Genomic DNA, 288,358 nt, shown 5'->3' with positions numbered 1-288,358 from the left:
AAACATTATCACAAAAATAGCAAAATGAGTGTGAAATACTTTTTCGTAAAAATACGCTACATAACTTTTAGTGGAGTTAAGGGCAAGCATGAAACCTTGCATGGAATGAAGGTAGGTACTTAATTGAATATCAAAACTTAAACATTGTGTGTATAAAACATCAACAATTAATAACATACTACCTTCTGGAAGTCTTGTTAAGCTACTGTTTATGAATATACAAGGTTTAATAATAAATTTTGACAGGTTGATGATTTATATATACAGTTTGCCGACGCAACCCTGAAAATGGCCGCTGGCGCCGACACCGAAACGCACCTTCAAACATACCTTACTAGGTTACTGTAATAAAAAACAGCAAATGAACTTGAATTTTAAGACGCAAATTTCTAAATGTGTAAAAAGTAGTTTTGCAAATATCTACAATTAGACGGTTTAGAGTTTTTTAGATGGTGACTTCACTACTTCGCCTAATCAAAATATTTTTCAAACATGGTATTATTTTGAAGCAACCATGTTTCTTGAGATTGAGATTTTTCATTTTTAATCCACGCTTTAAGAGAATTTGCGGTGGAAGAGCGGTTTGATTATTAGGTACTTCGACGTAGTTTTTCTGTCACTCTTGGTAATGCCTCAATGACAATGTGTGAAAAAGCAAATTGCACGTCACATCGGACTGATAACGCCTAACTAAAATCCACAAAATGGTGGTCTCGTATTCTCGATTTTCGCTCCCCAAAACTAAACAGATTACGTTTTTTTTTTTAAGAAAAAATATCTACCGGGCGTCCAAAACCTGGGCGTTTGTTGGGTTGTTAGATTATCATAGCTTCCATAAGAAACAATTAATAAAAGAATCAAAACAATAATGACACGCCAATGGTAAATATCTAAAGTGTGTAAAACGCCATAGCCATAGTGCCATAATCCAGGGAGAAAATACGGGAATACGTTTGTATGAAGAAAGGTCAGATCACGTTTCCTCTTAATAACAAAAGAATGAGTAAATGAAACCACTCGGAACCTATGGGCCTTTTTTCAAATCAGCTATCGTCTCCTTAGACAGCCACATCGTTCCCCCAATTTTCTCTGGGCCTTCTACTGCCTCCTTGAAGGCCTTCAGCGTCCACAAAGGCGCGCTATCACCTTCTTTTAGAAAGACTGCACCAGAGCAATGATTTATCACGATATAGATATTTACCGATTTATTGATTGATTTGGTGTTTATTTTGTAGAACTCCATATTTAAACTTATAATATTAGAAATTAAACACTGATTTGAGTCTACTGAACATTTTATTTTATTTTTACAAATTGAAAATGCCCTAGCAAGGCGAAACAATTGTCACGAAATTTTTGTCCTTAATTTGTTAAAATAAAATACATTGTTCAGTAGGCTTAAATCAGTGTTCAATTTCTAATATTATAAGTTTAGATATTTAGCATTGGCGTATCCCTAAAGTTTTAATTTTTTGGTAAACTGTTTTTCATGTTCTAGCAAGGTCCATCTTAAATTTCTAAAAAGCGCCCAGTTTTATCTACCGTCTTTGGACGTACGGTTTAAAAATACGCTTACTATTTTTTTAATAAGTAAGTCGGTAAGTGGCCACTTAAACCAGCCAGGCGTAGTATGTGAAATAATTCAGTCAGATGAATCTCTTCACAACAATAAAGGTTTCAGCTCTTTAACTTCACTAAAATCAACAAATGGAACAATTGAAAAAATATGGATGTTCAAACATAGGCACAATGGTAAATGTTACACAGTGTGTTAAGTGGCCACTTAAACCAGCCAATGACAGATCATAAGCCATGTAAATGCCTAGACTTCAATATTCCCTAATTTAAGGTATTTTCCATCCCTGTTGTAATTTATTAATCTCAATGACTCCCGAGGGGGTGAAATCCAGTCTTTTGTCTACAAACATTTGGACAAACTCAAATATTGTAATTAAATAATGTAGTTAAAAATAAAGTGGTTTATAAAACAATGATCTACAAAGTTAGTGCTACAAACATCCAAAGTTTAGTTTATTCCTTTTACTGTTCGGCCATTGTAAATCCTCTTAACTATTATGTATTACCTATGTTGAGCAAATACTAATTTCATCGACTGTGTCTGTGCAAAACATAATACTCTGATAAAAAATGTTTTACGATGTAGGTAAGCAGCAAGATGAATAATCTGAGTTGGTGATATAAAAATTGGTTCACAAAGTAAGCGAGTGGGAGTTGAACATAAACACAACATACCTACTCCGGAATAAATATTGGCCTATCTATCTTTTCCAATCTCAAGCGAAATAACACACTTCGTGTATTCACTCTGATCTGATTGATTCATTCAAGTTGCTACAGAGTAAGGCATACATATAATATATTATGTACAAGAGACAGAGATTTATGTGACAAAGGAGATGTAAATATTGACGTTCCCTTGTAAAAGTATTACTCGTATTACAGGCGTCAAGTATTTTATCGATTTTATAACCGCCTCGTATTCAATTTAAAACGGATTTTTGTACATAAAAATAAATATCAATCTCCCAATAGTTTTAACCCGCGGCTTCGCTCGCGTGGGTTAGAAATAAATCAGGTAATTGACTAGTTTTGTCGTGTAACAATAAGATTTTTCCGATAGAGTTATATATATTTTCTAGACAAAAGTAGCCTGTATCGATTAGCAGTCTTCCAACTATCGCTAAGCAAAAAAAACGTATATCCGTTGGTCTATGGTGAAGCATCGTTATTCTGTTTTAATGTTATTTCATTTTCCACGAAGCATTGTCCCGAGAGAGTGTTTTTTTCAGGATGAAAAGTAGTTTATTTCAGTTGTAAGCTTTTCGGGTATCTTTATAAATCAAGGCGATCGGTCGCTCCGTTGCGAAAAGAAAAAACACAAACATTTTTAATAATATTAAGTATGGATTTCGTTCTACTGTAAGGATTTTTAAAGTTAGGCGACTCATTATATTGTATTTTTGTTGTTGTATAAATGATGTTTTTTAAATCATATTGACTCCAGTGCGCACATTATTTGAAACCTACTAAAAGTAAAAGATATCAAGGTCCGTTTTCTAATGCGAAGATGAAATTTATCTTTAATTTTATCTACAAAGTAAAATGGAGTTTTCTGTATAAAAAAATTAATATGTTTACATTTTTTTTCTAAACATGTTTTATTACAGGTTACCGTCGAAGATACTTCAAATTTTCGTACAAATATACACATTTTCGTTTATAAATATCGATGTTAATTTATACCGTCTCGATATATAATGAAATAATCGCGCCACAGAGCCTTATGCTGGACTCATTCATCTTAAAAATCGCATACAACTTATCGTCGCGTTGGGGAAACAAGGGTCTATAAAGATTAATAATTATTGAAATTTTCGATTTACTTTGTTTTATTTTTTATCTTGTTTTGATTACATTTATGAGCACACACTATTTATATATGTGTTTAATTTTTTTCTTATATTTAACATATATTCAAGTAAATTGCTATTCTTTAATTTTAATTGTATTATTTTACTCTATTTTCTTACTTTACAAAAATAAAAATAAATTCTTTGAACTATTTTTTATGTTCATTATTTTATATGTATACAGTTTTATGTCTGCACTCTTTTTATTTGATTATTAATTAAAACTAATGTCCGAGCACCCGACGACAAACTATTGTTGAATAGTTTATCAGGACAAAATATATTTGAATACCTTGTTTTCTTTATAATGTATTAAAATTTTAATAATGTGTATACTTTATTTAATAAAGACTCAATAAAAAAAATATTTAAAAAATAGAACCTTGTTTACCCGACGCGACGTTATGTAAATTGACGAGTCACAGTATTCTTGAACCACCTATGCGAATGAAGCCGATAAAAACTACTCGAATAACTAGTTCTTTTATTCGTTTACGCGTGAGAATAAGGAAATTACGAGGTTATTAAAAAAAAATATCCATTATCATATCAGCTACGATTTTGGAAAATTGTGTACATTTTTAATAACTCCCGCGTAACGTCACTAGTTCTCTTCGGGGCTTCCCGGTTGATTTAGAAGAACTTGTGGCATCAATTAAAGTTTTTCATTTTTATTCATTTTTCAATTCATTTTAGAGAAATTTTGCCGTGTAATTAAATGCTGTAATTTAAATTTTTACCGCACGCAAGAAAATATTTTTTATATACAATTTCCCATAACTCTGAACTTCCGCATTATACATAGAAAAAATGATATAAATAGAGAAACTTACAAATGATTTAAACAGTCTAAATTATTAAAAATATTTTTAATTATTTATTTGATCTCAAAATAGTACATGATAGTCCTAATAATCAGTCTATTTATTAAAAAACTATATACTATTCATCAATATTTATAAACTTAACTCATTTCAAAATTACACTTTATCAAAACACTAATACATGTTTTTTCCCACAATTTTGATTACGGTACATGCCATAATATGATTAATCTATAGTAAGTACCTAGAATTATACAGCCATACTAATAGACCCGACAGACGTTGTCCTGCCCGAACGTCGGCTTACCTGCTATTAGTTTGGAAAAATACTTTTCATTGATAAGTAGGTACCTAGGTATTTGTTTGTGATTAAATTCCAAAACAAAAAATTGTTAATATTATATTGAATTAAAGTAGGTACATAGGTATTTGTTTATGGATGAATTCCAAAACATAAAATAAATAATAATTTTTCAAATATGCCATTTATTTTGCAAACGTCAAACTCCGGTCTTCCCACCAACAGAGGGGTGTACTTCTTTAGGAATACGATTTTTAAAAATGTATTTAATTTAATATTATTTAAGTATTACCAAAAATTAAGTAAAAATGAATAATTGGGTAGAAATTATAAGGAATGGATGGAGAGAATCTGATTGAGATCCACAAAAAATAAATGGTTTTTGTAAACATATAAAAATAAACTTTTTTTATACACAAAAAAAACAATTTTTTTACATTTTTTGTCAATGCGTTCTCCTTGAATGCAACCCCGGTAGATCGATGAATAAAACATTTATAGTCTTTATTTCTTTTTTACACATTAGATTAAAGATTTTAATATCTACGAATACGCACAGTGCAAAGATCTATATTTTTCTGAAAACCGCACGTAAATCGGTTAAGCTGTTTAGGAGTCCAGTGACATCACACGTACAGAGGAATTATATATACAAAGATAGGGACCTTCAATCCATTTAATCTTCACATTCGTTTGACACAGAATTTCATTTTTTTATTTTGTAAAAATAAAATAAAGTGTTTAGTAGACTCAAATCAGTGTTTGATTTTTATATTAAAACAAATATATGGTAACGAAAAAGATTGAAAAAAAAAACAATTTTGTGAATAACCGGAAGATCTGAACACAATCACTAAACCACACACCAACCATCGCAGCTGTACATTATCTTATTATTCCAAGAATATTTAAACGAATTGACCGTATTACAAAATATGGCTCTCAGAATAATCCCGAAAAAAGGAAAACAGGTACAAAAAGATAAAATTAAATTAGCTCTTAAAGTTTTAAGAGCCAACATACCTACTACACACATATATATATTTTAAAACTCATATTTAACCCTAAATTTATTGCAACAGGTAGAGAAAACATTCTTGAGAAGGGAATAATGACGTCTAGGCATTTACAGGGCTTATGACTTGTCATTGGCTGGTTTCAGTAACCACTTTACACACTGTGCAATATTCACAACTTTTGAATTTTTTTATTGATATTTCTTTATAATAGAAATATACAGCCCGGTACATCAGTCTTCGTTTTCTAAATTAATTTCTTTCTGTATACCTTTACATTATTTACATTATAAATCGTACAATAAATAAAACATAGACTATACATTAATTTGTGAATGAGGTATTTTTATATTGGCTTTTCCAAATGATACAATCCATTTTACTTCAACCTATCTCTGATGCCTATTTTTTACAGCCTCTTTAAACATTTTTTTTTCTCTTTAGTAATTACATTCTTCTGCAGACTTTATAGTGGTTCGCCTACGCACTTTGTGGCCTTTAGGAATGCTTGTGGTTAGGAGTGCACATATCACCGGGGCACAAATCATAAAAGGATGTCCAACATCAAACCTGTCCCATCTCTTGTGCCAAGATTTATTTCAGAGCTGATTGCCAGTAAGCGCCGTATGGAGATTTTACGCACGCAGCATGAGGTTTTGTTGAAAATCGATTCGAATAACGAAGATTTACGAGAGTAACAACTTTGATAGCTGTCATAACATGTCATTTATGGCGGTCAAAAACAGAATAACACGAAACATTATTTTAAAATAAATTAAAACTAATGTTTTTTTCTCCGTAGGTGTCGGACGTCATAGATTAATGTTCGGATAATACATCATCTGTAATCGCGTTGTTTTTAAAACCGTAAGTACCCATACGATTTTAGTTAAGCAGAGTTCACACGAGGACAATACAATAGACAGGACGTTAATGCCCTGCCCCAGCTCTGTGAACAGCTTCCGCATCCTCAGACCGCAGTTCAAACTGGCGCAGTTCAAACTTGAAAATTAAAAATATCTTCGTCAGTAAACCGTAATTGAACATATTTAAAAAAAATAGAAACATATTCTATTTCTAAAACAGAAAACTTAATTTTATTTTGTAGATAAAACTGAAGATAAATTTTAACTTCCTATTAGAATACGGGCCCCGGGAGCCTTGTTGCGGTCGGCTCATGTAAAGATAGTTTCTCCTGCAGAGATATTTCTATAACCAACGTTTTGATCCATTGTCTAATCCTCACAATTTCTTTTACCACTAGCATAATATGTCTAAGATGGGACATAACAATATTGTCCTGTCCTCGATGTGAACTGTGCATTAAATTTTAGAAAGGAACATTTTGTGAGGTACCTATTTGAGATGAAAAAATAATAGTAAACAGTGTTAAAGAACTAATATTTATTTATTTATTTATTTAAATTATTTCTATTTATTTATTTTATTTCTGAAACCAACACAGTCATAATAATAAAAAATACATAAATAATAACAACAAGTTACAAGACCAATTATTAGTTTCATATAGGAACAAAAATATTTAAAAAAACAAAACAAAAACAAGTTCACTAGGGGGAAAGAAAGTTGGGTGGGAAAACAGGGAAGGAAGAGAAGAAGAAAAAATAGTAACTCAATATAAAACAATGAAAAAGAAATATAAATGTAAATAAATTCAAAAAAATAAATTAATTAAAGGCATACCTACGGCTTTAAAACTCGCTGTAGACATTTTGTTTAAACATTAATTTATTTTTTTCTCATCATTTCCTTTCCACGTTTAATGGTGCATAGGGCACTGCACTGGTACACTAATCGCAGCGTATCTTGATCATGTTTTTTACATAAAGGTAAGACGATCAGTCTCACGCTTCAGGTACCAGTCCAGGGACTATGAAATATTTTAGTGTAAAAACACCCTTTTTAATAAACAGTTCATATTAACCATGGCGGGAATCGGACCCGAGACCTCTTGCATCGTAGGCAAACGCGCCGACTGTTACGCCACGATTCTCATTATTATCAAACCCTTATTCGCATACACCAAATACAGTGTATTTTGAAGGGATGAAGGAAACGGGATCAGCCTTACGCTCTGGTGCTAGTATAGGAACAAGTAGATAATAAACAATATTTTGAGTTTGTCAAAATTTTTGTAGACAAGGACTGGATTCGACTCCCTGGGGAGCTGTTTATATTAACATATTACAACAGAGATGAAGAACATTTAAGAGAAGGTAATATAGAAGTCTAGGCATCTACAGGGATTGAGAACTGTCAAAAGCTGGTTTAAGTGGCCACTTTACACACAGTGTAACATTCACCATTCTGCCTATATTTGAACATCTATATTTCTTCAATTCTTTCATCGGTTGATGTTTAGATAATAGCTAGTAAACAAATACTTCAGGCTATTATTTTCTACTGTAACTACCTGCGCCTACCTTAGATCTATTAACTAATCTAAATGAATATATTTTCTATAAACTATATTGTGCTCGAAAACCAAAAATATGCATATCTATTGGAGCCCTCAATACAAAAAATACATTAACCGAATTGAATCTATACAATCAAAATTTTTATAGTATTGCAATTTTAGACGGTTGAATCAGAATACAGGTTTAGATGAGTCTATAAACTTACCTAAACTCCAAACACTCCAAACTCGAAGGAACATGGCTGATGCCATTTTTATGTATAAAACTTTGAATAACATGATAGATTGCCCTAAGATTCTGTCACTTATTAATTTTAGAGTCCCAGTAACGCAGACCAGAAACCAATGTCTTTTTAAAATTTCTATATGTAAAACTAAATCTTTTCAAAATTCATTTGTAAATAGAACCTGCCATCAGTAGCGTGCCTAGGGTTTACGAGTAAGGCAAGCCCATATATATATTTTTTAAATTCACAGGTGGTGTAATTCTCTGACAGCCTCATAGTATAGTGGCCAGCGCATTTACCTACCATGTAAAAGGTCTCGGGTTCGATTCCCGACATGGCTGATATGAAATATTTATTTAAAAAAGGTGTTTTTACACTAGAATGTGTCATAGTCCCTGGACTGGTACTTGAAGCGTAAGACTGATCATGTTACCTTTATGTAGCAAAAATGATCAAGATACACTGCGATTGCAGTACTCTATGCACCATTAGGTGCGGAAAAGGAATGATGATGAATTAATTTGTGTGAAAACATGATGTGAGCTTTTTTCACTACAGTTGTACAGTCTACAAAGCATCCAAAAGGCATATTATGACGAATAACAATATTTTTTTTTAATATGCATAGGATAATCTTTCTGAGGTCGTTTAAATAAACGAAATAAAGAAAACACAATATTATTTTATGTAAAGGAATTCCTCAGATATCAACCATTACCAATAAGTAACATCAATATAATATAGCGTGCGTAGAGTTGAATAATAGTCATCGGAACCCATAGATACATAAATATAAATTATAATTGATATAAGATATAGGAAAAGGAAAGTAGATAGGCAAATAAAAAAGAAACGTCGGCCATCTCCGAATTCATTGTATATATGATGTTTGTACAAAATTAAGTAAATTATCGTAAATTTTAACCAGTACGGGTCTTTATACAATTAAGATGAAAAAAACCGTCTAAAATTATCAAATTCCGTAAAAAAGAGCATAATAAACAATCGTAAAGTTTGTTCGACACGAAATACGAGAGGCGCTCTCTGCCAACTTTACCTTAAAGAAGCTGGCTTCAGATTCCCATATGAAACTCAACATATACAGACAAACATTTGTTGAGTTTACTGTTTGCATCACATGCGAGTTGCACCGTGAAATAAGCCCCATAAGAAGCCCACGTGCGTGAGCAAGATAAGAAGACATTGTCGTTCGCGCACACAGATTTCATGCGGTTCGGATCTCGGGATGCGAACAGTACCAACGTCGAAAAGATCTCTAATTCTCATGCGCCGGGAAATTTAAATAACGAAATGAATTATTTTTAAGCGTTTGGTTCAGATTTGGTAATTTTGAAATAAAATTAATAGGCAAGCCCGGCTTATGGGCTTCTATGGAAATACCGCCACTGCCTGCCATATGTGTAATCAGAAATTAAATTGTATTGATATTAATAACATATTTTTAACTTCCTTTAAAAGTGAAATTTCCAAAAATAATTCAAGTTATGATGTTGCGGCTTGAATCCGCAGCCTATATTATGCAGGTGATGTGCAGTTCTGTATGTAGGCACATAATAAATGAACACTGTATGGTCAACTATAGTTGTATTATTTATTGTAATGTGCAACTGTGTGACCAATATTCATTTACATTTCTAGTAATATTATAAGTTTTGTATGATTAGTTAATTTATGTTATGTATAATTTTTATGTGACAACATTTACAATAACAATATTATGTGAAAGCCTCTAATTGGACTTTATGATATGTATTTATGGTATAATTGATTCTTATAAATGTATAAATATCTGTTGGCTTTCCAATGAAATAAAATAAAATAAAATAAATAAAATAAAACATTTATATTCTAGGTAGGATATTTATATACTAAACATACGTACACATATTTCACGCAATGATATTTCAATTTTAAAATACAAATTTATTTATGTTTCGGTTAATTTGGCCTTTGGCTCGTTAGCAGTAAAGTGTGTTTTTGCACATTTCCTGAATAAAATGGGACGTGTTTGCAACTTGCAATTAAGTGCTCAGCCAGGTGTTACTGCGCCCTTAATGCACAATGTGCAAACCCCTGTAATTGGATATTCCTTTTAATTGCGACACTTTAATTACCATTTTGAATTTTAAACACATATGCATCTTTTTATTCTGACAGTAAATAATGTATATTTGTACAAATTTTCTATTTGAAGCACTAACTTAGTAGTTTTTCATTTTAATTAAAAACAACTACTGCACAACATCATTATACTTACAGAGGAATATTTTTCTTTAATGAAATGAACAAAGATAATAAAAAGTACAGTCAGGAATACAATATATTTAAGAAAGAAGTAAAAAATACATCTTTAATTCTTTTTTATGTAACACTGTTTGAAAACATTGTTAATATTTTTTTTGTAATTTATATATGATATTTTAAAAATATTATTTATTTAAATTAAATAATCTATTGTAAGACGTCACTGCCCATTATGTACACAAGAATTGTTTATTTCTTTTACGTAATGGGAAACGTTAATGTAAATATATGTATTTGATTATCGTAAAAAATTGTATTTAGTTGTAATATTATATTTTAATTTGTTATTAATAAAATAATAATATAAAAAAATATATATATATAATAAATCTGGCATATACCATTTAAGTTTGTAAGTAAAAATTTTTGACGGAAGTTTGGAATAATAAGAAACAAATTTGGAATATCCAGTGACCGGTTTCATCGCTTTTGCGACATCTTCGAGACTAATATCTTTATTAAGGAGTTCAATGTATTTTAACAAAACAGAGGTAAGGATAGAGAATTCAAAATTATATGAAAGTAAATTAAATAAAGTTATTTTTATCTATAGGATCATTAAAACAAAAAATTCTAGTATTTTAGTATTTACTATTTGGTATTTTAGTATTTTATTAAGTATCCTTAATAAAGATACCAGTCTAAAAGATGTCGCGAAAGCGATGAAGCCGGTAACTGGGTATTAAAAATTTGTGGATTAAAATATCACTCGTCTTTTATTTATATAATAAACTGGCATATACCAATTAAATTGTAATGGTTGCGATTCAATCTACATTGGAAAAACTAAAAGAAACTTTAACATTTGAGTAAAAGAACACTTTAGGTGCCAAAATTATAATATTTTTTTCTGAATTCGCAAACCATATGATAGAAAATAATGAAAATAAAGACACTGAATTGAAAGTAATTCATGTTGAAAATAAAATGTTAAAATCAAACAACTTGGAAATCTTAGAAATTAAAAAAGCTACTCAAAATATTTTTAAAAATATATATAACCAAATAAACAATATTTGATTTAGTCCACTCATATCTAGTTTTGAGCGTATTCATCTTAAATTACGCTTCCCATCCTTAAAAGATAAGGACATTTGATTTATTATTTCCATATGTGGTGCATAATACCGATCTAATAAAATAGGATAGAATTCATTAGTTAAGTATACCTTAAAAGATATAATAATAAATATTTACATTTTTGAACTCTCCCTTCCTCCTTATCCTGTCTTTGTGCATTCCTGTCCTAATCCCACCCAATTTTTATATGAATAAAATGTTTTTGTATTATATTTCTTTGCAAACTTTGTACAATTTGCGGAAACCTGTTATTTGCCTACGCGAGTCCAACCGATATATCCAATGTTTACTATAAATATTTATACAGAACTAATGGTTTCCTAAATAAAATAGTATTTTCAGAGATGGCGGAGCAGAGAGTCATTATTCGATTAACTCATTTGTAATTGCCGACATAATACGGATTTTATTTCTGGCGAGTCAGGATATAAGTACGGGTATAAAAACAAAAAGTCTGTAAGTAACAGAAAAAGAAATGAAAATAAAAATTAATAAATACTATTTTAAAAAATCAAGTTTCAACCTATTTTGACTTGATTTTTAAATGCTTATTTTTTTATTAAATGTATTTCTAACTGCCTCTTATAAGCAATACATTTAACAGGCGATGTGGCACAGTTGGTAAGTCAGCCAATTGTCAAACGGGCGTCGCAGGTTCGATTCCCATCAGTTGCAAGGAAAAAATCCAAGAGATATTTTTTTCTTAATTAGTCTGGATGTATTTCAACAGCTTTCTTCCATGTCCTTTCCTTCACACTCGCTGAATAGCCTCTAAAATTGAGGCTCAGCGTATCATTGCTTTAAAATAAAATAAAATATATCAATTCAGGTGTTTTAATACTGTTTCTTTAATTCTGAAAACTAATTAGTTTTATAATATTTTAAAGTTTGGCCAAATAAATAAATAAAAGTTATTTAAATACTCACTCAATGCTGTACTGAGGGTAAAAACCATTGTAAGTGTACGTACTAACCTGAAAATAAAAAACAGATATATATTAGTAAAGGATCTGCAGCATAAGGTGCTCCGAGAGCATTTAGAAATTAAATAAATAAAATCAATATATATGCGTAATAAAACACTTGTATAATATTGTACATAATACTCGTAAATTTTCTGTAATAAATAATGTGTAAAGCGGAAACTTGAATTAAAAAATAGATACTGCAGATGTTATTATGACTGATTGCATGGAAAATAATTGAAGATAAATTTTAATTAATTAAAAGCGTAATTAATACTTGAAATAAAAACGTCCCTTGTATTAGGAAATAAGTGACAGTTTGAACATAAAAAATGAGAAAGTACGGTGAAATATGTCGAAAATTTATGAAAAAAAGAATAATTTAATAAAAATGTACCACTTCAAATGACGTCACAAGTTCTTGTAAATCAACCAAAGAGCGTTGTGATAGATTTCAGGTTTCCGGGAAGCCAATCTACCAATCAGGACAAACCCTAGAGAACTAGTGACGTCAAGCGCGGAGTAATTAAAAAAATACAAAACTTTGGAAAATCTCAGCGATAATAAAAAGATACATAAAAATATTTGTTTTTTTTTATTATTAGTTTGATAGCCTTTTCACAAAACACCGAACTTCCTCATTGTTGAGTTTTCGTCAAAATCGAAAAAATCTGTTACTTCTACATACTTTTTTTAATGCAATAATTTTATTTTTTTAAATTTTACTATATATTTTTATACCATTTATTTTGCCGATAAACGCATCGCCATATTACGGCACTGAAAATGAATCAAATTTGAAGAAAATGTAACGATGATATAACATTTAGATATTTTCTTGATGTAACTGGCCTTTAATTTGTTTATCATTGTTTTGGGAAAAAAACAACCTAACCGTAATATCACGATTCTGAGAAGGAAAAATAAATAAGTTCACTTGTAACAAAAAATAAATATTTCTGTCGAAGTAGAGAAGTACCATAATTATTCAGACAGGTAAATGAAACCCTTAGGCAATATATGTACTCCAAGTTATTACTTTAAAAAATATATATATTATTAAAACGTATAATTCATGAACAACTCCCAAAAGTTATAAAAAAAACTGATTTGGGACGGTACATAAAAAGAAATAATTTTTGTCTCAATATCAATTAATACAATCCAAAATAGTATAAACACATAAGACACAATATTTTACACTATTTATAGAAAAAAATTGTTTATTACTATCACTATCAAAAAGATTCAAGTAATATTTTTTTATCGCAACACTTTTAGAGTTACTATTTGACTTTTCGCTTTTAAGTTCATGGGGCAGTTTATAAAATTGGGAATTCAAAAAGAAAATGTTATATAAAAATCGTTAGAGAAGATATATCAGGTATTTTTTACAATGTTCTTCTCACCCCCGGGATTACGATATTATATGTGAAAATATCACTGCATTTTCTTCACGTGTATATGCGAAAACAGTGTACAAAATACAATGATCTGAATAATAAAACGGTCGACACGGTCGTTAGTTGTTAGGCATTCCGTTTGGTGAATTTTTGGCGAGACGATGCCAGATTGCAGATTGGCCCCGGCCTAACTACCGCTTTTATTGAAGTTTCTTGCCGGTACTATCCGTTTGGTTTGATAATAAATGTTTCCCAGACAATGGCGACATTTGGCAACGTCCAATGTCGGAAAATGGCCCATAAACGATAGCAGATATGGAACCACGATACTATAAATAAACAAGAAAATTATATTTTTATTGTGAAATTATCGATCATTGAATGAAATCACAGCATTGAGAGAACGCACGAATCAAATAAAAAAAAATACCAATCATTACGCAATCACCGCCCCAAAGATACTGTACAACAATGAAATGTACTAGGTATGTCTCTTTTTAAATTTTGAGCATGTATGCACGTCATTATTCCGACATTTAACATGCTCACATTTACAAATTTGTTGGGCTTGACTAACTTGACTTGTCAGCAAATTCTTGACCATTTTTATCTGAACTTTAATGCTTATTGTGCACCTAAATTTGTTGCAACAGAGAGGGAAAATATTTTCGAGAAGGGTACACGCCAATGATAAGTCATAAGCCCTGTTAATGCCTAGACTTCCATATTCCCTAATCAAAAATGATTTCCCTGTCTGTTGCAACAAATTTAGATCTAAATAACTCCAAAGGAGAAATTCCAGCCTGTCTACAAACACTTGGACAAACTCAAAACATTGTTAATTAATTAATTTATTTATTTTATTGGGTAAACAAACAGTATGTACAAAACATATTCACAAAATCTTTGTATATAAGTGTAAAACACTAATGCACACGCCAAAAAAATTGTTTTCTCTTATGAGAATAATTTAAATTATGTTAAATACAACAAATAATGTAAAAGATAAAAAAATAAAAAGATGTAATAAAATTAATTGTGCATCTATCACGCAATATTATTACAAAACGAAAGACAAGGGTTTTTTTATTAGCACATTTATTTATTAATTTTATTTATTTATGTATTTCACAGTTTTAAAATTTACAGAGTTTCTTTGTTTCGGGACCCGACTAGCTAGGAAATTCCTGTGTTTAGGAAGGACCTTATCTTTTACATGTGTTTTTTTTATTTTATTAAATGGTGCTTAATAAATTCAAAGAATTATAATAACATTAGGAAAAATCAATATAAATATAAATTAGAAAACATGCAGGTAATGATAATAAAAAATTAATCATAAAAACAAATAAGAAAATATGCCATTAACACATTAAGCAACAGTTTTGTGTATTTGGAAGGTCTTTAATTGATACGTGGTATTTTTTTTAATTTAATTTTTTTCATACATTGCCGGATTGATAGATTTAAATTGATTTAATTGATTAAGAAGAAAAAATTAAATTTTAAAAGTTAATTAGAGTAAACAGTCGCCAATGAAAAAAAGTTAAATTTGAGGCACTGGAATCACTTATTAACTCTACGTTTTTTTTTCATTATGAATCCCTAAAATCTAGTTAGTCTTAAACTGGGATACTTCATTCCGCCTTCCGAGTTTCGTAGTACTATTTAGGGAGTAAATTCAACGCTGTAATTACACTAATACTCATTATATAATTTCTCGCTGCTTCCACAATTATTTCGAAATGAAAAGATGTCAAGTACAGGGGTAGGGTAGGACAGGGGATCATAAGTGTCACGGGGGCGTTATTTACCACAATCCAACCCTGTGCACACATTTCTATGCTGTGTTTTTAATGGGTAAAAAATGACAAAACATATAAATAAATACATTTTATCGATTGAAAAAAAACTCTTTTTATAGATTAAAAACATTTATAAAATGTATTTGGAGGTTTATAAATATTTATTAGAAAGTCATTGTGAAACTTTTTTTTCTGCCTCATGAATTTGCTATGATCCCATACATAATTATTGATTAATACGCAACTGTCAAATAAATACTGTAATTTCACTTTAAATACGTCAATTATTTAACCATTTTTAAGTATGTATTTTATCAGATAAAAAATGTTTTGTGTATCTAGGTATGTTTTTCAACATTTTTGTGGAATAAAGAAAGGTTTCAAAAAGGTCGTTAAAAAATATTTTCGTTTATCATTTTCAACACCTTACAAATATTTTTTTGCGTTACTTATTACGTCCAACCAATAATTGTTGTGTTACTTATTACGTCCAACCAATAATTTTTGCATTTCTTATTACGTCCAACCAATAATTTTTGCATTACTTATTACGTCCAACCAATAATTGTTGCGTTACTTATTACGTCCAACCAATAATTTTAGCATTACTTATTACGTCCAACCAATAATTGTTGCGTTACTTATTACGTCCAACCAATAATTTTTGCATTTCTTATTACGTCCAACCAATAATTTTTGCATTACTTATTACGTCCAACCAATAATTGTTGCGTTACTTATTACGTCCAACCAATAATTTTAGCATTACTTATTACGTCCAACCAATAATTGTTGCGTTACTTATTACGTCCAACCAATAATTTTTGCATTTCTTATTACGTCCAACCAATAATTTTTGCATTACTTATTACGTCCAACCAATAATTGTTGCGTTACTTATTACGTCCAACCAATAATTTTAGCATTACTTATTACGTCCAACCAATAATTGTTGCGTTACTTATTACGTCCAACCAATAATTTTTACGTTACACATAACGTCTCCACCAATATTTTGAGTCACTCATATTATTTGAGCACTCTAAAAAAACATTGACTCTGGATAGTTCAAGTAAAAACAACACAAGTTGTTATCATATATTAACGCTAAAATTGTAAACTGCACTTATAACCTCAAATTATGCAAATTTATCTTTTTTTCATAAATAAAATGTATTATTTCAGATACATCGATTACACAAAAAAAAAAACATTCATAAATTTCGATTGGTTACGATTCAATTATTTTTGTAAAAAAAAGCCTTAACTTCAAAAGCACAAAATATTTGTAAATTATTTTTTACGCAGAACGAGAAAAATAATTTGTTCAAAGTGTTTCGTCAGCTTCCCAACTGTTTAATAAAGCGTTGATGAAAATAATGAATAGGATTTCCTTTATCATTAAGACAATACTCAGAGGCGTTTAAGGAAACGAAAAGAGAAAGCTTCGACTTGGTTTATTATTCTCATTGTTGCAATAACTCGCAGCATTTCCACTTGTACAAGATTAGCACCAGACGCGCGAATAATTGATGGTTCTTTCCCATAAAATCATTCATATTCTTCAACATAAACGCACGTAAGAGATTCTACGGTACCATTTGTTTCGCGAGTAATATTGTAATAAGAAAATTTGTATTTGTATCTATTACATATGATATATTTGTATAATTTAAAGAGTGAAATAACTTATGCTTCGTGTTACAGTTTACGGGTGTTGTATTTAATGAAACTATCTAAATTTGTTGCAACAGCCCAAGCAGTAGGCCCTGTAAAATGCCTTGACTTCCATATACCCTTCTCAAAAATGTTCACCCTCTCTGTTGCAACAAATAAAAAACTCCCTAGAAAAGGAGATCCAGCCAATCTACAAGCATTTGAACATATTCAAAACATTTTTGATTAAGCTAATTGGTAAAAAATATATAAAAATTGTTTTCATGCGTTGTCTAGTAGGTGAACAGGTTCAGCCGGATGAATCTCACCCACGTAATAAAGGTTTCAGCTTTTTCACTTCACAAAAGTCAATACATTGAAGAGTTGAGGTAATGTGGATGTTTAAATATAGGTAAAGTGGTAAATGTCACACAGCGTGTAAAGTGGCCACTGAAACCAGCCCTGTAAATGTCTAGACTTCTATATTCCCTTTTCAAAAATGTTTTCCCTCTCTGTTGCAAGAAATTTAGATCTAAATAATGGTCTAGGCTGGAGATCCAGCCTGTCACCAAGAATTTGGGCATACGCAAAAACATTGTTGATCAATAAAACGCAATCATGTTTTAATACATTAATTTACTTAAATAAATCTCTTTTTTATAAAGGATATAAGTTAAATATTTGATTTATTACATTTTTACTTAAAATTTATTTCTTTGGAAAAAAGCACGTTTCATGTTTCGTAAAATCGTGAATATTTTTTTTAATTGTCTTGCATCTATTTTTCTTTTCTAGATACAATAGGGAAATATCATAAACCACGAATACCGGTAAAAATATATGAAATGGATTAACAATAATTAATTATATTTTCAAAATCAATATGGATATTGTATCGATATACGTCGTTAGAAAAACGCGACATGTTTGGCCTCGATAGTTGTGACGTCAGGATTCGTGACAATATTCTAAACAAATTCGAATGATCAAGAGTAAATAAACATGAATCGTGACGTATTAAGGGCGTGGCGAATGGAATGACCGTGTGTTTTCGGGAATTCAAAATTACGAATTAAAAAATATTTTTTTTGCTAATAATTAGCAAAAAAATATTTTATAGACCTTTTGTACTTTTTTTTTTTTAAAACCTGCTAATTCTCTATATAAACCATCGAATACTGATTTTTTTGCAACATTTAAGAATAAAAAGCCCAAAATTTACTGGTTGATTTAATGTCAGGTAATCAGTGTATAAAATGGCCATATTTTGTTCGGATGCGGATTAATAAATATCTAACATTTTAATAAATGTCTTCTCAATATGCATTAAATATAATGACAAAGGTAGGAAGACCGGAATATTCATGAAGTTTAATAAAACGCAGACTACAGCGCCTTAATATAAAGCCAATTAAGAATAAATCTTTATTCTAACAAAGAAATCTCAAACACGGGCCTAAGACGACAGATTCCTGGATGAGCAATTTGTCGAGTAATAGCCGGAGGTAAACGAAAAAGTAGAAGAGAAAGTGTATACGGGGAAAGAGGATAGAATGCCATCGCCTCGAGCCAGGAAATCCTCTTTCCCATCCGTCCTCAGACATCAAGGGGCTGGGGATAAGATAAAAAGGCCTCGGACAAACATTACCATTACTTTGAAAAAGGGTTCGACCGGAATAGCATTCCTCCCGCGAGATAATAATTTACCTTCGACTTTCCAAACCCATTAAAGTTTGGAGCTCTTTTTTAGTTAGGAATAAAAATCTCAAAGAAAGTTGCACCATCCCCGCATATTAAATCCTTATATATCGAGGCTATACTGACATTAAGTCAACAGACTTAATATATTTCAAATATTTTTTAAATACATGTGCAAAATGTTGATTTCTAATTTTATGCAAAACAAACGAACAAACCATCACGCTGTTTCCCCGTAGGGTAGGCAGAGAGGCATCACTCTATATTTGCATACAGACCTCGCTTCCTCTACATTCATACATCTTCTCATGTACGCACGCCGATTATTCCTACTTTTGACAAGTCCATCTTCAAGTATTTAATGGACTTGATCGTGCCATGTCTTTCTCGTTTTCTGCATCCATCAACATTCGCATCGTAGATCCTTTTAGTTGTTCTTTCGTTGTCAATTCGCTCTACATGTCCAAACCAACGCAGCACCCCTTTCTTGATTCTGTCGATGGTGCGTATCTCAGCCTTACACAGTTCACGGATCTCGACATTGGTGCACCTATCTACATGGTTTTACCACACATTGCCTGAGAGATCGCATTTCAACAGCATTTAACCTACTTTCATCATCATTTTTCCAATTCCATACTTCGCTCCTATACTTAAGAGTTGGCACTAGAACTCCATTGTGAACTGCTAGTTTAGCCTCCTACATTCTTTGTGCTATGCCTAGAATAAAGATTACTGTTTCAAAGCTTTAAAAATTTATTTTTTTTAATTGTAGGAGAAATAATGCGCTAAAAGACTAAAAAAGCTTTAAATGGGATTATCTCGGAACTTGTTTTAATGACAAAATGCATTTTGTCAGTAAAGCCTCGATATATACTGTATAATATATTCACAAAGCTGATTTTCTACTCAAATATTTGTAAAGAATTTAGAAATTCTTTTTGGATATAATTTTAATTGATATCAAGAAACTTTGCATATTTTTTAGCTTTTCGTAATAAAGCAATTGGATATTTTTTACTCGCGCCTAATACAGCAAAAACACCGCCCTGGGGTGATATTCCAAACGCTCTCGTTTTTTGTATGTAAATAAGCGAGATAAAAGTGTTTTCTACGGCCACGAGACTAGTTCAGAATAACACCACTGTGGTGGTATTCTGAATCTTCTCTATCCCCTAGCGAGTGATTAATTTGGGATTTTTATTTTGCATGCACCTAAACAATGTTTTATTTATGGCTACACTGATAATTAAACGTCAAATAAATACGGAAGCGTAAAAGATTTTTATTTAGAAAAACACTTAAATAGGTTCAATTGACCAAACCATCTTCGTTTTTTTCCGTTTTCTAAACAGTTTTTTATAACATTTGACGTTTAATCATCAGTGTTGCCATTATATAAAGCAAAGTGTCGTCGCATTAAAAAAATAAAAGTCCTGAAATTAACCACTCTCTAGGTGGCAGAGAAGATTCCCAATACCACCCCTGGGGTGCTATTCTAAATTTTCTCTATTTAAAAAAAAATAAAAAATTATTCAACTTTTTGTACATAATGTAAATTGTACATTGGCGGGCTTATCGCCAAATGGCAAGCTCTTCCAACCACCCAATAAACTTAAAGTTTAATTAAGTTTATTGGGTGGTTGGAACGTTTTCCGCCTTTACATGTAACATACAGATGGCATACAGTCGCAGTGACGAGTAACTTAAAATCATCTAGAATCTCATTACTCAATAATAGCATTGATCAAGTTTTTATACGTTTGATGGCTCCTCATGAATATTAAATGTTTTACAATATTTACTGTAATATTTATGTAAGTCATTTTCTTTATAGTTTTACATGTGTAGGAATATGTGTTTGAATGTACCAAATGCTTTAATTTATTTATTACTTTAATTTACTTTGTCCCCATTTAGATATTTTTAATACAGAATTTTGTGACTGAAAAAACTTTTTGAAACACTGTAAAATGAAACATTTGTCAGTGTGTTATAAGTTTATGTTCCTTAATTATGTTTATTTAATTATATCAAAATTTTTAATTGGTCAACTATATTACGAAAATCCCTCTCCTCCACTCCTCCACTCCTCCACTCTATTTCCGCATCCCTTAACCTTCTTACGAGCTCTTTTTTGTTCTCGTGTCTTATATAATGTATTATTTTTCTCTTTACTGGGTAACATGTTCTCTCATTATATTTGTGAAAAACTTTAACTGGATGTATATACTATTTTTTATATTTTGTATTCTTATATAACAACTGTTGTTTTTCCTTAATAAATAAAAATGAAATAAAAAATATATTTTATTTATGTACAATACTTGTAAAAGACCTTCGGGCGTTTGTGTAAATTAAATAATTAAAAAAATATATGACATAACAAGGCGTATATTAAAATAAACAATAAAATTCTGTTAATTGAAATACTGAATTATGAACTTGTAACTTATTAAATAAAAATATTTTTAGCAGAAACGTCTTCTAAGTCTTAATGAATACCTGACATTTGAATGTTTCTTTGTTTTAAAACGAAAAGTTCACTTGCTACGCGAACACGGCGGTTTTGTTAAACATGCTGTGCAATTCATTCGAACTGTCTTCATACCGTTATAGAAATAGGCTTATTTTCTTTTCCTCGGTATATCTTCGGGCGAAAACGCAGAAAACAAGAGAGACGCTAATTCAAAACAAACATTGTATAGCCAACAGAAATAGATTTAAGTTTGTTCAGAGTAGAAGTTAATTTATCTTCTTGAAATCCGTCTAATTTACATTCAGTATGGAGCACTAATTAGTGTATGATAAACAACTATCAAATTGCCATTACAGGAAGCCGTGACGATGAACGTGTAATACCAACAAGGGGAAACAGCGTTTTGTAGAGTTTCTGACAAATTGGAAAAATGTAAACCTGAAATTTACATAATTTGGTACATATGATTTAAAATGAGATGGTTCAGGCTACTGGAAATTAAATATTAAAAAAAGTTGTAAAAGGCATTTAATTATAAGCGAAGTTTCTCGGAAATGCATGAAAAATTTTTAAAAAATATTCTTATAAAAAGGAACTACTTTGAATGTAGTCACTAGTTTTCCGAATTTAACCAATAATAAAGCGTAGATTTCCCGTTTCCGGGAAGCCAACTAAGTAAGCTAATCGTCAGAACTGACAGACGAGAACTTAATACTTCACAGGCGGAGTAATTTCAAAATAGCAACACTTAAAAAATTGTAGCGCTGATAAACGATGGATAAAAGTAAAAATATATGTTTTTTGTCTTAGTTTGACAGTCTATTAAGATTTTTTTTTTAAACCGCTAAACTTCCTTATTGAAGACATCGTTTAAACAACCTTCAATTATTGTCACAAACCAACAATTTTCCAGGAGAGTGCTATTTGCAAAGTAACTTAACCGTATCTTCTCTTAATCCTCTTAATGTCAATCCAATACAGGTAATCTATAAAAAAATTAGGAATACTAATGAATGAATATCTATGCTGGCGAGCTCATACTAATGAATTAAGCGGCAAAATATTTTTCAGTCTACACTCTCTTAGAAGGTTGCAAAAATTATTACCTATTAATACTAAATACTCACTCGTACAAGCATTACTACTACCCATTCTAGATTACGCTGATGTTTCCATGACTGATTTAAGCTGAGAGCAACTCGATAAACTTGAACGACTTCAGATTACATGCATAAGGTATATTTTTGGTATTAGAAAATATGACCACATTTCTTACTATCGTAGACAACTGAAATGGCTCAAAATTAGACGGCGGAGAGACTATCACTCTCTTTTCACTTCTGTCCATTGTACTTCATAGTCCTAACGCTCCTATATACCTCCGTGATAATCAAAAAAGGAATACAAGGATCACTAACTTATTCACGTAGGAGGAAATTCAAAAATACATACATACGTGTGGATACCGACATATTACACCAAGCACACCCTATCACAACTTCAAATGAAGATGTTTTTTCAGCTCTGATTTTATAACATCTAAATTATATTTTTGCGTCAGTAATAAATTGTGTGTTCTTTCGCAAATATTTTCATCAAAGGCACAATGTGGAATTCAAAGAGGAAATACACAGTCCCGGGGGATGTTAGAATCTGAAAACCCGCATAATTTCCTAAGTACATTATATAATAGTACCTATTTTGCAGTGCATTATATCAAGATTTTATTGTATACAAACCCAGAATCCCGGGGCTTATATTGAGGAGCATTGGATCAATTTAAATATGATAGTATTATTCTACTTACTGCTTCGTAACGATAATATATGTCATAATTATTACAACAGAGAGGAAAAACATTTTTGAGAAAGGAATATGGAAGTCTAGGAATTTACAGGGCTTATGATCTGTCGTTGGCTCGTAAAAGTGTCCACTTTACACACTGTGTAACATTCACTATTTTGCCTAGGTTTAAACATCTAGATTTCCTCAAATCCGTCGACATTTGTGAAGTATAAGAGCTGAAACCTTTTTAAACATATTCTCTGTTGTAACAAATTAAGATCTAAATAACTCCCTAGTATTAAGGGCATGTTTTAGCGCTGTGAACGCTAGAGCCGCGTGGTACTAGTTATCGTGCCTGCAGTGCCCCCAAGTGGCGAAGAAGGGAAGTCACGAAGAAGGTCACGTGGTAGACGCACTCACCGGTGGCAATGGGAATATATATGATGGTGCAATATCATAGTAATACCGTTGAAATATTTAAGATTTCTATTTTAACTAAATACTGAATTATACCTCAAACACTAGGTAGGAAATCCAGCCTGCCTACACACATTTTGATATACTCAAAACATTGTTATAATTGAACGTAGTTAAGCAGAAAGCAGCCAGCCATAGAAAAGTAAAACTGAAATAATAGTACCTATGTGAAAAGAGTGAATAAACAAATCTCAACAACAGTTGGAATGTTTTTGACTTAAACAAATGATAAACAAGGAATATATTAGTTTTTTTTACATTACAAACAAGAACTTAATTATGTATTTGACCAGTTTTAATGATTTTTTATACGTTAAAATTCTCCAGTGCTGTGGGTGTTTTCTGCAAATTGAGAAATAGTGTTTTTGTGATGGACACCATTTTCAGAAGATGATTAAAACATTTTTTTGTATTAAAGCGGTCTGGCTGTTTTAAGCAGGACATACATATAATTGACCGCATTGCACCCGATAACATCAATATCTCATTTTTTTCAAAATTGTGTACTGGCTGATTTCTGCATAACTGCGTTCAATTTATGTTCATACCTAGTGTAAAAAACAATTCAATATTGCATCAATTCTCTAACTCTAAACTCACCCTCGGAAGGTTCCAGGTTCGATTCCTGGTAAGAACACAAAACTTTAATGTATTTTTCCTTATGCCTGGGTGTTCTGTGAAACACACCAATACAACTGGGTTTCCTGGCATGCCGTGGTGCAAACCGGATTGTTGTCCCGTGGCTAGTGTCCCGGACTCAAAATGTGTACGTGAAAAATATATTTTATTTCAGAATGTGACTTTAAAAATGTGAGATTGAACTTAATCATAAGGATCGCTGTAGATTTGCATTACTCGTCATTCGTGAAATGTTTTGAATGCGCATGTTTGCCTTTATTTGTCCAGGTGGTACACTACACAACCGGTGGATATATCAGATGAGGGGTAAATCTTGATACCCTGTCTCGGTACCGCTGTGTAGAGGGAGCACCAGAAAATAGAAGGGCTTCCTAAAACTCAAACTCAAACGGGGGGCTTCAGAACTTTTTATGAATTAGGCATGAAATGGTGGAAAAAATTAAGGGGATGAACGATTCCATTGTTTTTAAATATTTTCATTTAATTATCATCCGAATGTTGAGGGGAGAACTTTTTTTTCAGCAGAAAAGGCTCGGGGAAGTTATAAATTCAAATGGTTTTAATCGGGAATATCATTTAAAATCGTCGAAAAACTTTATGCGGATGGTTTTCAATATGGGACCGAAAATTTGAGAAAAGATAAATATTTTAAAAGCGCAGTATTTTAGAGATAAAATATAATATTTTTTGTATTACGAGATGTATTTTTCTGTTTTATATACGTACATTTTTTGTTTATTCTTTTAGGCTAAAACTAATTATTTAATTTATATTATTTATTGTTTCGGAATTTACTTTGTGGAATAACATTTTAAATAATAATTAAATTTAACACTTTTATTATTTTATTATTTTTAGGCCTCCTACGAATTTAATTTAAATGTAAATTTTGGGTGTTCAGAATAACTCATCATCGATAGAAAAATTCTTACTTATAAACCTCTCATAAAGTTCAACCGGTATAGAGCTGGGATAGTGACCAAAGAAACTTATTCCACGTTTATATCTGCATCCAACGTGGTATAACATTGGAATAAGCCTGCGATCTGCGATCTGTCATCTGTCACATTTTTCAGTAGTAAAATGGATTGCAATTATCTCGAATTCAAACAATTTGAAAAATATTCTGTCTTTTTAGAGATTTTAAAGTGAAATATTGTTCATGAGTGTAAAAATGATCATCAAATTTACATCTCATTTAGATTATTTTTATTTAGAATTTGTTTTGAAAATTATCATTGTTATATTTTGCAGTATACGTAAAATATTTATTATATCTTCTTCTTGCGGTGCCTTGTCAGGGCCCCCCGACGTTGACGATGACTACAGCGAAAGCATCTCGGTCCTGGGCTACTTTCATATTCCGCAGCCAGGACAACTGCTTATTGGATGTACTCGCCATAGTGATTCCCGGGAAAAGATGACCAGAGTGGTGTTCCGTTGCCTTCTCTGGTGGATTTTTCTGTCGGGTTTACCTTCCCTTGGCTGTTAGGTTCTGGTTTGGAGGCGCCGGAAACTCTTTACATCCTCATGGTATCTGCTGTGATCACCCCGTTATGAGTGTGATCCCATTGCCCAGGGTTCGCGACGTGGACGCTAACGAGTAGGACTAGTCAGTAGTGTTGCCGGTGGAATGCAACCGGGCGTTCGCAGCATTTTATAGAATCATTTATTATATATTTATTGGTCTCCCCTGAATAATGCACGCACGCCTCGAGTGTGCTTTGCATGTGTGGAAGTAGTAAGCATAAAGAAGAGCAGTGTGGGTGGATTCTTAAGCTCAAGCGTGAAAAAAAAATATGAACAGAAATATATAAATATTTCGTTTTGACAACACTCCTGTAGAATATTCGTTTGCAAATTATTTCCGCCTCCCATTAACGACCCTAAACATCCCCTTAAATTAATCCACTTGGCAGCGTTACACCCTGTATTAATCGTATTGTTTTTTATGCTCAACATTTTACAATTTTTAAATTAATCCCAATGTCAAAATCAACTTTTTTTAAGGAAAGCACATTTGAATAAAATAAAAACTTTGTAAAAATGAGATGTCTTCATTTAAATATTTATTTAAGCCAATAGTGACTACACAAACTATAAAAACGGATTATGCAAGCCAAAATGTATAAACACAGGTCTTCATAAATAACACGTTAGATATTTTTATCGTATTACATAAAACAAAAATGAATATAAAATAATATGTAAAGATAAATTAATTTAAATATTAACCAGCGCTCTCTTGTCCAACCGTTGCGTGGTTCTGTATTTTCTTAATAATATGAAAGAAATCAGGTCACTAATGCAATAACCAAATACTACATAAAATAATGTTTAAGATAGTTAGGTTAAAGTATGTATAACAATTTTATTTCACAGAAATTAATTCAAAAATTTCAAATATAATATAACGCACCTCCATCAGATATATATAATGTCACGCAACCCACCCTCTCGTATTGGGGTAAGAGAGGCGTAGAACGTCAGGGGTGGTGTGTTGTATGTTGTATGCAAAGCATGCACTTCGAACCCCTTTCTGCTATACAAAACGGCAATCGCTACTAAGCCGCACGAAAAAGACATTCCCATGCATAACGACGAACGCATTATTGTACCTACCGGGATAATTTCGGATTTCGATACAATGACTTTACCTAGGAATTTCGCGATTTTAGTAAGTAATAAATGATTATTGTCTCAATGCAAAATACGAGTAGGTACGGTATATCTTTACGAGCCTTATATTTAAGATGCTGGTGAAATGAAGAGTGCAATCCGAATTCGGAGATAAAAACTAGAATTGAGATGAAGAGTTCAACATTCTACAAAATGCAAAAAACTCTTGTGCAACCGATATCTGAGTTTAAGCACAAGATGGAGAGCAATTAAAGCATGTATTGCGGTGTTGCTGTATGGATTGCAGGGTTCGACTCAGAAAGTCTAAAGGATGAACGAAATTGAGTCCTCCGAACTATGGTTGTGCAGAAGGAGGATACAAACCTCATGGACTGATCGTGTCTCCAATGAAGCAATTTTATGCATCCTAAATAAAGAGAGGGAGTTACCGACCACTGTCAAATGAAAAGCCTCATACTTTGGTCACGTATTTCGCAGTGAGAAGTGTGCCCTTCTACAACTTATTGTGGAAGGAAAGATAGAGTGCATGCGGAGTATAGGACGTAAATGAGCATCATGAACACTTAGACGGTGGTTCGGTGTGCCGGATGGAGCAGCGCCGATTGGACTGGCCCAGGAACGCGACGAGTTAAGAATGATGGTCGCCAACCTCTGGAAGGAGCGACAAAGGAAAGAAAAGAAGCCATATCATTTATTGAATAACTTTATAATCCAATGCATCCACTGCAAGAAAATAAATAAGACATTCTGTCAACGTTGTCACTAACCAGAGTAATTAGCACAAGAGTCAAGGAGTATCTTTATTCATATGTAGCCCAAACGAGAGCGAAATACGATACTTAGCAGTAAGATAGTTTTATGGGATATGAATGAAGTTATGAAAATAGGCATGACATGTAATAGATCTGAACCGAACAGAGAATAAGACATTGTTTTTGTTTCAATTGCTTAAAAAAGTATGAAATGATTAAAAATATCGAATCTCTTAATTTACTAGTATGTTTAAGGTCATAATTCGTCGTAAAATCTACCGTTATTTCGTCATTTCTGAGTTTACTAGATTAAATTGTATTTCCGATCATAATAAATATATATTAATTTATTTTTTTAAACTCGAGTGTTTCATAAACTTTTCGATGTTCCGATACTTGTTGGCCAATCAATGATAAAACTTATTAAACATAACCGGTATATATATTTTGTACATGTATATCAGAATAAAAAATCGGATATTATTATAAATAGGTATTTTGTAATAAGACAAACAAAAGAGCAGTGACCAAAGTAATTATTTTTTTAAGAAAAAGAGAAATACTAGAGTTCTCATTATTTACTCCAATAATTAAATTTTCAGACCATTTCCTAAAAGTCGTAAATAACTTGTGCTGGAAAAATGGAAATCGACTTGTGGTAGAGTGGGATTTGAACCTCGTGCCTTTAATCCGTAAGTCCACAATACTACCACGGGCCCACAATCCGGCTCAACATATTTATTTATTTATTTTATTTAAACGTACAGAGCAGCACGATTTCAATGTACATACAAATATGATTAGGTAATTACAAAAATATATTCTAAAAAAATGCACAATAGAATATTAAAGTCCAACATATAGTAGTAGTTCATGAAATATGTATTATTTTCTTTTTTGAAAATGTTTTTTGTATATTTTTTATATTTAAGCATGTTTTTCACTCTTCATTTTAATTCTTACCTTTTAATTACTTTAACCATTTTTTTTCTTGTTTTTTTAATATTTTTTCCATTCATTTGTAAATACTTACTACAAACTTTTAAACAACTTTTTTTACTTTAATCTTAATTTTTAAACAACATCCATATATGTTTTTTTCCTTCTCTTTTTTGTACTTTCATTGATAACCTTACATTATATCATTATTATATAATATGGAAACTTCACTGGTCCATTAGAGTTAAGTCTAACTTTGTAAAATATAAAACTTTTTAACCGTACTGTATGTTTGCTAAATAAAATTTCAAGAAAAAATATAGTCTAAAACAATAGTAAACAAAGACGAATCAGTCACTAAAACACATTATGATTGATATTGTAAAGTCCACCTTAAATTTGAATAATTTAAAAGATACTTTAACTTGCTTTTAATAAGATTTAGTAATGCTGTACTCTGTACTGTGTTCTTGTTGGTTTGTCAAACGGATTGTTCAACTTTTAATAAAAAGGATTGATTAAAAACAAATTTAAAAAACGCGTTTTTATATCACAACGGAATTGCATCACAAATTCCCAAATCCGGATCGAGATTATAAACGTGTCAAAATTCAATATTCCTTCGGTGAAATTTATTCCGTGCCCGACAGCGCATTGGACAGCCAAAATGCACTTTGTGCCTGTCACGAACTTCATGCAATCTGTTTTCTACGAACACCAAAAGTGAATTGTCCCGCCATATTCGGGTCGATTTGCATCAAAATGTTTTATAAGTTTCGTCAGCAGGATGTGAAGACGAGGTCGCGGCCATATTTGGGCCCCTCGTGACTGAATCACAGCGGAATCTTCATTTACATCAAGATCTTATATCATAACAATTTTGTTTGCATTCTCAGTGATGAAAAGGTGTTTCAAAATTATGGAATCAAGAATCAGATGCGCAGATTAGATTGATAGTTTTTCATGTAATCACGCACAACAGTAAATTGATTTATTTCACGGTTTTTAAAATCCACAGATGTTTATTGTTTCAGGCTCCGACTAGCTGTGTTTAAAAAGGACCTTTTTATAGGATGATGCTTAAACTATTTCACAACATTATTTTTTGGTATGTGTATTTTTGTACATACACAAATCTGGATTTCTCCCGAGGGGGAGTAGGTATATATTTTTTTTTTATCAATATTCCTACAGAGATGAGGTAGAATTTTTTCAAATTCAGGATTATCGATATTCGAGCGTTTACAGGAGCGTTTACAGGTGCTCCAACACGCTAGTGAATGGTTTCTCATTTAATAAGATATATACAAGAATCAAAAAAATGGTACCTGTGTCGATATTCGCTAATAAGCGGAATGGGGAATGTTGTAAAAACGTAAAGTGGCCACTCAACCCAGCCAATGACAGGTCATAAGCCCTGTAAACGCTCGAATATCGATAATCCTGAATTTGAAAAAATTCTACCTCATCTCTGTAGGAATATTGATAAAAAAAAAAAAAAAAAAAAAAACTTAAACTATTTACTTATTCATTCATTCATTTATTTATTTATTTATTTACTCATTCATTTAAAATTACACTCGTTTAAATATTGATGAACTTATTAAGGCTTTTTAGGCTGTGCCCGTGTCAAGCCATAATAATTAACAATAAAAAATACATTGTAAAATTAATTAGATTAAATTCAATAATTATTATAATAGAAAGTGAAACATACATATATATATTGCAAAATATTTTTTTTAAATAACGAGATATAATTCAAATTTAATAAGATTTACATATTAAATTAATTGAAGAATTCAAAATTTATACGTTTTTATTTTTTTTATAAGTGACATTGATTTTACAGTTTATCATCATCATCAAACTCTTATCCGTATCCGATGGTGCATAGGGCTCAGCAGTGTAAAATCAAATTTATTGAATCTCAATATTTTTTTACAGGAAGGCTAGGTCTTACAATGAAACACTTCAGTGTAAAAACACCTCCGAAAACAAATACTCTCCCAGGACCTCAAGCGTGGTAGGAAAACGTGCCAACCACTAAGTAGACTACTAGGCGGACGTTTTTTTTCCAGAATTTTTACCTGAGTGCAGCCATCAAGTCAAAAACACTCGTCCAGGGTTCTGATTCTATTTCACACACAGAACTTTATTCTTCATCCGCCTAGACCCAGTTAGTTTATAGGATGAGATTAAACTAAGGTTTGTGGTCTTTAGTCTTCGTGCATTGTTTTAAATGATTTTGGCGAATTCGTTATAAGTATATACTTTTTTTAGTACACATTTGACGCCCAGGCTTTAAAAATACAGTTTACTTATAAAATACACAATAAAGTTTACAAAAAATAATAGGTTGCAGTTATGCCTTCTGCAAATAGCTTAAAAAGTAAAGTTTTTAAGATATGTTTATGAAGATACAACAAAAGTAATTCAAAAACCTGCAACTCGTTACTAAGTTTCTGGTTTTCGTTTACGTTTACGTTGTTACAAAGTGTCAATTAATAACGGAATAAATATGAACTCAACATTTTAAAATTATTATGAAGTGTTAAAGAATAAAATTTTATAACGCTAACAACAAAGTTTTATTTTCATAATAATTTATAACGAAGTATTACGAAGTGAGTGCCGATTTAATGAATAAGAAATATGGATGTTCAAACATAGGCAAAATGATGAATGTTACACAGTGTGTAAAGTGGCCACTTAAACCAGCCAATGACAGGTCATAAGCCCTGTAAATGCCTTGACTTCCATATTCTCTTATTTAAGGTATTCTCCATCCCTGTTGTAACTTTTTAAGAATAATAGTCAATTTTTTTTTTTCGTTAAATACATTTTTTTTAACCTTTTCATTTCTTTCTTTTTATTTTATTTGCATACTTGAGATTTTAATTCGAATGAGTACTGTTAATCTTTAAGTTTTTTTGTTGACATGAATTTTTATTTTTTTATATTTTTTTTATCTTGTTTTAGTTGCATTTATGAGGACTCACTATTTTTTTTTCTAAATTTTCTAAATCGTAATGCACATGTTTATTCTTTAATTTAATTGTATTTTGTTCTCTCCTCTCTATTTAATTGTTCCTTTATCCTTCTTCTTTCCTTCCCACCCCCTCTCCTCTCTTCATAGTAAAGAGTTTTTTTTTTTTTAAATATATTTATTTTTGTTAATCTTTGCTTTTAATTTTGGTATAAAATTGTAAGATTCAATATGTCCATGTATTTATAATTTTTTCAAACTAAACGGTATGGGTAGGTAGGAAGAAATTGCTTTACGGCAATATGCCGCCCTTATATGTATATATATTGTATATATAAAGTGTCAAATAAATAAATAAAATATTTATAATCTTTAAAAATAGTTTTTTTTTTAATACTATTCTTTTATTTTCAAAGCATCAAAAATGTGTACAATATTATGTCTGTACTCTTTTGAAAATAAGTCTGAGCACCCGATATTAAACTATTATTTAATAGTTTATTGGGAAAACTATGTTTTAATACTTCATGATTTTTTTATATAGTGTATTAGTATTGTAATAACACGTATTTTATTAAATAAATACTCTATAATAATAAAATATAAAAAATACCGAAAAAAATTACAGTGCTCTGACCAATATTATAATTAAATAGTAAAGGAGTGACTTATTTAAACATTGTTTTTGCTGATTTACTATGTTGTAATTGACATTTTTTTATTAAATTAAAGCAGGTGAAGTATTAAATATATCAAAAAGATCGTCGAATTTGTAGGCAAAATGAAACCGCACTAATAGAGAGAATAACTGGGCATAGTTTGTTTGAAAAGATTTTGTACGGAAAGTACATCTAAGTCTGGTGGTCTTAAATGGAATCCTAAAGTTAATTTCATTTAACAAGCATGGACAATCTATAACAGTATTATGCAGCAGTGGCGAACTGTGATTTTATTTACAGGTAAGCCGTACAAAAATATAATTTATTTGTGCCTTAACAGTAGGTACATTATATATTGTAAGTTATATATACTATAGATTGCTATTTTTTCTGTAGTTCTGTGTGATACAACAACTCTCATCTATGAAATCAACCCAAACGACGTAAATTCGTGATATATTATATTGTGTAGCTATATTATCCATTCATTTAACACATACCTTATATAAACGATCATAAAAAATAGCAGTATTCACATTACGATTGAAATGTCAACTGGCCTATTTGTTCTAGAAATGAATAATGCCAAATACGGCCGCGTCGAGCGCCACATGTGTTGCGAGTCATATGTCAAAAGTATCATCTCAAAGAAAAATAGTCCTTAAGAAATAATGTTTGAAATACTGTTTTCCAAATCGAGAATCTTCAAAGAACTTGTGTTTTATATTTTCAAAGAATAAATATTTTTATTTACATTTGGAGAAAAATATAAATGGTGGCAATGTTTGTTCGTTTCCTGTAAATAAAGTTACCTTAAAACATTATTATGGATCCAAATAAGATGGTAAGCTGCGCATAATAGCTTCTATACACGGTTCGCCCCTGTATATGCAGTGTAACAATATTGGCTACTATGCGTCTCGGTGAAAGCGAGGATATAATATGCAAATGTTCTAATAATAAATCATACGATTCATCTTATAGTTAATATATCGTAGGAATATGAATGATAACAAAAATATTTCATTGAATCGCGGTATCTATGTCAGAATTATTTTAATACCTAGTATCCCATATTATATGCAATATTAATGACATTGAAATATTTAACTCTGCCAAGAGGGACATGAGGTAAATTAATACCTTTCTTATAAAATAAACATAATATATCATGTAATTTGGACAAATTTCGCAGACTTAGACACCGTGCAATTAATTCACATCAAAGGCCATCGATTTAATAATTAATAATCTAACAATTTTCCCCTGACACTTAATCATAAATTGTAGTGAATTACCTTGAAGAACTATGGTTCTAGCAATAAATAACGCATATACAATGTTTTAATTATTTTTTTTTTGTCAAAATTCTAAATACATACTACGAGCATATAGATAATACAGTAAATAAATCACTGAAATTACTTGGTTCATTAACAGAATATCCTCTGATTTTACTAATGTCCGTACAATCAAAACTCTTTATTGCTCAACTGTTCGCCCTCTTCTAGAATATGCCTCCGTGGTCTGGTCTCCATTCTATGTCAATCGCATAAATCACATTAAATCAGTCCAACATCGCTTGCTTCAAAAAAATAGCGTGGATGCTTGGACTAGAGAGAGATAATTATTCTTTTGCTGAAATAGAGTCAATGTTAAATATTTCTAGTCTACAAAAACGTAGAACTAATATTGATTCCATATATATGTTCGGCATACTAAATGGTATAATCGATGTTCCATCATTACTGGGACAAGTAAAATTCAATATTCCGACTCGTAGATTGAGAAACAATGAAGTACTGTTCATCGATCAGCATAGAACAAACTATGGCCTTAATTCTCCAATGACTCGTCTTTGTCGTATTGTAACTCATGACAAGATCTGTACTTTTTTGGTTTAAGTTTACAACGATTTAAACGAGCACTAAATAAATAGTCCAGATCTTGTATCGATGTCCCTTGTGTTTGTCAATGCTTCTTTTCTTTTTTTTAATGTTTTAAACTATTATTTTATTGTAATATTCAAACCTTATAAATTGTAAACATGGACAATGTCCGTTAATAAATAAATAAATACAATTATTAATTTCGTCTACAAGTTGAGTTTAGATTAGGTTAGATTGTTTTGTGTGTCCGGAAAGATAAATAATACAGTTCTGAGTGTGAAATAGATCGAGAACCATGAACGAGTTTTTTTTTATTGGATTTGACCCTTTCTTGATTCTGTCGATGATGCTTGTCTCAGTCTTTCTTGGTTCACGGATCTCGACATATGTGCACCTATCATTTATCGTTTTACCACACATTCGCCTAAAGGATCGCATTTAGACGGCATTTAACCTACTTTCATCAATTTTTTTTCAATTCCATACTTCACTCCCATACATTAGAGTTGCCACAAGAACTCCATTGTGAACTGTTAGTTTTGCCTCCAGCGATAAACAATTGTTTGCCAAAGTAGATTTCAGTGCACCATTCACCCTGTTTCCGGCACTCACCCTCCTTTCCATCCCTAGTAAACATACTTCTCAGATAAACAAAGTTAAAAACCCTGTAAAAATTCAGTGAAGGAAATCGATTCGAGATCTATGTTATATTTATCGATTCCAAGCAGCGTGGACGTGAAATATGGATTTTTAAAGTGGTCCTATTTTTCAATATTTCATTGTTCCTGGTCTGACACCTGAAGCGAAATACTGATTACCCTACAGTTCACGTAACAAAAACAATCCATATGCGCTGTAAATTAAATGCTAATGCAGTGCTCTATGCATCACTGTGTGCGAATAGGGAAACGATAAAACATTTGTACTTAGCAAACAAAGTTAAAGTATGTCTTCTTTCAAACGATCACTGAATCAAATCCAATTATAAACACCTCTCTCCCGCTTCCACTCCCACAAAGTCCACTGTAAACCATTGAGTCTTTCTAATTTTGTTATAATAATTTTCTTTGTATAAATGTGTCCATAAAAATGCCCATTGGGCGTATATATAAATAAAAAAAATAAAAAAAGTAAATATTTTAAGATTTGAATACACTTCAATGGCATGAAAACCGTTTTCTATCGAAGATAAAAGTAAATTATGATGTAATATTTTTAGAGATAAATAAAATAACATTGTTTTATGAACCACTTTTTTCATTTATACAACCGACTAGTTTCGGCAACAACACGTTGCCCTTTTTTAGGGTTATTTTGTAACTAAACCACAAAGTTAGTCCAACAAATAATATACAAAATATAAAAACTTATGATGACTTAAAAATGCAAAAGTTAGGGGAATTATTTCGCGATTAACGGAAACCTTGTGCCAATTCAAATATATCTGAAGGTAGTGCGAAAGGTGATACTAATAATATGGTTTACAGGATTAAATTACAAATACATACTCAGAAGTAGTCTGTTATATAAATACAAGGAGTGGGAACCAACTTAAACCACAAATGGATTTATAACATTTACCATCTTATAAGTCCACAATATCAAGTTTATTTGTAGCTGCTCGTCAAACTATTATTGACAATTCAATTTCATAAATTAAAAAAAATACTTACTTGTTCTTTTTTATTACTTTATACTTGTTTTTTTATTTTTTACCATTATATCAAATTGCACTGTAGTATTGGCAAATACGCATTTCATAGATATATATTTTTATTTCTTATTTTTTCGTGATAATATATGCTTGCTTGTTTATTAATTTAACTTAAAAATGTCTTTCTTGCTTACCGTAACACTTTATTTATTGTTTGCCTTACAGAATTTATTTCATAAGCTTATATCTTTGCATTTTTTGTTTATATGCTTACTGTTTTTTCTTCCATACCTTTGTTATTATTGTTTTTTTTTTTACTTTGTAAAACTTTTTATCATATCCTTTCTAACTAATTTCAGATATTTTTTCTGTATATTCTGTTTATTATTTAGTATGTTAGCATGTATTTCATTTTTATTTTTTGTAAATGCCTTTTGGGCGTTAATGAACAAAATAAATAAATAACATTATTTGCTTTATTTTTTAATTTTTTTATTTATTATTATTTTTATTATTTTTATTATTTTGTTTTTTTTATCCCTCATTGAATACATTTTTGTTATTTTCTTGGGTTAACCTTTTCTTTTCTTTTATTACTTTCTTATTTCATTTACATTTTTTAGATCTTAATTTTAATATGTACTTTTAATTTTCTTGTTAATTTTTTTTTCTGCAGATATGAATTGAAATTCTCGATTTACCTTACTTTGTTTAATTTATTTTTTATCTTGTTTTGATTACATTTATGAGCACACACTATTTATATATGTCTATTTTTTTTTCTTATATTTAAAATATATTTAAGTAAATTACTATTCTTTAATTTTAATTGTATTATTTTACTCTATTTTCTTACTTAAAAAAATAAAAAATCTTTAAACTATTTTTATGTTTATTATTTTATACGTTTACAGTATTATGTCTGTACTCTTCTTATTTGACTATTAATTAAAACTAATGTCTGAGCACCCGATGACAAACTATTATTGAATAGTTTATCGGGACAAAATATATCTTAATACTTTGTTTTCTTTATAATGTATTAATATTGTAATAATATGTATATTTTATTGAATAAAGACTCTATAAACTAAAAGCTAAAACCAAATAATCTTAGATCTATGCCTTAAATGTTAATATTACAGGAGAGTAATTATTTAGCCATTTTGTGACGTTATAATGAACTTTTTGATAACTTTGATGACAAAATATTAATATAAAAAATATCACAACACATGTATATTACCACAGGTCATAAGCCCTGTAAACGCCTAGACTTCCACATTCCCTTATTTAAGGTATTCTCCATCCCTGTTGCAATTTGTTTATCTTAATAACTCCCGCGGGGGTGAAATCCAATATTCTGTCTACAAACATTTGGACAAACTTAAATATTGTAATAAAACCAACTGGCCCAAGAAGTTTAAAAATTGGAAAATTGTTTTCAGGCGTTGCCTAGTATGTGAATAATTCAGTCAAATAAATAACTTCGCAACGATAAAGGTTTCAGCTCTTTAACTTCACTAAAATCAACGGATGGAGGCATTTAAGAAATATGGATGTTCAAACATAGGCAAAATGGCGAATTTTACCCAGTGTGTAAAGTGGCCACTTAAACCAGCAAATGGCAGGTCATAAGCCCTGTAAATGCCTAGACTTCCATATTCCCTTATTTAAGGTATTCTCCATCCCTGTTGGAATTTGTTAACATGTATATGTGTATATACATTTTTTAAATGAATTTAAAATAAAGCAACTTTGTTTTTAAGAGATTTTTTTTTTTTTCTACCGACCGGTTTCACAGCTACACAAGCTTCTTTATAAGGGTATAATTCTGTGTTGATAAGGTAAAGAGAGAACCAATTTATAATAATATAATCGTTGACTTATCTCCCTTTACCTTATTAACACAAAATTTGGTAATGAATCGTATCCTATTTTATTTTAACAGTGTTAACTAAATATTGTATCTAAAAAATTGTCATGTTGCTCTTGTAAAGATGGGAGGTGTAAAGTGAGATGGATACGATGATTAAAACTAGACAGGAGTGGACCGATGGAAATACTTTATATTTGGTTATTGATTATTTTTTTCTTATTATGAATCGCTTTTTTAATTTCTAAGATTTCCAAATTGTCTAATTTTAATATTTTGTTTGCAACATGAAGAACTTTTAATCCATTGTCTTAATAAAAAAAAATTAACAGATGGTTTGCAAATTCCTAATTGAACCTTGGTAAAGAAGCTCGTGTTGCTTGGAAACCAGTCGGTAGAAGAAATAAATAAAAGTAATTAGTAGTTACAAAACAAAGTTGTCCTATATTTATTTTATTTTAATAATTAACTACAAAGTTAGTGCTTCAAATATACATTTTATGCATTTTTTTCAAATTGACATCGACCCTCTACAAAACGGTTGCAAGAAAAATATGAATTCTTACATTGGATCTTCTAAAGCCAAGCCACGGAAATCTGGTGTCCTGTAATACACAAATAGGTTGCAGAGTATCTCTATCATGTTTTTTGTATTAAAGATAAGGTGATCCTTAAGATAAGTTATACAAAGATGTAAATGCTCTAAGAGGTTATCAGTCTTACACTTGAGGTGCCAGTCTAGAAAAGATGGAATACTACAGTGTAGAATTACCTTAAAAAACATGTACATGCTGTCAGGAATTGAACCCAGGACCTCTATTGGGCCTGCCACACACTCGACGAGTGGCATGGGAAGTAGCGAAGAAAAGAGGCAGAGACGTAGTGTGGCAACATTACACGTCATGCTCCTCGCCGTGCTCACCGCTCCCTATTTTGTCGGTTTTCGGGCGCGAGTCAAAGGACCGGCAATATGAGCGCGAGTGGTTGGCCACAAAATCGCGCGATCGCAGTGCGCATCGAGCGCTCACACAAGATGCACGCGTCATTTTTTAATTATGTTTATTTCTTTGTATGACATTGATATAATGAGCTATACTAAAAATGCATAGCGCGCACGCTGCCACAGTTTCATCGTCCATTGTATAGCAAAAACAAATGACAAGTGCGGAGCGTCGTGATTAATTGCGCGAGTAGAGCAGTGTGTGGGCGCAGAGGGCAACATCGGGCGAGAGAGCGGCAGCGCGAGGAGCAAAGTGAGGAGCAGCGCAAGGAGCATAGTGTGGCGGGGTATAATAAGGTAGGCGAATACGCCAAATAATACACTTCGGAGCGGGCTTATCAAATCACTATCTCAGCAAGAAATTTCGCAGTCGGGAATATTTACTTGCGTAAATGTGAAAAGTTACCTTCATTAAAATACAACGCAATTTTAAAATAAACTTATGAATATTATGATGAGCACGCAATTTATGTATGATAATAACCTTATTAAAATAAGTTAGACCCAACCCGTGACGTTAATCCAAGTGTCGATTCCAATATTCCTATGAAACTCAATCAAGTGACACGAGAACACAGTTCACAGACAAAAACGGATCATGGAGCGGCAGAACATATGTACATAACTAACACAATGTCCGTTATTTACATTGCAACGGTAAGCTCGTAGAGGTGCGATAAATAAAATTTTATTTAAAGATTAGACGCGTTTATCCGAAAAATGCCTTGTTAAACCTGTGATCCTCCATTCACGAAACCAGTCTCCAGTCGCCACCGGCACCGGCTAGGCTACAACGCTAGAGCATGACATGGCTCGAAGTTTACCACATAAATTACAGAAATACATTAGAGACTACATATTTTAAATGGAAAATTTCCTTTACAGTATGTGAATTTAATACATAATAATGAGAAATTATACATTTATTTCCGTCTAATTTAAGTCTATACCTGATTCCAGAATCCATGTAAAGTACTTAATAAACTATTTTTTTTTTTAATATTCTAAAATTATTAATTTAATCCATCTAAAATGGTAAATAAACTATGCCTGGCTTCAAATATTTTAAGTGAATAATTCAAATAATTTAAAGTGGGAACTAATTTTTTTTGGTTCAAAGATTTACAGTTGCTGATTTAAAGCAAATCAGGTGTCAATGAAAAACATGGCCACGCGTAGAAAACTGAAACTTGAAAAATTAGGTTTAGGCCCGCTTCTTCAATGCTTTTGAGCCTTTCCGTTGAAGTCACGGGTCATCTGGTTGGAGTTGACATTTGATCCAGTAATGGATGCTTCAGCTCCAAACCATAACCTCAACGCTAGAAGTTTTTAGAAGATAACAGATGACAGCTTCTTGATTAGTTATTTTTTAGTATATATAATACATTTGTACCTCTTTCAATTAAGTTTCACTGTAATTTAAAAGTTTGAAAGAAATTTCCACTCCTGAACATTACTATTAGTCACTATTCAAACTAAATAAATTAGTTACCGAATAAAACTTGGTGTTCGTGTAACAATTTCACATTGGAATACGGTCACAATATAGTTGTATATGAGAAAATGAGTGAAAAATATACATGTAAAAGAACAAAAGGGGCTACCCAAGGCAGCACATGTTTTATGAGAGCGCCGTCGCTCCGTTCACATTTTGACACGAATGCTTAGATAAGCCGCATTCGTAGATCCGTATTCGGTAAAGAAAAAAATCAGAAGATTGGTTGTATTATCTGTGACGGCTAGCAAATATAACCGATACAATTCAATATTTAATTTTATTATGAACTTCAGCTCTACGGGGAGGAAATTTGATACAACAAACGTTTTCTTGCGGCGGAAAAAATTGGAGCATTAAATTGTTCTGCAAAGTTTCCTGAAAATGTACGAAAAAAATAATGAAACGTATTTTAATAAAACAAACTACTTTAAACGACGTGACTAGTTCCTCATTACAGAATAGGCAATTAGGATTATTTTCTCATACTTTTTGTTTTGAAAATGTAAGTGGTAAAAACGTATTATCAAAGCCTGTTAAGGGGTTAAGGTCCAAGACACATACTAGCTGGCCGCCGAAGCTAATTATTTTATATATACAGTCCCACATTTCGCTTTTTATTTTTCAAAACTGATTTTACCAGAAAATATGTAAGGATTTTTTAATAAAATGTCTGTAACTGGCGCTCGGAGCATAAAGGCATTTTGGCGAGTTTTTACGTAATTTCCTATGCTTATTTCTCATGGGATTTTCAAAATTTCAATTCGAGATTTTTATCCCTGTTTACCTAAGATATTTACCCTACTATGCATATAGAATTAACAGTTCAATCGTCGGTAATATTGCTTCTGTTGGAATGACACGAAGTAATGTTTATAATACCTTACCCTTAGTAGTTAGATAAATAAAACTACCGCATCGATCCCCTCCCTGATTGACAGTATCATATTGACGGTAAAAAGACTAAGGGCTGATACGCCACAATAATCAAAATTGTCATATGCATTGGTATAGCTTTATATACTCTAAGGGTATACCACTAATCTCAGAATTTCAAACGTCGTATGAGCCCATGGATACCGAACTTAAATTTAAGCGTTTACATATAAAAAAACCCCTCTTGAACGACGTATTTAAATAATTTAACGATATGTTTTTAACACAAAATGGGGAAATATTACATACTACAAATACCGATAAAGATATATGAAATGGAATAAGAATAATACATTGTATTTTCAAAATCAATATGGATATTGTGGAGAAATGTTTTCATACATAAACGTAAAAATAAAATTTAATAAAAATAGGTTGCTAGAAAAAACGCAACATGTTTGACCTTGGCAGTTGTGACGTCAAGATTCGTGACAATGTTCTAAACAAATTTGAATAGGCAAAAACGAATAAACATTCATCTTGACGTATTAGGGAGCGTAGCCAATGGAATGACCGTTTTTGCGGGAATTCAAAATTACAAATATACTAATATTATTGTGCTACTAATAATTAGCGAATTTGTTTTTTTTTTAACTGGACATTATTTTTTAGATTTTTTTTTTGTAGAGTTAGGGTAGTCCATAATCGATGACACACACGTGCTAAAACGTTTAACCTGAAATAGTGCGGTGACCGAAGAAAACAATGTCATCATTTTCTATAGAATCCAGTACAACATATAATGCAACTCTAACAGTATTGCCCATAAAACCGAGAGCGTTGTCCTGCAGTACATTCACATCGTCCCTAACATTAAAATATGAACAACAAAGGAACGTGGCCTAAAAAGAGACCACAAGGTGTGGCAACGTCAGTCAGCCCAACAAGGTCAGTTCAGTCAGTCAGTCCAGCTCAACGAAGTCACTCAGTTCCAGCATGTAGTTTAAATGCAGTCTCTTCAATCCATCATCGCCGCTACGCTCGTGATACACAACCAAGTGTTGTATGTTATTCGCCATGTAATAAATAAGCATTAAACAGCAACCTCATGTTTTCTCTGTCAATATCTAACTAGTGTAGGAGCTCCAACCCTATCAACAACCTAAATCCTACACTTTAAAAATATTTTTAAAAAACCTGATATTTCCCTATTGTACTTAGGTATATTACGAATACTCGTTTGGGTAAAATGTAATTTTACTACTTATCCCTAATCACATAGCCCTAATCATTTAAAGGACACCTGCCCTACATACATTTTTGTAATTGATTAGATATAAAAAAAGTCATCTCTTTTTTTATCTTTAATTGACTCACTCAAAATTAACTTTATGGCGTTACAGTCATCTAGCCTTTTTATCGTGGATACAATATTTTTTAGAATTTCTTGAATAATTTTATTTGCTTATTTATGGTTTAATCAACATTAAAGAAAATAAAGATTACAGGAGTGGAACAATTGAAAAAAACAAAGCATACATTAGTAGAAAACATCAATAAGGAATAAATATAACGTCTGTAAAAATATAAATATATATCTACACAATAAAAAGGTAAACTAAACTAATTTACGCTACGAAAAAGAAGAAATAACCAAACAAATAACCGTTATGGAAAAAATACTTAGATTTTCTAAGAAAGTTTAAATAATAAAACAAAAACAAAGTATAAAAACAAGGCAAAAAAGTGCAAAAGTTCTCAGAAATAAATCAATACGTAGTAATAATAATTGAGTAGTAAATACTTGTATGAATGAGAACGAAAAAATCTTATGGACATAATGAGAAACAATATTTCCATTTACTTTATCTTCAGTATTTATTTATGAAAAACCATTGACCATTGTAATTTATATATTATATTTAGAGCATTAACCTTATGGTCAACATTTTACTAAATGTTAGTAAATAATTGTATGTAACCACTTACCAACATTTGTATGTCTATTGATTTATGAAACCGGAAGATGTACAATTACTCACTAACATTTAATAGTAAAAATAACATATTTTTTAACTTCATGACATAGTGGTTACCGCATTTAGCTACAACACATGAGATATCAAACTCGTAATCTGACAAGGTCCAAGCTAAATTTATTAATAAGGCGGTAATTCACTACAATTGGTTTAATAAATAAATTAATATTTCTATAAACTATCAATAGGTGTTTCAATTTTACATATTTTTTATAAGATGTATAATATATTTGTTATTAGATGTAATACTTTGTACTTTACACTACTCTTCCTCATCAATGTTCCCTTACTAGCACCAAATATTGCAAATATGGCACTGCTTTGCTACTTTACGCTCACTCAATGATAAAAAATAGTTTTGGATCAAGTGGATAGCAAATATTTTAAATTCAATGCATTTCTATTTCACAAAAAAAAAGCATTTTGTTTTTCGTAGCAAATTTTTACAATATACTCGTATAAACGAAGAAATATTACAAAAATATTTTCAAGCAATCATTGTAATGGTAATTCAAATGTAGAATAACTTAAATTAAAGCTTCTGAGGATAATAAAGTGTTTACTGTGAGTGTTTAGAACAAAAAACTTTTCACGCCACCTCTAGATTTACAAAATTTCCATAAACAACGCGCATTTTGTTTTGCACGCACAATTCAAAATATCTCGGATTTGAAGTATTTTGCTAAAAGTCTTATAATTAAACAGAAAATTCTTTAGGAAATGAATATGATTGCCGGGAGCTTCTTGTGCAGAGTTGATTCCCGAGGGGATTCAAACAAACTCACGGTTATATAAGACTTCTGTGTTTAGGTAAAGAAACGGGAGAGGGTGAAAAAGAAAGGCACAAATAGGTCTGAAAAAACACAACAAAAATCTCTTATCTTAGGAGGGAAAAGCCGGGAAATAAATGCAAGCCTTCGTGAGGCAAGCGGACAGCCTCCTACATAATTCACAGCCCTTTGGTTTCTACCCTGATAAAAAATTTAGGTCGAAAAGCGTAAATGACAAACAAAAACGAAAGGTTACGTTTCAAGACATGAGTATGGCCCCTAATTTACCAAGCATAAGTTAATACTTTATTTTCGGCGTTTCTTTGACACGAATTCAGCAAGAAGTTCACAGAAAATGAGCAAATTCACAAATGATTAAACAACATACAAAAAAATCCGAATTGAAACGCCTGTGATATTTTTAACGGATAACTTTCTACGTCTATTTGCTATGAATTTAAAAAAATAATAACACATTTTTTTGGGCAAATATTGAATTTTTCAGGACACAAGTGCTACATTGTGATTGAAAATAGGTAAAAGGTATAATTAATTGGGAAGCAATGTAATGGAATTCTATCGATACATAATTATCAGTAAAAATATCATTAAGGTACCACGTAAAATTTTACTGAAAATTTATTGAAATTTAGCAAATAAGAGCAATTTGTTATTTTTTATTCCATGGGACTAAAATTTTGGATGAAATTAGAACGAATGTCGTACGTATATAATAAACATTAAAATTACACATACAATATAATAAAACTGAATTTACGTGAAATAATATTATTTAAGGAAATACGAGTAAATACGATCTAAGTTTTCGTACAATATATTTGAGCTTTTACTGCATAACACGGAGACTATTATTATTGAGATTTTCAAAAGCCGAAAATTTGTATTCGCGTAACGATTTTCAAATTCAATTTATCAAGGTTTAATCAATGGATCACCCTTCATTTGATATTTCGTTTCTGGACATTTAACTGAGATCGTGATAATAGTGACGTTTTGTGAATACTAAATAAGTAAACCTTCATTATATTATTACGAAAATGCATACATTCTACCAATATCTTAATACAATTCACGATTCGTCTTAAGTAAAAAATGTTGCTAAAAATATTTTTAAGTAAACCAAAAAGAGTATGCACAATTTTCAAGATTAAAACATTGCTTGATTGATTGGAATGATGATATTATTCATCGACTTAACATTTTTTTATTATAAATCATTTATACGATTAATTTTACAGAGCATAATACATTTTAATTACATTCCCAGGAGTTACTACAATTCAATTCAATTAGGGAAATAAATTAATAAAAAATAAAATAAAAGCACATATTTAGAACAATAAAGAAACAAAGCAAGTAAAAAATATACCAAGGTATTTTATTACTCGTCAAAACCAATTTATTTCAAACTAAACAACTATTATTCTGATATTCTGTTAATCATAATAAACTCTCTAGGGGGTGAAATACGAGAACAATCTTAGTCTGCGGACATTTGGACAAACTTAAAATATTGTGAACATTCTGTTCGTTTATATTATATTTAATATTGTCGAATAAATAATTTTAAAAAAGACACCAAACAAACGAAAATAATTTTACCAGAAAACCAGTAAAATAAGAAAATTAATAATAAATATTTATTCTAGGAAAATGCCTTAAGTGTTATTTCATAGTATTTATTTTATGAAAATTAATGCCTTAAAAAACAATCCCAGAAACGAATTAAAATACAGTATCAAAATGTAATAAGAAAAAAACAGTAATTAGTTAACCATGTCTTCTTATAAAATAAGTCTGTATTTATTTTATTTTATGATAAAAAAAAATTCTTTACGATTTCCAATATACTAGTACACACTTTTATTTGTTTAAAAAGGGAAACGCTTTTCCGGCTCATAATTAATCTCTTAACCAAACCGATCTCTAGAGAACACTCACAACACCTCTGAGGAATTGTTACGTGGAATACAACATTGTACAATACATTGTAAGGCTATGCCATACTAATTAATTAATTTTATCAGTATACCCTTAATAAGATTATCAGAAGGGTTTGTGCGTGGTCACGGTAGAACCATTATTAATCTGTTATCTCTTCATATATCATAACCCCCCGGTAGAGATGCTTCATCGATTATTCTTGACGTTTTATTAAAAACCCTTTGTATGAAAACTTGTCACGTGTTTTGAAATAACGAAATACGCAAAGTCATACACCTAGGGCCTTAAATAAAATAACATTCTTTGGAAGACATCTCAACAGAGACGAAAGAATTGTTAAGAAGGCAGATATGTAAGATTTTAAGGTTGTTGTTGCAGGGAGCTACTACACCAGTTGGAGATCACGGATTAAAAACTACGTTGATGCTTCGATGTGTATTTATTAAATGTTAAATAATATGGTACAGAAACGATAATGAAGCAGGAGAGTGACAGCAAATACTGAAAACTATTAACTACTGAATTACTAAACTGATTTACTTCATGTCTGAACTGAACTTCACTGACTGAACTACTGGTACTAAAGGGTACTACTGCTTTTATGGTAGTTGTCCATAGTGTTTTCTTTACTTCCGAGTGGAGGATTAAGGTCATTTTCTATTTCTCTTATTTTTCATTTTATTTTATTTATTGGGGAACAGTATAACCGGTTAAAAAAGATAATAAACAAAATATACAAAGAACAAAACCAATGACAAATATCCGCAGAAATGCATTAAATATATATAAATCGGTTTCCGCAATTTGGTATTTTGGATGTTTTGATTGTTTTGTTGTTTACGTACAGGAAATTCGTAATTCACCTTCTGCACTGTCCTTAAGACGGTAGTAGGTCAGGCGATAGTGGGCATTGGTTTCCGGGTGAGTCTCGCAGATATATGTAATTCTACTTTAATTTACTTCTTGCCCGATCTTGCAATTTGTTTTTTATCTGTGAGTAAACTAGTTGAAATACGTTTTCTAAAAATTATTTCAAGCATTTTTATGTGCAGTTGATTCATACCCAGTCGGTTCGAGAACGCCAATTTACGCAAAAAGAGTAGATATTTATTAAAATTTAATTATGCACCACACTGCTAACATACAAATTAAAAGGATATGATCAAGCTGTAAACGGCAAGTATGTATTTATATATTTATTTGACGATTTGAAAGCCTAAGGCGCAAGACTATTACGTAAGTATTATATATATTTTTATTTTTTTTTAAATTATATTTATAGCTATTATAATATTACATACATTTTTGTACACTTTGCCCAGCTAACAAGAGTAATTAACCCGTTCCAAGCCAGGCAATTACATTTTAATAAATAATAATTATTTACAAATAAAAGAAAGAACAGACAAAAAAATATAAACGTACTAGTATACACATATTGGTACATATATACATACACACATACATACAAACATACACATATTATTTATTTTTTTATTAATTAATTTACATGCCCTACGGGCTTTTACATATATTAGAAATTAAATTCAAGTGCAGCAGTGAAACATAAGTATGTAACTTTAGTTAAAATTAAAGATAACATAAGAAAAGCTAAAAGATACAATAATAAGTAAAAATCAGGAAATGTACCAACATAGGTATAGGGTACATAGAAAAATATTTAATAAATTTACATATGAAAACATACACACATACATATAAGTTTATACATTATAATAGAGATACATGAGGAAAAAAAAAAGTAAATAAAGAACAATATTAAGAAATTTATACAAATTAATTTATAACCTTTTGAATACTTAACCTATATTTATATAAAGACAGACGAAATATATCAACTTCACCATACTCATTACCTAGCCGGTGTAGTCTAGGTACTAATATACAACAAGAAAAATAAAACATTATAATTCTACAGAATAAAGCAATGAGGAATCCTAATATTATATAGGTACTTAAACAAACATTATATTTTAATGTAGAAATAATGCATACGAAAATTGGAATTCTCTCAGTTAAACAAAAAATATATGTGTAATGTTGCAATTTTAATTCATAAAATAATTAAAGGGTTAAATCAAATAAAAAATATGACAATTCAATCAATGCCATGCATACGAAAACAATAGAAAGAAAAAAAACTCAGAACTTATTGCGCAAGGGTTTAAAATTGTACTATGAGTGTACCTGAAGAAACGAAATAAACCGAAAGCCATGAAATATTACAAATCAATTGAAAAAATATGCTCTTGATACATTTTAATGTTAAATTAAATCATATTAAAATATTATAATAGTCCTTAACATGTTATGAGCTCATTTAATAAAAGATAAATAAGTGAAACCTCTATCTATCGTTCCTCGAGTAATCGTTTTCCCGGATGTGTCATTTATTTCTCCCAACTCCGAAAAAATTTCATATAAAACATCCAAAAATTGATCGCATCGATCGTTTCACTGTCCACCATTTTACCGCATTCATCGGTTGCATTACTATGCGTATTTGATATATTTTAATATTTTGTGTATGTTCTAATGCGCAGAACGTTCGAAAGAGTAAGAGAGATAATGACAATTAGAACAAGTTAAGGTTTCTGAAGATGATTGGCTAAGACTTGATACACAGACGAATTTCAACAATTTTGTCACATTTGACGACAATATCCCAACGTGTGGGATAAAAACTATCGAAAGCTCGTGTGACGCAAGGTTGAAGGAGACAGCTGAAAAGGTCGATATTGATGAAGAGGAGCCGCCGCCTGTGCCTTCATTTTCAGAAGCATGCACTATCTTCGAAAGATTAAAAACATTCTACTACTCACATTCAATAACTGATGCAAAGCCGAAAATATAATGTTGACTTACGGGAATAAAACAGTAAAAAACAAACGTCGATGAAAGATTATTTCCAATGCAATAAACTTCAATATTTTTTTTGTTTTTGTTCTGCTTTCTAATTTTATTTAAATACATTTATTTACATCTGAAACCGGTATCTTTTTTAGAATTTTAACCTGCCAATGGTAATGCAGATTGCCAGGGCGTTATCTTTACCCGATATTATATCCCTGTGTATTGACCTCGTATTCCCGCATTCATAGTTTATTTCAACAAGTCCCTTTAAAAACGATAGATAGAGGTTTCACTGTAAATAAATCTATATTAAAAACAAAGAAATCGTTGCATGGAAAAGACATATTATGAGAATATAACAAGAAATTAGATATGTTTTTTTTTTTGTATAAAACAAAACGAAAACTACGGGACTCCTAAGTAAGATAATATTACACTCTACAGTAAGAACAAACTCAATACAAAGAAAATAACCGTGTACGTCGGAAACATTGTATTCCATAAATTGATTTCTACAACTTTGGCGTATAATAGCTCCCACTCTCACGATTCTAATGATCTAGTTACAAGTTTGAAGAGGTGTCGGATGTCGTGTCGTATCCAGTCGTGACCAATGTACACCTTATGTCACAAGTTACAACCGAAACTGTTCACGGTGGTTAGTGAAAACGCAATCTTCGTTCTTTTACAAATCTCACGTTTTTTTTTTGTCGATACAACAACTTTTATTATTTTGAATCTTGAAATAAGACACATAAACAAATTCTTAAATGTGCTTTAATAATAACAATATACATGGGTTAACCAGGGTATTGTCGGCACCCCTTCCGCAATTAACACTCTCTTATTCAAACTATAAAAAAAAAAAAAACATATTTCAACAGAGATGAAGAATATTTAAGAGAAGGTAATTTAGAATTCTAGACATCTACAGGGCTTATGACCTGTCAATGACTGGTTTAAGTGGCCACTTTACACACTAAAAGCTATGAAACGCGTTGACAGTTGAAGTTGACAGCTAACAGTATCACAGGCGTGGAATGTGCGTGCACATTTTTTATGCGCGCGCAGATGTCAGTTCACACATTTATTGAAAATTAAGACGTGTTTTTATGAATTTGACCACTGATTTCAAGCAATTTGTCTATTACACGACACAATATTCATTGGGCGAAATTTTGCACAAGATCTTGTAGCATTTTCTAACCCATGTAATATGAACTTTATCTGTCTGCGCAATCTATAAGTTAGAAAGCATCACTCTATAAAAAAAATAATTATATGAATCATAAAGGTATTTAATGCATTAACTTTGTGTTCAAATATTTATATTAATGTTAGTTGATTCAAGTATTAACATATAACCACTTACGGACTTTTTAATGTTTAATAGTTTCAAGCGTACCCGACTCTTCATCAGTTTATTGACACTCACTTTACTAACATCAAATTGCAAATAAAATATTTTTAAACCATTTATTATAGAAACAAAATACGATTGATACATAAATCCGTAAATTTGGATTAACCAGTGACCGGTTTCAGCGCTTTTGCGATATCTTCTCGAATGGTTGAGCCTTAACAAACAGAGAATTGAATAAATGTGGAAGTTCAAACACAGGCAGAATAACAAATGTTACATAACCTAGCAGATGAAAGGTAAATGTCCAGACTTGCATATTTATATCCTATTCAAAGTTGTTCTCCATTTTAACACCTATTTTTTTTTTTAATTTATAAAAATATTTGTGTTCTTACGATTATCGAAATATACAAATTTTCGGGCCATTTTCAATGGGTCGTAAATAATTCACTATTAGAAAATGGGAATGAAGTTGTGGTAAAACGAAGCTCTAATTTAGGAACATAAGTCTGTGAGTTCGATCCACGTTAAATGGGAAATATTAAGTGTGGAAATGGTGGAATAAAATCACTTCACTTTGTCCATCGTAGACAAGGACTGAATTTAACCTTCTAAAGAGTAATTAAGAAGAACATACTACAACAGATATGGAAAACATTTTGGAGAAGGGAACAATATGGATGTCTTTGCATTTACAGAGCCGTCATTGGCTGGTTCAAAAGGCCAATTTACACAATTTGTAACATTCACCGTTCTGCCTATGTTTGCACATGCCTATGTCTTAAATTCGTCCAACTGAAGTTTAAGAGCCAAAACCTTAATTGATGCGAACAAGATTCATCTTACTAAATTATTTCACCTACATACTAGGCAACACCTAAAAATATTTCTATAATTTTTATAATTATTTTTGGACCAGTTGATTTAGTCAAAAATATTTTGAGTTTGCCTGAAATTCTATAAAGATTTGGAGAAATAAAAAATATTGTTAAATAATTATTGTGATAAAAAAGGCTTCTTATGTTCATACGTTTAACACTTTATGCGACGCAAAAAACTTAAAGCTCGAAACTTCAACTTTTACAATAAAGTTTTTAAAATATTTGAAAAGTTTTTCACCTCTATTTGAAATTTTAAGAAACGCGCAGAACCTTCAATAATTTAGCATCTCATACTTCTGTTACACGAATGAAAAATTATACCAATATAATATTATTTTTATGCCAGTTATCTCCGCTTCGTGGTCAATTGGTCAGCGCGTGTTTACTGTGTAAGAGGTCTCGGGTTCGATTCCCGACATGATTAACATGAAATATTTATTAAAAGGGGTGTTATTACACAGGAATATTTCATGGTTCCTGGACTGGCACCTAAAGCGTAAGACTGATCATTTTACCTTCATGTAACAGAAAACGATGTAATTTTCGGGAACCGATGATTTAGCTGAAGTCAAACCATCGTCAAATTACGTTTGTTAAATAATGCATTACTCATACTTCATGCTAATATTATAAATGCGAAAGTTTTTTGTCTGTTTTTCTTTCACGTCGCAATGGAGCGACTGTTTTGCGTGATTTTGTGCATAGGGATAACCAGATAGCTAACAAGCGTCGGAAGCTATCTTTCATCTCAAAAACCATACGACTTTCTAGCACGTAACAGTCGGCGATAGCCGATGATATTATTATATGAATATGATTCTGCGTCCGGATAGATGAAGAATACAAATTATGGGTGTGAAAAAGAACCTGAACCCTAGAGACGAGTTTTTGATTCGATGACTACTCTCGGGTAGAAACGTTAAAGGAAGTTAAGTGGAAATAAGTTTGCTTCGTAGTCTACTGGTTGGCGTTACAATGCTTAAGGTTCGATTTCTAGCAGAGTGGACATAAAATGGTTATAAGGTTTATGATGATGATGATTGTTATTACATTTTTTTAAAAACGTATTTAATTTTAATACAAAACGTAACATTTCAATAACGATATATTTATATATATACAGCCTAAGCCAATTACAAGATTTATATGAAGAAACATATAAACAAGAAACTGAACAAAAGGAACTTAAAACTATGTAGCAAAGACAAACAAGGGCAATAAAATAATAGTATACAATATATTCATAAACACGATAAAAATATAAAACTTTGAGCTATATATACCATGCTAATCCATCTTTGTCCCACACCGTTTTAGTTGCGAAGACGAATAATTCCAAGTTGTGTGACGAATTGACTAATCTACACACTCTGGATATTGGGGCATAAAAATAAAAATTGGCTCTTAAAATATTTGATAAATAGCAGATTTTGACTTCGGGTGACAAGGTTGGAAACATGAAAATAAATTGATATGTAATTAAAACGTTCATTGCAGTATCCACATGACAAATATTTAACGCTGAAATTTGTTTCCAATGCAGTAGGGATTCTGTGCACCGCCGAGGAATAAGATAATGTTCATGGCTTAGCTCAAAGTCATATATTATGTAGATTGTATTTTTTTAATATACTGCAAACAAGTATTTTATTGTCCTTGTTTGTCTTTGCTGCATGTATTTAGGTTCTGTTTCTCCATGTAATTGGCTTAGGCCTATCAGTAAATAAAAATATAGTAAATTACAAAACGCTGACTAAAACAATTTTCTTGCCTCAAAATATACCAGAAGTTCAAGTTTTATGTTCTGTTTTAAGTTTCAAGGACCATTCCCTCGCACACACCTTCAATGGTACCCTCGTATTCCGGAATTCAATAACTTGAAACTGTCGTAACTTTAACGTGAAAGTCTGAACTTTCTCGCTTCCAATTTAAGCAGTAAAAGTTTGATGTTTCATACATAATTTTACTGTTAAACGAAGAACGAGGAAAACGGAAAACATTTCAGGTGTGAAGTACCTATCCACGAAATCATTTCAATATTGAAGATCCCATGGAAAGAACACGGTTATTAACATTTTTGATAAAACTGAATTGATCAATTCTCAAATAATTTACGTATGCTTTACAACATTTTTGAATACGCGACACCTTTATGAGTTAAAAAAAATCTGGTGACTTCTCCGAGACCTAAATTTCAATATACTACTCGTATTAAAATCATTTCAAAGACGACGTATTTTATTGTCTTCCTATTGCGACCATAATATATAAGAATCGCGGGCGCAGCGTCCTGTCAGCAGCAAGATCTATAAATCTTATACATTTTTCTGCTGACGGCTTAATTAAAATGGAATTTAATTCGCATAATATTAACGTCTACAAGATGAAGAGAAAAAATATCCAGAGCAGGCACGGGAAGCTTTGGACTTATAAGGGGCCATTCGCCACATTCACATGTTTTGGATGTCAACTAATAACATTTGACATTAAAACTAAAAAGAGAAATATACTCCGATCATAAAATAATTGGATTATTTGCGTCTCAAAAATACAAACACAATCCGAGAAATTATTTTTTTAAATCAGGCACAGCTTTTGAAATTATTGTATTTTTACTGTAGTATGGAAATTAAAATCCTTGCTTTTTGCTATTACCATACTTGTGACCGCGAACCCCCCAAGCAAGACTTCGCGAACCCCCAACAAAAAACATTGCGCTATCCAATGAAAATATATTAAAAGCTTAAAAATTGCAAAATATGTCATTGCTTGTGATATATATTATGTTATACTCACAGGCGGTTTCTGGGCAAAAACACTGGTACTGCATTTTTTTACATTTTGTGAACTCGTACTATTAATATTACGGTTACTTTTGGCAAAACTACTTCAAAATTGACGTTTTTTTGTAGATATTTCTTGATATAACTTAATAGTTAATGATTTGGATAAAAACATCAATAAAATTTATAGGTTTTGTTTGATTAACATTAACCAACTTAAGCATTCATCACTTCGGCAACTAAGGCCGTCGATGACACGGCCGGATGATTGACGTGGGAGGAGAGAGTGCTGGCTGGCGATAGGACCTCCTGGAGGAGTCCTGTGTAGCCAACACTCCACTTAAGTGCCTACATAGAAAAAAAAAAAAAAAGAAGCATTCATCGACCCTTAAACAAAATAATGAAACAAACCAGGAGATTTTAATTGTATTTTAATAAAAATTAAAACTGCGTTACTTTCTTTTACAAAAACAAAGGTATACATTTTTACATGTGTGTATTTTTCTCTTCATGCAAGAACTACAGTTACCTTGCATATAAGAACGATAAATCGCTTTTTAATGGTGAATCACCTGGTACATAATTTATATGGGATTAAGCAGTGAATTATTAATTAGATTAAATTAGATTTTCTACCGAACAATATAAATCGTGTCCTGAACACACCATTCATATGGCTGCATTTTTAAATCGTTAGTGCACTAAACCTAATGATAAATATACCGTAATGTTTTTATAATATAAAATAATCCGGAAGCTTGTAACTATGGGGGATTTATCCCGAATAGCAGTTGTGATTTTGTGTATTTGAATGAATGTATTTTTTAAAACGTCACTTATTTATATTTAAACCGTAGTCGTTAGTCCAACCAAAAGTGAAAAAAACCTTATAGGTGCTATCAAATGTTTTAATGTTTTTTTCTATATAGGTATAATTTATACGCCTATTAAAAACCAAAGATAAGCTTGTGTAAGAAAATGTTTTAGGCGTATATATGTGTTATTTTCTAAATGTTAATATTATTTATGTCCCGAATTGAGTTGTTGTAACTCCTAGGAATGTAATTCAAAGTATTATACTTGTAAAATACTTTGTGTTGTATGATTTATAAAAAATATATATATATATATGTAAATAAATAAACAAAACAACACAAAGAGATAGTCAGGTTTCAATAAATAACTACACATTCCAAAAATAATCAAAAAAACTAACACAAATAAAATAATACTATTAGTTCCACATACTGCTATCTTCCATGTACAAGTCCATAATTGGCCTTTTTTTGAAGTACGCTTTTTATGAAAATTTTGAATTTATTGTCCGTCATAATTAGGGCATTGTCGGGTATTCTATGTAGAAGCGTACGCAGTGTTCCACAAACGATGTGCTTACCTCACATAACTTTAATTTCGGGATTACCAATTTGTCTTTATTTCTAGTATTATGATTATGATTGTCGCTATTTATTTTTAAAAAATATACATTTTTACGCACATACTGACTATATACCGTCATAATTTGTATTTCTTTAAAAATATTTCTTGAAGAATCGCAAAAATTAAAGTTGTTAATACCTCCCACTGCCCTCTTTTTCAAAACAAAAACACCGGAAATATCGGCAGCCCGACTCCACACTAAAATGCCATAGGACATAATAGTGTGAAAGTAGCTAAAATAGACTATTCAAATATTTCAATAATCTGAAAAAATACACTGAATTAAAATTTATATTACTATTGGTGAATCCGTAAACTGAATAATACGATTGCGATGCCAATTTAAACATTTAATTTAGTAAAATTAGAATATTTATTAAACGTAGTAGCGCATTTAAGAGACAAATAATGTACGGCTTATATCCGTAAAACTTTCGCCATGCCTCCAATACAGATTTAAACTTTACGTAGAGGTTGGTTCGTCCCTCATTGTATGACTGAGACTTCGACGAGTCCTTTCTTGGTCTCCTCATTGTCTTCTGCCCAGACACTATTGTTCGTCCCGAGTGCAATACTTAGACTATTGCTGTGTCACATAATTAAAAACTAATTGTTTACCTCCTCGCTTACTGAGAAGATTTATTTTCACTTAACAATCTCAAAATCTTAGACAAAAAAGTGCGCGCATCTTTACAAAAAGGGTGTCAAAATTAACATTATTGATTAGTGAACAAAAAAATATATTTACAAGGCCGTTAATAATATGCAATAGTAAATAGCAACTTGTAAAAGAACGGCACCTTTCTTCTCAGAATTTCCCCTTAGCTTTGCTAAACGCTGTATAAAACAAAATACGCAGCAGCGTTGGGAGGATCATTACCGCGCTTCTTCTACAGGTAAAATCACTAAAATGTTTTTCCCAACGCTGGCTGATGCAGCAAACTTCCGCCATCATCACCAAAGTACTTTCGAAACGACCCAATTTTTTACCGGACACGGAGCTATGAGAAGTTATCTATATAGGTTTAAATTAAGGAATGATGACTATTGTCCATGCGATGATATTTCTTCACAGAGTATAGAACATCTGTTATTTCAGTGCCCATTTTTCAGTTTGCAACGCCATAATCTTGAAGCAGAATGCAGGAAAGATGGAATATCCTTAACGGATATCCACACTGTAGTTAAAAGTAGTTATCACGCGCCATTGTTCTTGAACTTTGCAGCAATGGTGATTGGACTCATAAAGGTAATAAACCAAAATCAGTGATCGAACATCCCATTTCCAAGACAAACAAAAACTTTTTTTTTCCGAGTACCTTAGCCTTGTACATGACACCTAAGGCTACTAAATACAGGGGTCCAAATATATATTTAAAAAAAAAAAAAAAATGCAATAGTTTGTTGGTGAAAATTCTTGGAGGCAGTTCATTGTAATTTAATAAGAGTGATACGCAAATGCACAAATTAGGAATAGTCAGTGAACGGTTCCATTGCTTTCACAACATTTTTTAAACCGTTATCTTTGTTATGAAATTAATTGTGAATTCCAAAAATTTTGATATTACTGACTACTAACTTTGATTTATTTATTTTTGTCTGAAAGACCGTTTTACAATATGTTACTCGATAAACACAATAGTTTATGTTATTTTACTGAGCAATAATAAAGATACCAGTCTGAAAGGTGTCGCAAAAGCGTTAAAATCGGTTTTTGTTATGCCAAATTTATGGTTTATTTTAGTATAATAAGTTTTTTTTTGCTTTAATTCGCCACTGTAATGTTATGGTGCACAAAAAATAAATAAATAATCAAACAATGTTTGAGTATGTCCAAATCCATAAAGGTTTCAGCTCCTTTACTTCACAAAAGTCAACAGATAGAAGAGTTGAGGATGTGGATATTTAAACATCGGCAGAATGGTGAATGTTACACAGTGTGTAAAGTGGCCACTTAAACCAGCCAATAACAGGTCATAAGCCCTGTAAATGCCTAGACTTCCATATTCCCTTATCAACAATGTTTTCCCTCTCTGTTGAAATAAATTTAAATAATAAAACATTTGGTGAAAAATATTAAATAAATAGTAATAATGCTGACATACATAAATATAATACAAGACAACAACAACACTACCACATTAAAAAAGAAAAACAAACGTATGAAAGTCAAAAGTACTATACAGTGAACTTACACGGCAATGACTTACCTTACCGCTTGAAAAATTACACTGGAGACAAATTTAAAATCAACTAGAAAAAGCGCATGATGACACACTAACTAGAAGAGACATAGCATGACTCTATTTTTTTTTATAACCCTAAGGAGTTTTTAAAAATAAGAAAATATATAAAAACATGTCTAAGAAAGATTAATGATAGATAAGCATTTTCTAAAATATCAAATCATTCATGAGAAGATTGAAAAAAAAAATAATTACATAATTTTACAATCATGATTGGGTACATGCGTATATTTTTAATTGATAATTATAAATTTTGAATTTCCTTAAGCGATTCACGGCATACCTCTTTTTTTAACGAATTAATATGTCCAACGACAAAATATCCCATACCTATCCGGTCATCTATATTTAACATTCTGACTTTTTCAATGACTACACCCATCTCCTTAACAACCAATTAAAACAATATTGGGGAAAAAACGAGTTTTGAAAAAAGCACACTTCCCATTTTTAGAATACTCGTAGATACTGCATACTTCCGTGAGATATCCCGCGATATTTCATTTATAAATAGCAGAATCCAGAAAAACATCTAGTGTTGGGTATCCGGGCGGCAAGTTCAGAAAGGTGCAAAGCTAGCGTTACCCGATACGAGTGTTTGTCACTTGAACGTGGTATGTTTAGCTTCACCTATCTTCAACCATCATCAGCTCGGTCCAACGAGACAATTTTCTCCTTTTCTCGGACCTGTCAAGACCTCACAATGCAAAACGTCTTCACGTATTGCATGAAAAAATGTCGCGTTCTACCAAACAAATTACATTTATACGAAAGTAATAACAGATAACGTAATTCGTTTAAAGTTCACTATAGCAAACTGAAATCAATTTTTAATTAAAATTCCGTCTTAAGATTAATCAGTATTGATACTGAAAAGAAAAACGCGAAAGTCAAACCTTTAATTCTGTTTTTTGGAACATTGATAACTTAACCTTTGACAATGCCCAACATAGCACAGAACAGTACAAAGCCGTACTGGTTTACATATTTATTCCGTTAGCTTCTCTACCTGGTATCTGAATTCATAATAATTCAAAGCCTTAATCTTATTAAAGGTGTTATGAAACAAGCGACAGCCTCCCAGAGATTCCTTTCTACAGATTACAATTGGTATTTAAAGTCTCAGAATATTTCGTAATAAGTTATAAGGCTGTATCACTTTCATGATACTTCAAGAGTCTTCGGGTATTTTAAATTATCAAAGTTAATATTGACACCGCTGAGTGCCCGGTTGAAATATAACATTCGATTGGTGAAGATTATTTTCTAGCGAGAGACAAAATTTATTGTACATAATAATATAATATGACTAATTAACTACGATTAGTATATTTTTACTGCCTCATCGACTAGGATTAATATTAATTTGATTGTTGGGAATTACCTATATTATTAATAAAATAAGGTATAAAAATTGTTAGAAAAGTGGAACTTGAGAGGCGGATGTGAAAAATTACTTATTTTTAAGCTTTACATTTTTATAACTAGATAAGCCTTTCTAAAGAAAGTTAACAAAATGTTGTGTTCCTTTTACGTTCCGTTGTTCTAAATACGTAAGTAAATAGAAAGTGAGACGCCTAAATTTTTGAATCTTTTGAACTCGTAAGTTTATTTTCCAAAAACATATGTCCATATTCTTTTTTAAATAAACAGTATTAAATTAATGTCGTGGGTGTTAAATAGCATAATTTTGGGAAAATGCCCACAAAAACTTAAAAATCTAGGCTAGGTATATGTAGGGGTTCTTTGCCCCATAACAGGCCAGGAGGCCCATTAACAGCGGTGAATTACAGCACAGAACACCCTAGCTTGAGAAAAATCCAATGTAATGTTTGTGTTCTCGATGGGAATCGAACCCCAAATCTCCTTGCGGTCAAGTATCTTAGCCAATACACTACGGAGATCGCCAATTTTTCCATGTTTTTAAATTGTTTTATTTATATTCTAACAGAGGTATAATCTAAGGGTAAGTATACAGTAACACTCCAATTATCCGGAATAACGAGTGCGAGATTTTATTTCTTTTGAAGTAATACAGCGAATCGGAATCACATTAAAAACTTAAACATGCCCAGCATAGTCAATTGCACAATTAAATTAAAATATTTTCTAAAATATAAATTTTATGTTTGAAACACTAGTCTTGTGTAACCACAAGGCTAGTGCTTCAAACATAAATTATAATAAAATAAATAAAACAACTTTCTTTTTAACCACTTATTTTTTATATTTGAAAAAAATGGTTAAAAACGAAGTTGTTTTATTAAAATCTTCTTCTTTAATTTTTATTTACTGATGAAGATATTTGGCAATCCGAATGACTGGAGTTTGGAAAAACAGAGTTCTACTGTATTTTTATAAAATAAATACGCACATATACATAATTCCATTATATGTAGCACGAAACCAAATATAGAGCTTTATTTAATTCTTTGTTTGATTATACTAAATGCGGGTGAGGACACGTAACCGCAACTACATTCACAAAACAAGGATGAACTCTGCACTCTAATACAGCCTATTCAAATATTTCATATTTTCTGCTATATGTATGCGTAACAATAAGCTTTCATATAAACCATTAAAGCGTGCCTACTATCACAGACGAAATTTGTATCTTTTCTTGGTTCACTGACGGGCACTAACACATTAACATAGGGTATTGACAAAAAGCGGACTGGTGAAAAAAAACTCATTTAAAATTGGAAAAGGTGGAAATATGGTAAGGAAAGGAGCACGGAAATGGACCTACCTTTGGTGGTATAAGGATGTTCTTCTATTTTGGGCACTGGATGATGAAAGTTCACTATGAATCGGGATATTAAATTATTCGTTATAATAACTTTCACAACGACGCGCAACGACTCCAAGAATTTTTATGCAATGTTATAAATATGTCAAAATTTTGTTAATGATGTTCCAAATTCAAATCTTCTAATTTTTAATTTCTTCTATCTTGATGTAAGGTAGGTAATATAAGGATGGGTCAGGGGACAGATGGGAAAGAAAGGCTAGGCATAATATCGTTAATGCTGGTTTATACTGAAATTAGGGTCATTAAACATTAAAACGCGTTGTACGTAGTAAATATATGTATATCTAGAGATTTAACACTGCAATATTTTACAGACCTTAAAACGGCACCCGAAACCGCACGTTAGATTGGCCCCAATCGGCCTTCTGGATTTAAATTGTTTAATCAATTATTATTGTTATTACTACTGTGATATCATTTTTTTTTTTTCATCTTCATTATTATTATATTTCATAGGACATCAATATCGCGGGTAAACAAGAATGCATTCGGAAATAGCATCCGACGTTACGCGTTGTTAGTCGTCAATGGGCCGTGTAATGAATTTCCAATATATTGGATAGTGCGGTTTTAGAACAATCGTGATTACGGCTAGAATTTATTAGTATGCACGTATAGATATGTATTATGCATGTACGTGATAGTTCCATATTTATATTCGTGAGCCTCCACCATAATAAGTATCAATTGTAATTGCGTTCAGCGCATATTGATGAGACTGTGAAACATCATTACAAAATTATTATTTTTAATACATTTTACATATATTTACTTCACATTTAAGGTAAAAACTGTACAATTTAAAAAAATATATGGAAAATGTAAACATACGGTATTCAACGGAAGATCTATTCGCTGAGTTGAAGATACTAGATGTAAGTCAATTGTTTGTAAGGTGCCTACTACTGAAATTTTATGATAAATTAAGTGAGGTCAAAAGAACCCAACATAATATAAACACTCGTTCAGCAACACAAATTAACTGTTTTGTCCCATTTGTATGAACCGCCTTTGGTAAAAAGCAATACAATGTAATTGCTCCAAAAATATTTAATGATTTATTGCCAAATATAAAAGACTCAAAATGTTAAACAAATTTTAAAATAAAAATAACTGCACATATAAATAGTGCAGCGAGAGATTTTTTCGAAAAATATACGTAAATCAATAAACGTAGTACTTTATATAATTGGTACATATATTATTTATATTTTTATGTATTTCATTGCTTTATATTTGTTTTATTATATATTATACTATATTATTTATGTTTAAGTAATATGTATTCTTGGCACAGATACACTCTCCTCTCTCCTCTTTTATATACTTTATATTTGTATAATAATGATTTTTAATTTCTTACATTTGATTAGCTAGGCATTTATAATTAAGTAGTTTTAGTTTTTCTTTTTTATGTTATTGTTTTATTAGTATAGGACTACTTACGCTCTAAAGATAAAAAATCTCCATCTTAGAACAGGCTGTACCATGTTAGATGGAGACTATCATAAACAGAACACTCCGTTTTCATTTTAGATTAATTGGTTTTATATAGATTCCCTGTTTTTAAGTATATATATTATTTTATTTTTTTGCAATAAATTTATAAATAAAATAAAATAAATAAATAAATACAACGTATGTATATAATTTAATCATTTTATTTTCTGCATAAAAATAAAAAACCTTATTTTTCTTTTCCACGTCCGTTCCTGAGTAGAACATGTGGACATCACCAGACGCCTTCAAAAGAGCCTATCACTAGTTAGTGCTCTCTTTCTCCCACGTCAATTCCGCTTCCTTAAATTCCAGGAAATACCGTCAAAAAATCGTCATTGACAGCCTTCTAGAACGGTATCAGCTCGCAAGTGATAAGAAGTAGAAGTTAAATGGTGTAATGAGTAATCTGCAATATAAGGAGAGGAGGGGATAAAGTGGAAAGGAAAGGAAAAAATCTAATATTCAAAACATGCATATTAACTGTGATTCAAATGACTCTGATCCCACCCTTATTTTGCCGCGGCGTGGCGTGTGGGTTTAATCAGCCAATCAAACAGCTGCCACCATGGAAGAGGATAAAGAAAATAAGAGCGGTGAGCAGGTTCTTTTTTTAAAAGAGAAATACTAGAGTTCTTATTGTTTAATAAAATATTACAAATTTTCAAACCATTTCCTAAAAGTCATAAATAACTTGTGCTGGAAAAAGTGAAATTGAGTTGTGGTAGAATGGAATTTGAACCTGGGACCTTTGGTCCATGAGCCCACAATGCTATCACGGGACCACAAGTAAATAGACGAAAGGGTTCTTTCATCAGTAAAACGAAAAGATTGTGATAAAGGTTTGGAAAGCTCTCTCAGATAAACAGGCGAAGTAGGAACCTACTTATCATCAATGTCATTTATTTCTTTAATGCCTACAGATTATAATACGTCTTCAAGATAATACGTTTGTGTTACACATGACTTGACCTTTAGATTTCCCAAAGGTTGCCTTTTATCTTTAAGGGTAGCCATTGTGATTTATTTTGGTCCCTCTAAGCCTCTCTGACATAAAAACTTGTAAATGTCAAATCGATGATAACAACCAACAATAAGACATCACGAGAAGATTGTGTGTACACACCATTTGATTTCTCCAATATCAAAAGGTACCTAACTACCAATTTTCTTTTTTTTCTGCATTCCGAGATCAAAGTTATGATTTAAAACTTCAGTTATTTCAGATTTTTTGTTGTTAATATTCTTTCGATTCGTTGACCTGTTTATTTTGTAAAGCAAAATATCTCAAATACTTATTGATGTAAACGAGGAGGCTTAATTCTTTCGAATCATTACATTACTTTATTTTTATTTTTTAAATAAATTTACGGACAAAGCCCATTTTAAACATGTAACATAACGAAAATGACAATTATATACAGTTACATAAATTATACACTAAACAATAAAAGAAAAAGCAATGACAAATAAATATAATGGACCGACATAATGGGATTTAGGTTGAATATAGGAGAATGAATTTATTGAATATTATTATTCATTTTTTTTATTACTTAAGTTATTTAATTTACAACCAAAATAACTCAGATCCTGATCTACATTTACCAGTTTCATCATACTGTGCAGAGGTGCTCATAAACCATAATTAGTCTTCTAATGACCGATAAACAGAATATCATTATTTCCGAGTCTATGTGACGGAACATTAGAGGTATTTGTTGGAGAATCGTCGGGACATAAAATAAATCATTAAATATTTTAAAGGCACAGATTAAATCTTTAGTGTTTTGAAAGACTCGATAGGAATATACTAGGGAACCCCTAAAAATACTATTTAATTTTTATAATTATTTTAAGACAAATTCAATCAAAATAATGTTGATAACACATCAATTTTTTACTTTTTGCTGACGACATTGAGATCTACAAGGAAATAACAGATGAAAATAACTACTACACACTTCAATCATTTTTAAATAGATTAAAAAACTGGCGTATCTCTAATAATTTGTTTTAAAATGTAAATTATTCTCTTTTTTCAGAAATAAATCTCCAATTTGATTTCCGTATTCAATAAACAACATTCAACTGGAAAAAATCACAGAGATTCGAGATCTTGGTGTCATGTTTGACGAAAAACTTGAATTCAAAAGCCACATCAACCACATTACTTCTAAAAGTACGAAAACTTTGGGTTTCATTCTTAAAACCATAAAGGATTTTGAATCAGTTGAAATAATGAAATTCTTGTATATATCCTTGGTTAGAAGCCAATTATAATACAACTCTACTATATGGTCCCCTTTTTACAAAATTTACATAAATAATGAAAGAGTCCAACGAATTTTTTTAACAAATTAACAACATGTCTTTGTTAAGTTTTTTTTAATTTACCTACTCTGGAGGATCGTAGGACAATAACTGATTTATTATTTTCTGTAATTGGTCTTACTTTTTTAAATTGTTCTTTTGTACCTTGTTTTATAAAAAGACTGTATGATTTCATTAATAAATAAATAAATATGTGAGAATTCAACTCACGTGCCTGATATTAAAAACTTTGCGATTTAAGAATTCAAAATCATCCGAGTCATTGAGAGTTTTATTCACTCTTTTTTTATGTAAAACGTTATTACATAATTTATAAATGTTTTGATAATTTAGTCAAACTTGGTTATTACGAGGAAGATGGGGCCGATTGGTGAAAGGTGTTTTTTATACAATAGCTATTGCACATTGTAACTAAGTAAACAAGTAAATACGTATAATATATAGTACATATAATTCATAAAGAAAATTTAAAAAAAATGTTAAGGAAAATTATAATAAGTGCTTACAAACATACCTTTCACACGAAGACATGAAGTGTGTATCTGTTACATGAGACTGATTGTCGTAATTAAAAATAAATACACAATTTATACACCCGCTACACACACATTTTTCTGTCAATCCCCTTTTTTCATTATTTTATTTATTTTTATTTTTATTTATTTTTTGACAATATTTTTGTTCGGTATGTCCGAGAAGTACCTAGTTATAACAGTAAATAATTGTATGGAAAAAACCGTGGACTAAAATGTCAACTAATGTTTCCTCGTTACATCCGAGATCTAGCTATTTCCGTGACCGTTATAACCGAGTTCGACTGTATATATATATTTTTTTACTATTTTGAATTAGCAACTTATCAATAAAAACTATTATATTTTCATAATTAAATTTCGTTGCAATATTATACTAGTGTCATACTATTGTATTATACTAGCGCCAAAAGATCTAGCGAAATCGACTCTAGCGGACGATTTTCTCATCTTGTCTACGCATGCGCAATCGTCCCCGTGCATATTCTGTTTTGCACAATCCTTTACTATGAATTTATAAGAAATATACCATATCTCTCAAAATCGTCATTTGAGCGAGACAGACAACGCTTCATACCGATGAATTGTGCGTTAAAGGGAGAAGATAATATACATATCCCGGGCATTGCCAACGCACGCGCAGTTTTGAATTTTGAATTACGTTTGTAATGTCACTTTAAACATGCGTAATGACATGATATTAGTACGAATTTAGGTAACTATAACGTGCGTATTATGTTGGGCGCATTTCGCGTTTTGGGTTCCGATGCGCGGGCTACCATACTATTGATTGTTTATCGCTATAAAACTTAATATATATGTATGTTGAAAAAATGTATAGAAATGCACTGCCAATGTTTTCGGTTAGGAGCCGCCAGTGATATATATATTTTTTTCTTGTTATTTGTTGTTTTTTAATTTTTGTATATTTAACTAAATCATTATATTGTAATATTTTATATTGTAAAAGGCACTTGTGCTGTATAATAATAAATAAATCAAATAAATAAAAAAAAACTAATCACGGCCCACCAACAAATTTTCTATCTACCAGAATTATGTGCATACACTACACCCTTCACGTTAACAACAACAAATATATCACATTCCTACAAAATGGGTTCAGAGGGATTACAAAAGTGTCCCAACTCCTAACACGACACGGCTCGGGGCTTTAGTAAATCGTGATAGATACACGAAGACAGAATAGGCACATTTTGCGTTATGCATTATCTCCGTACATATACGGATATCTGATCCGAACGGGCGTAGAATTATAGTAAGAATTGGACCAACAAGAAACGAATATTTCCTTATTCGAATGCAACGGTAACGCGTGGACAACAAACCGTCAATCTATAAAATAATCAAAGATTGAGTATTTTACTTGAAATCCCTTTTGTGAATCCAGACTCAAAATAGACACTTATTTTTCATAGCTCCAAACATAGAATTAAGAATAGTCCAGAACGAGCATAGAATAATATTTGAATACATTGGACTGTGTCCGAAAATTTGTGATGTCGCCGCGTAATGTTGCACGATGGGAAAAAATATAATCATAACACAAATGTAAGGTAAAAAAATCAATCTGTTAATTTCTCTAAAATTTTATTGTGCACGCGGAAATATTGATTGACACAACAGAGTAGATAAGTAAAGGGTCATTTAATAAGAGTAATTAAATTAATGAACTTTGAACTTGAAATATAAAACAAATTTCATTTTACATAAAACGAATATTTTTTTATCATACAAAATAATATTTGATGTTTTAAAGATAATGTCGATCAAATGTCCACCACAGAGTTGTTTATCCGAGGTCCAATTTTCATTAGTTCTCTCATTAGATGAGCAAAGTAGGGTAAAAAAATTTACTACCCTGGCAACACTAACAAGATGTCCATTTTCTTTTCTTCGACAATCTGACAGATGGAAAAATAATTCAATTTTTAAGTAATGTTGTGCTACTTACACATTCATTTGCTAATTACAATAAAATGTGATCCAATCCTGTTTCTTTAAGATCCTAGCAGTATTTCTACACTTTAAAAGGACACAACTTGGCATAGTTGAATTCAAATCAGGAGTTGCGTACTGAGCGACGTCTACAAAGAAACTAATGAGTCAAAATGAAAAACTACTCATTTATAACAAGTTTAGTCGCCTTCTGTTTGATGCTCGTATGCGGTTTCTGGACTATTCTTAATCCTATGGCTCCAAAACTGTTCGATGCATTTCACATGGACATTAATTATTCGAATTTGTTTCGATTTATTTTTTTATTGAAATTATATTCTATTGTGAAAACACCATTTTAAATAAATATTTTATATCAACCATGTCGGGAATCAAACTTTACTTAAATAACATGTACTTAATTATAATTTTCTCATTTATTGTCAAAAAAATTGTGTTCTTATGGTCGCACTTATTTTTTATTTGTTGATATCTATCGTATTCTTCCAGTAGTTTTTATTTAACTTTAAAATAAAATGTGTACCCACACACAGGCCATGCCTTTGTGAGATTTTTTTTCGTGTTTATGTAATAGAGTATTTTCTCTTTGTAACGTATGTATACCTTTTGTAAAATGCAAAGAAAAAAATATCAGAAATATAAAAAAAATAAGGTCCAAACGACCGCGATCGATAAAATACGAAGAGTGGTCTCGCAGAAAAAAGGTAATGTACGCGTCCGGTGTCTAGCACTCCAGATGATAAATATTACAGAATCGTATTTTTCGCCCGCCCGATCGTGGATTACTTTTAGTTAGTACGGACAAAACTAGGGTTGCCAACCATCCGGGGTTGGTCTGGATTTTCCAGAAAGTTGTTGTCCAGAATTCAGCTTGAATGTCAAAATGTCCCGGATTCGGAGAAAGCTATCGACTAATATTACCTACACTCAAAAAGAGTTCTTTCTGTTGGTCTTAACTGATAACAATACAGGGTAATCATTAAACCCTATCACATCCGAAACCACGATGATCAGTATGAGCAAGAAGACATATTGGCACATTAAAATATTTTTTTAGAACAAAAAAAATTTAAAAATTAAAATATAAAAAAGAGCAAATAGTTTCTTACTTCTGCGGAAGGGAAACTAGGAGGGGGTAGGGGGGAGTCTGATACTGCGCCGCGCTCCCCTCACGTGCAGAAATAAGCAACCATTTGATTTGAGAAATATTTTATTTTTAAAAAATATCTTTGTTCTAAATAGTTTTTTCAATATACTACTCGTATTATGTCTTCTTGCCCATACTGATCATCGTGGTTTCGGATGTGACAGGGTTTAAAGAACATCCTGTATAATCCTCGATTTTATTATTATTATATTTGAGAATTATTATTATTACCATGCATAAAACTGGACTGAGTCACTCAGCCTTGTATAGTAATTAAAAGAAATTTAAAAAACTATATAATTATTTTTTACGTATTTTTTCATAGGTAGAAAACTTTCATCGGAGTAGTACAGTAGTACTAAGTATATAATTAGACCCTCCCGAGGGGGTAGGGGAACTGGATACTTAGTTGGGAATATTGTGAAATTACATTTATTTCAATTTTGGGCAATGTGTCGAAGAAATGTTTCGGAAAAAGTTGGCAACCCTAAATAAAACACGGGCTATGAATAAAATTAAGTGCAAAATTAATAATTAAAAAATTGTATGGGCTAAGTACAATACGTTTATTATTTAAAGTCGTATAAAACAATAAATAGTCATTTATTTATACATCGACATACTACATTGAAAATACCATATTTTTATCAGATCAGTTAAAGACATTTTAAATTTAACTTTTAATTTGATTTTTAATTTTGTCTTTTAATTTTAACTTTTTAAATTTAATTCTTAATTTTAACTTTTAATTTAAACTTTTAACTTAATTTTAATTCAAACTTTTCATTTTAATTTTTATTCAAACTTTTCATTTTAATTTTAAACATTTGATTTCAACTCTTAATTTATACATACCTACATTTACTACGTGCATCGAATAATTTATTGTTGGTTGTGATTTTTTACAATTAAATTGAAATGTTCATGGAAGCAGAGAGAGAGTGAGGAAAGTAGAGTAGCTTTACAATGTCTTCTCCTTTTCATGAACTTTTTATGTAATATTTTTATTTTTACATTTTTAGAATTAAATTATTTTTCCCCTCTCCTCCTGCATTCATTAGTGTGAAATCTGTAATTGGTCTTACTTTTTTTAATTGTTCTTTTGTACCTTGTTTTATATAAAGACTGTATGATTTCATTAATAAATAAATAAATATGTGAGAATTCAACTCACGTGCCTGATATTAAAAACTTTGCGATTTAAGAATTCAAAATCATCCGAGTCATTGAGAGTTTTATTCACTCTTTTTTTATGTAAAACGTTATTACATAATTTATAAATGTTTTGATAATTCAGTCAAACTTGGTTATTACGAGGAAGATGGGGCCGATTGGTGAAAGGTGTTTTTTATACAATAGCTATTGCACATTGTAACTAAGTAAACAAGTAAATACATATAATATATAGTACATATAATTCAAAAAGAAAATTTTAAAAAAATGTTAAGGAAAATTATAATAAGTGCTTACAAACATACCTTTCACACGAAGACATGAAGTGTGTATCTGTTACATTAGACTGATTGTCGTAATTAAAAATAAATACACAATTTATACACCCGCTACACACACATTTTTCTGTCAATCCCCTTTTTTCATTATTTTATTTATTTTTATTTTTATTTATTTTTTGACAATATTTTTGTTCGGTATGTCCGAGAAGTACCTAGTTATAACAGTAAATAATTGTATGGAAAAAACCGTGGACTAAAATGTCAACTAATGTTTCCTCGTTACATCCGAGATCTAGCTATTTCCGTGACCGTTATAACCGAGTTCGACTGTATATATATATTTTTTTACTATTTTGAATTAGCAACTTATCAATAAAAACTATTATATTTTCATAATTAAATTTCTTCAAAGATTTTTAACAGCAAAAATCGTGACTAGATAAAAAGCCTTTTTAATTAAGGAGAAAACACATCTTTGAGTGGAGGTCTAATGACCTGTGTCGGTGCGTCCGTTGATCCAGAAAGGGTCCTTTGTTATCCTGGACCCATCCGATACGGTAGCGGTATCTCGGGAATTTTAATAACTCGCCAACAGTACAAACTAGGGAACACAAGAAGAGAGGGGAAATAACGTAACTCGGGATATTTTAATTGAAAATAGGCCACTATTCCAAACATTCTAACGCTATCTTTTGTACCAACACACTGATTGCATTAATTTGAAATTTGAAAGTCATTCTGTTTGTAATTTTATTTGAATACGTTTTTACGATTCGTTTAAATCCGAAAACCACATAAAATCAAAAATATTTTGATTTTGTCCAAGTGTTTCTAGACAAGAACTGGATTTCACCCCCTAGAGAGTTAGTTATCAAGATGAAACAACAGAGAAAGTTTCGAAAACCATTATAAAGACCATAAGCCTTCCTATCGGTTTCACTCATACAAAAAAGCAATGTTTTTTTTGTCAATAAACAAGTTTCTCTTTTGAAAGTTTCAAATTCATCTATCGTGATTTTAATTTAATTTAATTCCACTACTTTCCCTGTCGCTTTTATTGTAAGTATGGAAAATAATATGCAGGGTCTTTGTCAGATGTTGTCATCCATCCTCATGACCATATTGCGAACACAAATAGTAGCAAAAATGAAACAACAGAGATGAACATTTATTATAACAACAGAAATTTGGGTATTTAGGCAGCGTTGAATGTCGTGGATGAACGAAGCCATTTTCGATAGAAGTGTACACGTTTGGATTTCTTTCAAAGGAAGAGACTATTGCAGGAGATTGCTGCGAGACATTGCGTAGATTTATATATAATTAATCGTGTTGTAAATAAGTTGATTAAAATAGATTATTATAGAATAATTGTTTTTTTTTTTTATTCTTGAAAAATTAATGTATGCTTCCACTTTCCATGATGTTGTATTCCAACTCAACACAGGGCTCTTGGTCTCATGGAGTAAAGGATAGGTTATTATTTTTTTGCAATATGTACCTTCGTATCAATAATAAATTAGTGAACTGTCACTAGCATAAATAGGTGGGAAGCTTTTCAGTCACTGTTATCAATATGTTTATTTTTTGGGTGATCCGTGTGTGTTGGATTTGCTCAGACGTTTCAGCTACCATAACATGAGCCATCTTCGGGGTAAACTGTGTGTTTTGTAGAAAAAACTACAAATACGAAACAGGGAAGAAGATATTACCAGAGGGACTGCATACCTACTATATGTACAGAATGTTACGGACAGGATAGCTAAACGTTTGGGACTGTGGGAAAAATAAAGAACCATTTATTAAACTCAAAAGATAAGAACCTCCTGGAAACGGAAGCTTTTTACCAACTAAGTTGCCAAGGATGTGATAAAGTGTACATCGGACAAACAGGGCGCACAGCAAAGAAAAGGATTTACGAACACAAAACAGCGTATAAACTTGGGCACCCTGACAAATCCACAATAGCGGAACACTTTATAGACACCGGACATTTTTTCGCCTTTGACCCAAAAATTTTACATAAACCCAGTAATTACAATGCACGAATAATAAAAGAGCTTATCGAATTACACAGACACCCAAATAACATAAACAAAGACGACGGGCTTAAATTAGACTCAACATAATTCCCAGCACTACAAACTACAAAAACAAATAAAAATGTGCCTACTGCCGACTGCGACACGGTGCAAATTACTTGTTCATAAACACATACTTTTTTCTACAAAACACACAGTTTACCCTGAATATGACTCTAGTAATGAAAGCCGAAACGTCAGAACAAATCCAACATACGGTATCGCCCAAAAAAAAAAACATATTGTCACTTGTTTGTTAAAATATCCACTTTAAATACTGTATAACATCCGCCATTCCCCCTATGTTGGATCATCGATCTACATTTCCTTATCTTTTAAATCTGTTGACTTTTATGAACTTGTTTACTTGTTTTTAATTTTAATTTTAATTTTGATTCGATTATAAACTTATTTCGAGCTAAATTAGCTTAAGACGAGCGTAGCATGATGACCAAAATATGGTTATTTCAGTCGATAAAATAACAAGATATTTGATTAAGCAACCATTTGTTTTTTTTATATTTTTTTTTAAAACTTTTCTTTGTTCTAAATATTTTTAAAATATGCTAATAGGTCTTCTTGCCCATACGGACCATCGTGGTTCGGATGTGACAGGGTTTAAAGAACACCCTGTATAATCATTTGACACATTGTATAAAACAATATATTGCATCGTGTTTGTAGTGTCTAATAGCACACGAAATGCAAGTATTTTAAAGCAATCCCCATTTCTTTTACCATTCAAGTCAAGAAAATAATTATGTTAAGTATTTTTATAGTAACATAGCTACCCTGACCAGGGCCCGTATTACATTGGGGGTTAACATTTATATTCAATTTAATTTTCAAAGTAAAATTAAGTTTTCTGTATGAAAAATACAATACGTACATTTTTCTCTGAACACGTTCAATTACGGGTAAACCGTAGATAATACTTGAAATTTCCATATAAATATTTTTCCATACAAATTTTTGGACATAAATATCGGTTTTACTTTATACCGTCTCGATATGTACCAAGATAAAGTTTGAAATCGCGGCCTTGGAATACCGGTACCCTGGAATATGTAATTATTAATTTAAATATGAAGTAAGATAAAATGGTCATTATTTATCTTATAAATAATAATCATTAACAATTATATTAGTAATAATAATTCTTATTACCAGAATAATAATATTTTATTTTACTTATTTTTTTATGGTAATATATATCTCTGGATTATGTGTAGTCTGCCTAACTATGTACAACCTGTTTTAAGGCAGACATTTTTTTGTGTGGAGCTAAATAAACAAACAGGACTTCCTACTTGTGAATTTAGTAAACAATTGTACAATATTAAATATCCTTTCTCTCGTTTTGTTTTTTTTTTAGTAATATTTTGACAAATGTTTTGAAAAATTTTCTGTAAATGTATGAAATTGAGCCGGGTCATGATTTTACGATGACCGGGCAGTACGTTGTATATTTTGGGACAGTTATAAATATTAAATTGATTGTGGTTCATATAAAAACACAATTCATTTCATGAAAACAGAGATACCCCACGCAGAATACACTTTTACTGATACATGATATTATAATAAGATATGCCGTTTGTTAATTATTTTCTATGTTAAGTAACATGATTTATTTTACGATTGATATGTTTATCCGTATCCATAATATCTAAGTGTTTTTTTTTTAAACTGCAAGGAAATAAAATCAGTTACAGGCTTAAAGTTTGTATTACATGGGTCAGAAAATCTAGCGCACGATCTTGTGCAGTTCCTTGTAAAATAATTATCGTCCTAAATGTTGGGCCATTTCATTTGCTGTTTTATAAGGGGCAGTTTCTGGGATTGAAAATTACCCATGAGCATGCGCAGTACGTAGATGTTTTCGGCACCATGACAGATAACGATCAGTTTCACAGTTGAGCTATATTGTGACGACGCGATTAATAACAACAAACAAATGTCATTCTGCGATCGACAATCAACATCAGGTTTCTAAAATAACATGGATCGTGAACCTTATTAATAATCAGTATTTCCAATCCGGAACTAACACTAAATTCCTTTAAGCTAGGGTTTCCTAGGACAGCGGTGCCCGTATTTTAACGGCCGTAAAGAACGGTGATGCGGTGGATAGCCGTCGTAACGTCGACTAGAGAGTGGTTTCCTAGGGAAACGGTGTTAAATGGTGTTGATAACACCGTTTTCATAGGAAACCACACTCTAGTCACCGTTACGACGGTTATCCACCGCATCACCGTTCACTACGGCCGTTAAAATACGGGCACCGCTGTCCTAGGAAACCCCAGCTTTACTGTCATGCTGGGAAATTAGTACTGATATGTATCCAATTGGTCGCAAATTGACGATACTGTAGTGAAGGGTACAAAAAAAAGGTTTGTAATCGAAAATCAAGATGTATTGAGTGTCCTCACGAAGGGATGAGTACATCTCGAAACCGGTAGGCATTAAAAGTCGGAAGGTGGTTAGATACCAATATTTACTAACATATTATGTTATACATACGTGAATTTTATTCATGATGCTAAAAATATTTACATAACAAATAAATTAAATTTCAACGAAAGGACTGTGCAATAATAGTAAATTTATAAAATTTACTATTATTATTTGATAGGTTCCACACAAGGATCAATGTTTTTATTAATAATTACGATCAAGAGCATAACCTGTTATTTTTAAGATTAATTTTATTCATAGACATGTTAATATGTTTATGTAACTATCACAAAATAAATTAATATTATGATTTAAGAAACAAAAAATTATAAGTAAATTTTGTTTCGAGTATTCTTGTTCGCAACTGCAGATTACCGAATTACAAAGTGACTATTTACCTACTTATGTAACACCCACCTTCTCTTGCTCGCACATTATAGTGCAAAGGACACTGTATTAACAGTATAGTGCCCTATGCACTACTAAATGCAAATGGGGAAATGATGAAGAACATATTTAAAAAGGGAATATGGAAGCCTGTAAATTAGAAGTGGTAATAAAAAAAAACAGTTTTTTTAAAACATTTATTCTTCCAAAACAACTAAAACAGTTTCATAGAAAAATAAACAGTTATTTAAAAACTTTTTTTTATAAAACAGTTTTTAAACTGTTCCTAAAAATAACAGTTAAAAGGTGCGTGGGCAAAACCGTGGCTACCCCTCCCCGCGGAAACTTAAACAATTGTCTAGAGCAGCGTAGCACGTAACAAGCCACATTTCAATTAACTTTTGTGAACCCGTTCCAGCAGTTGTTTGTACTAGATTTCTTCCGAAGTTGCTTTAAACTGTTATTTAGAGACAGTTTCACAAAACAGTTAATTTTGTGAAACGGTAACTGTTACTGATACTCCTTTTAAATACAGAAACGCCATCTTTACAGTAAATACAGGGTTTATAACCTCTTATTGACTGGTTTAAGTGGCCACACACGCTGTACAACATTTATGATTCTGCCTGTGTTTGAATTGATATATTTCTTAAATTTTTCCATTTGTTGATTTTTTGGGAAGTAAAAGCGCCAATACCTTATTGGTACGGACAGGTAAGACTCACCTGACTGAATAGGGAAATATCACTTTTTTTTACATTTTTAAAGTAATAAAGGTCTAAGAAATACAGTCCAATAAAAGTTTTTTTTTTGTAATTATTAGTAACATAAAAATACTTTTAAATTTGTAATTTTGAATTCCCGCAAAAACGATCATTTCATTGGCCACGCCCCTAATACTTCACGATTCATGTTTTTTTGTTCCTGGCCATTTAAATTTATGAAGAACAATATCAAGAATTTTGACGTCGCAACAACTAAGGCCAAACACGTCGCGTTTTTCTACGAACGTTTTTTTAATAAATTTATTTTTTTACATTTATATATGAAAACATTTCTCCACAATATCCATATCAGTATGGATCAAAATCAGTTTTGAAAATACAATTAATTATTCTAAATCCTTTTCATATATTTTATCGGTATTCGTAGTATGTGATATTTCCCTATTATTTCACGTACATACTAGGCAACGCCTGATAATATTTTTTAAATTTCTACTCTTTTTCTTGGACCAGTTGGCTAAATCAACAGTATTTTGAATATCTTTATTTAATTGTTGGGAAGTACCGGATTTTATATACTATATATAGTCTCAGTCCCATCACAAGTCAGAACTTTTAGTCCATGGAGTTGGGACTTATGTCTCAAATAATGTACAATAAATAAATATAACAAAAGAGATGGACTGATATCTATTAAATACCTACATACCACGATGAATTGAAAAACGCGCAGGATTTGAACTCGAAACACCTGTCTTGGAGTTATATTTCTAGCTTTCTAGTCATACCCAAATATAAACACGGCTGTCAAATGTATTACTTTTGATTAAAAATTGTGTAAGCGATCCGCCAATCAAGAAATAATGAAGATTGTATGTAATATATAGAGGAACCGAAGTATACAATAATGCGTAAAATGAGGTTAATAGAAGCTCTAGGGTGATTTTTAAAAAAAATCCAAAATCACGCAATGAGGAAATTAAGCTCTACGGGAAATTGGATATAAAAAATGTATTCTTATTCGCGGTAAAAATTAGAGCATTAAGTTGTAAGGCGAAGTTTCTTCAAAATGTATGAAAAAATAACAAAAGCGAACTACTTTGCAAGACGTCACTAGTTCTTTCGAATGTGATTTTTCTTAAACCTGGGTGTTCTGTGATGTAATTCACCACTGTAATTGGGCCTCCTGGCCTGTTGTAGTGCAAAAAAAATGCCTAGACTTCCATATTCCCTTATCTAAAATGTTCTCCCTCTCCGTTGTAATTTGTTATTACAGAAAATTGTTTATTTATCAGAACCCCAAAAGTTAATAATTTGATTTTTCTCAAGCCTGGGTGTTCTGTACTGTAATTTACCACTGTAATTAAGCCTTTTGACCAGTTGTGATATGAAAAAGTTTTTTTAGAACTTTGAAAATATTACAACCAACAATGGAAGTTTATCAACCGCCTCGGTACGTTCGTATCTACTGAATGCACTCTAGTCTTATACACCCCATTTTACAGTGGCTACGTAAATCATTTAGCTGGTCCGCACCTCTCATTAGTACGAGACGGGGCCACAGACAGCTGGCGCCAACCCCGCGTAGGAGCACCTTGCAATAAGAACGAATATTCGCGAGTCCCTACGTACCTGCATAAATTCATTACTGTACAGTGCAAGTACCTACACAGCTTACCTCAGAAAGCGACGTATCGCGACCGAAGAACTAAACGGAGACAAAATTCGGGGTAGGTGAATCCCGGAAACAATATTTTAATCATTAATACAAGAAGCAATATCACTTAATAATGTACAACAAAATAAGTAGAATGTGACAACGTTTTAAATTTTAAAATTTAACTGCAATAGACGCACAAGAAAAAAAACAGTAAAAAAGAGTTTTGTCATTTTTGCGTTTTCGTAAAAATGGAAGAATCGGGGTGCTTTAAGGCTGTAGTCAGGTAAAACGCACGTAAAATAAGGAAAACATACGATTTAGCCATTTTAAAAGGAATGTTTTTTTAATTGCGCAATAATAAAAAAAATGAAAAAACATGAATTAGATAAAAACAACAAGCTTAAAGGTATTTCTCTTAAAAAATATACATAAAAGTTTTATGTAACTAAAACATAATTTCTTTTACACCGGCAGATTACGTTATTTCAAATTTAGACTAAACTTAGGTATCTGGAATCTCAATAAAGACTAAGCATTGAACTAAAATTTGTTACGATAATTTGAAGATAATAAATTAAACATGAAAATGGCCGGAGCTAAATTTCAATTTTTTGTTTTTGAAAAGAAATGCAAGCATTTTAAATCACATACATTTTTGTGTCATTTTTGGTCACGACTTTACACTTATTAATTCAGAATGGCTGTAGTGCTGTGGAAGTGTCATGGTCTCTGGATCAGGAATTCAGAGAATCGAAGCCCGCTGTCCACCACAACTTGTTTGAAATATTTAGGTAAATTATAAAAACCGAAACATTTTCTATTTATTCTTAAAATCTAGGGTACCGTCTCTTTTATTGTATTTAATATCTTGTGTCTTTTAAATGCAAAGTAAATTGTACATGTAGACTTAGTAGAAAGTTGTGCTTATTTCACCGTTCTATTTTCAAAAAAGATGAAGGGTAAAAAACAAACACAATTACAATATTCGTTATTTGTAGTGTAATTATAAAGTTAAGATTCCTATCCAAATATGAGACAAGAAACAAACGTTTATTGGTACCAAAGCTACTCATTGCCCTTCTATAGAGTAAATCAATACAAAAAAGATTTTTCCGGATTCAATTCATCTACGTTATGTCCAATTCCTGATACAATATATCGTAACGTCACATAATTAAACAAAAAACTTTAATGTTTTTTGCTGTATTCAGTTTACTTCTTTTCATTCCCAAAATAATCAATAAAATTGTATGAAACCTCCAAACAAAGCAACGTTGTTTACGCCAAAGAATGGCTATTGAACAAACAATTCAGGTACATGGATATTATTTGAATACAAAAACCATTAGTTCAAACTATCACAAGGACATTTCCACCAAAACTTTGACAAAGGGATTTTCAATAAAATTAAACAACCTCACACAAACAGGCAGATACGCAACACTTCATAAGCAATAAATGAATGGTATATTTTTTTGTATGTAAAGGGTAAATTACAGTAGCTTTTATTTGTACAAAATAAATTAATGCACAATACACAAAAACAGTATCTTACAACGAACCAAAAACAGACTAGTATGAATTGTATTTGTTTTTTTTTAATATTTTACATGCCGTATTATTTTTTATAACAGCCGTTTTCAGAAGGCACATAGAGTCTGTACATGTAAGATGCATTACTTCTATTACATGCATAGAATGTGAGATCGGAAAAAGAGTTTGGAAGGGAAAACAGGAAGCGGATCCAGGAAAAGGGGAGAAGGAAAGGTGAAAAATTATGGTTCTAAGGAAATACTAACGTTTTAGGAATTTCTTAAAAAATGACTAAAGAGGGTGCATTTTTCACATGAAAACGTGTTTCATTCTTTAAAAACCTTTAACAGAAAAGGAATTGCTGTAGAGGAATCTAGGAATTATAAGTTTTCTCTACTGAGAATGGCGAAGCGTTGGATCATGATCGGAAAGTTATATATTACTTTACAACTAATCTATGGTAGTCTTTAAGTAAAAAAAATTATGAAAATTATGTTTTTTAATTAATAAAAATCAAGCCTCCATTACAATTGTTAAGATTTTCATTTGCTGAACTTTTTATCTCTACATGATTGTATTAGTTTTAATATCTGTAACTTTGTTATTAATTTACCCCTGTTTACCGTTCTTTTCCTGTCACTAAGATAATCTCGATATGATCTACAAATCATAATAAATATGTTGTTAAAAAGAAATGATAATTTTATGCATTAGTTCTGCGTGTTTATGATTTATAAACTGGCACTTCGTTAAAATTAATTACTGCAGCAATTCAAAGATCCTTACTATTCGGTGTGGTTGTTAACTCGCATAGTTTCTGTAAAGAAATGTGTTTAAGCATGGTAAAAATCAATTTAATTGTATTTATACGTAAATATTGGATCCTCAAATCAACCGACTAAACTATAAAATCGTCTGCAAAGATCATCCTTGCCGAAAAGATAATTTCAGTACCTGAAAAAATAAGACTAAAATGTCATCTATTTTTATTAGCTTTAGATTTGTACAATAATTTTTTTGGTTGAGCAATTAATTTTTGGTAAAAATATAATAAGCCTTGTATATTAGCAGTATGTTGTCGGTATCCAGAATTGATATATCTGTGAAATAGAACCATAATCCTGGACGAGTATTTTCAATTGCTGCTTTTATTTGGGAAATATCAAAATAGAAACGTCCATAATTTAACTTTGATAATTGTTTTTTATCTATTTTTAAATTTTTTCAATGAACATGAGCCATTCATATCATGTACTTTTCAATGTTTATTATAGACAAGAGCCATTCACATATATAGTTAACAAAACTTCCTTGGTTGATAATTAATTCAATAATGCCCACCATTTTCCATTTAAAAGTTGACTTGACCAAGAATACAAATTCGGTAGTTCAAGACCACTACCCACTACCTTAGACACAAGGCCCTCTAAGAAATTTTAACATGATTGTATTGTGCAAAGATAAACACTCAAATGCTGAAATAATATTACATATCTCTATAATACGTTGGACATAATTTTACTTTCATTTATAATTTATTATAGTTAAAACAACTGTTCTAAAAATAATAACAAATTAAGAACAATTTTAGGCCGTTATTAGTAAAGCTCCGTGGGTCAGAAAATAATACAGGGTCTAGTGCAAGATTTGACCTAATGACTATTGTATCGTTTAATACACAAATTGGGTGAAATCTGTAGTTTAATTCAAAAAAATTAGAACACATCCTATTTTTCAACAAACATTAGAACCAAGATCCGCGAGCGCATCTCACACCGGTGATACTGTAAACTGTCAACTTCAGCTGTCAACGCGTATTTGTTGGTACTTGTGTTGCTTTATTTATCATGTGTCTTATTTGTTTCACTGCGCTTTTTCACTTCATGCTCTCCTTTCTTTTCCGGAAATAATGATTTTCAATAAAGTTCACAATTCATGTTATTTTAAAAACCTGATATTGACTGTTAATTATTGAATGCAGAATAATATATTGGTGACTGTCAGTAGTCGCATCGTCACAAGATAGCTCGTTTTGTCAACTGTGAAACTGCCCGTTATCTGTCATGGCGCTGAAAACATCTACGCACTGCGCATGCTTAAGCGGAATTTTCTATTCTAGAATCACTGCCGTGTAAAAGAGCAAATAATATGGCACAAGATTTGCTTAATAATTATTGCCCAAGAAACTACATAAGATTTTGTGTCATTTTCTGACCCGTATATTGCGACTTTTAGTGATAATATCGGTGGTAAAAAGACCAAGGGTCTGATGCCAAAATTGAGTAATACATCTCATATAACACTTTTCTCAGAATTTTGCTGCGTCGAATAAGCCGACACCCATGGATACCCCACGAAAATATTGGCATTTACATCAAAGACCCTCTTGTACGACATTCATAAAATCAACGGATCTATATTACAAAATTTTATTATTTTTCTAAATTGTTTAAGTACCTATATATTAAAATCTGTTAGTGGTATTTATCCTTTATCCAGCAATGCGGAGAAAAGGGCAGAAGAAGAAGAAGAATAATAACATATTTTGTTTTATTTACTTATAATTTTAAAAACCTGTTAGGGTTATACAAACTATAAACATATATTATAAGGCCAAGTCATATGACGTCCTCTCTACGAATAGTCAGTGTAGTAATTATGTGCTTTTAATGTTGATTTTAAATTATAAAAAAAGTTTTTTTTTTTTTATTTTTTTTTTATTTAAATTTTATTGATAAATCCTTACATTTAACAAAATGTTTTCACTTTTAAAATTCACATTCTACTGTAAATAATAATATTTTTAACATCTTTTGTAAAGGTTGTCTGAGTCTTTTGTTTAGTTTTGTCTGGTAGTTTATTGTATAATTTCAGTCCATGGTTTATAAGTCTCGATTGTCCTTTTCTCGTTTTAAAAGATCGTATATGATATTTTTCTGATATTCTCGTATTGTGTTCATGTTTACTACAGTTTTTTTCAAGTTTTAATTCTTCGTCTACAATTACGCCAGTAGCTAATTTATGAATAAATTTTAAAGATTCTAGTTTAAAGAGTTCAGTTACGTTTAATTGTTTAGTTTGTTCAAAAAGTTCTTTAGTTGCTGTTAGATAGGGAAGATCATATACTAACTTTAATATTTTATTTTGCTGTCTTTGTAGTCTGTTTATGTCATTTTGATATCCTGTTTCCCATAGTAGTTGCATATAACATATTTTAGTTTTTACATATGCTTCATACATTAAAAATTTTTCCTTTATTGGAACAAAGTTTTTGATTTTAGAAAAATAGACTCGATAAAGTCGCCACTTCGCTAATTAAATTGTTGATATGAATTGTCCATGTCAATTGTCTGTCTATTGTTAGTCCTAGTTAGTTAGGCTAATGTTAGCCATTGTAGGTAATTATTTATGTTTAAAGCATTAACTTTGTGGTCAAACATTTTAACTAATGTTAGTAAATGTTAGTATATAACGACGTGCCCGATTGGTTAGTGTCCATTTATCTATAAATGATTTTGAAATTGAACTTGATACCATTAAACAAATTGCTTTAAATAACGGCTATACTGTCTAATTAATTGATACCCTTTTAAATAGAAAACTAAAACAAAAATCAATAAGCAAATTTTGATATCCCACTATAAATGCCGATAAAGATAATACTTGTAAATGGAGGAGAATTTTATATGTAAATAAACCTCAATCAAAATTCTCATTAAAAAATATTTATCCTGGATTTTACACTAAAAATAATATTGGAAAGTTACTAATAAAGAGATAATATTAATTGTAAAGATAAAAGTGATATATTTGACAACTCAGAAGTTTATCAACTCCAATGCAGCTCATGCCCATCGAGATACATTGGGAGAACGTCACGTAGCTTCAATATTCGCATTAATAAACACATAAGATGTTTAAATAATAATAATTTTACAGAGTTTGTTAATAATCTTATAACTTCAAATCACGATTTTGATAAAGATAAACGAGTAAAAAAATTACATTCAAATGATAAAAAAGAACTTAAATTAAATAATATGAAGATTTTTTACATAAAAAAAGCCTTGAAAAATGATATTCCCAAATAAATAATCATATACCTTTTCAGTATAGCCCAATTTTTTAATTAAAAATTGACCAATAGGGTAACCCCACCTCTACCCCCCTCCCTTACAACTCCCTACCAATTCTTCCATTTAACATTAAATATTTTTTAATTAATCTTAATGCATGTTTAGACATGGTGGTGTTCACATCTATAAATCTGCATGTGATTTATGTATTTTTGGAAATATTATTTATATACTACTGTGATGGTGAAGGTATTTGCATGTTGGTGTAGTGAGTGTCCTGACGAAGAGACGGGTACGTCTTAAAACCGGTAGACTAAAAAAGTCGGTAAGTGGTTTTATACTAATATTCACTAACATTGGTCATTGTAGTTAAGTCCATTGTACTGTATTTTTTGTCATGGTATTATTTATTTCTGGAACACAATAATATTTGTGTATATTTTATTACTGTTATTTCGTCGTCTTGTATGTTTCCCAATCTGATTTTCTGCACAATTTTCAGCGTCTTAATTTTCGTCAACTATTTTATGTCAAACTATTTTCGTACAGTTCAGTGGTAGAAGTCAAGTAGGGTAAGTTGTATGTTGGTTTTATGGTTTTATTTTGTTGTCTTTGTACCCTTGTTATGTCTGTCTTGTTACCGGTTCTACAGAAGGCGATCATGTAGCTCAGTTTGCTTTTAACATAAGCTTCGTATATCATATTATTTTACCTTTTCCTTTATCCTTTATTGCCCTAATCGTTTTCCATAGCACCTGCCTTACCGACATTATTTTGAAATTGATTCAATTTTATTTTTAAAAAAAAGTTTCAGAAAGAAAATTTCTGTGTTTATACTTTTTTTTTTAAAATAGTTATTATATCTGTATTACCGAGAGACGACAGATAATATTTGGTGTTCATACGGGTTTTCGCATGGTCCTAACTTCCATAACTAACAATTTATGAACAACAACACAAACGATGGGGACACGCCAATTGTGAACCCAGTGTTAAATAAAATACAACAATATTTTGAGTTTGTCCAAATTTTTGTACACAAAAACTGGAATCAACTCCCTGGGGAGCTGTTAACATTTGCATATTAAAACGTTAAGATGTTCTTCATCTCTGTTGTAATATGTTAATGTTAACAGCTCCCCGGGGAGTTGAATCAAGTCTTTGTCTACAAAAATTTGCACAAACTCAAAATATTGTTGATAAATTCACCTGGTCCACGAAGAAGTATAGAAATTTAAAATATAAAATGTTCAGGCGTAGCCTAGTATGCAGGTGAAATAATTCAATTAGATGAAACACACCCGTAAATAAATGTTTCAGCTCTTTAACTTCACAAACATCAACAGATGAAAGAATTGAAGGAATGTAGATGTTTAAATATGGGCAGAATGGTGAATGTTACACAGTGTGTGAAGTGGCCACTTAAACCAGCCAATTACAGGTCATAAGCCCTGTAGATGCCTAGACTTCTATATAACCTTCTCTAAAATGTTCTTCATCTCTGTTGTAATATTTCAATAAAATTATTGCTCTAGTGTAAAAATCCAGGGAGAAAATATTGAAATACGTTTGTAGTCAGGCCGGGTATCCTCTTAATGATTCGGCTGATTTTCTTGATAAAAATAAGTAACTCATAAGGTTTTTAATGTTTTTTGCCTTTTTCAAAGTGTGAAATAACGCATTATCTACATACTCGTATATATTCTTGTTCATTAAGTCACTTATAATTAACATAATTATATTGCATAATGCAGAAAGTCAGTTTATATTATTAACATCAGACAGCACGTAAGCTAATACCACTTACAAATTACCTAACGTGAAGTACTCGACATTACAAATCATAATTATAATATCTGTATTTTATCATTTCGTCTGCGTAGGCTAAGCTGTCAAATTACGTCCAGTGAGTGTTTCAAAAAGGCCTTTGTCGTTGGTATTAAATCGTTTCTTAAATCCAGACAAGTAATTAACATCAAAGATCTCATTAATTAAAAACCTTACCATCCATTCGTTAGAGGAAAAAGAGCCTTGAGATTCCTGGTACTAATTCATGCTTTTGTTTTGTCGAAATGAAAGAGGAAATCGATTTTAGCGAATTATGAAAAAATTCTGCAGTTATTTCTATGTATTTAGGTAAGATATTTATTTTATTTATCCGTATCCCGGCGAACGAAGAAAACGGTTACGTGTGTGAAATTCAAACAGAATTATTGACAAGTGTTTTCGACTCGATTAAAAAAAAAGATTAATCAGCCTCGAGGTGTCCTTCGGTTCGATTCCCGCCAGAATCGACGTGAGATATTTGTTTAAAGGGTCTTACTTAACAGTACTTTCGATGTGTTCCTACAGCAAAGACAAGCTGTATGTTCTGTAACTTGAATTATAAAAATAAAACTTTTTTTTTATTGGTTGGTTGGAAGAAATTGCCATTTGGCAATAAGCCCGCCAATGTACAAATAACATTATTTACAAAAAGTTAAATAAATAAATAATGGTATACTATATCTTTTTTTTCATAAATTTTAGAAATAATTCGTTTTCAATAAAATGTTCATATTGTATCGATGATATTTTTATATAAATTCTGTTTTGGGTAGCAATAAACTTGCCTATCCATTAAAATATTCCTTATATTACTAAACTACGATTTTTTAAATGATACTACTGGAATTGGAAAATAACGTACCTACCTAACTTTTTTTTAAATTTATTGATTCTACGTGTTGAAATTTTGAACGAAATGCGTATAAATTATTCACCGCACGCTTTTTGGTAATCAGATACACACTCTTTCTTTGGTCGATCGAAGTTATGCCCTTTGAACATAATAATTCTTAAATCAGAAAGTTAAAATAAAGGATTAAATTTCTTACGAAAACATTGTTGTTTAGAAACTCATTTACATTTTACATTTTGCACATTTTGTACATTTTGTTGAATGAAATCTTTGACAATGATTTTTAAAACATTGAAACATTATAATTGTTTGTATTTGCAAACAGTTAAATAGTAACTCAGTGTGTTATGGACCTTACTTTGTTTAACGTTAAACTGTAAAATTTAAATAACTAAGACTATACGAGAAATCACTACTATTCAATAATTATTTTAACAGCTTCTTAAGGAGATGAAAATGTCCACGTTTTTTTGTTTGTTTTTCATTCGGGGACACAAAAAAACTTTATGTGATAAATCTGGTGAACGGAAAAACGGGCGATGAGATATTAATTCTACGTTTTTCTTCATCAAATAAATATGGGCAACAAAAAAAAACTTATTTTTTTTGTCTCTGAAAGAAAAATACGTGATACTGATAGTATTTTTTCTTCCCTAATTTAAATATGATATCGATTGTTTTCCATCACACAAGGTTGCCAAGATACAGGCATTTATAAATTCAAACATTTTAATGCGTTCTCCTTTCTTAACTGCACGATATTCGAACGTTCTGACCTACCTTGAAACTGTGAGTAAAAAATTTTAATGCTTGATAAGCTGCATTTTCCAGTGGATTTAATAGTTCCTCAAACTTTCCATCGTGCATTAGTGGACCCACAAATATTCCCTTATTTATTTTTGCATCACTAATTTTAGAAAACTTCCGTTTGAGGTACAAGAAACCGGGAGTATTATTGACCATGGCTTTGACGAAATTCTGTGGGTGATGGAGAAATTCCGAATACATATTTGAAAACAGGATAAAAAAATGCATTAAGTGCACCTACCCGTACTCGTGAGACAAAAAACATGTTGACCAGTTTAATTGGCGGCCTCCATGGTGTAGTGGTCAAGACGCTTGACTCACGCACGGAAGGTTCCGGGTTCGATTCCCGGTGAGAACACAAAAATTAAAATGTGATTTTTCTCAAGCCTGGTTGTTCTGTAATGTAATTCACCGCTGTAATTAGGCATCTTGGCCTGTTGTGGTGCAAAAAAAATGAGAATGAGAATGAGAAAAATTAATCGTAAGACATGCTGTGTCAGAGCTGGCATTGTCATGGTGAAGGGTGATGCTATAATATGTTTATAACAAATTTCGCATGTTCGGAAAATACTAATGTCACATCTAAATCGTAATGTGAATTGTTGCGAGAAAACAGAAGCATCTTTACAAAAAACATTTTCTAAAGATAATTCAACACAACATGTGGCAAAGTATAATCCAGAAACTATTTTTTTAGACATTCCTACCAGAACTGTTGGATAATTTATCTAAATGACACGAAATAGGCAATACAGATTCCAAATACAGAACATTCGTACAATTTACTTAGTAAAAATGTTCTTAAATGCCTGCGCGACTCGAATAAGTAAATTCGAAACCCATTATCATAATGTCCGTGTACATTCAAACAATGTTAAATGCCAGGAGATATTTTTATCACCATATAACAACTACTAACTACATACTTCTTCGGTGAAAATTGGAATTACTCCGCATACAAAAGGTTAATAGAATCATTATACCCACATCTTATGCAAATGTTTGCCTAAGTTTGAATAAGAAACCAACTATTCAATTAGCAAAACCAAACCGGGCATATTTTCAATTTTATATCATTTCTCAAGTAGAAACTCGTGTTAACTCTGTTTAAATGGCGCCCGAAGAAACGTCTCTTTTTTTTCCTTAATTTCTCCTCTCTCTGAGACTAGTATTGGTATCAATTAATTTATACACACGCGTTAGTTCTATTTTTGCATGTATTTTATTTTATTACTTACTTATTTTTCACTCGCACGCGTTTTAAAACTAAAATTTTAAAACACATTTTATTGGACTGTTGGAAGAAACAGGCATTTGGCAATTAGCCCCCAATGCATACCTATATGTATAAGTGGCGAGCCGTGATTTATTTTTTCGGTAATCTTAAGAAAATTACCATTAATTTGTATCTATATATAAGTACATAATAATGAATAAGTAATATAATTATAAATGACTAGTTTTTATGTGGTTCTGTGAAAATCAATTCAAACAACAATTATTATTAACCGCACAATATACGTAGCTTTATTCTACACTATTTTAATACAATACTTGTACAAAAGTTTATTAACAAATAAATACCACAATGACATTCAGCAGTTACTGTCAACACCGAGCACTGGCCGATTCCTTTTAAAATGAATAGTGCCAAAAACGGCCACTGCGAACGCCACATGTCCTATGTGATACATAATATTATGTCAACTGTATACTTTCAAAGAAAAACAGTTCTTCAAAAATAATGTTCCAAGTACTAGTTTCCAAATAGAGAATCTTCAAATAATATTTGTAATGTGCAAGCTTGTTTTAGTACTAAATACGCTGACTTTGGTCAAAGGTGTAAAATATTGTTTACTTTTTTGTATGAAAGAATAAGCCGCGGTAATCAATCGGCTAGTTTCATCGTTCACTGAGAACGGGCTGGGCGCTGGGCGCACTGCATATATATATTTTGTAGGAAGATATAAATGGTGGTGGTAATTTATAATAAATGACAATTATTTTATATATTTTTGCATAAACATATTTATTCTAAAACATTATTATGGAAAGTCAAATATAATGGTAAACTGTGCATAATCGCTTATTTCGACGATTCGCCCCTGATATTTATATGCATGTAAAAAAATAAAAATATTATTATGTAGGTAATTTTGAAGTCATTAACATAAATCAAGAGATTTTTTTTTCAGTCTTCAATAATAAAGATACAATTTTTTTTTAAATGAAAATAAGCTGCACCACTTTTGAGATGGAACTGTTAAAAAATTCAAATTTAAATGACGATTCTTATCGTTTTAAAAAAAAAACTATGAATTTAGCACCAAAATAAACCTATTAAATGGTAATATAAGCATTAAGATATTACATGTTATAGAAGGTAATGTAGAAGTCTAGGCATTTACAGGGGCATTGACAGGTTTAAATGGCCACTTTACACACTAAGTAACATTCACCATTCTGTAAAGTGTGTAAGCCAATGACAAGTCTTAAGACCTAGATTTCTATATTCCCTTCTTTAAATTTTTTTTGATCTCTTTTGTAATATATAATTGTTAATAACTCCAAAGGGGGGTTAAATCCAGTTCTAGTCTACTAAAAATGGGACAAGCTCAAAATATTGGCGGTTATATAAGCTTTTAATTTTTTTTTTAAATTGTGATTTTTATGTAGCATATTCATTTTAGGTTTGAATCATATTTTCGTAAATGGTTGTATATGTAGGTCTTTGATTATGTAAGTAGTACTTGTAATATGTTTGTTTTATAGCTGATATTTTTATTTTAATATTACAAAATCATTCTTGCGTCTGAAAAATCACAAATCTCAAGCCCACTGAGGTAAAAATTCAAGTAAAATTGTCATGGAAATCGAAATTGTAAAAAAAGGACATTTGTAAATCTTAAAATACATTCAAATATTGCAACAAAAGCTAAATTATTTTTATATAATGTTACATGATTAATTGACTGCTCTAGAAGTAATATTAAATTCGCGAGATGCTATCCAGAACAACAAAAACACCCTTGACCCAGTTCAAAGCATTGCATTTCCTTGAAAACTAATAATAAATTAAAATATCATACACTTATTGTATTTAATCTTAAGCTTTAATGTAGTAAATTACGAATTCTTTTTGGCGTGTTCGCCAAATACATAACCTCGAAAGTGAAAAAACAGGTTTTTCAAACATCGACCGTATTATTTATATATCTTGCAGAGCGAGTTAATTAAGTGATGAGATTAAATTATTATTTTTAAAGTGACATAATTATAACGAGTTTTTTTATTAATCGCACACCGTAAACGAAGTGATTCAATCAATAATGGCTGGGTATAAATAAAATATAAATATATTTCGGGTTTCCGAATTGACTAATTTTTAAGAACTTGTCAACGACTTGTTGAGAAGAACGTGTAAATAAAATGACGTTTTAATTGGATATTTTTATATTTTGTAACCAAAGTACATTTTATAGAATTTAAAAAAGTAATTCATAAAAGAAAGTAGTTACTAGTAGTGAGATAAGTGAAGCAATTATTTTCAATCAAATTACGATTTATGCTTACTGGCAGAAGTAAGCTTTTTACATTAGACGTTGCAACAAAAGATATTTCAAATTAAAAATTTGAAGAAACCGCATACTATTTGAAAACGAAATGTGTCAATTTAATCTTTTTTTGTTTCAATTATTTAAATTTTTTAGTTACTTTGTATTTTATGTTTACTCGTTTATTACACTTTACGTCAAAGTAAAGAACTGGTTTTTCGTTGTGATTTAAGTACGCTGTCTTTTTAAAAAACTGTATTATTTTATTTGAATTCTACATTATTTCTTCATATGAATTCAATGATTCTTGGAGGTAAAATAAAATGCAAAGGATAATTGAAGTAAAAAATATAATAATATAAACGTAGTTATGCAGAAAGCAGCCAGTCCACAATTTTGAAAAAATGAGATATTGATGTTATCGGGTGCAGTAAGGTCAATTATATGTCCTGCTAAAACAGTCAGATCGCTTTCATACAAAAAAATGTTTTAATCACCTTCTGAAACCACCATGTGTCCATCACAAAAACGGTATTCAGTTTGCAGAAAACACCCATAGCACTAGAAAATCTCAACGACTTTAAAAATCATTAAAACTGGTCAAATACATAATTAAATTTTTGTTTGTAATGTAAAAAAAAAACTAATATATTCCTTGTTTATCATTTGTTAAAGTCGAAAACATTCCAACTGTTGTTGAGATTTGTTTATTCACTCTTTTCACAAAGGTACTATTATCTCAGTCTCACTTTTCTATGGCTGGCTGCTTTCTGCATAACTACGTTCGATTGTGCCTCAGAATACAAGGACCAAGGAAAAAATTAACAATAATTTCAATGAAGATCTTAAACAAGAAGTAATAATACGTTTATGTTGCGTTGTTAAGCCTTCTAAAGTTGTTTAAGGCGCCCTGCCATAACAATTAAACTAAGAGCTGAAAACCATTTGATACTGTCCGATCTCTTCAAAGTACCTACTTCAATGGACGATAAACGGGCTAGCTACTCAGTAAATAGGTTGTAAAACCATTTCGTTTTTAGAATGTGCATTATGTTCTTAACCAAACTAATAAAACTTTTCACGACATTTTTTCTACACAATGGACATAATTACCGCCGAAACATTATAATTTCCTTACAAATGAAAATGGTCACGCTATGGTGGTTAGGAAAAATCAAGATGGCGAATAAAGGAGCGGAATCGTAAAGATTCCCGCGCAGGGGGTTTGACACATAAATGTTCGAAATCTAAATTTATGCTGTTTTGAAGCGACAATAAACACGCAGACCATAACCTTAGGCGGAATTTGAAAAAAGGAATGAGAATTGTAATTTATTCCAGATCTCTGAAGTTATCTGGAATGCAAAAGTCAAAAAGTAATTTGCAAGGAATCATTCTAGCAACTTTGGTACTATATAATTTATTATTATAAGCTGAAATATTTTCTTGGAGAAATAGCACATATATATTTTACTCATCCACAGTTTTATAGAGCCATGTTATAGGGGCACAAGTCCATGTACTCAAAGTTCGAGTAAATCGATAAATACTCTCTATTATTTTTTTTTTAAGGAACTTGTAAAAAAATTAATTAATAATTTGGTGTAAATAAGAAATACTGATATAAAAGTTTATTAAAAATATTATTTTGTCAATAAGTTTTTTATTACATTTTTTTTTAATCCACTTACTTGTTCCCTTTTAGCATCTAAATATTTTTCTAATAAAACAAAAAAAATACAATCACGTTTAATTATTTTTTCAGTAAAAAGGTATCCCTATTCGGTGGTTACAATATGAAGTCTACTTCCTACAGTTAAATATTTAATAAAAAAGTATTAAAATATCCAAATTAAAAAAAATCAATAAGTTTAAAGGAATTCAATGTAAAAATAATGACAAATATTCTAGAATGATTCATAGTTCTCATTTATTTTCTACCATCTCGTCAACATCGTGATCACATTCGATGGTCTAGGACCTAGGTTAGCAGAATTTTCCTTCCGCTTTCTTGTCGAATTCTCTTCCCTTATCCATGTTGAAATGACTGAAATATCCCGCAGCGTGTCACATTGGATTTTTGAAGTAAAACTAGTAAACTGAGCTCTCGTATTGCCAGGACACTCATAAGTATTGCCACTAAACAAAATGTTTTATTCTAATTCCATGTCAAAAGGGAACTTGTCAATGGACTAGTCTTCTTTTAACATGGAACTAAAATCGCCGTAACAAATTTCTACATGTCATTTGTTAGATTAGAGCCCTTTTTTTGGAATGAGGACTAAAAAATATGCATTTTTTAAATAATCTTACATAAAAATGTCGAAATCACCAAAAGTGTGACTTGTGTCCTTTTAACGTTGATCGATTCAATTATTGATGATGGAAATTATCGAAATTACTGAAAAACCTTATTAGAATAACAAACTTATCTGGGCTTTTCAAAACAAGTTTTAATAATGATGACAAAATTCGTGTTAGTAAATGGATCATGTTTAAGTATATTTTTATTTTTATTATGTATAAACATTGTAAGCAAATAAAATTGTATTACATCAAACATTAAAAAATGAAACTATTACAGAAAATAAATATCTCGAAATCCCGTTGTTTGTAAAACAAATTAATTATCTACGGTCTGTGACCGTCATTACAATAATGGCAACAAGTAAGTATGAACTATTTGTACGGATGTATTTTTTCTTCTATATCGGCATAGTTAAATCGAACTCTTTTTAATTTTGTAGAGGGGGAAAGATAATTAGTTTTTGAGTTTAATGTAGAAAAATTATTAAAACTTCTAAATTTAAAGTTATTAAATTATGTTCTGAATGTGAAATACCAGAATACCGGACGAGTGTTTTCGACCCGATGGCTATTTTGAGACAAACATTCTGAAAGAGGAAATCAAATATTGGGTGTTAACGTAATTGTGTCCGTTTATTTTAAAGGAATAGAACAAAGGACACAACAAAAAAACAACAAGTAAGTCAATAATGTATTCTCCTTCATTATTTTACAGCAAATTAGTCAATAATTCATAGCGCCTTCACCGTACACTGCTCAAATATCGGATCAGCTTTGGCAGCTTTTATCAGAAGGAGGTGTCGAAAATACTCTTTCGTTTACTCAAAATTCAATTTTGAAGGCTTGACTTGAAATCAAATAAAATCATGTATGTAACGCAAAAGCACACACAATATCTTTTAGAGCAAAAAAAATTATTTCGAACAAGAAAACCTTTACCATTTTGTTTGACTTTTGGTGCTCATTTTTAAATTTGAAAAAAAACGGACATAATTTATGTTAAAACCGCATATTATGTTAATCGACCTCGATAAATCTATTGCGTGAAAAATGTTTTTGTTTTTGTAATTACAGTAATGAATTACAGCACAAAACACCCAGGCTTGAGAAAAATCACATTCAATTTTTGTTTTCTGATCGGGAATCGACCCCAGAACCTTCTGTGCGTGCTACACCACGGAGGTCGCCAATATTTGCTATAAGTATCTGAGATAGAGCTTATATAGGAATAACGTGCTGTTAAGTAAATAACAGCATTTATCGATACTATTCCTGGCCGATTACCTTTCTTCCCATCCTTCCCTTGACCCATCCTTATGGTACCTACCTAACATCAAGATAGAAGAAATTCAAAATTAGAAGATTCGGATTTAAAACAAAAACCAAACAACATTTTTGACTTCAAATAAAATCGGATAAATAGTGGTGGGATTCATCGCGCGTCGTTGAAAACATTGTTCCATTTTATAGTTCATTTTGTTATCCAGTGTCAGAAATTGAAGAACATTCAGATCATATTAAAGGTAGGTATCCATTCCATGTTCCTATCCTTTCTCAAATATTTCCTAATCACAAAACTGAATGAAATTCGTTTTTCATTTACAGTCCGTATTTTCGTTAACACTATCCTATTTATTAATTTTAATATGTTTTGAATTTTTCACAGTCAAGAGGTTATTGATGGTAATGTTTATATTTATGTTCCATTGCGGTATATAACTAGAGTAAGCATGGAGCGTTCGAAATATGGTCCCTCAACCTGCGGCCAATTGGCATATGTTTGATAGAACAGACTTTAGTCTGTTGCGAGCATTCCCCGGCTACTTTTCTCCTCGCAATTACTAAAATTCTATATGTACGCTAAGATCCTGCACAAATCGATCCGGAAAAGCGATGGTATAACCTTTCACCTGTGAGTAATGTTCTTAACTAAATCAATACTTGCTTAAAATAGCTATTTCAATGACAAAAAACATATTTTTAATATATCAGTACTTATCATTCGTGAGTTATCTCCAGTGTCTGTCCTGTTTAGTTAGTCGGGCGTATAGTGAAACGACAAACAAAGGTGACGCGTATGCGAAAGGGAGCGACATACTGAATAGAACTTACAGTAGACCGATGTAAACAGTCCGTGCTTTTTTCTGTACTACTTGTTTTGCTTGTCAAAGTCGACGTGATATGACGTGACGATACTTGCTCCCTCCGCTAGTTAATCCGTTTCCCTTGGGGACGACTTTTTGGCTCGGATTTGTATAGAGTGTTATCTCTTTATATTATATCTCAATGATATGTTCATATTCTTTACTTTTAATATGGCGTAAGACACTTCATAATCACCTTTGAAAAATACAGTGTTACAAGTTGTACTTAATTATTACTGTTTTTTAGATGCTAGACGATACGATCATTGAAAAACCGTTTTTTGTTTCTTTTTACAACAAATTTTACAAATACAAAACACACTTACACATAAACAAACTAAAAATACCACCAGGACATGGCCAAGTGTGGGTAGACATTTATTTTTTAATTTTATTAAAAGTACGGGGAAAAAAGACGGACAGGAAAAAGTGCCTGTATTATAAAAAAAGAAACAGTCAAAATAGATTTTATTTTATTTTTTTAAATAATTAACACAAATTATTATTCTTAAGAAATGAATTTAACAGTTTTGGAGCTATAAAAAATGAGTCTGTGCTAGTTTTGATTTAAACATTTAAAAATCAATTTCGTGCATGAGGTACAGATTTTAAATCCCAACAGTCATAAGCTGTTTTTGTATTTAATAAATAAAATAATAATTCATTTTATGATAAAAATATTTTTTTATCCATTTTCTAACTAATTTTGGCTTCGCGTAATGTTAGAAAATAGTCAAATAATGGAATAAGATGCAAGAGAGTAAACATTCATGTTTATTATGTGCACATCCGATCACTTTTCCACTTCTCGCAACTTTTCTTTTGTTGAGAATTATTACGGGTGTTTTTATTACAATATTCACAGAATGAAACGGTTCTTGAGCGAAACATCAATTTGTATTCAACTCACGTAGAAGGTTCATTGCTACCTTTACATAATATTTTTAACGCATTATGTTTACACGATGATATTGCAATTTTATACGGTGCAATTAATTGTCATTTTCTTCATAATTAACATACTGCGTAATTATTTTTTTTAAATTTAAAAGTCCTCCTCGCTAGTATAACATATTTAACCCTCCCTCCCCAGTTATGTGTAGTTAGTACACAATGCGTCTAATAACTATAATATCTTTATAAATATAATAAATATTGGGTTTAGATTTTCAGTATTCCTCCATTATACATTTACGTATCGACTGAAATTATTTGTTATTAAATAATTAGTACTTATTACGCACAAAAAAAGGATTTTATCGGAAATTGGGGATAAATTACAAATATCATCCAAAGTATACTAATAACACTTGTCGTTACACGTCCACTACATGTCAAGTCACATAGTCCAGTACTAGCTACTTAGTAGCTCTGGGGAAGTTGGCGCGGGTGCACGTTTCGCCCAAGTCGTTAGCGATACCCAATGGGTTTTTTTTATGTTTTCAACAGTTAGATTTGAAATATTATCATCTTTGAATTAAATTATGGTTAATTAAAGCCATTTCCTATAAATATTACTTTCCCTTTTTAAATCTCTTATTTTTTTAATGTGTAGTGACTACACAGCACCGTATCGCGCGGGTTTTTTTAGGACAGTAAGGGAAAGGTTAAATAGGACTAAACAGTATTTATTTTTTAATTTTCCAATACTGAAATGCTTAGCTAAATTTAGATTATATTCTTTAAAACTTCTTAGTTATCGTTAACTTTTATTATAAGAATCTTTATTGAATAAAATACACAGGTTATTACAATATTAATACATTTTAAGAATTAAAACATAAAGCATCAAAACATATTTGTCCCGATAAACTATTAAATAATAGTTTTTCATCAGACATTAGTTTTTATTAAGCTTCAAATAAAAGAGTACAGACATAATACCTACTGTATACATATAAAAAATAAACATATGTATATATAGTTTTTGATGCTTTGAAAAAATAAAGTATTAAGAAGAAACAAAGAAAAAATCTCAACAAAACCAAATAAAAAAGATTAAAATATTTTTTCAAAGTAGTAAAATAGAGGGAAAAAATGCAATTCAGTTAAAGAATAAACATAATATACTTGAATTTATTTGAAATTTTAGAAAAAAAAATGTAAAAGTAGTGGGTGCTCATAAATGCAATCAAAACAATAAAAAATAAACCATTTTTTTTATATTCATGTCTACAAAACTAATATTAAAACTACCTATGCTACCTACCTAAGATCGACAATATGTAAATAAAATAAGAAAAGAAAACGTTAAAAAAGAAAATATTAAAAATGTATTTAACGATATATAAAACAAAAATACTGTGTTTCTTAAGTAAAAGTTTTACATAAATAATAAATCAGTATGGAAACGTTCTGTCTTCTAACCACTTTCGTCTTAGTACTAATACTAATTAGATTCTACTACGCGTGTCCCCTATTTTTTTCAAATTAGTAGTGACCGACCGAAACAAGATTTTAAGCCGAAACCGAAATCGAATTTCGGCTTCGTTTTATTTTCGGCTAAAACTGAAACTTATTTTTAAAATTTAAAAGTCACTTCTAAACACCCATAATTAGTCATTTTTATCGTTACACCTAACGAGTTCATTAAAATAAGTGTTAAATAAAATGGAATAATTGTATTAATACATTTGTTTATTTTAAGCGCTTTTTAACTATTAATAACTTATATGTACCAGTTTTTCAATGTGCGCCATAGAAACATAACTTATTATAACTATAAAGGAATTACAAATATATAAACATGAAAGATCTTAGAATTCACGAGTGCGTAGAGTCACGAGCCATAAGGTACAGCCGAACATAATCCGACACATTCCGACCGCAGGTTTCGGCTGAGCCGAAGTTTCGGTCAATTTTAGTCTGAAACCGAAACCGCGGCCAAAACTCGTTTTTCTGGCCGAAAACGAACGCTCGGTCGATCACTACTCAATAGTGACAAAGTTCTCAGCTTTACTAGTTCATAAAAATTAACACGTATAAAGCTTAAATATCGATATTTAAACATAAGCAGTATTATAATGATGCACAATTTGAAATGATTACTCTCTTTGGTTTCTTGCAGCGCTGTGCCCTATGCATTATTAGGTGCGGAAAATGAATGATGATGATGTTGATGATGATAAATTTATTCTCTAACTTTGTTATGACACTTAATTAACTTATCACAGATATGAAATAAATTCATTGTTAGTGAGGGGTACCAGTATTTTATTGCTGTAAAATGTATCTAAAGACCCAATGAGCGTTTACAATTAATAATAAATAGTAAAAATATTTCGTTTAATGCACCGCGTTTCATTTAGTTGTCCAATTTATTTGATTTTATTAGAACCATATGGCTAAATTATTAATTTAGCGTAGGTTCTTGTAGAATGCAGGTAGGTAGTATATATATTTTTTAAATTAAACTATGGAGCTACCTATATTAAAAATTATAAAAAAACATTTTTATTCAAACGTATTGTTTACAATCAAGGTGACACAATTCACATTTATTTACTCTATAAAATATTATTATTATTAAAACACTCATATGTTTGCATTCATTCTTCTTCAGAATCATGATAGAATCTATCCTTATTTTTCAAATTCATGTCGATTATTTTAAATACGTTATGTGACAAGTGCTGTTTTCTATTCGTTGTTTATAGTCAAATAATCAATAAATAAACGTACAAAACTCATCGTGTTTTTTATAACTTCATCTTTATGTGGGCTAATTTATTGTAAATGAATATAATATTATGATGTAAAACAAAACGAATTCTTGATTTATGGCAAATTTCATAAACACAGCAATTACATTTCTCCCTAAAATAACTTTTGTGGTGTTAATTCGGCGCCTTATTAAAATGATCATAAATCACAAGTTCGAAAATTTACAAATAAACATGAACAGAATCCTTAGGGGAGGTAGGTATACCGAGTTAGTACTTACCTTTGCGTAATAAGTGGAGGCACGCGCCGGCTACCTCGTGGTTAGGTCCAGAATCCTTCACAAACACTATGAAAAATCAATCTCCCACCGAACCACTGGTTAGCAACACAATCAAGAATCCACCATTAAAACACGGTCTTTAATTCACAAGTCATAGACAATAGCCGCCAAAAGATTAATTCAATAATCCGAACTTCAAAAATGGAACGCGAGCGAATCCAGAGACGCAACCGGCGCTTGAGGCGTCGCGAAGCAACTCGGCGCGTATCGGGTACTCGCCAGTGCATCTGCGCGGTTCGTAAACATTGCGCGACAAAATCTCCGACTAAATAAAAAAGTCGCTTGTCGTTTCCTTTCTTTCACCAAATGATAGTATCTTTTTGATGTGTGTGCTAGTGCTGCTCGTTCAGTTAGCGCTGTGGAGACTGCGTTAGGGGTTACAGATTCCGCCGACACGCTCACTCCTGCGGAGATTCCCATCAGATTGTTAGTTCTATCTCTTTTCCCGCAGCGGTACTTGCTACATGCGTACTTCGCGCGAGATTGTCCATGTTTATAGTTTGTATGAGCGAGGACCCCGAGAATTTGTAAACACGGCATTTTTTTATACATAAACAAAACGTTAGCTTCTTTTCTTATTTGCTTTCGTAACCATTCCACCTCTTGCTCCAGTTCAGTCGAGGATGTTATCGATTGGGCTGTAAGAAAACAATAATCTCCAGTTTACTAATATTATTTATTTCTATGCGTGTATATGTATAGGTTTTATCATGCTTTAAAAGGCGTATGTTTTTTTAAGGAAGGTAGGTACCTGATGATTATTTTATATAGAGGGGAGCATTTGAAAAACTTTCGGACACAGTGCGATGCATGCAAATTTAATATTTCGCGCCTTCTAGTATAGGTTTAACCTTTAACATACTGTGTGAAAAAACTCCCTCTGCCGTACATTCACGGAGACTGGACCGCTGTGCACGTGCCAACCACGAGCCCCCTGCGTGATATGGCATGATTGGCCCATTTCACACCACGGCAAAAATCTACACGGCATGATAAAATACAATACGGAGGAACGATATTTATTGTTTTACAATTATTTATTTATTTAATGCCTGGCAAACGCAATAACCAGTACACCGTGAGACCGACTGATCTCCAGTCGATTTCATTTTGCAGAATTTTTACCTGAGAGTACTCGCTAAATTTTAAATAATGATTTTGATAAAATTGTCATTAAAATCACTTAAGTTGAATTTTACAATATTATTTGAATCGGGTCGTGATCCCGTGGCTAGTGTTGCTGAATCACGGATCATAGATCCGGGGTTCGAACCTCACTCTACCGCAACTTGATTTCCATTTTTCAATAGTGAGTTATTTGCAACTCGTTGAAAATGGTCACCAAAATTTAAATATTTGGGTCAATTGAACGCTAATATGTATTACTATTTTTTTAAAAATAATATATTGACCGAGGCGTTTTCTAACAGTCCAGAAGCAGCGTAGAATCATATTTGAATACATCGGACTGTGTCCAAAAAAACCTCCACTTTGCCCACTTTCACTGCACGCATGCGTGATGTCACCGCGTAATGTTGTTAGATCGCGAAAAATATATAATCATATCACAAATGGAAGTTAATTTATAGTACACACGGAAATATTGATTGACACAGAAGAGTAGATAAGTAAAGGGTCATTTAATAAGAGAAATAGAATTAATGAACTTTGAACTTAAAAAATGTTACAAAGTTTATTTTACGTACAGCGAATATTTTTATGTCATGTTAAATAATATATGATGAGCAAAGTAGCGTAAAAAATTTGACTACCCTGGCAACACTAAAAAAATGTCCATTTCGTTTTCTTTTGCAATCTGACAGATGGAAAAATAATTCAATTTTTAAGTAATGTATTTGCTGGTTACGCATGAATTTGCTATTTACACGTGAAATGTGATCCCATACTGTTTCTTTTTGATCCCAGCAGTATTTCTACACTTCAAAACCACTCAACACGGCATAATTGAATTCAAATCGGGATTCGCGTACTGAGCGACGTCTACAAAGAAACTAATGGGTCAAAACGTAAAACTACTCCTTTAAGAGTAGTTTAGTCGCCTTTTGTTTGAGGCGCGTATGCAGTTTCTGAACTATTCTTAATTCTCTGAGTAATACTAATTATTATTAATACTACGATTATAATATTACGATTTACGGCGCTGGTCCTTTTATAGTCATAGAGTTTTCCTTTTAGCAACTATGATTAATACACAATTTTATAAAATTATCAGATTAAAAACACAGTTTTAAATTTTTCGCAATACTTTGTAATTACGCGTAGTTCTTTTTGAATAAATTGGTCTAAAATGCTTTCATATCAAATAAAGCATATTATTTATTACTTATATTGATATTTTACATTAATAAATTTCTTGCAAACTTACCTACATTATAAATTACAATATAAAGTACAGTAGGTTTAGATATAGCCTAGGCTCTATAACCTAAGTAAAAACATCACAAAAAAATCAAAATGTCAGTTATCGTGTTGTGATGACCAGCGACCATTGGTAATGTAATCTTTCTTGTTGCATCGCCATTACGTTGCACAGGCAGTTTGTTCCATATAAGGAACAAAAATTCAATCTATAAATAACAGAATATCAAACGCGGGGTATTCAGCTCTCAATTATCTCTCTCAACTTGTGTCCGGCGTCCCTTTTCGGGGAAACTCACGACCAATGATTATGCAAATAAATAAAAAATAATTAGAATGCTTGACCAAGCCTCCAAATATAGAGAAAGTACACATAAAAAAAACTGTTGCGAAATACCGCACCTAAAAAGGTAAAATACCGTGGGTGTAAATCACTTTACTCGACTAATGAATATGTACTTTTTTATTTGAAATTACACAATGATATATGATTATGTTTTTCCTACATATAAAAATGTAGGCAAAATGCGCTTACCTACTCAATGCGCTTGTATTTTGTATGTAGTTTTAGGTGGGTTCAAATTGACTTTTAATCCTTTATAATCTTATGTAACAGACCAGTGGTCGGTAAACTTATTAGTCTAAAGGGTCAAATATTAGCAGTACAACAATTAAAAAATATTTTGAGACCCAAATTTATTTTCGTTTTAAGCTGTTTTCTCTAGAAAGCCAATGAACCTTGTTATGAGGCTAAGGTCTCCGTATTTACTCTTTTCAAGTAAAAAGTCTTTGAATTGGCGATGAAAAAGAGCGTTTACAACAATAGAGAAATATCACATACTACAAATACCGATAAAAATATATGAAATGGATTCAGAATAATTAATTGTATTTTAAAAATCAATATAGATATTGTGGAGAAATGTTTTCATACATAAATGTAAAAAAGAAATTTAATAAAAATATGTTGCTAGAAAAACGCGTCGTGTTTGGCCTTGGTTGTTGTGACGTCAAGATTCGTGATTATGTTCTGAACAAATTTCAATGGCCAGGAACAAATAAACATGAATCGTGACGTAATATTTTTTTCACTATACCAAGATAAATGTTAATAAGAAATTAAACATTTCATTATCAAATCTTGCAAATTAACTCAAATTGCAACATTAGAAAACCTTTGATCTCTAAATTTAAATATACAAAAGAGAGGTCAATAAAACTCAATTATGTACTATGTACCTTCAATCTACTACCTTATAATATATACTCTTCCTTTACCTTTATTGCACCTAATATTAATTACATAAAACCTAAGAATATACCTGTCTATACATAATGTTTCATCTGTATATTTGTTTCATTTGTAAAATTACGAAATATGTATTACGAAACATATTATATCCCGCCCCATTTAGGTACTGCAAGTATATTTTTGTTTTTTTCTCTTCCTTTTTTTATGAAATTGTTATATGTGCCTATATAATTTATACCTATGTATCTATAATGTTTTTTTTGTATTTTTTATTTATTCATTTAAAGATACATATCACAAAAAAAAAACGTATCCCTAGCTAGAGCCCGGTGTTGAGTATTTTACTTGTTTTATACCATTTGCGAAAACCTGTTTTAATTAATACTGAGCCCGTGTAATATTTCGTAAGGTTAACTTTATTTATTTATTTGTTATCATATCATATACATGAAATTTTACATTTATACAAAGTTGCTTTGACTGTCAATATTTACCCCGTTCCAAGACAGTCAAAAATTATTAAAAAAATAGTAATCAATACGTGGAAAAAATAAATAAAGGTATTAGACATAGTGAAAATATAGTAAAAAACATAGTAAAATACATAATAAAAAACATAGTAAAATATGCAGTAAAAGACACACTAAAAACATATGCCATAATTGGTTGGGGAAAAAGTAATTTCGTATTTTTCGCTTTATTTCAATGCTTTATAAAAAGTGTTACAATCATCCGATTTTAGTCAAATATGCGCCGTTCTGTTCGATGACTTATTGCCAACAAGAATTCAACTCTCGAAGAAGTCCTTGTCCCTTGTATTGGCAAAAAACTCGGACAACCAATTTTCACAGGCTTCTATTGAGGCCAGATTTGTACCCCCAAGCGTGTTAGCCATAGACAGGAACAGGCAGTAGTCACTTGATGCCAGGTCCAGACCATAGGGTGGATGCATAAGAACTTCCCATCCAAGCTCCTGGAGCGTCTTGATGAAACACAATTCCTTTCCTATTCACCAATGCTAGCCCGCCAGCTTTAAACGGTCGAGTTGTTCACGGTAGAGAGCAAAATTGAGCGTTTGGCCATAGGGGAGCAGCTCATAGTAGAGCATTCCCTGCCAATCCCACCAAACACACAGCAACACCTTCCTGGCAGTCAGTCCTGGCTTAGCCACGGTCTGGGCCGCTTCGTTGGCTTTCGATCACGATCTCTGTCGCTTGACATTGTCATAAGTGACTCACTTTTCATCACCAGTCACCATCCGCTTCAGAAATAGGTTGATTTTGTTACGAACAATGAAAGAGATATACCTAGCTGGAATAAAAGTGCGTGAAATAACAATAATAATTTAATAATAAAAAAAGTATTTCAGAAAATATAGTAAAATACGTAGTGAAAACGAAAGACATAAAAAAAAATTATATATATATTTATATATATATATATACACGCATAGTAAAAACAGAATAAAAAGTAACGAGGATCTCCAAAAATTCAATCAATAAAAAAGTAAAAAAATAAGTTTTTTTATAAATATGTTTGGACCCCTGTATTTAGTAGTCTTACGTGTCAAGTGTCATGTACAAGGCTAAGGTACTCTGAAAAAATCGTTTTTGTTTGTCTTGGAAATGGGATGTTCGATCACTGATTTTGGTTTATTACTTTTATAAGTCCAATCACCATTGTTGCAAAGAATTACTATTCCAAAAATTGTTAGTACAAAAACTATAGAATTACAATTCAAATAAGAACACGTGTTGGCCATTTAACTGAATAGATCTTCACAGGTCGCAGTGACATCAGGAGCTTGAATAGCGCTGACCCCCACTTCTAAGAATAAGACTAGTATTCACAACTAACCCCCACGGGTGGGACAGGTTGTGACAGTTTCCATATTATGTAAAACTTCATTTTATCGCTTTGTCCTTTGGGCGACGAGAGTAATAATACCAAAATATTATAAGTGACGGACAATTTTTTTATTTTTTTTTATTAAAATTATAACATTGGTTTTATGAAAGGATTTTCTACAATAACCTTTTTTTTATTTTGTCACAACCTTCCCCTGTTAATTTTTTTTTTGGGATTTTTTTTATTGTTTACCATGAGAAATGTTTCTCTGAAGTTTCGCGGTCTAGTCCTGAAATGCCGTGAATAAAATATGTTTATTTAATATCAAGATTTAAGCGAGTACTAAAAATATATTCTAGATCTTATATTGATGTCTTTGAATGTTTTGTCAAAGCTCTCTTTTTTTTATTTATCTCTTATTGTTAATTTTAAATTAGGTATTCCAGTTGAACATATTAATTATACATACTTAAATAAATATTTTAATTTACACACATTAGAAACTAGAAGAAAATTAAATGATTGGATATTTTTATTCAAAAACTGAATGTTAAAAATAATTAACTTGCGAGAGCTCGGCTGGATTACTCGATTTAATAAACTCTTCTATATAAATGTATCTACAACTAACTACAGTGCACACTCGCCTATAAGGAGAATTCATGTGTTTACAAACGAATACGCAAATGATATCGATATATTTTATACAACACTTTTAAATTTTAAAAGGCAGTGTATCAATTTATTATCTCCAAATTTAAATACTTAAATAATACTATGTTGTTTTATATTGCATACCTTTTATCAACTTATATCTGTATTCTTAATTATTATTTTTCTACATTCTTCTAATTTTAAGATTCTTTTAAAATAACCGATGGGAAAAAATGAACTTCTGTTCTCTCATTGGAATATATGTGTTTATGTACTATGTAAGATTAGTTTTGTACTATGTGTTTATGTACTATGTAAGATTAGTTTTGAACTATGTGTTTATGTACTATGTAAGATTAGTTTTTATATATTTTTATTTTCTTTTTCTTATTACTTTATTTTCAATTTTTTGCTACTTCTGTGTAAAATATATGTTTGTTCTTTATATATAAATATATGTAAAACATGTAAAAGCCTGCATGGCGTTTAAATAAATAAATTGTAATTTTGACTTTATTGAAAAATGTATCTGATGTACCTTTAAAAATGGACAATGTTCGGTTAAATAAATAAAAATTACATTACCAATAAATTTCGACTATTTATAGAACAAATATTAGTTTTTTTTTACAAATTTGGGTAACTAACAATCAAAAAGCATCTTCTTTGCCTATCTGTAATCGCGCAACTTTGGCGCGAGGGTGAGGGGGGATTATACCCCCTAGGAAGTCCCTCATTCCCTTCCATAACCCTCCCTCCAAGACCCCACGAATATCACGAGCATGCGCTATCCAACTAAAGATAGGTATTGTAGTTGTTATCTATACTGCCCGGCTAAGCCTAACAGTCGCAACTGAAAAAAAAACATTTTGCGTTTTCTTTTTTTTAATCGCCTCACATATTTACTAAACTAACAAGTCATTTCTGCTTCTCAAATATAAAATACTCTTTTGTATACATGTACAGTTTGCACACTTATTTTTTTTTTTACATATATAAGTTTATTGAACATTATTTGAGACATAGGTCCCAACTCCATGGGACTAAAAGTCCTGTGTTGAGATGGGACTAGCAATTAGTTGACACAGACACATGAGTATATCACCACAAATATAGGATCAGAAATATGAAAAATAATTTAAAAAATAATAGATATAGATATGGCACATCAATATGGTAAACAGTAAACTCAAACATTCTATTGCCTAAGGCAATTTCTTCCTACCTTCTCAAACCGTACAATTTGAGAAAATCGGTGATATATGAACATGTTGTTGGGATATTATAATATTTTCAGAATAAAACAAAACATTGATTTAAAAATATTTTTTTAAGAAATTAAATTGACTAAATATCTACACTACACTATGAAGAGAGGATGTGGTAAAGAGGGAAGGAAAGTGGAAGGGGAAAGGAAAAACTGATATATTCAGGAAGTGATATTTCATACGTGATTTGGATGTAAATAAAGAAGGGGTGTCTCTGATATTAGCGGGTAGGTTATTCCATAATCGAGCAACTACTACTGTGAAAGAGGAGGCAAGAAAATTTAAAGCGGTGAATGGGTATTGGAAGGGTTCTCTCGTTACTAAAACGAAGAGATAGTCCATGCTGTAAAAGAGGTTGGAAGAGCTCTCTCAGATAAACAGGCGAAGTGGGATTATTTTAAAAAAAGACAGTACAGCATATGTTAGGGTAAATGGATCATACACTTCGTGGTTTGACATTTATAAAGGAGTCAAGCAGGGATGTGTGATGTTACCATGGCTGTTCAACGTGTATATCGATAACTGCATGAAAGAACTGAAAGGCTTAAGAATGGGTGATTTAAATGTCAATTGTCTTTTGTATGCTGACGATGCCGTGCTTCTTGCTAACAACAATGAGAAACTGCAATTCTTGGTAACAAAGGTCTACGATGTATGCAAGGGAAGCGATTTGCTGATGAATGACGATAAATCGAATGTGATGGTTTTTGAAAGAAATGAAAGTATGACTAAATGTGAAATCACTGTTAATGGAGTTATACTAAAACAAGTAGAGGAATTTGTGTATCTGTGAAGTATGTTTATTAGGGATGGAATAACTGAGAAAGATATTGAAAGGAGGGTGAGTGCCGGGAACAGAGTGAGCGGTGCACTTAAATCAACCTTGGTAAATAAATGTTTGTCGCGAGAGGCAAAATTAGCAGTTCGCAATGGAGTCCTGTTTCCGACCCTGATGTATGGGAGCGAAGTATGGACTTGGAAAAACAGGGAGGGGAAACAAGTAGGCTGAATGCTGTCGAAATGCGATCTCTCAGGCAAATGTGTGGTAAAACTATGGGCGATAAATGCACAAATGTTGAGATCCGTACATCATTCAAGGCGGATGAGGTAAGCATTACCGACAAAATCAAGAAAGGAGCTTTGCGTCGATTTGGACATACCTATGTAGAACGAAAGGACAGCGAAAGAACGGCTAAGAATATTTACAATGCGAATGTTGATGGATGCATAAATAGGGGGAGACCGAGAAAGACATGGCATGACCAAATCCAACAAATACTTGAAGATGGACATGTCAAAAGTCGGAATAATCGGCGCGCGTGCATAAGAAGATGTATGAATGAAGAGGAAGCGAGATCTGTATGCATAGATAGAGTGATTTGGCGTTCTATCATCTCTGCCTACCCTTACGGGGAAACGGCGTGATGGTATGTTGTTCTTGTTGTGAAGAAGTGATAGAATGTTGCTTCTATGCCTGATACTTAGCAAGTGTAGTAAAAATAAAAATTTCAGAGGTACTATTCTGAGCCGCTCTCACGACACGAGAAAACAATTTTTCTCGTGTATTTTGTATGTAAATACGCGAGATAATACGGCAGCGAGAGCGTTTGGAATACCACCCCTGGGGTGCTTTTCTGAATGAGATAAATTGTTTTTAATAAAACAGTAATCTAATGTAAAATTTGCAATTCAAGATACGGCTTTTATCCTCAGCAGGGCAGTATAATATATGTATACACTATACACCTATACACCAACCGCCTTTGTTTAAGGTTTAAGCAAATTGATATTCATAGTCTTCAATATCTCTTTATATCATCATCGTTCCCATAATTATTATTAATAATAAAGTTCATTCATCAAAACGAGTACTTATAAAAATTACATGGATCATGTAAGCAAATAACATCATGTTGATTTTTGTCTGTGGGTATTTTGTATAAACATTGTAAGCAGGTACTTAAAATTAAATTATTACCTCACCTACTAAAGCTACCTAAGAACTCAATCTTTCTGTTCAGTTTTATTTTTTTAAATAATTTTTATTCCTCTTTTTCCTGGTATCTCTTCGTGCTCCTTCCAAACTCTTTACCTGATCCCACATTCACTATTCTTAAATATGAATAACTTAATAAACTTTTATTAAGTTTTTATGTGCAAGCTTTATTATTTTTCATTCATTAGGTTTTTTTCAAATATGTATCTGTTGATAAAATGTTGTTTTATTCTTGACCAACTTATCTTTTGACCGGTCTGTTTTTTGGTTGGCTGGAAGATATTGCTTTTGGCAATAAGTCAGCCAAAGTACTTATTCTCTGTACTTGAAGCTTTAATTTTTTTTAATTGACACTGACATGTGACGATCGTCAAATGTTGAGCGTAGGTACCCACATCAGGTGACTACGTGTCGATGACATTAATTTGACGACTGGTATTAAATTTCTCGCACCTTGAGGATCGTATTAACGTAATAATTAAGTTATTACCGGTAAACATCATCATATTTTTTTTTAACGGTACCTACTGATGCATACGGTACTGCTACTACAATTGCAACATGTAACGATAAAATGTTATGTACATAAAAGCAAAAATAGTTGTGGGTTTCAAGTGGCAGTCAAGAGATCATGAAATAAAAAATTGCCATGAAATATCGCGTGGTATATGCGACTTTTAAAATACATATTTCATGTCAACCTTAAACGGAATTGAACCCGAAACCTCTTGCTTGGCAAACGCGTTTAACCACTGGACCACGAGGTGGACTAATCTCCACCAAACTTCGTTTTCCAGGATTTTTACCTGAGAGTAGTCATCGAGATGAAAATACACTTCTAGAGTTCTTGTTCTGTTTCACACAGAAAAAAACTGTAATCTCACATAATAAGAACATTATTAAAAATGGTATTTATTCCCAACATCTCTCCAGGAAGTTTTCAATATAAAAATCGATCCACTTTAAAATTAAAATACTCGAGCTGTAATAGTAGTTATTCTTACATTATGCAAATAACCATTTATTACAAATTATTATTAGTAGAATAATTTATCAAGGTGAATAATTTATTAATTGGCCCCCGTGGCGTAGCTTAGACGCTTGCCTCGCGCACATAAGTTCCTGTTAGATGTTATATTCTCGGTGACATCACAAAAAAGTTTTTTTCTCGAGCCGTTATGTTATGTTATGTTATGTTATGTCGAGTGTTATGGTGGTCACTACTGTAAAATAGGCCTAATATGCATATTATGGCATCATAATTGCGATTTCAACCAAAGGATAGTTTTTTTTTAAACATTCGATTAAATCTTTTTTTTTAAGTTAGAAGTCAAATTAGATATATACCTATCAATTTCAATTTCAATTTATTTATTCATAAATATGTACATTACAAAATGGAATACCTGAATTCAAACATATGGAAATAATAAAAATAAAATGGTAAAATTAAGCATCTATAAAAATAACACATAAGTTTACATAATATCCAGAGAATAATATGTTAAAATAGTAAGATAACCTTGTAACGAAAAACTCCCCCAGAGACATGAAAATGTCAATGTCCAAAGTAATATTGTTCAACATAGAGATAGCCATTCCAACAGGCATAACCAATGGCAGGTTGGTCCTGTATCTTGGAATGTGAAACAGTCTATGCTGACGCTGTCTAAGGTAATTATCTGGAACATAAAAGCTAATGCTCCGCATAATTTCAGGGTTGTCAATAATACCGCGCAACAATCGAAAGAAGTGCGTAGTTATATACACATTCCTTCTGGTCTTCAAACTACTGTAACCAAGCTTACCTTGGAGAAACTCACTGGGATAAAGCCATGGATAATATCCGCACTTCCTTATGTAGAGAAACCGAAGAAATTTCTTCTGAACCCTTCCCACCATAAAAGAGTATGGTACTAGAGTACTCACACGGTCCCCAAATCATCGCGCCACTCTCAAGTCTACTTTGTAACAACGAGTTATAAAGAATTCTCAGTACCTACTCGTGTATTATCAAAAATCCTAGTAGTACGCAGGACAAATCCTAACATCTTCAACAAACTACTACAAACTGTTTCGATCTGATCATGAAATGTCAGGGAACTCACAAAAGTTATGCCCTCTTTAACCTTCAAAGTCCGCATAAGATTCTGGTCATTCGTTCTATAGCGGAAAAAGGCATTATGTGGGCCCTGGTGAAAGACATAACTGAGCATTTTGAAATATTGAATAATATTTTACTTTTAGAGTATATTATATACTCTAAGATACATACTGTTTAAGGCACCAACATCTACATATTTATGTCACATACGTATACTTACCTACAGAAAATCTTTGAAATAAATAATTTGCTAAGTTTTTTTTCATAATCGTTTTTTTAATTTTTTGCATTAATATGTTATTTGAAAACTCAACTACACGTTTTCGTTTGAATATTTTTTTTCATTAAACTATACTATTTCATTTGAAATGGATCAAACGCCCTTTTTAAAAGTGGTTACAATCTTTGAATTTTCATTTTTTGTTTTAACTTTAAACATTTTATTACCAACGAAACAAAGCTACTTTTAATGACAGTAGGTACATCTAAATGAGAGCTTTTAAAATCCTCACCACCAACCCCACCTGAGAAAAAAAAAAGAGTTTAAATGATATTGAATGTACCTATTACATAAATTGTTTTTTGAAAACTGTGTATTTGTACTATCTATTGAATTAAATAAATAACACTTATTGCAATACAAGTTTATTTAAAAAAAAATATTTATTAAATAACCCCTAAAATAACAAACAATTCTCAACAAGTCTTTATTTTAGCCTGAAATGTTTTTTTTTTTAAACTAATCATGATTTTGTTGATATGGTGACAAGGGGGTTAAATAAAAAATTTAATTGTTGAAATATTAGAAAAAACTATGATCTTAAATACCACTTATATTGGTTTATATCACATAATACGCAGTTCTCGAGGAAATCAAATTTTTCGAAAATATTTCAAGTAGGTACTCCGCGCGTGGTCCTTGATGTTTGGTGGTCCATAGCTCGAAAACCATATAACATTTCTCAAATATGCTTAAAACATAATGATACAAAATATTGCATTAATCAGTTCATACTTTGAAAGTTTTCACCATCGTCATACCATTTTGCCGCAAAACAATAAAAATTGAGCGCGGGGAGGGGGGACACTCACTAAGAAGGGGAGGGGAAAACCCCCAAAAGGATCAATTTCCGCAGGATTATTGAATTCTAAATTTTTTTTAATTTTCGATTAACATTACATGTAAGAATGTGTGGCACCCATTATAAAATGTGTTGCTAGAAACTAGAAAGCAAATATAGTAAAGTACTGATGATTTTTCAATGTGGTCTGTAAACCATCTATTCAATTTGTCTATGGCTTCGCTTGTCAAATTGGCAGCAAATTGGTGTGACAGTGCTCTTGAAAGGACGTTTTATGTTTTTTTCCTCTTCTGCATACACTATTGTAATTTAATTTATCGCTAAAAAGTTCCACTTTGCATTCCGTTAACTTGTTTATTCACGACAAAACAATTTTTTTGAGGTGTTAACTTATTCAAATATTTACAATAACGTGTTTATATTTTGAATAATTAGAATTAATATGGCATGAGTCATTTGCGTAGGGTGTACAATGTAGCGTTATCCTTTCTAATTCCCGCTAATACTGCTTGAAAACTTCCGTGAATGATGTTGGTTACTGGTTTTCCTCAAAAACGCATATGACTCCTTTAAAGATGACAGAGAATAGTTTGCTTATTGCTAAACCAGCCAGAGGATGGCTGCATCCAGACCTTTTAGTATCCAAGGACGGGATCACATACGCTGTTCGGGTATGCATAAATTATGCTTCCAATATTCCATTTTATAAATTGTGTCCAATAATATTGATTCCTCAAATTCTGTGCAACTAACTATTTAATGTTAACTTATATCTGTTTTTTTCTGTGAGAAATTACTAGTATATATGTTTCTAGTACATTGGGTGTTTGGAAGTGTTTACCTCCATGAAGAGTTTGGATTTTGATACAAGATCGCTGGTAGCCAAGTAAGTTACAAGTAGTATTTATCTTGGAATGCAATGATACCTCTGTTCAATTACTCATTAATTTATACAATAAATCATGTTTACTCATAGTAAGATGTAAAACAGGCCTTAGAAGCGATTTATCATTACAACTCATTGATCCTCAATAATTGTTTTCATATAAATATCAAGAAGGGAATTCTGTGTTATCATATTCAGTATAATTATATTTTCGTGACCCATTGACACTAATATTTATCATAAATCTTTAACTATTGATGACTATTAGACTTGAAAAATTTGCCATGTGAACTTACATTTTACCTATTATTATTATTTATTCTGGAAAACGAATTGTTTGCAAAATCCATTACATGTTTTTTTCTAAATTCAGAACTATCGCATTATGTAAGAAGTATTGAAAATATTCATCGCTGAACGCTAGGGAAACTCAGAAATTATAGCAATTTAATTAAGAGGGTTGTTTACAATAGAAAATTCAATTAATTATTATTCTTACATAATATTTATTTTACTGAAAAGGTAGGAGGTCGTATAAACAAATCTGTATGCTAAAATATAGTTAAATAATACAAACCATAGTAACATTATGTTTAATTTTACTAACTAATATTTGCACCAGGTTGTGGTCCCGTAGCTAGTGTCGCCGTCTCATGGATTTGAGGTCCAATCCGTCCGATCTCCCCTTCTACAACTTAAACCCCATTTTCTAATATTGAGTTATTTACAACTCATTGAAAATGGCCCTCAAAATGTAAATATTTGAGTTAATCATAAGACAGCAAGTATTTCTCTTTAAAAAAAAAAAAAAACAAAAGTATGTGCAGTTTGCATTTCATTAAAACCTTTAAAAGTTGTTTGTGAGATTTATAGTATGCAATTATAGGTTTTTCTATGAATGAGGAAATTCAGTGCTACTGGAAATTGAATAGAAAAATATTTTCTTACACGGGTAAAAATTAGAGCATTTAATTGTATATTGTTAAACTTGACACTGGCTAAAACACTCCAGTTAGGGGTGAAAAAAGCCAAAAAAACTAAGAAGAAGAAGAATTGTATATCGAAGTTTCTCAAATCAATAAAAAATAATAATAAAAATTATCTACATTACGAGTTCTTGTGAATCAACCAATCAGCTGCAGCGTTGTTGTGTTTTTATACATAGAAAATTACTTTGGAAAATTATTTATACATAGAAAACTATTATAAAGGAAAGTAGAAAGACACGATTGTATATTGTAGACTTGGTGGGAGTGCAGGTTGCCATTTTTTTAACGTTTAGTATATTTTGACGCTACATGGCTCAACTTTTAAATGTCAGTACAACTCACCAATGACAAATTGTAAAGTCACGGACAGAATACTTCAGTACTTAAAAAAAATCATAGAGATGAAAATACGACAGATAAAAATATTTTATTTTAGTTTGATAGTCTATTAACAAATGTTTTATTTTTAAAAACAAACCGCCGAACTTTCTCATTGTTTGAATATTTACCAAAAATTATTATTTATTTAAAAAAAAAAACAGTAAACACGTTACGAATGCCAATTAATCTGAAATTGTCTATTAATCCTTTTCTTGGCAATGTATTCTATGATTATTCAGTTAAAACTTTTGTAATATATTTTTATTCTTACCTGCATTCATTCATAATAAACATTGATTTAAACGAAAAAATATTGTTTCGTTTTGCCAAGATAAGGTTTAAGTTAATAGCGATTTAACTGCTTTTAATTTTAGGGAGTGCATAAATAGAGTTTGTGAATCTGTCGGCTTAAAAACTGCCGACAAGAAACGGAGAGTAGACAAGAGAGTATCCCGCGCTATTGCCGACAAACCGCGAATGGACCATGCCGGGGCTAATGTCTCCCTGACCATCTCCAGCAAGAGTCTTTCTCTAAGTCTACTGGAAGGAGGAGAAACTATTGCTAGGCACGATATGCCGAGGATATCGTTCGCTTCAGGAGGAGATGCTGTAAGAAAACATTTCATCAATTTTAAATCATTCCGTTATCCACTCCCATAACACTGCATTCATACAATTGCAGTGCACGGGTATCATTTGTTATAATACTTTATTCCATGTCAAACACATTGCAGTGTTAAACTCCTTATTAAATATATATTTCAGGCATTGGAAGACTAACTTACTTATCAGTATACCACCAGGCAGACTTATTTCCACTTGCTTTCCTTTATCAGGATTTCAACCTGATTATTGCCATTGATTTAATAACCATAATGTAATCCAAGGTTCTGGGTTTATTTCATACAAATAATTTACTCATCATTCCGTCATACACGGAATATATTACATCATTTAAACTTAAGCAATGAAAATTAAAGAAACAGTTGTATTATTTAAATTTATTACATTTTTTCCAATTACAATTTTTTTTATTTTTAAAATATCTTGTACAGTTAATTTCGTTTAAAATATTTTTTGACTAACACAAACAATAAACATAAAATAACTTGGTTTTTAACCACTAATTAATTTTTTTGTACTCAAGGTATAATTAGTTTATTATATATTTATTGAAAATAAAAAAGCTTGCTTAGCTTTGAAACTGGTTGGTAGAAAAAAAAGTGGTTAGAAACAAAGTTGTTTTATATTTATTTTAAACCACAAAGTTAGTGCTTCAAATATAAATTTTATAATAAAAAATGCAAACAAATATATTTCAATAGTTTATGGTTTATTTCAAGAGTGTTTTACACCAAAATGTTAATCCGGTTTCTTTATCTATTTTACCTAATTATTGTATGGCACTGCATACCTTGAGTTTATTGGGTAAGATTTTTTTTTTAGTCCTATATAAAATTTTAATAAAATGAATGCCATCTACAATGTCAAATAAATTTGCGTTTTAAACTAAATCAGAACATTATTATCTAAATACAACATGCATTTTGCATAGAAAAGCTTTGTCTAAGTAATAATATTATTGAGGTCATGAACAGATATTATTAGGTACAACAACAATATAATGTCAAATCTATTGTATTTTATGTAGCAAAGAATATTTTTAATGGGGGAGTATTAAAATTGTTATGTGATTACTGTTATTTATTTCATTATTAATCGTTCTATATATGTCACGAATATTAGAACAAAACTTGTAATTTATTTTATGGTTATTTTTCAGGATACTCTCGATTTTGTTGCATATGTAGCAAAGAATTTACAAGACTGGCGAGCTTGTTATGTTGTAGAGTGTGGAGGAGGTCTTGCTTCTGATGTTATTTCCACAATTGGACAGGCTTTTGAATTGCGTTTTAAAGAGTTCCTTACAACACCATCAAATGTAGTGTGAGTAATGATTCTTTGTACTTAAAGTCAACACTGCTAAAATAAATCATCTTACTCTTAAATGATTTTTAGCAGTTTTAGCATTTCTGTATACCTTTTCGTTAATTTGTGTATTTGAATAAACATTTTATTAATTTATTTCAGTTATCGTTAAACATTTCAGCTTTACATGTTGAAATATACACAACCGAATAAAACTAAAATGAATTGATACATTATTTTCTGTTTCTTAAATTTTATTTGGTGTGATAGATAATTTACTTGAATCAGATTACTGACCCTTTTATATGCTACGATTCAAAGCATTACTTACCACGAAAACTGTCATCTATGTATATTTGATTAGGATTCTAGGTTGTATAAAGTGTTTTTGCTTTTTTGGTTGTTATAAAATGCATTCATATAAAGATACATTACAAAATAAAATGTATCCCTAACTCTATGAGACCAAGAGCCCTGTGTTGAGTTGGGATACAACGTAATAGAAAGTGGAAGCATGCATATTATTATATGTACAGGGTGTTCGGTGGCAATTTTCACATTTAGAACAGTTATTACTTTTTAACGCGGGAAGCTAAAGGGGCACGGCATTTAGAGTGCCAGCGTTGTGAGTTTTTTAGTTGCAATAGAGCCTTGGTCGGGACAGCATCGTGCGTTTGCAATTGAAGCATATTTAACAAGCAATTTTTCGCTCATTACGGCGCAGCGCAAGTTCTGTAATCGTTACAATATTCCACGAATACGCGATGCGCCTTCAAAAAGCTTGATTCGATATTAGAAAGCAAGATTTAGAACTTCAGGATCGGCAGTACCAGCTCATCGACAAGGCCCGGTTCCTTCTGTATCGACTGAAGAAAACATCCAACGAGTGTGTGATTTAATTATGCAAAACCCACGAATGTCGCTTTAGGGATCGCCAGATCAACATTGCATGAAATAATGAAAAAAAAACTCAAGTTCCATCCTACAAAATACATATAGTACAAAAATTAAATGAAAATGACTATCAGGCAAGAATAACTTATGCCGAGCGGATGTTAGCGACTTTTTCTACGGAAACACAACTAAAAAACATTTTCTTCAGTGACAAAGCACATTTCAGTTTGGGAGGTTATGTCAACAAACAAAATTTTTGTTACTAGAGTACGGAAAATCCCAAAGAAATGCATGAGGAACCATTACACAGCGAAAAAGTGACTGTTTGGTGTGCTATTTCGGGCAGAGAAATCATTGGGCCGTATTTTTTCGAAAATGATAAACAATTTTTTAGAGAAAAACTTCGAAACAACTCTTTTGCTAACAGAAACACATGGTTTCAACAAGATGGTGCCACTGCACATATCGCACAAGCGTCTTTGAATGCTGTGAGAGAATTATTTCCAAGAAAAATCATTTCTTGCTTTGATGACATACCCTGGCCAGCAAGATCGGCTGATCTGAGTCCATGTGACTTTTTTATTGGGGTTACCTCAAAAGTGTTGTGTACCTGAACCAACCTACCACCATAAAACTTAGTTATTTTATTTACTATGAATCTTTAAAATGTAAAAATTGCCACCGAACACCTGTATAATTTACTAATAATAAAAATTATTACACATATAAATTTATTTTAATAAACATCTGGACAACACACTTAATAGTCTGTAAATGTGTGCAATGTCTCGTGAGCAGTCTCCTGCAATAGTCTCTTCCCTTAGACAAAATCCAAACTAGTACACTTCTCCTGAAAATGGCCTTCGTTTTGGAGAACTTAATATGTTCATCAAGAACATAGAACACACTTGGGCCACAAAAGAGAAATTTCTCTAATCGAAAGTAAAACGCGTTTTTGTTAAATAATTCAAATTACAGGAAAACTTCGTACGAGCATTTTGCTGGGATCTTCTCTTTTAACTGCATGACCAGAAATGTGTCAATGCCTCTTTTTAAAAAAAAGTCTAATATCAGTTCAAGTTATTTTTTCCTCTTTGATGTGTATGGGTTTTTTAAATGTATGATTCAAATTTGTAGTTTATTCAAGAATATGGCTAGCTAAGCGTTGCACCTACCGCTTAGTCGTGCTAGAATAATGATTATTAATATCATTTAAAATGCGCCGTATTTGACTCAGTTGCATAAAATCTTTACATTTTATTTCTTTCATCTAAAATTCTAGAAAAATGTAGGAGTAACCTAATCTATTGTATATGGTATTTTTGTAATTTCAAGTAGTTATCCTTGAATACTTTATTTAGCTATTGTGCCTAACTTACATATATGTATCACACATATTGTTTTTTTTATGCTAGTAAGTTGTTTGTTTTTGTATCATTTTGTGGTTGCTTACTGTGGGTAGGATGTCACTATCTTGTTTTTCTTAACTTAATCTTCCGTAATAATATAAAGATTAGAATACCATAATTGATTCCCTAAAATGTAAAAAAATAATCATCCATGCTTATGTATTTGTTTTGAATGTTATAACATTTTATTTCATTCTGTCGAGCATATTAACACACCTACAAGGAATATAATAAAGTATTGTCCGTCCAACTGTTAAATAGCCTATTAAAGTGTTAGTGCTTGTTGATGAATCACCTAAACATACCAATTTTATTTGTGTTAGTACGCACATACAAATATTTGGAATCGTTTTGTTACTCTTACAAAAGTAAAGGTTATTTAAGGTTTGAATTCACTGTAAAATATTAGATAATTATTTTTATCAATAAAACTCTTTTTGTTTTACTTTAATTCATTGACCATCAAACAATTTCATCTAAGTAGGCGTTCGCAATAATGGTTACATTGAATTGTGCTTAAACATATTGATATGTTCCACTGTACTTCTACACAAATTATTATATTCTGAAGAAATTGGTAAGAATATAATATCAAAACATAGTAGATACATGTTATAATATCTTATAATCAATATTATTTTTTTAGCATGATGATTTTCATCTTTCTCTCTTTGTAATTTGTATTTGTAAATGTACATTGTAAAATCATAATTTTTAAATAAATGAAAATCCAGCATGTCTACAAACATTTGGACATACTCTGTTTTCAGCTCTTTTACTTTAAAAAGTCAACATTTTTATTTGTTCATCAATAAGCTGCTTAGTCTAACTATATAATTTTATCAGATTGAATTAAGTAATTTGAAACAAGGTTTCAATCAAACATCTTGACCATTGAAGACGTCAATAAAAAATGTGTTAGTATTGACAAAGTTCTAAAAATTTTACATTGTTTCATCGTTTTTAGCTTATTCAAATTATAGACTGAAATGGTCGAGATGATTTATCCAACAATGTTTTGAGCATGTTCAAATGCTTACAGACTGGCTGGATTTCTTCCCTAGGGTGTTATTCATATTTAAATTTGTTGCAACGGAGAAAAAACATTTTTGAGAAGGGAATATGGAAGTCTAGGCATTTATAGGGCTTATGACCTGTCATTGGTTGGTTAAAGTGGCCACTTTACACACTGTGTAACATGCAACAAATTTAGAGATGATTTATTCTTACTTTATCCTATATTTTTCCCAGAAGGACATTGCACGGACTCCGGCAGCGACCGAGAGAATATTACAATGACCTTCCAGGAAAAGCTCCTCCAGATCTTCAATCCTTGGACTTTGTTCCTCTTGTCCCACCTCTACCTACAAACAATCATGTGTATGTATTTTTAATTATTCACTTTAAAAAATTACACAACACGTTCTGCGTAGTAATTTTTTTTTTTTATTGCATGTGGTTTTCTAAAATATTAATTATTCTACATAATGGAACATGCAATGCTGTCTACATTCAGTGAATTGTGTTAAAAATGTTTGCTAATACGAATTACCTCCCCGTAAAATAATATTATTTATTTATTGATTGACTATACAATACATTTAGTTATGAAAAAATATATTACATTGTTAGATACAAGTATGATAATAAAGAACCAACTAAAAACAAATATTAAAACTAAGACCAAAAAATAACGACCTCGTGACAAGATCTAACCTATTTTAGTTTTATTGTTTAAATCTAGAAAGACTTGCGCCAAAAAATTGAAGTCTTGTTTCGAGTTTACTATACGGCACAATCTGGACATTGATGCATGCGAGCCACAGTTTGTGCTGTGCTGATCGAGGAACAGCACATCATAATCTAAATAATATTTCACTGTTAAATGTTGTTTTTGATACCAGGGGTGCTATTCTGAATCTTCTCGTGAATGACGCCAACTCAACAATCACCAGAACTCACCAAAGAAAACTTATGATGTCACATGCGAAATAGTTTTAATAATTCAAAACTTTATAAAATCATAGCGCTGTTAATACGATACATAAACATATTAAATAAAATGTTGCTTAGTTTGATAGTTTATTAACAAATAAATAAAAAAAATAAAAACCTCTCAACTCCTCACTGCAGATGAGGGATTGATGATGACAACCATGCCAACTTAAATATTTTTGAATAAGTTATACATTATTTTGTTTCATAAAAAATATATTTTTATAGAATCATAATATTTGATATTTTATTTGCATAATGAGAATATTATTTCCTATAATCTAGTATTGCATTTTGTATTTTAAAACATTTCTTTAGATTGAGCAATGAAACTTTGAATTTCGATTGATAAAATAAACTTTATGTTATGTTTTAAATTACCTTCTCATTTGAATACTTTCATTTAGTTATGTTGGATAATGATATTTTTAATACCTAAATCACACCCTGATAACATTTTGGGCAACTCCTAATTGTCGGGTATGCGGGTCAGGGCCAATTAACACTACTTGCCGATCGCCTACTCAAATAGCCGCATCTTACCGTTCCTGTAAGTATCGTGATGTATACATTCAATACAGCTGAATACGTATAACAAAAATTAAAGATTTGGAAGAATTTCGTTATTGTTTGAAACCAGGTGGTTTTATTTCCTAAAACATACTGCTTAGCGACGCTTTAATTTCTCTTGTATCCGTTATGTAAGTACAAATATTTATCTTAAAAATATTCAATCAATTTTGTCTTGGCAAATGTCAGCTTCGAATGTGTACATGTTTTATTGCCATTTGAATATTGTTCAACATTTTTTATCACATTATTTCATTGATGTGTTACATCATCGTCTAAATTTATTTTGTTAAACTTATGCGGAAAATATTAGTAGGTATAATGGAATGTTTACGCTTTGGTTACAAGTGATATACGTAATCCGTTATCTTATTTTGAACCGGTCAACAGGTAAAAATATCTTTATGGATTGGCAAAAGCAACGTATTTTTTTTATTTTGTTCCAACCTTACAGAGAGCAGAAGCAATGGTGTTGGGCTCATGTGTGCTCGTCGAACAGCCTATGAAAATGTCTATGAAAAATCAATAATATGTTAAAAATACAAATAGAATAAGTGCCAATACTCCTAAGCAATAAAGATTACTTTCTAACATACATATATCGTATGTCTTTTATTTATTTTATTACAAGAGCTCTTAAAAATGCACTATTGATTTACGATTTTTATGTGAATATTAAACTTAGAATGGAAATTTCAATCATTGTGCCATAATTTTAAAATTTACTTTTTTCCTCAAAACAAGTTCTAAATGCCATCGCTCTTCCCTTGTTTGAAAGTAGTTTAAACTACTGCGGAAATATGGCACTGGTGCTTGCGCTGTCCTTTTTGCCAGCTGAAATGTGTCACTCGGCTGTCGAAAATTAGCAGCTTCCATTAGTAATGGTCACTGTCAATCTACTATTTCGCATGTATATGACTTTTACCTGATTAGGCTGGAAAATTTATTTCCCAGTAAATCAACAAATTCCAAGTCTAAATATTATTCCCTGAAAGTATACCAAGTACACATGAATAATCTTAAAACCTTTTTTATATACCACGGCATTTAGAACTTTCCTCGTGTGATTTATTTTTCCGCCTTAAGAGCTAATAAAATTACTTTAAAGACTATAACATGTTACTAATGTTCCCGAAGTAAGACGTATATTTTTTGTAATAAATTGTTAACTTATAACTTATTAGGTTTTATTGCTCTCCTATAAAAAGTTCACCATTCTAGCGAATCTTGTTTAAGACCATTAAGTAGTTAAACCACATTCTCCTCTCATTTAACTTCTCCGCCTTTAGATATCTCTACTATGAAAATTCATCACTATGTAAAAATGATCTTTTTAGTTCTCGTGGCGCACCATCAAGTTTACCCTGCAGTGCCAGCGGGGGCCTCAGTGCGGGTAATCTCATCGACCTCAGTAGCCCTCCGCACACGGGCCCCACTGCACTCCCACGAGAACACAACTACGTTAACGACACTACCCCCCTCACTTCCAACTCAACCCAACCTCAGCGGGACGTCTTTGGAATGCGTAAGTCAGAAACAAACATAATCCATTAAACTAATTTTTTATAAAGCAGTTTTTCCAGCATTTATTTTCAAATCACATCTGAAGAAACTTTTCATATCTTGATCTCTTTTTCTTCTTCCTGTTGAAGAACGAACTGTATGAAGTAATTTCATTATTTACATATAAATATTTTATTTTTAATTACATATTATTTATTTACATTTTTTTGGTACTTAGATTTATAGATTAATAGATTTTTTTTAATGAAATTCCCTCATCAAAATTAAACTGCTAATGTACTAGAAACTTGTATGTACAAAACATATACTAAATAAATCAGGTTGTGCTTATTATTATGGACTCATGTGTCAGAGGTCTGAGGTTCGATCCCCACTCTACCTCAACTTGATTCCCATTTTCTAATTGTGAGTTATTTACAACTCGTTAAAAATGGCCTCAAAATAATTTAAATTTTTCCAGGTAAATCTTAAGAACACAAAATATTTCTTTTAACAAATAAAAAAATAATTACATACAGCGTTAAATTTCTCCTATTAAAATAGAAAAATATTTTTTAAATACCTTAAAAACTATTTGATTATAAATACAAAATTTTCAATTTTTTTTTATGATGCACAATTGTTATTATTCATTTTTACATCCACTTTGGATGTTTTCTATTGATAATAATTACAACATGTATGTAATCTAAATTACAAACTCACACATAATTTATGTATTGTGTATTGGAAAAAAGGAAGTGATTAATTATTTACTATCTGTACTGCAATAGGCCCCATAGATATGATGCATTTAGTATTATTTACATTGTTCAGTTGTATATCTACGAATATAACATTTTATTAAATCTGTGGATTTACGATTGTTTGCTCATGCTTATATTTGCGTATTTTAGAACCATTCACGACAGCCATAGAAAAACTGAAACCCATCCAACAGCGAGCTTACTTACAAAATGAACCCTGGTTCCATGGAACAGTTAGTCGTGCTGCTGCAGAACAGGTTTAGCTACATTTTAACTTTTATATATATATAAATGTGTAAGACGCTATCAATATTCTAAATACTAATCAATGTTTACTCTTTGGTAGATGTTTTATATTTTAGATGAATAAGTAATTCATTGATATGAACTAAGTAATTAAAAATGAATCAAACTATATAATAACTACATATAATTGAAATTATGCTTGAATCGATAAGAAGTAAGTCAGAGTATTAGTATTTATGTTAAGTTATTAATATATTTTGAACACCTTAAATTTAATAAATATTATTAAATATTTGTATATAACCACTTATCGACTTTTCTATGTCTACCGGTTTCAAAACGTACCCGTCTCTTCGTTAGGACACCAATTAAACCAACATGCAAACCAACATGTAAAACCCACTATACACCTTCACCATAGTTGTTGCACAAAAATATAAAACCAACACGACATGCATTTTAATAAGCACATGCACTGATTAGGACAAACATGCACTAATTAAATTATGAAAATATTCTGTTTGAGAATTAATGAAAAAAGTAGGTGAAGGTGTATAGTGGGTTTTACATGTTGGTTTGCATGTTAGTTTAATTAGTCTCCTGACAAAGAGACGGGTACGTCTCGAAACCGGTAGACACAGAAAAGTCGGTAAGTCGTTATATAAAAATATTTAATAACATTTATTAAAATGTTTGACCACAAAGTTAATGCTTTAAATATTAATAAAACCTTAAATTTAGTTAAATTAGAACAGTTTAACATATGGCTCCAGAACCTTGCTTATGATTCCAAGTTACTCAAAACTCATAAAAGATTAAAGAAAATCATAAGTATTTTCAATCATATCTAGAATGTGTATAAAATTATACACCAAGTAACGTGCACCGTATCTGACAGATGAAAAATACAGTTCTGTGAGTGAAATAGATCCCTGGACAAGTGTTTTTGACTAGATGACTACTCTCAGGTAAAAATACTGAAAAAGAAATTCGAGAGGAGATAAGTCCGCGATAAGTCGTTGGTGCATTAGCTTATCATGCTGGGTCCCCGATTCGATTCCTAGTAGGGGGATGTAAAATATTGGCTTTCAAGGTGGTTCTACAATATTTCCCGGGACAAATCCAGATACGCTGCAATTGGGAGCACCAATGCAGTTCCTTATTCACCACTTGGCGCAGATATGGAAATTATGAATATGTACTAGCTTAAAGTATATAAACTTGCATGAAATATCCTCTTTTCAGAAACTTAATATGTATGTATTAACCATATTTTTCTATAAAAGGTAACTCATTCAAATCTTGTACATTTTTTTTTTAAAAGGAATAACCCGCTAAGCCTCTGTTTAGAGGCTTGTCAGCAGGTGGGATAAAGAGGATATGAAAGGAAGTAATGAAAAATACACCACAACACCCAGACAAATTGAGAAAAAATCTTTTATTGATTTTTTTCTTGCAACTGGCGGAAATCGAACCCGCGACGCCAGTTTCGCAATTGGCCGTCCACGGCGCTTGTCTGTTTGAATAAATGTTTGCCTATTTATATCTAATAACCGATAATTTATTTTAGTTGGTTACAAATGATGGGGACTTCCTCGTAAGAGAATCTCAGGGCTCTCCCGGACAATATGTTCTAACGGGAGTTCAGCAGAATTCTCGAAAGCATCTTTTGCTAATTGACCCTGAAGGAGTGGTAATTATATTTTTAGTTATATTTTCATTGAAATTTATTTTATATATTAGAACGGAAGATGATTTCATTTATTGCTTTGCACAATAATGTATTTATTTATTTTATTAGGTAAACGAACAGTATGTACACAAATATTGCCAATTTCTTTGTATATTAGGGTAAGACACTCATGCACACACCAAAAAAATTGTTAACACTTAATACACTAATTTAAATTATAAAAAATATTTATATAATAATAAAGTTAAATATCTGCTTCTCTCAAAATTTCTATAATTTTAGACCTAAATTTACATAAATTGTCACAAAAAATATCAGCCTCGGTAAATATATTGTTATATTGGTCGCATATTCTAGGTATTGTAGATTGTTTAAAATAGTTTGTTGACACGTTATCTGTGTAAAACAGAAGATTTTGTCTTGTCGGTCTAGATGGCACACGGAATGGAAGTCTTTCAAGTAGGTTAGGAGAATCAATTTTATTATTCATTAATTTGAATAAAAATAACTGGTCTAACATTATTCTTCGATTTTTAAGAAAGTTTATTCCATGGTACTGCATACTTTCAGCATTGTTAGAGAAGTTAATGTTTAACCGGTAGTCGACCTGCTTAAAAAAATTTGTTGGACCCTTTCTAGTATATTAATACTTACATTATAGTAATGTGACCAAATAGGAGTACAGTATTCTAGCTGGGGACGAACAAATGTTTTGTAGAGTTTTTCATATGTCTCTGCATGTTTAAATGGTTTCGATACCCACATAATAAGTCCGACCATGTATTGAAGGACGTCAAATAATATAAGCCTTATAATTACTATTTCATTCTACTTGTTTGGTTTTCTTACCCCAACCTGTCATTACTCTATGAATTTTTTGATTTTTACGTATCGTATAATAAGCACTATGGTTTTTTTTAAGTTTTGTAGTTACATCTCTTCCCCCTCTCTCTGGTGAGTTCTGCTGATTAATCAGTTGACTTACCGTAAACCGGAAATCTATCACAACTCTTTTATCATTGGTTAAATTTGAAAAACTAGTAACGTCATTTAAAATAGTTCATTTTTTATATTTTTTTCATATATTTTCAAGAAACTTCACTGTACAATTTATTGCTCTAATTTTTACCGCGTGTAAGAATACATTTTTTATATCCAATTTCCCATAGAACTTAACTTCCTTATTTTGTACATATTTAAAATCTTCATAATATTTTCTTCAGTTTTTATTTATTTGTGCAATTTATTTCAGGTAAGGACGAAGGACCGGGTATTCGAAAGTGTAACCCACCTGATACTCTTTCATTGCAAGAATGAGCTTCCAATCATATCTGCTGAAAGCACATTAGTTCTGAGAAATCCAATTATAAGACCTAAGGCACTTCATTAATTACAAACACATTTATATATTTTATATTAGATTTATAAATTGAAGAAAAAACTCATGTTACTAAATGATAATATGTAATCCATTCCTTTGTGGCTATCACAAGATAGAAATTTAGCAATATTTGTCCTTATGTAGTACCCTCTAGAAATAATCGTCCTTCTATCGAGATACAAAATTAAAAATTTGACGTTCAAATTTAATATTATTGAGAAATTTAATGATGTGCAACTATAAAATAAAAATTTAGAAGCTGTTATATTCTTCACACAATTAGATAATCTTTCGAATCTCTCCATGGCAATGGAGTCTTAGTTTTTTATTATAAAAAAATTGATCCAATTGCCATTTCAATTCATATTTAGTATTTTCGGTATGAAAAGAATGAAGTGAAATGTTTTGCGTCATCTTTTGTGTGAAGATGCGTGTACGAATACATAACGCATTGGACTGGGCTAGATTTATTGAACTTGAATAGTATTGTCTGTGTATATTATAGGTTCGGTAAGAAAGTTGTGATTGTTTTTCAATAAGTAAGAAATAAATAAAACCTATTGCTGATTGAACTAAATTGCTTTAAACTTAAACATGCCTTTGCTTCTCAAATAAACACAACAAATAATGAAAGTGGAAGTCTTCTTAGTAGAGATAACTATTTTTTATACAATATTAATTGCTATGAATGTAAATATGTATTAACACTTTAATCCATATAAATTAAACAAATCTAGAACATTATTTATATATTCTTCTCTTTCTGCATAATATCGGTACACCAATGGCAATGTCTAAAATATTTATTACATGGAAAAGTGATCTATATACCAGTCTAAGGATTATTAAATTTTACGCATAGTTTTAGAAATATTTCGTGTCTATCTTTTTATGAATATTTAAAACTGCTAATTACGACATAAGATGTGGACAAAACCTAAATTAGGTGTTTTATAACAAAAAAACTCTTTGTTTTTTTTTTTAAATGTATGCAACAAATCAAAATGTAAACATTATTTAAATCAAATCATATATAGTAAATATTTTGTTTAAAATGACTAACTGTGTTTTAATTTTAATGATTCTATTAGGGACTTAAATAAGTTCTCGCTGTTTTTTCGTGAAAATTAATGCTTTTATTTTTAAATTAGTGTCATTGAAAGTATTGTCCATCGCTAGTGATTTCTTTCTCCAATTTTTTGGCTGCATACGAATACCATCTCGAAGGAACAACTCACCTTTTGAGGTTATCCACGAATCTAGGCAATTTTTGGCATCTTCATAAGAATGGAAGTGCTGCTCAACAAGGCAACGAGTCGTCGATCGGAACAAATGGTAATCGGAAGGAGCATGTCCGGAGAATATGACGGGTGGGGTAGGACTTTCCATCTGAGCAATTCCAAGTATGTTTTGACTGGCCTTACAACATGTAGCCGAGCGTTGTCATGCTGCGAAATTACTTTTTTATGTCTCTCCTCATATTGCGGCTGGTTTTCCTTCAATGGTCGGCTCAAACGCATCAATTGTAGTTTATAGCGATCCTCCGTGATGGTATGGTTGGGTTTAAGGAGCTCATAATACACCGCACCCAGCTGATCATGATGCAGAGCAGAGGTGACGATAATAATGTTAATGATTATGTTCTGTAATGTTCCAACAGAGCATGGTCCCAAGTCTTCAAAAGAATTCTATGTGCTTCAGCTGCAGATTTAAAAAAAAAAAATAATCCAGTAAAATTCTCTGCGGAATAACGTATATTGTCATTTCAAGCCCAATGGTGCAGCTTGCTGTTGTAAAAAGACTAAGATAAACCATCTGTCGAGAAACAGCTAGAACTTTTTCAAGTCCCTATTATTTTTTTTCTTTGTAAAAAATTTAACATTCTCAAAAAAAAAGAAAATATTGTCTAGTAACAGAGAAAGTGCTATGTGTATTCATATAATTTTTCTATCTTGAAAATTAGTCTTTAGACAAATAATTTTATTTGCATTGCATGAGGTTGATTCACTAACATTTATTTTAATATCATCTAAAAAAAGCTCAAGTCTCTTTCTTTGTGTTTAATTTACAATACTTGAAATGCAATTTTTTATTAAATAATTCTATGTGATTTAATTTGGTATGTGAGATGGATTAAATTGCTAAATTAATTTTATTCTTAACATTATATAAACAGTCAAATTTGTTAACCATAATTTTTAATATTTAGTTGGTGCATAGTGGGGTTATTGATATTAATTTGTTATTAGATAAGAAATAACTGTAAAATAAAACTCATCTGATACCTATTTATTGTGAAAATCTGTTTTTTGTGTAATGCCGTGTGAAAATAAAATGTATGCAATGTGCGATTGTTATTTAATCAATATGAAATTCAACTTAATGTAATCATACTAACTGGGATGTGATATTTCGTAAAATATTTGCATTTTGTAAGTATTTGACACTTAAATAAATAACGAAAATAGCAATAATTTATGGACTCATTTTTTTTATTTTTTATAAAGGTATTTAAAAATAAAATGTTGAATCATTCGGGGCTGTTGAAGAAAATATATGCACCTTCAATCATTTTCTGTTAAATGATCACTCAAATAGAAAAATAATGCCTAAGCAATATTTCCTTCTCAAAATACTTTTTTGTCTATTCTACATATGTGCAAGATGTTTTAACTATGCAGTTTTTCTGACACCATATTTGGCGTAGTTAGACTATTTTGTAACTTCAATAAATGATCGTTCCCGTCCAATAAATGGTTTTTAAAATATGTACATGTGTGAAGAGAATAAAGCATTCAATGGAATTATAATAGAATATATTTTCATGACAATTTATTCTACCAAAACCCATCTGGAAATTGATATGATGCATTGTGTACAATCCACTAGGTTTTATTATCTCGTCACATTTACAATTATTTTGTGTCATAAAATTAGCTAGAACTCAAATTGTAGTTATATTTCCTATCTTACAATTTTCCTACTGACATTTTGCTATATGTAAATCAAAATGACGCCTTCAAATGATAGCATTATAATAAGTGCATATTTATAATTAATTGTATTTTAATATTACTTGGTACATTTCCATTCATATTTTTTTTTCTATGGCTATATTTTTATTTACTAAATTAAATATTTTGTATCTGTGTTTTACTAATTAGTGTTCATACATTTTGTAAGGAGGTTTCCATGTAATGTTTTGTGTGTTATGTAATTATTTTATGTAATTTGCAACTAGAGAATGGGTGTTTATAGAAATATTATCGCTCTAAGATGGTACCTGCTTCAGCATTCTTATTCTTAGAGGGGGGGGTCAGTGCTATGATTTAAGCTCCTCACCACTGCAACCTGTGAAGATCTATTGCAACGATGCTTTAGCATGCTTCATTAATAAATGTGTATGTAATACCTTTCAGAGAACTCAAAAACGAAACAAAAACTACTCTCATTTTTAAAAAAATAATTATTATTGACCGGTGTATATACTAATATACCTATACAATGAGGAACTTCAGCCCTACGGGAAATTAGATACTAAAACGGTACGATAAGACAACAGATCATCAGCAGAACTGACTGGGAAGAAGCGGAAGAGAACTTAAGACGTCACATGCCGAGTATATTATATGTTGTAATTGAAATAAAAATATTTTATTTTTAACCACTTTTTATTAATTTAATTACTAATTGGTTTCTAGGCTACCATGTGTTCCATTGTCAAAGCATCATTTATAAATAAAACAATTATAAATTATGCCTTGGCGAAGGAGCATGTAGTAGCTCAGAAACCAGTTGATAATAAAATAAATAATTTGTGGTTTAAAACAAAAAGTTTTTTTTTCAATTATATTATGAATAACCACAAAGTTTGTGTAAGTAAGTATTTAATTTTATTTATTTTTTAATGCATGAAAATTGCAGTTTGTACATGTTTATTTAACTTTATTATTTTTTCAGTTGACATGCACCGCATTTTGTGCAATTATAAGTATTTTCATAAAACCCAATAGTTTGTTCTTTCATCTTATCAATTGAGACTCAACTATGCATGTGCATACCTAATTATAATTTTTCGAAATTGTTTTTTTTTATGCACTAGTATGTATTTATGGAAAACTGTATTTTTACTCGTATAGCTTTATGCAATGAGCACAGTTATCTTACTTTTATAATATATGCTGGTAAATATATTATTGTGAAAATAAAATTCAAGTTTGAAATTTTAGAAACTAGCCTACATCTATCTACTCGAATCTCATTTTCAAACCAAATTGTCATAATAAAGAGGATGTTATAAACATATCTAGCATATAAGAAAAATAGCAAAAGACGTAGTTTACTTCAAAAATACGCTTTGTGTTAATAATAGTTTTTGTTATTTTATAGAATGTGAATTATGCACTGATTGATTTACAAACACAATAATATTTCCGAAAAAAAGTTAATTTCACCTTCTAAAATCAATTCAATGCACTAATATTTGTTTTTGAAAGTTGAATTCAATAAATTCCTGCCTTTTTTAATGTGTAATTGTGTATTTATAAAAATGACATACATACTATGAAAATTAAGTTGGTGGCCTAAAAACAAATAAAGCATAAAATTGACTGTGGTAAAATATTTAACTAAAAAATACTTTGCAAAAAAGGAAAAATGCATAAGAAGCTTGTTTTTTATAAATGATGTATTTTTTTGTGTATGTTGCGTACCTTCTGTATATTTTTTCCGGCCTGTATAAATAATAAAAAAACACAAAAATTCTAAAAGAATAAATAAACAAACTACTATTTAACGGTGAAAAATTGTTTTAAAATTTGCAGTGATATTGTTATTATGGGTGTTAAATCTAAAACAAACTACAATACTCATTTATTTATTCTAAAATTTACTATAATGATGCATGTATTCATAATATTTACTATAAATATATCATCATCATTCTTTTATTCATACTTAATGGTGCATAAGGTACTGCATTGGTGCTCCAATTGTATATCTCGATCATATACGCAAAGCCATGATACATCTTATTCTTCAGGTGCACCAGTACGGGGACTATGAAATATTGCAGTGTAAAAACACCTTTTTAAATAAATATTTTATGTCAACCTTGCTAGGAATCAAACTTAATACCTTAATGCATGATAGGCGAACGTGCAAAAAATAATTAATAAGTTAGATAATTTCAAGGATTTACTCCTTAATTAAAAACCCGAAAGATGAATTTAAGTAAGTTTATAACCTGATTCATGTCTCCAACGCACACATAAATGAAAGCCATATATTTATTATGTTGACGATAGGTTACTTTAATATAACTAAATACATCACAATCAATCATGGCTACTTATAGAGTATAACTCATTATTTTTACTATTAATAAATATGTAACCATTATGTGCGTATCCATTAAAAAAAACACTAGTTTTAAAAAAATTTAATTTCATAATTGATTACATAAATATTTACATTTATACATCATTTTGTGCATTGATCGTGACTAGTATTTATGAAGTAATCAATATTTTTTCCAACAATGTTTTGAATATGTCCAAATGCTGTAGACAGCCTTGATTTCCTCCCTAGGGAGTTATTAAGAACTGAATTTGTTGCAGCAGAGAGGGAAAACATTTTTAAAAAGGAAATATGTCAGTCTGAGCATATAAAAGGCTTTTGACCTGTCATTGGCTATTTTAAGTGGCCACTTTACACACAGTAATATTCACCATTCTGGCTATGTTTAAACATCCGCATTTCCTCAACTCTTTCATCTATTGACTTTGCATCCGGATGAATCTTACCCACATGAATAAGTTTATTTTACTTTACGAAAGTCAATATATAGAATAGTTGAGAAAATGTGGATGTTTAAACATAAGCAGAATGGTGAATGTTACAGTGTGTAAAGTGGCTACTTAAACCAGCCAATGACAGTTCATAAATCCTGTAAATGCTTAGTGTTCCGTATTCCATTCTCAAAAATGTTCTCGCTCTCTGTTGCAACAAATATTTTTTTTATTCATACGTAAACCAATCTAAATACTTTTGTAAAAATAATTTGTCACAGGGACCTTGTTTTTACTGACAATTCCTTTTTTAATTTATAAAATGGTGTAGTTGATGAATTGATGACAGCCTTTGTTAGTCTTGAAATCGTAGTATAATTTAAGGGTCTTATCTGCATAAAATATATATTTTGTAGCCTCGACATTACATCTATTGACTTACAATTTATTGCTCTTATTGAAGTAAAATATTAATGTACTTTTAAAATTACATATACATATTTATAGTCATTAAAATAGTAATTTTATATTTTTAATAATGAATTTTCAATGTTATTCAATGTCGTTTATCATTAAACAAAATATACATCATATATTATTGTATCCATGTGTTTTATTTTAGATACAAGTTTACACAAATACTTAATTTGATAGTACTGTTAGCATGGTTTTTCTTGTTTTAATTGCTTTTAAAAATAGCACCTTAAAATATGTTTTATTTTAAAAAAGCCAAAATTGTAATTTTAGGTAGAATCAAGCAAAATCTATTTTGTGATATAGAAAAAAAAGTTCCATGCTACGGGAAATTGGATTAAAAAAATGTTTACTTACTTGGGTTTAAGAGCATTTAATTGTACAGCGAATTTTCTCTAAAATGTATTAATAAAAGTTAACTTTTTTAAATGACAGCACAAGTTCTTCTTAATCAACCAATGTTCTTATAGATTTCCGGTTTCCAGGAAGCCAAACTCACCGAAGAGAACTAGTGACATCACGTCATGTCAAAAATTACAAAACTTTCAAAAATCGTAGCAATGATAATACGATACATATATATAACATAAATAAAAATGGGCTTTGTTTGATTGTCTATTAACAAATTTTAAAAAAATCACTGGACTTTTTTTTTCTTTTGTTAGGGCCTTTTAGCAAAATTTGATAACATTGGCCGAAAACAAGTTACATGCATTTGAAAACTATAATAAGCATTAAAAACACAACAAAAATATGCAAGAATGACATAAAATTATATTTGTAATAATAAACACATAAGTAAAGTAATAAATTTTTTAGATAAATTGAAAAAAAAATTTAAAAACCCACCAAAAACCTGATAGTGCTAATTTAACAGAAAATATATACTAACAGGGCGTTACTTATAAGCGTATAAAGTTACGTCAAGGCATAGTGGTAGAAAAAGAACGGTTCACTATGATAGGACGGTATTCCCACCTGTTTTCTACCACTAAGATTAGGCGTAACTTTATACCAAGTTTATGAGTTAAAGCGTATAGTTAAATACATTTAGGTAGATGAAACTTAGTCTAAAAATCATAACAAAATATAACATAAACATAATCTTACAATTTTATCGAATAAATCCAAGGGAACAATGGTGAAGTTATATTTATGAAACCAAGAAAAATTTATTGGAAAAACAAAGCATTGAAACATATTATTTCAATGAAACAAAATCATAACAAAGAACTGTTGGAACACAAAAAAAAAAAACAGAATTCACCAATGAGGATTTTGATCAATAAAGAATTTGAAATAAATCAATTGAAAAAGTTATAAAAAACACATGTGAAATATCATATAATTTTACCCCCCCCAGTCATTAGAGTATACAAAAAAAGTTGCAATCAGTGAACTTCATAATTAAAATAACTACATAAATAATTTTCTGGATAAATAAAACAAAGTATTCATGAAAAAAAATAATTCAGTTTTTTAATTTGCATGTATTGAAATATTTTTTCTTTGCTTAAAAAATTGTACCGCGGAATAATTATTTTTACAGTGGCTGTTTAAACATTTACAAAAGTTTTGGTTTTTCAAGGTAATTTATTTATTTAAAAGGAAATAGCCGTCATTGGTTGAAATACATACTTTCCTGACTTGTAAAAAGGCGTCTTTAAATTTATTCTTTAGTTGAAAACGCTGTGAAAAACGAAAACAGTTCAGGGAATATTTGAAAATAATTATATGCATTTTCTTTTGACTACAATATTCGTGGCAATTAAAAAAAAAACATTATTTTTAATGTAATAACTTATATTTACATATAAGTTATTAATTTAAAAAAATACTAGGTACACTCCTATAAATATAAGTTATTACATCATTACAATGGAATTCCATCAAGAATTGTCAATAAATAATTTAAATGAATCATTATTATTATAAATATTTTTTTTTAAATGCAATGAAGAATTTTTTTTTATTTGCATCATCAGATGCCTTCTAAACAAAAAAAGAATAGAAAAATCCTATTTAAGTACCTATTTACCCCTTTATACATATTATATAACAATATTATGTGTGCATGTTGCATTATGATGTAAATTCTGTTTATTTTAAGCTTTGACATTTCAAGGATAAATTGTTGAAAATTGTCTATGGTGTATCGGATTGCAAAACCTTGATCGCTTAAAATCGTAAAAATAGATATTTTCCAGTTATTTAGGTCGGATAATAGTTTGTTGCAAAGTGTACTTCACAGTCTGTCGAATTTAACAAACAAAAATGAGTTGGAGAGAGTCGGTAATTATAAAAGTATTGTATAATTTCAATATTAAGTTTGCTGATATAACCTAACGAGCTTTCTTTACCCATTTAAACTCAGAATACTTGCCTTAATTCTTTAATTATGAGGTCCTGTATTCTGAATTATCAACACTTAATAAATATTTATCACGAGTACTTGTCGAATTTTCATGTCATTGTTTTAAGCCACCGTAAAAAGCCTATGGCCGAAACCTATTTTATTTGCTTGTTGTTACTGTTAATAACATTTATTTATGTACTCAGCAGCAATCAAGCTTTCCTCGTGTTCACACGTATTCTGCTGCAAGTGAACAGAGGCTTGGATCATACATAAGGACGCTCATGGTACATCAGCTTTCATATTTCAGTTTGTTATGATTTTTGGTTCGGAAATAATACCCTCTATTTTGCAAGGAATGCGGGTAGTTAATCCACATCGAATCTTCTAGTTTAACAATTTCAGCTATGAATAAAGTATTTACGCAAATTGTATTTTTTTAGAAAATATGTTTTTTTTTAACCTGTAACGCCTGGGTAGAAAATATTTGATCTCACATTTTAGTTTAAAATTCTATTTTCATATTGTGAAATAGTTTACGTAGTTTTACTAATACATTATTCCACAGTATGTTTAGTGTGATGCTTGAGGCCTGGTATATGTTATACAGTTCATCGTTAGACCGAATGCGCCACTGATTACCTTATCTCACTGGTCCACAGATTCTTTGCAATACTTTACTTTCAAAGGTGTCTAGCATCTCAGAAATTTATTCCCTTTTCAACCATCATGATTAAGTATGGTGTTGTAAGTTATAAAACAGACATAGTAGTACAATTTGGAAAAAAAGGACTTGTTTTTTCTGAATAAGATAAATAAACACTATTTTCCTCTTTTGATTCATCAAAATATTAATTTTCACTTTATAACCACACAAAAAAAAAGTTATATTCTTTTAAAATGTTATCCTGATTAATTTTATATGGTTTGTTTTGTTCTTTATATTGATTGAGTAAATTTTAAGTTAATGTATTTATTTTATTGTTCTTTTAAATTTGAAATATTTTTTTTTCTTTTTATTATTTTTAGGCTACAAATAAAAATCACGCCCTCATTAATTGGAGCAAATGGTGGTATGGTTTGCTTGGGTTAGTTCACATTTATAGGTATAAGCTCTATTGAAGAAATAAGGAGGTTTAAACATAGGCAGAATTGCGAATGTTCATAGTGTGTAAAGTGGTCTCTTATATCAGCAGGTCATAAGCCTCATAAATGCCTAGACTTCCATATTTCTTCCTCTTAAATGTTCTCCATCTCTGTTGTAATCTGTTTATCTTAATAAATCCAGTCTTTGTCTATAAACATTTGGACAAACTCAAAATATTGTTTATTTAAACTGAGTGGTTCAAAAAGATGCATAAAATTTGGAAAATGTTTTCAGGTGTTGCCTAGTATTTAGGTGAGATAATTCGTTCAGGTGAATCTCTTCTTCTTTCTATAGATCTTGCAATCTGTTTTTACTGAATTTATCTGTTACTACACCACGAGGCCGACAATATTACATATCAATTATTCCTATTTATAATACAATACCTATGATCATTATTGATAAGTCTATCGTATATTTTAATTCTCTACAAACGCATCTACACATTTTTTTTTAAAAAATAAATTTTTGTGTTCTTATAGTTTATCCAAATATTTCATTTTGAGGGCCATTTTTAACGAGTTGTAAATAACTCACTATTGGAAAATAAGAATCAAGTTAGGGTAGAGTGGGATTCAAACCACGGACCTTTGAGCCATGAGTCCGAGACACCAGCCACGGGACCGCAACCCAATTCGATAAACATTAAAAAGGTTAATAAAACTCACAAGTCCACCGGATTCCAGCACTTAAAATATAAATTATGGTAAAATGTTACATCAGGACATAATTACAATTACTCAAAAACATTCTGGGAGGACATTGTCATGTAAAAATATATTCGGTTAAATGAGTGATTTATGGAATATTACGACATCTTTTTTCTTATCTATCAGAACCAAAAAATTCCTTTCAAAACAGTACAATGTGCCCAAAATAGGAATGCTGTTCTGTGATTAGTTCACTTTGTCCAATCACGTTTAACCTAATTCCCGCCAAGCATCACATCTGAGAACGTAGGTAGTGCTTGCTTGTGTAAAAAGATATCTCCACATATAAGCGTATGTAAGAAAGTGCTATCTATATCTTCCCATTACATTCCGACTTCAGACTATTTCAGTCCTAGCTACCGGAGGGCATGGTGATCTGGCGACAATTGTAAAGAAGATTTATGGTCTCCAAACAATGTCCATGGCACCAGCCCGTAACATAAGAAAGGCATTTGCACTAATGCACATTTTTTCTAAAATGCCTTCAGATAGCTAAACTAAATTATTCAGAAATCATTGTCATTTAAAATGGAAAATAATTATCAATCCTATGTGATCTGCCCAATTGACCTATTGCTGTATTTTGGCAGCAACAACTACAATACACAGGCTAAAATTCGTGAACTGTTTTTGATACATATTAAAGATGGTGATTGGAATATGGAAATATAGACATTTACATGGCTTATGACCAGTCATTGGCTGGTTTAAGCCTATATTTGAACATCAAATTCTTCCATCTTTTGGTTTTTGTGAAGTAAAACATTCTCTTACAATCTTGAAAAAATCCCCAAAGAGTTAAATCCAATTGTAACTAACAATTTCTAAGATTGTGTTTTTCTAATATTTCATATGAGTTATTTTATTTTTATTTTATTTTATTTGGGAAATCAACAGTTCTACATACATAATTATAGTAAACAAACAGATATAGTGTATAACCTCAGAACTAATAACAAATTTCCACAAAGTTAGTAAAGAAAATATATGACATATTAAATAAATACATATAAGTTTATACATATTAAAATGTTATTTTCATGTACTCATAAATATTTTTCAATAATCAAAGAATTTTTTATATTTTTTAAGAACAGTTATCTCCGTAGAATTGAAATGTGTCACTATATTATCCATCTTAATCATGTTAACAATGAAATTAAACCTTTTACCTCATTAAATATTATATTATCTAGTCATTGTTCTAGATTTCACAACTTAGGTATACATTTGTACATTATTTAAATTATCACGTCACCCATACACCACACAGTACTAGTTTATTATGTATTTAATAATACATAGTTTATCTAAATGTACAAAACTGGATGTCTCTTTGTTACCTGGAACATGATATCATCCATTGTATTTTGTACCTTTAGTTGAGTGAACTATGAGGCATGTCCCAAAAGTAAAGTCTCCTAGGGAAATGTTTTTTTTCTGATGTAGGCAGCGGACGCGTTCCGTCCATAGATACTGTGGATGCGGGGCATCCCTTGAAAATTTGAAAATAATATGTATTTTACTAAAAATAAACATAATGCTTACCGTAACACTTTATTTATTGTTTGCTTTACAGAATTTATTTCATAAGCTTATATCTTTGCATTTTTTGCTTATATGCTTACTGTTTTTTCTTGCATACCTTTGTTATTATTGTTTTTTTTTACTTTGTAAAACTTTTTATTATATCCTTTCTAACTAATTTCGCATATTTTTTCTGTATATTCTGTGTTTATTATTTAGTATGTTAGCATTTATTTCATTTTTATTTTTTGTAAATGCCTTTTGGGCGTTAATGAACAAAATAAATACGAAATAAAATCTACAAACATGTATTCTTAAAATTCTTACTGAGAACATTCGGGTGCATGCGGTTCAACTAATATTTTCAGTATACATACCTACCTACTAGCTACATATGCGTTTTTCCTATATCAGTGTACGTATAGAATATCTAGTTATCTTGTCCTTGATAGTATTAGTTGTATACGCAGGATGCTGCTTTTCAAGTTGCGTCTAGTTCCGATAGTAAACGTCTGAATTTTCGTGCACTCGCTTTAGGTTCATAATGTTTTAGATTTCCCCTACGAGACTCGGAGAGAAAAGAGCATCCAATTTGTATAATGCAAAGAAAAACGTCTCTAATATCTTTTAGCATAAAGTTTGAAGTAGCGTATTATTGACATTTAGCCCAAAATTAAGAACGGCTATCTCGGGTCTTGTTTTAGGTGTTGTAATGTTTGTCTTCTTTTCACACCTACGGGCACGGTCCTGGAAAACTGTCGATGGCAAACTTTCAGCTAATTGACGTTGGAGGTGGCGAGAGTGCTGGCTAACGATAGGGTCTCCCGGAGGTGTCTAGTGATGTCCACATGCTCCACTTAGGAGTGGAAAAAGAAGAAAATAAAAAAGTTTACAGCTTCATGTCTAGACGCGCCTGTGTTCTGTCAATTTATTGATCGTCAACTATTAATTATTGTTATTATTGCAATGGATAACTTAAATAGCGTATCATAAAATTCCTTAAGCGTGCTTTACAAAAGTGATTATATGCAATACTGAATTTAATTTGACTTGAAATTTAAGTAAAACTTTCTAGAAAAACAAATTATTTTGTCATCACATGCTTAGGATTTATTCAAATCAAAATTGTATAAAAGGATAAAGAAAAAAATACAACATAACTGATTGATGTGTAAATTGTATAATATAAGTACGTATATCTACGATCATATCTACTAAAAGTGAGAACATGATTATTTTTTGTCAGCATCCCTACTGATAAAAGTCACCGCACGCGCCTGGTAGGCCGCACTGCTAGGTAGCTTGGCTTGACTCCTCTACAACTAGGCCTCGGTTGACCCAATCAGATGCTCAGTTTGTGCGTACCATGCATTCGTAATGGATGCATCTACTTCGGCTACCGCCACCTCCCTCCTTCTCGACTATGCTCAATTCAAACTCCGCTCAGTTATTCGTTTCTTGAATTCAAGGGTCTAAACTCCGGTTTCCGTTCATCGCAAATTGTGAGAGATGCTGAAAAAGTTGCGCAGATCCACCCTAAATCAAAGGTGAGGCATGTTGACCGTAGGTTTGCCTTCTGCCAATACCCCGGCCCGTGTTACCTGCAACACAAGAGCTCTCTTGGACCAGTTTGATTGGGACGTTTCAGCCCAGACATGACACCGTTGGACTTTCACTTTTTCTTGGACCTCAAAACACATTTTGGAAGAAGAATGATGGATACAGACGAGGAAGTTAAGAAAAATACCATTGAGTACCTGGAAATAGGGATGATGGCAAGTTTCTATTGAGAACTTCTAGTGAGCCTTGAAGAGTGCATCCAAATGAAGAATAGCGATTATGTCCAAAAATAATATTTATGTACTTAACGTAGCCATATTATATTTTTTTGAATAAACTTTAGATTTGTTTTAAATATGGAGACTTTACTTTTGGAACATGCCTCGTACTAACCCCATTGGTAGCGAGTTCACCAACATTCTGTTTAGTTTGAATCTGTACACAATTGCAGCATGTCTTATAGTATTTGGGCCAAACTTTGTGTAATTTTATTTTGAATTACCAAACTAACAAAATGTGTTGTGTGTAATTTTATTTTGTGGTGTTTTGTATTTACAAACTTACTGACATTTTCTTGTTTCCTAGCTAGTTCAAATTGGTTTTAAATCTAGAGGATTGAATTTATTAATTCTTTTGAATTCATGTGAAATATTAAACCTAAGTAATAAATATCATTGATCAGCATGTATTGTATTGATATGCAATATATTCTTTAAATCCTGATTATAAATGACATTCTATACGAGGCCTGTATTTTGTGAATATTTAGAGATGCCGTTGATTGTTAAAAATATTGCCGCATGCATATTGTATGTTAAAATGATTTGTGTATTTATATATTTTTATATTTTCATAGAAATCGTATTGCGTTACAACTCGATGGAAAATTCAGTATTTTTTCTAACCATTTAGATGTGATTCCTGAACATTCTTGCTGGTATAAAAGCACTGTGGTATTTTGACTGCCAATCTGATGAAATTTTCACATTTAATGAAATTAAAGTAGTCTAAGTTCAACCTTAATCCAGCTAAATATTCATCAATGGCAGATCTGTGGATGCATGGAATGGTCTGCCTTAAGAAATAGTCACGGAACTGTCTGTTAATGCATTATAAAACAAATTGGGCATATCGCCTATTGAAAATCATTATAGCAAAACTTCAAAAAATTGATTTTCGAGTTAAGACTACCAAATGGCACAAAAATAATTTCTTTTTTTACGTACGTAAGTGGCAAAAGTATATTAAATGAAGAAGAAAAAAAAATAAAGTTGACATTGCCAATTGTTGCCCCGTTGATTAAGTTTATAGTTTTGTAAAACTTTGAAACATTATTTTCTCCATATTACTATGAATTTGGGACCTACGCCACTATGATTCTCAACAGTCTGATATATAGGAGATAAAATAAGCATTCTAGAAGGATAAGATTTGGGCATATTAGCGGACAGCTGCCTGCTCTTAATTAAATAAATATAATAATAATAATCAATAAGTCAAACCAGCCTTGGAGATTTCGGTACTTTATATTGAAATTATTCTAATTGTTTATGTTTAGATACATTGTATAAATTGTATTGTTGAATTTTTAGGGAACTGGGAGTGACACCACGGCTCGTCACCTGTTACATGTCATGAACTCCACCCGCTCTCCCTCCTACCCCCTCCCGGGGTACGGTTCCCCTTACGCCACCTCATCCATGGCCTCCAGCGAGAGGCTGTTTAAGGATATCGACTGTGATGAGGTCTACCCCCGCCTCTATGTTGGAAATGCGTAAGTCATATTTGAAAAAATAAAATGGAATCTACTCTTGTTAATAAACATTCATAAATAATAAAAAACATAATTAAAATTGTATAAATAAATTCTCTATAGCCGACTGTTTCCTGTTAGTAATAATACAGATACTTTCAATATTTGGTAAATTAAAAAGAAATATACATATATATTCTTGACACAAAGAGAGTTTATTTTGAATTTACAAAAAAAATATGCACTCTTACCCCACCTGACCTTACCTATTTGAAACACATGCTTAAAATATGTTTTTTATAAAATAGATATTTGCGTTCTTATGATTTACCCAAATATTTTTATTTTGGAGCCATATTCAACGAGTTGCAAATACTATTAGAAAATGGGAATCACGTTGGGGTAAAGCGGGGTTCGAACCTCGGACCTCTGACCGTGAGTCCGCAACACTAGCCACGGGACCACAGCCCGTTTCTATTATTCCAACTCTTCTTAATGGAGAAGTTCATTCAAGTATGGCTTAATACCTTTTCACAATCAAATACAAATGATGGGTTTATTATAAATTATAAAAATCCAAATATTAATTAAAGAAATATAATATTTATACGCAACAAAATATAACAGTTGTTAGAATGAACCTATTATTTAATGATATATTATCACATACATTTTTTATGTTTTTTATTCTAGAAGTCACCTAACAGAAATGTAGATTGAAAAATTAATTGTGCTAAAAAATATTTTCATAGGCGGTACCTTTATTTGCCATCTAAATTGAGATAGCGCCAATGTCATACAAGTTTTTCACACATTTTAAAATACCTAATAATAAACCGAAATGTGCTAAATTATTTTATGTTACTTAGGTTTGCAGTATAATTTATGGTATATTTTTAGTTTTTATCGTTTGCTTTTGTTATTTGTAAATCATGACTTTATATAGAGTTTTTAGTGTTTTTCTTTTGATATTTGCTCATTTTATTATTGAAGTATTATAAATTTATGAATCAAGAGAGAAAACCTGTACAATTTTTTATTGTAGTTTTATTATTAGTACATCCAATTTAACATATTACCTATTTGCATATTTTTGCAAATAGACCTTTGTCTTGTCAGACAATATTGTAAAAACTAATGTCAACTAATATATTATTTAACATGGCTGCTACCAAAGAATTCAGCTGGTTTTTAAATAAAACGAATATACATATGTATTTTTTAAATTGGAATATTTTGACATCAGCACAAAATTTCAGACTGAATATTGATCCTACCATTGATACACCACAATAACTAATAAGAAAGTGAATATCTTGAACATTGTCAGTGCGTGGGTTCGCATTATTCCTAATAGTGGCTCTGGAACAAGAAATTAACTGTTGTGTTATGAGTGTCAATGTGTTTTTGGATTTATTTGTAACATCAAAATATGTATAGCATTTAATAAATCAAATCTACCGGACGGACATCGTCTACCTTATCTAATTCATCTTTACAATTGTAATTTTCAGTGAGGCAGCCAAATGCAAGAATTACTTAAAACTTATGGGAATTACGCATGTTTTAAACACTGCCGAAGGAAAACATTTTGGGTTGGTGGACACTGATCACCTGTACTACCGAGATTGTCCTCGTATTAAGTATATGGGATTTCCCATGATAGACCATCCTTCTACTAATATTTCCAAATACTTCTATATTGCCGCTAATTTCATCAACGATGCTATCTCCAGCGGAGGTGAGGAAAATGAATTATATTTTTATCAACATATTACGACAGAGATGGATACCTGCTATTGGCTGGTTTAACTTTATATCTGATATAGAATCGGAAGACAATTCTTGCTTACATTCTGCGAATCTACTAAACACAGTATTAAAAGAACTTTTGCGTGAATAATGATTTAACGAATAATTAACATGAATGACCTAATTTTATTAGTAATTTAAAAAATCAGTGGACATTATGCATTTAGTGTTTCATACCGGGCCTTACTCATAAACTTGGCATAAAGTCACTCCTAGGTACAGTGGTAAAATCTGAATGTATAAAATTACGCCTAAAATTCTACCTCTATAATAAGGATGGTATTCCCATCTTTCTTTTACCACTATGCCTAGGCGTAACTTTACACAAGGTTTATATAAGTCAGGCCCACTGTACCATTTTATCGAGCGACAAGTTTGACCTTTTTTAAATTTGTTTATAGGTAAAGTGTTGGTTCACTGTGTAATGGGAGTCTCACGGAGTGCTACATGTGCCATCGCGTACTTAATGATTAAACGCAATATGACGGCTACAGAGGCCATGCGTCTTGTACGCAGGAGCCGCAGTATCCGACCTAATGATGGCTTTCTACGTCAGCTCTGTGAATTAGACAACGAGCTCCGTCGTGACAGGCGCTAACCAATGCTTCTCCGACATTGTGTACCCTCTATACATCACTCAACTTGTAAAAAGACTTAAAGGGGCCGAAATGTACCTGCACTCGGATAATCAATACAACCAACTGGCGCCTTATGTGATTCTTAGATTCAGTTTGTCAAACTGATGGTGTTTTCTAATCTAAAACATTTTATTCTTCAATGTGTCACTCAGAATCTTAAATTATTTTTTTTGAAAATATACTTCTTTCATTCTATTATATTATAGCGATCCGGTGACTTGTACATTTCGCATAGATTTTGTAGATCACTGTCCCTTGCAGAAGCAACTTTTGTATAAAATTTTAATTTTAATGATTTGGTTTAATCTCATTGAATCTGAGTCCAATTATATTTTTCATTTAAAATATTGATATTATAAGTATAGATCTGATTAATTATTATACAATAACCAAAGATACAATTGATTATTAGTATTGGCTTTCCAATTTATTTTAAGACCTGTTATTTGAAAAGTTTTCATGAGGAAGATGCTTTCAGTAAAATTAATTTAGGATTGTAAATATGTATTTATTTTAAATTCTGTAACTAAGTAACATTTTTAGTGTAAGCGTGTTATTTCATCAAACCACTTAATTTTAATAATTATTTCTATATTTTATCGCCATGAATATTATTTTATTATATCATCCAGGTTGTGAAAGTTGTATTTTACTTTGTGAGTGATATTGTACTTTTTGTTACAAAAGATAAAATCAATGTTTTTCTAAAAATCACTATGCATGAACATTAAAATGGCACTAATAAGAAATGCAAACAGTCTGAAAATGTAGACAAATATTGTCAAATATTAGGCTTATTTGTTTTTCTTTACATTCATAGCAATAACACAGTGATGCTGTCAATTTACAACATTTAAAAAATACTATTTGCTTAATAATTTTAGATTCATACTAGGTATATCCAGAAAATAAGTTCCACTTGACGGTTTAAAGAAAACAAGTACCCATTCAAAAAAAATAATCTTTAGGCCTTGTCTATTTTTCTACATTACTACCATCACTTTGTGGGCACTTGTCATAGCGCGGCACAAGCTTTTGTATTCCCTCTTCATAAAACGGGACGCCCACTTCGTTCGTTGTCGTGCACATTATCACAACCTTCATTGAACTGTCTCACACATCTCCTTACCATTCAATCACTTATCACATGTTCTCCGTATACCTCACAGATCTGTTGATGAAACTGATTTAATGTTCTTTACATAAAAGAAACAAATAAATAGCATTTCAAACAAGCACCACGAAGCTTACAAAACTGTCAGCTAGTTCATAATGGTGTCAACTACTTCTCAATAGGTCAGGGTAAGTACCACGCATGTCGAAGCGCTGCGATGGCAAGAAATACAAATCGATTCTGGATATACCTTGTATTTGAGGCCTATTATTTCTAATATCATATTGTTAAGAGATTATGTTTATATTTAATTTGTTTTTGCTGACCATTCAATCTGCCTGTAAAAATATATTCTTTTATTTTTTCTACATCAGTATATTTTAATGAAAAGTATTGAATATTTTTTTTATTAAATCACAAAGTTTATTATATATATATGAAAGGTGTAATATCTTGTCAAGATTAATATATTCACCTTATATGTAAGTTACCATATCATATAATTTCTATAAATATTAAGCAAGATTTATATTTATAGTTATTTAATATTATGTAGATATATATTTTGTCCATATTTGTTACCTCGACGTCTTTCGATTCAAACGAACGAGTCTTCCGGGCTGTAGGATTAGTACTTGAGTAAAATATATATTTTCTATAAATTTACCTATCTTACTTTCTAGTAGCAATATTAACTTGTTAAAAAAGTAGGCTGTGTTCTCGGAGAACTATTTATTATAAAATTTATATTTACAGAAATGTATCTACATCGCTGTCCATAAATTGAAAATAAAACTTTTATTTTACGCTATTTTTTTATCTTTATAATGTACAATATAGTCTCTATAATCCGAACAATTGAAATAGAGCCTGTTCATTTTAATTAATTTTCGAATTACTGGCATCTTTAAAAATCAAACCAAACTTTTTGCATATCATTCATCAATAACAGTTTTTTATTTAACAGTGATATACCTGCACATATTATAAAGCATAGTAGGTTTATTATATGAGTAAAATTTTGATTCATGGGCTGCAAGAATGGAGTATAGTTCGGAGGACAGAACTAATTTTTCAATCATCACCTATCCAGGAGCATTATCGAGTAACAATAAGATTTTCGGAGGCAGCTTTAGTTCCCTCATTCTCTCACCCTTCATTCAATGCTATGGTTCGGATTACTGGAGGCTAGGTTCTCAGTGAGTTCGGATTACAGAGACTATACGGTATTTCTTCATTTCTGCTTAGTGTGGATAGCGATTGTAGTTGTTGATACTAAGATCTATATCTAATGTAAGTAAAAAACAATAAGATTTAAAGTTGTGATACAAAAATTATTGTATTTTCTACTAAGGTTACATAAGTACAAATACTATGAGAATAAGCTTGCTGAAAATATCTGAATGCGGCGTGTTATACATCTTGAGAGCTTTAAATAATCTTTCTTATTACTGCATATAGTTAGAAAATATTAATCATTTTCTAGCTGCATTGAAATTCTTATATATAAAATATGAAAATGGTATTTTTATTATTCAATTGTACATACTATTTTATGGTGTAATATTTTTTTATTAACTATAATAAATGATTTTAGAATCAGTTAAATACCTATGTTGACAATGCAAAAAATATTAAAATAGACCTACATTATTATTGTATAGTTATAATTTTATATTCATCACTTTTACACTTAGATTTTTTTTTTGTTTTGAAAAGCCATTGAGAAACACAGGGTTAGTGTAAAAAAATAATAATTCAATTAAACTAGAATTGTCACATAGTTAAAATCATAATCTTAGCTGATTATTTTTCCTTAATTTTTATAATAATAAAAATACCAGTATTATTAACTACCACGAAAATAACATTTGATTGGCACATGATATTGTTAAAAACAACAGCCTTACAGTAATTCAGCCATATAAATACAGAATAGAACTATTTTATAATATGATGATCAAAGGTTAAATAAGATTGCCAACAATAATTAATAATTAAAAATCTGGTATTAACAGCAAATAATATGTTAAAGCTAAACACCTAAATAACTCACAAAATAAATGCAAATATATTTATTAAATTATAAGTGCCAAAAACCACTGAAAAATATGTTCAAAGGATGTTTCAGACATTATGAATATATCGTCGGTTGACAGGTAAAACTCATTTAGTACAGATTTATGGTAGAATTATGTCACCAAGTACTATATTTTTCAACAATCTCTCGCAAAACTGTAGTTAGTGAAATTATCCAATCCTAAACAGCTGTTTTGGGGACCGCATAATGGACTTATTGATTTTTCCATGCAAGAGATTGTCTATAACGATGAGAAATATAGAACTTGTGACAAAGTCACTACCATGAATCAGTACTTAATGAGTTTTACCTGTCAACCGTCAGTATAAATTTTGTTTTTGCAGAACATGTTACCATGCCTCACGTGCATTTTATTGTATTGGCAATATTATTTATTGTTGAAATATGGGTGATTCATTGTACTGTCTTGCAAAGCACAGAGAGGGCATAGGAAACAAGTAAACAAACCTTTATGCATTGTTTTGTAAAGGGAAATAATATTCATGAGGAAACATAATACAGCATGATTATCGTTCACTTGAAGATATAAGTCATACCATTTTCATGTACATATATACCTTAACAAAGTGTGATTAAAGCCGTCACATTTAATAAATTCATGCATTAGCCTTAAATCGTTTCATAGTATCTACAAGGACAATGCATTTAAAAAATATATCAACAGAATGATTGAAACCAAATCGTACATGCTTTTGGATGCTGCTTTAATTTTTTTACCAATCTAAAAAAAATGAAAGCATTAAAATACACAATATATATAATTATGTCACTTTCCCTCTCTGTTCTTATCCCAGCAGTATTATAATAATGATTACTTTATTTAATTATGTAATATTAAAGCGAATAAAATAATCCTATAATCATCACACCACTTAACTAATTTGCTATGACGAGAATTGTAGTTTAAATATTATGTAATTATATTTTTCATAGTAATGAATTGAATTTTGGTTCTGTGGTAAAGTTTGAGCTTCTACCATAACTTGATTCCTATTTTTTATTTATTTATTAGCTGAAGAAAGTTCCCAAAAAAAATAATATATGTATTTCATAAAATTAATTGAATTGTATCTACAAAATTGTCAACATAAAACACAATGTCAGGTGGTTATAAAGTTATGGTTAATGACCATTATGATATAATTCCTACAAAATTGACACAGAACATAATAATGCAAATAAGGGGGTTGAATGCAAATTGCCACTGTGCTAAATTACTGTTTTTGGGAAGACCAACTAAACCAGCAGCAAAAAGACTATTTCTTTTAAATTCAATGGGCAACTTTTGCATGGTATTGTTATGGGTAGCGAAAAAACTTCATTTTAAGTTAAATGTGCACATTGAACTTAAAAGAAATAGACATTTGGCTACTGGTTTTATTGATCTTCCCATAAATAGTGGTCAAGCAAAGTAGTGTTTTTTCATTTAACCCCCTCAAATAAAACTAGTCAAAGATTACAATTGTAATGACTTGACTAATATAGGAAGTAAAAATTTACCAATAAGACCAAAAAATATAGCTTATTTAAAAATATCTAGCCTTTTATAAGTCGAAGCATCATTGAACTTCATCTATTGTTAAAAATATATTATTTATTTAGATTATACAAACCTTTATTTTTTGTTATTATATTTTATAACTTTAAAAAAATATTTATTCAACTTTGTTATTGAAATTATTTTGTTTATTGTAACAAATGTTTGGGCATACTTTTTTCAATAAAACTATATTCTATTAGGCGTTATTTACAAACTAAAAATATATATTTTAAAATGTGATATTCAATAAAGTGTATTTCTGGATTTCATTTTTGTCATTTTCCCCTTTTGCTTAGTGATTTCCTGCTGAGAAATAAAAAACCCATTCTAATATTTAACTTTTTTATTTATATATTTCACTTAATGTTTTACATTTTATTTTACAATACACTTGAGATTAACTACACTTCATAACTATACTTCATTAATATTAAGAGTATCGAAGTGTACACACTATACATACATAACTTTTAATATTTACCTAAACCTTATTTTGTAACGAAGTTAATAAAATTAAAAGTAAAATTATTCTTGGATGATATGATCACAGATATTAATAAAAATTAACAATTAAATTTTATCACATAGGATAATGTTTCAAACAATGCTAGTATCGGCGGCCTCCGTAGTGTAGTGGTCAAGACGCTCAACTCACGTACGGAAGGTTCCGGGTTTGATTCCCGGTGAGAACACAAAAATTACAATGTGATTTTTCTCAACCCTGGGTGTTCTGTAATGTAATTCACTACTGTAATTGGGCCTCCTGGCCTGTTGTGGTGCAAAAAAAAGAGAAAGAAATACAAATTATGTAGCGCAGGTAAAGAACATTACTTTCAAGAGATATTGGCATACTTGGTGGTAAAAAGAATTGAGCCACAAAATCACAGTTTTTAATCAAACTACTTTGACTTGTTAGCAAAAAATACTAAAATATTATTTATTCAGCTAGGTTAATGAAAATTTTGGAAAATATTAATTACCGAATACTACAAATTTCAGAAGACAGTGCTATAAAATAAATAATGAAAGAGAGATATTACATATTTTTCACTTGGGTCTTTCCACCACCAAAACGATGATATAATATGTTCTGTGGCTCAATATCAGATGTTTATTAAAGTCGATAAAAGCCCTTAACCAACTTGACCAATCACAATGGAAGTGGTTCAGTTTATCGTGCTCATGTGGCCAAACGTCAAAGTCAACGCGAAACGTTTTTCGGTTTGTCCCTTTGTCGTTAGTTTTGCACTTTGCAAGGTTTCCTTTCTTTGAAACACTTCACACGGCAATATTAAAAAATACATATATAGATTTATAAATTTAAGTCGATGTTCCATTGGAATAGGCAAAACGAAAAACAATCACGGCGAAAACAAAAATATTGCGTCGATTACACCAACAGTAGCGCTGTGATTGAGCTACTGGTGTTGTATGATAACAATTCCTTAGATTATTTTTTTGCAATTGTGATATTATTAAGTAAATCATATCAATAAGGACAATATACACACAGATTAATGTGTATTTCTAAGAAATAAAAAATACTAAATAAAAGTGTATGCATTACCAACTCTGTTTTACTTGACTACGTTAAAAGGAATGTTATAATATTCAAATTAGAAAATAAAGTACCTATCTATGCTAATAACTGGCCTGTTTAGAAAAAAAAATTGTTTGAAACTTTTAAGTGAAAAAAACTCTTAACCTATAATAACATACTTCTATATACATACATATTACAAAAATATACATCAAAGTTCTTGAGATAAAAAAAGCCAAATTATTACATAAAATATTGAATTAAGATTCATCTCTAATTTTAACTTTTCTACAAATTGATGTTTCTTTAATGTAAATAACTTTTTTATGTGCTTTATTATTAACCTATTTTATGGATATAATACAGATCATTTTAATTTACAAGAAGCATCTGGCAAAATATCTGTTTATTATTTAAAATACAATTTTTTTAGTTAAGTTTAAAATAAAAAAATATGTTTTAGCACATATTCATTGGATGCTGTACCTGAACTTGTAAAAAATCATAATAGTAAAGTAATGATTTAAACCAAAGTATTTGTTTGATTAGAAACTTAAGAATTTACAGAAGGATAATATTTTAATTCAAGGCCATTAAAATTTATATTTTAAAATATTTATTTATACCCAAGTGCATACATTTTAAAACTTTTTGTAAACTTGAAATGAAGCATTATTATTTTTAAAATATAATATTATATGTTGATAACACAAGTAATAACGAACTGAAAATATTAGAAGCAATCTAAAAATTCTAATAAAACTGATGTATGTACTTATTTTCTCTATTTAAGTTTGTGATATATTTCTGTACAGTTAGTTCCAGGTATAAAAATAAATATTTGGGATATTTCAGACTTTTATCTATAAACAATGATCCCAATTTAACTTTTAAACTTTAGATCATCTAATTCAGCTATGAGTAAAGAGTATTTAAAAAAATATACTAACTGAAAATATTCATTTTATATACATGAGTGAGTGCTGGTGTGAAATGAACTATAACACAGACCAACAATGTTGATTTCTTTTCAACTATAAAAATGGAAAAAAGAAACCTAGACATGACAAAATATTTTGAAGAATATACAATAAAACTCAATGATTGAAAATGCATTAAAAAAATACTTAAAATATTTGTAGTCACCAGAAAAGAAGAACTCAATCTTAACAGTACAAATCAGTGTAGCGTTTTTTGTATTTAATTTTCATCAGACAACCTTATAAATAGGCATTAAAGACAATGTTTAAAATAGTAAATATGTAAACGAGAATATTTAGAATAAAAGAAAAAAAAATCCTCTTAAGGATGAAAAATAAAATAAATTTCAATAATATTTTGTAACTACATTGTGTTACTATTAAAAGCTCTAAGGAAAAATACCTTTTTTCTTTAATAACAAGATTCTCAAATAAATATTTTATTACACATTAGAATCACAGTACAGTTGAGAAGAATTCATATATTTGTACTCGAAATGAAGGTAGCAAATTATAAATTATTCAATATTTGAGAAGAGAATATCCCGTGTTTTTTCACAAGAAATTAATGATTTATCAGTTTCAATGTATTTTTACATATTATGGTGCAAACCAAAATTTTTAGAAAATGAAACCATGTGCAAAAGAAAATGTAAGATGAGTAAATATATCATAATTTTAGAAAACAATAAGTTCAAAAAATATATATATACATACAAGGTAAACTTTAATTTATTTTTCTAACAAATCAAAAAAGACAAGATAAAAAATATAACTGCTGAGTCATTTCGATTGCCGAACAAGTGCTCTAACTGAGCGCACCATCTTCTTACTTAATAAATAATACCATTTTATTTGTAGTCGAACTGACAGAATTACCAGCAATCAGAAGAACCAAAGATCAAATGCTATTAAACTCTTTCTATCGCACTTATGATATTTTTGTTATTTGATTAGTTGAAATATAAGTTTTAAGATGTAGTAACTTAATTGAGGGTTTATTTTTTAACATAAATATTTATTTATATCATATAGGTTTGTAAGTTTCAAAATAAAATTCTCTATATGTTACTCAAAATGTAGGTTTTTCTGGCCCATGTTAAATTCCCTTCACACACAGAAATAAAAATGTAACAATAATTTAAACACAATAGGAAAAAAAATGTCTAGTAAAAACTTTTTTTATATGTACAACATATTTATAACAGCAATAAATATATGAATTTTTAAAATAACAAAATAAACATGATTAAACACATGCAATTATAATAGAAACCAAATATACAAGTTAATTTAATGTGTATGGAATATACTATCTAAAAAGTGTTAAGAATATACATAAATACATTTACTTAAAAATAAATTAACTTTTACTCTAAGTTTTTCCACACAAGTAAATCAGTTTATTTAGTTTTCACAGAAAATATATTTTATGTACTTTAAATATTATATACAACATTCTATTAGTTTTGTGTTATCTGATATGATACATAGTTTAATTTGTTTATAATACACAATGAAAATACACTAGCATAAATATTGTGGTTCCACCATTTTGCTAGTAAAAATGGTCAATTTCATATTTATGTTTTTGTACTATCGTGCAAATTTTTAACTTGTATTACTGCCACTAGGAATAACTGCACTGACACCATATTGCACATTATCAAAAATAGGAAAGATGAGTAGAAATATTTGAGTACTTTGCACTCCATATACTGAACTTGTTTTCTGAAAGTACCGCAACTTCAACTGAAGTCTATAAAAATAAAAACACTATATTTTTATGCATAAAATAATAGTACATACATTTTTATTTTATTTAAAATGGCATTTTAACATTTGAACATGTTTATCAAAAAGTTTTTAAATAGAAGTGAGAAGAGAATTTTTTTTTTTTTACAAAGAAGCGATTCATTAGGAAGAAAATCAATTAATCATAGATAATGTTAAAAATTTTAACTATTGCAATGGAATTTCACAGAAAATTTAGATAGCTGTTTTCCTTTTTGTTTGTAGTGTATTTTTGGCTTATTGATACTGCTATACATTGTTTATTAACCAGTAAAATATAGTCTTAACAGACCACTTATAGTTTATCAAATAGGTAGTATTTTTATATAACCACAATTGGAGTGGCTTTAGTTGTGGTGTCAGTGTGCTACGTGTGGTATGATAAAAATCTAAAGGCCATACCTTATCTCAAGTTTAAGACCTGCAAATTTTATTATACAAACGGCAGTAAGATCAACAATCCAAGATGGATCATCTATAAATCGAAAGATTTATTACAACTACCAAAAAAAATTGCTATGCGAGCACAACGTCCTAAAAGAAACAGTACACTAAGACATAGCTTGGTAACTACCGTGAGATTCGCAGGAGACAAGACTCGACATGGAAGTCCCACTGGGAGATCGAGAGTCTGTTTCCCTATTGGAGATGGAAATATCCATTCCCGATGTGCTGCCATTATTGTCCGACAGTTCTAGCATGGGAGTGTCATGGTCGGGAGATATTTCCGTCTCGGGGTAGTACTGGTCTCCTTGGATGACCTGAGAGGGGGCGGTGGACTCTTCGGGAGGCTTGATGACCTGCGGAGGTTTGGGAAGAACTCGAGTGGGCCGCGGCCGGCCGTTCACTGTGCGCTGGGGACGCTGACGTCGAGGGACGGCTACCGGTATGTTTGACTCCCCACGAGAAGCCATGTTCATGTATCTAATGTTATAAAAATATGTAAAATAAAACACACACTTTGTTATATGCTTAACTAGGTACATAAACAAAAATAACGGCTTCTTCCAACTAAATCAATATTTTTCTATTTTGGTAAAATGTTGGTTTTCATAAATACACCAGAACCTCTTTTTACACGGTCGATACGTTCCACACAGTACCGTGTAAAAAAAGTATACTGAAAAAAGAACAATGCTGGATAAGTATCAAATAAAAATCTATTTGTGATTTTTTTTTAATGTAATAGTTTACTATTTAATGTGCCTTAATTTGATTAAAAAATACAATATGACAATAAAATACTTAAAAAAATCGTAACAGTGATTATTCACAATTTAAATATATATATTAGAGGCCTCGTAAATAAAAAAAGTGATGCAGGGAATTAAAAAAACTAATATGCATTATATTACAATTACGCAATGTTAAATTAATGTTTAAAAACTAAAAAAATTGTATTTTAAAAATTTAAAAATTGTATCGTGTTATTTCAAAACAGTGTAAAAGGAGGTTCCAATGTACCTCAGAGTAATAATGCGTAACCTAGAGAGAAGCCCTATCACTATGTTTCATAGAACGCAAGCAATGTTGGTTTGTTGGTTAGCAACCATTTTGTTTAGTTTGACAACAAACACATAACGGTTCTGTCGGATGCTTTTGTCGGTGCGCTTGGCTTTGTTTGTAAATAACTTGGATATTTACATTATAATAAATAAAAATCGGCTGTGGTGAATTGCAGTATGTTTGGTTGCAGCAGTAGGAGCGTCAAAGGTGTTAAAGGAGTCAGTTTTCACAGGTAATTGATTCCAAATATTTTACCATGATTTACATTGATTTTTGGCATTTATTGTCCCGACACGTGTATTATGTTGCTTAAAAATTTTCCTTATATCAACATGTTTACTTGAGATACTATTTTTTCTCAATTTAGGGGATAAAATTGTGAATTAAAATATGTTTACTGTTGGTAATGACAGTTGATTAAGGGCAATATGTCAGGGCAGCACTAGGCATCTATATAAAGTTTGAGTCTTTATCGAGTAGAGGTTGATTCAAATTTTACTCGAAAATAACAACGTTAACCTTGAAATCGCATCTTAAATGACATGTCCAAATTTCAGGCCGCTATGACTCGCTGTTTGTCCGTCACATCTGTTGGAGATGTGACGGACAAACAAACAAACTCAATACCGGACTTTGGTTCCATGGAGCTGGGATTTATGTCTCAATAAATGTAACATAAGTATATTGTGAATAAAATGAATAAATGAATAAAAAAATAAACACACACATGTGTTTTCAGTTTTATAAAATAAATATAGGTGAATTATAGAAAAATAAATTGGAATAACCCTGCAATAATAAATACACAGGTACATATTTAAAAGTATTTACAATGCAAATTAATATCCATTCGGCAATTCTCGACCTGAGTACGGCTCATTGTTTTACTGCGAACTGTAGCTAACTTAATGCCCATTAGTCATAGAATGGTTTTTCTCCTGGTTGGAGCTGAATGTGCTCCTCTATAGCTTGGCGCATTATTACTCTGAGCAATGTACAGATGTACACATAAAATTATCTAGAAATAATTGCAAAATTAGTAAAAAAATAATACAATATAGTCAATGGTTTATTTGTTATAATCTACACCTATTCCTATAACCTACAAGAGGCAATGTACATACCAAGCACATTGAAAAGGACTAAAAATAGTGAGCCTTTGAAATATGCAATCTGTACAAGGAGGTGCATATTGAAGATCCTAAGGACACAAGGATAACCAACATAAACTTTTTAATAGTAAAATAAATCATCAGTTAACAGGTAAAACTCACTCAGTACAGATTTATGGTCTACGAGATCTATATTTTTCAACAGTCTTTGGCATGAAAAAATCACTTGGTCCATAAAATGATCCGTAACAGCCATTTATGATTGTACAATTTCACTCACTACAGTTTTACAAGAGATTGTTCATTTAAAATTAAAATTCTAAGCTTGTAAAAGATGTTAAGAAATATGCGCCTGAAGACAATTAAATACTGATGGACAGCGATTATTATCAGATGCGCTTACCAGGAGCTGATTGAAAAAGTGGTTGAGGGTAGGGCTAAGAAGGAGAGGGTTCTCTTACCTGGTGGGGTGGCAGTATGTTGGTGTGGACGCTCCCTGCAGCACGGCCTCGTGATAGGAAGGAGGAGGCTCTCGGTACAGGTGGTAGAGGCTAGCCTCGTCCAATGGCCCCTGATCTATCTGCCTCTGGTAGTTGTTGTTGATGCTGATTACGGGCAGTGGATTGCGAGAAGAGTAGTACCGCCAGCCGCAGCTGACGACCAGTACGGCTATCAGCCCGCAAGCGAGGGAACCCATCACAACTATAGTTACGACTGAATTCTGAAAATAGCAGAAAAAGTATAAATAGTAATAACAACAGCAACAGTAAAATTATTTTCAAGAAAGTCACAATTAACTCTTGTGTGGCTATGATGTCACATAAGTCTACATAAAATACATATACAATACATTAATATATCTGTTATTTTTTTAAATAATGATCTTGTATTTCATTATAAAAGGCCTAAATTATACGATTATTTTAGTAAATTACGGAAAATAGATTATTAAACAGTAAGCATATGTGTTAAATTTGTTTTTAAATACCTCTATTTCAAATCCTTTACAACACCGTTTCCAGAGGCATTTTTCGGAATTTAGTGAAAAGTTCATATTTCTTTACAATCAACCGCAAAAATAACAAAACACGGAAACTTTAAAAGCTTTCATTGAACCCATCACCACAGTTGCATTGTCGACGATCTCACAGCTGTGGACGTCCGGTATTGCGAGAACCGGATGCCTTGTAAAGTAGACAAGTGTGGTTTAGGCTCTCGGGAGGCATTCGTAATATATGGCCTAGCCAGTCTTATCGCCTCCGCTTGATGACGATTATCACCAGGGGTTGGTCGTCGAAGTGACACCATCAGTATTCTTATGAGCCACCTTTTTTCAAAACTCAATAGTTTGCTGTTAATAAAAAAGCCTAAAAAAACTTTTTTGACCAATAATGATTAACCCCTTGCTCCCTGACGGTACAAATTTGTCCTGGTGTAAAAAACTCATATATCTTGTATATTAGGATACATTTGATATAACTCATCACTGTCGGTACATATTTGGTCATTTTTAACTAGTTTTGTAAATTTTGAAGTAATTATTACCAAAATTTACTTCTGGGGATCAGTTTTGCGTAGAGCTGTTATCCATTAGATGGTGTAAAATTATTGCTCCTTTACAAACCTCGATATTATAATCTTAAGAGTATATACATCTAATTATGATAGCAAGTAAGTTCTTTTTTATTTAAATATTTTTGTGGTTTGATTATAATGCGGGTTTTCCATTCATTTTAGTAAATACATCATATTGGAAATATAACAACTTTTTATATTGCAATTCCCTGACGGTACAAACTTGTGGTAAATTTTTTCTTTTAATATAGTTTAAAAAAAAAAACAATAAACACATATAATCTTTTTCAAGCTATAAATAACATCATTCAAAAAAAAAATGTTCCAAAACTCTACTAAATCTTTGTTTAGGGATCAGAAAAAAAAGCTCAAAGCAGTAACTTCTACATCAAGAGGTGTGACAGTAATGCGTGATAATTAATTTGACAATCAATCAGGTTTGTCAGTATTGCCATTGTACACGAGTAAAAAATTATACAATTTAAAGTACCTTAATGCAATCGGCTTCATCAGATCCATCTTCACAATCATCTTTTCCATCACAAATGTTTGAATCATCAATACACAGTCCTGAGTTTGAACATCGGAATTTGGTAGCCAGCACTGAAAATCGAAAAGATTAAACATTAGATATTCAGCAATAAAAAAAACCTGTGGGGATAATAGTCCATGATCGATGACACACTCTATCATTTTACTTGAAATATAGAGCGACGACCGATGAAGCAAGTCATCATTTTATATTTCATTCAATACAACATATTCTGCAAGACTAACAGTATTGCACATAACAACGAGAGCAACGTTCTGCGGTACATTAGCATCGTTCCTACCATGGGGAAATGAACAGCAAAGGAACGTGGCCTATAAAGAGAACACAGGGTGTGGTAACGCCCAGTCAACCTAACCAGTTAGCCCAAACAGCATGAAATCCAAGTGCAGCGAGTTCACCCCTCATCGCCGCAACACTCGCGCGACACTATTTATTATTTATTCACCGCGTAATAAATATGCATCAAACAGCAACCTCGTGTATTCTGTCAATTTCTTACGGCGGTAGGAGCTTTAACAACCCTCAACAACCTAAATCCTACAAACCTGCCAGTATACTTAGTAATGAACATGTCACTGAAAGTATCGTTCATCGCCAGCGACTTCTTTCTCCCAGCTTTCTGGCAGCATGCCAATACCATCTCGAAAGAACGACTCATCTTTTGAGGTTATCTACGAATCGAGTAATTTTTTGGCATCTTTATAAGAATGAAAATGCTGCTCAGCCAGGCCATAATTCATAGATCGAAATAAGTGGTAATCAGAAGGAGCGATGTGGGTGGTGTAGGATTTCCCATTTGAGCGTTTCCAAGTATGTTTTGAATTTTGTGAAGAAAAAGAGCTGAAACCTTTATTGATGCGAGTGAGCTGTATTTTTCTGTATCTAGCTGTATTTTTTCACCTACTATGCAATGCCTGAAAACACTTCAATTTTCATACTTCAGTTAATTTAATCAGTAATATTTTGAGTATGGCCAAATGTTTATAAGTCCAGCCTATATACAAACATTTGGAGATACTCAAAACATTGCTGTGATATATTATTTACCTTGACTGAAGCAACCGACTTCATCAGATTGGTCTGTGCACTGAGATACTCCGTCACAGCGCTCGGAGGGTAAGTAGCACCCCTGGATGCCGGCGCAGGATATTTGGTCTTCACATCCCTTCACTGTCAGTAAAAAAGAAGAAAAGAATGTTCATTGTTACTAATTGAAGTTTTAGAAAGTAGATTGAGTTTGTCTACTGAAATGCATTTAATTATAATAAGTAAAACAAGTTTTTTAGTTTTGACCACTTTTAATTTAAAATTGCTCACACGAAGAGTAACTTCAATACTTTGGACGGAGACAGCCGGACCGCGCATCGGAAGGAATCGTCAACCTCGGCCCCTGTTATTTTTTTGACAAAATTTGAATGTTTTTTTAAAAATAAATATTTGCCTTCTTATAATTTACCCAAATTGAAAAAGTAAATTTAATTGAATTAGCCACTGAATGTGAATATGCCAATTCTTACAACTGCAATTTTCCAGTAATTTACTCACCGCATGAAACTTCATCTTCTCCGTGAGGGCAGTCCATCTGTCCATCGCACCGCTGCGTGTGCGGGTTGTAGCAGTGACAGTGGTCAGGGGCCCCGCACGATACGTAGCCCGGGCGGCACGATGTGCAGCCTGCCCCGGCCCCCTCATCCCACCCGTCCAGACAGTGGTCCTTGCCGTCGCACCAGCCTCCTAGAGGGTAACACCCGCCAGTCCTGCATATCCAAGACAGTCAACGTATTTACCAACTTATTTATTTGACAGTAATTGCGATATACAATGTGATAATAATCATAGCAATAATTGAAGGAAGAAGGCGCATCTCTTGACTAAAGAAGTTGGGAGACTGGTTCCATTGCAGAACTCAGTCCTTGTTCAGGGCAGCTGTTTGTACAAAGTCAGAATTGATGGGATGATATCCGATCTTCAGCAGGGAGAGGAACACGGTGTAGGTTGACTAACATCGTGGTAATATCCATTTTGTTTTCAGCCGCTCCGAATAAAGATTTGGAATTACAGTGAAAACCAATCTCTTATGTTTTTAAGCCAGAAGATAAGTATTCTTCCTACACTACGTTTTCTTTTAACCATTCCTTGGAATATGATTTGGACTATTTTGTACTTCTATCCCTGAAAAAAATGTCTAAAGTACACAATATTATTATGAAGAAAAGAAAGCTAGAGCTAGCTATTGTTATTCAAAGTAAGAAACTATAACGCAAAGAAAATTTACATGAAAATTGGTAAATTAGGCTTCCTTTATAATTCTTCTTTGGACATATTTCTAGGGGGAACTCTGTTAGTTTAGAGAAAACTATCCTCCCGGGAAGTGTCGAAGGGACAAGGTCGCGTGGACATCAACCGACAAGATGGAATGGCTTAGTCACTGAATTATCTGAATTATCATTGACGAATACCTACAGAAGAGCACAAGACAGATGGAGGGAGACTGCCCACAGATGAGCCATGCCTGGAGTCAGCTGTGATCACCATCCTCAGGCACGAGGCACAGATTGAAGAGAGAGATAACTGTTCAAACTTAATGAAAAGATATTTGCCACCTCTTTTGTTTTCATTTCCATGTATATAATGTCTAGGATTACAATGGTACGGAAAACTAAAATACATGCAAATGAAAATTTTCTACAAAATTTCTTGTCCTAAATTCGGAATATTTTCTGTTAAGATTTCAGTACCAGATAAAACAATCTTATTTTTGTACCAAACGGTCAAGATACACAGCAATCGGTCTACAAATGCAATATGCATTACTGCAACTGGATGCAAATAAGAAAGAGAAGTATTTAATAATAACTTACTTGCAGTACAGCATGTCACGCCCACAAGGACCACAATATTTCTCGTCATTACCGGTATTGACACAATCGACAATTCCGTTACACCTCGATGTTTCATTATTATAGCAGCCACCATCAAAACCACCGCATGGTACCATCTTGTCACCGCTACATTCTGAAAAAGAAAAAAAAATTGCAATATCACATTAATGTATCTTTCATGTGAACTAAAATCAATGCAACAATCGAGGTCTCGTATTCCCCTTTTCCGCACCCTCAAACTGAACGGATTTTGATAATTTGTTTTAAAGAAAGAAATTTTCTGTATCGGCATGTTTGCATTTTTAAAAATTGTTATTATACTTTTATACCGTACGTCCGAAGACGACGGATAAAACTAAGTGCTTGTAAGGGTTTTTGGATGATCCTAGTTCCCATAATAAACCATTTATCGATAGAAACATGCCAATAGTAAATATCTACAGTATGTAAAAAAAATCACTGCTCAAGTGCCATAATCCAAGGAGAAAATGAGGGAATACGTTTGTATGAAGAAAAGTCAGACCATGTTTCTTCTTAAGGCTTTGACAAAGAAAAAGGTTGTGTTTCCGAACCCCTTCAGCATTGATTTAGTTTTTTTTTTGTGAAATTTAAATGAAAATCACAAATGGATGCTTTTAATTTTTAAATATTTATATATCATATACAATGAATTAGCGTTACAGTGCACAAATATAAATGGTTTAAAGGCAAATGTTAATAATAAAGATAGGTAAAATGATGGAGTATCAATTTTAAATTTAAAATTCAGTGAACAAACTCGTTGTGTTCTTACTTTTAGTACCTGCATATTATGTAATAGCAGATTGTACAGCTTAGGGTATTTTATATTTTAATTTAAACAACTGGACATATTGTGTTTGTATTGTTTTAGGTATTATGATATATATTACCATCGAGTACAAAGCTGTTTTTCATAGTATCACATTTCCATTCATCAGATCCATCTTGACATTGTATCTTTCCATCACACCTCAGATCGTAGTCTATACAACTCAGGTTGTCTGCACAGTGAAACTGATTTGGTTTACATACAAAGTAAACTATTCTGAATCCTCTTCCTCCAATCAAAAGCTGCAACAACAGGATATTGAGTATTTCACATCTATTGTTTCAAAAGTTCCGTGACAAATTTAACACGATTGTTTAAAGAAATTTCTAAGAGAAAGAAAAAAATTGAGTAATAAATGAAAATTTACCAAAACTGTATAAATTATTGAGTAATGTATTACGTTTTTTATATCAACTATTTAATTAATTTTCCAGAGTTCCTCATTTATTCAATTAAATAAATACTCATTATTTACCTTTGACGTATGAAACTTGATGGTAACATTTTGTCCTTGTACCACATACTGTGGAATAGAGACATTGTGTCCACATAGGGGTGTTGAGGAGTAAGACAACCAATTGTGGATGCAGCAAGGCGGAGACAAACATAAAGGGTCATCCTCAATATCCAAATCAACAACCCTGAAGTGGCAAATAATCATATTACAATTGAATCCAGAACTTTATACAAAAAACTATATTGATACAAAGCATCATAAAGTTTTGATTACTACCCCCGTCAAGGGTGCCATAAGTAAAAAAAAAAAACTGTGTTTTGAGTAAAGTATGACATTTTATAGAATTTAGGTAGTACACTGTGCCAAACTGTCATAACTATAAAGTTCATTATGACCACATACGGAGTGCATAATGGCACTCTAACATATATATCTATAATCTTTTATAATCGAGACTGCCATAATACGAAATGTGGCAGTCATAACATTTTTACCAAGTTTCAAAATTAACAATTAAATATATTTTTTAATAAAAAATAATTGTTATTGAATGTATATTACAGTATAATTACATTGTTTTATAATCTGTTGTCGAAAATTGGGATACAGTCAAACATTTTAATAATATCTATTTTTCTAGTCTTAGGCGAAAGCATTCGATGGTCAGTAAACAAGTTTAATGTGTTTATTCAGATAGTTGTACTAAATATTAATTTTAACAAGTAGTCATTTACTAACTAATACACATTAAATACAATAATAACATCAACAAACAGTTTTTTAACTGATGCTTATCGGCGGGAAGGGTAGAAATAACCGCTACGCCGGCTACACTTTAAAGGCGGGAAAGATTTTTATTTTTCGATTATTTTAAGTCAAAGCTTCAAGATGCTCCAAATTACACACACACATCTATAAAAAGTAAGATAACCTGTCGTTTCATTTACGTACACACATACTCTTGCACAGCTCTTATGAGAAACATGAGAGGATAAATTATATCTGTCTTCTTTTCACACATTTTCATTATATGATTGGTGAGCAGAACGGTGGCATTTTCTGATTGTATTTTGTATAATACGGATTGTTGTTTCGTTTGTTGTTCGTTCTGCGAATATGAATATAGACAAATACCTATATATATTTTATGTCGTGTTATAAGTATATTTAACTTCTACTTTTATCTGTTATTAGATATTTAGTGTATATTCAAAATGTCATAAAAAATAACTGTTATTTTAGGTGGTACCGCATAAAATGTGGTAATTTAGACAAAAAAATAATTCCAGAAGAATATACTGTAAGTATGAATCGATATTATTTACTATGGAATTTTATCAAGAAATATCTAAAAAAAGATAAATACATATCATTGCGAAGAGTATTATACTTTTTATTTATAATATTAAATGATTAATCAATGTTAGTGGATTAATTATCTGTGATCCATAAAATGTGTTACAAAACAGAGATTCATAAAATAACATGAACTACATTGACAATGTCAATTAATATCAAAATTATTATACATTTTAAATGTAAAATAACTTAGTACCTGATGACAGACAAATAATTGTTTTTCCCTTTTTCCTGTTGAATTTATGAATAAATACTAATTTGATACAGCTTTTTAAAAACATATAAAATATTATAAGTTTTAAGTATAATCAGTAAAAAACAATAAGAAATCGATAAGGAAATGAGATGATTCAAGGCACAATTTTTTCATAAGTATATTGTTATTGTGAATAAGACTATTATTTTAGACACCGACCTCACCACATTGGTAAAAAAATTATACGTTCATAAAAAGAAACATAATTTTTAATTGTACATTGGATTACCCGACATTTAAATGTTAGAGGTAACAAAAATAAAAGTATTTTTTGAGTTAGCTTTTATTTTGCAGATCTCCATGTTTTAGAGTGTTAATATTTAAATCAAACAATAATTTGAATCTACTAATTTTATTTTATGCAGAATCAGACAATGAGGAAGTTCAGTGGTATGGAAAATTTGATATAAAATATGTTTTCTTAAGAGTTTTAAAAATTAGAGCTTTAAATTGTGCAGCAAACTTATTTGAAATTATAAGAATAAAATTATAAAAGTCAACTACTTCGAATGACATCACTATTTCTTTAAAATAAACCAATGATAGTGTTGTGATAGCTTTCTGGTTTACAAAAAGCCAATTCACTAATCAGCAGAACTCATCGAAGATAACTTGTGAAGTCACACATGGAGTAATTTAAAAATTACAAAACTAAAAAATCATAACGCTGATAACACAATACACAAATTTAAAAAAAAATGGTTTAGTTTGATAGTCTTTTGACAAATATATTTTTAAAAAACACTGAACTTCCTCATTGTTTTGCCTTGTTAGGGCATTCGCAAACAAATATGAAAATTAAGTAGACTGAAGAAACAAATATCTAGTAAATTACTTATTAAAAAACAAAAACGACATTCTTGTAAGAATCTTAGAGGATAGTTTTGTGATTATAATATGAACTAATTTGGAACTGTCTTCAAGTGAGAAATCACAACGAGGACGTTGTAACTAAATTTAGTTCAGATCTTATTATTTGGCAATCAATGTAATAAAACGGTAATAGAAACAGACTAATTTCATGTTTTGGCTGCGTTTTATACCATCTTAATATAAGAAAATGTCTAAAATTTGATAGGACATAGATTTCACTATTTCGTGATTATTAAAAAATATAATAATGATAATAAGCCATACTAACTCCGAAAGAAGCTTGTATTGCAAACAGAGTATAAATGTTTGAAAATGTACTCTTCTACAGGTGCATTCAAATTTAGATCAATGTTATTGTTTACATGAAGTTTTCATTGATTTTTGAAGTGTATAGAAATAAAACTTAATCAAAGACTCCAAGTTTTAAATATGTACAATCATAAGCAAGATAACTTGCGAATTCGAAGGCTAAAGGAAGAAAGTTATTACCTTAAATTCAGTACTGCTCCCTGGGGATAGAATAAAAGCCATGTGCAACTTATGCGTTCAGGGTAACTTTGAGGATAACCAGGGCTTGTTATCTCCCCCGATGGTTTCAGTATCTTCACAGGTCCACATTCGGGATTTTGTACACTTAATTTACGCCCCTCGGATAAAACTAAGAAGATATAAAAATTAGAGGTCACATTACAAAAAATGTGATAATTAGTATTAATAAGAGAACAACAAAATAAACTTACACGGAATACTTATCAATATGATTAAATAAGTCGAAAGGAACATTTTCCTTCCATAAAAATGTGGAGCAACGAAATTTGTTGGTAAATGACAGATAAAAATTTGTTTTTGTATTGTGGAAAATGGATGTGACCTAGTGATGGATAATCGATCACGATTCATGATAATCGCTTATTTCGATGAACAAACTATTCGGCTATTTTAATAACCGATGATTTTCTAATGTATTTTGACTGTGTTAATTATTATCGGCTAACAAATAAGTCAATAGTACTATCTTATTGTAAAGTTAGAAAAAAAACAAACATGCAAAAATTTAATTTCCTTTCCATGGCGATTGATTGCTTAAACCCGAAAGTATTTTTAAAAAACTCGGAAGAAACTCAAAGTTTCTACAATCATATCAAAATAATGTTGATGTTGTGGTTTCATCGCCAATTCGAAAGCAAGAACTAATTAACTTTCAAGACTCATTGCTTTATTAAAAAAAATATTTTTCTCATACACATTTTTTTCACGCCTGTTATTTAGAATTTAGACGTTTTCACGTTAACAATATGCCCCTTGTCATAATGTCCGCCTAGTGGGGAAATGGTCAGCGCATTTGCCAACCATGCAAGAGGTAGGCATAAAATATATGCTTGAAACCGTGTTTTTACTCTGAAATATTTCATAATCCCTGGGACTGGCACCTAAAACATAAAACTGGTCATCTTGCATTCAGGTAACAAAAAAACAAGATACCCTACAAGGTGTATCAATACAGCACCTTATGCACCATTAGATGCGGAAGTAAATAATGGCGATGATTGCACTAATTGGTAAATACGTGTATCATCTTTTGGTAAAGGGCCTCAATAAGGAAAAAAACCGATTATAAATTATCCGATTATTTTTTTATTAGGTTATCAGCAACACTAGAATTGATAACAGAATGATATTGTGTTGCCATTGGAGGCCAATACAATCATGTGTTAACCATAGATTAAATAATCCATGCAATACACAATCTTTTTTTTTTTAAATTCCGTCATCGTAAATTTGTTGTCTATGTTACGAAAAGCTGTCAAAGTTTGATGTTTTATAGCGGTTAATCGGTTCGACGCGAGTTATGCCAACTTTCCTTGTTATGATTAATCGTTTACTGAAGTGATTTCAAAGACCTGCCGGGTATTTTTGTTTAAAATGTCTTATGATTTAGAAGACATAAGCCTTACTTCACAAGAACTTCAAGTTCTGTCCGAACTTGACAGGTAAATATAGATTAACCTAATATTTCAAATGCCTCAAAATAATATCATCATTTTGAGTCTCAGTGTCTTTTTTCCAACTGTTTTAAAATCGTAATTTAATTTCTATTTTCCCTACTTTCTGGTGTAAAATAAACAAACCCACGAACCACCTAAAACATTATTTATACAGCCAAATAAGTTTCCAAGGGTAAAGTACTTATGTTGAATTAACACAATACTTTATTGTATTAATAGCAAAAACATGTGTATGTATCCACTATCTTCATTTTTGGTCACATTATGAATTGTTTATTTTTATTCTTTCTTGTGTATAATATTACTTGATATTATAATAGCATGACCGGGGCCCACATTACAATGGGAATGTACCAGAGTTATCTTCAATTGTCTATTGAGTAAATCGAACTTTGTGTATGGAAAATTTAATATATTTATAAATACTATAGTTTTTTTCAGGCCTGATGATGAATACAATATTAATTGTATCTTAAAATAACATCAAATGACTTGACTTTTGAATGAAAGAACATTAGATAATTTTAATATTTTTTCATCTACTAGCAATTTGTGGATTCAAATCCTTTAAACTTTTAATGCAAATTATATTGTACATTAGATTTCATGCAATATATTGTTTTTCAACTGATTTCATATGTTTTTGTCAAGTATTTACGTACTAAGTAAAGAGTTATTATTAAACTGAATGATAGTATATTCCAAATAACTCTTGCAAAAATTCCATTTAAGTATATTTTTTTTAATACTACATATGTCAGTGTCTTCTTTCTCTAAATAAAACATCACACTGTTTACCCATAGGAGTAGGCAGATAGGATAGAATTTCACACTACTGTATTTGCATACAAACTTCACTTTTTCTACATTTATACATCTTATGCACACATGCCAATTGTGTGGCACATAGGTAAAGAGGTACATGTCACTAAAATTAATAAAATGAGTTAATTATGCAGTTCCACTTTAAAAGATATACGGAATGTTGGGTTCTCACCCATAACAATTAGGAAAAACTGATTAATTTCAGTAATTAAATTGGTTGACGTCGTATGATTCAAAGATACTATTAGGTAAATAATTACATGTAACTTGTTTAAAAAATGCTTTTAACAACATAGAAAAACCAAATACGAGAAGAAACACAATATGGCTTGTACTATTTCTAGCATTTCATTCTTAAGTTTTTGCATTTAAAGTTTATTCTAAGATAGCACCCGAAATTGTGTGTTAAAGAAATAAACCAGCAAGAAACTTCAAATGGCTCCCCTGCACAATTACCTAACATTGACATGCACCTCTTTACCTAAATGCCACAGAATTATTTCAACTTTTGACACGTCCATTTTCAATGATTTGGTGTATTTCTTTCTTGGTCTTTCTTATTTGCTGCCCTTAAAAACACCCACGGAAATTATTTTAGTTAATATTTTTCTCTTTCCAGTCGACAGTTTGGATTTCTGAGACTAAAGCTTCCGGAAAATGCAAAGAAGCGAGCCATCATACAAAAAGCTGTCAAGTATTTGGAGAAAATGTTGATTCAAGTTCAAACCCAAAAAGAAGAAGAGAAAACTAAAGAAGATGGGTCCTTCAGCATCACGGAGCATATTGATGATGATTCCACCGTACCCAAGGAGATCAGTATTGATCCTAAGACATTCTGCAAATTAGGGCATTTTCATCTCCTCATGGAGGATTATTCAAAAGGTACACACACACACTTATAAGCATTTTTTTTTTTTAATGAAAGCATGATATATATTTGCTGACAAAAGCTGGATTCAAACCCCTCAGGATTTTCCCCTACTCAAAATATTTATTCTTCTCTGTTGAAATATTGGTCAATCTATATTATTGTTTTTATTTATTTTTGGAACAGTAACAAATTATTAGCGACACACACACATACACACACAATAATATTTAACTGGGCCTATAATCCTTTATGTATGTATGTATGCTTGTTACCTCTGATTTATCATCGATGTTGATTACATTCTATGCACCGCCTAGGTCCAATATTGTTAATTGTTTTTTTTTTTTAATACTAACTCACAGGTCACTAAGTCAGTGGCGTCACTAAAAAAAAAGTTAATGAAAATCAACGCACGGGTCGTTTAAAAAGCCTGAGTGGGTCAGTGTCTGACCCGCGTGTCACAGGTTCACCATCACTGACCTAGGTTGAGTAGAACATCTACTATATATTATTTTCAAAATTCTTGATCGGTAGCTCAATACAATGCACTTATCAACAGAATATAAAATACTGGCAATGAATATGCTTCATATTCTGATGTATTTCATCACTATCATCATACGCCTGTCCACACCGATGGTGCATAGGGCACTGCATTAGTACACTTATCATCGTTCCCCTTTCGCACTTATATTTTATTGGAGACTGCATTTTTACAACAACCGCAGGTTATCTTGATCATTTTTGTTTGAACCCGAGACATCTTGAATGGTAGGCAAACGCACTGGCTACTACACCATGAGGATGACGATTTATATTTCTTCTTTAGTCTGTAGCTGTTCATTCCTGAACGTAGGCTTCCTCCATCCTTTTCCATGCTAAACGGTCTTGGGCTATTTGCATCCATACTGTCCCGAATGCTTCACAATATCATCTCAGCGATTGGTGTACCAATGCAGTGCCCTATGTACCATTAGGTGCGGAAAGGGAATGATGATGAAGCATAAAATATGTACCTCTGTTTTTTAAATATTTTATTCCTTTCCTAAATACAATTTTTAATTAACATATAAAATAAATAACTGTCCACAGCATGCTAGTTACAAAAATCATTTGATACAATGAAGATTTTTACAAAAAAACACACTGTGGGACCTGAAATATCTATTAGCCCGATATTTGAATTAACCCAGGCCTGATTATTATTTTGGATAATTAATATAGCGCCATTTTTGTGAAAATCATCTCGAGGCGCTGTACAGTAATATCTCTGCTATTTAAATACAAAAGTACAGTGTATTTAATCAACAATACTTTGAGTAATCTTGACAAACACCCTAGGCAGTTAAATAAAAAATTGTGTTACGTGGGTTATTTTTTTATAAATATAAACTTATGCTTACCATCTATCAGGAATTTAGATATAAATATTCTTATGTAAATCTATGCCTGGGCGAATTAAGAATAGAGTTCTGCATGTGTTATACAATCAGAATCCTGGATGAGTGATTTCAACTCGATGGCTGCTCTCGATAAAAATCCTGAAAAAGGAAATTGAGTGGAGAAAAGTCTGCTCTGTAGTGTAGTGGTTGACGCATTCGCCTACTATGCTTGAGGTCTCAGGTTCGATTCCCGGGAAGGTTGGCATGAAATATTTGTTTTTAACAGTGGTTTTGCACTGAAGTATTTCATTTCCTTGGACTGGCTCCTGGGCTGGTATTCTGAACGGAATTGCGCACAAAGAGATCGCTCTGTTGCGTGTATTTATTTTGTAAATATGCGTTCAAAATGTGTTTTCTACGCGCACTTTTCGTTCAGAATACCATCCCTGACGACTGATCACCTCACCTTCCTTTAACAGATAATCGAGGTACGCTGCATTTTGTTTATGCAGCGCCCTATGAACCATCGATAAAATATACAGTAAAACACTTTGGCCCGCATGCGTCTGGAATATAATATATACTGCCGAAATAACAAAATTGTCATTTTTCTTAATAAATCTTAGTTAATAAGTACACACTTACAACTTATTTTTCATTGTATTGTATACCGTAAAAGAAATTTTAAACATATTTATAAAAAAAACAATAAATTTAATTATATCTCTTTTGTGTAATTCCATAATTGAAGATATATAATCCTACGCATGTGAAATTGTATCGACGAATACCTTCAAATTGTATGTTTTCTATTAAGTATCTTTGTTGAATTACCTTATAAAATAAAATTAAAACTCCGTTTATCCGAATTCCAGTCACCTGGATTGCCAAATATTCAGATTGTTATCAGGGAACAGAAAATAAAGGAGAAGTTTTTAATTTTTATTTAATTGCACAATGAACTTTGCTGGACACGTTTACGTAAGTTTTGTATGTGATTCCAATTCGCTGTATTATTTCAAAAGCAATAAAATCTCTCACTCATTCATCCGGATAGTAGGAGTTTTACTTTTGTATTATGTAAATATTTTGACAAGTATGTCGGTAAATGAATAATTTTAAATTGTGCAAAAGTTTTAATTAAAAACCTTTTTTTTCTACAGCAATGTCCGCGTATCAAAAGTTCTTTAAGCTAGAACCCAATAACTGGAAAGATCCACTTTTCACATACGGTCTTGGTTTATGTTACTACCACTTTAATGCATACCAATGGTAAGTTGCACATAATTATTACACTTTTGAATTGATTCCACTATTTATTAATTTATTTAATGTTTTTTTATTTAATAATACTGTAGAATTGATTCCGTTTTTCCTTTCATAATGTAAAATTATAATCAAGACTGTCTTGCTCACACACCTGACAAGATTTTATATTTTATTTTTGTGGCTCTATCTATGAATTTTTGTTGTAAACAATATTAAAAGAGGTTCGCATTTCGTTACACAGATGTCGCTGAAGTACATTGTTTCGTTTTTGAAATACTGCACTTATTATTTCTTAATGTTAAGTAAAGACTTTAATTGAAATTATAAAATATAAGCATAGTTGAAAATTATTTATATAGCGGATTTAGGTGTTCTTTTTTGTATTTAATTTCGACTGACGTTTTCCTTGCATATATAATCACACTGGTATATTGATTATATTTTTAAAAATATTTTTTTCACTCTTTTCCATTTCTCTTTAAAATATCTCGTTTTTTAGAGCTGCTGTCCTTTCATTTAAAAATATTCTCGTATAAATATCAAATTATATTATCGTCTCTTTCATCCTCTATTCATTAACGTAATTTTCAATATCGCTTTCCCACTTTCATTTGTACCTAGTGAAATTGATAACAAATAGAATGTTTATATTTCTGGTTCCTTCGAACAATACGGTGCTGCTTCTTTGTACAGTACGAACGTACGTCGGTTATTGAATATATCTCTCGTCTCTTTCTCCGTGAATTACTTGTCTCACTCTCTCTCACGTGTGAAATTGACTACGTGCCGCGGCCCTCGTGCTTCTCGTTTGGATGCGGCGTTGCCAAGTTTGTGTTTGCTCATCCCTAACCCCCTCCCTTCCTCCCTTTACTGAAAGGTGCATCGGAAACCTTCCGCCTCTTCCGTCACATTTTCTTCGGCACTGTTTTTAATTTTATTGCTTCGTACTTGGTACCCGAGTCATACTATAATCGGACACGTGTGCGCAGGCCAGTTGCGCACAACTAAAGAACTGAGCGAAAAAATGGAAAATACGCACATGAAATTATAGGCATTTTCTACAGAATATTGAACTGAAATATTTATTCTTTTATATTATTTATTTGAAAGGTTCGAAATTATTTTTTGAAAATTCATTATTATGCCGCCGTGATTTAAGATTACACATAATGTGTTTTATCGCTCGATAACTGTATGAAAGAACTGAAAGCCTTAAGAATGAGAACAAAAATGGGTGATTTAACTGTCAATTATATTTTGTATGCTGATGATGCCGTGCTTCTTGCTAACAACAAAGAGGAACTGCAATTCTTGGTAACAAAGGTCTACGATGTATGCAAGGGAAGCGATTTGCCGATGAATGTCGGTAAATCGAATGTGATGGTTTTTAAAAGAAATGAAAGTATGACTAAATGTGAAATCACTGTGAATCACTGTGAATTATACTAAAACAAGTAGAGGAATTTGTGTATCTGGGAAGTATGTTTACTAGGGATGGAATGACTGAGAAAGATATTGAAAGGAGGGTGAGTGCCGCGAACAGATTGAGCGGTGCACTTAAATCAACCTTGGTAAATAAATGTTTGTCGCGCGAAGTAAAATTAGCAGTTCACAATGGAGTCCTGTTTCCGACCCTGATATATGGGAACGAAGTATTGACTTGAAAAAACAGGTATGAAAGTATGCTGAATGCTGTTGAAATGCGATCTCTCAGGCAAATGTGTGGTAAAACTATGGGCGATAAATGCACAAATGTTGAAATCCGTACATCATTCAAGGCGGAGGATGTTAAGCATTATCGACAAAATCAAGAAAGGAGCTCTGCGTTGGTTTGGACATGTAGAGCGAATGGACAGCGAAAGAACGGCTAAAAATATTTAAATGCGAATGTTGATGGATGCAGAAATAGAGGAAGACCGAAAAAGACATGGCATGACCAAATCTAACAATTACTTGAAGATGGACATGTTAAAAGTAGGAATAATCGGTGCGCAATCACGAGAAGATGTATGAATGCAGAGGAAGCGAGATCTGTATGCTAATATTAAGGGATGTGGCGTTCTATCCTCTCTGCCTACCCTTACGGGGAAACGGTGTGATAGTTTGTTTATTTGTTCTTTTATGAAAATAAAAGTTATCATCTCATTAAAATGGCATTCCATCAATAAATTTATTTGATCTTTGGACATAACTGTTTTAATACAACACTTTCTCACGCATCCCTTTTTGTCGTAGCTTCAGTTCGTTTTTGTCCAACAGACCATTTTTAACGAAATCGAGTTCTGAGAAAGCCTTTATTTATAAAATTTAAGTGAAAATATTTTTTTTGAATTTGAACCTTCTGTATGAAAGTTTTTACACTTTATTACTTTTATTTTATTTAAAACGGTGTTCATTTATACGTAAAGACACTTCTATTTTATATAAAAAATTTAAGTGTCTTCGTCATAATTAATTGAACATGTGTAGAAAAAAAATTGTATGCAGATTCTATTTTTCTTACTGAAAATTTAATTTTACTTTATTGGTAAAATTGAAGTAATTGGGGCTTGGGTCCGTATTCTAGTGGGAAGCTTACATTTTTTTTCTAAAAGTTTTCAAATACAGGTTACCGTTAAATATTATTTGATTTTTCATATAAATATACACATTTTCATACATAAATATCGATGTTAATTTATACCGTCTCGATATTTACGAAATGCGATCTTGATTGCGTTAGAGTGCGATGGATGTATGACGAACGAACGAACTCACAAAACGAAATTGTGACAGAATAGGCCTCCTGATTCTTCTTCCGCCTTTAAGGCGCCTTTACACGCCAGCCAAAACGTTAACAAATACGTATTGGCAAACGCGTAGCCCAGTCCCCCAGGAGAGTTGTAAAAATACCGTAGTCTACCAAATCACTCAATATTATACCGGTAGTCTACCGTTTCCTACCGCAATTTTGGTAGTTTATTTTTTAGGTAAAAAATATTAAATATTTTTAGAAAATAAATACTTTTTTACTCTGATTTAATTATTCTTGTTTTATTTTGAGCCCCTTGCCGTCTCTTAAGTAGTTTATTAATTAATAATTTCATGTTTCGTGATAGTACAGCTTCTTTACGGAAAATTTACGTGAGAAGGTCGAAAAAAAAAAAATATTTAACAGTGCCTAATGGACTGAAATGAGACAGTGCGCCATGGACGAAAATAATGAAGTATTACTAATGAAGTGATTAAACGGCCATTTCAAAAAAAAAAAAATTTTCCATGAAAACTACAGAAAAAAACCATATTCTTACGTATTATACGGTTTCTTATATATATATATAGTTTCTTACTATAAAATACCAATGGTTCTTACTATAAAATACAGGTCTTATAATCAAATACTACTTATCAAGTGATTATACAGACATTTTATTAAGAAAAACGTTTTCTACCAAAACTACCGTATTATACGGTAGAATACGTTTCTTACAATAAACTACCAATGTTATACTACCGGCCTTACATCTCCAAGTGGGGGGGTATTTGTGTCTGGAAGAGCTGGCACACGCGCCGGCACATGCGCCGGTGCGCGATCCGATTACTGTCGGTTTTTCAACACAGATCAAATGGCGTCGTAGTGTAGTGGTCAGCGCGTTTGCCTACCATGCAAGAGTTCTCGGGTACGATTCCCGACATGGTTGACACGAAATATTATTTAAAAAGGTGTTTTTACACTACAGTATTTCATAGACCCTGGACTGGTACCTGACGCGTAGGACTAATCATCTTACCTTCATGTAACAAAAATGATCAAGATGCACTGCGATTGGTGTACCAATGCACCATTAGGCGCCGAAAGGGAATGACGATGATGATCAAAAGGCGCTGGCGGGACAATGGTAATCGCGTCAACACGTTGGCCCAGATTTTTCTGCCCTTTTGACGTCCGCTCATTGGCTCGCACGGACAGATACTCAACGAGTCGCCAACGTTTGGGAGTTAAGCCAACACCGATCTTGGTTAAGCGATCTCTACTGGCCGACGTGTACAGCCGCCTTAATACTCATCCGCGTTTTCTCGCTCACGGGATAAACACAGGTCTCATTATTCCTACCTCCACCCTGCTCCCCCTACCCTTCCCTCCTGCCATCATCAGCCCTTCTGCCAAGCCCAAGAACGATGACCCCGAACAGACGGTACCGCAGTAGTAAATAGGCGTATATTTATGATACAAACGATAAACAATAAACACTCCCAATACTAATGTATGTTTATTTTTATACACAAATAGCGAATCGGTTTATGATTTTTTTTGCAAATATACCGCACCAGGGCCTCGATTATGATGGGACAACCTTGACAGTATAGTTTAAGATGAATTCGCTCTATCGATTATAAAGATATACTACCGACCCCCACCTTCAAATTTTGGGTAGGTACATCGATAGGAAAAAGGGGAAGCGTACATCACGGTACACATATCTACGCTCTAACTTCAGATGACGTCTTAGTTGAAGATAAAAGTTTCCCGACCGACTACAAAGGTACATTACCGATCCACCCACCATCAAGTTTTGATCTAAGTACATCGGTTTATACCGCGGGTCTAGAACCCCTCGATACGTTTATCTACGCATTAACAGTGTCAATTTTTTTTTCCATCGAGCAATTTTTCCTTTAATTATGATTTATTAATATTAAAAAGTACATTCTTTTTCTTAAAGTTAAAATTAAATTTATATCTTTATACAATCACTTTGTAAAGCGCCCTTGAGGTATTATATTACGAAAATGGCGCCATATAAGTTATCCATAACTATTATTATTATTATTTAAATTTTTTATCGTTTTGAGGTTGGCACTCTTTTTCTTAAAAGCCTATTTAAAATATGAGAAAGACATATTTAAATTTTGAAGTCGAATTAAATTCTGACAAAACTGTCAGTTTTGGAAATGAGTGGCTAGATGCAGTGGTTAGACTAGCTAGATGCTGCCCTATTAACATTCAAGAGCATCTAGCCGTAAAATGTTACCAATGTAAAAAATAAATTGAGTTATTATATTTTTTCCGTCTGTTTTACTATATTCCGGAGTGTGCGCATCGAGACGTTAAAGGATCCGGCTTTGTAGTCGCTCGGTAGATAAATACAGACGATCGTTAAGCATATCGTCTTGGCAAGTGTCAAAAGTCTTTTAAAAATCATGTTCAAGCTAGTTTTTTTTGCTAGAATTGGGATTTATTGGAGTTTATAATCGCTTTGAAGTGGGCACTTTCTATCACAGAAGCCTATTAAAAACATAAATGAGAACCATTTGAAATGTTAATGATGTAAGGAACACGGGCTAATTGTTTTCTGTCGTTCATTGGCTTATTTCGATCATATGATATCGATATGACGAGTAGGTAGAACATACCGAGGTAAGATACGGATAGTATAGTAGTTAAGTATACCGTCTCGATATATACAGATGAAGATAGCGTTCATAATCGAGGCACTGGTTATTATTGTAGCTAACTTATATAGCGCCATTTTTGTAATATGCTAATACAAAACCCTGCTCAGTCACCAACATCGAACGCAGGCGATCCCAGCCATGAAACTGATAGAGTCTAAAGCACATAACTTCTATGGAAGCAGAACAACAGAATTTATTTTACCAAGACTGTTTAACAAGCTTCCCGCCGAGGCCGAGTCAAAGAACTCAACTAGTTTCGAGCAGTAAATTTTTATACTTATTACACAACGGAGCGGAGTATGGAATTAGAAAAAAAAGGATGAAACTAGGCTGAATCCTTTCGAAATGCGATCTTTCAGACGAATGTGTCGGAAGACTAAATACGATAGGTGCACAAATGTCGAGATCCGTACGTTACGTAAGGCTGAGATAAGCATTATCGACAAAATCTAGAAACGAGTTCTGCGTTGGTTTGGACACGTAGAGCGAATGGACAGCTCGAGAACGGGTAAAAAGCTTTACGATGCTAATGTTGACGGATGCAGAGATCGAAATGCGATGCGAAGAAATCAAGATGCGAGGTAGACCGAGGAAGACGTGGCATGAACAAATCCATCAAATACTGGACGATGAACATCTCAAAAGTTGGAATAATCGGCGCGCGTGCATAAGAAGACGTATGAATGTTGGAAGCGTGATATGTATGCAAACACAGAGTGATATGGCGTTCTACCCTTTGTTTAAATCGGTAATTTTATATGAAACCGTAGTGTTTTTTTTCCCAAACATTTTGTTTTCAAGGTACCTACATTTTTAAGTGTTTTAGCCAAAAACATCTAAACTTCTGGGCTACTGACCACCTTCTCACTTACGCTTTATTCTAAGGAATAAACATCTTTGAGATACGTGTTATTTGAAAAATGGTGTTTTACCCTTAGAGCAACAACCTTATACAGTCGCCCATACGGAGAAAAACCATTCTATGATTTTTCACCACGAAGTTAGCTACAGATGACAGCAATATAGATTGAGAATTGCAAGCGCAAACCGAAACCGTCTATTACGCGTTTGTTGTTAAACTGAAAACCAAATTAAAACCAAACGAAAGATTTGGAACGCTTTTGTTCTATGCAAAAGAGCAGAGCTTAAGGGCTTCTCTCGAGAATTTTTACTCTGAGGTTTATCGCTTTTTTCTGTCAGCAATTTCTTCGTTCAAACGTCGGAGATATAAAATGCTATTTTGTACAATGACTCGCGTTGTATTCAAATTAAGACGACCTTATTCTTTTATTTTGCGGCATTTTTATACCGCTTAAAAATCATTTAAACTTCGCCACATGAGATAAAATATAAACGCGTATTGTTGAGTGAGTTTTATAAGTATACAAAACGATTTAAAGAAATAATGTCGGTGTTTTGCATGCAAAATCTCACCACGATCGCTTCGGTTACTTCTGAGAACAATTGTGTAGTTGTCTTTGGATATTTTCGTCTGGTATTTGGCAAGGAATGAGTGTGAAGTGTGAGTGACCCCGATCAGCTGTTTTTTGACAAGCTACTGTCACTGCTGACGTCACGACAATGACGATGTGAAATCAATTACCTACGAGTAACGCGTCATCCGTTCCGTTCGTGGAAAAGTTTGTGTAACTGTACGCTACCAGCTACCAACAGGTGCTCGGCGTTGGGATTAGTGAAATTAGTTACATACCCGTTCCTAATAGTTGACACATGATAAAGTTCATATTATTTGAACGCTTCTTTATAAAAAATACCTATGAATTATGGAGCTTTATTAACAATTATCTCCAAAAAACATCAGTAAAATGACTGCGTTAAATTCAGTATATTTATTAATGGACACAGTCCAATTCATACATTTACACGAAATACTATATGGGTAATAGAAAAAATACTTTTTTATTTATTTTAATTTCATTGATAAACCCTTACGGGTTACATACATTTAACAAATATTTTTACTTTTGAAATTCACGTTCTCCTATTGATGTTAATATTTTTAACACCTTTTTTTAAAGGTTGTCTGAGTCTTTTGCTTAGTTTTGTCTGGTAGTTTATTGTATTATTTCAGTCCATGGTTTATTAGTCTCGATTGTCCTTTTCTCGTTTTAAAAGGTTGTATGTGATATTTTTCTGGTTCATGTTTACTACAGCTTTTTTCAAGTTTTAATTCTTAGTCTACAATTACATCAGTGGCTAATTTATGAATAAATTTTAAGGATTCTAGTTTAAAGAGTTCAGTTACATTTAATTGTTTAGTTTGTTTAAAAAGTTCTATAGTTGCTGTTAGATAGGGTAGGTCAAATACCAACTTTATTATTTTATTTTGCTGTCTTTGTAGTCTGTTTATGTCATTTTAGTTTCCTGTTCCCCATATTACTTGCATATTACATATTTTAGTTTTTACATAGGCTTCGTACATTAGAATTTTTTTAGTTTTGGAACAAAGTTTTTGATTTTAAAAAAAAAGACTCGATAATGTTGCCACTCTTCTAATTAAATTGTGTATATGAATTGTCCATGTCAATAAATTGTCTGTCTATTGTTAGTCCTAAGTATTTAATATGTTCAATTTCAGTAAGTCGTTCATTATTTATGTAAGCATCTACTTTATGACATTTTTTACTAGATTCAAAATGGATAATATTGCATTTTTTTTCATTAAGTGTAAGTAAGTTTGTGTTTGTCCATTTAGTCAACATAGTTAGGTCTTTGTTTATGTCATTGTTGGTCAATACGTCTGTTTGATTTTTATAGAATAGTCCAATGTCGTCGGCATACATAATAGTTTTTCCTTTAAAATTGTACAGTGATAAGTCATTAATATATCAAATATATAATAGTGGACCCAAAATAGATCCTATACTTTAACTAAAAGCAAAAAGCAAACATGAATACAATACAAATAATGGTAAAAAAACATAAACAGAAAGGAATAATAATATAGATACAAACAAAAGACAACAAAAATATAAGTACAAGAATAACATCAAAATATCAATTGTAATTATAAACACATATCCAAACCAACATAAATTGAAATAGGCACTAACAGAAAAACCCACCAAAACCTGATAGTGCCTATTTAACTGTTGGTGAGAAGACCGGAGTTTGACGTTTGCAAAAAGAATGCCATATTTGAAAAAGTATTTATTTTATGTTTTTGAATTCAACCATAAACAAGTACCTAGGTACCTACTTAAATTCAATATTAACAATTTTTAGTTTTGGAATTTAATTACAAACAAGTACCTAGGTACCTACTTATCAATAAAAAGTGTTTTTCCAAGCTAATAGCAGGCAAGCTAACGTTCGGGCAGGACAACGTCTGTCGGGTCCGCTGGTACTACTGTATAGTAGAGAATACCCCAACCCAAACTTGGGAAAATCACATTTTAATCAAACCCGCAACCTTCCGTGCGTGAGTAAAACCTCTTAGTAATTCCGTGATAGAGGTTGTAATACTTATGTTAACTTTATTTAAAATAAAACAAACAATAATAACGTGTCCTCACTGAGGTAACCCGTGCCGAGGACGCTTCACAATCTACTATACAATTATTATTATTATTATTATGGATAACTTTTATAGTGCCATTTTCGTAACGAAATACCTCAAGGGCGCTTTACATAGTGATTCTTTTAAATTTGTTATTTAATTAAAATAATTTATTTTGTTGTCACATGCTACGGATTTATTCAATATTTTGAATACTGTTATAGATTGTCGATGCTTGGTTAGTGAAATAAATTTTATAATTCCTTTTAAGACCACCAGGCTTATATTATGTTCTTTCCATACTAAATCCATTTTGGGTAGGTAGGAAGAAATTGCCTTAAGGCAATATGCCCGCCCTTATATGTATATATATTGTATATGTATATAAAGTGTCAAATAAATAAATAAAAAAATCATTCCAAACAAATTATGCTCAGTTCTCTCCGTTAGTTCGATTTCACCTAAGTACCAATAAATTTAACCATCTTTTTGATATATTTAATACTTCGCCTGCTTTAATTTAATCAAAAATAATGTAATAAGTTACCAGTTAAATTAATGTTTACATTAGTCACTCCCTTGCTACTAAATTATAATAGTGATGAAATAACTTTTCTATATTTGTTTAAATAAATATGTGTATATGCTTTTAATTTCCTTTTTTTTTTACTCTTTCAGATATATTAAATTACACATTGTAACAAGTAATTTACGAACTTTTGAATTACTTCTACTGTAATTTCTTAAACATGTTTTTATCAACTTAATTTTTGAACCTCTGTACTCGTATAACTGCTACCTATTTTGTTTATTAAGTTTATTATATATTATGTTTTGTATTAGAAAAATTTATTGTAAAAGCCCTATGGGCGTTTAATGTAAAACAAATATATTTTTTTTATTTTTTTTTTACATATGAGAATACAGATAGTAAATTTTATAGACAAAAAAAATTACACAATGTCAAAACAATAGTACCCTTGTTCTGAAACACCTACGTATCTTTGATTTTTCTATTTTTATATATGTGTAATCGGGGTCTGCGTTCAAGGCGCACGGAAAGAATGCGGTAATGTGTTTAAACGCTGACTGATTGAGTTTTGATGAAAATTGGCGAACTCAGGAATATAACATATTCGTGAATATCGGCCAGCTAATTCTTATCAAAACTCAACCGGACAGCGTCACAACACACTTCTGCATACCTTCCGTGCGCCTTGAACGTAGACCACTAATATTATTTTGAGCAACTTATACATCGCTATTTTGTAATATAACACCTCAAGGGCGCTTTAAAAAGTGATACTACAAATTCAATATTGATTTTAATTTAAGCAAAACTTTTTAGTAAAACAATTTATTTTGTCTTCACATGCTACGGATTTATTCGAATGATTTAGAAAACAGGTGGGTTTTAAGTTATTTCCGAAACATCACTTCACTCCCGCAGTTTAGCACGTATGCTGGGAGAGCATTCCACGCCGACCGCTAATGAACGTTCACCGAACTTAGTGCGCTGATTGCGTATACATATAACTTTTCCTTATATTAATTATGTATAAATATTTTACCCCAAAATAATTTACGTCATAAAAAGTAATAACCAGCACGATCATTCTGGTCAAAGGCACCCAAAGCCCATAATTGCTCCATGTATGCACTATTTGTTTTTTCAATATTTTTTATTATTTCTATGAGTGGGGGGAATAATCACATTAGTCAAAATGCCGTGCTTTTTATGAGACAGTTTTTTGTGTCTTTTGCGGGAATCAAATCTAACATTGAAAGAATGTAATTTTGTCTCCATACTTATGGGAATTGAATTATTGCTAATAATCGGGAATATATAGTTAGGTGATTACTCTTTAATGTAAGGTCGTTTAAGGCAGTGGTCCACGGCCCGGGGGCCGGGGACAAATGGTACTGGACCGCGCAAGGGCCTGCTTAAAAATCAAAATTACTTTTGAAAAATCGAACATACCGATAAAATTTATCATAGTGCTGTAATGACTGAAAATTAATATTCTTAGGTTATTCCCTGCACTAGGAAAACAAAACAAAGTGTTTTTCCAAAATCATTTTATTCATTTGTAAGGATAAATATTTATTTACTTTTTAACTTATCAAAACTGGTTTTGGTAGAGGTAGGTCCAATCAAATACTTTTTTTTTCTATGGTCTTATCCGATCACACACGCACTACTAGGCGGGGTTTTCTGCAGTGACAGCAACCAAAACCAAACAAAAAAATAAACTGGGCATAAGCAAGACACTTCAGGTGTCACAATCTTCTATTACCCCCAGATGGAACCATCTCAATGAAGTTTCAATGAAGTAAGCTCAGGGTTCTCATTAATTTAGCGTTAAAATATACAATTTGGTTTTATTATTTTTTAAGGGGTAACTATATTTTATATTGAAGGCATGTTTAAACACGATTCAATTAAACACATTCAATAAAAACACATAAAACTTCAACATCAAAACTTTTAAAGAAAATAGATAAATAACTTTAAAGTTAATATATCTGCAAGATATCAGAATAACATTAAAACCCCGATATTCAACCCTAAGCATTCTCAAAATTCTTTTCTCTATCTTGGAAAAAAATACTTTTAACCTTCCGTTGAACCTTAAAAATATTGAAAATACCCATGAATCCAAAAGAAAATTTAAAAAATATTATTATTATATATTTTTTCTTCATTTTTCCCACAAACCTTGTTTTTTCTCTACTTTTATTTGTCACTATAGCTTATGTACCACAGTTGTAAATTTTATTAAAAATTGTATTTTTTTTAAAATCAATGTGCCTCTCAGTGGGCCGCGGTAAAATTATGAAACGTGTTAAAGGCATAAAGTTAGAAAGGGTTCTTCTTCGAGAAAACTTTTCTTGTAGCCGATAACATTTTTTTTGTGTAATAAAGTACATTGATAATTTTATCGTTAATAACGTTATTAAACTTACGTGTTATGAAACATGTGTGAACATAGTTGCAGACTACAAGATGAGCAATTTTTTTTTTAAAGTTGACTTATGTGATTTTTCCTTTCGCCCATAGATTTATCGATGGGTAGCTTTTATGTTCATGTCATTTTTGTGATTTCTGATCGGTAGTGTTGACAATAATATTGTACTGAGATTTGTAGAGCGTTTTTATACTGTGATGAATAATTTAAAGCATCTTGATTTTTTTTAAATACGTGAGTCGTCTAGTAAAAACCCTGATCGTGGAATGTTGCTGTAAATCTTTATTACCCTAGGATTAGATGCCCTGGAGGTGTGTTGTACGTTTTATATCTGTAGTTGATTTATTCAAGAGCCGTGGGAAATCAGGAATTTATCAGCAGTTTGGATGGCTATGTTCTCACGTCTACCAGGAGCGAAGAACGAGCAAGAGATCGATAAACATTACTCTATATAGCCTCGATAGCACATGACTCTGGATCTAGTAATAGTATCAGGGATGCATGCCTACGGCTTACTGCTTACCCGCATCCACAGGGCTTCGTGAAATTGTATTTGCTAATTGGTTTTCGGCGAGTATCCTGCGGTTTATCGTATTTCGATTCATAACATTTTATTGCCATTTCTTCCAATCAATTTTTTTATTATTTTTTCTAATTTTATTTCAAAGTTAAACATTTTTGTATATTCAGCGTTTATGGTAAACCCTGTCACATCCGAAACCACGATAATCTTTATGGGCACGAAGACATATTGGCAGTTGGTTAGTCGGCCAACTGTGAAACTGGCTTCGCGGGTTCGATTCCCGCCAGTTGCAAGAAAAAAATCCAAGATTTTTTTTTTCCCAATTGGTAGGTATGGGTGTTGTAGTGTATTTATCATTACCTCCTTCCAAATCCCCTCTATCCCACTTGCTGACAAGCCTCAAAATAGAGGCTTTTTGGGTTATTCCTTTATTAATTTGGCGGCCTCCGTGGTGAAGGGGTCAAGACGCTTGACTCACACACGAAAGGTTCCGGGTTCGATTCCCGGTGAGAACACAAAAATTAAAATGTGATTTTTCTCAAGCCTGGGTGTTCTGTGATGTAATTCACCACTGTTATTTGGCCTCCTGGCCTGTTGTGGTGCAAAAATAAAATTTATTTTATTTATTTAATGCAATATAAAATACAAATACATAATTAACAAAAATGTTTATACAATAGGTAGGTACATTCAATATATATATAATTTTTTTTATGGATACAGCCACTCCACTGACCCACAGACACGTTCCGGAGTGCCAGTGTATTATTTATTTATACATATTTGTACATAATTTCACATCAATTGTGTAATTTGTTTCTTTCTTTGGGAGCAGAAGTATTGTCTTTTGTCTTTGCCTAGTGTCGTAAATTTGTTGTCCGTCATTATGTCTGTCAGAATTTTGATGGAAATGTCTTAAAATTGTCTTTATGTATATTTGTCTTATGTCAGTACTGGAAATTCTGTAAAAAGCCTGTCTGTCGAGCATTGGTAAGGCTTTTTGTTAGCTACTCTTAGTAAGGCTTTTTGGGCTTTTATCAATGGCTCTAATGTAGTTTTATTTGTTCCTCCCCATCCTATTTTTCCGTAACTAATAGTTGATTTCGCTAGAGCATAGTATACATTAATTAAAGTTGCTTTGTTTAGGATGTTTCTAATTTTTTGAATTAATATATCATTTTCCTTACTTTGGTTGCTGTCTTATCTATGTGTATGTTCCACCTTAAGTAACTATCAATGTGCATACCTAGATATTTTATATGATCGACCTTTTCTATAGTTTTGCAGTCACAGTCGCCGTCTCTTGCATTTGTACATTCATGAATTTTAAGGGTTCTTTCTATTGGCTGATTCCGTTTGTCTATACTAAAAGTCAGATATTTTGTTTTGTGCGCGTTAAGTGTAAGTAAGTTATAATCTAGCCATGTTTTCGTCTTTTCCAAGCCTTTCTCACTTTTATAAATAAATAAATAAATATTTAAAAAAAAACAATATAAAAAAAACTGAAAAAATTTAGAAGTGTTTCAAAACTAAAAATACGTATAAAAAAACGATTGGTTGGTTACTCTGCAGGGGAGAAAACAGGCATGCGGAGGAGGTAGCTAGCTCTGCGTTCTACACAATTGGGAAATATCACATACTACGAATACCGATAAATCGGCAAATAAAATGGATTTAGAAAAATTAGTTGTATTTCAAAATCATTTCCGTAAGCAAATTGCGAGAGAGGAACGGGTTTTATCGTATTAGCGTAATATTGATGCAAGATTCTATTAATTTTCACATAAGCGATATGAATGCAGTAAAAGTACCGAGTACTACTGACTAACCGAATTATGAACCATTAAACTTCCTAAAAAGCAATCGGTGTAATTTCGATTCGTTACCTTCGACCCTTAGACATTCAAATGTATCGGGGAGGTATTTTGTATATGCAGATGATACTCTATTGATATAAAGTGGTTATAATGAAACCCAACTGCAAAATCTGAATAAATTTATGTACTGGTTAGATAGTAACTCATTGACAATAAATACAAATAAGACTAAATACTTGATAGTAAAACAAAAAAACAAACGCCCCATAAAATTTAACCTAATAATTAAAGATACGCAAATTAAACAAACAGCAAATGTAAAGTACTTGGGTTTGGAAGTGGATGACAAATTCGCGTGGACAAAACATATCAAAGCAGTTATAAAAAAACTGGCTCCAATTATTGGAATAATGAGAAGAACAGAAGTCTTTGATAAAAGTACAAAATTAATGATACACAATGCTTTCATACTTCCACACTTTGCGTATGGATTAATAATTTGGTCGCAATGTAGTAAACAAATGCAAGTATCAATTACAAGAACAATTAATAAAGCACTTAAAATAACATTTAATTTTAATAAATATACTAGATGTCGTCGAGCTGGTCTGACGTGAACTGAACTGACTGACTGACGCTGGCTGCGTCCTGTGGTCTCTTCATAGACCATATTCCTTTGTAGCTCATTTCTTCATAGTAGGGATGATGTGAATGTACTGCAGGGTGACGCCCTCTGATTTCATAGTCAGAGTTGCATTTTACGAATGTATAGGATTCGATTGAAAATGATGACATTGCATCGTCGGTCATTAGTCTCTTTTAGGCGAACTAATCTAACACGTGTGTGTCATCGACTATGGACTATGGTCCCTACATCCCTACTGATAATATTCACCGCACGCGCCTGATATATATATTTATAATGTTTTCTTTTTAGCTGAAGGTGTTAATAATTTTATTTACTTAAAAAAAGTAAGTTATCTTCCCTAAATTTATTAATAATTATACATATTTGGAAAAAGTCTCAACATTATACGACATGTACAATGTATACATATTTCCCTTTTATAAATAATTATACCGAGAATTTTGTTCCAAATTTGGGTATTTTCAGTGTAAGATATGTGTATTTATCTTATTTTAAAGGTTATTTAATGTTTATGTGTGTTTTTTACTCATATTTTTTATCGAAGACCCGATTTCGTCGAATCCGTTTCTACCCGCGATTTTCCGTACATCATCCTGTAATTTAGAGCCTCTTTTAGTTTTATTACTCCTACAAAACCTTAATTCCTTAATGCCTCTCAGTTTTTTTATCATAACAACAAGGATTTTAAAGTACAGTGGGTGCCTACACCTACACTCCCCAACATTAAAATATTTTAGTTAAAAAACTACCCTAAAAACAACGTACTATATAATATATGTATATATTTAAAAAATATTTGTTTATAATATGGTTTTGCACTGCAATGTTTCACCGTCCCTGCACTGGTACATGAAGCTTAAGACTGAACACCTTACCTTCCTGTAACAAATAATCTCGATACGCTGCATTTGCTTTTCCAATGCAATGCCATATGCACCATTAGGTTCGAATAGGGTCGATGATGTATTATTATAATTTAAGACTGGACTGCTTGTCTTTTAGAGACATTTTTTTACAGATAATGACATAAATAGATTCCAATTTTACCTAAATGTATGATTAACAAATTACAACAGGAATTAGTTGGAGACTACTTTCAAGAAAGGAATTTGGAAATCTAGGCATTTATGTTTAACTTAATTATGTAATATTTCCTTCTCAAATCTGTATAATATTTCTTTCTCAAAAATGTTCTCAATTTTTGTTGTAATACCTATGTTATAATAATTGATAAACTCCCTATGATGTAAAATACAGCACAGTCTACAAACATTTAGACATGCTGAAGACTCGCTAAGGACTTGTTGAGAAAGAAATCTGATCCAAGACGATGTGTAAAAACGTTTTCAGGCGTTGCCTACTATGTGCAATAATTCGGTCGACTACCCACATCAATAAAGATTTCAGCTCCTTAACTAACAAAAATCAGCAATTAAAGCACTCGCTCTACACACTCGAAAACCGTTTTAAAGACCACGGGTCTTTTTATCGGTTTCGCTCATACTAACCTTTTTTGTTGTCAAAAACTGAGTAGCTTTACAAGTCACCAAATATGAATTCCATGATTGTGCAATTAAAACCGCCGATTTTAAAGTAATTAACTACTTCAATTAAGAACTTCAGCCCTACGGGAAATCAGATAAAAAAAATGTTTTCGTAAGCTCGGTAAAAATTAAACCATTAATTTATGCGTCAAAGTTTTTTGAAAATATACTAAAAAAAAAATCTTAAATATTTTAATAAAAACGAACTCAACCAATGATAAGAGAGTTGTGGAATATTTTCGGTTTACTTACCGTCAACGGACCAATCGGCAGAAATGACCGAGAAGAAGCGGAAGAGAATTTGACGAATCACGCTGAATAATTTCAGAAATAGACTAACTAACTAACCATCACGCCATTTCCCCGGAGGGGTAGGCAGAGAGGATAGAACGCCACACCACTCTGTCCTGGCACACTTCCTTTGCTTCCTTCACATTCATACATCTTCTCATGCACGCACGTCGATTATTCCGACTTTTCACATGACCACTTTCAAGAATTTGTTGTACTTGATCATGCCATGTCTTTCTCGGCCTTCCTCGACTTCTACAACCAGACACATTTTTTTATTTTTTATATTTTTTTTATTTGATTTAATAGCATAATTATACATTTTTACAATTTAAAAAAATTTCACTTGTTATATTTTTACTAAAACTAAAATCCCACCAAGCCACTTTTTGTAGCTTGTTGGTGAAGATTATATTTATACTGACTTAATAATATTATTTACATTTATAAAAACAATGAATTACATATAAAAATTAACAGCCGGAAAGATCAGAATATACATGTTTATACAAATAATAATATTTAAATTTATTTTTTAAATACAAGAAAATACATGAAAAAATAAAATATTTACACCTAAGCTACTATTCATATATAAACTCTTGATCGAGTAGCCACTCTCTTATTTTGCTCTTGTTACAATGTGAGTTAAATTTAAGTTCTTTTGGTAATAAATTAAAAATTCTAGGTACTAAATATTTGAGAGTTCTATTTCCATATTTATTGCATACTTTTGGTACTACCAAGCCATCATTAGACGTGAAGCGTGTATTATGGTTATGTTTGAGAGGAAACTTGAATGTATTACTATGAAATTGATCCAAAATGATGCAAAGCCACAGTAGTCCTCGAACAGGCAGAGTTTTGATTGTTTTGTACAGGAGATCATTATTACTTCTTTGTTCGTAAATCTCTGCAGGTACAATTCGCTTAACTATAGAATACTGTAGACCCTGGATCATTTTAATAATAGTTTTAGTCGAATGTCCCCACGACTTTATACCATATCTTATTATTGATTCTACTAAAGAAAAATAAATAATTTTAAGAGTGATTTTAGGCAAAATAAAAGATAACTTATAGAAAGTACTCACAAGAGTCCGCAATCGATCACAAAGTTTAAATATATGACGATCCCATTTAAAATTATGATCAATAAAAATACCCAAATACTTATACTCCTCCACAAATTCTATGAGTTCACAATTACATGTGTTAGAGATACCATCATGCAAGCAATCTGTGCAATGAGCAATAATATTAGGCAAAACATATTTTTTGGCATGAGGAGATTTTATGTATAAGCATTTAGTCTTTTTTGCATTTATAATGAGACCATAGTCATGAGCCCATTTTAACAATTTATTGAAATCACTTTGCAATATCTCTTGTGATTCTAATGGGTTTTTATTGGAAATAACTAGTGCGGTGTCATCTGCAAAAATAAATCTCCTTACTTCTTTAAAAACGTTGCAAATCACTGACACATAAATTATATACAATTTAGGACCCAAGATAGACCCTTGTGGCACCCCTGATAGACATTCCCTCGCTAGACTTATTGCATCATAAATCTTTTTAGCATTCACATTCGCATCATAAATCTTTTTAGCCGTTCTTTCATCATTCATTCGCTCCACATGACCGAACCATCGCAAAAGACCTTTCTTAATTTTGTCGATAATGCATAACTCAGCCTTGCATTCTGCTCTAATTTCGACATTAGGGCACCTATCATACATTGTTTTTCCGGACATTCGCCTGAGGGATCGCATTTCAACAGCATTCAGTCTACTTTCGTCCCTTTTTTTCCAACTCCATGCTTCGCTTCCATACATTAGGGTTTTTTTTTTTTTTTCAGAAATAGAAAACTTCAAAAAATCATTGCGCTGATAATAGGATACATACAAATTTCAATATATTTTTGCTTAGTTCGATAGTCTATTTAGAAAACAAAAAAAAAAAAACACTGAATTTCCTCATTTAATCCAGTCACAAGAAAAGTATTGTTGTTACTATAATAGACAATTATGTATTTTTAGACAAAATATAAATTTTATAGGCAACAATACTTCCGTTTGATGGAAGAATACAAAAATATTAGTTCACTTACCCAGAGACATCAAGATTCTTTGTCAAAATATGAATGACAAAACTCAACAGACGGAAGAATGAAAGAAATGCGAATGTTCAAACGTACGCATAATGGTGAGTGTTACATGCTGTGTAAAGTGGACACTCAAACCAACTAATGACTAATGACAGGTCATAAGACCTTCGAAGAAGCTTTTACTTCTATTATAATGTATTGTTAAAATATATTGCCACCAGAAATCAAAATTTGTTTTTAACTTATCTTCTAAGAGTAACTTCGAATCGGCTTGTGGTCCTGTGGCTAGTGTCGGTACGTGTGTACGGACGCACGGAGCGATGGTTCGAGGTTCGCATCCCGCTCTACCACAACTTATTTTTTTCTAATAGTGAGTTATTTACAACTTGTTGAAAATGGCCACCAAAATTGAAGCATTTGGGCAAATCATATGTATCCAAATATTTCTTTTTTCTAAAAAAAAAAAAAAAACTTTTGTTTTGATGCCCAGAATGTGAAGATTAGTCAATTCATCACACGACTTTGAATTCTTTGGGATAGATCTTCCGGCTTTTCGTAGATCTCGCCATTAACACAATATGGGATGAATATGGATTGGCATAGGTTAGCTCGAAGTCTTATATAGGTATGTTGATTGTGTTTATGAATACTCGTATATTATATACCATAATTTTATTGCCCGTCTTTGTCTTTGCTACATAGTTTAATGTTATTTTTATTCAGTTTTTTGTACATATGTTTCTTTATAGAACTGTTGTCATTGGCTTAGGCCGTATGTATAATAAATAAATATAATATTAATAAAAATAAAACTTTAAACCGTCTCACTCGAAGGTTATTCTGAAATTTTAGCAATTACTACGGTTTTTTAAAGGTCAACTCAAACAAATGATGAACACCGTTTTTCATATCCCTTTAAATTCCACAGCATTTTGGCGTTATAATTACTGCGTAACTAACTAGTCAATGATGCAGAAAAATGCAGCACTCCTTAGCTGATGTGTCATAAAAATGACGCCTTGTAAATCGTCCAATATTATAATCCATTCGAAAACATTGCCAAGGTTTTTCAGTGTTTAGGATTTAAATTTGTATTTAATTTGCTCGGCAACGTATTTATTTTATTTCCCATTGATAAAGGGCGTGGTTTAAGACTCATAAGTAGGTACGTAAAATACCTACCGTCAGCGGCGAACTAGTTTGTATCTTGGGCCTTAACTTAAAAAGCCAAAAGTTATAATGGTGCATGAAACAAATCGTTTTTTTTAAATGTATTAATCATATAATACAAAGTATAAAACATATGAATACATTCCCGGATGTTGCTATAGCTCAATTTTGGACTTACTTAAATAATATTATCTTTTGAAAAAAAAAAGCGCATATTCCGAACAACAAAGAGACAAAGCAAGTTTAACATCTTTACAACTAAATATATTACGTCAATATAAAAGCCAAAAAACTTTTCTTACACAAACAAAATAAACATATAAAAACGCTTTTTAGAATGGAGGAAGAGATAAATCTAGAACTAAGGGAGATAAGGTCGTTAACATCACGTGCTACGAAGAACGATGCGACTATAGTGGCGCAGTGGCAATTTCTGATGATTTTAACATATCTATCTCAGTTAGTGAAACAAAAAGTTTTTTTTTATTTTAACATCATTTTTTTGTTTTAAAATCTCGAGCCACGGCGTCCTAAACTCCGAAGTGAGGGAACAAACCAGTAAAGCTTAGCAGCATGGATGCCTAAGAGATGTCGTATGGCACAATAAACACATGCAGATTGGAAGCAAAATACGGAAATACAAAACGTGTGTCAGACCAATCATGGTGTATGCAATAAAGACGAGGGTAGATACAGTAAGAACAAAAAAAAACTAAATAACTGCTCAGAACGTCAGAGATGAAAGTACTAAAAACAATCGCAGGGAAAACCCCAAGGGGCAGAATTTTAAATCCATATCGCCATTTTATAGTGGGTAGGTACCCTTTATTTTCAAATGTCACGTGTTTTAATGTTCTACACGACTCCCTCGTCAAATTGTGTATGCAAAAAATAATCTCTTCCTACCTACTAGTATGTACGAGTTTATTACGTCCCCTGTTTTATCCTCTGTGTTCTACTTTAGGAAAAAGAAAAAAACAAACCACCCCTCTCTCGTTTTGGAACCTCTTACCCTTGGCGGTCCCATTCGCACAGTAAATACAATGAGTAGGTACTAGGGAGATGTTATTTTGCATAATATTAAGCTTTACGATTAGCTGTGAACTGTGAACATCGAGAATCGAAACACGTGCCTCACCGATGTAAAAAAATATTTATTTATTCATTCAAAATTACACTAGTTTAAATATTAAAGGACTTATTAAGGATTTTTAGGCTATGCCCGTGTCAAGACATAATAATTAACAATAAGAATACATAGTCAAATTAATTATATTAAATTATAATGACGTGTAATGCAATAGAATAACTATCTAGAAAAAAAGGTATAAATAGTAAATAATAAAATTCCAAAGAATACAATGCAAAAAAGATAATTAGAAAAAATTTTAAATATATATTAAACAAATTTAGAATCACACATAATCAAATGTACAAAATAATGGTATCATTAAAATTAACAAAATAATAGTAAAATATAGTAGTATTTAAAAAAACAAAATGATAGCATCATTGAAATCAATAGAAAAATAATTAAAAAACATAATTGAAATGATAATTGAGATATGTTTTCTAGAAACTCACTCAATACTATAGTAAGAAATATAAAAAAATAGGAGTTATAAATAATATGCCAAATAATAGTAAGAACTAAATTAAATAATAGAAAAATACACAGTAAAAATATCAAGATAAACAGCAAATAAAAGTAAAAGTATGGAAGGAAAGCAGATTTGTAAATTTTTGCTAATTGTTAATCTCGAACTTTAAAAAAATTGACAACCTCGTCCCTATCGATGTGCAGCAACCAATTCCAAACATTTTTCTTTAATACATTGGCACTTGTGGAGTTCTTTATAGATGAAAATGGATGTTTCCAGATCTGTTGATTTAGAAAAAAATTCATCGTTATTTTCATTTCCTTATCTGAACTCAGTTGGGCCTAGGACACTGCATAAGTACTCCGATTCCTATTTTAAAATACATGTTCAGTTGTGTTCAACGTAATAACGAAATTCATCCTATTCCGAGGGAATGTGAACGTTTTAGACTCCCAAAAACATTCCTAAATACAAGAATTAAGGCAGCACAGAACAGTCTGAACCATAAAGCACTTAAGATGTTTAAAAAGTTGCCGAAAGTGAGTAAGAATTTCCTGGAATGGCGATGGCTTTCTTAAAATAATCATCAACGACCTTTAAAATATAACCATCCATCTACGTTGCGGAACAACTTACATTTCGGGCTAAACACTTATACTACCTAGCGAGGAAAGCTGGAAAGAACCGAGAATATAAATTTGTTTGGACCAGGAACGGAAAAATATTTATGCGAAAATATGTCGGTGCTCATATCATTCCAATTCTTTCTGAAGACAAACTCCCCAAGTAGTTTTAGGTTAGATTTAAATGTTGTTTCTTAATTCTTATTGTTAAATTTATAGTTCATCAAATATTTATTATTATCAAGAAGCACTTGAAAACTAAATCAAGTTTTTATTATTATAGAATTATATTTTTTACACATAAACTCACTTTTGCTCCAAACCAGTTACTATTTATACCCATAAATCCAGAAAACCCGATGTGGAATCCAAGCTTACTAACGTCAAAGCATTTTTTTGGCTAATCCAACTAACGTTAAAGCATTTTTTCATTTTGTGAGCGAATGGGTGGAAAAATGGGAGGAACTGGGTAAAGGCCTACCATGAGTACTAAATCAGTTTAAGATAAAAGGATACATACTTGGGTACTAGCATTGGTTGTCTGAACTGAACTCTTGTCCGTCTGTGTTGTTCTTGTCCCATAGAAGGGAGATGGTAAATTCCAAATCTAAATAGTAGACTAACTCAAGAGAACCACGCGCCGACCATGCTCTAGGACCCGTTTCGTCTGCTGGTCTGAGAGATTGTTAGGACGTTTAAGGTCTTTGCATAGGATTGTTTCTACTGTTGGTATTAGGAAAATGGTTTTTTCGAGGAATTCAGTACTAAGACGAAAAGTAATTTCGCCTGAGTTCGATAGGGATCATGTTAGGATCTGTGTTAGGATTTTGCCGGTAGTGTCTTGATAATTTGATGTTCCTCTGTGATTTGGTACAGATACGTATTGTTTTTCTTCTGTTACTTGAGTGCATGTTGTATAGGGCAAATTATTCTAATGTTTCCTATATGTATTTGGGTTTTGTGTCGTTGATTGATTTGTTTGTGTTACTACGTTCTTCTTCCTTTCCGAGGCGGGATCTGGAGCGTGCGGCCGCGGTCTCAATTTGGAACTAACTCTGTATTCCTTCACTGTCATACTGGGAAATTAGAAATAGGTGATTGTGCTGACCATGTGTATTTGATTGATCACAAATTGACAATACTGCAGTGAGGGGTACAATGAAAGTTTTTAAAGTTTCTTTGTTCTGTTATTTTCGCGGTTTGATTGTAAAGAAATATTAAATTTTTGCTTAATTAGTTTAAAAAAAAATGATATTGATACGCGAAACTAAAAAAAAGACTCAAGTGTTTATGAACAGTTTCAGGAAAGGGGTGGATGCTTTGTATACCCATAAAAAAAGGTAACTCGATTGTCATCAGAAAGAGTCTAAATTAATAACATTAAAAAAATATATTATACTCGTATTGTATACTACTTGTTAAATTTTCCTTTTTACAACTATCTTATTAAATACATTCAAATAGATACAATTATTTACAGTATTTTCTAGATTTTTTTGATAACACGATTTGATCTACCGATTTTTCCGCTGATATATAAGTCAACATTAAATTGCAATTTTAGTATGGAAATTCTATCGTGAATTTCTAGTCGTGTTGCCGGGGCTTTAGTGCTACGAAAATATAATAGAAAATATTCTTCTTTCCTTCACCTGATACCTGATAGGAAAGGGGGAAAAAATATTGAAAACCGTGATCATACGAAGGAAGACGCCTTTTTGCGAGTGTTTTGGAATCGCGTGAAAAAGTATTCCACAGTGTTTAAGAAATGTTTCAAGGGATTGCTGATAATCGGATATTTTTACCTTTCGGTTGGTATTTTACCTGCGTGGTTTGTCCCGGTGCGTCTCTGAATACTTTCCGGTGACCGGTGGCGGGTGGCGGTGAGCGGCATGCCGGGCGATGACCCCCGAGGTACGCCCAGCCTTAGAACCTGTCCTAGACAATAAAGAGCATCCAGGGCGGACGGACGCATTGACCTTGCCCGTGGTTCTCCGTCCACGAGCTCCAGCCTTCCGGCAGCATCCTCCTGTATAACAGGTAATGACGGATCGTCTGCTCGCCGATAACCAGACGCGTCCCGATACCTGCTATTGGCGAGATGAGCGCAATTGATACGGGCTTGACGTGACCTCATAGGCGTAGTTAAATATTACGTCAGTGTTTTGTATTCTTACACTGTTCTTTGGTTACGGTACTTGACTGCAAGAGAACTCCTTGCTGTCTTTTAAAAAAATATTATCATCATGGATAACTTATACAGCACAATTTTCGTAAAAATATAATAGGGCGCCCCGAGGGCGCTTTACGAAGGGATTGATTTTTAATTAAAAACTATAATTTATCTTATCCTTTTCCCTTATCCCGACGGAAAACGGCGTGGTGGTTTGTTTTACGCGTTTGTATTATTAACTTCCGCTACCACTACTACTTCTACCATCACGCCATTTCCCCGTAGGGGTAGGCAGAGAGGATGGACCGCAACACTCTTTAACCTGGCATGCATTCCCAGCTTCTTCCACATGTATATATCTTATCAGACATGCCTTTCGGTTCTTCCTGCTTTTGACACGACTAGGCTTAAGATTTTGGTTTATCTGATCATGTCACGTCTTCCTTGGTCGTCCTCGTCCCACGTTACCGTTCATTCTCGACATATGTTTTACAATTATTTTGTCATCCATTTGTTCTACATGACCGATCCATTTCAGAGACCCTTTTTTAATCTTATGAATTATACTTGACTCACATTTACACTCTCGCCTGATTTCATCATTCGTAACCCTGTCATACATTGATTTTCCGTACATTCGTCTGAGATATCGCATTTTGACCGCGTTCACTCTACTTTCATCCTTCCTCTGGCAGCTCCATGTTGCACTTTGCACTACTTAAATAAGTGTCGGAACTAAAACTCCGTCGTGCACTGCCAGTTTAACTTCTGTGTTTCCCAAATCTAGATTCTCGTTCAATTATGTATCTCCGTCGATTATTTATCTTTCTCGTTCATTTTTAAATACTTTTCTCAGCATTTTTTAGCTCTCGTTTGGTAGAAAACAAGAAGAACGGCTATCAAAGACGTCCCTAAACATAAATCAATCTAAAATATTTCAAAATATTGCATGTTCAGTCTCTCGTTACAGATAATTGCCGTGCACAATACATGCCGCCATATATCTTCATTTCAGCACCGCCTTTTTTTGGCAACGAATGTTTCCTTCGGCTCCCAACATACCGAAGCTTTGTACTTTCGGGTAAATAAGCACCTACCTAGCCCTTGCAACTGATTTATGGGGTAGTATATTTTTTTACAAATCTTAGAAGAAGACATTGTCTCTCAAAGTCTAAACCATTTATTTGTTTATACTGTAAACATTTCAGGACGCGGGTTCCTCATTGCACATTGCACAATGCACAAACTGTTTGAGTTATTACCTTTTACTATCAATAAACTTTATTTTATTGCCTTTGGAACTCAGACATAAAAATTAACTACAGTAATTGAGTCGCCCATTTCCGAAATTCATCTTGCCCAGTTTTTATCGAAAATGAACTGAGTATGCCATTTTATATTTTATGGCTTATTACAGGAGGCGCATAAATCTTTGACAAAAAAATCAAAAACCAATATTTTACAGTCAGTGTAACGGCTAAAAACATCGTCCGATTCCAAAACGCATCTTGTTCGCCTGCTTTCTAAATCCAAAAATATCATCTTGTCCATTTTGAGGTAACATATCGAGACTTTACTGACTGAATGCATTAAGTCATAAAAACAAGTTTTGAGATAATCGCATTTAAAGCTTTTTATTCCTTCAAAGCATTATTTCTCCCACAATTTTTTTTGTTTAAGCTTTGAAAGAGTAATATTTATTCTAGGCATAGCATAAAATTTGAAATCAACATCTCGCATCCATATACCTACATATTTTAAATATATAAAGACTGTTGACTTAATGCATTTTGTCAGTATAGCCTCGATATTTAGTTTACTTTTGTACTTATTTATATTATTATATTTTGATAATTTATACAGCGTCATTTTTGTGAAAATCACCTCGAGGGCGCTGTACAGTAAATAAATATACCAGCAAGTCTTGCAGCTACAGAGCGCATGGACGGTTGAGATTCTATTTCATCGTCTCTAAATATAAAGTTTAGTGTTTTAATGATATTTTATAAAACTAATTTATAAAAATAGGAGCTAGATTACAACACGTCTTAAATCTACTGAGCGCATGGACTGTTATAATGCGTGGATTGTTGTAAAAAATAATTAAATGAACATGGAATCGGGCTGTGGTCCCGTGGCTAGTGTTGCGGACTCACGGATCAGAGGTCCGAGGTTCGAACCCCACTCTACCCCAACTTTATTTTCATTCTGATAGTGAGTTTTTTACAACTCATCGAAAATGGCCCCAAAATTTAAATATTTGGGTAAATCATAAGAACGCAAATATTCATTTTTCTGTTAAAATAAAAAGTTATGTTTTTTCCCCTTAAAACTGCTTTCGCAAATATTATCATATTTCATCTTGTACCTTTAAAGCATTTCCAATGTACCATAAAACAGATACAAAAGTCACCGTGTCCATAATATTAAAATAATTAAAAATCCTTTAAATAATTAAAAAAACTATCTATGTATTATATTTTACAAATTATGTATTTTTCGTTAACGCTATATTTTATTTTAATGTAATGATAGATTTTAAAGAAAATTTTCAGAGGTCTATGTACATTTTTTCATGAATATCTCGAAACGAAGTAAGATGGACAATATGTACTTTGGGAATGGGCGATTCGACTCTATTTATTATTCCTTAGTTTTTTTTTACTTCCCAGTTGGTGGTTGTGACAATTATTATTATTAATAATAACTTATATAGCGCCGTTTACGTAATATAATACCTCAAGGGCGTTTTACATAGTGATTCTATAGTTTTAAAAAAAATTCTATTGAATCTTTTAAATTTGTAATTTCATTTAAACAATTTATTTTGTTGACACATGCTACGGATTTATTCAAATGATTTAGAGAACAAGTGGGTTTTAAGTTTTTTCCGAAACATCACTCCACTTTTACAGCCTCGCACCTCGGCTGGGAGAGCATTCCATGCCACAGGGACCGCAAATGCGCGTTCTCCAAATTTACTGCGCTGTTTGCGTAAAGGTATAATAACTTTTCCTCTCGCCGTAGACGTAGCCGATCTAAGCGTGAGACGCCTGTCAGCTAGTTTAGTTCATCTGAAATGCATAGTTCTCTTAGATATTCCGGAACAGAGTTGTGCAGTGACTTATACATAAGCCAACAGAGTTTGTATTCGACCCTCTGTATAAAAGGTAGCCAGTGTAGTTCCCGAAGTAGTGGAGTGATATGACTGAACTTAGAGATTCCGAAAATAAGTCTCGCTGCAGCATTCAATACAGATTGTAGGCGAGTCATTTTCTTCATTGGTAGACCTGCATAGATACCATTACAATAATCGACTCTAGACACTACATTTTCACCGCAGTTAAATATTCTGCACTGTCCAAATTATTGACATCCTGACGTCCCCTAGTTAGTTACTGATCCCCCTTTGAATTCAAGGTGAAAGAATTATTATACTCGTATTATTATTAGGGTTGATGTTTAAAATGTTTTTACCCTTGTGTTATATTAGGTATAATATAGGAAGTTACCCACCGACCTAGTGAAATACGGAACAGTCGATAAGTTTGTATGTAGATATGTCGATATTATTATTTTACTATAGATAGCCGTGTCCGGTGGATAAAAAATACAGTTCGGTAGCTCAATCACAAATTACTATCGACGTGCTTAAAAACATACTAAGCATTTGAGCGATCACAATGAACAATAATGAACATGCTTAAGTTATCGCAGTCTTAAGTCAACGCGTGTGTAATCTCTAAGTCAACGCTCGTATCAGTTTGTTTTTTGTTTTCCTCGTAAATAAATACAGTTCATTGGCAAAAAATTAAGGAATATCTAATACAAAAAAGGGAAAATTAAATTACAATTACTATGGCGACTGCTTTTCTTGACATTTGGCTTGCCAACCGCCGGCTAAATGCAATAAATAGCATGATAAATAATACATAAATAAATAAAAATAGCAGTTTTGGAATATTTTCCATGATTATACAGGTAAAATTCAAATATGTGATAGCGCAGCAGGATTATACTTCGCGAAACATAAATATTTTGACATTTAGTATAAGGTGTTCACGGATGTTCCATAGTGATCGCGAATACGATAAACAACCATAGTAAGAAATTGATATCACGTCGCTTATTAGCACGTCGATAGTTATTTGTGATTGAGCTACTGAGCGAGGAAAAGAACCAGAACACTGGACGAGCATTTTAAACTCGATGGCTACTCTCAGGTAAAAATAATGAGAAAGGAAATCAAATGTGGATATATCAACATCGTTCTGTTGTGATTGGCGGGTTCGCCTACCATTCTTGAGGTCCTTGGTTCGATTCCTGGGAGGGCGCGTGTGAAATACTGGTTTTTAAGGTGGTTTTACACTGCAATATTTCAATGTTATGATATTTCAAGCATCGACTGATCTCCTAACCTTCCATGTGACAAAAATGATAAAGATTAGCTGCAATCGGAGCGCCAATGCAGTGCTTTATGCACCAATAAGTGCGGATGGGAAACTGGCGATGATGATTATTATTATTTATTTATTAATACATACATTTCATATTAGACAGAATGTCACAAAAAACTCTCTTGACAAATTTTGCTTGTACTAGAAGTAGGCGCAATATAAGAAGGGTTCGACCAGCCAGAAATATTAGTATGCGTAATGTTGTAATCGGTTCCGATATGGGCAAATTATAATTTTTACATAATCTTGTCTGCATTTGTTTAGGTAATTTAAGGAATCCTTAATTTTGCAGTATAGCTTTGACGTGAATTTACGAAATTGTTTTTTTAATTTATTATGGATGCTAATTTTATTATTGTTTTTTCATTAGGCGGCCTCTGTGGTGTAGTGGTTAAGACGTTTGACTCACAGAGAGGAGGTCCCGGGTTCGGTTCCCGGTGAGAACACTCAAATTTAAAATGTGATTTTTCTCTAATGTAATTTACCACTGTAATTTGGCCTCCTGGCCTTTCGTGGTGCAAATAATACTCTAAGATTAACAAAGCATAAGATCTATATGACTGTCGCATATTTTTGTTATAAATTTTGTGAAGCGTATTTTTGTATTCAAATTAAATACGAAATTGAGGTCCTAGGTTCCATTCCTGACATGTTTGACGCGAAATTTTGGTTTTAAAGATAGTGCAGTGTAGAAACTGCAATATTTCACTGTTCTTGGACTGAAACCTGAAGTCTAAGACTTATCTCCTTACCTTCCATGTAACAAAAACAATCATATACGCTGCAATTGGAATTCCAATGCAGTGACCTATGCATCACTAGGTGCGGATAAGGAAATGATGATGATAGTTTCACGTATCTGTGACACGTGTTTTTTTTAAATAACGTTTATCTTGAGCTATCAGTTTTCTACGTATTAGTATTTTTTGTCATTTTAGGCGATATGCCATATTTTTTACTTAAAAATATGAAAAAATACTCATACAATTCAAAATACGTATCATCAGCGCTATGATTTGTTAAAGTTTTGTATTTCTGAAATAACTTTGCGTGTGACGTCAGAGGTTGTTCTCTGTTTGTTATTCCGATCGATTCGTTTACGGTAAACCAACCGGATATCCTTCACAGCTCTCGTTTCATTGGTTGTTTCATATGAACCAGTGGCGTCGATCAAAGTAGTGCGTTTTTTTGTTACTTATTTTTTTCCCAGCGATATACCTCTATGTTTTTTTCGTACATTTTCAAAAAACTTTGCCATACAATTTATTCCTTCAATTTTTACTGCGCGCAAGAAAACATTTTTCGTATCCAAGTGGAAATTTCCCGTAGGGCTGAAGTTCCTCATTAGCGAGTTTTTTAAAGCCCTTTCACTGAGCCAGTTAAAGCAATTTTCAGTCAAAGTTCAGTCATATCACTCCACTACTTCGGGAATTACACTGGCTACCCTTTTCACAGAGGGTGGTATACGAACTCTGTTGGCTAATGCATAAGTCTCTGCACAACTCTGCTCCGGAATATCTAAAGAAGCTTCCAGGAAAAGAAACTTCCAAGCATTCCAGATGAACTAGCTGACAGACGTCTTACGCTTAGATCAGTCACATCTACGTCGAGAGGAAAAGTTATTTTACCCCTCCGCAAACAGCGCACTGAATTCGGTGAACGCGTATTTGCGGTCGCAAGCCCTATGGCATGGAATACTATCCCAGCAGAGGTGCGAGGCTGTGAGAGTGAAGTGACGTTTCGGAAAAATCTTAAAACCCATTTGTTCTCTTAATCATTTGAACAAATCTGAGGTATTGTATTACGAAACTGGCGCTATATAAGTTTTCCATAATAATGTTTTTTTTTAACGTATCTTTTCGTATAATACCTGCACATGTTAAAATAGAAAATTATTGTATCGGCGTTGATCTCATTTTAATCCTAAAAAAATATGAAAAAATGATTGGTTTGTAGTACTTATGTACATAATATTATGATTCCACATGTGTAAGTTTTTTATGGTTAGTACAAAACATTGTAGGAATTCGTACCCCGTTTGCTATTCTGTAGAGTAAAAAAAGATAATGATTCATTTTAGCTTTTATTTTATGTGTTTACTATATCAGTAGGCGTGCGGCAGGTATTATGCTAATCCCCGTGTTATGACATCACATCCTTTTATTCTATACTGTTACTTCGAAGATATCTAAGGAATGCTGCTAGGTGTCCGATAGCATCTCACATTTCACTGTTCGTCTATTAATTCGTGATGTTATCTTTCAGGATTATAAAATTAATCCTTTTCGATCGCAAACAAAACTTATTAAGAAATATTTTGGAAGTTAAACTCTTAGATGGATGATTTTTTGCATTGAAAAAAAAAATGTTTTATGGTGTATTTTTAATGTGTAGTTTTGAGAAAAAAATCATCTTAAAAATCCTAATGTCATAAAAAGTATATTTATTTTTTTAAATACCAGGAGTCGTACTCTGAACGCTGAAGCGCGCTTGGAAAACGCATTTTTAACGCGTATTTACGTACTAAATGCACGCTAATAGAGCGATCTCCTCGCGCGCAATTCCATTTAAAATACCAGCCCAGGATTAAGTAAATTTATATCATACTGTAATTCACAATTGCTTTATTGAATTCAACATTTTTGAACATAAAATAAATATATTTGTATGAATACTACCGTTTATGACAAATTTTCGCTTTGAAAAAAATATAAATAACTGAGAAATTTTGAAGATCCTCATTACTTTTTATTCTGTTTTTACTGTTTTTTTTTTTTTAATGTGTTTTTTACTATATATATAAATATTACATTTTTTACTCTGTTTTGTACTACATGAGTTTTTATTCTTTTTACTGGGTATATTGCTACTTTTTTTGGTATTTTTCAAAAATATGTTTTTTGCTATAAACATTTTTTTTTAACTGTGTCTTTTACTATGTTTTTTACTATGTATTTTGCTTTTAATACGTATTTTACTGAATTTTCAAATATTTTTTTTAACTTTGTTTTCTTACTACGTTTTTTTAAATATGTATTTCAATATACTTTTCACTACGTTTTTAATTTGTCTACTACCTTTATTATTGTTTCTATATATTGATTACTGTTTTTTTTTTTTTGACTGGCTTAGACTGGAGTAAATAATTCTAGTTAGATAGGCAAAGCAACGTTGCATAAATTTATAATTTTATGTATTTATTATGATAATAAATTATATGTATTTTCATTATTTATTAAAAGTTTTTTATTAGCACGATTACAAGTCAGAAGACAAGACTGATATTTTCTATGATAACGTATAAGAAAATATATTATCTTTAGCTAAAAGGTTACTAACATTACTTAATTTCTAGATTCGTCTAGCCCCACTTAAGGTTTAACGCAAATGTTTATACAGGGTGTTCTTTAAACCCTGTTACATCCGAAACGCAGAAAATTAAAAAAAAACAAATGGTTGCTTACTTCTGCCGGAGAGAAGCGTGGGGGGCGTGGCCATGTTTTTGGCGGTGTATCAGACTCCCCCCTCGCCTCTCCTCGCTTCTCCCTTGCAGAAGTAAGCAACCATTTGTTTTTTAAATATATATTTTTTTAATTTTCTGCGTTCTAAATATTTTATTAAATATGCTAATATGTCTTCTTGCCCATACTGATCATCCTGGTTTCGGATGTGACAGGGTTTCAAGAACATCCTGTATAAATGATTTAGTACAGGATTAAATTCGTGGGATTGGGAACACAAATCATTCGACAAACTTTATTGAATACTTTTAACCTAGTGTTTTTTACACATTACGAAGTTCACAGCGCGTTGGGTTTTGTTCGTATGTCGAAATTCTTTAAGTATTGTAAAAACTGGAAATTCTCAAAGATCATCAAGTCAGAAGTCGTATTAGAAATGTAGATGTGAATGTGGATCAACAAGAGAGGTACTAGCTGATTTTGAAAGGAAGCTTTGTTACTTACATATCTAAAGTTAATGACGTGTGGCTGTGAGTCGTTCGTATCTACACCTAACGATTCGTATGTTCATATATAAATAGTTTTTTTCTTTGATTTTGGAAATGAAATTTTGAAATATGTATTAACCAACCAACCCCAACCCTTAATATCATATTTTAAAAATATATGAAAAAGCATTATGTATAGATCGTTCCTTAGTACGTGAAGTTGTTCTTTGCTATTCAGAAACAAACAAAAAAAATCACACCGTTTCTCTGTAAGGGTAGGCAGAGAAGATAGAACGCCATATCACTGTCTGCATACAGATCTCGCTACTTCTACATTCATACATCTTCTCATGCACGCGCGCAGATTATTCCGACTTTCGACATGTCCATCTTCAAGTTTTTGTTGGATTTGATGCCAGGCTTTCTCTATTTCTACATACATCAACATTCGCATCGTAAATCTTTTTAGCTATTTTTTTGCTGCCCATTCGCTCTACATGCCAAACAAACCCAGTGTTCTTTTCTTGAATGTACCTACGGATCTCGACATTTGTCCATCTATCGTACATGGTTATATCACACATTTGCCTGAGAGATCGCATCGTCTTTAATCTATCTCACTTGGTGGTGTTTAGTGCACCGCACTAATTTAAGTAGCTGCATGACGCGCTCTAATCTAGCTCCTATCCGTTATAATTGAAATATATCATAATTGGAAACAAGGAACTAGAATCCCAATCGTTCATGCGCTCTGTAGCTGCAAGACGGGCTGGGACATTTATCTATTGTACAGCGCCCTTGAGGTGATTCTTACAAACATGGCGCTATATGAATTATCCAAGTATATTAATTCAACAACAGACAATTATCCATTTTAAAACGTTCTTAAATGCACTGTTTGAAACTAATTATTAATTTCGCAATAAATCTTTCTTTTTCATACAATTTATTCTCTGTTTTTGATGTGTATCATTACTTATTATTATCTTATACATACTTACTGTAAACTAATTTTTATTATTTGTTTTTAACAATAATTTGTTAATACCATTTTTTTTTTACGTATAAGTAAATGTAAATATATTTTTAGTTTAAATTATTTACAAGTTATTTACAATTTGCTTTTTATCCATATCTTTTTTTCTTTTTTACTATGTAAAGTTTCACTTTTTATTTTGCATGGCAGTATGATTTTTATTGTTTCTACATGTATACAAAAAGTGTTGTTAATTTTTTATGTATATTTTTTGTAAATGCCCCTTGGGCGTATTGTAAAATTAAATAAATAAATGAAAATAAAATATATAAATACATATAACTAATGCATACATAGATTATGTAGTAAGTCTATACTCTAGTCCAGTCCACCTATGTGGATAAATGTAGATCTTATAATATCCTGTGAATGATTTATTTGACATAATATTTTGTCTTTTTTTAATAATTTAATTGTACCTATCTCGTTATTTTTAAATATGTTTTTATTTTGTTGTAATTACTATTATTTTAATTTAATTTACTATTATTTTTATAGATGTAAATTATTTCAGTATAATCCAATGACAAAACACATGTACAATAAAAGGTCCTGCCTAAACTTAGCAAGTCGGACTCGGGACCTGAAACAACGAACGTTTTAGGTTCATTATTGAAACAGTGAAATAAATAAAAAATTCCAACGTATTTAATTCATGTAAATAAAATGATCATCATATCCTTTAGATGCCTGTCTATGGATGCAGGGATTATGAAATATTGTTGTGAAAAATACTTTTTTTTTGTTTAAAAAAAATACAGTTTTATATCCTGTATTTTTTTTATGACCAAAAATTGTCTTGCTTTTAATTGTCAAATATCTCCTTATTTTTTTTTATTTATATGTTATTTTTACTTTTTATGTTTTATCATTTACATTTGTTTTCATTTTCATTTTTTTATGAGTATTTGCAATTATGTTTATTTTTTTAACTATAAATGGTATATTATCTAATTTATATTTCTGCTTCAATTTTTATCATTATCGGTATTTTTTTCAAATTTATATTTATGCTTCAACTTTTATTATTATCAGTTTATTTTCTAATTTGCATTGATGTTTCACTTTCTAATTAATAAAGTTTTTTCTGATTTATATTTATGATTAAATTTTTATTATCACCTGCATGTTTTCTAATTTGTATTTATTTTGAATTTTTCTATATTATTATTTGAAATTTTTAAGCATCATTTAACGAGTTGAAAAAAAAAACGCATGTAAAAAAGAAGGTCCTTCCTAAACACATGAATTTCCTACCTAGTCGGGATCAATGGTGTAGTCGGGCCGGAGCGCACTGGAGCGGCGCTCCGGCACTTTTTATCTGAGCGGAGCGGCGCTCCGGCTCTGGTCAGGAATAAATATTACGTTTCAAAAATATTTCTGCTTAAATCTCTTCAAACAATTTGAAATAACAACAAACGTATTTATTGCCGATAACTGGCAAAATTCTAAACATGTGTCTCCCCCCTTCCCCTCCCACTTCCCTCTCACTTCACCATAATGGTGGCGGTGCGCTTCGGTACTTTTATATTCAGGACTGCACTACTGGTCGGGACCCGAAACAATGAACATATGTACATTTTTAACATGAAAAAAAGGAAGAATATTTATTATTATTTTTAATTAATAGTATAAACAATGCCGGGAATCGAATCGAATACCCAGTGAATAGCAGTCAAACACGCTTAGCTACGAGGCGGAAATATAATGCATTATCATCCTCTCCTTACGGGGAAGCTGTAGTGAATCTATCTACTACGTGTTTTTAATAATATATTAGTAATATTTCACAGAACTAGCTACTCGGTACTTAGTCACCGGTAAGTTGTAACCTTCAGGTACTACTGTAGTGTCTACATGACACTTGAGTCAACTAAAATGACATTGATATTTACGACAGGCGAGTGTGACAGTGTATTCGTGTTTAGCTACCTTTGTTCCAGACTGACAAGAAATATTACCTGCCTAGGGCTTTATAAATCCGAATAATATTCATTGTACTACGGCGGTGTTGGGTGCGTTAGCACTTAACTAAAGAAACGTCTTCGTGCCGAAAATGCAATAAGCACTGAGTTTAGTTTACTTACAAATTTGCACTATGCTAACATTAAAACCAGCAAATAGGCAAATCAATTCAAGGCAACATTAAAACCGGTCTATAAAGTATACGAATGAAGATATTATCAGGCGTATTCTAGTAGTAATTATGATTATGGATAACTTACTCAGCGCTTTTTTCGTGATATAATAAATACCTCAAGGGCGCTTTACAAAGTGATTATATAAATAAATAAATTTAATTTTGACTTTTTGAATGTGTAATGTAAGTAAAATTATTTATTTTGTTATCACATGCTACGGACTTATTCAAATGATTTAGCGAACAAGTGGGTTTCAAGTTTTTTCACTTCTGGTGGGAGAGCATTACCATAGGGCCTGCGACCGCAAATTTGTGTTCACCGAATTTATTGCGCTGGTTGCCTAAAAGTATAATAACTTTTCCTCTCGCCGTAGATGTAGCTGATCCAAGCGTAAGACGTCTGTCAGCTAGTTCATCTGGAATGCAAAAAGTTCCCTTAAATTTTCCGGAGTAGAGTTGTGCAGTGAATTATACATAAGCCAACAGAGTTTTTATTCCACCCTCTGTAGAAAACGTAGCCAGTGTAATTTCTGAAGTAGTGGAGTGATATGACTGAATTTAAAGATCCCAAAAATAAGTTTCGCTGTGGAATTCAATACATACTGTAGGCGAGTCGTTTTATTCATTTGTATACCTGCCTAGATACCATCACAATAATCGTAATTTCCCTCCACACCCAGTGGTGCATAGAGCACTGTTACATTTGTTGCGTGAAGGTATGGTGATCAGCCTTTTCAAGTCCCAGTACAGGAACAATGAAATTTTGCAGTTTAAATTATTGACATTTAATATAAATTAAAAATTAATATTTCATGTCCTGCCAGGAATCGCACCGAGGACCTCAAGAATGATAGACGAAAGGGTCAACGACTACACTACGAGGCGAACTTATCTCCACTCAATTTCCTTATTCTGGATTTTTACCTGAGAGCGACAATCAAGTTAAAAACACTCTTCATTCGTCCAGGATTCTGTTTCTGTTTCACACTCATAACTATATTCTTCATCTGCCTGGACACAGACACGATATAATTCAGATTAATCTAACTTACACCCAATACTTATAGTTCGGAATAAAAGAGAAATAATTAGGTACCCTGTATTTTTTAATTCCTACCCTTTTTCTTTTTCTCAGGGTTCTTTTGCGTTTTTATGATTGCTCATTGACCCAAAATATTTCAATTGAGGGAGCCATTTTCAACGAGTTATCAAAAATTCGTTTTTAGAAAATGGGAATCAAGTTTTGGTATTTAACCTTGGACCTCTGGTGCATGAAACTGCGACACTAGCCTCGAGACCACAACCCTGTTCTTCTTTCCTTTTGTTGACTTATATTGTATTATGTATTTATATGCACAAACACACTTAGTATTTGTTAATTTATCCATTTTAGTTTGGCATTTTACAAACGCATTTGAACTTCGCTGTAACCTGTAACGTATTTACTTTACTGATTGGTACAAATAAAATTGCACGGAAAGTTAAAAAAATAACGATGTACTCGTACGATATGCTTCTCTCTTCTCAGGAGAGAACACTTTCCATTCCTCGACACAGCAAATCTTTTTTTAGCTATTTCTTTTCTGTTTAAGGTGCAAGGCTTTGGAATAAGCTACCTCTTCATATAAAAATGCGCCTTCTCTAGCCACCTTCAAGGAACGCCTAAAACATGACTATATATCTTTAGAATCCTGACCTCCCTGTATTTTATTGTTTTCTAAAATATATATTTTATTCCTTTCCTTGGTTCCTCTTTCTCTCTCCTTCCAAACTCATCATATATTTTTTTTAAAGGATTAATCCGCTAAGCCTCTATTTAGAGGCTTGTCAGCAGGTGGGAAAGAGGGGATATGAAAGGAGGTTATGAAAAATACATTACAACCCCAGACCAATTGAGAAAAAATCGTTCTTGAATTTTTTTCTTGCAAATGGCGGGAATCGAACTCGCCACGCCAGTTTCACAGTTAGCTGTCTAACCAACTGCGCCACGGCACCTGTCTGATATCTGGTTCTACATTTCTCATCCTTTAATATGATAACATAATGTACTTTTATTTAAGTTAATATGTGCAATTCTATCACCCCATTAAAAACAACTGTTATTTTTAATTAATTATGTTTTTTTAATGTATGTGTTTTTTGACAGATATGTTATTTTCGTTTTTTTAGTACAAATTTTCGACCCAACTATTCTTTTGATCAGTCTGTTTTTTGGTTGGCTGGAAGATATTGCTTTTAGCGATAAGTCCGCCAAAGTATTTATTTTATATACTTGAAGATTTAAACAAATAAATATGCAAATGTATCCTTGTACTCGTATGTACAAACGTAATGAATCGTAAAAATTAAGCCTAAATTCTAAAAAACCGTATTTGATACTACGCCAGTAGCAAATATAAATAACGCCTTAGTTTATGTTTTCTCAATCTGTAATAAATTTGGTTATCAAATCAATTAATAATAATGGTTTTACTTCAATTTCAATAATTTGGATGGTGCAATCTTACGCTTCAGTCGCCGTCATTTCAGTCATTTGCCAGTCTTAGGACTGAGAAAAATATTTTAGGGAAGAAACATAAAGTAGTATATATGTATGTAATTCAATTTGAATTCATCACGATATATTTTTTAATAAAATTCGAAAATTGGAATTCTAAAAATATGAAAACTGATATTTGTATTAAAATATTTTAATACAAATATCAGTTTTATGTTTTAGAATAGGTTTAAATAATTACATTTTACTAATATTTTCGTGTTGATTTCGCATAGATTATCATAATTTATTTGTTTATACTTAAAAACACGAAGTGTATCATACGTTAGGTGAATAGATATTAAGTTGTAGGTATGAATAGGTAGTAAAAAACTCGTGTAAAGTACCCAACAAGCGAAATATACTATAAAAAAGTTAATATTATTGGTACATTTTGTATACTTGTCGATTAAATTATTTATATTTTCTTGAAGGTTGTATATTTTTTAATGGCACGTGTACTTATTTCTATTTTTTAATATTTTTTTGTTTGTCAGCTTCATTTTTTATAGTTTTTTTTTTTTTTAATAATTACCCGAGTTAGAAAAATTGAGTTGCAAAATTGTTTGCAAATCTATTTTTTTTATTCTGAAAATTGAAAGATACATTTCAAGGTGTGTCTTATGGTTCGATGCGTCTTATCGTCTGCAAAATACGGTAGTTCAAACACTTTTTATTGAATTTTTTTCTTCTTTTATCTAAGAATAACATTTTATATCATATATATTTTTTAAAATTTCAACAGTATGGTTTTAGCAAAACTTTAATGCTATCAAATGGCCAATATGAACTTTAAAAATCTATAACACAAGTTTTAAAAAAATAGTGTATATTTATATAATTTTTATAATATCATTCATAGTCCTTAAATTTAATGCTAAATGTATATACAGTAGACAGGTTGATAGTTTTCAATTCATTTTTCAGATATCTGATCCTTTTATAAATTCGGTAAGCCATTTTACACATTTTTAAATTTCTGAAAACACTCCTCACCATTTTCGAGTGTTAGTGTTGAATGTTGATAAATACATTTATATATTTGTTGATATATCCAGGCTTGTCTATATCTATATAGGACATAAAACCTAAAATAAACCTAAAAAACCTCTACAGGTCCAGTAAAAAACATTAATATTCAAATGAGAAGGTATGGTTGTGATTTCAAAGCTCTACCAACATAACCCTTTTATTTTTGTCTGAACAAATAACTCAACTTTGCCGACGTTATATATTATATCAAATTAAATGTTAAACACCCACTCTATTACATTATCGAAAGAATTTTAATTTAGAAAAAACAAATACATAGTGTTTTAATGAATTATTGTGTAACTTGAAGCGTTGGACTGGTCATTTTATTTATTTAACTTTTTGTACATAATGTTATTTGTACATTGGCGGGCTTATTGCCAAATGGAAATTTCTTCCAACCAACCAATAAAATAAAAGTTTTATTTTTATAATTCAAGTTACAGAACATATTCAATATTTTTTTTTATTAAAAAGCTAAAGATATATTAAAATAGAAATAAACGTAATAAATTACCTTAAATCAAAACTATTACTCAATGGGAAAAAGGAAAAAAGAGGAAAGAGGAAAGGAGGAAAGGAGGAAAGGAGGAAAGGAGGAAAGGAGGAAAGGAGGAAAGGAGGAAAGGAGGGAAGCAGGAAAGGAGGAAAGATTAAGGAAGAGAAAGGAGATGTTTCTTCAGACGTGATTTAAACAGAGATAATGTAGTAACTCTCGTGATTTTATAACTGCGCTTCTGTTAAAAGTGTTTATTTGTGAAGATCAAGTGCCGAAATTTAACTATTTATTAAAAAACAATTTCCGTATGATATAGTGCTACCTATCTATGTTCATTTAAAAATACAAATGATACATATTTTCCCGTATCACGTAAAATTACTCGAATATCAAAAGTAATACACAAGTATATCTGACATCTTAATCAAAGTAAAATAATAATAATCAGAAATTTTAGGCGGGAAACATGCGTTTAGTAATAACAAACAAAATTAAAAAGAAGCGGATATACTCGTATTCCTTGGTACCTACACTCTACACTACGCACACAGATGCGTTTCTACTATCATCTCCCAGGGAAAAGCCAAATGTGAACCAAGTGTTTTTACAGTAATTTACTAGGAAAAAGACAATAGATCCTGTTTACTGCACACCAAAATAAAACAATTGTCTTGTTAACCTTAATAATAAGTTAACGAATGGTATCTTTGTTTAGTTTTTTTATATTTTACTTTTTGTGCTGTTACATGTTCACTTAATTGCCATACTTACTAGTTCTTTGCTCAATGTATTATTATTGCGTTTCTTAAAATAATTTTTTATTATTAACTTTTTAAAATCATTCTACTGTTGTTGAAATTCCATTTGTCGATGCGTTTTGAAGCTGCAAGACTTTTTGTGATGTTAGCTATCATATTATTTTTTATCAAAAACAGTCTAGAGTTTCAACCGCCCATGTGCTCAGTAGCTGCAAGACGTTCTGTTATCTAGCTCATATATATCATAATTGTAATATATCATAATTGGAGACGAGGAACTAGAATCCCAACCGTCCATGCGCTCTGTTGCAGCAAGACGTGTTGGGATATTTATTTATTGTACAGCTCCCTCGAGGTGATTTTCACAAAAATGGCGCTATATAAATTATCCAAAAATTATTATTATTATTATTAACATCTTTTTACCTTCGTGTAACAAAATAAATGGTCGAGATACGCCGCGATTGGTGTACCAATGCAGTGCCCTATGCACTATTAGGTGCGGAAAGGGAATAATTATGATTATAATTTATTTTTATTTATTAAGGAAAAACAACAGTTGTTACAAAAGAATACAAAATATAAAAAATAGTACATACATCCAGTTAAAGTTTTTCACAAATATAATGAGAGAACATGTTACACAGTAAAGAGAAAAATAATATATTACATAAGACATGAAAAAAAAAACTTTTAAGCAGGTTAAGGGATGAGGAAATAGAGTGGAGGAGTGGAGGAGAGGGATTTACATAATATAGTTGACCAATTCAAAATTTTGATATTATAATACAATAAACATAATTAAAGGAACATAAACTTATTACACACTGACAAATGTTTTATAATGATATTATGACTGATGATATAATTATAGAAAATCATGATTTACAACCCCTGCTTGCATTTGTACATAACATAGAAATTTGTTTAGTCTCCCACCAGTCTGACGATGTCGGTCACGACGAAACCCGTTCACTGGTAAAAGAAATATAAATAAATGTGGAGTAAAACTATATACTTTCGTATTTTTATTATTATAATTAAAATGCAGTCCCACAAAGAAATTTCAGTAGAAAAACTCAATCTAATACAGACCGAATTGTGAATGTAGCGCAGTGTGTAAAGTAGTCGCGTAAACTAGTTATTGACTGAGTATAAGCACTGTAAATGCCCAGACTTCCATATTCTTTCCCTAAAGTGTTCTCCATCTCTGGTGTGACCTATTTTTAACTTGTACGTATATAAAAGCAACGTTCCTGGTATTTGTTCATATTTTCAATTGATAAAACGTTAAAAAAGCGAAAACTGAATCTTTTAGTTTTCAGTACAACCCTGGAAGTGGAACCCGGTAACCGTTCATACTTTCCTTTACTCGAGAAAATGAGCTTCCTTTCATTTGAAGACTAACTTATTTTAAGAGAAGATTTATTTTTCCTCGGATACGAGAAAATCTCGTGTGTGTGTGCGCGCGCACTGCAGTTTATTATGTCGGTGTGTGTGAACTCGCGCGGATCAAAAGCGCATGCAACAGAACATCGGCCTGCCCAAAATAGAGCGAAGGGCCACCTCCCTTCTCTCTCTGTCCCACGCTGGCGAACGCGACTATGCCGGGCCGGCGAGGGGGGCGGGAGGAGAGGGAAACACAAAGGGCTCTAGCGCGCGGGGGACGGAAAACTCGCGGGGCGCGGGGTATCGGGGTCCCCAGGAAAGCACATCGTCCGCGCCGCTGCAGTTTGCCCTGTTCGGTCGGCGTGAGCGCACGCTTCTCCCAGTATCGCCGCTGAATGATCTCTCGTACGTCCGTGTGCGCGTGTGAATAAACTAAGTTTAAACTGAAAGCCGGATACTCCGCATTACGATCACCGCCTTAAAAGTGCTATTATAATCGATAAGTTGATATTTTAGTGATAAGGTAAAATAGTTTGCGAATAATCAGTTGTAAACGTAAACACTGGTGCACGGGGATCTCCGTCAGTGTGTTGGTGTCGGGACGCAGCGCGGGGGAGTGTGTTCACTTCCCGGGCGCGGATCGATGCGACGTGCCGCGTGACGTCACGACCGAGAGCTACACGGTAAGGGCCAGCCCTGTAGACACTAGACTTCCTCCTCACCGGGCACCTACCTGCGCCCTGTTCCCTGCCACCTACCTACCTGGGTCCGGCTCCGGCTCCTAGGTTCGCCCGCCTAATGAGATTCCACGTACATACTTATATACGCATACTTGTACATTTAGAAATACTCGTACCTGGGTACTGGGATTCCAAATCCAAATAAAAACTTAGCTTCGATTACTTGACGTTATTTGTTTTATCTATATCTACAATATTATTGCATTCACCCTCATTTAAAATTAAATTCGCAGATGCGAAATCCCTAAACGGGGTCGAGAATTCCATCCGTCCATGCGCTCAGTAGCTGCAAGACTTGTAATCTAACCTCTATTTTTATAAATATGTTTTTTTTATTATCATTAAAACTTCAACAACAAACAAAATATCATGTAAACGGGGGCTAGATTTTTCACTGCTCATACGCTCTGTAGCTGCAAGACGTGCTGGGATATTTATTTATTGAACCCTCAATGTCCGAGACTATATGGATTACCAAAAGTTCATAAAGATGGGATGCCATTAAGACCAGTTGTTTCTTTTAACTCTGCTCCTTCGTATAAATTAGCAAAAAAAGCGAATTTCCTCATAAAATGTATTCTAAAATTTAACCCTAGTCGGACAATAAAAAATTCGTTAGACCTTATCACTAAAATTAAAGACACTAATATCCCTAAAAATTCAGTTCTAATATCTTTTGATGTAGTAAATCTTTTCACTTGTATACCTATAAATGAACTTAAAAATGCATTAGACACATATATTTATAAAAAATTCTTAACGCCTCAATTGAAAAATGAGATTTCTCAAATTTTAAATGTTTGTATAGATCAAAACCTATTTAAATTTAACAATAAATATTATCTTCAGAAGAATGGTCTTGCCATGGGAAGTCCATTATCTCCAATATTAGCTGATTTTTACATGGACTATTTAGAATCAAAATTATGTCAAACAAAATTATTTGAAAATGTGCAATTTTATTATAGATATGTTGATGACGTCATTTGTCTTTGGAAAGGAACAAAAAGACAGTTAGATACATTTTTTAATGAACTAAATAACTTAAGTAATTCAATTAAATTTACGATGGAATATGGAGGAAATAAAATTAACTTTTTAGATTTAAACATACAAATAATTGACAGTAAATTTGACTTTAGCATTTATAGAAAACCCACATTTAGCGATAATATCATACATGCCAATTCACGCCATCATTTATCTCATAAATTGTCAGTTTTTCATTCAATGATACATAGATTAGTTAATATACCAATGTCTAATGAAAATTATAAAAAAGAAATAAACATTATAAAAATAATAGCATTCAATAACGGTTATGAAAAAAATCTCATTGACAAATTATTAATTAAAAAACAAAAAAGAAACTCAGTCAAAGCAATAGGTAACGGTTTATTACCAATAGATAATAAAAATGAATCAAATTATTGGGTAAAATTAAATTATATAGGAAACACAAGTGAAAAAATTAAAAAAATATTTAATAAAAATAAAATTAATGTAGCTATGTATAATAAAAAAACAATGGGACAATGCCTTGTTAATAATAAAGATAAGATCTCAACCTTAGACAAGAATGGAGTGTATAGTTTAAAGTGCAATGATTGTGAAGGTATATATATAGGTCAAAGTGGCAGATCAATAAAAACAAGACTCAAAGAACATATTGCCTCCTATAGATTAAAAAATGACAAATCTAATTTTGCAACACATTTAAACTCGCTTAACCATACTTTTGACAGCGAAAATAATATTAAATTACTACATTTTGAAAACAAAGGGAAAAAACTAGATAAATTAGAATCATTAGAAATCAATAGAATTAAACTTAATGCAGTAATAATTAACCAGCAATTGGAATTATCAAACTCCCCCTTACTTAAACCATTAATTTAATAAAGTTCCGTTTGATTTAACTATTTACTACTAAAATAATATAATTAACATGAAATTAACTATCAAAATGATAACTTCATTTCAAAAACTAATGTATTAACTAAGTATTAATCTTAAAATATTCCGTCAATCATCTTTAGGTATGTAAACTTGTTAATTAAATGTAATTATGTAATGAAATTATCTGTATTAACTAAGTATGAATCTTAAAATGTTTCGTCATTCATCTACAGGTATGTAAACTTATTAACTCTGTCTTAACTAATTATGAATTTTAAATGTTTCGTCATTTATCTTTAGGTATGTAAACTTATTAACTAAATGTTATTATGTAAACTCTCCTTTACTTAAACCTTTAATTTAATATAGCTCCGTTTGATTTAATTATTTACTACTAAAATTATGTAATGAAATTATCTGTATTAACTAAGTATGAATCTTAAAATGTTTCATTTATAGGTATGTAAACTTCCCTGTCAAAAAACCAAAGTATTTTCCAACTTTATCTGTTAAAATGTAGATTCCCCACACTGTTGTATTTCGCCATGTGTTCTCTTCCCACACTTTAAATAATAAAACTTAATCCCTTTCGGTCCAAAAACTCCCAAAAATGAATTGTATAGCAAACTAGTTGTAAATATTTATGTTTTCTGTCCCCTGTTAAAATATTGTTCTATCTTATCTCCAAAATATGTTAAGAATAGTATAAAAGCTGTAAACGTTGTAAACAAATCACCAGTCTTGAAGATGCCTACTTAGGCGAAAGCGCTCGTTGGTCAAAATAATAAAAAGTAAAACTAAACCAAGAAGTTTCATTGATAAGTTTATTTATAAATTTTATCATTATCATTAACTATGGAGTTTTATCAAGAAATATCAACAAAAAACATCAATATTATTGTACAGCGCCATTGAGGTAATTTTCACAAAAATGACGCTGTATAAATCATACAATTATAATAATAATATATAAACGAGTCGTCTATTTCCAAAACCCGCTATCTCCGCATTTTAGAGAAGGAAATATGGTAGTCTAGATAATCACAGGGCTTATGACCTGTTACTGGCTGTGTTAAATGGCTACTTTACATTCTGCAAAACCATTCTCCCTATGTTAGAACATCCATATTTCTTCAATGTACTGATTTTTGTGAAGTTTAAGAGCTCTGTTTATGTGGGTGGGATTCGCTGACTGAATAATTTTACCTTACTAGGCTACGCCTGAAAACTTTTGTTTGCTTGCTTCTTCTTTGACGCGTACCTAGATTTATTTATCTACATAAATTCATGATATATTAATAATTGCACGTTATATCGCGATCAATAATATACCTAAGTGTTCATAATTCAGGCATCCGGTATCCGGTGTAGTCAACGTCGATCCGGAAACTCCCTGAAAATTAATCACTCAACAGTTTTTCTTAGAATTATTGCTAAACTACTCCATTCGTTTTTCGTCAGAGGTTTTTTTTAGCTGTTGCAAATGAAATAATTCGTCATGGCATTGTATTACAACTTGGTTTTTAAAAAAATAATTTTTTTAAATAATTATTTTTTTTGAGGAATATTTGGTCCCTATTGTTTACCCAAATATTTTAATTTTCAAAGCATATTTCGTTACTAGCTTGTAATTGAAAAATGGGAATCGAGTTGTGGGATTCGAACCTCGGATCTTCGGTCCGTGAGTCCACAACCCGGTTGAATTCTATTAAATGAATTAATTGAATTATGAGTGTCTTTGGACTTATGACATTTACTGTTGTAGAATACACTAGAATTGTAGAATACAGATTTGATTTTAATAATTAAAAAAAAACAATTTCGTATGGATGAACTTATCTGATATTCAAATGATTGCAAATACGCTGCGATTGAAGTACGAATGTAGTGCCCAATTCACCATTATGTTCGTATAAGGATTAGGAGATGTTGATCATTATTGTTATGAAGCGCCGTTTTCGTAATATAAGAACTCTTTACAAAGTGACCCATGAATATAGACGTAAAATTTATGATTTTAGTATAAACGTTTTACTAAAACAATTTATTTTGTCATCACATGCATTTTCGCCTTTTGTAAAATATGAAATTTATAAAAATGCACATTCTCACTACCTATTTGAAAGCTCGAATTTTGAACTTAAAACTCGTATAACTGTAAAAGTATCGTTGTGTATCTAGGTTTCATAAGCATGCCTTCTAGGTATGTCGATTATTTGAACAAAAACGTAATAATGTTGCAATGACCGTCCTACGTACTTTGCATTAACCACAAATGGGGGCTTATCTACTTTTTGATTGCGTCACAAGATTTCTGTGTAAAAATGCCGGTAATTATTTCGTAGAAGCCTACTCATTTTTAGGTATTTATCATAATGTACGTGATGCTGTGATGGCTATTGATGAGTTACTGATGAGTTGCCTTTTGATGAATAATTTTCCATTGTTTTTTTTCAATTTGAAATTTACCGACATGGAGCCCGTAGAGTTACGAAATTGACGCGCGTATAGAGATAACTCTCTATACATATCCGAGCTAAAAAGTCGTCCCCAAAGGAAAGGGAATGACACGCGATGAATGCAGAGGGAGCAAGTGTCGCACGTCATATTACGTCAACTTTGGCAAGCAATAGTTCCATTCAGCATGTCGCTCCCTTCCGCATACGCGTCACCTTTGTTTATCGTTTCACTATACACCCGACTAACTGACCAGGACACAGACAGAAGAAAGCTAGTAACATGTTAATAAAACGTTTCTTTTACATTAAAATAGCTATTTTAAACAAGTATTAATTAAGATAAAAACATTACTTATAGGTGAAAGATTATACCATCGCTTTTCCAGATCGATTTGTGCATTATCTTAGCGTACATATAGGCATTTTAGTAATTGCGAGGAGAAAAGTAGCCGGTGAACGTTCGCAACAGACTAAAGTTCGTTCTATCAAACATATGCCAACTGGCCCCAGGTTGAGGGAGCACATTTCGTACGCTCGTGTTTACTCTAGTTATATACGTCTATGATTTTAATGCGATTTTCACGTAGGCAATGTTCGATCAAAAAATATATATGATATTTGTGATTTTCCCGTTGTTTTTTGCCTCAAATTGTGTGAAATTAACTGAATTCTGATTTATTTCAGCCTGACATGCCAATACCGGTTTTGTGCTGGTTTATTTGTCCATTGAAGTGTTCTTGCCCAACAGACTCGGCTTAGTCGCGTCAAAGTTCGTTACCCATTCCGGAGAACTGAAACAGCTGATTACTGTTATGTCCGCTTTATGTCTTCATGAGTGTGTGTTAGTGTTTCTGATTCACGCTGTACGCTGTAGAGCAAAAATAAAATGGTTTTTACGCTATCTAGATCTGAGTTACAAGACATGATATATTTCTAGGGAAACCGGGTTGTATCTACGTTTATCTTTTCCGAAATAAACCAAAATGTTATTTTCTTTATCAAGAGTGTAAGCGTAACACGTAGTTCTATACAGAAGTATTTACTGTCCACCGACTTTCTATATAACTGTACGTAGTTGTAATTGACGTAAGAAAGGCGAGGATGGTTTGTAGGTCAACCCAGTGTGGGAGATATTTCTGACCTTGTCGTTATTACATCAGAATTCAGTTACTGTTTTTGGAGCAGCTATTTCCTCGATCTGGGTCATTTAGAGGATCTCTTTCTTATCTGTTTTTGATAAATGTGTATTTTCCCTCTTTGACAATATTTTTTTCTGTCATTTGCGCATAATCTCAAAAACAATTTTTTAAGCACGTATTCTAGAAGGGGGGGAATACAATTAGTATTTTCACTTCGCGAGGAAAATGTATACGAAAGTAAATGCCGTACCGATTATAACTATTTTTTTAAAAGAATACCCAAGATATTTATTTATTGTTATTACTGCAGCCTTGGAATTAAAAATTACGTTTCCTTAAGAACAGGGCTTTTGGTTTTGGTCAGTCGTTAGTTTTCTTACCTAATGCTATTTTATGAACTCTTCTAGTTAGTCCGCCGAGTGAACCGTTAAAGAATGCTGAAAATTGAGTTTCTGAGTCTAATTTTGACAGTTTTGTAAAGGTTTTTGTGATAATATAAAGCAGTCTTCTTCTCACGCGATACAGTTAATGAGATATTCAGTTGAATGGGTTTCAAGGAACGGTTTAAGCTTCTAAGTGTTTCTCTTCTTTCGGCGATGAGTAACGAATTGAAAGTCACATTTCGGCGTTACTTATAGCAATACAAAGGCTTTAAGGTTTGAATCTCTACGAGTCGGCCCACACACCGTCATACATCGAACAAAGCCGCGAACAGCTGTTCGTGTGTTTGGTAGGTCTAACTTTCACTGAGTGTTGCGTCAAGTATAGTGCATTAGTTTGCGCGAATGCATATTATCGGGTAAAATAAAACAATTTGTAATGTTAATATTCCCCCACTGGGTTACTTTGCGGGCATAAAATAGTACGATAAGCGCTATCTTTTGCATACAAAGATTTGCTTATCTGAAGAAATAAACATATAATTGGTTATTGATTTTGTGTGGTTTTATATTTCCAAGAAAATGTTGTAAATTTATAGCCAAGTGGGATGTTTTTCTATTTACTTTTGATTTTATGTGCACATAAGGTTTATACTTTTTAACTTCATGTTTTAATGAATGATTTATTTTCCTGTACCAATAAAGTCCATCCCAACACCGATAAAACATAAGAAACTTCAAAAAATTACGTATAAAAAACAACATTTCATAAAAGTTATAGCGTCGCGATAGTAGAACAACGAAAGATGTGCCAAAAATGGGACATTGACTTTTTTTATATTTGGTCCTTAAAAGGTTTTACATTCCAGGTTTGTAAAAAATAAAATATGTATAACTAACCCACGTGTTAAAGGATACACTTTTGTTCCTATCGAGTGGTGATATACGAGTAAAGTGTCAAAAAAGTTTTTCAACCTCTCATGTAACGTCGAAGAAAATCACACGCGTCGTTGTACTACGATCATGGCGATATATACAATCATTTATTTTTATGAAATGTTATGGTTGCATTATTTTAGTAAATTTCACCATAAAATTTTTCGTAGATAAAATAATAATGTTATAACAACGTATTTTAACATAATTATAAGAATCGTCCTAAGCGGAAAAAAATACGAAGATCTTTGATATTCAGAGGAATAAAAAATATGACAAAAAATTTATGACTGCTGACGAGTAATAATTATTGTAATACCTTTTATCAAAATTGTTTTATTGCCACTAGAAATAATAAATTGTAGTAGTACCTACTCGTCCGACCAAAAAAACATTGCTTGATTTTTAAAATAATTATCTTGCGTTGTGTTTAAAATATATAGATTTACCTCCAGCTTTGCACCTGCGGGAGTTTAGGGGTCTGTATTATGTAGTTAATAGTCGGCCAACATAATCCTTAATCGAATACGACCAGTCAATCATGTCCAACATTGTACCTGTAGTATTATTAGTAGGTGTACGTATTTTAATACATATTATATTCGTCGGATAGTCCGTACCCGGAATGCAGGCGGGGTCGTTGACCGCCCCCGCCCACCCGCTCCGCCCGCAACATTGTACGTGTAGTCGTGTAGTGTATAACGTACAGCGAGGCTCGTAGCTCACCGCGTTTCGTCCGCGGATTTCACCTTAATCCACGGTAATCACTTATTTCCCGACCGTACGTGCTACGTACAGTTTAATCCCTTCTTACTTCGTCCCATTTTTAGATGCATCCTCGGTTCCGAAGATACTATCAGTTAATTTTCCATCCGAAAATTGTAATTTTTCTGTTTCTTTTTTTTTAATCCTCAATATTTTGTATGGAAAATTCGCGCTGATCCTATCGATAAATCGCCCACTGTCTCTTTTTATTCGGAGCTTAGGAAAATTCATGAAAACGGTACATATATATTCATAATAGTCCATATCTCTTGGATCGTATTTCAATCAATTGTCCCGTAAAGTCAACACAAGTTCATTTTTTTATAATTCATTGCCCAAAAAAAAATTATGTTCAAAACTCGTTTATTTATCGTTGCTGCTCCAAATTTAATTTACTTTGTCCCCATTTATATATTTTTAATACAAAATTTTGTGACTTCAAAAAAAAACTTTTTGAAACACTGTAAAATGAAACATTTGTCCGTGTGTAATAAGTTTATGTTCCTTTAATTAGGTTTATTTTGTTATAATATTAAAATTTTTAATTGGTCAACTATATTATGAAAATCCCTCTCCTCCACTCTATTTCCTCATCCCTTAACCTTCTTACGAGCTCTTTTTTTTTCTCATGTCTTATATAATATATTATTTTTCTCTTTACTGTGTAACATGTTCTCTCATTATATTTGTGAAAAACTTTAACTTGATGCATGTACTATTTTTATATTTTGTATTCTTATATAACAACTGTTGTTTTTCCTTCATAAATAAAAATAACATAAAATACGTCCTAATATAAATTTGTAAAAAGTTATTGAATAAGAATGGTGCTATACAGATTGCATAATCCTCAAAACCGGGCGTTTTACTTAATTTTCCTCAAGCATTTAACAATGTATTATTTGTTTTATTTAAGTGCAGTATCTAAGTTACGGTTTTCAAAAATTAACTTCTGCATATAAATTCTGCCCTTGTTTTATGTTAACAAAATTTATCACGCTTTAAGGTCGTAACTTTTAGAATTATTATGCGGCTGAACACCTTAACCTACTTTGAGAGATGCATATTTATACTTTCTGCATCTTTATACTTAGAACGGAACATGCATACTCGACTATTTATAGAAGCATACATGCATTGCTCGCAATTCGTAACCTAATTCCTAAATATAACGCACACACACACTCACTCATAATAATATTATGAATGGAATTTATTTAACATCGCTGTAATTCCCCTCAAAATTTCGCAGGTACAACTATTGTAAAACCAGTTTGTTGTTATTTTGAATGGTCTATTTATATTTCTTGTTCATCGGACGATTCCACGATACAGAAAGTCTTTCTGGACCTCTCGACTCCCCACTGCGACCGGCGACCGTCTCGGCCCGATAGCCCCTCACGCCACCTGCCGGATGAGGTAACATTATACTGTTAACTATGAGACTCGTCGCACTCCTTCACTAGACGCGAAACTTAAAACTCTGTCTGCAACAGTACCCTAGAGGCATTTCAGAGAGAAACTCGGCTCTTGTTTAATTTAGATTGAAAGTCAATATGCAATCGGATTCTCCACAGTATAATATGTTATGAGATCTAATATAGACGATTTTTCTTGGCACTTTGTAAGCGGTTTGTTCTTTCGAAGTAATTTTGGTCGGATTCGGTTCCTCGTACGTATTCCACCCCGCGCAACAATCGTCGTCTCCTTGAAACGCCAGAAATACATTCCAGATTTAATTTACCCAGCGTTAGTCACAGAGTAATCGAAATCGCTACTCGCTCTCGTCGGTCCATCGCTCGAGAGAGCTTGCTTCTAATTTAGTCGTAGCCAGACGCCGCGAAAATATTTACAGACGAATTCCCCGACTCACGTAGGCCAAGCCTCTTCTTACATACCGCAGTACCCAGTACCCATACACCTTTATCCTCTATCTCGGTATCTACACTGCGACAAGGTATTCGGCTATCCGCTCAAGTCCTCGTTGCGCCTGTCACATGCCACACCACACACTTACCTTTGTTGAGTTTTTAGCGTAACAAAACATCACTATTTTAGTAAGTAGTTTGAATCAAAATATGAGGCCCGAGTTGTTGATATTGTTTACAGCCGATAAATTTTACCTTTTGTTTTTTTTCGTTATCATACTTAGCTGTTCCTTTTATTGAAATGTTACACTGACGGGCGGATATTAAAATAATGTTCCCGCCCTTCACCACAGCATGCCGCGCAATCTTATTTATAACTGGGGACGTGCCCGGTGCCATTCCACTCACATATTATGTTCATGTATTATTTTGTCTTTTTGTTTTGATTCTTATTCTCGTATATCCGCAGAGACGAGCAACGAACGGTCTCCGGTTAACGCTTGTACGTTTCGCTCGTCATATTTACCAGCTATTTTATGACGCTACTTTCTTCTTCGTCGTTTAACACTACCCGTAAAGTCTTCTTTGATCGTTTTATGTGCCTATAACTGAAAACAATGAGTTCTTGCGGTCGCTAGAATTCAACAAGGCCGCAGTTCTCCATTGAACTTGGTACGTAATTGTGCGGTTTTTTGCATTATTTCAACGGATAGCCGCTAAACGACAAAGCTCGTATTTTACGAGAACTCGCGTGAAATTGTATTACAATGAATGGCCAATAAACCCGACACTTTACGATGACTTTTCAGTGGCTTGAGAATGTTGTAAGCCCGAGTTTGCATTCGTTTAAACTGCGGATAATTCAACATTATAGAACAATATCACCAAAAAAATATTGAATTACATTTTTCGTTCGTGTTATATTGGTACGCCACTTTCCTCCTTTTAGAAAAATAGCGAAATAATAATCTGCAGTTTTAGATAAAACGTGGGTTCCATTCTAGTTTTTTTATTCCAGGTAAAATTTGCGGTTTCGTGTCTGCATTTTGATAGTCAAGTTTCCGACCGCGACCCATTGTATTTCATTTCGGTTCCCAAATGGCTTTTTTACAATTTACCGGCTGTAAAAACTGAGAGTTGTTTCTTCTGCGGTAAATCCATCCGCTCGTACCGCGATAACGGGTTAACCCATTTAGTTGGGGCATTGCCCCTGCGCCGTCTAAGGCGGGTGTTTGACTTCTCGGAGGATCAGCGCCGGTGGAGGAGTGGGGGGAGCTCCGGTTCCCTCTTCACACCGGATCAGATGATTCCGCACCGCGTTGTTGCCGAGGAAAAATCAATTTCCTCGACTCTCGCGAACAATGAGGAATTCGTATTCTGCCTTTTACGTAGTGGCTCAACTTTAATCACTCTCTTATATTTTTAAGAGGCTCGGTGCAGCCGATGCAGGTTTCTGTTATTTAGTGCCATACCTTTTTGTTATCAGATCACACTTGTATTATATTATGATGTGTATACTATATCGTTATGTGTGCTTTGCCGGCCATCCTTGGGATGTGTCTAAACCCTGCTACTCAATTTTTCTTCAACATACATATTATACCGTTTTCCTAAACATAAAATTACCAAATGACTTATTTCTCTTGTCTTGCTAATGCATCGCGATAAATATTAATATATATTAATATAAATTTGACCATCTCAGCTATATTTACAGATATTCTCTTAAAATAAGACGATATAATAAATAATATACTGAATGCATTCGGTATCGGGAAATAACAAGTGGGCTCTCTTCGTCAAATAATTTCAGTCGACGACCCAATTGTATAATTCTTGATAAAGCAATTCAATAACAATATAAATTCTTCATTCTCTACATCTCGTCTTTAAAAGTCTAACCTTTGACCGACGAAGTTGCAACAAAGTAATGGCCGTGAAACCTTAACATCCCTTCCCTTACTTCGACAGAGTTTCCTTTACAGGAATACCATATACAATGAGGGATTTTTCAATTACAGCGGTGTAATATTACGATAAATATCATTCGTAAACTTGACATTGAAGTAACTGGGTAAATAAAGCTTTACTCTCCCTTCACCCGATTACAAAATAATAACAATAAATTATTGTTGTGTAACTCTTAGGAAAATCTTTGTGGTATTATATTATTTTACACATTATGGAGTAATCATTATTTGACTTTTTGTGGTGTCTTTGTCTTGAAGATATGCATTATATGCATAGTAAATAAGTTAGCGTTTAAATATTTACTAACTTTGTAGAGTCAAAATTTATTGCAACAAAGAGGGAAAACATTTTTGAGAAGGGAATATGGAAGTTTAGGCGTTTAAGGAGCTTATGACCGGTCTTTGGCTGGTTTAAGTGACCACTATACACACTGTAACATTCACTACTCTGCCCATGTTTAAACATCCACATTTCCTCAACTCTTCCTTCTGTTGACTTTTGCGAAGTAAAAGAGCTGAAACCTTTATCATGCGGGTGAGATTCATCCGGCTGAACCAATTCACCTACAAGGCAACGCCTGAAAACAATTTTCCAATTTTTACACTTCTTCTTTTACCAGTAAGTAACAATATTTTGAGTATGTCCAAATGTTTGCCGAGTGGCTGGATTTCCTCCCCAGGGAGTTGCAGCAAATTTAGATCTAAATAACTCCTTGGGGAGAAACATTTGGACATACTCAAAACATTGTTTAATTGAGTCCAGGTTACTTAATCGAATGGCAACTTTATATTTGATGATTATCAATCAAAAATAGGGGGAAATCAATAAACATTATCAAAGGACTTCGTAAAAATATTATTGTTTGCCGTTTTTTTTATGTATTCGATAGTATTACATTTGTTTTATAAATTTTATTTTCTAAAGCAACTACGAACAATGATAAATACTTATATTATGTTGCTGGTACCTAAAAAGTGTTTGGGAAAACGCTGTTTTTTATAAGTAGTCTTTACTGTATAGGTAGTAGTTGCAGCCTTGAGTGCACACTTCAGGAATATAAACACAAATCCGTTCTGCAGAATACAGTAATAACATACAATACAATACTAGTTTACGCTGCAGCTATGATAACGCGAAGTGCAGATTTGAAAATGCATTTGACCTTGTGTGTTCGCTGTAAAATAACACACGATGTCATAATACTGCATTATGAGTGGATTTATCTGAACTATGCGAAGGTCGCTTGGGAAGGCCATGTTTTACTGTAAAAAATGTCTCGATTTGTAACCGGTATTCCGTTATCATTGTAACTACTCGTACTTCACTCGCGAACCTGTTACAGGAGCTTAAATCCCGCCCGGTATAATGGAACCAGTAACTTACAGATTTCTGGGACTCATTACATTCGAAGTTCCCAATACCTAACAGGGGCGAACCGTGTATAGAAGCGATTATGCGCAGCTTACCATTATATTTGACTAACCATTATAATGTTTTACTGTAACTTTATTTATTTATTTACAGAAAAACAAATAAATTATTACTATTTATTTTAAATCATTTCCATCGTTGATATTTTTATCCTAATATAAATATTAATAAAGCGCGCCTAGCGCCTGCGGTGAGCCAAGAAACTAGCCGATTATTCCAGCTTATTTTTTCATACAAATAAGTGTACTATATTTTTAATGCCTTAACCCCGGTGCGGGTTTTTTCTCCTAGATTAAACTTGCAGATTACACAAAAGATTCTTGATTTGGAAAACAGTATTTCACACATTATTTCTTAAAGGCCATTTTTCTTTGAGATGCTACTTTTGTCATAATACCATAATTACTTTCATCCGTCATATTGCAGGACATATGGCGCTCAACGCGTCTGTTTTTAGCACTATTAATTTCTAAAACAATTCGGCCAGTTGACATTTCAATTGAATACCTAATATCGACTGAATTCATAGTGCTATTTTTTATTTATTTTTTAATGAGTTATGTATTAAAGTAATGGATAATATATCTATATAATATAATATATCACGAAGTTACGTCGTTGGTTACGTTGATTTCATGGATGAGAATTGTTGTATCACATAGAACCACAGAAAAATATTAATTTATAGTATATATATCTTACAATATAATGTGTACCTTCTATGTAGGTACGATTTTTTTTTATAGCTTACCTGTAAATAAAATCATTATACGCCACTGATACCTTTCCAGTACCCTAAGTACTCATCCTAAAAGCCGACAGTTTCATCAGAATAAGTATGTACTTCAAATTAAGAAATAGCCACGCCTGCATTACATAATGTTAAAATTATGTTGATTTAGCTTATTTAAGAAAAAATATTTGGCGTTTAAGTGTCTGTTTCTAATCAATTGTACCCCTTCCAAAATGATTACCACCAAAATCGTGAGACTTTCATTCGTCAATGTATTAATTTAGATAAAATGACTGTGTTTAATTTAGTTACTTTAATTCTTTTTCTATTTTGATGTCATGCATTGTCATTTATATGATCCGTTTTTTACTCATGCATCGTCTCGTCGTAATACAATTATTTGTAAGCAGTGACAATTGGTATCGGTTTATAGAGTAATGTGTAACCTATAACTCGGTTATAAGCTTAGACTATACCCTGTCTGCGTAATCTATAAGTGGGAAAGCACTACAATTAATGATATGAATCATACACGTATATAAAATTATTTTTAAAATATGGCATAAATAACCCAACGTTTTGTATATATCATGTTTAATGTTTATTGTGTGCAATGTTTATTGTAAAATTCGGACTTATATTAAATATTCTTTTCGCTATTAGTTTGATCATATAGATTTTCCGTTAGTGCGCAGAGTAGTGATTTTCATAAGCTCCCCTTGGCACAGTTTCCGGCCGCTGCCGACCTTGCGCGGGTGCAGTACTTATTGCACTTTGTGCACGCCAACATGCACGTGCATCGCCTACTATGAATTATATCCTTATAATTCTGATCTACGATCCACTTGAAAGCGAGACATTAAAACATAGGATTTTGGCTCCGAATGCTGTAGGCAAACATAAATATTAAAAATCGATTGTTCATCTTTGATAAAAGTATTGATCACAAAATTGAAATCAAATTCATATCTTACTGTTTTTTCTTTGAGCGTTATTGTGTAGATATAAGGATATTTATTAATTGATTCGTCAGCTTCGTGATGTAATGGTCAGTGTGTTTGCCTACCATACAAGAGATCTCGAGTTTGATTCCCGATATGATTGATATGAAATATTTATTTAAAAGGGTGTTTTCACACTATAATATTTAATAGTCCCTAGACTGGTACCTAAAGCGTAAGACTAATCACCTTTCCTTCACATGAACAAAAAAATATCAATATACTCTGTGATCGGTGTACCAATTCAGTGCCATATGCACCATTAGGTGCGGAAAGGGAATGATGATGATGATGATGAATTTAAATCTCCGCCACGAAATGTGGCTTGCTGGGATTTTTGTTACTCATGTATATTTTCTTGTTTTCTATCACAAACATAATTTTAAATTATTTTTTTTAAATTACATCCACTTCGTATGGTCTATTTGACTAACTGAAGAAATTGATTATTGAAAATATTAATTTTAATAATGCTCACACGTATTTGTGTGTACATTAATACAAATTATCATTTCATAGAACCAAATTGATTCTAGTGTAACTGTTCTGAAATAATTGTTAAATTATCAAATACAAGCAATTAAAAAAGAATTATATTGGTGTTGCCAGAAGCAAATTTTAGGTTTGACGGAATATTCTCATTTAAAGTTATTTTGCGGTTTTTTAATACAGTATTTGATTATGATATAAACTGCAGCCAATTGCGCGATATAATGTGTTGTACACGTGAAAAGTACACCATTATTATTGCATTATCGTGTTCATGGGAATAGGTTTCCCTTGTCCTCAATACTACAATCAGCTGTTTTAGTTTGCAGCCATTATGATTTATTGTTTGACGTTTTATAACGCAGATAACTTAAGTTATAATAAAGTCAATAATAGAACGCAAATCCCTCGCGTTTTTTAGTTAAAAAATTCAAAGGTTTATAACAGAAAAGGAAAAATGTTAAATTTTTCATTTCACGTCATTTAATTTTCGCAGTTCCACACTCCTAGTAGAAAATATTTCATTTTAGTATTCAACACTCAGTACTAACCCTTTGAAATTCATTTGGTCCACCATCTACCCCAACTATTGTACTAACAAAATCCCCCCCAGGCATTAGCCCAAATGTTTTCACGCATGTTTTTGGAATATTTTTTAGTTACTGAGAATTTCAACGCAATATTTCTTTGGCTTAGATCTATAATTACGAATGTCGTAAATCGTAATATTTCAGAAAATTAATAATTTAATCATTTTGTTGTGTTATAATAAACGGTTTGACGACTTAGATAACAAATACTAATAAAAAACATGAATGCACATGCACGGGTGTAAGTTTTTTAATTGACGTCGACCCTTTACAAAATGGTCGCAAGAAAAATATGAAACCTGACATTGGCCTATTTAAATCCAAGTCACAAATTTATTGATATTATTTTGTGTTCTTGCTAATCTAACTCAATTCCTTAAAACGCAATAATTTATAACTCGCTGAGAAAAAGCGCTATTTTGGTTATAAAAATAGTCGAGTCTTTCATGCATTATATGCAAAATATGCTGGGTGGAAAGGGTTGGACTAATGCGGGCATGTGTTTTTTTAATCCCTGCGAAAACGCATTCAGTAATTATTTATATTAGCTAGAAAAATGCATCAATCGAATTAAGATTTTTTGAATCTTTAAATTGTAAAACATTGCATTTCAAATTCATTAAATCCGTTTGGAACTAAGAATAGTCCATGTTATTCTTATTCTGTTAACGATCAATTTAGTTTTATGATGTATTAGAGCTTTTTTCATCAAATGTACTGGTTTGACATAAAATAAATAAACCGCCACTTAATTTATTACAAAGACGCGCGTATATTTACATAATGTGAAAAATTCGCGTGTTCTAACTGTGTGTGAACGTGCTGACAACGGAAATAGAACTAGTTTTATAAACATTGGAAGTAGTGAAAGCTTTGTACGTAATATTTATGTAGGTTGTAGGTAGGTATTATATTGTACGCTTCCAGAGTCGAGTGACGAATTATTTAGGTCATGATCGTATTAAGCCCGCTCCGTTGTGTTGTGTGTTATGCAACATACAACTTCTCGATGTATGAGTGTGTAACACCACACATTACATTACATTATCTAGGTTTGATACATGCATTAGACATTTGATTCAACTGTAATCGGAGCTGGATATAATAAAAATACGACTAACATCTATCTCTAGACGAACTTGTTTTTACATAAATTCAAAAAGCAAAAGTGTTCGTCGATTATGGAATGGATTTTCAATAATTGGTGTAACTCGTCAAAATATTTCGAAAACCATAACGGAATCATCTTTTTTACTTAATAAATTATATTTTTCACGTCAAAATCATTCTAATTGTTTTTAATTAATATTATTTATTTTTATATCAGATCTTTCGTTTTTCCTGGTTCAAATGCCGTCTGTGATATCTTGAAAATATCTTTAAGCGATGTGTCTAATTATTTTTTTTACATTCTAGAAATGAATTGAGCACACGTAAAAGTAAAAGGGTATGTACCATTCCAACGAAAAAAACAAAAAACGTTTTTATTTAAACGTAAAATGGTATATATAGCAACGAGGTACCATTGACAATCATTAAATTTTGTCAAATAAGCATTGTTTTTATTAAAAAACAATAAAATTGACTCAACAGACCTTTGTCTCAAAGTTTTTTGTTAAATTACTCTTTTTTTTTTTTAATCACGTATATACTCGGAGTAAAATAAGGCGCCACAGGCGTAGAGCCGCGCATACGAACGAAAATCAATCTAGAATTATCAATCACGACGTTAGCTATAGTTTACAGCAAAACACAAAGGCCGTAGTTACTCAACCGAAACTTTCCGTTACACGTTTGTTGTTAAACCAAAAACCAAACCAAAAATTAGCAACGCTTTTGTTCTATGCAATAGAGCGAAATGCCGTTTCTGTAGCTGTGACGCCTTATTAATCTGACCGTATACCCTTCTACGTGGGCATAAATAAATTATTTACTTCTACCTACGCAGGTACGAGTGATCAGTTTATTTTAACGTTTGCTGAAATTTGATCGATTGTCTTACAAATCCAGCCCTTTGGGGGTCAATCTAAGAAACGCAGGTTTCGTGTTTTGACAAGCCGTTTTGTGCCTACATAAGAGTATTATGGTACATCAATTATAAACGCCGATGACGCAGTCCTCCTAGCTGACAGCGAAGAGGAACTGCAATCCTTGGTTACAAAGGTTTACGAAGTGTGCAAGGAGAGTGATTTGCTAATGAATGTGCAAAAGTCGAACGTCATGGTCTTTGAAAGAAATGTAACTATGACTGAATGTAAGATTGTAGTAAATGGAGATAGTTTGAAACAGGTCGAAGAATTTGTATATCTGGGTAGTATGTTTACTAGAGATGGAAATATGGACAAGGATATTGAAAGGAGGGTTAGTGCCGGTAACAGAGTTAATGGTGCCTTAAAGTCTGTCGTAGCAAATAAGTGTCTATCGCAAGAGGCTAAATTAGCAGTTCATAATGGAGTTCTGGTACCAACCCTAATGTATGGAAGCGAAGCATGGAGTTGGAAAAAAAGGGACGAAAGTAGACTGAATGCTGTTGAAATGCGATCCCTCAGGCGAATGTGCGGAAAAACAATGTATGATAGGTGCCCTAATGTCGAAATTAGAGCAGAATGCAAGGCTGAGTTAAGCATTATCGACAAAATAAAGAAAGGTCTTTTGCGATGGTTCGGTCATGTGGAGCGAATGAATGATGAAAGAACGGCTAAAAAGATTTATGATGCGAATGTGTCTGGTTGTAGAAGTCGAGGAAGGCCGAGAAAGACATGGCATGATCAAGTACAACAAATTCTTGAAAGTGGTAATGTGAAAAGTCGGAATAATCGACGTGCGTGCATGAGAAGATGTATGAATGTGAAGGAAGCAAAGGAAGTGTGCCAGGACAGAGTGGTGTGGCGTTCTATCCTCTCTGCCTACCCCTCTGGGGAAATTGCGTGATGGTTAGTTAGTTAGTTAGTTAATTATAATTTAATGTGACCGCATTTCCTTTCAAAAAATGTATTGTCTTTTGTGTGTCACCCGTGTTTATATCCTGCTCGAACGAGGCAACACGCAATGCCATATCTATAGGTGGGTACTTAATTGCGATTAAATTTTCCCTCAAAATGGTTCACTAATTGACACAATTATTACCATGGTAAGAAAACCACATAACAAGCGACTGCATTCTCAACACAATGCGGGTATCCGCTTTGTACAAGTGATAAATATAAATGAAATTATACGGATGTATTGTGCTCTATTTACCAATACAGCTGCACGTGCGAAAATTACACGTACAGCAATTTTCACGCTGAAATACATACGAGTATATAATATCGGAAAACCCTCGCAAGTAATACAGCGCTTTTGCATCAAATACATCGCAAAGTAAAATGGCTTCCCGTAAAAGGGAACGGCGCTGATGCAAGACTGTAAATTCATATCTGTCGGTATAGCAAGTACATTTTTAATCAATGCATCATACTTTTCCGCTTCTTATAGCCGGAGTTGTATTACGGAGATGCGGTGTTGCCGCTTTTCAGGTCACTCGCTTATTGTTCCGATACGTTTTCGCGGGGAAGGGCGTGACGTCACGGCTTATCACTAGCAATACTCCCCCCAGCCTTCTCCTTTCCCTCGTTACATAATTCCACTTTAGCCATATTTTTTCAGTTTACTATCTCAGAAAGCTGTAATATGGAGCATGCTTCACACGATAACATTTACAAATAGCGAAAAACTGATAATCAGGGCCAATGTTTTATTATTAATTCAATTTGCGTCATTTCCTTGATAGATTATCGCATGATTAACGTGACAAATTAAACGTCTCAAATAGTCGAATTCGTAATTCGAACGAACAAAACAATATTATTAATACATATTTAAAGCATTAACTTTGTGGTCAAACATTTTAACTCACCTAATCAATTTAAATCATGACTTTAATAAAAATACAGGAGTTAAAATCTTACATACAAATAATAAAGTAAATAATATTGAAATATTTTACATTAGGAAAGCCTTAAAATAATAATGTTCCTTTGGTCAATAATCAAACAAACTTCCAATATAGTCCTTTATACGATGTTCCACTGTAATGGTCACCCAATTAAACCTATTAAGCTTACCCCCACCCTCCATCCCCTCCACTTTTTTCATTAATTCTCAAACAGCATAATATTTTCATAATTTAATCAGTGCATGTTTGTTCTTATCAGTGCGTGTGCTTATTAAAATGCATGTCGTGTTGGTTTTATATTTTTGTGCAACAACTATGGTGAAGATGTATAGTGGGTTTTGCATGTCGGTTTAATTGGTGTCCCGACGAAGAGACGGGTTCGTCTCGAAACCGGTAGACATAGAAAAGTCGGTAAGTGGTTATGAGCAAAACAAAATATCGAACACGACTGCGTAACGAAAAAAAATTGACGGCGTTTGACCATTTGTCGAGTTCGTTTTGTTTGTCTTTCGAATCTCGTTCCGTAATAAAGTTCCTGTTTATTCAATAATAATGTTTCCCGATACTGCGCAATGTCTTCTTTCTAGAAGGTTCGGTTCGCCCCTGTTGCAACCCGTTTACCGCCAATTTCGACAAAGGGCGAGCGCAGCTTTTCGGTTCTATCAAATTTCAAAGGGGGAATCTATTCACGTTCCCCACCACCCGCCAACATTGCTTTATGTCCCCGCGTCCCTAGTGCTCCGTTCCCACGCTGGGGAGCTAGTCCGACCGATCCTACCGCGTATGGAGCGTGGACTCGCGTAGACACGAGGTAAAGCATGCCTTCTTCCCCTTGATTTTCTAAAAATCTAGGCAGATGTCAAGTGGATGTTATGAAGTGGTAGTTTCAACCCACAGAAAATAATCGTTTCAATATTTTGAATACCTACTACTACAACCAACATCATAACACCATTTCTCTATGCGGATAGGCAGATGGAACGCCTTACACCAAAATATGCTTTAATAAAAGCTTCGTTTATACACAAACAAACAAACCATCACGCCGTTTCCCCGTGAAAAATTTCAACGCTTATCAGTTCATGGTTTACCTCTTCGTTCTAATTCTCAAAGCACTCTCTTAGTATCCATCCACAATTCCTCTTTTTTCTCTAACTCATATAGTGTCCATGCGGCTCGACTGTGGAATCATCTCCCATCCACCTTCAAAGATGTTACTTCAGTATCTCTGTTTAATTCACGTCTAAAGAAACATCTCCTTTCTCTTCCTTAATCTCTCCTTCTTTCCTGTTTCCCTTTTTTTCTTTTTCCCATTGAGTATAGGTATTAATTTTAGAAAATTTATACACAAATACATTTATTTATATTTTCATATATCTTAAGCTTTTTTATTTTCTATTAAATATATTTTGTAACATGAATTATAAAAATAAAACTTTTATTTTTTGTTGGTCGGAAGAAATTGCCATTTGGCAATAAGCCTGTCAATGTACAATTAACATTATGTACAAAAAGTGAAATAAACAAAAAAGACAAGGTAGAGAGGATAGAACGCCACATCACTCTATCTTTGCATACAGATTTCGCTTCCTCTACATTTATACATCTTCTCATGCACGCGCGCCGATTATTCCTACTTTTAATATGTCCATCTTCAAATATTTGTTGGATTTGGTCGTGCCATGTCTTTCTCGGTCTTCCTCTATTTCTGCATTGCACCACGACGCCGACAAAACCGACCATTTACATTAGGTACACTTTTAATTTTTGGACAATGTTAGCATTTTATTTTAATATGACCAACGTCTAACGCTTAGATCAACTATATTTATGGAGATAGGAAAAGTTATTATAAATGTGTGCAACCAGCTAATTAAATTCGGTGAGCATGTATTTGCGGTCGCAGGCTCTATGGCATGGTATGCTGTTCCAGCAGAAGTGCGAAACTGTGAGAGTGAAGTGATTTTTCGAAAAAAACTTACCAACTACCTGTTTTATGAATCATTTAAAAAAATCTCTTACATTTGATAACAAAATAAACCATTTAACTATAAAATATGTCAAATTAATATTTATACAATCACTCTGTAAAGCGTCCTTGAGGTTTATATTACGATAATCCATAATAATAATCATAGTAAAATTAAAGGTTTGAGTGTAATTTAACTTTGTCGATCTCGCAGCACTGCTTCGAAGTCAATCTATAGTCGAGATTATCTGCACTTCAATTTGGGCCTAACGAACATCTTTTCCCCTTCAAAATCCCTTTCCTGAAGCTCGAGTTAAGTTGCCAAATGTGTTACAAAGGTTACTTACCGACCACGTGTGTCGGTGCACCCTCGCCGAATCTAGAACTCTGGATTACAGATAGACGATAAGACATTTACCGATGTTTGTCGGTACAGTGATTTAAAATTTTCTACCTCAAATCTGAAATAACCGTATATTTTTTGTAAATCTCTAGCGTCTCGCTGTGGTACGGACCAGGACACCGATTACAATGCTAAGTTTATAAAGTAAGCATTTATCTTAAATTTATCTACAAATTATAATTAAGTTTTCTGTATGAAAAGCAGAATATGCACACAGTTTTTCTTCTGAACATGTTCAATTTAGGTTACTGATGAAGATACTTTAAATGTCCCTGCAAATATACTCATTTTCTTACACAAATATCGGTTTTTCTCTATAGACATTCGAAGATAACTCTGTTAACTTCTCATTGTAATCGAGGCCCAGCCCGCGGCACTCGGGTACCGTTATCTATCGGCAAACATTTTATTCCTTTTTCGAACTACCCCCACCCTTAATGTAATAATATATTCCACCCCTAGTTTAGGGCTGTTAGCTACTGGCTTACTTGTGTAACGAAACAGCTTCGATTTATCAATTGTGTGTTATTTGGTTTTGGGAATTCACAATGAAATATTTATTCAATTTTGTATTTTTGATCGTTTTTTGTTGACATAAACTTTATTTTTAAGTACCTACGCTTGTTTTTACAGTTGTAGATATTGTATTTTACGAGTAATAAGTAATATTATGCTGTTTTTTTATTTATTTATTTATTCTAAATGTCAAGAGATTACTGCTTTGTGTACGACTGAGACAAACGTTAACGAGAAAATCAATAAAGGATCTGCGTTGGTTTGGACATGTAGAGCGAATGGATGGACAGCGAAAAATCACAGAAGGATTTACGACGCGAACGTTGATGGATTCAGAAATCGAAGACCTAGAAATACATAACGTGACCAAAGTCAACAAATACTTGAAGATGGACATGTCAAAAGTCAGAATAATCGTGGTGCGCGCATGAGAAGATGTGTGAATGTAGAGGAAGCGAGGTATGTATGCAAAAACACACTAAAGTGGCGTTTTATCTACTCTGCACTCCCCCACGTGGAAGTGACGTGATGGTTTGTTTGTTTGTTAATACTATTAGTTCACAATAGGAGCGAAGTATGAAAATAATAATGAAAGTAGGTTGATGCTGTCGAAATGCGATCTCTCAGGCAAATGTGTGGTAAAATGATGTATGATACGTTCACAAATGTCGAGATTCGTACACTATGTAAAGCTGAGACAAACATTATCGACAAAATCGAAAAAGGGGCGCTGCGTTGGTTTGGACATGTAGAGCGAATGGACAGCGAAGAAGGGCTTAAAGTATCTACGATGCGAATGTTGGTGGATGCAGAAAACGAGAAAGACCGAGAAAGACATGGCACGACCAAATCCAACTAATACTTGAAGATGGACATGTCACGAGTAGGAATAATCGGCGTGCGTGCATGAGAAGACGTATGAATGTATAGGAAGCGGGGTTTGTATGCAAAGACAGAGTGATGCGGCGCTCTATTTTATATATTTTAATATGCATTTTTTAACCTTACTTGCATTTAATTTGGAAGCTGCATCAATTAACATTTGTAAATATTTATCATGAACGCAACTCTTACACAATACCTACGTCAAAAGGTTGTTACAAATTACAACATGTTCCATAATGCTTTCATGTGAAGGCACAAGCCCGGTATAATTTTTTTAAACTTATAGTTGACCATAATGACCTATTACGGAACAAATTCCTTTACGTGAGCTAATAATGATAATGCCTACTCATTACCATTGCCTGATGGTGTGTCGTTATCTAGTACCAGATCATTTGGGTTTTTTATACAATTAAAACTCCGCAAACTTGTATAATTTATCCCAGTACATGATTACAATAATTTCCAATAATCATGTGTTTCCAATAATCATGTGATCATTGAACTATACGACATTTCTTAGGCATCCAGATGTTTACTTACTGAGATGGATGTGTTCTCATCATCACTATGGCATCATCATCTGCATGGCATGTGATGTTAATGACCTTATCTCCCTTAGTATATTCACTACTTTTTTTTATTCTTAAAAGCGTTTTGTTACATGTATTTATTCTGCCTGTGTAAGAAAAGGTATTAGGCGTATATATTGTTGTTGTATATTTAGTTATAAAGGTGCTAAACTTGCTTTGTTTCTTTGTTGTTCTCAATATGTGTTATTTTCTAAATGCTAATATTATTTATGTCCCGAATTGAGTTATTGTAACTCCTGGGAATGTAATTCAACGTATTATACTTGTAAAATACTTTGTGTTATATAATTTATAAATAAAAACAAGAAAAAAAAAAGAAATCGTCATTGGTCATATTGTGCGTGATGACTGCGAAATTACCGCCTAAATGACAGATATGTAAAGGTACTAATAATAATATTTGGCGGGTTTATACAGTTCCATTTTTTGTGAACAATCACCTCAATAGCGCTTTGCACTTCTATACTTAAACTTACGTTCTAACTAAGCTAACAATATATATTAAATTTTCTGATTTAAAATTTTTATTAAACTAAAGAACTGGGATTTCAGTTGAGATCTGAATTGACTGTGACTGTTGATGATTCGCAAGTGTGGAGGCAATGAAGCAGTTCAGTGATTATTTTTTTCTCATTAGTTCTAGGCAGAGAGGCCGACTATGAAAAATGCACGATCTTCGAACCTAGTGTTTGGATAGCGCCGGAGCTCGACTAGTTTTCCTCTGCCTTAATCAAATGTTGACCTAAGAGTAGATTTTCTTTAACATGTATTTTCCCTAATGTAGAGGTCCGATATATATCTTGGAGCCATTTCGTGAAGGGATTTGAATACTGTCCAGCAAACCATTTATATGGTACAGACAGTACAGTTACAGAACATTTGGTAGTTTGTAGAACAAAATTATTTAACCATCGCTATTTTCGGTATGCACGCTTAGCTAACTCGAAGTATTTTGGCATGAGTAATAACAGGCAATACTTGCATTCAACCTCAATTCTATGTTTCAATTACCACTGAAACCCAATATATGTGGTTTGTGCTAATATTGGACTTAACAAACCAAAGGAATGCAACTTGGCGGCCTCCGCGGTGTAGTGGTCAAGACGCTTGACTCACTCACGGAAGGTTCCGGGTTTGATTCCCGGTAAGAACAGAAAAATTCAATGTGATTTTTCTCAACCCTGGGTGTTTTGTGATGTAATGCACCACTGTTATTGGGCCTCCTGGCCTGTTGTGGTGCAAAAATTAAATAAAATAAACATGCCACACATATTCATTTGTGTGATGACTTGATAATGGCCAAATAATATATTATTGTAGAGATAGAGTTTAATATAAAGTAATACGTCTTATAGCTAGGGAGGTCTGAATCTGAGTCCCGTTTGTGTAAGTATTTTCGGTCTCCTGCCGATGGCAACGTTCCACGTGGCTCCGCCTACCGTTATGACTGGCACCGCAGCGACATCTCTTGAGCAGTTTGCGTCATTACGTCACTACAATTTCAATTTTCTGCTGGTATCAATGCAGTTTAGTAGATTTTAATTGTTTCTAAAATTCCACTTCTCTCTAATATCTACTTAATTTTACCCAAGGATGTTATTGTGGAGTTTGTTTGTTTTGGTTTAAAAAAAAATCTAAAAAGTTTTTCTCTATACAGAAGAACCCCGTTTATCCGAACTCCAGTCATTCGGATTGCCAAATATCCAGATCATTGTCAGGAAATAAAAAATAAGAGATAAAATTTTAATATATATTTAATTTTGCAATTAACTTTGCTAGACATGTTTGAGTATGTTTTTAACGTTATTCCAAATCGCTGTATTATTTCAAGAAATGTTTCAAAAGCAATTAAAGCTGGCACTCGTTAATCCGGGTAATTAGAGTTTTACTGTAATATCAACAATATTTTGAGTTTGTCCAAATTTTTGTAGATAAGGACTGGATTCAACTCCCCGGGGAGCTGTCAATATTACCACATAAAAAAAGGTTTCAGCGCTTTGACTTCACAAAAATCAACAGATGAAAGAATAGAAGGAATAAAGGTGTTCAAATATGGGCAGAATGGTGAATGTTACACCGTGTGTAAAGTGGCCACTTAAACCAGCCTTTGGCAGGTCATAAGCCCTGTAGATGTCTAGACTTCTGTATTACCTCCTCTAAAATGTTATTCATGTCTGTGTTTATGTTATTACTCTAATATTTTTATGTACATACACACCTATCGTTCGGGTTTCAACTGTAAATTAAGCTAATATTAATTTATTTATTAGAACAAATATACGAATATATTTATGTGTGCCCACTTCAAGATACAAAATAAAATAAATAAATATGCGGCAGTTCAAACGCGTACGTGATCCAGAGAATCCGCTGACAATATTTAGATTCCTGACTGCGATGTAGGTATCATCTGAGATATTTTAAATAACCTTATAAGTTATCTGTGTCCGGACAGACTAAGAATACAGTTCTGTGTGTAAAATAAAATATTTAGTGTACCAATGGTGTGGCTTATGCACCATCAGGTGTGGACGGGTATGATGATGATGCTAATTATGAAGGGATTTAGTATTGCTTTAGAGGTGTTTTTATTTTAGTAATTACTTGAACGGTTTGTTTCTATTATAAAATGTCGTTTACACGTAGACAATAGAACATTGTTTTGTTCCAGGACTCTACCATTGTCCTCGTGTAAACAACAATTTGTAGGATAAAACATTGTCCCGAGACATCGCCATCGAGATAGACGGGCAGGCTATCTGCGCGGAACATTGATTATAATAATTATAATTATGGATAACTTATATAGCGTATTTTCGTAATATAATACCTCAAGGGATTACCCTAACAACCGCGCGCGGCCGCCAGAGGCCACATTTTTTTGGGAGTTTGTGACAATAGCGATTTACCTGACGCAAAAGTGTTGCTCCCAAAAAAATTTACCTCGAAAATGGCGGAAGAAAAAAAATCTGTTTAGTATTTCGTTTGCCCTTTAACAATTCCAATACATCTTGGTATAAAATTAAAAACATTTTTCGTGAATACGCTCGTAACAAACGCCGTCGTGTATTCATTTACGCAGCGCTCACGTGTGAACTGCGGCCGATTTTTCGTATTGTCGCAGCGTTCTGTCCTGCGCGGTCGAGGCTGTTCACGGAGCTGGGACAAATTTATTTTCTTTTCTTTTTATGTCATACCATATTTATATGCTATAAACTTATTAAAAGTTAAAAAAGGAATGGCCCACGCTCAGACGCTGAAGTCTTTGTGGGCATTTTTTCCAATTTATGTTATAGCTTAATTTTAAGATGTATTTTTTTAAAGTGTATTTTTGTAATTTAAATTCTATGTAAATATACAGGGTGTTCATTTAACCCTGTCACATCCAAAACCACGATGTTCAGTATGAGCAAGAAGACATATTGGAACATTAAAATATTTTTTTAGAACGAATAAAATTTAAAACAATAAAGTATAAAAAAAAAGCAAATGGTTGCTTACTTCTGCAGGGGAGAAACGAGGAGGCGGGAGGGGGGAGTCTGATACTGCGCCGCGCTCCCCTCACTTCTCCCCTGCAGAAGTAAGCAACCATTTGTTTTTTTAAATATTTTATTTTTTTAGAAAATATTTGTACTAAATATTTTTTTAATATGCTAATATGTCTCCTTGACCATACTGATCATCGTGGTTTCAGATGTGACAGGGTTTAAAGAACATCCTGTATGTATGGAAAAATAAACAAATAAAAACCTATTGTATCTCCAACATGTAAACGACCCTTATTGATCATTAGGAAGTAACGTCGTGTACTCAAATGCATTTATGCAATGCAAATATTTCGATATAAATTCATAAAACAAAAAAACAAAAAAATTAAATATACTCGTACATACGAGTATATGCAGAACGCTGTTGATCATTCTCGCTGATGCAAGAATTTTTTGGCATGTTCAGGTTTTTGCTATAATAATTTTACTGGTGATTTTGCGTGATCGCACCCTCCTACATGACTTAACACCCGCGCTCCTCTGTGCACTCTAATCGTCTTACGATTATGATCTCGCACGCATTTCTGCAAGGCTCGCGAAGTTCAAGCCACTGGTACTGGTGGCTTTGTTTAGTCGTTCCGCACGAAGTCCAGCGTTTGCATGCTCGCTGCTCACCGCTCGTGGATGTTCGCAATACACGTTTTTTTATTTAACTCATAATTTTACACCTCTCGTAAATTTAACGTGCTCACCGTAAGTTCATTGGACTGGCTTATATGCATATTATTTCAAGGGCTAATTGAACGTGGTTATGCAGAAAGCAGCCAGCCATAGAAAACTCAAACCGAGATAATGGCACTGAAAAGATTGTTTAATCAAGTATATACAACAGCTGGAGTGTTTTTGACTTTAACAAATGATAAACTATGAATACATGAGTTTTTTTTATTACAAACAAGAATCTACTTATGTGTTTGACCAGTTTTAATGATTTCTAAAGTTCCATAAAATTTTTCCAGTGTTGTGGCTGTTTTCTGCGAATTGAAAAATGCCATTTTTGTGATCGACACCATTTTCAAGAGGTGATTAGAACAGTTTTTTTGTATGAAAGCAGTCTGGCTGTTTTTGATAGAACATAGAATTGACCTTACTGCACCCGATAACATCAATATCTATTTTTTTTTTTTTAATTGTGGACTGGCTGCTTTCTGCATAACTACGTTCAATTTCAGTATTAGTTTAGTGTCCGTGCCATAATATGGCGTAAATTGTTTAAAAAATGGTACGAATAATTTACTTGCATTACAAAAAATATATTATGCATTAAAAATAATATACATAGTCAACAAAAACAATTTTACATGTAAAATTGCTAGGAAATATTTATTCATAGCAGCCAAAGCTTTACAAGAGTTTATTTATGAAGGGTACAGGATACAAAGGATGAATGTCAAAAAATGAAGTTTTGAGATGTTACGTTTTTAAGTTTTCAAACCTCTTGGACATTAAAATAAACTTACAAATATGAAGCAAACTGCTTAGTGTAAATAGCCTGTACTGTTTTATATAATCTAATATAGTTTTGATGTAATAACTTATATTTCCATATAAGTTATTAATTTAAAAAATACTTGGTACACTTCCACTTATTTATTTTGACCAATTAGCGCTTTCACCCTCTAATGGGCATGTTTCAATAATTTGTCTCACTCTGTTCCATTGCAATATTGCGTATTGTATCTTTTTTAACTTATTTTTAAATGTACCTACACTTAAGATACTATTTAGTTTTATATAAATTACCCTTACACTGTATAATATTCACCAGTCTGAAGATGCCCATTAGAGGGTGAAAGCGCTAATTGGTCAAAATAAATAAGTGGAAGTGTACCAAGTATTTTTTAAATAAATAAATTATATGGAAATATAAGTTATTACATCATTACAATGGAATTCCATCAAGAATTGTCAATAAATAATTTCAATGAAATAATATAGTTTTCATGAATATTCAATTATCACTTTATTTTTATTATTTAACATACATCAATCGTTTATCCCCTGTATGCATTTTTTTTTTCTTGTCCAATTAATTCGGATATTAGAGCCTTTATGTCAAATTGTATTAAACAGAGATGTAGATCATATTACCTATCGTCAGATGCCAATATTAGTAAGCACATCAAAATTGACATCCGCCGTATATCCCTGTATATTTCTAATATAATATGAATATATATGTTGTATAATAACAAAAATAAATAAATTATAAAAACGTGTATAAAATCATGTTATTAAAAAAAAACGCATGTGTAAGACTTGTATCCAAATAAAAAATATAAATAGATTTAAAGTAAAATTACAGATTGATTTAAAATAAATAAATAAACGGAAAATAAGAAGATGTAGACTAAATAACACAAACAATGATTCAGGAAGAGAAAAACTTGTTGAAATCCGGCGCTCCCCAAACACTAGATTTGGAGATCGTGCTCTTGCCGCCGCCGGCCCCTCTGCCTGGAACCAATTGCCTTCAAACTTACGAATCATCGACAGTCCCAGTCAGTTCAGATCCCAACTAAAATCCCACTTCTTTAAACTATCATACCCTCAATTTTAAATCTGGAAATATAATGTATCATTTAAGTTTAGTTAGAATGTAAGTTTAGATATACAATTGTAAAGCGCCTTTGAGGTGATTTTTTACAAAAATGGCGCTTTATAAATCAGCCAAATATTATTATTAATATTATTAAAAGTTGTTTCTTGAAGGCAGCTTCTAGTTCTTTTCTTTTACAATTTGGATTGATTTTTTGCGTATTTTTATGCTCCTTCCTTACCTGTGTTACTTCTTATTTAATTACTTAAAAGGACCGATAAAATATCCCTTTGTATTAAACCCAACTTACGCAACCTCTGTCCGCAATACACCTGTCACATGTGCAACGTGCAACCATTCTAGCCGATGCAGCTGTTAGGGAAGTATTGCGTACAGATGTTTCTCGCTATTCATGGGTTGTCCTTGGGGTGAGCTTACTGCAAAGGTTCTCTGCGCTTTTGCCCATGTGCTGTAGCATCTAGTAGGTAATAGTTACCGTGAATGACAGATGATAAAAGTTGCCTGTGTATTTAATATAGTTTAAATGCATTTAAGGTTTAAAGAGGTGCGTTTTAGAAGCAACAATATTAGTCAAGCCGTCTTCGTCGTATTGTTAACTCAAGACAAGATCTGGACTTTTTTGTTTTAAGTTTACAACGATTTAAACGAGCACTATATATAGTATTATAGTCCAGATCTTGTCTCGATGTCCCTTATGTCTGTCAATGCTTCTTTTCTTTTTTTAAAATGTTTTAACTATTTTATTGTAATATTTAAACCCTATAAATTGTATATATGGACAGTTTCCGTTAATAAATGAGTTTTATATTGTAAAATGCTTATAAAAATATGTCAATCGAAGCTATACTGGCAGTGCACAACGGGATTTTAGTCCTAACACTCATGTATGGAAGTGAAACATGTAACTGGCAGAGGAAGTGTGGAATGCGGTCGTTCAGACGAACTTATGGGAAACCAATGTATGGCAGGTTTACGAATGATGAAATCAGGCGAGAGTGCCAATCTGAGATAGTGTAATTTATAAGATTAAGAAAGGGTCACAAAGATGGTTTGGTCATGTAGAACGAACGGATTACGAAATAATAGTAAAACAGATAAATATGGCGAGAATGGATGGTAACGTAGGACGCGGACGACCAAGAAAGACGTGGCATGATCAGATATTACTCTAAATTCATGGTATAATAAATCGGTTGTGGTCCTGTGGCTGGTATCGTGGACTCACGGATCAATGGTCCGAGGTTCGCAACCCGCTCTACCACAACTTGATTCCCATTTTCTAATAGTGAGATATTTACAACTCGTTGAAAATGGCCACCAAAATCGAAATATTTGGGTAAATCGTAAGAACCCAAATGTTTGTTTTTCTATAAAAAAATAATAATAATAAAGGGCTTGCAATCAATACACGCTTTCCCTATCCTAGTCTCCCTCAATGCCTTCGTACCATTTTGATATTTTTTTAAATAAATCCGTAGCGTGTGATAACAAAGTAAATTGCTTTACTTTAATTACAAATTTAATTCAATTTATTTCGAGTATCACTTTGTAAAGCGCCCTTGAAGTATTATATTACGTAAATGGCGCTATATAAGTTGTCCATAATAATAAAGCGTCCCTTTTTTTTTCTTTGCTGGACAGTTGTTTTAGATTTTTTGCATCATTAGCCAATGCGGTGAAATGAAAGACATTTTTCATATCCCCATTCTGGATCACAACACGAGGGCCGCTAGACAAAGTGATCTCGTGCTGCAGTATCCGCTTGTTAATTATACTGGCGAAGGTAGTTCCACCCGTGCGTCTGGCTCCGATTCTGGCCTAACCTATCCCCGCTGGCGAACAACTCTCGGGCCGCCGCGGGATGCACAGGTGGGCGATCTTTTGTGACCCCGTATACCTGCCAACGGGGCTGCTTCCTATTGTGCGAGTGCATTGGGAACAAAAAACGCGGACTACCCGTATATCGGGTGGCCCACAAAAAATAGGGTCCAGACTGTGCAGCCTGTCACATCGCATCCCGCGTTATTTATGGTACAATTGGTCTCCGACAGCCATTGTGCATTGCGCGAGGTCTAAAGTTTACACAAATGATCTTTGTATTCTCGATTTCTCTTTATTGCACTTTCGTCAATATTATTGGTGCGGAAGATAATTCGAGACATTTCGAGGCCACGCTGAAGAAACAGCTTAACAAAGGTTTATTCTACGTATCTACTAACCTAGCCATGTATTATTATCTACCCATGCAACATGTTTAAACCTTCTTTTCAGTTTTTTTCTGTAATTTCAAATGCTTGTGCGCTGTTTGCCTCTCATTTTTGTCCTGATACCATTTTTGCAGCAGATCAAGGATCGGTAGCACTAATAAAATACTTTGTATAAATTATATAAAATTTAATTATCTATATACAAGTTACCCCGATAAAAAATATCTAAAGTTCGTTAAGTGACGTGACGTATCTACCGACGTCACATTACGTCATATACGTATACCATAGTCGTTAACAGGTGTGATGTTTTATATGGTGACATTTAGTCCGAACCATATGTTTTTTTATTGCCTATAATATACGTATAGTCCCTTACAGACTTTACATGACTACTCGACACACCTTTATGGGAAATGAAATAATGGAGACTGTAAATCACTATGACAGCGAACGTGCGCCGCCAGGAGAAGCACCTGCCTGAATGACCATCAGTTCTGGCAGATGTGAGCTCTGGAGGTATGGAGAACGGAGAGAACCAGCAATTAGTTTACGATAGGCCACTCCTGTGTTGCTCGATATCTCTTCGTTTTAATAATTACATTTTCGTCATATTTATTTTGATCGATCCGTTCATTCGATTCCCCGTCCGCACTGCGTCGGTATTTTAATCGCAGCGTATCTAATTCAATTGATTACACGAAAGGTTAGGTAATCGATCTTGCGCTTCAGGTTGCAGTCTAGGGACAATTAAATTTTGCGGTGTATCCCCCAAGAATCGAACCCGGGACCTCAAACATGGTAGGCGAACGCTCCAACCACTGCACTACATTATTTTATATCATATTTTGTTAACCTGTTTAAAATTTCCCGTATTTACAAAATTAATTTCACTACATGTGCACTGATTGCAATTTCCCGATTGAGATGGAGGCTCAATTGGATCCAATATTCTTAATTTCCCGTTCGCTCGCTCTAGGTGCAGTTGGCTGATGAGTGCTCTGTGCATTTTAGTTAGCGAGGCTATTGCCCTCGAGCTTCGAGCTTAGTTTGCTGTACGTATGCAGATACTAGATTAGAGATGTATCCTGCCATGTCTGGCTCAGGGGCATCAAATAATAACACGACAAAAATGAAAGTTGGATATTTCAGATCGCCTCCTTTGTCTTCCGTGACTCTTATTTCTAGACAATTCAGAAGCGGCAATCAAGCTAATTTAAGCTTTTTTTGTTCATTTTCTATAAATATATATAAAAAAAAATATATATAAGTTTATAAATTTCACGATAAAACGTATATCCGGTAACTATCCGGTATCCGGCCTTATTTAATTATCCGACTGGATACCGGATAGTAGCTCGATATCAACGCCACTTAATTGATTTATTGACATCGACCGTCTTTGGGAAAAGGGAAGGAACCGTCATTATTTCGAAAATTGGCTTTTTGCATAAAAACGTTCGTCAGTGTTCAGTGTATGCTCTAAAAAAAGAGTTTAACCCGCAAATAATAAATGTCAATAAAGTAAAAATAAATAAAAATATATTTTCGTGAATAATATAACGGGAGGGGGTGAACTTTCCAAAACCATTTGAATTATTTAATGAATATACTCGTTAACCATATTGATATATAACTCATTAAACGATAAGTTATCATCGATATCCGGCTTAGGAGCTCACCCAATATCCGGTATCCGGCCATACCAAATGTTTGCATTACTATTAAATATCACAATGATACGTCGGCGAATTTCAAGCTTTAACTCAATGTTTACAATAATTTCATTCAGAAACTTGTCAATTTCATTCCCCCCGTTTTCCATTTTAAAAAAATCTTTTCATCGTAAAATACGTAATATTTTTCTTGCATAATAAATAACAATTTCCATCGCGTGTAATTCCTAATTGGATTTTTTTTACGATTTCTTAGTTTGGAGACTAAACAAATAATTATTTTCGCAACCTTGCCCTTTCTTTTAAAACTTTTCTTTGTTTTTTGTTTACCATTGCGAAATTTTGTAAATGGCCACTAAACACCTTTCACCCCCTCGCAATGGCAACCCTATCCCTCTGTCGTGGCCGCAGTCACGTACGCCATTCGGATAACTAGGTACCTTCGTAGCAAAGTCTATAGTCACACCACTATACCTAGACATAGGTTGTTATACGTAGTCGGCTGAACGAGGAAACTGCATTCACGTTGTATTGTACATACATTCATATCTGTATTATGTCTATCCATTATTGTCCGTGGTACAACTATTTATAACGGTACTACTCTGAAACCAATTTCATAACTAACGTTTATTTATTGAGTCTTAATAAAGTATTACTAATTTTGGCGCTCTATTCTGCTAATGAAAAAAACACTGCGTTATCCAGATTCAGAAACCTGCCAATGTTCACGGTATTTATGCCGCTAATTTTTAACTGTATGGTGTATAAAATCCTCCAACTTATTCTAATGGGCGAGCTTGAGGGACAACGTGGACCTGGCAGAAGGCAAACTCGGATCCGCAACATAAGAGTCTGGACCGGAGTGAGATGCACGGAAGAGTTGTTCCGGGCAGCGCAAGACAGAGGGCCTTTTTAGAAGTGGATTGCCAACATCGGGGGCACCTGATGTGGCTCAAGAAGAAGAAGATGGTTTTTTTTAAAACTATTTTTGTCTGAACCTTGGGTTTGAAATTTATCTTTTAAAAAATGCAGCGGTAGACTTGATGAGACATTCCTTCCGACGACATTATTTGTTCATTCCTAGACCTCCCGCTTCGAGCTATGTCCTCTAAAAACTAATTTGTGTTTCTTTGGTCAGCTCGATACTAATAGCCACGGACTTGAAAAAAGTTGAGTTTCTATGCGGGAGTATCGGAATATTTTGGGATATTCTTAGATCATGCATAGAATGTATAAAAATATTATATTTACCTTTTTAAATTCTCGTACAAACGGAATCAAACGAGTTTTTATTTCCCTCTTTTGTCGTGTCTGTGAAATCTATACTTAACAGTTGTGTTTTTTTTCTCACTCGGATCGGATACCTTTATTGGCTTCATGGCAATAGACGGGCAGTAATACTCGCAGTTTCCTTCAGGCTACGTTTTGCAAGTCGCGTGTTATATTTCCACCTTCAGATAACCTACATTACATGGCCAGTGCCCTATATATTTATACCTAATGCATTCTCAACCAGCAAACTTTTTTCTTCGCCGTATTAACCTGTCTTTATTGATTTATTTGCGGTTCAAATAATCGTTTACAAAATTATATATATAATATAAGGCAATGAACAATAGTCCATATAATAATAAAAAATATACAGAGACTTTAATCAAACGAAATGAAAAAAACAACAAAAAATGCGCAAAGTAGCAATAAAAAAGAAACAACATCAGTAAAATATAACAGTTACGGAAAAAATCTTAGGTTTCAAAGTATGTATTACTCAAAGTTGAAAATGATGTAAAAGATTTTTTTGTTTTCGATAATGAATCATGTATGTTTAAAACACTAAAAAATGTCGATTTAAATAGCATTTTATTTTATTTACATACTTCGTAGTATAAATATCTAATAAAAGTATTTAGCATAATGGCCAAATGGTCATACTGATTACCGGAACATTTTTGATAAAATTAACATCTAACCTACATAATTTTTCCAAGTCTTTTATTTTGTTCGCTAATATTGTGACCGCGGTTCTTCACAGATACTGTGTTGCTATAAAAAATGCCATTGTTTATGTTTTTTATTTTTACGAAAACATGTCGAAAATTACGTTTGTTATTATGTATGTATGAAAGTGTGAAATTACTTTTTTTGTATATTGCCTTCACTGCTTTTCATAAAAGTTGTCAGTACTCAGTATCGTGTCGCTTTTTGCTCTTTTCTGATCATTGTCTTTTTATCATCTGCCTCAGCTACTTCCTCTGTTTTCTGACGTGTCTCCGATGATACTTATTATATTAAAAACGAGTCGCACAGCTCCGTATCCGTATTACAATTATATTGGCAAATGCCATTAGGCGTGAATCACATAGCTCAGCGTTCAGTCGTTCAGTGACGACCTACATTTCTCAAGGTGGATCCGCCATTTGCATATTACTTATCTACTGTTCGCTTTTCCGGGTTTCTTTGTTACCCCATTTTACGTACACGTGTTTAAATTTGCTCAACATAAAACCGACCACCAATCATCTGCAAAATTGATGCAAAATCCTTTGTGGCTTCCAGAAATTTTAAGCGATGTTCTTTGTTCGCTTTAGCTTACGTTTAGCAACAAGTAATAACGGTCGTAAGATGTATTATGTTTTTTTGAGGATGCCTATTTTTTATATTTATATTTTTTTGTTCACATATCTGTCAGAATTTTAAACAAATTTATTTGTTTTTTTATGTCATCGTCTTTGTCTATCGTAATCAAATTAATTTTGGGTTTAACGTCCGATTTAATTCCGTATCAATCGTGCCAAAGGTCAAACGCATATTATATATTTATATTAAACTCCAGTTTGTTTTGTGTATCTTATCATCAGGCGGAAACTGTCATTCATAGAGAATCAGCTTGTCCGGTGAGGACGGGGACCCAAACAAACTCTTAGTGAGATAGCATAAAGATAAAATTAAAGCGAATGTGTATTTGGTTCCAGTACCTATTATTTTTACTTGTCTTTGATTCTGAATAGCGAATATATATTAAATTGCAAAAAAATGCCGATGATATCACAAAAAACTACCTTACCGCACTGAATGTGTACAGTTTTTCTACCAATCGTTAAGGCAAAAAGATTTGCTCAGTCTTGCACTTCAAATGCCAGTCCAGGGACCACGAAATGTCTCGATGAAAAATCAAAATTTAAAATATGTTATGTCCACCTTGACAGTCATCTAACCTGTGTCCTCGTGCACGATAGCCAAATAAGCTAACCACAGAACCAGGAGACAGACAAAACGCTTACCTAGGCGCGACTTATTTATTTGGGTGAACAAAAATAATGGAAAATACCAAATGTTATTTTTATTCGGGGTAGTATAACAGAACAGTTAAGAGTATCTCTCGGAATTCTGAATTTTGTGGGTCGACCGGTAGCTGTATTGGTAGCACGTGTGCAGCCTAGGGCGGCGGACGGTGTGGGCGCCGCCCTCGTCCAGTCTCGCGTCTTGTCTCCCACACCCAGTAAACACCCGCCCACGTGTCCCGTACTACGAACACCTGATTTGGTCGTAATTTTCATCTGATAGTATGACGAATTAAGAGTAATGTTCAGATTGCTAGTAAGTATTACCTTTCTGATTGGACCGCGGATCGTTTGATTTGGCAATTCGATTTCGTATTACCTATACTTATTTCTTTTAGTTTTTATCATAGGGGGTTTGCGAAAATCATCCGCTATTCTGTGTCTCCTTCATTCTACACTGGCAGTGACTCTTTAATTGAAATAATGTGCAGATCTCTTGATATGTTCCTGATCCTGGTATTGTCGGCGGGGTTTGTGTTTGTACCCTGTTCTGTTCCCTCTAATTGGGAGATTCTCATGGCGCAATGTGTGGCTGATTCAATCCGCACGCCCTTTTGTTATGATTTTTAGTATGCACCGATTTTCTACAATTCCGTCTAGTACATCATTATGTGGTATCTCCATGCACTTCCTAATTCCTAAGACTCTAAAGAAATTCTTGAATGAACAAACCTTGATAGGAAATTGGAACAACGCACAAGTCGATGTCTCCCTTATGTCCCTCGTAGTTTACTATATTTGCGAGCCTCGGGTATAACCGTTCCCAGTTCCGATTCTGAGGAATATGCTAACATTTTATTTTCGAATACTTTCATCGAGAAGTAATTTGAAATGAGCTTTAGCTACATCTTCAACGTTATCTTCATACGACATGTTTCGTGTTTTGTTTCACTTTGTTTGCGAGCCCATCAGGGCCGCGATTATGAACAGCTATCTTCATCGGTATAAACTGAGACGACATAAACTAATTCCGATATTTATGTACGAAAGTGTGTATATTTGTATGAAAATTCAAAGTATCTTCGTCGGTAACCGGTAATTGAATATTCTTAGAAAAAAAAAAATGTAAACATATTGAATTTTTCACGGCATAAACTAATTCCGATATTCATGTACGAAAGTGTGTATATTTGTATGAAAATTCAAAGTATCTTCGTCGGTAACCGGTAATTGAACATTCTTAGGAAAAAAAATGTAAACATATTGAATTTTTCATCCAGAAAACATAATTTTACTTTGTAGATAAAATTGAAGATAAATTTTAACTTCGCATCAGAATACGTACCCTGCACCCACTATCCATAATACCATGATATTTTATAGATCAGTGCGAAAAGTAAGAATTTATTTATTTTCTTTCTAACTTTATTAAATCGTTATCGACTAATACTCGATACTCCCTATACGCGTATCTATCAATATGATATGAATTGAATATGAAAATTTCTTATCTATCGAGGTCTTTGCTCCTTATCAGCCATCGCTATATTCTGCTCATTATTGCGAAATATCGTGTGTCGTTGTTTTATTATGTATTGATAAGTTGTGATTAAGAATTCTATCGAATACTTTAGCTGCCATATTATGCCATATATTACATTAGCTCTTCTTAATTCATCGAACACAAGGTTTTATTGTTTAGTTTCTTTATTTATTACTTGAAAGTACCCACCTAAAACAAATACAAAAAATCAATTAATTAATCCATAAAAAATATTATTAAAAAAAAATTGAATTTCTTTAAGTTATATTGGAATAAGTAGTGCAAGTTTTGCTGAATTTGTAAGCCACGTTGTAGCATGTCCCTAGCTTATCTCAAAATGATCGTTTTTATGTAAATAAATCCCAACTTGCGACACCACAAACTGTCCGATGTGTATATATTATTTAATTCTACTTAATGCAATATATTGCCTATAGATAATGTACTATTCCCGGGGAATTGTAAGGCGGTGCATAAATATTTATGTACAAATTCACTTAGGACAGGCTACCTCATGTACTTCCGTAAAAATATTTTTATTGTCATTCAAATATTCAAGTCGTCCGTTTTGTATGAACATCGCTTAGGAAAACTTTTGAATTTTAACTTTAATTTTGAAAAATGCTATTAGTAATTTTTAGTTCAATATTATTCGAAAATATTATGTAGTTCATTGTTTGTCGAAGTAATAATAGGGAAATATCACGGTTTTTTAAAGTAATAAAGGTGTATGAAATACTGTCGAGTAAAACATTTTTTCTAATTATTCGCAGCATATAAAATATTTTTAAGTTTGTAATTTTGAATTCCGCAAAAACGGTCATTCCATCGCCCACGCCCCTAATACGCCACGATTCATGTTTATTTGTTTTCTCATGAAATGATCATGTTAAGAACATTATCACGAATCTTGACGTCACAACTACGCTTTTCTAGCAACGTATTTTTCATGAATTTTTTTTTTACACATATGTATGAAAGCATTTCTCCACTATCCATATGGATTTCGAAAATACAATTAATTGTTCTAAATCAATTTCATATATTTTTATCTGTATTTAAGAATAAGTGTAGGCGTTATGTCGCAAATTATAAAAAAACACTTTTTTTTTTACATAAATGAAGGTTTCACATAAAGACTACCATAAAAAGTAGCAGAAATTTTGAGAGCGGGTGAAGGTGTTATTATATCAATAATTGTATTGGTTTCAAAACTTTAACCCCAGATATCTTAGCTTTTTGTTTTTTTCACATAACACCTTTATCCACATCTTTACTTCTTATATCGATATTATCCGACTATACAGTATTATTATTACCCGACCTACTGCATTATAGTCAACATTTAAAAAAGCCATGCAATTTGAATAAATAAATAGATAAGTATCCGCCAGACTCTGCCTTATATAATATTCATCGCCTCCACCTACAGCATAATATATGAGAATACGTTATTGCTTCTATCGGGGTTTGATCGGGTATATTTTTTCCTTCGCTGGTCAGTGTTCAATGTATGTACATTGCTATATATGACGTGCAGCTGTCAATTCTCACAAAACCGAGTATCCTTTTGTTTCCTGGATTTATTATATTGTATATTGTAGTTACAAGGGTCCGATTGAGTGCGAGGAGTCTCTTTGTGCAGAAATAAGCGAATCTTGGACAATGAAGAGGGATTGTAATTATTCCATCTTTTGTACCGCTTTTTTAATACGAAAAATAAGTACTGCATGCATACGGAATTGATAATTTGATTTTAAGTGGAGGTCGTCTTTCGTGGGTTCTTTTCTTGCAGTAATGACACATTCGAGACTCGACGACTAAATAATACTCGAATCATTTAATTTTTTAAAAATATAAGCCCACAGATAACAGGTCAAGATCTCAATAGTTCCTCATTATTGTTTATGGTCGTATGTTTCTATGGTTGATAATTGATCCTACGAACTACTATTGGAAAAATTGAGAAATTGTCCACAGTCCTTTATTCACCACACCTCAAAATATGAGAATCTATTAGATACATTTCAACCTAAATAATCATTCTGACGAAATTCTACCAAGAGAGTATGTTTTGTGAAATTATCAACCCTTTTTTAGATTTTTCTCATATTATTTTATGGACTGTTTGTTGTTCATTTCTTAACTAATTACCCAGTGCCTACCTCAAAATTGCGATTTCTCTCGTTTTTGTGGACTAGACAAATATGGCAATTGTGCCCCTGGTTACCTTTTGTCAATTAGACCATTCGTTGTAAATTAGTTTGCTACTTTGAAGGAATGGGTTCACACTGACCCATTTTTTTTCAGAGTTATAAGTGGTTTTATCGAGAACTCAGCCATTTTAGAAAGCATTAATGTTTATGTTTATGATGGCTATCTCAGACAGCGCCAGCAGTGACTGTTTTACATTCCGGCTTCTAGAACCGACCTGCCTCTGGTTATGCCGATCAGAAGAGCAGTCAGGCAGCTTAACATTGTCATTTTTGAGATCTAAATTTTTCACATCTGTGAAACTATGCTTAAGATAATAATAAAAATACGTCCAATTTTATTCCACTTTTATTTATAACTTTTACCAGTGACCGGGGTTTGTCGTGACCGTGATCGTTAAACTGACTGATTATAATTAAAATGCAGTTCCACTAAACAATGTCAGTAGAAAAACTTAATCCATGTTTAAGAGGCAAATACTCTTGCTATTGCTATAAAATGTCGAACCATTGCTCAAGGGTTCCTGGTTTGATATGTTGCCCCAATATAACGCCTTAAATATGTTGTTATTTGTAATGTTGTTTTGTTAAAATAAAATTCAAAAGAAATTAAATCAATCTAATTTGTCAAGAACTATATATTTGGAATTTTTATTGTATTGCCAATCATCGTGAATCATTAGCCATAGACATTCATATTTATAAATTAAATCTAATTTGTCAGTCACTCGTTTCTGAGTGAGATGGGCAGATAATTTATTAGTCCCTTTTGGCAGATACCTGAATTCGGTTTGCGTGTCATCACTAAACATAACTATTCAATAATTGGATAAGACCGAGACAAGGCATCCTGGCCAAACGTTTGATGTCTTGTTTTATTTATTTTGTCTATGCAGCCCACGACTTAAGCATACCAAAAAGGTATTTGTTATAATATTTATTTTAATTAATCGTTTAATTATAGCCCTAATGCATTTTTAATGTACTTATGTACATCCTACAAAACCGACTAATGAATTATTTGATGTGAGCGATACAGCCTGACGGGTTTCAATTTTCAACGCGTGGATTTAAATGACAGACGTTTGAGTATTATAGGGTTGCATTATTCGTTCAACTCACCCATGTCTGTTATAGTCGTGACTTTGGGAGGGCTTTGCCCCGTTGTACTTTGCAGTTCTGTCCATCGATCTGACCCTCTCAACGCCATGTGCTTCTGGAATAAAACGAATCAAAATTCTGATCAATTTAAAAACATAGTGTTAATTATACCATTGGCATATGTATCTATCTTAACGAATTTGTATACTTAAAGACATACGACCGCTGATTTACCTCTGTGAATCAAGCAGCCACAGATACTCCTATCAAAATTAGTCAAGCTGTTTTTATTTATACTTTTTGTGCATAATGTAAATTGTACATTGGCGGGCTTATTGTCAAATGTAATTTTTTTCCAACCAACCAATATATAAAAGTTTTATTTGTGTTATTTAAATCAGAGAACGTACTCAATAGAAAATAAAATAAAAATCTCAAGATAAACAAAAATTAAAAAATTAAACTATATTTATATATAAATTACCTCAAATCAATACTATTACTCAATGGGAAAAGGGAATAAAGAGGAAAGGAGGATAGGTTAAGGAAAAGAAATGAGATGTTTCTTCAAACGTGATTTAAACGGAGATACTGTGAAAACATATTTGATAGTAGATGAGAAATGGTTCCACAGTCGAGCCGCATGGACGCTATATGGGTTAGAGAATAAAGAGAATTTGTCAATGTTATTCTGGCTGGTAAACTGATAAATTCTAAACCTAAACACGATAAACCGCAGTCTTTTTCTGTCACTATTTTGTTTCGTAAGTTCGTTCGTTTGTCTTATATAAGACTGGAAAAGAAATCAAAAGCAATGTCCCAGAACTGCCTTATGTACAAGGGAATACAATTATTTGAGGAAATGACAGAAAAAATAAAAAATTAAATAAATGTAATTATATATTAGGTAATATATAGTGTAAATAGTGAATATAATTAATGAAAATGTACATATGAAACAGTGAATATTATAAATTAGGATATTAAGTGTATAATAGTGATAAATAATGTTAGAATAAGTACAGATGTAAATATTGTGTTGTAAATATATATTAGACTATGTTAATCATAGAACTAAATAAAATAAATAATAATAATATCCATCTCACTTGAACGCAATCAGAATCGTATTTCGCTCTCGCCCCCTCTCAAAGATACGAATTAATTTACGAAACGAATTAATTACAGAATAAGGCCACTGTTTATTTATGAATATCATAAACTTGTTAAATCCACACGTCCATAGTCCTTTTTCGATTGTTTCCGAATTGTTTTCTCACGTAGTTTGTGTTGAAAGCGGGGCTTTATCCCGTACTAGAGTCGCTTACTCGTGCACGCGATTGCTTGGCGCGCGTTGAATGAAACTGGCCCGGGCGTTCAACGGGTTAATCAACTGGGCGAGCGACCTCCCGCCGCCGTATAGAGCAGTCTGCCTCCCCTAGGCTTCACCCTCCCTAGACTCTCACTTTAGCCGGGGTGAAATCGCGAGTGACCTCCCCCGACATCTGGGTCGGGATCTGTGACGAGAGCTTCGTGTTCATTACTGAATTGCAGCTATATCGATTTCTCCACGAGATTTTACTTTATTGCCATATCCAAATTGATTACAACTCACTATGGAAAACATTTAATGAAAACAAATATGGAATCTAGGTATTCACAGGGCTTATGACCCGTCATTGGCTGGTTGAAATGGCCACTTTACACATTGCGTAACATTTACCATTCTGCGTGTATTTAAACATCCCCATTTCCTTTACTCTTCCGAAATCCAGCCTGCTTACAAAAAATTGACATACTCGTAACATTGTTGACTAAACTAACTGATATAAAAAGAAGCATGAAAATTGGAAAGTTTAAATAAGTTGCAACAAAATTAGAGTTTAATAACTCCCTAGTGAGTAAAATCCAGCCTGTCTACAAACATTTGGACATAATAATAAATCTTTATTAACCATAATTATGTATAATTTTTATGTGACAACATTTACAATAACAGTATTATGTGGAAGCCTCTAATTGGACTTTATGATATGTATTTATGGTATAATTGATTCTTATAAATGTATAAATGTCTGTTGGCTTTCCAATGAAATAAAATAATAATATACAATTTCATGTATACAAAAATAATAACAAGGGTATACATAGTTAAATGGCGTACTTATTACCACTAGCAATTTCTTACAGTATAACCAAAACTAAATAAAAATACGATAATAAAAATTAATTTAAATAAGTAAAAATTAAAAAAATATCTAATCAAATAATTAAAAAAGTTTAGAAAACACAAACAGTTAAAAGATTATGGTGTTTATTGCTTATATAAAAATTGAAAAGTGTAAATTTGTTGCAACGAAGTTAGATTACATCTTAATAACTCCCTAAAGAGTAAATCCAGCTTATCTGATATGAATCTCACCTGCATCAATGAAGGTTTCAGCTCTTTTACTTCACAAAAGTCAACAGATGGAAGTTTAAAGGCATATGGATGTTTAATGATAGGTGCCGTGGCGCAGTTGGTTATACGGCGAGCTGTAAAAAAGTGGCCACTTAAATCAGCCAATGACGGTCATAAGCCCTGTAAATGTCTAGACTTCCATATTCACTTTTCAAAAAAAAAATCCCTGCCAGTTAGAAGAACTTTAGATCTTAATAACCACCTGTATTCCTGGACAACAACAATTTAACGGTAACTGCAAAAGTCAAGTATCTAGGGCACATACTGACTGATGATTGTAAAGATGAACAGGACATAGAGAGACAGAGAAGAGCCATCAATGTCAGGGCCTCTATGCTAGCCAGAGGCTTCTTTCAGTGCAGTGACGAAGTTAAGAAAACCATCTTTACTTTATTTGACGTCCATGTATACAGCGGAACTATGGAACAATTATACGCAAGCAGCATGGAATAAATTAAGGGTCACGTATTATAATTCACACAGGCAATTATTCGGACTGCCTAGGCACTACAGTTCCTCCGAAATGTTTACAGCTGGACGGGTAAACACCTTCTCTGCCCTACTTCGCCAAAGAGCCTGGAGCCTATGGGAACCCCTGCAAAGCTCTAATAACGCGCTTCTCCAAGCCACTGCAGGGTGGATCCATTCACCGTTGTTCGAGCGATAGCGGGATATGCTACGACCACCATAAGTGCTTCACATATAAAATTTTGTTTTATGTTTATATGGTAGAATTGGCTCTGCACTATGTAGCCATTTTACTGGAATAAAATAAAAAATAGGGGGTGAAATCCATCCTGTCTACAAACATTTCAACATACTCAAAACATTATCGCCGTATCTTTCGTTTACATAAGTAGCGACAACGAAAATATTGCTATCATTTGTCTCGGACACCACCGCGGTTCTTTATGTAAGAATGTCTCAAAGATTTATACCCTCCAACCAGATTCAAGATTATGTTTTGGAGCTTATTTAAAAACTTGATTTTCTAACAGCTTTGACAAACACTTGTTTATGCGTATAATTTATAGTTATAATTAATGTTTAGACTTAACATGACGTTTGTATTACTAAACCACATTAAACGATGGAATGCGGATGGTTTGATTAAAAAATACTGGCAATGTATTGGACAAAACGCGAAGATTTTTAGTTAAAATGGAATTTTTGATCACAGAAACCAGCTCAGTTAAAATAATACACGTACAGTCCATCCAACTCTAGGATAAAATTTGCTTGTGTTTGTGTAACAGAAAGTTTTGAAATAAAACATTCAAATGTCCTTATGAGTAGGTGCCTACACAAGCGAAAAATGTTTGTTAACTTTGTACATATTAAAATAGGCTATTAAACATCCAAACGCACTGTACACGTTTATGCAGTTCGACTACATTTGTGAAATAAAAATACATTTATCTATAAATTTATTTCTAACTTAAATTTCAAATGTTAATAGGGTCTAGGCTTTCAACCACCCATGCGATCTGTAGTTGCAGGATATGTTGTAACCTGCATTTTATCTGTATACTTTTTATTTGTAAAATCTTAATAGGGTTTAGATTTTCAACCACCCATGTGCTCTGTGGTTGCAGGACATGTAATCTGCATTATATCTGTAAACTTTTTATTTGTAAAATCTAAATAGGGTCTAGATTTTCAACCACCCATGCGCTCTGTAGTTGCAGGATATGTTGTAATCTGCATTAGATATGTAAACTATTTATTTGTAAAATCTAAATGGGGGCTAGATTTCTAACCGTCCATGCGTTCTGTAGCTGCAAGACGTGTTTATACGATTATGATTCATATAATTAATTTTTTATTTTATTTTATTCATTTCATTAGTGTACACGGCACAAATGTCTTTTATAAACATATACACATTGAACATAACATAATTGTAGTGCTTTCACACTTATAGATTACGCAGACAGGGTATAGTCTAAGCTTATAACCGAGTTGTGTATTCTGTAAGTTGTTGTAATACAGCCCCTATACATCATTGAAAAAAACTGTAATTTGAAACGGGAAACTAAAATCCCAACCGCCTATGCGCTCTGTAACTGCAAGACGTGTTGGGATGTTTATTTTACAGCACTCTCGAGGTGATTTTCACAAAAATAGCGTATAAAATATCCCTAATAACTTTTTTATAATGATATTCGTTCCGCAAACATTCAAGGTCATTGCAAATGGTAGTCACACCTTCGGTCGCATCGCAAGCCAAATGTCGTGGTTTACGATCACACGTCACGGCATACGCGGTGAGTAGATGAGTAGCAATAATTGTAATAAGTGCCGCCGCCGCCCTCATGAGCGATACCATATCAGGGAGTAATGAGAACCAGCACTAAACGGGCCCACATGCGCTGATGACTATCGCCGGACATAGAGAATTTCCGCCTACAAAACTGCCGTACGCCTTACCCTCCGCGAAACTTGACGACTAATTACTGTTGAATGCATAACGGGAGCGCCAATCGACACGAACAGTTATTCAACCACCGCAAGGGTAAATACCCGTGACGCGACATGCGATCTTCCCTTATTTCCTTTCTGATTACGAAATCTCAGCGAACGATAAAAAGGTTCCCGTTCGTAATGATAACGATTGATGGACACCTATATTGGCTTCTATGGTTGATTTGATTGAAATCACTATCGACATTCGTCGATTCTAAGAGAGCTCAATATAATCAAATACCCCCAAACAAGCCTTTCTTTAGCCTCTACCCGTTACGTCGCTTCTTAATTCTGAAAAATATCAGATTCAGACTGTTTTGATCTCTGTTTAGTACCTCGAATCACCCGCGAAAAACATTTCCCAACAAGGGGTCACGTGTCATTAATTGTTAGTCTTTCGAAACTGCATAATTGTCATCTTACTATTGTCTGTTTGAATTCCTTATTGCAGTCTTTGTGGAACTTCATTGTTAGATCATAGAAAGGAGTTCAGTCGTGATGTAGCGAATTGCGCCATCAGAAATGCACAATGCTTAACTGTTCTACAAGGTGGGCATGCTATTTGCTGTAGTTTTTCTGTAAATTTAAATAATATGTTGGTTTATTTTTATTGCTGTCATATATTTTCCACGATATTACTTTCTTTTGTTTGTTGGGGATTATTTTTGCAACTCGATTATTTATGAGACTTTTGATTCCGAATAATTGTCATAGATAGACCTCTCCCCGTCTTACGTTTCATCTAATCTTGCCCCTTCCCTTCCTACTGTACCCTGTAGCTCAATCACAAATAACTATCGACGTGCTTAAAAACATGCTAATCATCTGAGCGATCACAATGAACAATAATGAACATGCTTAAGTTATCGCAGTCATAAGTCAACGCGTATGTAATCTCTATTTCTACGCTCGTGTCGGTTTGTTTTTTGTTTTCCTCGTAAATAAATACAGTTCATTGGCGAAAAATCGGCGTTTGCTATAAAAAATAATATAATACATTGCATTTGCACAATAGTAAGGAGTATCTAATACAAAAAAGTGAAAATTAAATTAAAATTCATATGGCGACTGCTTTTCTTGACATTTGGCTTGCCATCCGCCGGCTAAATGCAATAAATAGCATGATAAATAATAAATAAAAAACTAAAAATAGCAGTTTTGGAATATTTTCCATATTTGCGCAGCAGGATTATACGTCACGATACTTAAATATTTTGACATTCAATATTAGGTGTTCACTGTGATCATTTGTGATTCCATTGTGATCACGAATACGATAAACAACCATGGTGAGAAATCGTTATCACTTCGCTTATTAGCACGTCGATAGTTATTTGTGATTGAGCTACTGGCAAACTTTCGAATGTTATCTATCCACCCATATTCGTCTTCACCCAAAATGCCGTATTACCCGACAGATAAAGTGTGTTAATTATATAAAGCATTTATTTATATAAATCGACGTTACCAAAAACAGTAAATAAGAATTTGTACTACTTCGTTGTGTCCACCCTATATGATTAGACTATAAATTTGTAATTCTGTAGCAATCGTTCAGTTAATAATGCCCGATGCAGTCTTGGTAGTTCGCAATTCACCGTCCGCGTCCGTTGCACCAAAACTTGCAACCGTGTCGCATAACCTTTTATTAGTTTGATTACGGTGATTTGTTTGCAATGTTTAATCGGTCTATATTTCGGATTATTTTATCCTACTTATTATTTATTACTATTATTATTTGATTTCTTTCTCGCTGTTCATAATACAATCGAAATGAGGAAGTTCAGTGTTTTTTTTTTGTTTAATATACCTACTATCAAACAAACTAAGCCAAAATTTAAAAAAAAATGTGTGTCGTATTATCAGCGTTATGATTTTTTTAAAGTTTTCTGACTTTGAAATTACTCCGTCTGTGACGTCACAAGTTCTATTCGGTGAGTTCTGCTGATTTGTGAATTGGCTTTCCGTAAACCGGAAATCTATCACAACACTGTCATTGGTTTTTAATAAAAATATTTTTAAGAAATATTAGCGTTTTTATGATTTACCCAATTATTTTATTTTGAGGGCCATTTTCAACGAGTTGTAAATAACTCACTATTATAAAATGGGAATCAAGTTGGGGTAGAGTGGGATTCGAGCCACGGACCTTTGAGCCGTGAGTCCGGGACACTAGCCACGGGACCACAACCCGATTCAAAAGTTGATTTGGAAGAACTAGTGACATCGTTCAAAGTGGTTCGTTTTTAATGAAAAAAAATCATATATTTTTACGTTTTCAAAAAACGCCGTACAATTCAATGCTCTATTTTTTACCGTGAATAAGAAAACCTTTTTTTAAATCCAATTTCTCGTAGTACTGGACTTTTTCATTCCGTTAAGTACACAAAAATTGTTGTAAAATATACATTTTCAATACCGAATAAGTATTATGTTACAATGAAACGTTTGATAATAATATTATGGATATCTGCGGTTTTATACTGGTGCTTTCTTTTATAGATGGGTTCATCGACTAACATGCGGGTTTTTAAATACTCGACCAATCGGGTTCAGTGTAATGCAAAGGGTTATAAATTATAACAAGCGACATAACTTTGTAATAATTATTACAGTTTCTGTTTTTATGGCTGTCTCGTTACTTCTGTGTGAATAAATTCAAATTCACCTTAAGTCACTTTATGAATTATTTGTTGCGTGTCATAATGAGCACCTTATTTTTTATGATGCGGGCTGCAATAATTCCCTTTCGACTTTCTAAAACTACTTGCGGGGGTGCGTCCATCTTATTAGCGCGTGGTCGTGCACCTTACCAGTTTTCACCTGTTCGCCTCTTATTTCGGACTGAGGGAAATGACAGGTGCCCGTCAGGTGTTATCTTGTGCTCAGCCGGCCGGCACATGGCACTCCCGACTTCCGCTACCTCCTACCCGCTATATATGTATTACCTCGAAAACATTCGTCGCATTTTCCCGATCGTTTTGATCCTATAACCAATTAATTTTAATCTTTTCGATCCGTCCAATTTAAGAACAATTTTTTGTGCGGATGTATGATACGAAACGTGAAAATACATTTGTCGAAATAATTGGGAAAAGTGTATCGTTATTTTAGCAAGTACCTTAACTTATCGTAAACGGCATGATATATATTTTTTTTTTAAGTAAGTGGAATGCACCTCTGCCAAAATAAGTATTGCTAATTTGAAACTGTGTAAAATGCGTCTAAATTTTCTAATCAAATTAATGCATAGTGAAGAGCCACAAAAATGGAGATATCAAAATGCAGCTTCGAAGGTGTTCGGTTCAGGTTATTGTTACATTGTTTAGGGCTATCAAGGCGCTGCAGCAGCTGCTGTATTGCTGGCCAGGCTTCGGGAGGGCAGCGGAGGTCCAGCTCAAGTTGGGGCTCATGTACAAGGCCTTGGGACACTGGAGACCGGCGGCCAAATACCTGCAGCTGGCGCTCAACGACAACTCCGAGACGTCGTTCACCAAATTGGACGGTGCGGGACACTGATTACTGCATAACACGCATTCACATCTGTTCTAATATCATGATCAGGGCTGGTATTCCAAACGCTCTCGCGGCCGTATTATCTCGTATATTTACATACAAAATACACGAGAAAACTGTTTTGTCGCACCGCGAGAGCGGTTCAGAATAGCACCCCAGTTTTTCAAAAAATTATACAAAAAATAACTTATCTTATTTTTTGTTTTGTACACCATTTTGTGAAAAGGGCCTAAATTATATTGTTATTGTATTTGTTACAATCAATATACTGTAAAGATTCCGCAAACAAAGCTTCGTAAAATTTCAATTTAAAATAAACGTAAAAATTTAATTTATTTGTTTATACTTTTACATTGTTAGTATTCTTTTTTTTTATACAGAATAATGTCTCACTGGGGTGTCTCGTGCCGAGGGAAACATTTTACAAAATGTGAAACATGCCTTAAATTAGTTATTTAACAAAGTTAAAATAATAATAATAAAACGTAATTAATCTAATTAACCTAATTATCTTTAACATGATAAACAATATAAACTAAAATTTTTATCAATGAAAAACGATAAAAGCGCCATCTATGAATAGTTAGTTTCATATTTTCGTTTAGAATCACGTTAATACGTTTAAATCAGCAATGTTCAAAATCATTAAATACCTGAATAATAATATGCAACTAACAACGTGTTTTTTTAGATTTCATGACATATTTTTTTTGTAAAATACACCTAAAAATACTATTAAACCAATCCAAATTATTTTTGTGTGGGATTCCCTTTATTTATGGCAAATAAACGTGTTTTAATTACTGAAATTCAGTATTTTTAACCCAGTTGAACTTAGTAGTAGTTTTGAATCGGGTTGTGGTCCCGTGGCTAGTGTCTCGGACCCACGGATCAAAGGTCCGTGGTTCGAATCCCACTCTACCCTAACTTGATTCCCATTTTCTAATAGTGAGTTATTTACAACTCGTTGAAAATGGCCCTCAAAATTAAATATTTGCGTAAATTATAAGAACGCAAATATTTCTTTTAAAAAAAAAAAACATATATTTAGCCTGTTTTTAATTAGAAATTATTTAGCCTGTTTTTAATGTTAGAGACGCCCCTTCTTTATTTACATTTAAGTCGAGATTGAAATGTCACTATCTAAATATTTAAATTGTTCCTTTATCCTTCTTCTTTCCTTCCCATCCCCTCTCCTCTCTTCATAGTAAAGTGTTTTTTTTTTATACATATATTTATTTTTGTTAATCTTTGCTTTTAATTTTTGTATAAAATTGTAAGATTCAATATGTCCATGTATTTATAATTTTCTCAAACTGAACGGTTTGGGTAGGTAGGAAGAAATTGCCTTAAGGCAATATGCCCGCCCTTATATGTATATTTATTGTATATGTATATAAAGTGTCAATAAATAAAAATAAATAAAATAAAACTCGTATACCTACCGAATCAGAAAACTAAATTAAAACATTAATATGGTAGAGTACGGATACGTATAAAAAAATCTGATGCCGCTAAATTTAAAAACTACAAATATATATGTTTAGTTTTACTTGCTAAGATTATCTCCTCAAGTGGCGAGTTTACTATCTTTGGCGTTGACTTGCAGCCGCTCACCGGCCTCGGGTAACCAGCGCCGTGTTGCGGTAGGTCGCGGCCATTTTCGCGTAATACGTTACCAACTGTGCTGTATTTCTCCAGCATTATTACGCAGTTTTTGTAACAACCGATTTGCGTAATTCTCGAACATTGTGTGTGCACTTAACAATCGCGGAAATCGCAACACACACGACGTTATGCATTTGTTTTGTTACGCGGGAAAAAAAGATGCCGCGCCGTGTTTACAATCATTTTGATACTCCGCTCTATTTATTTTATTTTCTTTTCTTTTATTCAGGAAACATACAGTACAGTTACAAAGTTTAATATTTTACACAATTAGACTTAATTCTAATGGACCAGTGAAGTTTCCATATTATAAAGCAATTATATGTAAGGTTAATTATGAAAGTATAAAAAAGAGAAGGAAAAAGAAAAACATAAATGAAAGTTGTTTAAAAATTAAAATTTAAGTGAAAGCTTTATCCATTCAATATTAAATTTGATATTTACATACACTTCCTTGCCTTGCCGTCTATGGAAATAGCGAAATATTAGTTTTTTTACATTTTTAAAGTAATAAAGGTTTAGAAAATACTGTCCAGAAATTTATTTTTTTTTTGCTAATTATTAGCAGCATAAAAAATATTTTTAAATTTGTAATTTTGAATTTCCGCAAAGCCGGTCATTCCATTGGCCACGCCCCTAATACGTCATGATTCATGTTTATTTGTTCCTGCCCATTCAAATTTGTTCAGAATATTGACACGAATCTTGACCTCACAACTGTCAAGGCCAAACATGTTGCGTTTTTTTAGCGACGTATTTTTTTTAAAAGTTCTTTTTTAAATTTATGTATGAAAACATTTTTCCACAATATCCATATTTATTTTGAAAATACAATTAATCATTCAATATTCATTGCTAAACTTTTGACTGAGATGCATTAAATTTGAAAAACTCGGACCGCCAAACTCAACAATTTTCTTTCACGCATTCATTACTCAAAATTGACAATTCAACATGACTTATATTTAAAAAAGAATTCTTGGAAATCCTGAATAATAATAAAGAATTGATAGAGCAAATCTCGCCCACATATACGCCCTCTTCCAATTTTATTTATTTGTTTTACGATATCGTATCCAGCACATTTTTACCGGTAGGACTCCTTTTACATAGATACAGATCGTAACATAAAACATTCTGGAACATAGGTTCTCAAACTTGAATGAAAAATATCAGTCAATACATGAGAAAGTTTTTGGGACTAATTTTTGCAAAACCAGGATGAATGAATGATAAGCCTAAATCTATCTTTAATGCACTTCGAGTCAAGTTCTTTTTGAAAGTCTTTTTTTAGATCGCCCCCCTAGACCCCTTACATTTTTTTCTGAGCCTTCTACTGCCCCCCTGTAGGCCTTCAGCGCCCACTTTGAGAAAGACTTATAGAACATTATACCCATACCGCCCATCCTCAAATACAGTAGCCACATAATACATATTATAATATTATAGATCACAGATGTACAAAGATGTATATTTTGCCTAAAATTTAAACAAATCCAACAACCATCCCTCAAAACATAAGTTCAATATTCTACATTTAGATCGCTCAATCTGATGTCAGTTTTTCAAAAATAAAATCTCGCACGTCTCCCTACCTAATTCTACAAATCGTGTGTCATTTTTTTAAAATGCATACCAGCGTACATACTCTATTTTTTCCCTGCGTCTGGCATTTTATTCTATGATATAAGTCAGCAAAAAGAAAGTTTTGAAATAAAAAAAAATAAGCAAATTAAATGCATTCTCAATCAACAATAATACATACTCTGTATCGTACTACTCCATCTATTAGAACCTGCCTTAGAGTGTCTTTTCTATTTATCGATACTTCTGTGCATCTACCGTCACAATAGATTTTCACAGGTCGCAGTGACGTCAGGAGCTTAAAGCATAGCACTGACCCTCACCTCTAAGAATAAGAATATTGTGCATTTAAAACATGTTATACCTATATATACTCGTATTTTTGATATATTTTTTTTTGGATATATCATACTTAGTCAGGTTGTGGTGTCTTGGCTAATGTTGCGGACCACGGATCAGAGGTCCGGGGTTCGAACCCCTCTCTTCTGATTCCCATGACTTAAGTCTTAAAACCATAGAATTAAGAAAAGTTCAGAAGGAGCGTAGAATCATATTTGAATACATCGGACTGTGTCCAAAAATCCCCCCACTTTGCTCCACTTTCGCCGCGCGCATTCGTAAAGTCACCGCTTAATGTTGCCAAATGGGAAAAATTATAATTACAACACAATCAGTAAGGTAAAAAAAAAGCAATTTGTTAATTTCTCTAAAATTTTATTGTCCGCGCGGAAACATTGATTGACACTACAGAGTGTATAAGTAAAGCTCATTTGATAAAAGTAATTTAATTAATGAACTTTGAACTTAAAATACAAAACAAATTTTATTTAACATAAAACGTTTATTTTTATATCATGTTGAATAATATTTGATGTTTTAAAGATAATTACGGTCAAATTTCCACCACGGCGTTGTTTAATCCGAGGTCCAATTTTCTTTTCAACTCTCATTAGATGAGCAAAATAGGGTAAAAAAAATACTACCCTGGCAACACTAACGAAATGTCCATTTTGTTTTCTTCGACAATCTGACAGATGGAAAAAAAATGCAATTTTTAAGTATTGCATTTGCTACTTACACATGGATTTGCTAATGACACATAAAATGTGATCCCATCCTGTTTCTTTACGATTCCAGCAGTATTTCTACACTTTAAAACGACACAACACTGCATAGTTGAATTCGAATCGGGATTTGTGAACTGAGCGACGTCTACAAATAAACTAACGATTCAAAACGTAAAACTACTCTTTTAAGAGCAGTTTAGTCGCCTTCTGTTTGATGCGCGTATGCGGTTTCTAGACTATTCTTCATTCTATGCTTAAAACATATTACATCCATTTATTTTCGTTATTTTGTATGGCTTTAGATTACGTTATATTCTTTATATTACGTTATATTCTTTATATTAATATGGGTGTTTTTTTTTCTGTTTCCAGTGAGATTTCACATTGCGCACACGTACGAGATACAGGGGAGGAGCAAGGTAGCTAGGGATGCGTATGAAGCCCTTCTCAAGGAGACCGGCATATCCATCGCCCTCAAGGCGGACGTCTGCAGACAGCTGGGTAATAACATTTATTATCTTCCTACTTCTATGGAAAATGGTGCCACATTTAAATATTTATTTTATACACTGTACAATATTCGAGGACGCTAGACGATAAACATCCCAACAAGCCTTGCAGCTACAGAGCACATAGGCAGTTGAGAATCTAGTTTCTCGCTTAAGAGCCAGATAACCTGTCTCCAATTATAGAGCTCACGCGCGGTTAGATTTCTGGCTTCTATTCATCAGGTGTTAACATAAGTTGTGTCTGTTTTATTCTTATTTAAATGGACCAACACAAACTTACTTACACTTAATGAAAAATGCAATATTATCCATTTTTAATCTAGAAAAAAATGTCATAAAGTAGATACTTACATAAATAATGAACGACTGACTGAAGTTGAACATGTTAAATACTAAGGACTAACAATAGACAGACAATTGACATGGACAATTCATATCAACAATTTAATTAGCCAAGTGGTGACATTATCGAGTCTTTTTTTAAATTTTTTAAAATCAAAAACTTTGTTCCAAAAAGGAAAAAAAAATGGATGAAGCCTACATAAAAACTAAAATATGTTATATGCAACTACTATGGGGAACAGGAAATCAAAATGACATAAACAGACTACAAAGACAGCAAAATAAAATATTAAAGTTAGTATATGACCTACCCTATCTAACAACAACTAAATAACTTTTTAAACAAACTAAACTATTTTATGTAACTGAACTCTTTAAACTAGAATCCTTAAAATTTATTAATAAATTAGCCATTGATGAAATTGTAGACGAAGAATTAAAATGTAAGGGTTTATCAATGAAAAATTTAAATTAAAAAAAATAAAAATGAGAACCAAAAGTAAAACAAAATGATAAAGATTAACCAATAAGGAAGTTCAGTCTTTTTTATTTTTTGAAATTTTTTGATAGACTCTAAAACTAAGCCAATATTTTAAAAATATATATTGTATTATCAGCGTTATGATTTTTTAAAGTTTTGTATTTCTGAAATAACTCCGCGTGTGACGTCAGAGGTTGTTCTCTGTTAGTTCTTCCGATTGGTTCGTTTACGGTAAGCCAACCGGATATCCTTCACAGCTCTCATATCATTGATTGGTTCATATAAACCAGTGACGTCGATCAAAGTAGTGCGTTTTTAACAAAAAAAAATTTATAATTTTTTTGTACATTTTCAAGAAACTTTTCCGTACAATTTAATGCTCTAATTTTTACCGCATGCAAGAAAACATTTTTTTTTATCTAATTTCATGTAGGGCTGAAGTTCCTCATTATGCAGTTGAACATGTTTTTTCCTCAGCTTTTTTTACATTTTTAATGTAAAAAGGGTATATGAAATACTGTCCAGTAAAAAAAAAACATTTTTGCTACTATTAGTGGCATATATATATATATTTTTAAATTTGTAATTTTGAATTCCCGCAAAAACGGTCATTGCATTTGCCACGCGTCACGATTCATGACAATTTTTAGCTTTTTCCAAACCATTCAAATTTTTTTCAACATCGTCACGAATCTTGACATCACAATTATCAATGCCAAACATGTCGCGTTTTTTTAATGACATATTTTTTTATATTTTCTTTTTTTGAAGTTACATATGAAAACATTTCTCCGCAATATCTATATTGATTTTGAAAATACAATTAATTATTCTAAATCCATTTCATATATTTTTTGTCGGTATTCGTAGTACGTGATATCTCCCTATTGTATAGAATTATTATTTTTAACCATGTTTGTTGTTTGGTGGCGTGTATAAAATAAAAGATTTCACTAATTTTTTTGCAACAGAGAGGGAAAACACTTTGAGAAGGGAATATGGAAGTCTAGGCATTTACAGGGCTTATGACCTGTCATTGGCTGGTTTAAGTGGCCACTCTACACACTGTGTAACATTCACCATTCTGCCTAAACATCCACATTTCCTCAACTCTTCCTGCCTGGATGTCTGTAGTCTACCCATCATCCTCCCCTGTTATATGTTGATTATGAGAGGTGTTTGTGGTTATTTCCAGGCTGGTTGTACCAGTCGGTGGGCGGCCTAGGAGAGCGGGCGCTTCGGGAACGTGCGGCGGCTTGGTGCCTTCAACGTGCGGTAGAGGCCGAGCCTGCATCTGGCCAGGGGCTCTACCTCTTGGGACGCTGCTTCGCTGCCCAGGGGAAGGTGCACGACGCCTTCATCGCGTACAGAAACTCTGTCGAGAAATCTGAAGGCAACGCCGACACATGGTGCTCCATCGGGTGAGATTATTTTTGCCCTCTAGCGCAGCATTTTTCAACCTTTTTGAATACGTAATCCTTTACGAATAAAAAATCACAATTTGACGTATTGTTCACATAAACTCACTGAAATTATTGTATTTTTACTGTAGAGTAGGACCTGAAACTGTTTTTTCATCCTTTGCTTTGCTTGAAATCGCGATTACAAAAATCAACCTTAGGGTTTATGAAGTTTTTAATGTTTCATTGGATTCTCAACTTAAACGTGTAAACTTTTTCATGATCAAGATATCTTTTTTTTAATGGCTGTAAATTATTGGTGTTATTATCGGCAGCTGAGGTCAAATGTAATTGGAGAAGCCCCCCTTTCCTTGAAGCCCATATGGGCTGTAATGCCATCAGAGAAAGAGAGAGATTACCATCATTAGCAGTTCGGAACCTTGAAGCTGATTTTCACAAAAACTCCGTTAATTTGAAATTAATAAAACTGTGATGACTTTTCAGGGTACTTTACCAGCAGCAGAATCAGCCGATGGATGCGCTGCAGGCGTACATATGCGCCGTGCAGCTTGACAAGTGCCACTCGGCCGCCTGGACTAATCTGGGCATCCTGTACGAGAGCTGTCTCATGGCCCGCGATGCCTACGCCTGCTACCTGAACGGGGGGCGCCACTCGCAGGGCGGAGCGCTCACACAGCGCATCGCCTTCCTGCGCGGTCATCTCGCGCAAGCACCCATGCCTTCCATCACCAGCAAGTAAGCCAACTTAAACCTTAAAACTCCTATGGCAAGAGTCACCTGTGTGAATTGTTATGTAAAAAACGCAGCAACTTTATTTTGACACAAAATGATTCTATTACTATCATCTATTGGAGAAAATTAAACCTTTCTCATAAACTACTTGATGAAACAGATTTACATTTAAAAATGCAGGAAAAAATTAATTAAAATTTTTCTAATGTCATTCAATGTTCGATAAATGGCTGGCCCGTCTAATGTTGGGGACTCTACCCCAACTTGATTTCCATTTTCTTCCAGCCAGTCTACAAACATTTGGACATACTCAAAACATTGTGTATTATTTTTTGTTTCTAAATGTTTTGCACATATCAATATTCAATATTGTGGTGTAATCTGTTTATAAAAACCTGTTATCTTTTTATTTTAGACGACGTCAACTTCCATCTATAGAAGAGGCATGGAATCTGCCCATTTCAGCAGAGATGTCGTCAAGGCATCCAAAACCTCACCAGGTAATGACAAATAACAATTATTTGCAATCTCTTCCATGTGTTTTAAAGAAACAAACCATTTTCCTGTAATACAAACAAACAAACCATCTCGTCGCTTCTCCGTAGGGGTAGGCAGAGAGGATAGAACTCCACATCACTCTATCTTTGCATGTAGACCTCATTTTCTTCTACATTCATACATCTTCTCATGCACGCACGCCCATTATTCCAACTCTCGACATGTCCATCTTCAAGTATTTGCTCTACTTGATTGTGCCATGTCTTTCTCGGTCTTCCTCGTTTTCTGCATCCATCAACATTCGCATCGTAGATCCTTTTAGCCGTTCTTTCGCTTTCCATTCGCTCTACGTGTCAAAATCGACGCAGCACCCCTTTCTCGATTCTGTCGAAAATGCTTGTCTCAGCCTTACACAGTCCACGGATCTCGACATCTGTGCACCTATCATTCGCCTGAGAGATCGCATTGTGACAGCATTCAACCTACTTTTATAATAATTTTTCCAATTCCATACTGCGCTCCTACATCATCCCGCATTAGGGTTGGCACTAGAACTCCACTGTGAACTGCTAGTTTTGCCTCCTGTGACCAACACTGGAGGTAAACAAAAAGGAGAATGAATGAACATTGAAAGAATGGCCAAATAGATTATGATGTGAAAATTGAGGAAGACCAAGCGTGATGTAACGTGACATGTATTTTTAATTGAATAAATATTATATAAAGGAGCTGTATTGTTTTAGCGGCTAGCTAGTCTGAATCAACAAACAATCGCACTCTGATCCTATCTTTAGGATCGGTAATGACTATTTGTTAAGATTTTGATGTTTTCATGTGTTTAATCAATTGATTCCAGGCGGCGAGCAGTGGCGGCGCTCCGCCACCTTACCCCGCCAAGCGGTCCCGGGAGGGAGCCGTGCCGCCCCCCGCCACAGTGCCCCCCGCCCCCGCGCCGCCCCCCGCCCCGGCGCCGCCTCCCGCCGCCGCCCCTGCCGCCACCCTCACCCCGCAGCAGATGCAGACCCTTCACTACCTGCAGCAGAATGTCCACAACCTGAAACCCCCACAGCAGGTGAGGAATGCTGTATGAACCACCTTTTTTGCATGAATCATTTATTGCCCTAGCTCAATCACAATGGGTGCCACTCTCAGTAATAATCCACGATATAAATATTTCTCACTCGATTTATTGTTTAACTGATTCCAATGGAACATCGACTTACATTTATCGATCGGGGATTATTGTATTTGATAATATTGCCAAACTTCAACCTCATGCGTGGCAACACCTAGTATTAAATGTCGTAATGTTAAATGCACATTACAATATTTGGCATCGTTTAATTATTCTATTAATTAAAAATGGACTGTACTCTAAAACCATGAGTAAAGTACAAAAATTTTTACAATATCAATCCATCTATCCAAACTTTTGTAGACAAGGGCGTATTGATAGAGGTTTCAGCTCTTTAACTTCACAAAGATCAACAAATAGATGAACAGTGTGTAAGGTGGTCACTTAAACCAGCCAATGACAGGTCATAAGCCCTGTAAATGCCCCGACTTCTATATTCCCTTTTAAAAAATGTTCATCATCTCTGTTGTAATATATCAATATGATAAATTTGTTTTATAATGTTGTAATATTGTTTGTGCACAGTTTGTCATCTTATATGTATTTTTTAAATTCAATTTGAGACAGAAATAAAATTAAACATTTGTTAAACACGGTGCATAATATTATGACAACAAAGCTCTTGTTTGAACCGCTGTAGTGTGAATAATTTTAATAATTCCTCGTGTCCTAGTATTCTATCAAGATTGTAATAGATGTCTCCGAGTGTACGAAATCTAAATTGTTCGGAATACTTGACCTCGACGAATAAAGCGCTCACAAAAACTTGCGTATTTATTTTTGTACAAACGGCCATCCGAGCACGGAAACGGAGAGACTTAACGCGCTTATGGGACTATAAAAGTACCTGCCTGAAGTTTTCGAACATTGTTAATATTTGCTACCTACCCAAATATATTTTTGCACTGGCACCAAAAAAAATCTTTTTTTAAATTAAGTTGTTTTATTTTTCAAGTTTTGAGTTTCTAAAAAGGCGCATGTCACTTCTAATAGATTGATATGAAGTTATTTTGGTGTAGCTTAAGATTGGAGCTACAAGTTTTAGTAAACTTTACATTTCCTTTCAGGAATTGTTGCATCAGTTATTAGGACAATTTCATCTCATGCAGCAAGCGAGACAAAGAACGCAACAAACTCCCGTTCAACCTGCTATCGGACAACACAGTGGTGTAAGTTTTAAATAATATTCTTTATTGCATCTAATGAGACTTTATTATTATTATTAAATAACACACAAGTTGGACATATTATGTGTATTATAATGTATCCATGCCATATTTAAATTCTCATCTGCGCCAATTAAGGTTTCAGCTCTTTTGCGTCACAAAAGTCAACTGATGGAAAAGTTTAGGTAATGTGGATGTTTAAATGTAGGCAATGTAATGTGGCCACTTAAACCAGTAAATGACAGGTCATAAGCCGTGTAAATGCCTACACCTCCATTTTACCTTCTCAACAGTGTTTTCCCTTCCTGTTGCAATAAATTTCACTCTTAGTAACTTTGTATGGAGTGAAATTTTCAGCCTTGTCTACAAATATTTGCACATATTTAAAATATAATCCAGTCTTTGACTATGAACATTTTGTATTTCTTTTGCGATAAAACAATTGTAGAGGAAACCAATGGTGTACAATTGAATACACACGTTATACGAGACGTTTCGCACCCTATGGGACAAATGGCAAGCGTTACATTACCGTACTATACTTGCAACGCAATGTTTGTTAAAAGTGCACTCGGCGAGCATGACTTGTGACGTCAAAGTGACATCTACTACAAGTGATTTAGTATGTACTCGTTTTAAAACTCAAAAATTATGAATAAAAACCTGAATTTATGCATTGATAGTAGAATAGTAAAAATCCACTTTAAATATTTAATACTGTGGGGTAATTACTACAACTAGGTAACTTCTAAGTTTGAGACCTTTGACTTGTCAACTAAAAATAAATTTTTGTGTCCTCTTCGATGAATGCTACAAATAGAGTGATGCATTCAAATCATCATAATATGATTTGAATGAATCACGACTTGTCTCTTTGAAACATTCGTAGAGGAAGACACAAAAATATGATTTTAGTGGTTAACTCCAAAATTCTGATATGTATTAAATTTACCTAGTTGTAATAATTACCCCACAATATATTTCCAACTTTATTCCCTGTGTGATCTAATTTAATTGTTACACAAAAAATCTCAATACCTTTATTGCTTATGTCCACACAGACATCTCTAAAATAAGCCAAAAAAATATTTTGAAATACGAATGACGAACGTAGACGGTCCCTACGTATACTATCGAAACTGCATTTTACGAGTTTCAGGAGAGCAAAAACAAAGCTTGATAATTTTTTAAGAAGCTATCATATACTGTAGAAATGACAAATATGTGTCTTTTATATTTCAACTCCAGAAATGCCAAACATGTACATTGTTTACAAAAAGTACCTGGAAATTGTAAAAAAACACATAAATTATTCATCAGAATTTATTTTGTCCCTTTCAAAGTAGGCTCCATCGAGTGCACTACAGCTATGCCAACGTTTAACCCAATCCTCCATACACTGCTCATAGGCCGCCGAAGTTATCGCCTTCAGCTCCTTCAGTGAATTTACTTTGATAGCCTCTATCGTTTTAAAGCGGTGATCCTGTAGTGGCAATTTTATTTTTGGAAATAAAAAAATCACACGGAGCCATATCCAGTGAATACGGTGGTTAGTCGATCATGTTTATTGAGTTTTAGGCCTTATATTAGGTCACAATTGTCGCTCAATGAGATGGCGCGTTGTCATCGTGATGGCCGACCGGAGCGAGGCAAATCTTCGACAATTTCACGGCCCGCTTTGAACTTTTTATAACACATAAATCTGTGTTTTGAATCACCAAAGGCCTTATTTGACATTTTTAATGAATCTTTATACGACATTTCGTTTGCGACACAAAATTTTAAACTTACGCGTTGTTTCACTATTTTTTCCATTGTAAAATTCGCCGAGCACACTTGAGGTCGTCTATTACTAACAGCTGCTGCAAACACACTGAGTGACAGATCGCGCTTTAAACAGGGTTGGTAATTAAGGAAGGGGCTACCAACTTGAAGGCAAAAAAAATTTCCGATTCCTTTTAATCTGTTCACTTAAATCCAAATTTCCGGGTACTCTTTGAACGTAATGTATGTTGTATTTCAATATACACATGTTTCTACAGTATCTGATAGCTTCTTAAAAAAATATCTCTTAAAATGCAGTTTCGATAGTATACATAGGTACCGTCAACATGTTTTTTTTGACAAGTTTCTCAAAGTGACTGACTTGTGGCCTTATAGCACTAAAATAATGGTTATTTACGAGTAAATATTCTCTAAAGCCTAACTCATTTTTACCAAAACTTGACTCAGGCACTTGAACCCACATTAACCCCAGATGTACCTATGTATAATAATCACTTGATTACGTTAATTTATTATCAGATATTTATGTCCTACACATTATACAAGTAACTGTTATCATTTTAATTATAACACATTAATGTGCAGATTGAACATACATATTATCAGATTCTGGAAATTCAAACATTAAACTATATATTTGTCTTATTTACAGGATGTTAAACCACAGATAGACTTATCAAACGGTACAGGATTAGCAGAGTCATTAGCTGAAGATTTCCTCAAACATTTTTCACAAGAGGCTCCAGTCATAAAGCAAGAAATGCCTCAAGGTACGTTTTCTACCTCATAAAGCTTCTCATTGTTATCATTATGGATCCATTATATGTATATATACAGTGCTGTTTCCGTAGTATAGTTTATGTAAATTATTTTTATATCACCATCATCATACCCTTCTTCGCAACTGATGGTGCATTAGGCACTGCATTGTTTAATCAAATTCAGTGTATTTCAATAATTTGTTACAGGAAGATTAGGTGATTAGTCTTATGCATCAGGTGCAGTGACAGTGAAATACTTCAGTGTAAAATTATCTTTAAAAACAACAAGAAAACTTTGTTTATAAAGTGGTTTCACACTGCAAAATTTCATTGTCCCTGGATTGTCACCTAAAACGTAATACTGATCATCTTACCTTCCTGTAATTAATACATGATCGAGATACACAGTATGTACTTTTATATTGATGTGCCCTATTCGCCATGAGATGCGGATAATGGTTTTTTTTTATTTTTCCCGCATACTTTTTACTTTTAAAACTAAAATGATATAAATAACACCTTTTATTTTATCAGCTTTAACGAAGAAATTCGTTTACGAGCAGCGGGGCAATCTCCTTCGTTTTTTATTTCATGATAACAATCCGGATATTTGACAATCCGGATGATTAGATTTTGGATAAACGGAGTCCTACTGCATGCTTCAAAAGTTAAATAGTTGGTGGTCTCGTGGTAGTGCTATGAACTGACAGATCAAAGGTCTGAAGTTCGAACCCTGCTCTACCACAATTTGATTCCCTAGTTTCAACCATAACCTATTTACGACTTTGCCTTGACTTTTTGCCTTTGACGAAAATTGCCTTCAAATTTATATAGTGGTGTAGTGGTATAGACGCTTTACTCAAGCATGGAAGGTTTCGGGTTCGATTCCCGGTGAAAACACAAGAATTAAATGTGATTTCTCTCATGCCTGGATGTTCTGTACTGTAATTAGGCCTCCTGACCTGTAACCCAAAAAAAATGTGTATTTAGGTAATAATAAATATTTTTGCAATTGAAAGAAATTATAATTATGTGTATTGCTTACAGATACCCGCGTGGATGTGAAGCAAGATATAAAGTTGGAGAAGGATACCAAAGTATCGCCTGGTCCCACTAAAGGAAAAGAGACTATTGTTAAATTAGAGCCTCTAAAACAAGATGGTTCCAAAGTTCCTGAATTTAATTTGGATATGGAGGCTAAAGAAATTGTCAGATTGGCAAAGTGAGTTTTGTAACATACTGTCTAATTTTAGCCATTATGAATTCCGGTAGATCAACTCCAAGTTTAGTTAAATTTGTGATTATTCCCATAAAATTGTGCTTCTTTACATATTGTCGTGTAATGTGGAAGTTCAGTGCAGCGGGAAATTGTATACAAAAAAATATTTCTACAACAACAATAACAAACCATCACGCCGTTTCCCCGTAAGGGTAGGCAGAGAGGATAAAATGCCACATCACTTTATCTTTGCACCCAGATCTCGCTTCCTCTACATTCATACATCTTCTCATGCACGCGCACCGATTATTCCGACTTTTGACATGTGCATCTTCAAGTATTTGTTGGATTTGGTCATGCTTTGTCTTTCTCGGTCTTCCTCTATTTCTGCATCCATCAACATTTGCATTGTAAATATTCTTAGCCGTTCTTTCGCTGTCCATTCGTTCTACATGTCCAAACCAGCGCAGAGCTCCTTTCTTGATTTTGTCGATAATGCTTGTCTCAGCCTTACATAATGTACGGATTTCAACATTTGTGCATCTATCGTACATAGTTTGACCACACATTCGCCTGAGAGATCGCATTTCGACAGCATTCAGCCTACTTTCATCCCTGTTTTTCCAAGTCCATACTTCGCTCCCATAGAGGGTCGGGACTCCGCTCCATCAATAGGGTCGGGACCAGAACTCCGTTGTGAACTGCTAATTTTGCTTCTTGTGACAAAAAATTTCTTGCATGCGGTAAAATTTTAGAGCATTTAATTGTACTGCGAAGTTTCTCAAAAATGCATGAAAAAATTATAAAAATTAACCACTTTGAAGGATGTCACTAGTTCTTCGAAATCAACAATAGCAGGGTGTTATGATGCATTTCCGGTTACCGGGAAGTCAACCCACCAATCAGGTCAATTCACCGTAGAGAACTTGTTACGTCACAGATGGAGGAATTTCACAATCATAAAATGTTAAAAAATCAAAGCGCTGAAAATACGATATATATATAAATATTATTTTGCTTAGTTTGATAGTTAAATAATTTTTTTTAACTGCTGAATTTCCTCATTACTACAACTAGGTATAATTAATTTTTTTTTTGTATTTGTATTCCAATGAGGAGGAAGTTTAGTGGGTTTTAAAAAAAAAGAAATTGTGAACAGACTTTCAAACAAAGCAAAAAAATAAATAAATTATACAGAAAAATGTAAAAAAAAAATTGGGGGGAATATTTGTATGAGAATGTATGAAGAAAAGTGGGTCCTGAACACTTCGGTGTAAAAAGCGGGAAAACGTAAAATCAAGGAACTTAAAAATGAGGTTTTACTGGATATTGTATTATCAGCGCTATGATTTTTTATAGTTTTATATTTTTAAAATTACTCCACCTATGTCACAAGTTCTAGTTGGATAGTTCTACTGATTGGTGAGTTAGCTTCCTGGAAACTGGAAATCTATCGCAGTTCTCTGTCGTTGGTTGATTCTTAAGAACTTGTGACGCTCAAAGCAGTTGATTTTTTTTGTGCATTTTTGAGAAACTTTGTCGTAAAATTAGATGCTCTAATTTTTAGTGCTTGTAAGAAAAAAAAATTATATCCAATTCCCCGTACCACTGAACTTCCACGTTACTGCGTATCTTGATGGTTTGATACAAGAAGGTGAGACGATCAGTCTTGTGCTTTAGATCCCGGGTGTGAAATATAATGGTAAACAACTCTTTTAAACTAATATTTCATATTGTCCTTCCTGGAAATTGAACACAGAACCCCAAGTATGGGAGTTAATGGGCTTACCAGTACAACATGTGGGGGACTAATCTCCACCCGATTTCTGTACTTGAGAGTAGTCATGGAGTCACATACAATCATCCAGTGTTCTGGTTCTATTTCACACACAGGTCTTTATTTTGCATTCTTCCCAGGCATTGAATGATAAAATAGAAGACTTTTTTTTGCTTTTTCTTTCTTGCTGGTAAACATTTCTATTTTCGTATCCTAATTGATAGCTCTATTTGCCATGTGTAATAAAAAATCACAATCACATTAACACAACATGGTATCGTGATAAAGACTCGTCTTTCTCTCCTTACCAGGGAGACTCCGTTAGCAGCGTACGGAGCGTGGAATGTGTTGGGAGACTCCCATCCCCCTCCCAAGCCGCCCACCTGCCCGCCCCAACAGCTGACCCCTCAGCAGCTGCTCCCCCCAACCCCCTCAGTGTACCTTGAGTCCAAGAAGGATGCCTTCTCCCCCCAGCTGCAAGACTTCTGTCTCAAGCACCCTATCGCCGTAGTCAGAGGAATTGCGGCGGCTTTGAAACTTGGTAAGTCGTTTTTCATGAAAAATTTTCAAACTAAGCATATATTTAGAAAGTAGGCTTCAATGTTAAAATAAATCGGTAGATTCATTGTCCCACTCAAAATTGGTTGGGTCGGCAACGCTGCTTGCAAACCCTTTTTAAAAGATCAAATATAGTAAAATTCTATGTTTTTGTATTAGTTCCAATCTGAGAAATTTTAAGGATAGATGAATGAATATTCAAAAATATTCAGGGGAGCTGAAATAAGACTCAATTTCAAGACTTCAATCCATAAACTAAAATATTTTTTTGTTAATTTTTAATAATAAATTATCATTCTAAATAATGCAGTTTTTTTTTCCATAAATATTCATTAAAACTTTTGAAAACTAAAGGACAGAAAAAATTACAAATGGTCCCTTCTGCCGTCTGACTACCGATACATATGTTTTTTTTTCTTACATATGTGTTAAAGGAAATTTATGCTGTTTATGTAAAAATAAATAAATATTTTTATAAATATAAAAATTCTGAGGCCTATGACTCCAACTTTAATGATACCTTGGAGTATTAAAAAATATTACAATATGAGAAAAAACATTTATGAAGAAAAAAAATAATCAGAATTCAAATTGAATGTTATTACAATGTTTGTGTGCCATTTAAAATATTAAAAAAATAATTATTCAATCAAGTCTGCCAACATATTTGCCCTTTTAAAAAAAACATTATTTCAAATCTATTCAAACTGAAAGACATCCACTGATCTACATTAGTATGGTCATCAAAATGGGATGATTGTCGAATATTACGAATATGGGGGTTGATAAATATAAAAATCTCTACTGTACTAAGGTTTGTGCTTATTTTATTCTAGATCTGGGTCTCTTCTCTACAAAAACGTTAGTGGAGGCGTGGCCAGAACACAGCGTGGAGGTGCGGACGCAGGTGCATCAGTCAGCTGATGAGAACTGGGATCAGAGTGGAGAGAAGCGCGTGTGGGGGTGCATATCCCACCGTTCTCATACTACGGTCCACAAGTATGCCCAGTATCAGGCTAGCAGCTTTCAAGAAAGCCTCAAGGTCCGTGTTTTGAATTGTTTTCCTATAATAATCATTTCTCATTTGATATTGAGTGGGTCGATGTATATTTACAATGTGTCTGATTTATCAAATAAATACATATGAAATTGTAGGAAGAACGAGAGAAAGCTGCTGGTGGAGTAACTAGTAATATGAGTGATTCAGATTCTAAAGATTCTACTGGTGCAACAGGAAAAAGAAAAAAGTCTGCCAAATACAATGGAAATAAAATGCTCAGGTAATTAATCAATTTATTATAACACCTACATTTACCCAATTTTTTCAATTTTGGGGTTTTTCAATGATTTGTGGTTGGTACCGTGGACGTCTCAAATAATTTATGCATAAAAGAATATGGACGTCCATTGTACGGCGTTATTTGTCAAAAATCTTCCATAAAATTTATTCATAAAAGGGACATGACACGATGGTTGGGATGATGTATTGGTGTATTTCGAATAAAAATGTAGATTTCTTCAAATTTCAATGAGACTACAGCAACTACTTTTTCTCTCAAAGACTCAGTGAGAGGTTAACTGTAATAATATTATTAAAAATGTATATTATATTTAGGGCAATCAATTAATAGCCGATTAAATTAATATTAATTTAATTTTGTTTATTTTGCATGTGACAACTAACAATACGTTTATCTTTTGGATTATGTTGGTAAAAGTGTTTTCACCTTTATTGATGCTTACTTTATGGGACTCATCATTAATTGAAACAACATCACAAAACAAAATTGATGATTGCCTCTCAAAACCTCAGCATAATCCCCCACACCTTTACAGCGGGAAACTACGAATTTGAGGTGATCAAGTCCTTTACATACTTAGGTCCCACAGTCACCAGTAACAACAGTACACAGGAAGAAATCAGGAGGAGAATAATGGCTGCCAACTGTTGCTACTACGCGCTTCAAAAACAATTACGGTCCAAACTAGTATGAAAAAATATTAAAATAATACTGCACAAAAACTCTGATTAAACCAATCCTGACATATGCCTCCAAAACTTGGGTTATGTCAAAGAATATTGAGGGAACCATTGCAGCTTTCGAAAGAAGAATCTTCAGAGCTATCTATGGCCCTGTGAGAGAAAACAACCATTGGCGTCATCACTACAATAGAGAGCCATACGATATCTACTGACTGCTCGATGTAATCAACTCCATCGAGGTGGGACGCTTTAGGTGGGCTGGCCATATAATTAGAATGAACAATGAAGACCAGGAAGGCCTAAAATGCGATGGATCGACTACATCAGCGCAGATATGACAATGTTGGAAGAGAGCAGAGAAAGGGTAGCAGACCGGCAAGAATGGAGGAGACTCTTGGATTCAGCTAAGGCCCACCCAGGGCTGTCGAGCTTATGATGATGATGATAATGATACTTACATTTTACCTGTTTTAGAATTTATGTAAAATATTTTTACTATATAACTACCAGTAAAAAAAAATGTAAATCCTCTTATGTCCAATGAAGATATATTAAAAATCAATTTGGAATTTAAAAAAATGTTTTTCCTACAGATTTGGGACCAATGTAGATTTATCCGACGAGAGAAAGTGGAGACCACAATTACAAGAACTGATGAAACTTCCCGCCTTTACACGGGTTGTTTCTGCAGCCAATATGCTGTCTCATGTGGGTCATGTCATATTAGGAATGAACACTGTTCAGCTTTACATGAAGGTAAACTACAACATTTATTTTTCTTAACCCGTGTTATTTTAACCTCAGAGTAATAATACGCCACCCGCTTTTGGAGTCGCCCATGCGGACTAAAACCATTCTACGATTATCAATCACAAAGTTCACTACAGTTTACAGCAATATAACGGGCCGTAGCTACTCAGATCGAGAATTGCAAGCGCAAACCGAAACCATCTGTTACACGTTTGTTAAACCAAAAATTTTGAACACTTTTGTTCTACGCAATAGAGCAAAACGGCGAATTATTACTCTGATATTTTAGTTGTTTCTTTTGTCTGGGAATATTTAAGGCAAAATGTTTTTTAAATTCTAATTTATAACTACATACATACATATTTATAAATGTTCATGTATTTTGATCATACACCGCAAGACAAATAAATTTACGAGTTCTCAAAAAAAACTAAAATTGACATATAATGAATTATTCTTGATATTTAATTAGTTTTTTTTATATTGTTTGACATATGTGATGACTACTCGTTATTTCAAGGTTAAAATAAAAAATCTTACTCATGAATTGTACTTAGAAATTGCCATTATATATCAGGTATCAGATTACCCGAACCTTAGAGACCCATAACGGTTCATTTATGGTCGAGTGTTTGTGATGGAATAATAAAAGACATGTTATTTTTTAATTCATATTTAAGAAGTAGGTTCTTATCGCTTTATTTTAAATTAAAGTATTTTACATTTAAACATATTTATAACATTTAAAAATATTTAATACTTAGTGAATTCACCTTTATTTTTTATAACATGTAAAATTCTATTATTTAGAGAAGCGTAAAGCGAATCTAAAATTTCTGATGTTATTTCTTCTTCCCAAACTTGAATTAAGTTTTTTTTTAATTCCTCAATGTTTTTTGATTTTTTTTTCCCGACTTTTTTTTTCATAATCGCCCATAAATTTTCTATCGGGTTCAAATCAGGGCTATTCCCGGGCCACGTCAACGATTTTAAGCCAATTTTCTCCTTGAATTCATTGATCTATAAAAAAACAATAAATTATTTATCATGTGGTCACAAAATGCATTTAAAAATATATATATTTGTACTCACAGTGCGGGCTCTATGGCACGGCGCAGAATCGTCCTGAAAAATTGGGTCCGCAGTATACTGCGTAATGTCCTCGATTGTTGGAATAATATGTTTTTTTAACACTTTTTTGTACTGAATGGCATTCATCGTACCCTGTACAAAATTTAGAGGTCCTAAACCGTATGCTGTCATGCACCCCCAAATCATCACGTAGGGTGAATGTTTAACGGTTCGAGTGACGCACGACGGATGATATCTTTCCCCACGTTTTCGTCGAACTATCTTTCTGCCGTCTGGACCAAAAAGGTTGAATTTTGATTCATCAGAGAAAACAACATTTTGCCAATCCTCCAAGGTCCAATTCTGGTGCTCTTTCGCCCAATCCAGTCTAGCCTTCTTCATTTTGTCCGTGAGTAATGGTTTCTTTGCGGGACTCCGTGCTTGGAAACCATGCTCCAACAGCCGCCTGGACACTGTTTTTACTGAAAATGTTGATGTGCTGGTAGACTGCACCTCTGCGTGTATTTCAGGTGCCGTTAAAAATCGATCGCGCATAACAATTTTTTTTATTAAGCGATCATCTCGGGCAGATGTCACGCGCCCCCGTCCGCTTCCTTTTTTCCGTTCTATGGATCCAGTTTCTTGGATTTTTTTTAATAAAAACCTCACTGCACCTTCTGAATACCCAACTCGACGAGATATTTCACAATTAGATATGTTTTCTTGCGACAATGTGATTATTTTGGATTTTATCGCAATCGACATTTGCTTTGCACTTTCCATGATTGTTGTGTTATGTTCACTCAAACGCGGGTAAAACAAGACTGTTGAGACATTTTAAAATGTAAATATTGTAGAAAGGTGACACATAGTGTCCTTAATTTATTAAACAAAAGAAAGAGGTATCGATAAAGGATTTCTTAGAAAAAGGGTTCAGTAAAGTCAAGGGGCGCGGTAGCAGGTAAACTCGTATTTTTTTTTGTCTTGCGGTGTATAATCTGACACAATAATACATATCAAGCTTTCATTGTAAATATATTAATTCTGATTTATTTGTGTTCTTTGAAATTCAACAATACATTTTTTTAAATTTGAAATTTTGGAGAATTTTATTATTACATATTTAAAATACATATGTGACTCCAATACCATATAAAATATTAAAATTATAAAGTTGATTAGATAATAATAAATCATGTGAGGAGGGATTGACATTTATTTCAGTAATGTAACTGAAACAATACTATTCATTTTTCCGCACAAACCAATTTTTATTTTCATGAGGTTGGTCAATATTCAGTGTTTCTTTTAAAATTATTTTATTATTAATCGTTCATTTTTATTCATTTTTTCATACATTTTTGAGAAACTTCGCAGTAAAATTAGAGTATTTACTGTAATTTTTATCGCGCATAAGAAAAAGTTTTTTTATATCTGAACTTCCTCATTATTGCATTTTCATATCTCATAATGTTATCTGTCAGCACTCCACATACATTATCTTCTAACGATGACTTGGCATTCAGGTTCCTGGGTCGAGAACACCAGGGCACCAGGAGAACAACAACTTCTGCTCCATCAACATCAACATCGGGCCTGGAGAGTGCGAGTGGTTCGGTGTCCCGGACTCCTATTGGGGTGGAATAAACGCTCTGTGTGAGCAGAACAACCTCAGCTACCTTCACGGCTCATGGTGGCCATCCATGGAGGACATGCAGGCCGCCAACATTCCCGTGTATCGCTTTACGCAAAGGCCAGGAGACCTCGTCTGGGTTAATGCAGGTAATTATCACAACATTCGTTCTTTCTCGCCTTAAATAACCCACTATTGGATCAGCCCGAACTATTTCATTAGAACTCTTAAAAATAGGTGATAGGTCTGATAATCCCATGCGGAATGTAACCGGAAATATATTTTGAATTTGGCTTTAAGACTCAAACTTATGAATTCTTCTGAAATGAAAATTTTAAGTTCTTCTCTCTTCTTTTCCACATCCGCTCCTAAGTGGAGCATGTGGACATCACCAGTTGTCTCCAGGAGACCCTATCGCCAGCCAGCATTTTTGCCTCTTCCCACGTCAATCCAGCGCCACTTAATTCAGCCGAATAAAGTCTAAAGATCGTCATTGACGGCCTTCCAGGACGGCGTGAGCCCGCAGGTTTAAAGAAGAGGCAACTTTGGTTTAGGTTCTCCTGAGGCATGCGCAGCACGTGTCCAATCCAGGTCCACCGCCGCATCCTCAAGACGCTTGTTATAGGAGGCTGCTGCGTCCGTTCTCGGACTTCAATGTTAGTTATAAAATCGAACCACCTTATACATAATATTCTTATTAAGCACTTACTCTCAAAACTCAGAAGTTTGGTGTTTTGAGCTTTGGTAAGGTGCCAAGATTTGCACCCATATAGGAGTACTGGCATTATACAAGAGTTGAATAATCGGCATTTAGTTTTGACCGAGTATAGACTTGAGTTCCAGACAACACGTTAAAAGTTCATGTTAAAAGTTGCTCCAGCAATTCCTAGGCGGATTTCGAGCTCTTTGTGCTGTGCATGCTTCCATCCTCAGTTATGTGAACTCCCAAGTATTTAAAGCTGTCAACTGTAATTCTAAGTTAAATCGGGGAAAAATAATAAAACTATTTAAACTAGGAAGGATGTGGTTGAAATTATATTTATCTTGTAGTTTGATTTTTTTATAATTTAAATAACTTATCACTAAGTTATTAAATAAACCGTGATGAAAGTGAGATTATAAATTTATGTTGACAAACCCGTTTTACCTAGGACTCAATGGAGGAAGATTTTTTTTAGTTGATAAAGGAATACAAAAGTCTATGCTTTTAGTGATTAGCTGTGTAAAGATTCAGACATACTTAATTTTTTTTTTTAATATATTTATTTACAAACATAAATGTTTCAGGTTGCGTCCATTGGGTGCAGGCCATAGGTTGGTGTAATAACATTGCATGGAATGTGGGACCTCTCACGGGCCGGCAGTACTCCTTGGCTTTGGAACGTTATGAGTGGAATAAACTAGAAACCTTCAAGTCCATAGTTCCCATGGTTCATCTGTCTTGGAACTTGGCCAGAAATATCAAAGTTTCTGACAAACATATGTTTAATCAAATCAAGTAAGTTATTGCATATTATTTCAATTGATTAGAATGCACCAAAAATATTTGATTTTAGTAAATCGTAATTATTTGATGATTCAAACGTAAATCCTTCAGCAATGTGAAAATTTGCCAGAAACTCTTTTAATATGTCTACGTAGATCATAAGACTCGATTATTTTTTGAAAAATAAAGAAGGCATATTTTGCTATAACACGCCTAAATTATAAATTATGGAAAATAGATTTTTAAACCATATATATATTTTTAATTTTTGTTTTTGAATACCTGTATTTCAAAATATCTCATCTTTTGCTTTATGTAACACGATGTTATAGCTCTGTTTGAAGAGGGATTTTTAGCACAGTCTTTTAAGAGTTAAAATTTAGAGATATTATAATGTTGATATGATTGTATTCCAGGACTTGCATGATGCAAACTTTGAGGCAATCCGCTTGTACGTTGGAGTTAGTACGATCCCGCGGAGTAGAAGTACGCTTCCACGGCAGAGCTAAGAACGAAGCGTCCCATTACTGCGGGCAGTGCGAGCAGGAGGTGTGGAACGTGCTCCTCATCCGGGAGCAAGAGAAGAGGCACGTGGTACACTGCTTGCTGTGTGCGCGGCGCCACACGCCCTCGCTAGCCGGGTTCGTGTGCCTGGAGGAGTACCACATGGAGGAACTGCTGCAAGTGTACGACGCCTTTACGCTGCACGCCAGCCCCACGCTCCACCACCCCTAACCATCGCCTGACCTTCCCTAACCCGACCGGCTCTGGCCGTACTCTCGGGACTTCTCCCTCACTAACCTGACGCAGCCGTTCCACTTCTTGCACCTGGATTAGAGCCTCGGGTTACGGTCAACTTGCGAGAGAATTTGTGTATAAAGCAATAAAAACATTTATCTTTACTTTTCCTTTTCTTAGCTGTAAGCAAGCTGCGAATTAATTAGTGTCATTGATATTCGAGACACGTTATCGCTACAAATATATTTATAATTTATATGTGTTTATAATATTTCTGTTAAATATGTTAGATAAATTTATAGTTAAAGATTGATAAGGAAAATTTAAGGTTTTGCTGTATGTATATATAGGTAAATATTGTCAGAGCCATCATTATTTGCTTAGGATTTATTATATGTACGAAATATTTAATTTTATCCATGTAAATAACCTAAGGCTTCCTCAGTGCTGGAAATGTTTCCCAATTTAAATAATTAATCGAAGTAATGATTTGACGAATGGTCTTTTTGCATGTTTATTTTAACATAAATACATTGCCATTGATCTCATAATTGAATAGTTTATTTTGAAACAAAGATTTTACTATGTAAGTTTAAATAGGGCTAGCGGGTCAAAGTGAAAAGTTTATTTATTTTAGTCAATTTCCTGATGTATTAATTTATTGAAATATTAGGTATTTTGTTTATAGTGTCTCTAAATTAAAAGCTAAATATGTAATATGATTTGTACGCCTTATCCCTCTAGAACGAGTAGAACGATACACAATTCCCATGCATGCTTTGTTAGATGTTGTATGTGCTAGT

The 288,358-nt window shown here is 32.3% G+C and overlaps 4 protein-coding genes across 10 annotated transcripts; 3 read left to right on the top strand and 1 right to left on the bottom strand.

Moving 5' to 3' along the window:
* Nucleotides 1-110,677: 110,677 nt before the first annotated feature.
* Nucleotides 110,678-126,981, top strand: Shc (SHC-adaptor protein). 2 transcript variants are annotated; one of them, XM_088232315.1, is made up of 9 exons: nucleotides 110,678-111,109; nucleotides 111,254-111,324; nucleotides 113,069-113,303; nucleotides 114,478-114,641; nucleotides 118,181-118,306; nucleotides 120,829-121,016; nucleotides 121,912-122,018; nucleotides 123,578-123,700; nucleotides 124,953-126,981. In XM_088232315.1, the coding sequence occupies exons 1-9, from the start codon at nucleotides 110,999-111,001 to the stop codon at nucleotides 125,088-125,090; spliced, it is 1,263 nt and encodes a 420-aa protein (XP_088088441.1). In that variant the 5' UTR covers nucleotides 110,678-110,998; the 3' UTR covers nucleotides 125,091-126,981. The 2 variants fall into 2 exon arrangements, with proteins under 2 accessions (XP_088088441.1, XP_088088440.1); XM_088232314.1 differs by having other exon boundaries at nucleotides 118,178-118,306.
* Nucleotides 126,982-133,492: 6,511 nt separating this feature from the next.
* Nucleotides 133,493-144,064, top strand: LOC148277839 (dual specificity protein phosphatase 3). 5 transcript variants are annotated; one of them, XM_088232310.1, is made up of 5 exons: nucleotides 133,493-133,636; nucleotides 133,907-133,984; nucleotides 140,234-140,415; nucleotides 141,909-142,135; nucleotides 142,608-144,064. In XM_088232310.1, the coding sequence occupies exons 1-5, from the start codon at nucleotides 133,619-133,621 to the stop codon at nucleotides 142,802-142,804; spliced, it is 702 nt and encodes a 233-aa protein (XP_088088436.1). In that variant the 5' UTR covers nucleotides 133,493-133,618; the 3' UTR covers nucleotides 142,805-144,064. The 5 variants fall into 5 exon arrangements, with proteins under 5 accessions (XP_088088436.1, XP_088088435.1, XP_088088439.1 ...); XM_088232309.1 differs by having other exon boundaries at nucleotides 133,904-133,984; XM_088232313.1 differs by lacking the exon at nucleotides 133,907-133,984.
* Nucleotides 144,065-152,125: 8,061 nt separating this feature from the next.
* Nucleotides 152,126-164,204, bottom strand: LOC148277838 (low-density lipoprotein receptor-related protein 12-like). The gene is made up of 10 exons (XM_088232308.1): nucleotides 164,077-164,204; nucleotides 163,826-163,994; nucleotides 160,867-161,032; nucleotides 160,453-160,633; nucleotides 159,521-159,674; nucleotides 158,205-158,416; nucleotides 157,707-157,829; nucleotides 156,597-156,709; nucleotides 154,993-155,252; nucleotides 152,126-152,837 (listed from the first exon to the last, which is right to left on the bottom strand). The coding sequence occupies exons 1-10, from the start codon at nucleotides 164,117-164,119 to the stop codon at nucleotides 152,465-152,467; spliced, it is 1,794 nt and encodes a 597-aa protein (XP_088088434.1). The 5' UTR covers nucleotides 164,120-164,204; the 3' UTR covers nucleotides 152,126-152,464.
* A 935-nt stretch (nucleotides 164,205-165,139) lies between these two features.
* On the top strand, nucleotides 165,140-287,703 carry Utx (Utx histone demethylase). Of its 2 annotated transcripts, XM_088232303.1 has the most exons (19): nucleotides 165,140-165,327; nucleotides 166,787-167,049; nucleotides 169,584-169,692; nucleotides 263,004-263,179; nucleotides 267,882-268,010; nucleotides 270,037-270,262; nucleotides 270,746-270,997; nucleotides 271,410-271,494; nucleotides 272,349-272,564; nucleotides 273,695-273,796; nucleotides 276,231-276,348; nucleotides 277,387-277,561; nucleotides 279,647-279,876; nucleotides 280,730-280,935; nucleotides 281,049-281,173; nucleotides 282,471-282,633; nucleotides 285,225-285,480; nucleotides 286,619-286,829; nucleotides 287,234-287,703. In XM_088232303.1, the coding sequence occupies exons 1-19, from the start codon at nucleotides 165,260-165,262 to the stop codon at nucleotides 287,550-287,552; spliced, it is 3,429 nt and encodes a 1,142-aa protein (XP_088088429.1). In that variant the 5' UTR covers nucleotides 165,140-165,259; the 3' UTR covers nucleotides 287,553-287,703. The 2 variants fall into 2 exon arrangements, with proteins under 2 accessions (XP_088088429.1, XP_088088430.1); XM_088232304.1 differs by lacking the exons at nucleotides 165,140-165,327; nucleotides 166,787-167,049; nucleotides 169,584-169,692; nucleotides 263,004-263,179 and adding an exon at nucleotides 212,251-212,594.
* The last annotated feature ends 655 nt before the right edge of the window (nucleotides 287,704-288,358 follow it).

Source organism: Micrasema longulum, unplaced genomic scaffold, assembly GCF_059751315.1.
Source record: "Micrasema longulum isolate JH-2025_06_02 unplaced genomic scaffold, ASM5975131v1 h1tg000971l, whole genome shotgun sequence".
Taxonomy (NCBI): Eukaryota; Metazoa; Arthropoda; class Insecta; order Trichoptera; family Brachycentridae; genus Micrasema; species Micrasema longulum.
The sequence above is the reverse complement of the archived record's forward strand: the minus strand, read 5'-3'. Positions and strand labels throughout refer to the sequence as shown.

What these genes read in the sequence shown, in the direction of transcription:
- Shc (XM_088232314.1), top strand. Translation starts at nt 110,999, where the DNA reads ATGACTCCTTTAAAGATGACAGAGAATAGTTTGCTTATTGCTAAACCA. An exon ending in GGATCACATACGCTGTTCGG is followed by an intron (nt 111,110 to 111,253) that starts GTATGCATAAAT and finishes ATATGTTTCTAG; the next exon opens with TACATTGGGTGTTTGGAAGT. An exon ending in ACAACACCATCAAATGTAGT is followed by an intron (nt 114,642 to 118,177) that starts GTGAGTAATGAT and finishes TATTTTTCCCAG; the next exon opens with AAGGACATTGCACGGACTCC.
- Utx (XM_088232303.1), top strand. Translation starts at nt 165,260, where the DNA reads ATGTCTTATGATTTAGAAGACATAAGCCTTACTTCACAAGAACTTCAA. An exon ending in GTTCTGTCCGAACTTGACAG is followed by an intron (nt 165,328 to 166,786) that starts GTAAATATAGAT and finishes TTCTCTTTCCAG; the next exon opens with TCGACAGTTTGGATTTCTGA. An exon ending in AATGGAAATAAAATGCTCAG is followed by an intron (nt 281,174 to 282,470) that starts GTAATTAATCAA and finishes TTTTTCCTACAG; the next exon opens with ATTTGGGACCAATGTAGATT.
- LOC148277838 (XM_088232308.1), bottom strand. Translation starts at nt 164,119, where the DNA reads ATGTTCCTTTCGACTTATTTAATCATATTGATAAGTATTCCGT. An exon ending in CATATTGATAAGTATTCCGT is followed by an intron (nt 163,995 to 164,076) that starts GTAAGTTTATTT and finishes ATATCTTCTTAG; the next exon opens with TTTTATCCGAGGGGCGTAAA. An exon ending in TCAAGTTTCATACGTCAAAG is followed by an intron (nt 160,634 to 160,866) that starts GTAAATAATGAG and finishes CTGTTGTTGCAG; the next exon opens with CTTTTGATTGGAGGAAGAGG.
- LOC148277839 (XM_088232309.1), top strand. An exon ending in CATACATAAGGACGCTCATG is followed by an intron (nt 133,985 to 140,233) that starts GTACATCAGCTT and finishes TTGAATTTTTAG; the next exon opens with GGAACTGGGAGTGACACCAC. An exon ending in CGATGCTATCTCCAGCGGAG is followed by an intron (nt 142,136 to 142,607) that starts GTGAGGAAAATG and finishes ATTTGTTTATAG; the next exon opens with GTAAAGTGTTGGTTCACTGT.